At 38.0% G+C, this 288358-nt stretch overlaps 4 protein-coding genes and 4 non-coding genes across 11 annotated transcripts in view; 2 read left to right on the top strand and 6 right to left on the bottom strand.

Moving 5' to 3' along the window:
• iqsec2a (IQ motif and Sec7 domain ArfGEF 2a) overlaps positions 1-92654 on the bottom strand; it is a 104662-nt gene extending 12008 nt beyond the window's left edge. For 2 of the 4 annotated variants that reach the window (XM_073819264.1, XM_073819267.1), the window contains exons 1-5: positions 90120-92654; positions 9821-10106; positions 7595-7795; positions 7281-7457; positions 3981-5026 (exon numbers count right to left, since the gene is read on the bottom strand). In XM_073819264.1, the coding sequence (XP_073675365.1) occupies positions 3981-5026; positions 7281-7457; positions 7595-7795; positions 9821-10106; positions 90120-90616 (2207 nt within the window). In that variant the 5' untranslated portion in view covers positions 90617-92654. Of the gene's footprint in view, positions 1-3980; positions 5027-7280; positions 7458-7594; positions 7796-9820; positions 10107-29036; positions 29478-55421; positions 56103-90119 lie in introns of those variants that run through there. The other 2 variants (XM_073819265.1, XM_073819266.1) reach the window with 2 other exon arrangements.
• An 11540-nt stretch (positions 92655-104194) lies between these two features.
• magixa (MAGI family member, X-linked a) lies at positions 104195-183980 on the bottom strand. Its single transcript, XM_073819042.1, has 16 exons — positions 183701-183980; positions 179350-179466; positions 162433-162552; positions 157343-157516; positions 156570-156747; positions 154361-154431; positions 153497-153664; positions 144380-144872; positions 142374-142884; positions 142216-142279; positions 139259-139657; positions 119132-119332; positions 116898-116971; positions 116136-116279; positions 115559-115697; positions 104195-111842 (listed from the first exon to the last, which is right to left on the bottom strand). Exons 1-16 carry the CDS (start codon positions 183978-183980, stop codon positions 111049-111051), a joined length of 3927 nt encoding a protein of 1308 aa, XP_073675143.1. The 3' UTR covers positions 104195-111048.
• A 20378-nt stretch (positions 183981-204358) lies between these two features.
• On the top strand, positions 204359-284544 carry cacna1fb (calcium channel, voltage-dependent, L type, alpha 1F subunit). The gene is made up of 49 exons (XM_073818804.1): positions 204359-204380; positions 210594-210912; positions 213265-213370; positions 230360-230499; positions 233008-233153; positions 234396-234548; positions 234637-234833; positions 234940-235043; positions 239190-239341; positions 239888-239962; positions 240236-240317; positions 240674-240700; positions 241971-242131; positions 242375-242600; positions 243304-243511; positions 258065-258185; positions 258928-259003; positions 259234-259271; positions 259302-259309; positions 259392-259449; positions 259724-259826; positions 262041-262170; positions 262662-262721; positions 262813-262919; positions 263378-263465; positions 266444-266551; positions 266679-266731; positions 266865-267011; positions 267115-267316; positions 267563-267721; positions 268046-268156; positions 268260-268343; positions 269537-269665; positions 269745-269810; positions 269962-270053; positions 270226-270385; positions 270590-270717; positions 270805-270901; positions 270985-271087; positions 271382-271483; positions 272151-272278; positions 275165-275284; positions 276030-276289; positions 276371-276394; positions 276499-276621; positions 276704-276861; positions 277278-277390; positions 279590-279937; positions 281890-284544. The coding sequence occupies exons 1-49, from the start codon at positions 204359-204361 to the stop codon at positions 282154-282156; spliced, it is 6189 nt and encodes a 2062-aa protein (XP_073674905.1). The 3' UTR covers positions 282157-284544.
• trnaq-cug (transfer RNA glutamine (anticodon CUG)) lies at positions 272741-272813 on the bottom strand. Its single transcript has one exon. It is a non-coding gene; the product is annotated as a tRNA-Gln (tRNA).
• On the bottom strand, positions 273066-273138 carry trnaq-cug (transfer RNA glutamine (anticodon CUG)). Its single transcript has one exon. It is a non-coding gene; the product is annotated as a tRNA-Gln (tRNA).
• On the bottom strand, positions 273331-273403 carry trnar-ccg (transfer RNA arginine (anticodon CCG)). Its single transcript has one exon. It is a non-coding gene; the product is annotated as a tRNA-Arg (tRNA).
• Positions 274128-274200, bottom strand: trnar-ccg (transfer RNA arginine (anticodon CCG)). Its single transcript has one exon. It is a non-coding gene; the product is annotated as a tRNA-Arg (tRNA).
• A 3579-nt stretch (positions 284545-288123) lies between the features above and the next one.
• The window catches only part of sypa (synaptophysin a), a 10053-nt gene continuing 9818 nt past the window's right edge, over positions 288124-288358 (top strand). Inside the window, exon 1 of the mRNA XM_073819232.1 lies at positions 288124-288214. Coding sequence (XP_073675333.1) covers positions 288197-288214 — 18 coding nt within the window. The 5' untranslated portion in view covers positions 288124-288196. The remainder of the gene's footprint in view (positions 288215-288358) is intronic.

Below are 288358 nucleotides of genomic sequence, written 5' to 3'. Positions count from 1 at the left end.
CAACAACTCCCTGGTTTATCCAATCTGACTTAAAGGAGTAGTTCACTTTCAGAACAAAAATTTTCAGATAATGTACTTACCCCTTGTCATCCAAGATGTTCATGTCTTTCTTTCTTCAGTTGTAAAAAAATTATGTTTTTTGAGGAAAACATTTCAGGATTTCTCCCCATGTGCAGCTTTAAATGGCTCTAAATGATCGCAGCCGAGGAAAGAAGGGTCTTATTTAGCAAAAAAATAAAAATAAAAATTACATACTTTTTAACCTCAAATGCTCGTCTTGTCTAGCTCTGTGTAGAGATTAAAAAGTATATAAATTGTAAATGTTTTTAGAAAATAATCGTTTCACTAGATAAGACCCTTCCTTGGCTGGGATCATTTAGAGCCCTTTAAAGCTACATTTAAACTGCATTTTGGAAGTCCAAACTTGGAGGCACCATAGAAGTCCATTATATGGAGAGAAATCCTGAAATGTTTTCCTCAAAAAATGTAATTTCTTTACGACTGAAGAAAGAAAGACATGAACATCTTGGATGACAAGGGGGTGAGTACATTATCTGTACATTTTTGTTCTGAAAGTGAACTACTCTTTTAAGTTCACATCTGTCTTTGGTTTGATTGCATTGTCTTTTATTGATCTCTGCCATTTGATCTTAAAATCCATTTAACTGCTTACAGTTCCATTTCCTCATCAGAATTAGATTTCAAAGCACCCTGCTCAAAGTTCCCAAGGTACTGAAAGATTTATAAAACATCAATCTTGCATCATAAAATGTTACAGTTACTTTTCATTATCAATTCTCCATGATTTATAATAGGAGTAATGTGTTAAAATATAACCGTACTACTATAAATCGTCTGTGATCTTTAGCACAGGCATGAAGTCAGAAAAGACGTTCAGAGAAATCACCCTGGGCTTGTCATCTCTTCAATAAAATGTAGGACGTAAAAGAGAAATACGACAGGTGTGATAAACCATATGGAGGAGATATCTGTAGATAGATTAGTCAATAAATAAATACATACACTTTTCACATCAAAACATCAAAATTTTAGATAAATGCTTATATGAATTTATGAGAGACATATTCAGGGTTGGTCATTCCTACAACACAAAGTAGCGATTAATAGAATTTTAGATTTGTTTTTGATTTTAGATTTTGTCTATTACCCTTCACATGTCCAAATCGGTCATATCGTGTAATGTGACAGTCAAAATATATTTTCTCCTGCCGGACGTGTGTTAAAAGCACATTTAGCTGCAAAGACCGAGATGCAAAACATACAAATACAGGCTACTTTGAGTGTGCTCTTACATGTTCTAATAAACATAAAAAATATTTCAAAACGTCCATCTTGCTGAGTCTTACAGTTAAATGCAGTCAACTATGTCTATAGGGGTCGACAGATATGTGTTTTTCAGAGCTGATGCAGATACCGATTATTACAGATCAAGTAGACCGATAACCGATATTTTGAACCGATATATATGTCTGGTGTAAAAATGAAAATTAATGTCAAAATTAAGAATAACAAGGTATCTAACCAAAACCTTTTTTAAATGCTTTTAAATTATTTTATCGGCAAATTACTGATAACTATAAAAATGCTGAAATCGGCTTGGCCGATAATCAGCCAAGCCCTAATGTCTTATGTGAACATAAACAGCTGGAAAAGTTATTCAGTGTTTGTCAGTATTAGATCTGTGCATTTGGTCTTAAAGCGACAGCAGCATAATAAGCCTGCTGTCTCTGTCATGTAATGTTAGTCAAAAAAACAAAATAAACTGCTCTGAAAGAACAGATTAAGGGGTTGGGGCCCCCTGAATAAGTTTTGCTTTGGGCCCCAGAAGTCCGGGACTGGTACTGGACATATTGGTTCCCAAATTTCGTTTTTTGATGAAAACATTTCAGAATTTCTTTCCATATAGTGGACTTCTATGGTGCCCCGGAGTTTGAACCTCCAAAATGCAGTTCAAATACAGCATTTTTATGCTCTAAACCAGGGGTCTTCAACTAAAACGGCTCGAGGTCCAGTAATAAACCCTGCTCACCAGCCGAGGTCCGGACAATTATATATAAAAAACTATTTCTGTTTTTTTGCGAGACCAGAGTTTCTGCAGTATATTTTAGCTTAAATTCTAGACATTTAAATACCTTTTTAAAGACCTGAACAAAAAATAAATAAATAAATAATTAATTAAAATGACTGTAAAAAGCATGATTTACAATTCAGATGCAGGTTTCACAAAACAAAAAAGATTTCTTAAATTATAAACTTCACATTCCAGCCTTCAAGAGTCAAAAGTATCAATTCGTATATTATTTTAAACAATTATTGTCAATCAAGTATTATATTAATTAACATATACATATTTTACTGCCTTAATTGATAAAATTTATATAACACATGATCTTGTCGATCCATCAGTTCACATTTACAACTCTACGTGTTTGCTGCCTAAAACTAGGACTGATTTTCACATTGGTCTTTTTGACAACAGAAGATTGGTACGAGCTGATTAAAAATGGCAGATCATTCTATTCCAGCAGGAGGCGCTATCAGAATGGTACACAAAGCAGCGCCGCAGTTGACTTTGAAACGTGCAGCGCTCATATTTATTCAATGGATAGCCTTATGAAGTTTCATCGTAATTCTTGCCTTTTAGTCCCCACATTTAAGACAACCTGAAATCATAATTAAGACTTTCTTAACCCCTAATAATACTGCAGTCATCAATGAAAATTAATTATTTTAAACACAGACTTTCAAAAACAACCCTTAGCCTACACAAAATACGTTCTTTTTATTTTTTCCCCACTGTGTTCGGCGCACAAGAGAAATATTAGGCAAGTAAATTAATATCAGCATATTAAGTATATTCGTCTATCATTGTCTCTGAGAGAATGTGCAAGTCGCTGTTTTTACTTTCACTTTAACTTTAACATATTGCGTAGCTGAATAACAGTGAAAGCTACACCTGTCTGTACGCAATGCGCCGATCTCTGTTCTCATGATGTAAGATTGCACCCAAACGCTGACCCTGGTGTGCTTGATATAAATTTATTTATTAGAAATTAGCGTTTGGAATTTTTTTTATTTAAATATGTCAAAAGCTTTCACGGTCCGTATGGACGCATCTTGCGGTCAGTTATTTCTAAAAAACAAAAATGTTGACAATTGACATACTTTTTAACCTCAAATGCTTGTCTTGTTTAGCTCTGCGTCAGCTCTGTGTATTCCGGCTTATGACAGTTAGGGCAGGTCGAAAAACTCACATCTCATTTTCTTCATACATCCTACATTGCTACATCGCTGTTTTACCTTTTTTTGTAAAGGGCGTTTGATCATCTTTGCCCGTTCACTTTGTAAACATTGGGTTGGTACTTCTGCAGCGATGTAGGATGATTCTGAAGTTGGAGGAGAAAATGAGATGGGAGTTTTCGACATTCCCTAACTGTCTTGAACCGGAATACACAGAGTTCACACAGAGCTAGACAAGATGAGCATTTGAGGTTAAAAAGTATATAAATTGTCAATTTTGTTTCACTAGATAAGAACCTTTATCATTGGCTGGAATCATTTAGAGCCCTATGAAGCTGCATTTAAACTGCATTTTGGAAGTTCAAACTCACAGACACTATGGAGTCCACTATATGGAGAGAAATCTTAAAATGTTTTCCTCAAAAAACATAATTCCTTTACGACTGAAGAAATAAAGACATGAACATCTTTGATGACAAGGGGGTGAATAAATTATCTGTTAAATTTTGCTCTGGAAGTGAACTTCTCCTTTAAGAATGTTTATTTGTGGAAAACTGAACATTCTTGATAATATTTTATTTTAAATATTTTTTTTTGATAAAAAATATTGCTTTAAATTAAAATTTAGTTTAAATTAGACTTCAGGAAACTGCTGTCACCATTTAAAATTTCAAATGAAACAGCACAATGTCAATCCTATTGTGGTGAAAATATCTTACTTGTTGAAAAGGTTCAGTCCAATGCGGTACTGCCGTCTTTGCACCACGTCGTTGTTGAAGGCGGGCGAGTCCCAGCTATGCCTGCTCTCCCTCTGATAGGTCTGTTTTCCTAGAGGAGGCAACGGTTCCCTTAGACTGTCCCTAGACGAAGAGCCTGAGCTGCAGTTGATGGTCTCATTGGAGTTGGTGGTGGAGTTCAGGGAGTCGTTGTCCCCATCCGAGTGCTCCAGGCCAGTAGCGGGCAGTGGCGCAGAGGACGAGGAAGAAAGTGGCGTGAGCGGAGGCTGAGTGGGTGAGGGAGACGTAGGGTCCGGGTAGGGGTGATGGATGTGTGGCAAAGGGTGGTGGTGCAGCGGATGGTGAAGGTGTGGGTGATGGTGGTGCATCATTGTGTGGTGTGGTACATGTGTTGGAAGAGGGGATGGAATGGGGCGACCCGGTGGTCGCGTCTGACCCTGTGCTGCACATGGATTGGGTGTGCGAGGGACGGGGTTGTGTTTGAGAGTCCCTTGAGGCGAACCACCCGCCGTTGGCTCCTGTTCGTAAAGCAGCTGCCTGCTGAGGGAGCCTCGATCTGAACGGTCACTCATGTCAACAGAGCTGTCACTGGGCGGCTCTATGGTAAGAACGGGTAGGTGTGAGCCCCGCAACCGAAAATCTCGGCATTCGGTGCATGGCGTGCTACGCCGGCTGTTATTGCTCCCGCCGCCCTCTGTATCCCTACTGTCTTCGCGTCCTCCGACCCCACTGCTGACGCCCCAGTATTCTGTGTCCGTGCTGGAGGGAACTCGCTCGATGGATAGTGGAGAACACGGCATGCCATCGTCCATATAAAGCGTGACGTCGCTGTACGAGGTAGCTGTGCTGTCCTCGTGCATGACCCCCAGACGTTCTTGCTCCCCCATGACCCCCCTACGCAAGGTAGGTTTGTTGCTCCACACAAAATCCTCGCTCTCCTCTCCACCTCCCCCACCATCGTCCTGAGAGTCCCCTCGGCTGGACTGACACGTCAGAGTGTCGTCCATAGAGTCAGCCAGAGATGTTACCTGAGAGATGAAGGAAGCACACAAGACGTTCACAATCCTGTTTAAAAGTTTGGGGTCTGGAAGATTTTTAAAGGGGACATCGGATGCAAAATTCACTTTTACATGGTGTTTGCATACAAATGTGTCTTAGCAATGTGTGGATACCTCTTTTTTAATCTCCAAAAAACCTAAATAGTCACAATTATCAAGCTGTTTTGATTTTCTGAGCAGGCCCTGCCCATGACCGCTGACAGACTGTCTCATTTTCTTTGCGCTCGAGCCAATGTAGCGACAATAATGTCTCGTAAGCAATGTAGGTGTTTTGTAGTTGAATGTACAAGTGAAAGTAAAAAGTTTTAATTTTCTCCCGACATCAGAGCCACTGAGGACACCGTGGATTAGTTTTGTTTTTATAGGTAACGTGTCACCAAATACACGAAAATTCAATTATCATTTAAAGAGTCATGCACCGAAACGGGTCGTTGTGAACGGAGCAGTTTTTGAGTATTGTTTTACATGACCATTAAAAATGTTTAACCAAAGTATGTTGCAGACATTACATGAAGACCCTGAAGGATCATACAAACTTGAGAAAAATGGGCATCCAATGTCCCCTTTAATGTTTTTATGAGTCTCCTAAACTCCAAGTCCAAGTCTGCATTTATATGATAAAAACACAGTAATATAGTGAAATATTTTTACAGTTTAAAATACTCTTTTCTATTTTGATTCCTTTAAAAATGTAATTTATTCCTGTGATGGCAGAGCTGAATTTTCAGCAGTACAGTCTTTTAGAAACTTAACTTGACAGAAATATTACCTAAATGTAATGATAGTGCTACTACTACTAAAAATAATATTATTAAGACAATATTTAAGGAATATTTACCAGAATTTATGTAAATGTTAAATGTAACCATTAAAATAGAGTCTAGAAAAATTAAAACCTTAAAAATAGAAACAAAGACAATTTAAATGGATAAATAAAAATAAAATAGTTGCTCACCATAGTCCTGTGTAGTGCCTCTGGCATGTGATTTTATATTATATATATATATATATATATATATATATATATATATATATATATATAAAAACTATAACCTCCATTTGGATAATCTATTATTGAATTACTTTTCCTGTTGTTCTATGTTTTTATTGTAGCATTGGTCAAAAGATATTTTAGTTGGGTACCGTATCAAAGTCAAAATTTTGGTATTGAGACAAATCTATTGCCTACACTTGCTTTTAGTATTTAAAATGACTGACAATAGTTTTCAGTGTTTGATTTTAATTAACAGACAAAAATTGACAGCATATCAGTATCAGAAGTTTAAATATCAGTGATGTTCTATCTGATCTTATTAGCAGCCATTTTACAATAATAAAATTCATTCAAATTAGTGCATAAAATATGAAAAAAGCCCAGATTTTTTTCCTGAGTCTGCTAATGACCACTGTGCCTGTTTAAAAAGGCTTTCAAGTCTCCAGGGACAATGTGTCTGCAGTAAGATGCTTTGGAAAAAAATGTCTGCTAACTGACAAGTCACCAAACGTTCCTTTAGTGTAATGCTGTGGCTTGTCATTTAGAAATGATATGAGGGAAATGATGCCTGAGTTACATTCGTCCAGATTTGTCAACTTTAAGACCACAACATTTGTGTCAAAATAAACATAAACAATTTTATACCAATTCTAAAGCAGTCTAAATCTATTCTATCCCAACTGTATATATCTGACTTGTATTGAAATGAACTTATATCTAAATCTTTAAAGGGACAGTTCACCCAAAAATAAACATTTCTGTCATTAATTACTCAACCTCAAATCATTCCAAACCCATAAGACCTTTATCTTTGGAACACAAATTAAGATGGTTTTAATAAAAAAAAAAAAAAAAACGAGAGCTTTCTGACCCTGCATAAACAGCAATGCAACTACCACGTTCAAGGCCCAGAAAGGTACTAAGGACATTGTTAAAATAATCCATGTGACATCAGTGGTTGAACCGTAATTTTATGAAGCTACCAGAATACTTTGTGCACAAATGAAAACAAATATCACAATTTTATTCAACAATTTCTTCTCTTCAGTTTCAGTCTTTTACGTCACGTTTACGAAAGTACCACGATGCAGATCAGTGAAGGTCTTATGGGTTTGGAACGACATGAGGGTGAATAATTATTGACAGTATTAAAATTTTTGGGTGAGCTAGCCCTTTAACATAACTTTTAATCTAAGGGTTAATTTTCTTAGTATTTCACACATCTGTCACCTGTTTGTTGAAGGCATCATCTGCATGCGAGTACTCCTCTCTGTCTGAAGGACAGTGTGCGGGTGAATCAGTGTCCTGCTGTGTGTTTGTTGTTCCTGTCTGGCTAGCTGAGCTCAGAGTCGAAGTGTGATGGCTGGTATATCGACCTTGCTGCTGCTGGGGAGTCTGGGGCTGAACCTAAAGAATTGCGAATATTAAAAATGGGAATTTATGGAAATTGTAATGAAAACAACACACAAAACAGAATTAACATCTCACAATCAAGCTGAGTTTTCTACTTTGTGCAGGTTTTAACCATTATACTGTTATATTGCCTGTGGCTGTCGCTCGTCAAACGAGTACTGCGAACGCATGTTCGACAGGATGATCCGGCGAGTCATTCGGCTTTCAGAGGCAGAACTGCGCAGCCGTTGAAAGTTCTTATTCATGCGATACTGCCGGAACGCCGTCTGTATCGTGCGAGCCGCTCGTCTGCTCAGGAAGTAACCTCCATACTTCCTCTCCAGCATCTCCACCTGATACAAAGTAAAATGGACAGAGAATGAGAGCATGAAAAGAGAACAGAAAGAGAGAAAGAGAGAGAAAGAAGTGGTGCACTGTTCTTCAAAAGTAATTTATAATCTGTCCACATGCTTTACTCATCAAACCTGAAACACAAAGAATCTAGGAAATGACTTAAATGCAGTCTTTCTCAATTATTATTAAAAGAAAAAAGATATTAGCAGTAATTCTATAGATGTTGGAGTGTTAGATTATTTTCATAAGTCTCTGTCACTCCTCAATGAGTGGATATTAATATGAAAGCATAACAGCACTCTGTCTCATAACTGCAATCCCATCGTTCATTATGTGAGATGATGGAGTTTTGGCTTCACATCAGCATGACCGGAGGCCATTATGTACATTCGAGGAGTGACTGTAGTTTAAAGTCTGTAAAATGGCCTCCATGCACTTTAAAACACAAACACTTTGTGATAAGTAGATGTTCCTATTAGGGATGCACCAATCTGAATCGGCCGATCATGCTTGCGTGTTTTGTCAGTAAAGCCGGTTCTGTAATCAGCGGTAAATGCCATCAGGTGCGTGATTTCACGTTGAGCCGTATATACTACACACAGCCGTTGTTCACTGACGAGCTGCGCACATTCACACTGATAATGAACATTGATTTGCGCAGCTCGTCGGTAAACAACGGCTGTGTGTAGTATATACGGCTCAACGTGAAATCACGCACCTGATGGCATTTACCGCTGATTACAGAACCGGCTTTACTGACAAAACGCGCAAGTGATCGGCCGATACGGATCGGTGCATCCCTAGTTCCTATGGGCTGTTTGTGCCGCTGAGAATTAGAATAAACATTAATTAAGCCCAAAACACATCAGAAAAGTAAACGGTGTTTGACAAACTGAAGATTTCCCTTCATTAATGATATTAAAACATAGTATTACTGCTTTTTGGAGATGACACCATGATTTTCTTTACAGCATTTTTGTAATGGTCATAATCAGCATCCGTCTGTCTCGAAAGAAAATAATTTTCACACTATCTACAGTTGTGGTCAAAATTTTACATACACTTTGCAGTATCCGCAAAATATGAATTATTTGACCATAAAAAGAGGGAACATTTAAAATACTATACTATACTTCAGTACTGATCTGAATAAGATATTTCACATAAAATGAATTTATATATAGTCCACAAAAGAAGATAATAGTTGAATTTATAAAAAATACCTCGTTTAAATGTTTACATAAACTTGATACTTAATGCAGTGTTCTTACCTGGATGATCTAGAACTTTTTTTGGTTCATGATTCACTTGTTTGTCTTGTCTTTAGAAAAATCCTTCAGGTTATACAAAATCCGTGGTTTTCCAGCATCTTTTGCATATTTGAAACCTTTTCAACAATGAATGTATGATTTGAGAGACTTGTGAGATCCATCTTTACACACTGATGGACAACTGAGAGATTCATATGCAACAATAACAAAAGGTTCAAATGCTCACTGATACTCCAGAAGGAAAAACAATGCATTAAGAGCCGGGGGTGAAAACTTTTGAACAGAATGAAGTGGTATACATTTTTCCTAAATATCTTTTTTTTTTTCATTTAGTTCTGCACTTCAGAAGCTACAGAAGATACTTACATGTTTCCCAGAAGACAAAATAAGTTAAATTTACCCTGATCTTCACATTTCAAAAGTTTTCCACCTCCAGGCTCTTAATGCATTGCGCTTCCTTCTGGAGCATCAGAGAGTTGTATTATTATTGTATTAGTTGCGTAAGAGTCTCTCAGTTGTCCTCAGTGTGAAATGATGGATCTGAAAATCATACAGTCATTGTTGGAAATGGTTCAAATATGCAAAAATGCTGGAAAATTAAAGAATTTGTGGGACCTGTTCAGGACACACATGGGACTCATGAACAACTCATGAAAAACAGCTGTAGATCATCCAGGTAACAACAAACAGTATTAAGAATCAAGCACAAAGACTTTAAGGATTATATGTTTGTTGAGGAACACAGATCCACACCTTCTTGTCCTGCAGGTCCGTGGAGAGCTCATAGCTGTCAGAGAGCGCTTTACAGCGCTTGCTCTCTTCTTCCTCTTGCTTGCGGAGTGCCAGGCTGGCGGGCTGGTTGCGGGTCCGTTGCGCCCAGGCCAGGGTCGCTGGGCTCGAAGGGGCAACAGGAGGCCCCTGAGGGCCGGGAATGTTTCGGATGTTCCCGTAGCGCTCCGAGTTGCCCAGGTATGGGCCCTGACTACAGGTGCTGTCGGAAAAGCTAGCCGTGTCCGGGCAATGAGGATCTCCCTCCACACTGAGAGGAAACAAGACAGACAGAAATAGAGAATGAGCTCCAGGTCAACAACTGCCACAAAAGGTCTTATCTGTTGACAAGTTGAGACTAAAACAAGTCTGTAATCTTGGCAATGAAACGGATCAGTGTAGACAAACATATTAGCACACTAACCAACATTAGCATTTCAAATGCCCATATGCAGCCCAGTCAGGACTCAGCCATCTGGCCGGAATACAGGAGAACGAGGGAGGAACAAGAGAAGATGGAGGGAGTGTGAAAGAGAAACAGAGAGAGGACATGATGCATGGAGAAAAAGGCAGAGAGAGAGAGATGGAAGGGAAAAACAGTGCCATGTGTGGCATACTGTCAACGAAACAAGCCAGGCATCAAAAATTATGAGAACTGAGTCATTCGACAGTGACTCAGAGAGAAAGAGAGTCAGAGAGAAACACAAAAAAGAATGAAAAGGTGTACAGAGGTAAGTCGGACTTCAGTATCCCTCTCTCCCTAAAGCAGGTGTACTGTACTGTGATGACTCACTTCCTCTTGTCAGCATTACTAGAAAAAAAACACATTTTTTCTCTTTGCTTTAAAAATAAGGGATGCAATGGTTCAACTTACAGTTCAGTTTGTATCACGGTTTTAAAGTCACTATACTGTCAAATTAAAAATAAAGAAAATGAGAGCAAATAAACTAACAAGCAACAGCACAAATAAATACAATAGAGTAAAGACACAAATAAAATAGTGCTTTTCAGGTTTGTAACACATTTATCACAAGGAGAGTGAGTCGACCTGTCTGACAAGGACAGAGAGGTGAAAAAGACAAGAGGACAGCGAATGATTTAGTTTTAAAATGAAATGCAAAAGCGCTTGTTCGGCAATATTTTGGATTTTGACATTTTGACATTGCCATTTATTTAAAGGAACACTCCACTTTTTTTGGAAATAGGCTCATTCTCCAGCTCCCCCCCCGAGTTAATATGTTGATTTTTACAGTTTTGAAATCCATTCAGCCGTTCTCCTGTTCTGGCGATATCACTTTTAGCATAGCTTAGCATAGATCATTGAATCCTATTAGACCAATAGCATCGCGTTCAAAAATGATCAACGAGTTTCCATATTTGTTGTATTTAAAACTTGACTCTTCTGTAGTTATATCGTGTACTAAGACCAGTGGAAATGCAAAGCTGTGAGTTTCTAGGCTGATAAGATTAGGAACTACACTTCCATTCCGGCGTAATAGCCAAGGAAGTTTGTTGTCGTAATATGGCCGGATTTCAAAATGGTAAAACTCAACTTATTAACTCGGGGGGTGTTGGAGAATGAGCCTATTTCCAAAAAAAGTGGAGTGTTCCTTTAAGGTGATATTGTTTCTTATTTAATTGGTTCCACAGTGTTTGCTGATTTTTACTTTTATTTAAACTTAACTTGTAATTTATTTATTTTATTTGACAACAATGTGTATGCCGTGTCTCCAAGCTTTCTTATTTGCTGTGCCAATAAACGTTTCTTATAAACACGCGTTTCTTATTTATCTGGTTCCACAATGTTTACTTCTTTTCAGTTTTGTATTTAAACTTTGTGTAAGTTAATTGTTATTTTTACATTAGGCATAGCCTATAGCATGGTGTATTTTTATTTTTTTGTTAATAAAAGTTATATGGTTTATTTATAGGCTAAGTGAGTTTGATGTTGTATTTTGTTGTTGCTTGAATTGCATTCAAGCAATTGACGCTGAATTTCCACTAATTTGAAAGTGAAAGTAAAATGTTGTATAAAATGAAATAATCCAGCATATACAGCATTGCATTGAACAAGAGTGAATGGTTTGTCCATGTTCTCCCCCCCACCCCCCCATCGCTGTTGTGGTATTGGGAAGCCAGAATGTGTATCCATCAACAGAAACATACATTAGCTGAATCCTGTTTGTTTTACGTGTTATAAAAAACAATATTACAGATGCATTTGCCAGATTTAAGAAACCGCGGTCCGCCAAACCGTGGGTGGAGAACAGTATGGTTTGATTTTTTTACCAAGGACCGTTACACCCCTAATATATATATTAGTGGTGGGCCGTTATCGGCGTTAACGTGCTGCGTTAACGTGAAACTCTTATCGTGCGATAAAAAAAAATATCGCCGTTAATCTATTCTCAAATCTGGGTTGGGAGCTGGGTCTAAACTACGCAAGCTATGATGACTTTCACCTTGATAGTTTAACGCGGATGTATACCGAAGACTATAGAATATGGTCGCGCGTTTAAGTCTCCTCCGCCAAAACACAGACGGGATCGCGTCGTCCTCCATTCATAAAAACCGAAATCTACTATAGCGCGAAATGCCACGTAAATTCGCCGTTTTTTGGATTCATAAATCAAATGTTGGTCTGTCAATTAATTCAAATCGCGATATGGACTAGTGTATGTGAAACCTGAAATGCAAAAAGACCGTTTTAATATGAATCCATATGTTCCGTTTGCCTAGCTGTATGTATAAATGGTGGAGACGCGCTTTTACTAAACGCATACTGAAACACACGTGACGCTCCCGGTAATTTTTGGCATTTTCATCTCACATGAACAGATAAACTCAATCTCCAAAACTGCTGTGAGTGTCATTTTTACCGTTTCATTTGAGAAAACTAGCATCATATCATACTGTATACGCAGAAACTTCACGGCAACCTGTCAAAATAAAAGTACGGTGTAACATGTAATGGGTTGGGTAGGTGTTGACGTTAAAAAAAACACAATCTAATAGGTAGAAAAAATAATTTCATTGTTAGTTAGTTAGTAAACACAAGTACATCTAATTGAACATAATTTATTTTCATCAACAAATTATCATAGAACAGCTTTATGAGCTTTATGATCCATTCACAAAGACTTACTTTTAGTCATTATTTGGGTAGCACACATATTCTGAATGCCTTCAGCAGAATTCAAATTAGCCATTTTAATCTAGATTAATCTAGATTAATTCCAAGATTTAATCTAGATTAAAAAAATTAATCTATGCCCACCCCTAATATATATATATATATATATATATATATATATATATATATATATATATATATATATATATATACACACATATATATGCAGATGCACTATGCAGATGCAGATCTATTGTCTATGGATTTAACAGGTTTCATGTCTAAAACATTTGGACATTGTTTATCAGATGCTTAAACATTTTTTTTTTATAAAAAAGCAATATTAATCAGTCTAAACTACTGTCCCATAATTACACATGTAACGTTTAACATGTATTATTCTGTGTCTTTTCAGTCCTTTACTCACATGTAGGCGTGTGCCCTGTGCGGGAGTTTAGTCTTTCGATGGAAGCGCATGGCTAAGGAGGAGAACAAAAACTCACACATGATGTCTGCAGCGGTGTGATAGGGAGCTTGCATTTGCGTAAGAGCTGCTCTGGGATCAGCAAAATCATGCCGGTGGGTTTCCTGATGACTGCATCGACGAACTGTCAATTACTGCAGTGCCGATGCAGTTTACAAGCAGTACAGTAGCAAAACACACACACACACACACACACACACACACACACACACACACACACATATACAGTCTCTCTCTCTCTCTGAGCGTAACAAATCTCTTCACACCAGGGGACTGGTAACTACCAACACAGCAACAGCTGAGTTTTGCCAGCAACAGCAAAGCTTCAAAACAATCGGCTCAACAGCAATCAACTGAAATAATATACCGCTATACACTGTAACATTCAGTGTATGATTATCATACAGAATACAGTTTCACTATAGACTGTTCCACCAAAAGGCAGCATAGTGCAACTGGCATGGCAATAAATGTCCTTCAATCTTTCTCTCCTGTCCATTAGGCCATATGTGTGTGGTAGTGTATGTCCAGGAATAGCGTCGAGTAGTCCAGCCATGCAATCCTGCGGTGATCAGCATGAGTGACTTTGGATATGTGCATGTATGTTTGCGTTTGCTCATGATGCATATGCAGCTGTGGTAGGATCCCGGTCACATGGTGCATGTGTGTGTGGGCAAACCGTGCTGTCCCCACCTCCTAGGGCAAGTCACACAAAAGCACACACACACGCAAACAAGTCACCTCAGTACTGGGTCAGCTCACTACCATACACACAGATTGGTTCTTGTAAATATACACTATTGCTCAAGATTACATTTTCTTAATAGTTTTAAAAAACAATTATGTTTACACTCACCAAGGCTATATCGGTTTGTTTTAAAATACAAAATATTGTAATTTAAAATTACTGTTTTCTATTTAAATTTATTCAAAATGTTATTGATTCCTGTAAAGGTACATTTAAAGCTGACATATGATGAAAATCTGACTTTTTCCGTGTTTAAGTGCTACAGTCGGGTCCCTGGTGCATCTACCAACCCAGAAAACATGAAAAAGGACAACTCAGTAACCAGTTTTGGTAAGCCTTTTTCTGCAAGTATGTGAAAAAACTAGCACGTCAGATTTCACGCCCCCCGCGACGTACGAAGGGGATCTTATTATAATATTACCGCCCATTAATCTGCACGTTTCCACCCACAGTGCCGCCATTGTTTTTGGCAAGCGACAATGGTGTTCCAGTTCTAACGCCATGGTGAAAGTTTGAGCAAAGCATGCTAACTGTTCTGTCTTTGGCTGCACAGATGATCACATAACACTATTTAAAGTCTGAGCCTCAGAGGAGACAAGAGAGCAGTGGATTTATTGATTTATTTACTGTATATTAAGCTGTTTCCACACAGATCTAATATAAACATGCAATTTCTTTCCCAGCTGTTTACCTTCACAGATATAGCCGAATGTTATTGTAACTAATGTGTGTTTTTAGCATAAACTTGTGAGTATTTGACAGTTTGAGCACAATAAGACATGAAATAAAACTTACTTAATTTAGTACTCACATGCCGTGTTCATCTGTGCTTCATAATAACATTATACCAGAAGTTTAAACTAATATGGTTTAAAACGCATAATTTTAGCATGATAGACATGATAATCAAAACCAAACAGATGTTTTTTTTTTAGCAGAGTATCGAGGTACGAGCTGTAAAAGCGCAGCCCTATAGACCAATTATAGGTTTGTAAACATTCGGGATGCGCATGCATCATGGTTGCAGAAAACCTGAGAGAGATAGCTTTCATGGCTAGAGAATTACACAGACATAGGGCTGGGTATCGAGTTCGATACTTTTTAAGCACCGACCGAATTGTCTCGATACTATCGAGTATCGAAAAAATCATTTTCGTTCGGTACCAAATTTCGATACCCAAGGATATAATCTTGTCAACGTCAGTGAGCTAGAAAACGTGCGGTATCTTTAACGTGCCCGGATCAAATGCTGGTGATTAGCTGCGGCGAGGCTGCCTTGAAAATCAATAGTTTACGGCGGTTACGCCCACTCGCCCAGAGCTTGTCAAATGCGAGGCTGTAATGTACACTTTACTTTAAAGCATAGCATAAATTTAACGCAAACGATGTATAAGCGATCAAAAGTATTGCTACATTATGCCAATATTGACGGCAACAGCGTGCGATGCAATATTTGTAAAAAGGTTATCGCATCCAAGACTGGCAACACGTCAAATATGAGAAAACACCAGACACATTCTGGCGCCTCAGTCTCAATATAGTCTCAGTATAGGTACAACGCGACATACATTCAGATCAAACGATGACTCAGCGGCAGAGCTGCACTCACACAGGGGCGTAATTTTCACAGGGGACACGCTTTTCAAAATCCCGTGTGTGTCCTCCCACTTTCAAAAGGTTTTGATAAAGTAATCTCTTGTATTGTAGAATGCACGCTCATCACCGCCGAGTTTCGCGGGATCGTTGAAACGAAACCAAAAGTAACACGCGCACACGCATTTAAAGCAATTTTAATACCCCACGTTTAGAGAACGACTCCCCAATGCGCGCAAATTAGGCTACATAAAATATTGAAGCTGTTATTAGTATGTAGGCTAATACATTGTGTAGTTGTCTATTAATAGCTCTGTATCATGCTTGAAGATTCGGTCTGTTTGCACTTTGAATTTTGAAAGAGTATAGCCTATTTTGATTATAGCTGTATTTATTGTCTACACGACTAAGAAAGAACTGTGTCGTTTATTTTTTGTTATTTATAATATATTTTGTCATTTATTTAGATTTAATCTAAATGCAGTGGTTTTGCCTCTAATTTAAATGGCTGTACCTATAATAGAGAAAATAAACATATTGTTCATGTACTCATATTATCATTCATTCTTGTCCCTTGCTTAAGGTGTAAACTAAATATATTAAAAAGGCTTTCAGAATCAGCCCATTTGCTTGTAAAACATCGGCAATCAAAATCGACCATGAATAATCAATATCGGTGCTACATGCTAATTTTTCTGAAGAAGAACTGTTGAGTGATTTCAGGTGATCTTAAAAGGTTAGTTCACCAAAAAAATGAAAATTCTGTCATTAATAACTCACCCTAATGTTATTCCAAACCCATAAGACCTTTGTTTATCTTCAAAACACAAATGAAGATCATTTGGATTTAATCAAAGAGCTTTCTGATCCTCCTATATTTACTGGATATGCATTTTCAATGCCCAGAAAGGAACCAAAAACATAGTCAAAATAAGTCAATGTAATATAAGTGCAAAGTAAACAAAAATAACTTTATTCAAAGATTTATCTATGGAAGGATCAGAAAGCTCTTGGATTAAATCCAAGATATCTTCATTTGTAGATAATTAATGACAGAATTTAAATTTTGGGGTGAACTAAACCTTTAAGCAGCAATGAGCCTCACAAATACTTAAATCTGATTGAGTTAAAATTTGAACTTTATAAAAAAAAACATTCACTGTTATATTGTCTTAACTACACTTTGTTCATTTTGTGCTTTTGTTCCTTTGTTTATTGGTCTTAGAGATAAGCCTGATGTGAAAGTGTCACAAACATTCTGAAAAAGTAATCTTGTTAAAATACATTTCTTAAAATAAAAGTATCGAAAAAAGTATCGTTCGGAACCGGTATCGAATTCAGGGTATCGGTATCGGTATCGGTATCGAACATTTTGGAACGATACCCAGCCCTACACAGACATGGTACAAAATTTAGATTTAGAAGATTTAAAAAGGATAATAGATTATATTGATTAGATGTCATTATCAAAATGTTCTCTGCATATTACAAGAGCTTTTCACCCAGCGATAAGCACAGTTATTAAACGAAACTGACGTTAGAAAGTGGGATAGTCTTACAGATCTGAAACAGGGATGACGTTTTTTATGGATGAAGCCTATCTGGTGGCAAAAAAAACGTACTATTTTTTAGTTAAATTGAGTTATAAAGTCCAAATTAGGAGATATAAACTTGCACTTGCGAGGAAAAAGCCTGAATCAAGAGATAAAAATAATTAAATGTTATGTATGTTAACAGTAATAGGTTTAATTAATATTTCATGCTGTAACTGTAGGGCTAATACTATATGTCCCCAATGAACAGCATATGTGAATATTATGTAGACCTATTGTTTAAATCAAATTTATGCTTTAAAATTAGAGTAATCACAGCAGTTTTCATCCATAGTATGCCCATTTAAACGTCTTCGTTTAGGTTCAAATGGCGTCTCTGATGACAGTATTCTATAAAAATGATTTGCATTTAGATTTTGACATTAAAAGGCACCAAAATATTTTTTTCTCTTATTCCACTGATTTTACCTGTTTACCTCTGCAATCACTACGCGCATGCAGCTGCAAGTTACGTAACTGTGACGTCTACTTTTAATTGGTCTATTCTGGAAAAGGGGGCAGGGAGCAGCAGTTAATTAGCATTTAAAGACACATGCACGAAAACAGTGTGTTTCTGCTTCCACTCAAAATAGGTATTTTCAAAATGATATAATAAATGATCTATGGAGTATTATGAGCTGCAACCTTACAGACACATTCTGTGGACACCTGATACTTATATTACATCTTGTAAAAAGGAACATAACAGATCTCCTTTGATAAATGACCTCATAGAATAAGACAAGGAACCCTTTCTGAAGGTTAAAGTGCACTGAGAGCAAAATATACGTGTGCATTTGTTTGCTTGTGTATTTTCATGAGCACGTCCGTGGGCAGATGCTGACAGAAAGGAATATTTTCGTGCGAGTCAGTCAGCAGCTGTTAATTGAGTGCCAGTCAGACAGACTGCTACATGCGTTTGGCAGTGTTAGCATAGAAAACGTACATCAAATGGAAAACAATCAAGCATTTCTGCAATATAGTTTAGTAGCATGAATGGACCCACCAGAAATGGTCGCCGGAACACATACAACATACTGTAATTAAGGACAAGCTAATCATGCATGCATTAAAACACAGATAATACGCAAGCTCATATTATAATGTTATCATGTGCTTCAGTTAATAATACATGGGCCAATCAAAACAGATTTGCAAATGTGTAATATTCACTATAAAATGAGTAATTCAACAAATATACAGGACTCAGCTTGCTGTATAAACCAATAAGAAAGTAATAAAAAGCAGCACCATTAACTTTATGATCTAACAGAGCCATTTGCTTTTCAATAGAATGATCTGGGGCTTATGCTAATGTTACTATATCACTATACCATTTATCTGCCATTATATAATGGTGCACTTTAAAATTATGTCACTCTGCTAGCCTCGGTAATGATTTTGGAGTAACTGAGTTTTATGTTTAAAAGTCTTTCCACAAAACCTCTAAAACATGCTGCAAACATCTATAGCTGTTAGAATAGGGTAAACATCAAAAATTAAGCTATTAGAAAAAGCAAAATGTCTTATAAACAGAGTGCGTGCCATTGATCTTAGAAGGGTATTGAATTGTTTCCTCAGTCAGTTCTGTGTAAATCTATACCAATTTATGTGTGTCACTGTGATCTCACCACAACCCACCAACAATTCACTACAAATTAGTGTTGTCAAAAATATTGATATTTCGATAAATATCGATACTGAAATATCTGAACGATACCAATACTAATTTCCCGAAGTATCGATACTAGCCGAGCTGTCACTTTCACTTCTCCAAAAAGACGCGTGACCGCAGTGCCTGTCTCGTCTCATTCAAGTGAAGCGAATAGCAAGGCGAGTGCGGTGCCCCGCGACTGGCTTTGTTTGATAAAGAACACAGCAGGAGTGCTATCTGGAAATATTTCGGATATGAAACAAATGAACATGGAAAGCCGAAGTACACAAGCAAGCCAATATGTAAGAGTTGCTACAGAGCAGTGCTAACAAAAGGCGCTAACACCACTAATTTCGCAAAGCACCTGAAAGACAGACAACCGAGTCTATATAAAGAAGAACTGTTCTCATTTTAACATTATCATCTGAATCATTAAATAAGATTGCCCATTATTGTTGCTGATATGAGTGTTGTCCCGTTTTTTACCGTAGTTCGTTCATATAATCAGATTGAGGAATCTTAGACGAGTAAATACCTTAACTGCGGTCAAATGTAAATTAACTGCGCTTATTTAACTTTATTTTTTTTTAAAAATCATTACTTAAATTCTGCAATTTGTCTAAATGTCTATCCAGAGCATTGTTTTTGTGTGTGATGCACGCATGTTTGCTTGCGTGTATCGTTGATTATGAATCCGGCATTAAAATCTGTTCGTCAAATAATGTTAATGTTTTAACCAGCATTTATGAACGATGAGCAATGCATTTGTTACAGTATATTTGAATCTTTGATAACGGTAGGTAATAAAAACACAACGGATCATGTTAGCTCTGGTCCAATAAAAAATATTAACAGATATAACTTTGGATTTTAATTAGTTAATGTAGTAGTAAATTATAGTTTAAATTAACTTTAACTACTAACTTTAAATTAACTAAGATTAATAAATGTTTTGGAAGTATTTTTCATTGTTTATTCATGTTAACTAATGTTAACAAATATCTTTTACCATTAACTTAAGTTCGAAGATTAGTTAGATCAGTTAATTTTAAAAGTGTGGTCTAAAAAGAAAAAAGAAAAAGTTTACGACCTACACTACCAGTTATATGTGAACAGCAAATAAACTATGAAACAAACTCAAATGAATCTAAGAAGCTGAACAGGGCTGTAGCAGTGTACATATGCATATACCTCATTGTCATGTTCTAGACTATATTTATCTTTAAATTAAAAAAGAAATTTACCTCCTTAATATTGTGACCCTGGACCACAAAACCAGTCTTAGTAGCAGATGTATATTTGTAGCAATAGCCAAAAATACATTGTATGGGTCAAAATGATCAATTTTTCTTTAATGCCAATTAAGTAAAAATGTTGTTCCATGAAGATATATTGTACATTTCCTACCGTAAATATATCCAAACTTAATTTTTGATGAGTAATATGTATTGCTAAGAACTTAATTTGGACAACTTTAATTTTCTCAGTATTTAGATTTGTTAGCACCCGCAGATTGCAGATTTTCAAATAGTTGTATCTCGACCAAATATTGTCCTATCCTAACAAATACATCATGAAGTAGCATATTTAGTGCTTATACCAAGGGAGACACATTTTCATAATTATTTTCAAATAAGTCTGGTCTTAGCATGCTGCTAAGCTAACCCTACAGTTCTTCAATTTTTATAATATAAGCTTATTTATAATTCTTTCGTCTCATCTACCATCTTGGATTGATTTTTTACAGAGCTCATCGCAATGTATTGCCTTCTCTATAAAGAATATGAGTGATGCTGTCTTAGAATTTGGTCGAAACAAAGTAGGAGGCGGCATAATTAAGCTGCCTACCTTCTGGAACAGGCATGTGAAGTCTTAAAATGTTGCCTCCGTAGGCAGCACACTAGGTTTTGGAACAGAGCTTATATGTTTGCTACAGAAGCTGGGGGCTGGTGTTACAGCTCTGAGCTATTTTATTATCAATTCTACCGATTTTCATCATCGTGTTTAATTAGTTCAGGCTCAGAATTACAGTAATTCTACCATATCAGCTTAGTATCAGTAGCCTTGAGTTGAAAGTGATGTTGTGAATCAGATCTTCATTAAAGATGTAGAGAAAAAGGTATTGTACTCATTTTCGTAGTCTTTTTAATTTGTTACAATGCACAGAATGGAAAAACACTGTGTTTACATGTTTATATGAGCAGGGTTAGTTCAGAGAAAATAGGGCCCTATGAAATCAATTTTATTTTATTTATTTTTCTTGGATTGTTTTTTTTCTAGACCCCGTTTAAAAAGTTAAATTAAAAATATATATATTAACCAAAAAGCATGTCTAATTAATTGAAAAATGAAACTTACACATTTCAACAGCCATTCATTAAAAGTTTTACAAAAAATTAAATTTCTAAAATACATTTTATTTTTAAATTAAGTTTTATTTTTTACCAAATTCAGGTTTTTTTATTCATTTCTTGATTCCATTTGAGTGGTTTCATAAAATTTTAATAATCAAAAACATGACTAATTAAATTATTTTATTAAAAAAAATTTTTTATTAATACTTTATTGATTTTTTTAAAAAATACTGTGTTGTGTATTTAAATTTTTCCGGAAAATAGGTTTTCTGGTAAATTGGTAAATATTCCTAGTATTTTTGTGGCTTAATATTCACAGACACTAGTCAATATTGCGATTTAATTTATGTGTTCTGGTCTACTTTTGATTTATTCATGCAAAACTTTCTTCTGTGAAAAACAGAAGAAAAATCTGCAGAATTTCCATGCTTTTCTAACAATTGTACAAATTAATGCTTGTACTATTAAATGATGCATTAAATTGATCAAGTGACAGTAAAGACATTTATAATGTTTATAATGTATGTCAAGATTTATATTTCAAAAACATCTTTGGAACTTTCTATTCATCAAAGAATCCAAAGTTACAAATTATTTGAAGCCATATGTTAAAACAGATTGAAACGTTGCTGTTAACAGAAAATATTAATATCCATCTGCTCAAACAATGACACACATTCTTTGCTTGCATACAGTCAGTCACATAATATTAAGAGAAGGAGATTTTTTTTTTTTTACAAATTCAGGTTAAAATATGAATGAGATTAAAAGAGAAAAGAAAACTTATTTCTTCTGTGGAACATGAAAAAAACTCCACAGCTTTTTTTTGTCTATACAAGGAATTTCCTTTGAATGACCTTGTTTTATGTTCCACAGAAGAACGTAAGTCATACATTATGTATGCAAGTAAATAATTTTTCAGTGAGCTATCACTGCAAGTGGTATTTCAAATTAGGATGATGACTGTATTATGTCAGAAATTTCATTTCTCAGTGTACTATTTCTTTAAATCTGATGTTGACACAGTTGTTCTGCACCTTTAAAATTGGATTCTGAATTTAGACTTAATTCACACTCTCAGGCACACGGTTTCCTCCTGAAATGGAAAGTTAACATTCAGTCTCTGAATCATCCATCTCCTTGAGAGTACTGCAAGTACAGCTCTGTTTTCATGCAGGTAAAGGTGTGAGACAGTGAGAGAACGTGTCACTGCAGGAGGCTGTTAAAGGGAAAGTTCACCCAAAAATGAAGAACCTGTCATCATTTTGTCATTTTGTGCATTTGTTTTCTTCCATGGAACATGAAGGGAGTCTAAAAATATGGTGACGCTGTTTTTTTTTCCACACATGGACAGTGAATTGTGGCCTAACTTAACTGTTGATCTGTGGAGGAAAGAAAGTGATTCATTTTTGGGTGAACTATTCATTTAAAATCAGACATGAAACTGAATGAATAAAGTTAAGATTTAGCCATTTTAAATTGAGTATACTAATAAATCAAATACATACATTTTAACTGTACATTTGTTTACTTGCTTAAGATGTCCAAATATGACATAGTGTTACTATTTCTGGAGTGGATCATAAAGCATTGGAAGCCTTCATTTTGCACACTCAGCAAACAACAAATCTTCACGCAGTGAGCATCAGAAGCCAAAGAGAGCGTGTACGCCATTTCTGCACTCAAAATGCAGTGTTTGGCAGTCACAGAGCACTTCCTGTTTAAAGCTACAGCCCAGAACTGCTGAAGTGGTCCTGGGAATCATCTTTGCGTTCATTACTAAAGGCTCAGCTTGAGAACGCACTGTTGGAGAACAAGACTGCTGCCTGTCACGACACAGAGCGCTGTATGGTCTCGCTTTTTTGCACAACCTCAAGCAGCCTGTCATTTACACCAAACCGGATCACAGCTTCAGCAGCACAGAAGAGAGAATCACTGACAACGTGAACATTTCAGGCTTAAAATAGCAGGACTGCTGAAAATACAAAGTAACACACTACTTTGAACATCCAGAAATCTGTCGGAACAAGACAGATGTTCAAGGAAGGAAAATAATGACATCATTTAGTTTAACCATTTCTAAATTTAGCCAGACAGCAGGCAAATTATCTGACTAACTTAACCCAAACCAGGTAGAAACTTCCAGGTAGGAAGCCTCCAAACATATCCAAATATAATCCTATACAAAATCCAAAAATAATAAATGATGTGTTAAAAACAGATTTAGACATAGTAAATGACTATCATAACTTGATTTACTCACCCTCAAGACATCCTAGATCAAGAGTTATATTAACTCTCAGAGTTATATTAAAAAATGTCCTGGCTCTAAGCTTTATAATGGCAGTGAATGGCTGTTGAGATTCAACAGTCCAATAGAAGTCCAAAGAAGTGCATCCATCCATCATAAAAAGTGCATCCATTCCAGTGGATGACGTTTGACGTAGGCGAACGCGGTGACGAATGCGGAAACAAAGAGGAGAGACCAAAACCAAATACCGGTCACAAATTAGAAGTACAAAATGAGGATTTGTAAAGAAAAATGTCAGAGGATTTTGGTATAAGCCAAGAGGAGACTGCTTTTCCTTTGCTGTAAACAAAACTTAGTTCTTGTGAGACCAGCATATTCCCACCAGAGCTTACGCCAGAGATTTTCTTACTATCGGTAGATGAGAGGGTCTGTATTACTTACTATTTGGAAGGAAATAAGTCAACTTGGATCAGGGTGTCCCTTGAAAACCAATCACATTACAGCCTTGACGTCATTGAATTTCAGTTCAGAATTGACGTTTACGGATACATAGGAAGTGCCGTAAACTGAATCCCACCTATCGCAAAATCTCAGTGACTTCTCTTATAAAACGGCATTTTTTTCAACGTAAACTCTAAAAATAGCTGTTATTCAATGTAGTGAATATTCTTCTCCATTGACATCCATTCAAAGAAAATGGTCTCCTTTCCCAAACCGGAAGCATTAGCTTTAGCCTTTACATCTTTTGGCTTGGTTGCAGGCTTGCCTTCTATTGGTATTGCTTAAGCTACATCTACGACCTACGTCATCGACGGGAACACAACAACAGTTATAGCCCATTCACACGGGGCATCATCATCGACGCCTGACAGAGCGGGTCTGAAGCTTTGCACTGACGGAACCGTCATAGTGACGACAGCCAATCACATCCAGCTTAGACCATGACACAAACATGATTGGCTAGCATCTACAACAGTATATTTACATAAGGCGATCTGATTGGCTGACACCTACATTGCCGCTCGAAAAGTTGAAAAGTTTTCAACTTCTGATGTGACGCAACTGACCCACAATTCAGTTCGGCAATAATTGACATCACTTCGTTCAAAGTAAATGAGAGGCATTGATGCCGACGCCCCGTGTGAATGTACCGATAACGGAAGCTAGAGATTACACGTTTCAAATATGTAGTGATTCGCTTATTAACCCCCTGGTTTTTATGATGGATGGACGCAGTTTATTTTGCTTTGAAATCTCAACATCCATTCATTGCCATTATAAAGCTTGGAAGCGCCAGGACATTTTTAAATATAACTCTGATTATATTTGTCTGAAAGAAGAAAGTCATATAAACCTAGGATGGCTTAAGGATGAGTAAATCATGGGACAATTTTCATTTTTGGGTGAACTATCCCTTTGAGATATTTTAGGTTTAAGTAAACCATCGTTTCTGGCCAAAATACCATTCCATAATCCATAACTTTTCCCTTTTCCATTAAAAAAGTTCATCCCCTTTTGTCTATTGACATCAAAAACCATTAACATGTTGGTTTCCAAGCAAACTACTTCAATAAAATGAATCTGAATCCCAACATTACCTCTACTAGTAAGACAGAGGACTGTTTGATTATGGCTTCAGTTTGGACACATTCCAACACTAGAATGGGAATGAACATATTTATGCAAGACTTCAACACACTCTTTTCACCAAGTTAAGCTATCAACATGAAAAGAAAGTTTTCTCTGCATATTTTAGCCATGTTAGAAAAGCAAAACATGCCAATTATTCAGTGAGGTTCCATGCTGAGTAGCATAACTTTAGTCAGCTGACTCAGTCTCTTTCTCTGACAGGACTCACAAGCTTCTCGCTGCTATGGTAACTAAATGCCACTTTTCATATGTGCAGAAATGTGTTTGGAATGAATGCGATGCACTACTTATAAACACTGAATGGATTAACAAAAATCTGTGGATTTAAACACAGCGACATGGATAAGAAAAGCTTTGTGCGTTGCTAAAACCTAAACATTGTTGGAAACAGAACTGAATTAAGGTAAGTAAAGATAAAGCAAATGAAAATTGTGGCTCTGGCTCAAATCCAATGCATTAAAACAGACAGGAAATGGCCAGGGCTGATAGTACAGCGAGATACATAGCTGGGGGTTAGAAAGTGAAAGAGAGGAAGACAAGGTCCAAGCAAAGATTAAATCTTTAACATTTTAGACCTCACATTCTGCAGAAGGGCTACAAGCACCATGTTCAAAGTTCAAAAGTTCATAAAGCTAAAAGTACGCTGAAAGAGAAACACAAAGTTCAGGATTTAAAAAATGTATCATTAAATATAGACTTAGATTAGAAAGCAGTTGGTCTCTGCAAAGCCTTGCACAGGAATAACAGCCTGCTCAGCTGGTTACATTCTCTTACAATCATGCATCAGGAATGATGAAGTGCTTAATAAATAATTCCTTATTGCAATGGATGACAGTCATCATGACAGACCATACAAGACCAACTTGCTAGCAGCAGCACACTTGCTGAAGAACATTGATTCTCTCTCACATACTCTGTCGCTTGCTTCCTCTTTGACAGTGTCGTAGCTCTCGCAGTCTGTAAAACAGCTGAAATTTCTCCAGCACTGTTTAAACCCCTCGCACAAGAGGACTAACGGATTCAGAAGACCCCCTGCCAGCTGAAAAACAGAGAGAAAGCCTAGAGAGAACACCACAGCCTGTTTTTGCACAACGTACTAGAGAGTTTTATCATGTTCTTTTGACAAGACTCAAATCTGGTTGCTGTATTCTTCACGGTACCAGTATAAGAACAAGAAGCTTGAAGCATTATGGAACACAACATGCTCCGTCAGCCAGGAGCATTTTGAGGAAGCAACGGAGCAGGTGCCTCCTCAAAATTCGGAAAAGAAAATAATTGACAGGACAAAAATAAATCAGAATGAATATGATGCAAATGCAACGGCTGACCAGTTAAGCAGTCCATGCAATAACACCTGTCTCTCATGCTCACAATTAGTCCTTGAAATTGGCCAGGAATGGGCATGCTGGTGTAAACGAATGACTAAATACAGAGTAAATAACTCACCCACTCAGACATCACCACTTTAGGTCATATCAGAGTGAAAATGAACTTGGAAATATGACCTCTGAGTCTACAGGTTATTAGCAAGCACTCTGTTCAGTTATATTACAGCATGACCATCATAACACCTGTAGTTTTTACAGTGAATTGGTTGAGTAATGGTCCTAAAAGAAGGTAACTCTTAATAAAAATAGCCAAATACAAAATATTCTTTGCTTACTGCAGGTCTACTATTTTTGGTGATTAGAAACAAAATAAAAAAAAGTTTTAGAACACAAACTTGAAAAAGTGCTACTACAAACAAATGTTATTTAATAGTGACTGAGTCAAGCTAAATACATTCATTTATACCAACAAAACTCATTTTTATGGGTCAAATCAGGTAGAAATAGTTTTTACAGTAAGATTACAGGTTTTTACAATGCTACTTATTTCTTGTTTATAGTATAAGGTAAATGCTATCTAGAAACTGAGTAAAAAATCAAATGAACATGGTTAGTTTACACCAGACTAAAATAAATACACTACCAGTCAAAAGTTTTCGAACAGTAAGATTTTTTATGTTTATGTCTTTTCTGCTCACCAAGCCTGCATTTATCTGATCAAATACAAAAACAGTCAAATTCTGAAATGTTTACTATACCTGTTTTCCAATGGAATATATTTTAAAATATAATTTATTACTGTGATCAAAACTTAATTTTCAGCATCATTACTCCAGTCTTCAGTGTCACGTGAATAATCCTTCAGAAATCATTCTAATATGCTGATTTGCTGTTCAAGAAACATTTTTATTATTATCATCATCAATATTTAAAACAGTTTGGTACATTGTTTCAGGATTCTTTGATGAATAGAAAGATCCAAAGATCAGTATTTATCTGAAATAAAAAGCTTCTGTAACATTATACACTATACCATTTTGGGGAAAGAAATTAATACTTTTATTTAGCAGGGACACTTTAAATTGATTAAAAGTGATGATGGAAGGAGGTGATGTGAGGCCAAGTATGGTGACCCATACTAGGAATTTGTGCTCTGCATTTAACCCATCCAAGTGCACACACACAGTAGTGAACACACACACACACCGTGAACACACACCTGGAGCAGTGGGCAGCCATTGCTGCGGCGCCCGGGGAGCAGTTGGGGGTTTGGTGCCTTCCTCAGTCATGGTATTGAGGGTGGAGAGAGTGCTGTACATTCACTCCCCCCCACCTACAATCCCTGACGGACCTGAGACTCGAACCCGCAACCTTTGTGTTACAAGTCCGACTCTCTAACCATTAGGCCACAACTGCCCCCAAATGATAAAGACATTCATAATGTTACTGTACAAAAGATTTCTATTTCAGATAAATGCTGTTCTTCTGAACTTTCTATTCATCTAAGAAACCGGATCAAAAATTCAACTTAGCTGTTTTCAACATAATAATACTAATAAATGTTTTCTGGGCAGCAAATCAGAATATTAGAATGATTTCTGAGGGATCGTGTTACTGGAGTAATGATGCTAAAAATTCAGCTTTGAAATCACAAAGTTATTTTAAATAGTAAAAATATTTCAGAATTTCACTGCTTTTGCTGTGCTTCAGATCAAATAAATGCATGCTCATTGAGCAGAAGAGACTTCTTAAAAAAAAACCTTACTGTTCAAAAACTTTTGACTGGTAGTGTAAATAAAAACGGGAGAGTGTGCCTCCTCATTGGAGAAGACCACTGCCTTTAGTGTGTTCAAACAGGTTATACCATCTACAACAAGCCTAAAAACTGTAATTCAACTGTAATATGTTTGAATATTCAACAGTCATGTCCATATGTACAGTTCAGCACTCATAACACAGAAGAAATGATTCACGCATTAGTCAGTACTACACTTGTTTTCAAATGAGGGCATTGCTGTGTTGAGGGAACTTGTGACCTACAAGTCATTGCCAAGAACATGCATTCAAAAACTGCGACCACTGCACAAGCTCAGAAACTCTGTACATTACAGGTATTCGCGTAATAACCCATAATTTCAAGGCACCGCTGACTGCTTTTACCAGTGTTTTCCTCGGACTCGCTGGCCTCAAGCGTTTTCTCTGCGGCTAAAGATGCGCTTCCATTTACAATGCACAGAGGACTGGCGCGCACGCATATTGCGCGTTGTACGTTGTTTTTCCGGGGATGCCTCATAACAGGGTCATTTAAATGAACGAATCTAACAAATTCATTAAAATCCAGTCAGCACAAGAAAACAAACCACATTTTCCAACCAGTCGTGTCACGAAAAAAGAGTCACAATATTGCGCCTTACCAATACACAAGCTTGTTATGAAGAATCGCTGGAGTCTTATCCGACGCACAGTTGATGCACCACATTGTTGCGAGAAACACGTCCGGATGCGCAAGCGCTATTTCATTTGATCGCTGATTTGGCTCGAGCGCTGACAGCGTCCCTCACGGCGTGCGCGCGGAGTAGGATTCGCTTTAAAAGGCATGATTTGCGATTTCATGTGCTGTCATTAGCGAGGAGATGATGAGAAGCTCATTCTCTCATCCTTGGCCACCCTTCTTCTCCTCCTCCCCTCTCGTTCCATCTCTCTCTCTCTCTCTGTCTCTCCCCCAATCCTTTGAATCTCTTCAGGCTCGTGCAGCCAGCGTGACACAGCAGTAAGGGCGCGAAAACGCGTCTGGCAGTAGAGCTTGGCAAACCGCTTCCTGTTCGCAGCGCATGATCCGCACCTCAGGCATCATTGCTTCGTATGGGAAGCCAAACAACCCAAAAGTGGGACGAAACAGCGCGGTATTAAAGTGCTCGCGCCGCGCTGACATGTCATCTGCGCGGCCCAATGGACCGAGCCGCGCAACCGACTCGACAGCGCAGGGAAGACGTGTTTGCTAGCGCCACCCAATGGGCAGCGCGGCGCGAGCACTGTAATACCGCGCTGTTTCGTCCCACTTTTGGGTTGTTTGGCTTCCCATAGCTTCGACTCATCTGACAGGCTCTGTTCGGTGCCATTAAGATCAATCAGCGTGTCATGTGACATAATCTGTGTGAGTCACATCTCGATTCGTCGCGCGGTCCAAGAGAACCATATGGTGTCAATCTGGTGGTCAATTCTATCACTGAGTTCGCGCATTCCTAAAAATATAAGTTCCATAAGGGCTTTTTTGCAGCCATATAGTGGAACCATTCTGGGTTCTCAAAAGAACCTTTCAGTGAACCGTTTTTAAAGGGTCAGTTCACTCAGTTTTAAAGGGTTAGTTCACCCTCAAGGTCCAGAAAGGTACCAAGAACATCAACAAAAAAGCCTGTGTGACATCAGTGGTTCAAAATCGCATTCGATTTTGAGCGCGATTTGGCGTAGCTTGTCAGTGATTTACGCCTCTGAACGCTCCAGCTGAACGCAGCTGAACGCACATGATGGAGATTTACTACTAATCAAAGTACCGGCTTCATTGACTAAACGCGCCTCACAACATCATGCGATTAATCGTGCAGCCCTAATTTCAAGACCCACCAAAATATTTGATATACCAAAAAACAATTGACATTACTGTAAACTTAATCTTAATTTAAACTTTAATATGGCAGAAATGAAGTATTTAAGAAATATATATATATTTTATAGATCAGCTGTAAAAGTTCACTACTACAGTAATATTTACGTTTTAATGTCTTCATTTACAGACGTTAATGGGTCTATGAAATATACCCATAACTGAAAACACGCTCTCTCTGGTGCGGCTATGAACTGTGCTGTAAGTGTTGTTAAACTTATTGCAGGGTTCATTGTATAAAATGCATTCATGATCCGTCCGCGTGTGTAGGGAAAGCGAAGCACAACCCAACACTCTCAAGCATAAACAACAAAGCAGAACTACCTCAAACTGTTTGGAGATTAATAATGACAGATGTGTCTCATTTTAAATAAACACTAAAAAACGACATGACAAATTTACTTCAGCCAGAAATTTACTTTTGCAATTGTAAAATAAATGTTTAGCGATATCTTCAAAACATTTTTTAACTTTGGCATATACTTTTTTCACTACATAGTGAGGATATAGCAAGGAAATAATAGGAAATTTTGTAAATTTTGTTATAACATGTGGAAAAGTTTAAATTATCAGTGAAAGTGAAAGTTTTGGAAACTTTTACAACAGTTTTAAAAAAACAGGGTTGTGCACAAAAATTCTCATAGTTTCATATAATTATGATTGAGCCACTAATATCACATGAACTTTTTAACTATGTCCTTAAAAAACAAATAAACATGAAAAAATGATTATTTTCAACCCTCATTCTGACCCTCTGTCTAGAACAACCTGTTTTAAGGGGTGTCCCCTTTAAAGCTTGTCAATCTGCCATTGTTATGATTGGCTAACATCATTGCATAGGAAACAGTATCAGCGCCACCTTGCTATTGCATCTGAGTGTTTTGACAACATGATCAAAATAAATCCGGACAAAGCATTATGAAACCATTTACTTACAGTTTGTAATGCAGCTGCAGTTGGATCTTGTACCGCTTCACCTCTCAACAAATGTTTCTTTGTGAATTCTCCATGACACTGTGCCTCGTTTACAAAACAAAATACTCCAAACACAATCCAGGATGCCATTAAAAATAACCTATCCACTTGTTCCTTACACTGGGATCCTTCTGATATCTGTACAAAGATGTGAACAAGCTGTTTAAACCAAACGTGTCAAAGTGAATGTCCTTTCACTCCATTTGTCCTGTCGACAAGACTCAAACGCAAGGACTGTGTCAGAAAGTGAACATGCGATTGTGTGTTTGTAAATTAAAGTGTCAGCTGTTAAGCGACTAAACGTCAGTGGGTGGGGCCTATGGTGAGAAGAAGACTATTTGTTGATGTCTTGCACTGGAGGCAGTGTTTATGCAAATGACTGCACCCAGGTGACATCACCTTGCATCTTGGATCCGAACGAGCCGTTTTCTGAGGGTTATTACATAAGTGCTTTAAGTTATGAAAATTGCAGGATGTATTAAGCATACAAAGATCTCTCCTATGTCAAAAGATCAAGGGAAATTTGGTTTCTTGCGTCATGACGCCTTTAAAAGAAACTGTTTTTCTAGTGTGGAAACATTTAAAAAATCTGAATAATAATTAAATTGTTAAAGATGCCAATAAAGAACCTTTTTTTACGAGTGTGGATAAACGAGATCATTTTCCGTTTCTCTCCTCATTTTGCACACCCAAGTTTAATTAATGTTTTTCTTTTTGTCAGTGCACTTATAATGAAGCACGCTGAGAGAGACTTTTTCAACCCACTCTGTTGTGACAACAGTCTCTTCTCTGTATCTTGAGCCTTCTCATCTTGACAGTGGCTCACTCTGCCTCCATCTTTCACATGGACATCAAAACACAGGAGAGATTTGTGATATTTCCTTCTCTCTCTCTGTCGCTGTGTCTTCATCTCTCTCCCTGGCCTCAGGACAGCTTTATATAATTCATCATATTCCATATTAGCCACCATTTTGATGCCTCCTCCCCATGTTTGTCATCTGTCTCATACTTCAGCACAAGCTGCTCAGTGTTCTGTTCACTTCATCTCTCCTGTGTCACTTTCTCTTTTTTTCAGAGTTCATACGGTCATGAAAAATCTGGAAGTATCAGGCCAGGAATATTAAATGTTTAATTTCCAGGCCGGGAAACGTTTATAGTCAATGTACAGTCAAACCAAAATTTATTCAGACAACATTTCTCACATTATCATAGTTTCGAAAAATAAATAAAATATGACAAGAACTCAGAGTTAAACTGTGTCAGGACAAATATTTATCGTAATAATGTCATATAACTTTCATAGAAAGGTATGTAACAAAACATGGTCAGGTCAAAGTGTCAAAATAAATTTTTGGTCCCATATTTTTTTCTGTTTTACTGGTAGTCCACTGTATACAGAATTTTGGGTATAATATGTCACTGTATCCTCACTTACATCAATTAACTATACTCTCCTGCACCCACTAGTAAAAAAATATCAAAAATGATATCTGGTGTCTGACATTTTTTTAGTTTAACTGTACATTTCTCTGCTTATGCTCTGCATGGAGACTCCTGTATTTCTTTTTGCATACTTTGTAAATACTTACTGTTAAAATGTCATCATTCTAAAGATTGGTATCTGACATACAATTGAAAATCCTCCTGGCAATCTTTATAAAATGATTTTCTAAATATTTCTCCTGCCAATCATGAACAACTGAAAAAGTAATTGGTTAAAAAATGTCAAAACGTGTGATTAGCTTCAAATTCTCTAACAAATGATAGAAAAGCATTTATAACCCAACTGGTTTATAGCCTGTTTTAATCAGAATCCAGCATCATGCAAACATCATCTTTGATTAATGTCCACAAAACTAGACATTAATTTTAATCTGTGCATGTCCAACCCAAGTGAATTCTAGGGGAATTCTCAATTTTTTCATTAACACTTAAAAAAAGAAACTAAAATTGTGACCTAGATTTGTAAAGGTCCCATGACCTACATTTGCCATTCATCACACTCTTGTGTGTTAGTTTTAAGGACATGAATGAGAATTAATGAGCTGGCTAAATTACTGTCCAAAAATTGCAAAAATGTATTATAATAAATGGCAAAAGCATCAATAACATGCAGAAATATATTGAAATACTTCAATAGCAGTTCATTTAGCAATTCATCAGAATAAAATACAGAATTATCCAGAATATGCACCTTAATTGCATAATTATGACTATGTAAACAAGTTCTGAGATGTTTTGGCCTATACTGTAGGTACAGTCTAAAAATGCTGAGTTACTTTTTTAACCCAAATGCTGGGTTCAGCCAGCTGGGTCATTTCCCTGCTGAAAAAAAAAGCTTAAAAACCAGCCTAGGCTGGTTGGCTGGTTTTAGCTGGTCAACCAGGCTGGTTTTAGCTGGTCATAGCTGGTCAGCAGGCTGGTTTTAGCTGGTCATAGCTGGTCAGCAGGCTGGTTTTAGCTGGTCATAGCTGGTCAGCAGGCTGGTTTTAGAGGGGTTCTGGTCTTAGCTGGTCAGGCTAGGAGATCACCTGCTAAAACCAGCTACTTCCATCTTAAACCAGCCAACTGTTAGCTGTTTTTTCAACAGGGTTTATTGGGTTGTTTTTAATATATTTTTTAGTATTAATATTTAATAGTTACTTTTTTTTACCCAAATGCTGGGTACAGCTTGTTGGGTAATTTTATTGAGATTTTATTGCTGGGTAGTTTTTCTGTAACTAAGCTGCTAAATAACTTTTAATGGGTTATTAAATATTGGGCTATTTTTTTCTACCCAAACACTGGGTTAAGTCTGTCTCTGACAAAACAAGAGACCCTACAGGAGAGAGCAGTTCTCAGTGCCACCGATTTGGTGCATTTCTTCAGCGAAATAAAGGTCTGTATACATTTTATTTCATTTATAAAGTCTTTACTGTGCTGTAAATTATATTATTTTACATAACGCAACATACAAGGGCGAGGTGTCAGTCCTTTTGCATGGTGGAAACGCCTTTTGTCTTGCATAACGTAAACTGATTTTATTCATAAGAATACTGAATTTAATTTGATGTTAAAATATGTTCTCTAATCTCAGTAGAACTTAGATTAGTCCTGAGATTACTGAGTACTCAGTAGTCTTGTTTATGCTGCCCTCCAAAGGCAAAGCGCAGTAACTACACATTTGGTCAAAATTGAGTTAAGGCTTAAAATGGACTTTGTAACAACTGTTTTGTCTTGTGGCAAAGTCTCCTGGTTCAATTTTGTCCCGTTTCAGAGAAACGTTCAGAGAAACGTTCAGAGAAACGAGAGTGTCAACATGTTTGACTAGCTGTTGTAAAAACTTTTAAGGCATTTTTCTCAGTTTCAGTGTTCGCGTAGTTACTGCACTTTGCCTTTGGAGGGCAGTATGGGCAGGTTATGAAGTCAGTCACAGCTACTAGTGAAATGCGAGGCGGCGGTTTGAGGTTCATAGTTCCACCGGCAAACAGCAGCCCATCAACCGGCTTAGATTTCTCCAACAAACTGGCATGAAAATTAGCACTATTTCAGTGAAAAGTGATTACAGAGAACGGTTGAATACACTTCAATTTAAATGCTACTTTTAAATGTTCCATTTTTTATTTCTAAAATGCTTGTTAACCATGGACCACAAAACCAGTCTTAAGTAGCATGGGTATATTTGTTGCAATAGCCAAAAATACACTGAATGGTTCAAAATTATCGATTTTTCTTTTATGCCAAAAATCATCAGGATATTAAGTAAAGATCATGTTTAATTTACTTTTCTTGCACCCACAGATTCCAGATTTTCAAATAGTTGTATCTCAGCCAAATATTGTCCAGCATTTTTTTTTAAATAAATTAATACTTTAATTCACCAAGGATGTTTAAAAAACTAATAAAAAGGGATAACATTTATATTTTGAATAAATCTGTTCATTTTAACTTGTTATTCACCAAAGAAAGCTGAGCAAAAAACACATGTTCCAAAAAAAAATATTTGGCAGCAAATCTGTTTCCAACACTGAAAATTCTAATAATAAATCAGCGTATTAGAATGATTTCTGAAGGATCATGTGACTGAAGACTGGAGTAACCCTTTTCAAAAAATTGACTAGTTTTGTGGTCCAGGGTCACAAATGTTTAAATGTAATATTGAATGCTGTATTTACCCAAATAAATTCAATTATTCTTATATTTTTGTCCATGGGCGTTGTCCATCTATTGATTATTGGTGTTGCCTCTATAATTCCATGCCCATTTTAGCCAGAAAAGCAACCTAGCATGTTGGGTAAAAACATTTAACCCAACCAGCTGGGTCAAAATAACTCAGCATGTGTTCTGTCCAATATTTACCCAGCGCTGGGTTGCCAAATAACCCAAGTTGAATTGTTTTTAACCCAGCATTTTTTATAGTGTATATTTTTAAATAAACTGCCAAAAATCGTTAGTGGATATATATGAGAAATGAAGTTGCATTTTATTTTGTGATTTGACTGGAAGCCTCAGATGATTGATAGAGCACCTGAAAGCATAACTGACAGATCACTTGATGGATTTTTAGGAAATTCCTCTAAATAGGGTCTAAATCACGTATTTGTGGCTCATTAAACATTGTTGCACATTTACATTTTCTCTCCCAACCTCCTGTGATGGCAAACAAACACAGTCATGCTTCATTTTTCAAAAACGAACAGAGGTAAGTACAAGCAAGTGGGGTTAGTTTCATGTTTCACACTGAGAAAACACATCACCACAAATGTTTTCCTCCTAGGCATACAGTATGAAATGTTACTAGACTCATATTGTTCCTGTAGCACGCATTGATGACTGTTGTCCACCGCATGATACAAATCTTGTTGAAATACTGCAGACATGCATCATCTCAATGTGCAATGAGCTACTACTCATGCAGCACTCAGTCTATTTTAATGTCACCAGGGCACCACGTGACGCGAAACTCCACATGATTGGTCAGACATGATGCTTCATGACTGTGCTCTGTCAGCCTCCCGTGGTGGGCGGAGTCAACGTCGGTCTCCTCGCATTTCCCCTTTCATGATTCCCAAAGAACAACGATACAACGTGCTGCTGACTGCAATATTAATAAAGTCTAACTAGGTCATTTGAGCGATCAGAAAGACTCTGCTTCAGAATGCAGTGGGTGCAAACAGCTGAGAGAGATGGAGACATCACTTCAGATTAACACTTGAGCATGATGAACACTAATGAAAACATAAAAGCATATTTTCAGTTTGATTTATAATACTGTAAAAATCTAAACATTAGAACTCAAAGTCAGGTGAAGACTCTAAGTCAAAGAATGTAATGTATATATATATATATATATATATATATATATACATTTTTAAGATTTTTAATGGTTTTTAAAGTTTCTTATGCTCATCAAGGCTGCATTTATTTGATCAAAAATACAGAAAAAACTAATATTGTAAAATATTATTTTAGTTTAAAATAACTGTTTACTATGTGAATATATTTTAAAATGTCATTTATTCATGTGATACAAAGCTACCTTTACAGTCTTCAGTGTCACATGATCCTTCAGAAATCATTCTAATATGCTGATATATTATCAATATTTAAAACAGTTGTGCTACTTAGTATTTTTTTGGAAACTGTGATATTTTGATCAATAAAAGGTTAAAAAGAACAGCATTTATTTAAAATAAGAAAAATGTTTTCTAACAATATACACTACTGTTCAAAAGTTTGGGGTCAGTAAATTTATTATTATTATTTTTTAAAGAAATTATTACTTTTATTCAACAAGGATGTGTTAAAAAGTGACAGCATAGATTTATCTTGTTAGAAAGTATTTATATTTTTAAAAAATGCCGTTCATTTTAACTTGTTATTCATCAAAGAAACCTAAAAAAAGGTTCCAAATAAAATCTGTTTCCAACATTGAAAATTCTAATAAATCACCATATTAGAATGATTTCTGAAGGAAATAAATTATATTTTACATTATATTAAAATAGAAAACCATTATTTTATATAGTAATAACATTTTGCAATATTACAGTTTTTTTTCAGTATTTTTGATCAAATAAATACAGCCTTGTTGAGCATAAGAGACTTCTTTAAAAAACATTACAAGTCTTACTGATCCCAAACTTTTAAGTGGCAGTGTATATATATACAAACAGAACTTTAAATTGTAATAATATTTCACAATATTACTATTTTTACTATATTTTTGATCAAATAAATGCAGACATGGAAAGAAAAATGTTTTTTAAAAAATGTAAAATTCTTTTGATTTTGGAGTGAACAGTGACCTGGAAATGTTTTCATCTCGCTCCATAAATAATAAACCATGCCACTTTCTTTCAACCCTTTTTGTTCCTGATTCACTATTTCCCACCATTTGTCATTTTCGCTTCACTTTCTGTTTGTCCATTACTGTAATCCCGTTTACTGATCTCTTGCTCACCATTTGTCTCTCTCTGTCTCGTTCTAATTTCTTTGTAATCATACTGCCCCCTCTCTCTTTTTTAAATCATTATCTCTCTGCACACTGCTTCCACCCTTTATCCCTCCTTCGCGATGTTGTCACTTTCTCTGGAAGAGGCGGATTCAGAGAAGGGGAGAGGGGGCGGGGATGAGAGGAGAGAGTTGCTTGGTGACGGTTGCCGAGAAACGGATGTGGGAGGGGTTGCAGCGAGCCAGAGTCAAGAGTGGCGTTGCCTTGACGACCGAGGTTTCACACTGTCTTACAGGATTTGGCGCAAGATGGGAGGGCTCCTGTACCTCTGAGGGGTTATGTGGCATCATAAAACCACACGCACAATATAAACACAACTTGTGCACGTGCACACATAAACACTAGAGATCTTGTTTTAGGAATAAAAGTAAAAAAGAATAGGAAAATTGGTAACACCTACACCAAAATGAGATTTTTTAAATTTCATTTCAGTTCTTATTTGAAAGAAAGGTAATGAAATGCAATTAAGTTTACTGCAGTTTAAGAATCCAAACAATTCGAAACTAGGCCTTATTATTTCAGCTAAGGCTAATCATGTAGTCAAAAAAGTTTAGGGTCGGCAATTTTTTTTTTATTTGTTATGTTTTTAAATTTATTTGATCAAAAATACAGTAAAAACAGTAATATTATTACAAATTAAATAACTGTTCTATTTGAATATATTTTAAAATGTCGTTTATTTCTGTGATGGCAAAGCTGAATTTTCAGCATCATTACTCCAGTCTTCAATGCCACATGATTCTAATATACTGATTTGCTGTTCAAGAAACATTTCTTACTATTATTATCATTGCTGAAAATAGTTGTGCTGCGTATTATTTTTCTGAAAAGCATGAAATAGATTTTTATGATTAAAGTTGAAAAGAACAGCATTTATTTAACATCATAAACATCTTTTAAATGTCATTTTTGATCAACTTAAAGGATTAATTTACTTCCAAAATAACTTTTCTGATAATTTACTTACCTCCATGTCATCCAAGATGTTCATGTCTTTCTTTCTTCAGTTGAAAAGAAATTAAAGTGCCCCTATTATGCCATGTTTAAGGTAGTTAATATTGTTGTAATAGTCTCTTAAAACAGGTTTACATGTATGCAAGTTCAAAAAACACTTTAGTTTTCTCAAAAATTAGATTTAATTTTACCCCGTTTCTAAATGATTCGTAAACGACTCGTGTGAAGCAGTTCGAAGAATCAGTCTCTCTAAACCCCTCCTTTCAGTGAGCCCTCACCGCTGTGATTGGTCAGATGGTGCAGTCCTTTTGGATTGGTCTACCGCTTCAGCGCAAAACGAAACGCCCATTGGCATAACTGAATGACAGCTGTGGAGACCTGTTAATGCATAGAAAAGATAGCCTCGATTTTACCCTATCAATTCGAGCCGGAGTCTGACGATGAAACGGTTGAAGTGGCACATCGACAAGAAACTGTTTTGCAAGCACGACTGGAGCAGGACGTTTCTCAGTGGGTGTCATATTATAACTGTGGAAAGTGCTTGCAATTTGCTTTTGTAAGCGAACCGGGCACACCTCTACGTTGTGAACTTCAACACTGTAACGTACAACCCATAACACTGCGTTAAGCCATCGTTTATCATTATCATTACTTAAACTAATAAGGCAGACAGACAGTCAAGCTGCATCAATCACAATTTTTAGACTACATTGCACTCACAGCTGAACAACAGAACTACAGAAACGCAAGTTAGCCGCTTACCAAGACATGTGCGGGGTTGTTACACACCATAACGTACACAAAGACGTATTTTGAACGATCGCTAGAAAATACAATCATCAATTATTAATCATACTTACAGGTAGAAGTTCAGAGGAGCAAGCCGGTCCAAATAAACTGGGCACTGATCCATTTTTTAAAACCAAGCGTTTGGTGAATCTCGCGTTGTAACGTTACTCCCCAAGATTGGAAAAACAGTCATCAGTAAAATGACGCGAACACAACACAAGATTGGCATTGGACTGCTGAGGTGTTGAAAAAAATTAATGTTAACCACTCATTCTTGGTAGTTTCATCTTTCGGAAGGGCATATAAAACAAATTCACTCTCACAGCGCAGGGCGTCTTCTTGACATGATGTAACGTTAATCCACGTGAAAATGGTAGGCCTACTGTTTGTGGGCGGGCAAGTTGTTCGCGAAATTGAACGTGGGCGGACATTACGCAAATGTGTAGCTCGTGACGTGTGGCCGTTACAGAAAAAAGATTCGAATTGCTGACGACTCGTTTAGGCGAATGTGAGCCGACTCTTTTTTTTGTTAGACAAAAACTTCATTTATAGTGCACTGTCGGCGTCACAACTTTGCAGATAGTTTATGTTCACATACAGCTACATGACACACTACATGAAATATCATATTTGAAAAGGCATAATAGGGGCACTTTAAGGATCAGTAGAATCAAAGGCGGAAGTACTGACCCAGTGTTTACAAAGCAAATGTGCAAAGAAAGTCAAATGCCCTTTACAAAAAAAGTTAAAACAACGATATTGGGCGATTTTGAAATTGGAGTCTTTTTGCCCTAACCTACCTTTTTGAACTGAAGTACAGAGACGAAGAACTAACCATTCAAATGTGACCTTTCCAATGTGATTGTGTAATGTGTGAAATTGTAGACGAGCAAGGCAAGCATTTATGATTAAAAAGTATATACATTTTCACTAGAAAATTTCACTAGATAAGACCCTTATTCCTCAGCTGGTATCGTGTAGAGCCCTTTGAAGCTGCATTGAAACTGCAATTTGGACCTTCAACCCACTGATCCCCATTGAAGTCCACTATATGGAGAAAAATCCTGGATTGTTTTTCTCAATAACCTAAATTTTTTTCGACTGAACAAAGAAAGATATGAACATCTTGGATGACACAGGGGTGAGTAAATTACCAGGAAAGGAAGTGAACTAATCTTTTAATACTTGCTGAATTCATTAATTTCTAAAAAATAAATAAATAAATAAATAAATATGATGCACAAGGCACACTTGTCAGATTGGTTAGATTATACAGGTTTTCAGGAAGACGTGTGTGTGACGTTCCACCTGGAAACAAAAATGCTGTGGCACCAAACCCTCTCACGAAAGAATAAAGCCGTTGTGTTTACAGCTGTGACGACGAGTGCTTATTAGGATCAACTCAACGCTGGTTTTTCAAAAATTATGTAAAATATGTAAAGTTCGTAGGCATAGAATCTTTAAAATATGTCTGAGAGTTTTACACACCAGTCTGTTATTGTGGCGACATTTTCATGCCCCTAAACATGACGCTGCACAAAACAAAACGTGATTGGTTGCTTTACCTGTCAGTCATATGGCCTTTTGAGCGGGCCAAAATGGCCAAGGTTTCCAGAACTTCTGCCGTCAGTCTGAAGGTCTGGCTATGCAAGATTAAGAATGACCCAACAATGATTCTAACATTATGAGGACACAGGAGACAGAAACACATTTACATACATGCACAAGAGGAAGCTGCCTCATCCAGAGGTTGAACATACATTGACTAGATGGAGAAGGGAGCTGTCCATTGTGCTGAACACAGCCATCATCATTCAGATTCGCTTGACCTTACTTAAAGTGGTGCACTACTAACTACTTTAAAACATCTGCGTGAATTAGTATTGAAATTTAACATTGAAATCATTTTTTTTTAAATGTATTAATAGTAATTAATAAAACTATGAAAACTTTTGAACTCTATAGTCTACAGGTTACAGTTTAAAGGGATAGTTCACCCAAAAATGAAAATTTGATGTTTATCTGCTTACCCCCAATGCATCCAAGATGTAGGTGACTTGTTTTCCTCAGAAAAACACAAACGAAGATTTTTAATGAAAACCGGTGCAGTCTGCCAGCCTTATCATAGACGTGGATGGGCACCAAACCTTTAAAAGTAAACAAAAACATGCACAGACAAATCCAAATTACACTCTGCGGCTCGTGATGATACATTGATGTCTTAAGACACGAAACGATCGGTTTTTGCGAGAAACTGAACAGTATTTATATCATTTTTTACCTTTGATACACAGCCACGTCCATCTGTCATGAGCACGAGTTTGGCATCAGTCACGTCACATGAGCACGCGCTCTGTCGTAGAATACGCAAACGCCGGAAGCGATCTGTCGCATGTATACAACACTCATTGTTTACACAGTGCACAGAGATTGTGGGTATAGCGGCTATACAAAATGGTAATAACTTGCGCGTATCCTGGTTGTTTAAACCGATTTAAAGCTAAAAGTTTACATTTGCTTGCGCAAACTCATCCGGGACTTTTCACTGATTTCCCCTTACGGCGTTTGCGTATTCTACACCAGAAGCGCGTGCACATGTGACGTGACTGATGCCAAACTCGTGCTCAGGACAGATGGACGTGGCTGTGTATCAAAGGTAAAAAATGATATAAATACTGTTCAGTTTCTCGCAAAAACCGATCGTTTCGTGTCTTAAGACATCAATGTATCATCACGAGCCGCAGAGTGTAATTTGGATTTGTCTGTGCATGTTTTTGTTTACTTTTAAAGGTTTGGTGCCCATCCACGTCTATGATAAGGCTGGCAGACTGCACCGGTTTTCATTAAAAATCTTAGTTTGTGTTTTTCTGAGGAAAACAAGTCACTTACATTTTGGATGCATTGGGGGTAAGCAGATAAACATCAAATTTATCTGAAATTAAAGGGATTGTTGAAAATTCTGTCATTAATTACTCTCATGTCATTCCAAACCTGTGAGACGTTAGAGTCGTTATTTTTGTTTTCTTTGCATACAAAAAGTGTTCCTGTAGCTTCATAAAATTAAGATTGAACCACTGATGTCACATGGACTATTTTAACAATGTCCTTACTACCTTTCTGGGCCTTAAGCGTGTCAGTAGCATTGCTGTCTATGCAAGGTCAGAAAGCTCTTGGATTTCGTCTAAAATATCTTAATTTGTGTTCCGAAGATAAACAAAGGTCTTACAGCTTTTGGAACGACATTTTTTGTGAACTGTTCCTTAAAAGATGCAAAATTGCATGTTGCTCAAAATATAAATTGATTGTTCAAGGCTTACTTTAGTAAATCACTATTATTTAAAAACCCTCAAAGGGCAAAATACAAACTTTTTGCAAAGGATTGCCATAGTGATGTAATTAATAGTCTGGTTTTAACAAGTTTCTAATGCTAGAAAGTGTAATACTCGCTCTCTTTGATCAACAAGCTGCTCTTTTAATCACATTATCCCATTATTAATTATGCAGCAATTACTCCCTACGCTGTATTAGGGTGTAAAATTAACCTCAAAGCAAGTGAGGATTCCAAATAAGGACACAGGGAAACTGAAGCTTAAAGCTTACGAATCATGTCTAATCAAAAATGTTTATGTACACACAGAATAAATAAGCAAAGCAAACAGCCACGTCTGCATGCCATTGTACCTCAGCGTGATTCAGCTGGTATCTGTCTGCAGGGTAAAGTGACTGTGATCACATGAACGCTAATACTGTGATGTGTCTGCAACGGTCTCTTCCCAAAATGCAGTCTACCAGAAAGTCATCTTTAGCTCTATTTGGGCAAGATTAGTCTTCAGTGCAGTATGTCTATAGGCCTGACTTCTTATTGTAGATGTCTCTAATATATATCAGTGATTTGTACAGAAGAAGGATTTTCTGTAGAAATCACATTAAAAGGTGTGTCTTCTGCATTTATGCATGCCATCAGTTGTAACTGTCCTTATCAGAAGATTTAAAACAGCAGCTGTGCTAATTAATTATGCAGGAAACATTGAACATGAACATTAGATTATCAGTATAATTTTTCAGCAGCCATTAGAGTTACATGATCTTTCAGAAATCATTCTTATATGCTGATTCGGTGCACAAATTTCTTTCAAACAGTAATAATATTTTTGAGGAAACCACTATATACAGTTGAAGTCAAAAGTTTACACACACGTTGTAGAATCTGCAAAATGTTAATTATTTTAGCAAAATAACAAGGAATCGTAGAAAATGCATATTATTTTTTATTTAGTACTGACCTGAAGAAAATATTTCACAAAAAAAGATGTTTACATGTAGTCCACAAGAGAAAAGTGTCCTGAACTGCCTGCTGTTTTTCAGAAAGAATTCTGCTTTTTTTTCAGCATTTTTGTGTATTTGAGCCCTTTCCAACAATGACTGTATGATTTTGAGATCCATCTTTTCACACTGAGGACAACTGAGAGACTCATATGCAACTATTACAGAAGGTTCAAACACTCACTGATGCTTCAGAAGAAAAAATGATGCACTAAAAGCCAGGGGTGTAAAGTTTTGAAAGGAATGAGGATGTGTACATTTTTCTTATTTTGCCTAAATATCATATTTTTCAGTTAGTACTGCCCTTCAGAAGCTACAGAAGATACTTAGATGTTTCCCAGAAGACAAAATAAGTTAAATTTACCCTGATCTTCAAACTCCAAAGGTTTTCACCCCCTAGCTTAATGCATGGTTTATCCTTCTAAAGCATCAGGGAGTGTTTGGACGTTTAATAGTTGCATATGAGTCCTTCGATTGTCCTCAGTGTGAAAAGATGGGATCTCAAAATCATATAGTCATTGTTGGAAAGAGTTCAAATACACAAAATCTGTGGGACCTGAAGGAGTTTTCTGAAGAACAGCGGGGCAGTTTAACTGTTTAGGACAAACAAGGAACTCATGAACAACTATCACCAAACAAAAACACAGCTGTGGATCATTCAGGTAACAACAAAGTATTAATAATCAATATGTAAACCTTTGAACAGGGTTATTTTTCATAAATTCAATAATTTTCTCTTGTGGACTATATGCAAATGCCTTTTATGTGAAATACCTTATTCAGGTCAGTACTAAACAAAAAATAACAAGCATTGTGTATGATTCCTCTTATTTTGGTAAAATAATTAACATTTTGCAGATTCTGCAAGGTGTATGTAAACTTATGACTTCAACTGTATATATTTTTTCAGTATTCTTAAAAAGAACAGCATTTATATGAATATTTACACTTTGGATTGACGATCAATGGAAAATATTCTCTTTGCAGCCAGACGGTGTAGTTACAGCATCTGCCAGCAGGAACTAACCAGGCAATGCTAACCAGACAAACCTTGACCTCTCGGTTAATCCACGCTGTCATCTATAATTCAATGATTTCCTTGTCATGTGCTGTCACTTTTTTCTACAAAGCAAACGAGCAGGACACCGTGAACTCAGAGCAAATCACCTGAGGGGGAAACATCCTGATATGAACATACAACCATCAGAGAGACTGTGTCCCCTTTTACAGCCGAACATTTCCATTCCTTCCAATTCTGTTGAATTATTGTTTTAACCAATCATGCAATTCCTCCTGCTTCCTCTTTTGTTTTAGGTTATATGTGACCTTGGCTTGAATCCAAAACACACAGTACACACATTACATACACATACAACACTCAAATACACTAATGCAAACACATATATAGTCAGCATTTAATAAAGTAATATAGTATAAACCAGCAGTGCAGCATCAACTATGCCGGCACTGCCCAACAGAGACGCCATAATCTCCAGCCGCGTGCAGAACGGAGTCACCCTCGCCCTTTGATGTGCGCTTGCACTAATCTGCGTTTAGCTCCCTTTCATGATCACCACAAGCTGACACTTGCTGTCTACCAAACAAGATTAATCCGACACAGTCATCCCCGCTGAAACATATTAGCAAATTAACAATTTCTGAAATCCCTCGCAGTTTGAAGTCGCACTCTGCAGCAGAATGACCGCGAACAGTCATCGCTTATCATTAGAGTAAATGAAGACGAGAAACGTGGACAGCCGTCACTCAGCTTGGGACTGCTGACTCACTTCTTAGTAAAACACTTTATAGATTATAAATGAATCAATAGTTTTCAGACTGGTTACAATACGTTAAACTGATTCAAGCTCATTTTCAAAAAATCTCATAATACTTGAAATATACACAAATGATTATTGTTGGTCAACTAGCAATGACCACAAAATATTTTTTTCCAAATTATAAAAGACTTACTATGATTACTTGTTTATTTTGTGATTTGGTGATCGAAATGGCTACTCTGAAATATGAAGAAATTAATCATTATTGATGAAGGTTAAAAGAATTTAATTCTGTGCAAAGAAAATACGGATTGCCTTATATATTTTTGCCATTATTCAAAACTATTTGACAGCAAAATAAGATAAAAGACAAAAATAAATAATAAATAAATAACTAAAATATTTCTTTGAACATGTACCATGTTCTTTGTTATAGAAGCCTGTTTCCGCTACTGAATAAAGTCTGAATTATCTCACAATTCAGACTTGTTTTTCTCAGAATTGCTGTGTATCTCACAATTATTAATTCAGAATTGTAAGATATAAACTCTCTCAAAATTGAACTCACCGTTGTGAATTTATCTCTCACAATTTTGAGTAAAAAATGTAGAACTGCGTAAAAAAAATCTGTATTGCAAGATACAAACTCACATTTGTGAGAAAGAAAGTCAGAATTGTTTTTATCTTGCAAATCTGACTTTATTTCTCACAATTGTGAGTTTATATCAGAATTCTGACTTTATAACTCGTAATTGTGAGTTTGTATTACAGAATTGTGAGATATAAACTCATAATTCCGAGATATAAACTCGCAATTGTGAGAAAAAAGTCTAAATTGTGAGATACAAACTCGCAATTGCGAGATACAAACTTGCATTTGCGAGGTTAAATCCATTCATGTCCTGCAGAAAACAAAAATCGAAATTGTTTTTATCTTGCGATTCTGACTTTATTTCTTGTAACTGCACATTTATATTGCACAATTTTTTAGTGAAATTGTATCATGCAATTCCGAGAAAAAAAGTCACAATTGCGAGTTTGTATCATGCAATTCTAAAAAAAAAAAGTCAGAATTGTCAGTTTGTATCACGCAATTCTGAGAATAAATGTCTGAATTGTCAGTTTGTATCATGCAATTCTGAGAAAAAAGTCAGAATTTTGAGTTTGTATCATGAAATTCTAAGAAAAAAGTCAGAATTGTAAGTTTATATCTCACAATTCTAAAAAAAAGTCAGAATTGTGAGTTTGTATCATGCAATTCTGAGAATAAATGTCTGAATTGTCAGTTTGTATCATGCAATTCTGAGAAAAAAGTCAGAATTTTGAGTTTGTATCATGAAATTCTAAGAAAAAAGTCAGAATTGTAAGTTTATATCTCACAATTCTAAAAAAAAGTCAGAATTGTGAGTTTATATCTCACAATTCTAAAAAAGGTGAGAATTGTGAGTTTATATCACGCAATTCTAAAAAAAGCCAGAATTGTGAGTTTGTATCATGCAATTCTAAAAAAAAAAGTCAGAATTGTGAGTTTGTATCACGCAATTCTGAGAAAAAGTCAGAATTGTGAGTTTGTATCATGCAATTCTGAGAAAAAAAGTCAGAATTCTGAGTTTATATCACGCAATTCTAAAAAAAGTCAGAATTGTGAGTTGGTATCATGCAATTCTAAAAAAAAGTCAGAATTGTGAGTTTGTATCACGCAATTCTAAAAAAAGCCAGAATTGTGAGTTTGTATCATGCAATTCTAAAAAAAAAAGTCAGAATTGTGAGTTTATATCTCGCAATTCTGAGAAGAAGTCAGAATTGCAAGTTTGTATCACGCAATTCTGAGAAAAATAAGTATGAACATGATAATGGACACACTCATGCTTTATGTTATAAAAAATGCCATTAAATGTCTGCTTGAAAAGCACAATACTAACTCAAGATTTTAAAAAAAGTGGGAAATATTCTCATAACAGTTGAAAATGACAAAACATACACAAAAGAACAAGTAAATAAATAAATGGGCTGAAATACTGATCAAAGCTAAAATAATTTTATTATATGGGAAGAAGCTATAGACTGCGGGATATGTCATACAAAATATTTGACAGCAGAATGAAATAAAATAAAACAAAATAAAATGTAATTTCAAATGAAAACAAGTGCAATTCAATGATGGAAGCACCATACAAAACATATATAGCCTATATGATAATTATTTAGCACCACAGTATACGAAACACCATGAAATTATCATTTGACACAAACACTGTAGCAGGACACGTTCTCAGAACTTTTCGTAAGGGTTTGCTGTTCCTGAGAGAGACAGAAGTCATTAAGAGGGACGCTTCAGCAGAACACAGCTTTAAATTACCCATCAGCCTTGTACTTGCCGACTGAGGATACCAGAACGCTCCTACCAGACATAGTTAATCTTCTGTCACTAGATGAGACCCATGGGTTCGCACACACCCCGTAAATCTGACCATTCTGGTGGAATTCATCTTTAACCTTAAAGAACCGGCCCTCTTCAGCTTATAAATCTACTCACTTTCTCTTTCTCACTCACACACTTGAACATTCGAGTGTGCAGCCAGCTGCTTTTCTTTATATTATTAATTTAAAACATGACCTCTCAGTCGTCGTCTTCTCCTGCTTCTCTCTCACACCCTTCCCCCTCCTCTCCTAAAATGGTTTTGACGGATTTCTTCTCCCTCTGGATCTTTGAACCTGTCACTTCATTTCTAGATGTGTCAATTCATCATTCTTTCCATCCATCATCCTCTCTCATGCTTCTCTTGTCTCCGACAACACAGCTAGTATGAATCCCATCTGCTATTAAACTATTACCGACCACTTTGTGTCTCTGAGCTTAATGAGGCAAACATACTGTACACACAATAATAATAACAATCAATTATATTTAAAATTACTTACATGATATGCCAATAAATTCATGTAATATATCACAATTAATCACATATGTGACACTGGTCCATAAAACCAGACTTAAGTAGCACGGGTGTATTTGTAGCACTAGCCAAAAATACATTGTATGGGTCAAAATTATCGACTTTTGTTTTATGCCAAAAATCATTAGGATATTAAGTAAAGATCATGTTCCATGTAGATATTATACCGTAAATATATCAAAACTTAATTTTTAATTACTAATATGCATAGCTAAGAACTTCATTTGGACAACTTTAAAAGTAACTGTCTCAATATTTAGATTTTTTTGCTCCCCCAGATTTCAGATTTTCAAATAGTTGTATCTATATCTAAAGTCTGTTCAACTTTTGACATACAATGCAACTTATTTATACCAGTTTCAAAAGCAAATGTGTATCATTAGTCAGCAACAAGAGGAGATTCTTATAGCAGCTGTATCTGGATACTCAGAATTATGCTTTCTAGGTTTTTTTGCCCATTCCAAAATGTTTATTAATTTTGATGTCCAGCTATTTTTGTCATCTTTTCATTATTTCCATTTTTGCGGGTGCACATCTCATTAAAAGTACATTCTGTAAAAGTATAAAAAATATAAAAATAATATCTAATAATGATACCTAAATAAAGAAATAGACTAAAAGAATGCACTAAAATATTAAATGAAATTAAATAAATTAAACATATCTAAGTAATATAAAATAATGCATTATCATGATATGTAAATAAATGTAAAAATAATGCACTAATATAATATTGAATAAATTAAAATATCTAAATAACATAAAAAATTATATCTAATACAGAAATAGATTAAAAATGCACTAAAATGATATTACTTGATATTAAATTAATTACAAATATCCAAAAATATAAAAATATAATAAATCTAATAATGACCTCTAAATAAAAAGAATGCAATAAAATGCAATATGATATTAAATGCATTTTAAAACTAAAATGCTAAAACATTAAATAAATTACAACATTAAAATGTATAGTCAAAATTTAGGAGCTCTGCTAGAAATGATATTTAACATTAATAAATTATTGATTTTTCTTTTATGCCAAAAATCATTAGGATATTAAGTAAAGGTAATGTTCCATGAAGATATTTTGTAAAGTTCCTATTGTAAATATATCAAAACTTAAATTTTGGGTAGTAATATGCATTGCTAAGAACTTCATTTGGACAACTTTAAAGGCAATTTGATCAATATTTAGATTTTTTTGTACCCTCAGATTCCAGATTTTCAAATAGTTGTATCTCGGCTAAATATTGTCCAATCCTAACAAACCATACATCAATGGAAAGCTTATTTATTCAGCAGTGGTCTATTGGCTAAAACTATACAGTATCAACATTTTATTCTTACTACTTCTGAGTGCTGTTTTTAAACACATTTTGTGCGAATGCCCCTTAGAAGTAAAATATACTGCTTCATTTTATTTTTATATTGCCATGTTCCGACAACAGGAAAATTACTTGCAAAATTTAAATTCAGATCCAGAGGCATCATTAATTGTGTTAATTTTCAATCACTTTTTTTTTTACTGTATAATAAATCACACAAAATTAAAAATGTAAAACCCACATCCCTAGTTACAGCAGTGCTGAAGCTGCACATCCTCTCACACACACGCAGATGTTCACTTCCTCCAGCCTTTTGTTCTCCCAAAAAGACAAAGACATCAGTTTTAGGCGAAATAAGAAAAATGAAATCAATTTCTTCTCTGAAACAAAGACTTAACCACCAACAGGCCACATAACCAGCTGCCTAAAGGCAGGCCAAACTAGTAAATTATTGAGTTCTGTCTCACTCAGGCATAAGACACTTCACTTCACACCATCCCCAGTGACTCCTAGGTTTATTTTTAAAGCAACATTTACATAAAAGAAGCCAGAAATGCTTTCCGATACTACAATTCTGATGAAAATGAATGAATGAGTAATATGTTGTACTTGTTGGCCTTCGCATCTAACTGTAATCACCGTTGGGCTACGTACTGTATCCTAGAGGGTCAGCTGTCTGCTTGTCCTACACAGCAAGAAACACCACTATTTACTAAATGACAATAGTTAACATGCTGCATCAAATGCACTGAAGAGTATAAACCAGATTAGCTGAATGTGAATTTAAAAATGTCATAGGTAAAAAGGCCCGCAGTCAACATATTTCCCGTTCAGGGTGAGTGGACAGCACATCTGTTATCGCAAGACTCTACCGCGCGGCCGCTTAGTTAGTGTCAGCGCTAATGTCACAGACAAACGTGCGATGATGCCGAGAGTTAAAGAGTGAAAGGATGGAGGAGTGAACAAACGAACGAGAGCTTACCGCCATGCAGCCACAGAGAGGTCCCATTCAGGCTGAAGGAAGCGGAGGAAAAAATAACCCCTTTTCTAGACTACCCTGTGTCTCTCACACCCACCACCCCTCCTTCTTTCTCTCACTCCCTCTCGCTCTCTGTTTCTCTCTCTCTCTCGCTCTGTGAGGAGCAGAAAGGCTGCATTCTTGACAGGTCTCTTCCACGTGTGTACTTCACTCATGAGTGCACATGCACACACACGCATGTGTGAATGGGCTTTTTGCAGTGCGGGGTAACAGAGAAAAGCAGGGATTGGGTATAGTGCTTTATTCAAATATTTATTTGTCATATTAAAGGTGCGATTTGACGTATTAAAAGACTTCAGGAGTCAGTTTCTAGGAATCGGTTTGGCGCTTGCTGGCATTTTCTGTTTTGGTAGCTTGTATGTTTGCTGTCTGTTTGACAAACGCAGCAGATTGCAACACCTTTAGCTCAGATTTGAACAGCATGTGTGTGAGATTTACTGTGATGACGATTCGGTGGTGGTGAGATGAACCCGACAGAAACTAAGCTGAGAATGAAGGATTCTCGGGAGCTGAGGAGCGAAGTGATATTATGAAGAGCTCTTACACTAAATAATTACTGACTTCTACTTTCTGTCAACATATCACACACACACACACACACACACACACACACACACACACACACACACACACACATAAACAAACAAGCATTCGAAGAATAGCTCATCCAAAAATGAACATTCTGTCATGTACTTGTTATTCTAAACCCATGTGACAGGTGCTTTTTCCCAATGAAAGGAAATAGGATTGGGATTGGATGCTGGGTATCAACACACACACACACACACACACACACACACACACACACACACATGTTGGGTTTACATGTTTTATGGGGACATTCCATAGGCGTAATGGTTTTTATACTGTACAAACCGTACTTTCTATCGCCCTACACCTACCCTACACCTAAACCTAGCCCTCACAGGAGATTGTGCACACTTTTACTTCATCAAAAAAACTCATTGTGCATGATTTATAAGCCTGTTTCCTCATGGGGACCTGAGAAATGTCCCCACAAGGTCAAAATCTACTGGTATTCCTATCCTTGTGGGGACATTTGGTCCCCACAACGTGATGAATACCAGGTACACACATACACACACACACCGAACAAAACATAAAAGTCAAAAATGGCTTGTTTGGTCTTCAGAAGCTTGAAGACTACAGCTTTGTGTGAGAAACAGACTGATTTAAGTCATTATTGTGGTCACATGGTGTGCAAGATGCCGTCGCTGACGTCAAAACTGGTACAAGGTGTCTTCACGCTGCATATTTAAATATACAAAACCGAGAAAATGAGATTTAAGCATTACATTGGAGTTTTTCTAACACTAAAATTATTTTTGTACATTATTATACTATATTTTACTATTCTATTCTATACTTCATACTATATTGTAGATTATATACATTTATATTTAGATATTCACTTCTAGAACCAAAATTTACAGATTATTTACTCACCCCCTTGTCATACAAGGAAAACATTTTTTGAGGAAAACATTTCAGGATTTCTCTCCATATAGTGGACTTCTATGGTGCCTGCAAGTTTGAACTTACAAAATTATTTTAAATGCAAAGGGCTCTAAATGATCCCAGCTGAGGAAGAAGGGACTTATCTAACGAAACGATCGGTTATTTTCTAAACAAAATTGACAATTGATATACTTATAACCTCAAATGCTCATCTTGTCTAGCTCTGCGTGTATTCCGATTCAAGACAGTTAAGGTATGTCGAAAAACTCCCATCTCATTTTCTCCTCCAACTTCAAAATCGTCCTACATCGCTGCAGAAGTACCGAAAGGAAGTCTCACAAAACACATCCAAATATACGCATGATTGCTTAACCATATAATGCTCTTCTGAAAATAAGTATATAACTTCCAGGCTCCTGCTTTTAAACACTGATGTGGGACCACTTGGGTTGTTTTGCTTGTACAGGTTAGCGCTGCTTTTAGATGAAACATAATGTCTATCAGAGCTCATCTGTTTCCCAGTGGCTATAAAGGGCACTTGAGGGATAAACCTGAGGAGATGCAGCCGTTTACTGAGAGAATGGGAGTTATTCATGATCATTCCCACATACAATTATTAAACAAACAGGCAGATGGCACCAACAAATGAGACAAGAATACAGCAAGCTCGAGTCCTGATGCAGTGGCTCCAGGGGCAGGCAGGGAATGAAACTGCCTTAAGAGCAGCAGGGTGGCGTAGGTTCATTTGTTCAATGTACTCATTCAGAGCTTTAGACCTGGACACTTCACTCTCTAGTTTGCATACAGGTCGTAACCACCACAGCAGGGTTTGTGCACCATTCAGAATTGAATCGAGAACCTTTTAAAGGTGACATATCATTAAAATCTGACTTTTTCAACGTTTAAGTGCTATTATTAAGTGCAGAAAACGTGAAAACAACCCAGTAACTTTATTTTGGTAAACCTTTTTTTCCAAGCATGTGACGTAGGAAGGCGATCTTAACCACTTAATTTGCACGTTTCCACCCACGGCACCCTCATTTAGTTTTCACAAGTGACAACGGTGTGTACCAGTTCTAATGCCATGCCAAAAGATCGAGCAAAGCATGCTAACTGTTCTGCTAACTGAGCACAGAACACTATTTAGAGTCCCAGCCTCAGAGGAGACAAGAGAGCAGTGGATTTATTGATGTATTTACTGTATATTATGCAGCTGCCACACAGATCTAATACAAACATGCCATTTCTTTCTAAGCTGTTTACCCTCACAGACATAACCAACTGTTTTTGTAACTCATGTGTGTTTTTAACATAAACGTGTGTGTATTTGACCATTTAAGCGCAATAAGACATGAAAGAGCTGCTTTCTGTGCATGTGCTTTGGATGTGTGCGCTCAGAAAACCCTATATCAGACTAATATGGTTTAAAACGCATGATTTCAGCACGATAGACATAAAATAAAAACCAAACAGATGTTTTTTAGCAGATTATCCAGAGATTGTCTTACTATAGGGAGATATTGTATTACTATAGGGAGATATTGTATCTGTATTACTTACTATTGGACAAAGCTTAATGGCTAACTTGGATCACATGTCCTTTAATAACCAATGTTATTACAGCCTTGATGTCACTGAATTTCAGTGAGAGTTGTGCGACATTCAGTCGCCATTTACGGATGCCATATGAAATGAATGAGAAGTGCTGTAAAAGCTGAATCCCACCTGTCGCAAAAAGTCAGTGACTTCTCTTATAAAACAGCATTTTTTTTGTGGTAAACTCTAAAAATATTTAAATCCAAAACTATTGTTAAGTGTAACACGTAAGATTGGCAGAAGATTTTTAGCGTAGTAAAGCCTCTGCTCCATTGACATCCATAAAAAAAAAAACACGGGCTCTGGTCTCCTTTCCTACGTACTGCCAGACCAGAAGCGTTAGCTTTATGCCGAGTTCAGACTGCATGATTTTAGCCCCGATTTTGACTCGCCGACAGGTTTTGAGAAATCGCAGACAAATGCCCGAAATCACAGGCAAATCGGTGCTCGTTCACGCGAGTGACAATCACACAGTGTGAACTATCAAAGACGCGATCTGAGAGAATCGCCGATTCAAAATCATGCCGTGTGAAAGGTGATCTGACTGAAAATAGCATCGGCGATTACCTACAGCCAATGAGACGGCAACATCCAGGCCAGCGGGAAGTTGGGGGAGGAGTTACGAAGGTATAGACCACAGTATCAACAAGAATAGCTTCGGCTTCTTTTCTTTTCGCTGCAAATGAGTGCACATGCAATTTGTATGACAAGCTTCTTGCGGTCTACCATTTTTTTTTATAATAATACCAGTCTCACATGAGAACTTGCACGCCTGACCTCGCGTTGTTTCCATGTCACTTCTCGCGTGTGTTTGGTTGTGAGACGTAGTTTGTGGACCGGGACAAAGTTGTCGGCGATTCTTCCTATTGTAAAGTCATGCAGTGTGAAACCCCCTGTCGCCGATCCATCGTGCAGCGTGAACACAGCAGCGACAGAATGCTACCCCAGATAGTCATGCAGTGTGAAAACATCTGTGACGCGATTGCTTTGAAAATCGTGCCGTCTGAACTCGGCATTAGCCGTTACACTTTTTCAGTTAGTGGTTGCAGGCTTGCCTTCTAGCGGCTTTGGATTATCTGATGTATGAGCTGTAAAGGCACAGTCCTATTCTGGAAAAGGGGGCGGGGAGCAGCAGCTCATTAGCATTTAAAGAGCCATGCATGAAAACAGCATGTTTCTGCTTCCACTCAAAATAGGCTTTTTCAATAGGATATAATAAATGATCTGTGGGGTATTTTAAGCTGAAACTTCACAGACACGTTCTGGGGACACCTAAGACTTATATTTCATATTGTAAAAAGGGGCATAATAGGTCTTTTCAGAGGATGTTTAAAACGATAGAATGCTAGATTCACTGAATAGAAGGTTTTTGAGCGTCGTAAGCTTCACTAGTGAAGTTAGGCAAGGTTGTTCAGAGCACGTACCTGCAGAGCGAGGGACCTACTAACCGCATACAGAACAGAGGCCAAAAGTCTGGACAGATGCACTGCAAAACAAACATCACTTGCTGTCTTTTTCCTCTTCTTCAGAGAATTCGTGCACCACCTTTCCTCCAATACTTGACTACCAATACGGCTCCTTTATATTCCACACAACAAAGTCTAGACTCCCCAGTCCTTCTGCCGTGAACTCGAGCCCCAACCGTTGAGACTGCAGCACATCCATTTAAATCACTTCTGGTTGTCCTGTCTGTCACAGGCCGGCTCTGTGTGCTGAAGTGATACGAGAGATCAGATCCCAGCGGCAAGTGTGACAGCAGTAAACACGCAGCTATCATTTGTGGGCATGCTAGTAGAGATTCCAGCCTATTCCAACACTGGCTTGGATGCAAGTTACCTCACAGGATTTAGATCTGATGACTGTGCAAAAGCAAATCCAGAGGGAGAGAACTTTGTTGACGGCTCCTAGCTGAGGTACTTCACTTGCCACTATAGTAAATGATAGATAAATACACTCAGGACAAATACATTCAAAACTTGAGTTCAAACCATGTGCACAAGAGGCCTGTTAAACACATTTGCCCATGGGTGCAGTTAATTTTTCATTTTGCATACTAATAGTTTCAAATACGAACACTAGATCTAATAAATCACTGATGCTTTCTGAAAGAGATTCTTAGCTTAGATGAAACTCTTTTAACCTCTGTTGATGAAATGTTCTGGTCACATCCATAGTGCTGTTCATTGATTTTCCCCATTCCTTTCATTTTCTATTGCCCCGAGGTTGTATTTTCCGGTTCTCATCCTTCCCCCTTCAGCGCTGAGACTTCCTTCATCTCTCCCACTAAGACTTTAATCAAATTATCCCAACCCGACCTTGCGTCCAACTGAGGTGACACATACAAACTGAAGCACATCGACACAGTACAATCAATCAGTCAAACTCACGGTTAGCTAAAAAAACACCTGCCCCATTCTTTATTTGTCTGGGATCCAAACTGTATCTAAGCTCTTTACTTAATGATGTTGCACTTTTGTTATATGTGTACATATCATTTTAAAATGTCACGCAGTGCCAGTTCAACCCCGGGAATCAGCTCGGTGTTTGAAAACATGTGGGAGGTGCCACAACAGAGGTATATACAAGTGTTGCTATCTGAAGGCGTCTCTTATTGGAGCATGGCCTGCAGGCAGTCTGTTGCAGCCATTACATATGCACTTTAAATGCCAGAAGATGCTGTATTTGTTAAGTTTTTTGTCTTTTATATTAAAGAAACAGTTCACCCCAAAATTTAAAAAAGGCCATCCAAAATGTAGATGAGTTTGTTTCTTCTTCAGAACAGATTCAGAGAAATTTAGTGCTACACCACTTGCTCAACAATTAGGGTTGCCACCCGTCCCTTAAAATACGGAATCATCCCATATTTGAGAATGAAATTGCGCGTCCCGTTTTGAATCAATACGGGACGGGTTTTGTCCCGTATTTTTTATAATTTTTTTAAAGCAGCGTCTCATGCAAATACTCACTGCGGTAAAGCCAGCCGCGGTTCAGAAAAACACGGTCAAGCCAGCCGCGATTGATTTTAAGTATGCGCGCATATTACAGTGATTACGGTAGTTTCAGAAACAACACAGAGAGAACGCGCTTGCAGAGCGCTTTTCATTTAGACGCCCAGGACTGAGAGATAATACTACAAAATCCTCTTGAATTTTTACTTACTTATTTATTTGCATTTCTGCTTTAATATCCGTTTTATTTATTGGTGTACTTGACGGTTCTTTTCTGAGAATTGGGACATTATTACACTTTAGAGTCTAAGAAGTAGAAAAAAACAATGATCAGTTCTTATTCAGGACGTCCCATATTATATGCACAACTCATATGAAACCTTTTTACTGCAGTATTTTTGAGATATGGGACATGATTACATTTTAACGGGGTATATAGACCCCATTTCTAAAAAGTAGAAAAAAAAAACAATGATCAGTTCTTATTCAGGACGTCCCATATTATATGCACAACTCATATGAAACCTTTTTACTGCAGTATTTTTGAGATATGGGACATGATTACATTTTAACGGGGTATATAGACCCCATTTCTAAAAAGTAGAAAAAAAAAACAATGATCAGTTCTTATTCAGGAAATTTTCAGGTAGTTTGCATTTTTTAAAAACTCAATGATCTGAAAACAAAAACACTACAGTGGAATTCTCTGGACTCTCTAGGTCAAAATGTTGAAATTCACCCTTTAGGAAGCTATAACAGGGTCGTTTAGAAAATGGGCCTGTCCAAATATACCAGAAAGCCTATAAAGCCTAAACGAAAATTCAAAACTTCACAAAACCTGGTGTGCACATGCAACAGTTGATTTTAAACAAGCATGCAAAGTTTTAGGAAGATCAGACCACAGCTGGCTCTGCAACAGTCATACAAATAAATCATTGATTTAGGTGGTTGCAGGCTTGCTGAATAATATGTAATGTCTTTTATATGTGCTTAAATGCCTTAAAACGCTTGAACTCCGGGTCTTCGCTGCTTGCAGCTATATTTCTTATTATTTTAAGCTTCAGACTAAGAAATGACATAAGGATATTCTAAAACAACTGCAGAATATAAAACAAAAAAATATATATAAACAATATTTATACTGGAAAAGTAAAAAACTACATGACCACGTTTAATCTGGATCATAATAGCATTTATTCAGTCACTTTCATCATCACCATCATCATCGTCGTCATCAGAAGCACCATCACCACCACCACATCACCACCATCATCAGTAACATTCTTTTTAATATTCAGTAATATTCTTTAATATGTCAGTTTTATATCATATCCATTATCATTCATGAAATATACAGATATCAATGAATGTTCCACCTCCTTTGGAAAGGAGTAGGAATGATGTTTTAGTATTTACAGCATGTAAAAGAGAGAGAGACAGAGAGAGGCAGAAAGAGAGAGAGAATAAAAATAGTAAAGAAGGGCTCTTTCATGTGTGACTCATCGCATTCATTCCTGCTGAGTGCTAAATACAGGAACACGCTGACTGAACGCATCAGGCGAAAGATTCCACCACTCATCTCCGTATTAGCAGCAAAGTTGTGTCGTTTCCAGTCGCTGTATGTGAATCACAGCATGGTTTAAGGGGAGGTACTACAGGCATACATAATGCATTCAGTGGAATTTTAGATTTTGCTTTGTGAAAGTTTTTTTCCAAGGCATTTGTCTAATAGCAACATATTTATTTAGATGCATGGAAAATAACCTTTTGACTAACAATTACTATACCAATAAATGAACTGATGATTTAAAACAAATGAAATATTCTACAGTTTATCCCTTCTACTTTAATTTGCAAATGGCACCAGGGAGTTATGGTTTGGTACATTAGAACTCCTTGATTTTGCATATTTAATAAGATGATGCTTTATTTGCATATTTTACAACTTCATATGACAAAAGTCACCTGTAGTACGTCCCTGGATCAAAATGTTCCACCACGACACAAGAAGCTCCTTTAAAAGTCGCACACTTCCCGCTCTCTGTGTGAGTGACAGCACACTGCTGTTAACAATGACTGGAGGAGAAACTCTAAGTCGCTGGATAAACCAGTGAATTATGAGCCTTCCCTTTCCAACTCCATTCTTTCCTTACTTAACGGCTCCCAAAGAAATCCGAAAAGCTGTTACAACATAAAGTAAAAACAATTAAGCCTCCACAATTAAAAAAAAAAAAAAAAACAGTATCAGTCACAACCATGAAAGAGTTTAAAAAGAGCAATGACTTTTTAGAACATGCATTAGAGTCTGAGAAACTCGCTGTTTTTTTATTATCAGTGTATGCATTTGAGTCTCTGAGCAATTGGCAACAATGTCATTGTCATCATCCTGTCACAAATACGGGGGCATTTCATAGTCACACATCTGGCTAATGTGTTTTCTTGGCTTTCTCAGTCCTGTTGCAGTCCTTCCCATGAAAGATATTTGGTTCATGCAATGATTCCCATTACCTTTTTACATTCATATTCATCTGACCTCAACATTCTTGTTCAGTTGATATTCTAACTGATCAGGCAAGGAATACTTATCTTGTTAAAATCATAAACGCTAAAGTAAGAGTCAGTTTACGTACATGTATGTACGTTGTGCGTATGACTGTTCGGGATATTGTCAACTCAATTACATATTACAAACAAAACACTACAGTTTCATCCAAAACGATCTTGGAGATTTTCACCAATTAGGTGAACTGTGACAGCATGTCAAACTCTGTGGACATCTAGCTACTGGAACCACCACACCAGAGCGATGTGATCTACAATAGTGCCAAACGTTTTGTTTACGTTACCTGAGGTACAGTAAGAAGTTCACTATAATAATATCTCACTACTATACCTGGATAATTCAATGCCATTTTAGAGGATTCATTCATTGAAGTAGGCCAGAGATTGAAAAACTTTGAGTAGCCTATGAAGCACCGCTTAAACCCTGTTGTTGTTGTTGACCTACACCGCTAGGCTAACATGCTAACCAGGCCTTTTTCTCCTTCGACGTGGTCCAAAGTGTCCTGCACTGCGTTACGTGTCAAACATTGACATTTACATGTATGTACAGAGTCACAAACTTTAGTCTGAGTTGGTAAAAGTGGGATGACGCAGACCGGTGTGGCTTTGGACTGTTAAGGTGATAAGCAAATGCCAGTAAACAACAGTACAAAAAGACACAAAATGTCAAGAAAGCGAATCAAAAAGAACTGAGAAATGGTGGTCGGTGAAGCTTCACATTCAAATATGGCTTTAGAGAGGCTTGCTGTCATGCTGGGCCTGATACATACGTAAAAGTATTGTGAATCCTTAATTTTGTTGGGTAACTTTGACAATTGGGCCGACAGACAAGCATCTTTGATCTCTCTGTGGGGATGATACCGAGGAGGGAAAAAACACACATCCTTTCTTTTGACACTAAATGTGGGAACAAACACAACACATCACAGACTGTACTAAAGTTACACAGGCGTTTGGCAGACGAGATACAGAGGCCAGAGAACACATGGCGGAAAGACAAAAGCGGAAAACAAAGAGAAGATGATACGGCGACAATGAGAGGACCGGGGGAAAGACGGAGGTGGAGAAAAGGGGACCATCGGTTTTGTTTTTTTTCCATCGCTTGATTCTTCACCTCTTCGGGTTGATCTTCCGCTTCAGATCTTCTCCATCATGTCCCCTTGGTATTACTGTACAGCAATGGTTTTCATTCTCTTTCGCTTGTTTCAGTCACATACAGGATATTTGTCCATTTCTGAGAGGTGGTAGGATGCAGATGACATGCTAGTGCAAAGGATATTTTTGTATTTCGTTTCATCGGTTTTAGTTCAATTAAGACCAGCTGCATTTAGGCTGCAGATTCAGACGCACTTTGTTCAAGTTTAGCATCCGGGTGATTGACAAGATTGACAAGTTCACCCCCATACAGTCTTGTTGGAGTGGGCAGGGCAGGACTGGGGGATGCTGTCAGGGGCGGGGCCAACAAGTCTGCTGGTTACCTAGAGGAGGGGCTACTGCACTCAGAGGCGGGGCAACAGAACTGATGGGCGATGTCATCGTCCTCATCCTCTCTAGGAAGCGGTCAGGGAGCGGAGAGAGTAAAAAAAGAGTTTCAGATGAAGAGGAGAAGTGAGTTAGAACAACAAAGAGGAGGAAAATGGACGAATGGAGATATGGATGGGTTGCTATATATATAAATGCAGTAACATTTACTCTACAGGGCTGTTATCTGTTGTGATTTGATGTGACTCATTTGCTTGTAAATTAGAATGCTGGAATGAATTGAGAGCTGAAAATTGGTGGGTTGTGATGTCACTAAATGAATTAGAATACAGAGCTCATGAATATTAATTAGCTCATACTGACATTGCTAGGTAATTTTCCTAGGCTGTCAAGTCACGTTCCTGAATTAATATTCATGAGTCTAGTCTTCGCCTTGGTACTATTTATATATTGGCATGTGCAGATGTGCGTGAGTTCCACATTGACTTGGAATTGAAATGCAATATCAAAGAAACTTAATGTTCAAAATATTAGATAGCATAATAGCAAAATAAAAGCTAATAGAGTGCTGCAGGAATGAGTCATAAACCATGTAAGCAAGTTAACATTTTTAGACTACTGGTTTCATCATCCTAAAGTCAATGACATTTTTTAAAGGGGTCATGAACTGCCTTTGTTTTTTTATTTTGTGCTGTTCTCCGAGGTCCACTCATAATTCTATCAGGATTTTTAGATCAAAATACATCATAATTTAGAAATAGGCTATTTCTGTTCTGTTTTGACCTTCCTCATCAGAACGCTCTGTTTGAATAGACGTGGCGGATTGTAGACTAAAAGCTAAAAGTTTTGCAGTTTTTCATAGATAGATGCTGCTATGATTTAGGTTAAAAACGTACATACTCAGTACACACAGACACAGACACACACATATATATGTGTGTGTGTGTGTGTGTGTGTACTCATAAAAAGTAAAAAATCCAGTATTTCAAAATATTCTAATATTTATTATAATATTATAAATTTTGCATTTCATTTGGAAATCAAGATCTGGAGTCTGGAGGAAGATTGAAGAGGGACAGAATCCAAGCTGCTTGAATTTTTAGTGTGAAGTTTCCTAAGTCAGTGATGATTTGGGGTGCCGTGATGTCTGATGGTGTTGGTCCACTGTGTTTTATCAAGTCCAAAGTCAATGCAGCCGTCTACTGGGAGATTTTGGAGCACTTTATATTTCCATCTGCTGACAAGCTTTATGGAGATGCTAATTTCCTTTTCCAGCAGGCTTTAAGATCTGCCCACAGTGATATGGAAAGATGAGAAACAATCAATCCAATGATACAGATGAGCTGAAGGCTCAATTGTTCCTCAGCAGTGCCACAGGCTGATCGCTTCCATGCCACACCTCACTGATGCTGATATTTGTGCTAATGGAGCCCCGGCCAAGTATTGAGTGCATAAATCAACATACTTCAAAGAACTTGAACTTTTCTGTTTTGCAGATCCTTTTTTTGAATGATCTTAGGAAATATTCTAATATTCTGAGATACTGGATTTCTGGATTTTCTAATCATCCAAATTAAATCAAAAAAACTTTTGAAATGTTTTACTTTGCATGTAATGACTCTAGAATATACGATAATTTCCATTTTTGAAATAAGTTACAGAAAACTTATTTTGTTTTTTTCAGATGCACCCCTGGTTGTAAAAAAACAGCATATGCTGGTTAGGTAGGTTTTGATGCTGGAATGGTGTTTAAGTTGGTCCTTTGCTGGTTTATGCTGGTCCTTGATCAGCAACATGACTAGCTAAGGACTAGCATAAACCAGCAAAGGACCAGCATAAACCGGCTAAGGACCAGCATTAACCAGCAAATGACCAGCATAAACCAGCTCAAACCAGCATCCCATCATCAAAACCTACCTAACCAGCATATGCTGTTTTTTTCAATAGGGCCTGTATAGTACATTAATGTTGGATCCAATATAGTCGGCACATCATCGTCTTTTAGTTTCAATCTTTCTGAAAATCCTGTGTCGAACTGTGTCTTGTTTGTAAACGAATCAGTGATAAAATGAAGTGAACAAAGGACCAAGTTCTTACTTTGCAGTCTGTAATTTCATTAGAAATCAAGTTCATCCACTTTTTTTCTCGAAAAGACTGTGTTTTTTCCACAGCTTGGCACTGCACAGCCTCTTGTTGTCTCCAGAGCCATCTTTATTGTATGGCGTTGATTTTCCGCGTGCAGAACACAAAACTTACGGAAGCGGCTCAGGTGGGGACTGCATATAAAACTTTCAGATGACACGCAGCTCATTTCTACGTCAGTATAAGTTACCGAAACCACAAATTAAAGTATGCAGCACACATTAGAAGTACGTTTGTGCGGCAGAGCGGCTCTCTCTAGCACTGTATGACGTGACCGACAACCAAAATGGTTGTTATTCCAAGAATGCAGTTGTGAGTCCTGAAAATTTACGGTTGTGATTTCAGTTATAGAAGCAGTCACACCCATAAATAACCATACTGTGTGTGAACGTAACCGTATTAAGGACTCAAACACAGGACTGACAACCATATTCTGCTGTTGTGTGAACGTGGCCATAGAGTGGCTCATTCCATAATCTGTCCTTTTGGCAGTTTGGCTTTAATATAAGCGGTTTTTAGACTAACAAGAAAGTTTTGAGTTGTGATACTTACAGGACGTTTTTATAGTACAATGACCTCCTATTTGTCAAGAGATCAAATGAATTTTGGTTTCTCAGTTCATGACTCCTGAATGCCTGAATTGAGGGGTGTAGTTAACACAAGACCAAGATATTTTCATGTTTTATGCTATGATATAAAACATCAGTAACACCCCACTCTTGATTAATTTTTTTTATTTTACCTTTTACATGCCTTGAAGCAAGTGATTGCTAATAAGGGGCTAAATAGCACTACAGAGGTTGTTGAGGACATTAAACATCATTATGCCAAACAGGTACAGTAAAATAATCTACTCACTAGTCTGTCTTTACAGCCTTGTTGTGTTTATAATCATGCTTATTTAAACTATTCTACATCAAAACTTCCAAACTGCAGATTTTAAATATTAACTTGTTGGAATCTTTATTTAGGCTTCAAAACTTGCAAGGATTTGTGAGGATTGTCAATGAACAAAACATGCAAGTATCAAACCTTCATTGGTCACAGAGGTTATTTTCTACAAACAAAAGCCAACGGGGAAAATCCTAATATTTTTTTTTTTTTTTTTTTGTCAAGGAAACCAGAGTGACTTTATTTTTCCATTTTTTTTCCACTTTATTTTGATAGGACAGTGTAGAACTTCTGGTTTTGCCTACAGTATACATCAGCCCTGCAGCACTCAATGTAAAAAATAATTAATATAGGTAATTTGGAAATCAAGTATGCAGTTGAGATCCTAAAATCAGTCAAAACTGAAATGTTTAACAAGTTGTGATTAGAAATTAATGTAATAAGTGCATTATTCTTTATATAAACAGGTCTCTTAAAATCACTCAAATATTATAATATCCACTAACTAATTTTGACTGAACTGGCTACAAATCAATTCCAGCACATCTGATTTAGGAATTGTCTTTAGTTTGCAGTGTTTCAAATCTCAACCTTGTGTTTCTCAATCTTAACCAGCAGAGGGCAGAATTGCAGTACAAGCTAAATTCATCCACCACAGTTCTGCCAATAAAACCCTGTCAACTGAAGCATCACCAGTTAAGCGAACATTTAATCTCTAATGTACATATATAAATACTTTTTATGCTCTACAGTGAAAATTAAAATAATATTGCCATTCCAGTTTAAACTGTTTTTAGGTATCACAACAGGCTACTCTACAACATCTTATCTCTTCATAATCTAAATGATAGATTTATGATGGAATTATCCATCATTAACTAAGTGAAATAAAGCAATGTGCACAAATACATGCAACATGAAATCATGGAAGAAATGACTGATTTGATGAAGAGAGGAAAGAGATGAGAGTGTGAATCACGCAGTGACAGAGTGTGAGGGGTATTAGGTGTTTGTGTGTAGGCAGGAGGGGTTTTGCATGCATTTCTGTCTCCGCCTCTGTGTGATTCACGAAGGGGGTGGAACTACATTTGAACAGGCGTGAGAGGATGAGTGTATGTTGGTGTTAGGAGGATTATGCATGAGGATGTGTCATTTGTGACTGGTGTGTGGATATAATTTGGACCAAGGACACTGAGATGCCTTATTCAAAGATGTAGAGGGACGCTAATGCAAATTTAAAGGGGAAGCGTGTAATTTCTAGGCTGTTAGTGGCACAAAATTTGGAGAAACAAGAGGACAGAAGAATATCATTCCTTTTGCAATTCCATGTAGTGGCACAGAAATTACACACTTCACCTATAAGAAATTGAAATCACATTATCACAAAGCTGATTTAAATACTTTAGTTGTAATTCATTATTTGGTTAATGAAAGAGTAAACTGACTGAAATTGATGTGGCCCGTCCCGCAGGGGTTCAGACCTGGCTAGGTTACTTGCAAGGTCACTTCATCTCCAAAAAGCCATAATCGACTTGCTTTTGGAGGTGTATAGAGGTATTAAGTTTCGACAAAGGAATTATGGGAGAGAACGGCTTTTCCGTTACTTTCTAAAGTGGTTGGAGATGAGATGTAAGCGGTTGGACGTGGGTAATGGGAGACACTGAGGTGGTGAAGGATCGGGTGAGCGGGTTATCGAAAGGGGAAGTGTGGGCTCGGGCCCTTACCTTGCCTGCTCCGGGTGCCGGGCAGGGGGGAGGGCGCAGGGCGGCTTGGGCAGAAGGAGCCGCGCGGGGCAGCAGTACTGGTGGTGGGTGGAGTGGCTGTTTGCGGTCAGACTGGTGTGGACAGAGGTAGAAGCTGGAGTAGCAGTAGAGGAGGTGGAAGAATTGGTACGAGTAGAAGAAGTACTACAGGTGGAATAGGGTGGTGACCTGACAGAGAGAAAGAAAGAGAGGAAGAGGAAAGAGAGAGAGAGAGAGGAAGATAGAGATAGGCACAGGAAGAAAGAGAGAGAAAGAGAGAAAAAATAAAGTCAAGAAAGAAACAAAAGATAACAGACAACAAAGACAGCCACATGCATACATTACAAACACTTTAGCAGCAGCAGTACAGGCATGGTTAGGCAGCGTTATGCAGAGTTATGAAGCGTTATGCAGACTCTTATTGAGCTGTGGAGAGTTAGGTGCAGTCAGGCAGAGTAATTAATGAAGATTTAGATGGTTTATGCAGAGTTATGTCAGATTACCTGTATGGAGGAGTATTACAGCGTACAGACCAGGGCTGTGTCTCATTCCGCTCCCTTGTTCCCTATGCTGCGAATCAGTATATCAAGATCACAAATTCGGTGCTAGCAAGGGCCCACTAAACACTGGGACTGCAATGACATGATCACCTTTTGAGGTCACGCATTACTTTGATTTATTGACAACATTGCAAAATGGCATTGTGCATCTTTACTGCAGCTGTTGTGCCAGTATGAAATATTCCTTTTTTTTTTTCTTTTTTTTAAGCAACACATACTTAAATGACATTACAAATATGTGACCCTGGACCACAAAACCAGTCTTAAGTAGCACAGGTATATTTGTTGCAATAGGCAAAAATATATTGTATGGATGAAAATTATCGATTTTTCTTTTATGCCAAAAATCATTAGGATAATAGGTAAAAGATCATGTTCTATGAAGATATTTTGTAAATTTCAAATCATAAATATATCAAATGTAATTTTTATGAACGTTATAATTTGCTAAGAACTTCATTTGGACAACTTTAAAGGTGATTTTCTCAATATTTAGATTTTTTGCACCCTCAGATTTCTGATTTTCAAATAGTTGCATCTCAGCCAAATATTGTTCAATTCTAACAAGCCATACATCAATGGAACAATTTATTTAGCTTTCAGATGATGCATAAATCTTGGCCCAGGGTCACATATAATATAATATAATATAAAACATAAATTAATAAATAAAAATTATTTTTGCTCATTAGAGATTAAATGTAATTACAAACCAAATCTCTTTTGAAAGACAAAAAAATAATACATTTACACCCAACCATCTGTGACGAATCAGTAATCAAAGTGAATATAGTGAGCAGCCAATGCTCCCTTTTTTGTGGTTTCATTGCACTGAAACTATTTTGTTAACACCACTTCCTAGGCAGTAGACTTCATAGTGAACTACTGAGCGGACTGAGACACATCCGAGGTGATGGGCAGACTTGTTTTCCACTACACTGCAATTTAACCGAGAGACAAAACCAATCCACTAAAGACTTTATCTAGTGCTATCATTTTGTACACTTTATCATTCAAAGAGACAAAAATCAAAAAAGGGATAATTTTGTCCAATAATATGGATGAGATTGTGATTAAAAAGGATTAATGTTAAAGGATTCATTAGACTTGCAGCTTTATGAAATCTCTTTCTGAACTGAAATCCAAAACTGGAATCTCCAAAACTGAGTTAAAGATGCTGAAAACAAAATTTTGGTCAGATCAAGAGTTAAGCAGATCTGCTTAAGTGGTGAATAGTGCCTTATGTTCAGTATGAAAATCAATAACCGTCAGCTTTTGTTCCACAATGCAGTTGTCATGCCAAAAATAACAAATGGAATGAATTTGTGTGTTGACTCATCTGTAGCACACTAAAGGTCTGTCACTGAACCTCATGCTTTAATAATGAGTGTCACAATACAATTATGATCCTGCAGGTTTGTTTAGTGAAACCGTGTGTGACTGACCCCTACTGGCCAATCAGAGGGGTTCATTCACATTAGAAACAGAAAATGACATTCACAATGCAATTAACTTCTATAATGTGAAGCATTTCCAAGCCAAACAGAGAATAATGGGAAAATAATGTACGGCAGGACTGTGATCATTCCATACTGACATAATATTGTGGGTTAACATAATTTTTACCCTGCCCAGGCAAACTTGGTTAGATTAGCAGAACTAAAAATACATTTTAGGCAGAGAAAGTTATGTTTTTTTTTCTTGCAATGATGAATTGTGCCCAAAAAGACTAGAGACATTTACTAAGAACTGTAAATGCGCTCAATTTTGATTTAATGTTGCCAAATTGATACTTTCTTGCAGAAAATGTGACAACTGCAAGAATGATGATCGATTGAAAGTTCATTTTGTCTTCAGTCTTGATGGACAGTGGTCAGTCTGTCATGCTAACATTAAACATCAAGAAAAAAAAAACATTAACAGACACTTCAACATCACTCAAAGCTCAAGCAGACACAGTACACAGTGACACTGACACAGAAACAAGAAAACAAAGAGGGAATAAATGGACTGGTATGAATAAAGGAAATGAGGGAAGTATGAAGGAAGGAAGGAAGGAAGGAAGGATAGAGATGAATAGATATTGTGGCCTGAAAGAGAAGGATGTATAAGCGTGTAGGCAGGTGGCATGAATCCTCAGGATGTACTAGGGTGAAAAGGCCAGGGATGAATCTGTGGGTGTGAACAGGGACCTCTGAGAGACCTTTACACTATAGTATGTGCAACAACACTTTGTAGAGGTGAAAAAAAGCAAAAGCTGAAGTGTCTACTTTTCCAGACGGAAAAGCAAAATATTGATTGTTTTCAAACAGGTCTCCCGAGCACTCCTATTGGTCACCCAAACAAACAGCCACGCCCTAAACTCACTCGATTGGCTGAGCCTGTTGCTGTGTGGGGCTGTTCGGGTTCAAAACAAAATGTTTTCATAACACTACATAGAGAGATAACTTTAACTTAAAAGGGAAAATCCACTGACATATTTCACATTAAGAGGGATAAAATTACACACTTCAGCTTTTGGGTGATTTTGAGGGGCAGAATGAACAAAACGTAACATAGGAATCCATTTCCTGAATTAATATCCTCATAATTACTTTACAATTTTTGTTTCATTTAAACTGAATATTTAATCCGTTTCCTCAGATCGCATTTGATTTTGTGTTTCAGTAAGAAGCTTGCTTTTTTATCAGTTCTGAGTTTGTAGTTTCCTTCATCGGGAGGCATCTGTTAGCAGCACAGTTGCAATGTTCTGCTAAAAAAATCCAGCTGGGACAGTTGTTGGAAATGCGCACAAACACACACACAGCAATGTTGAATCCTCTAGGGAAGGACTGTATTGGTACATGACCTCTAACAAGCCCTCTCCTCAACTGCTCTTTCTCTCTCTTTCACACACACTTTAAAAACTCAGTTTTGCTGCCCAGCAACAAAAAAGGAGTCTGTCCCCATGTGTCCGTCCCCATCACGCCCGTGTGGTCACCTTAAAACCAGCTGACATGCACCATCCAAAAGAGAGAGAGAGAGACTGCCTCATCTCATCTCCCTCAGTGAACAAGCACCTCAAGAGCTAAACCCTGTATTAGCATCTTGTGCTGCTCTGTGAGTCTCTCTGGACCCATCTGGAAGGGCTGATGTAAGTCGAGGGAAACATGGTGCGGCCCCTAACAGACAGCGGCAGATATCGCACACTGCTCTCTGCTGATTTCAACAGGCAGTGCCGCTGTCAGTCACATGGATTGAGAAGACAGTGAACAATAATATAAAACAAAAATATAACAAAGACAAAATGCAAATGTTCAGTTGATCAGAAAAAAAACAGGGTTTTGATGCCAAAAGGGTTGGGCTGGACCAGAATATTCGATTATTCGAATATTCGTTTGGTGGGTTGGCATTCGATTTTAAATTTTGAGATTCGAATATTCGTTTTTTTTTTTAATACAAATTGCATCCCCGTGAAACTGTTCTCATTCGCGCTTAAATATGAATGAAGAAGATCAGACTGCTGCGCCACTAACACAGAGACAGGAAAAAAAAAAGAGAAAGAGAAATTGAGTAACATTTGAGAGACACTATAAAGTACAGTCGGGCCCACTTGAATGGTGGAAGCATAACTAGGGCTGTGACTGTCGCAATGACAACCGTGCCTCCGCGTTTAAATGCACGCAGTAGGCTAAAGCTGACTGCAAAGCCCCAGCAAAAATAATTACCATGAATGTGTCGGGGGGAAAAAGAAAGGAGATATTTGAATTATTTATTAATAAACTAGTATTTGACACAAAGAGGAAGTTGACGATCCTGACTCGTTCGCCATTTGCTCATTGGACGCGCCTTTAATACCTAAATGCATATTTATGGATTAGGCCTATAGCTAATGAAAGAGTTTTGTTTTCGATTTGAATTATTTAAATTATTTTTTTTACAGTTTCGGATGATATATTAGTCTTACCTTTATGAGCAAAAATGAAGTTTCACATAGCGCTGGCGCTTCCATGTTCTGCAAAGCGTGCTTCAGCTTTACTCTCCGCACAAACGATCGGATATGCGCCTAATAGCACACATTTATCTAGGTTAAACGATTCAACTAATATTGTGATATGCTTTAAGTTTTTTGTATCTATGGATTTTAACTGAAATCGTGACGACTTGGTCGTTACTTTAAAAAACTTAAATTTAACAAATAAAAAGTGTTCCAAATATATTTCTAAATTAACTTTAGAACCTAAATAAACGAAAATAAATGTAATCACTTTGCTATTAAAACAGCAGCTGTGTAATGGGGAAGAGAAAGAGAAAAAAGACCGGTTTCAGTCGGACTCGGGTCAGTAATTCTGATGAGCTGTCGGAGAAGGTCCGGGCGAGGTTTTAGGAATTTTTGCAACGGATGCAAAAAATTCTTATTTAGGCTAGTTTCATATTTAAATGTATTTATTTGATTTATTTTAGAGTTTTGTAGGCTGCTGGCTTACTGACGGAAATGCTCAAATAAACACGCACGTTTGTTAATAATGTTTGAGCCTCATTTATTATGGGTTTCAAAATAATATACATAGGCTATGTATTTTATATATACGCTTATATACACAAACGTTATAAATAATGTATCATTTTTTTTATTTATAAATAATTTAGATATAAATTTATTTATATATAAACACCGCGCCATTTTTTTTCTTTCTTCTTTTATATAAATAGCCTACAATTTTACGGTGTCAGTGATTACTGTGCTGCTAATTTCTGATTTGGGAGTGATTTGTTTGTTAAAAAAAATGTTAGGCTACCTTATTAAAAGTGTTGCTCTTAACAGACCTGTGTGTTTTGTATTACTAGCGCAGTGTCCGTTCTCGAAGCAAGCTCTGCCTGCGTGAGGTGCGCCGCTTCCAACTCGCAATGTTCTATTACAATTTATTAATTCTGAATGTGTTGTGTCCATATTGCACCAAAATGCAACACTGCACTCCCTTGGGTCCACAGCAAAAATCGTTTGGATGAACTGTTCACGACATAATAAAAATGCAAACAGAAAGACATACAGAGATTCCTGCCTTTATTAGAGAGAAGAATATGTTCAGACCCTCCCACCGAAGCTTCGAATATTCAATGTTGATTACTACCGAAGCTTCGAAGCTCAAAAAAATGGTATTCGGACCAGTCCTACAAAAAGCACATGTATGTGTCATGCTACTATTTTGAATGCACATTGAAGAACACGGAAGAGAAGAAATACTAGAAGTTAGTTGTTATTTTTGTTCACTTTGTGAACCAAAAGTATTCTCCTAGCTTCATAAATTTGAGGTTGAATGGCTGCTGTCACATGGACTGTGTTAACAATGTCCTCACTACCTTTCTTTAGCGTATTCATCTGCGGTCTACACTTTTAAAAATAAAGGTGCTTTAAAAGGTTCTTCACAGCGATGCCACAGAAGAACCATTTTTGGTTCCACGAAGAACCATTCAGTCAAAGGTTCTTTAAAAGAACCATCTCTTTCTTATTTTTTTTAGTTTGAAGAACTTCTTTCGCTACAAAGAACCTTCTGTGAAACAGAAAGGTTCTTTATCAAACCATTTAGACAAAAAGGGTTCTTCTATGGCACAGTGAAGCACCCTTATTTTTAAGAGTATATGCAGGGTCAGAAAGCTCTCAGATTTCATCAAAAATATCTTAATTTGCGCTCCAAAGATGAACGAAGAAACACTGTGTCCTAACTACATGCAACACGACAAGAAATTTGTGAGTCGATGCCAGACGCAACGTAACATTGTGACATGATATAATCACTCAAATATCACAGCCAATCATAAGTGTAGAAATTTAAAAATAGAAATTTTGCATACTGCCGTCGCAGCTAGTTAGGACAAAAACTCAGATTAACATAGAATAGATACCTTTTATTGCGTGGGACACTGTTTACAGGTTTGGAACAACATGAGGGCGAGTAATCTATGACAGAATTTTCATTTTTGTTTGAACGATCCCTTTAAGTACTAATTAACTGTTGCTTTCTATCAAGTAAACATTATTGACTTGAAGTAGGCTAACTTAAAAAAAAAAAAGAAAAAAAAGTGTAATCTTTTTCTTGTCAGTATCATTTTGATTCAAATTGAGGTCTATTACACCACATTTACCATTGAATCCAATATTCTAAAACACATCGTCAGTTTTTTTCTGTCCTACTCATTTACATTCAATTAACACAAACGCTGTTTACATTAATAAGACAGCCTTTTAACCAAAAAGTGAATCATTCACATGCACTGCCACGGAAACGGTTTAAAAAATGTTTTGACATTGCTTTTTTGACATAGACTTCTGACATCCCTTGATGTAAATGATGGAGCTGTTTTGTGTCAAGGTTTTTGTGCATTTGATAGGATGTGGGAGTGTGAGTTTGTATGTGTGAGCAGAGTAGAAGGCTCATTTCCTTTGTAATTCCCTGCATGTTTTATTAGCCTGTCAGCTGCACTGTCCTCTCTTTTTGCACATCACTCCTTCTCTCACTCCTTCTTTCTTTCAATTAGTACCTCTGTTCTTCTTTCTGCATTTCTCTCCTTCTCCATTTTGCCTTTCTCTCTCTCTGTCGCCCACACAGTTCTTTACACATAAACACATTTGTGATAACTCACCTCGTTCCCCCAGCAACACTTCTACTAGCCCACAAGGGAGAGAGAAAAAGAGAACAAGAGAGCACTTCTGTGACTTTGTGACCCGCTTGAACAAACTAGCTGTGGCCAAATACTCCATCCCGCAGTGATTGTGCAAGTACATACTACAGGTCAAGAGTAGATACACATTTTGAGACGATCCTAACAAATTCATGAAAGAGTGTTCATTTACTCAACCTCATGTTGTTCCTTATACCTTCTGTGGAACATTAAAGGGACAGTTCACCTAAAAATAAAAACTCTGTTATCAAATACTCACCCTCATGTTGTTCCAAACCCAGAAGACCTTTGTTCATCTTCAGAACATAGAATTAAGATATTTTTGACGAAATCCGAGAGCTTTCTGACCCTGACAGCAACACAACTGACACATTCAAGGCCCAGAAAGGTAGTAAGGACATTGTCCATGTGACATCAGTGATTTTTCACTTCCAGAACAAAAATGTACAGTTCATTTACTTACCCTTTTATCATCCAAGATGTTCATGTCTTTCTTCAGTAGTAAAGAAATTCTGTTTTTTGAGGAAAACATTTCAGGATTTCTCCCCATATATTGGACTTCTATGGTGCCCGTGAGTTTAAACTTCCAAAATCCAGTTTAAATGCAGCTTCAAAGGGCTCTAAATGATCCCAGTCAAGGAAGGAGGGTCTTATCTTGCGAAATGATCGGTTATTTTCTAACAAAAAAATTACAATTTATAAACTTTTCAACCTCAAATGCTCATCTAGTCTAGCGCTGTGTGTACTCTGTGTATTCTGGTTCAAAACAGTTAGGGTATGTCGAAAAACTCCCATCTAATTTTGTCCTCCAACTTCAAATTGCCCTACATCGCTGTTTTACCTTTTTTGTAAAGGGTGTTTGATCTTCTTTGCAAGTTCACTTTGTAAACACTTGGTCGGTACTTCTGCAGCGATGTGGGATGATTTTGAAGGAGAAAATGAGATATTTTATAGATATTCTTCCTTGGCTGGAATCTTTGAAGCAGCATTTAAACTGCATTTTAGAACCATAAAAACCATAGAAGTGCACTATATGGAGGGAAATCCTGAAATGTTTTTCTCAAAAAACTATTTCTTTTTGACTGAAGAAAGAAAGACATGAACATCTTGGATTACAAGGGGTGAGTGAATTCTCTGTCCATTTTTGTTCTGGAAGTGAAACGTTATGATGCTGCGAGAACGCCTTTATACAATATCTTCTCTTACATGTCAAAAATATCTTATTTTGTGTTCCGAAGATGAACGAAGGTCTGGCGGGTTTGGAACGACATGATGGCGAGTAATTAATGAACTATGCCTTTAAGACTAATGGTAATGGTGGCTGAAATATTACCGTTTTACTGTATTTTTGCTTGGTGCCAATAAGAGACTTCTTTCATAAACATTAAAAAAATATATATCTTGGAAGACACCAAACTTTTTTGAATGGCAGAGTACAGTAGGACATGTTGTACAGGCTGTTCCTTCAGTCCTTCAAAGCCTCGTTTTCGTTCGCGCGAAATTAAACATGACTAAGGTCTATTGACTGTGAACTCACTGTGCTGAAGCTGAGGGCTATCACATTAGCTGAGGTCAGGGAAGACGGCCCCACCATGCCTGCACAGCCTTGTCAATGCAATTTCACTGAAGCACCCACTTCCTTTTATCGCCGAGACACTCGGTTTGAGCTGGTGGAAAATGTCATAACTGTTCAGGTGGGCTGTCAGTTTCACTCTGCATAGTTTAGTCATGAACAAAAAGCATCCGTCTTCATTTCCTGATGTTGCATTTCTGTCGATTTCTTCAAGTCATTCAGTATTCAGTTGGGAAATATGACTGTCAGTTAAAGTGTAATCGACCTGATAGTGTGCTAAGAGGCTGAAGGCATGAACGTGCATATTAAATTCATGGCTGCATGAATATCGGTTCCGCTGGAGGCTGGAGATGTGTGTTAACACCACCAAGCGGTGTTTGGTTTCAAATAATTATCCCGCTTAAGTTGCCGTGTTTATCTGACCTGATTTGCACGTCAAGTTTAATAGAGACTATTGGCGTGAAAAGGTAAACTCGTAAAAGAGCCCGTCCCTCGAACATGTTGACAAATCCAGTAATCCAAAGAAGTCTGCACTGATCATAACAGATGTCAAGTTGAAGTCAATTCACACTCACACCATGACATTTGGCAGCTTAGGGCCATTCTTCTGGTTTGTTTGGATTCAAGGAGACTGGAACAAAATGACTTTGTACAACGGTCTCCCCCATCAGAGGTCCTGAAACAACATTCCCTGAGATGGCTCTGTTTGATAATAAATTTTGCACGCACAATAAAATTCACATGCTGAATGCACAAAACACTGGCTGACGTCTGGTCTCAAACAAAGCATCAGCAGCCGACCTTTGTGAAATTATGTTTTGTCACTCCACAATGTAAGCAGATCTATTATACAATTGTTCACAGAAACATTATCCCTGAGAGCTCTTATTTACTAATGAAAAAGCTGTAATATAAATCTACCCCTCAGAGATGTTCTAAACTAAACTTCAGAGATATAGATATATAGATCTATATATCTATGCACGCACAGCATACACGCATAAAAAAAAAATTGGTTCTTCAGCTGTTCTTTGGGGTGTATCCACCTTATTTTTCTCATAAAAGCAGGCACAGCCATTTGTAAATTTAATGTGTCTGCCTTCCAGTGTCATTTGCTTCTAGCTATTTTTAGCTGTGCAAAAAAAGCTTGTTTTGCTGCTTGATATTGCAAACGGGTGTTTCTTACCATGTTGTTTTAATGTATTATCTTAATTATGAACACAGTGGTTTGCAGTGCAAACTGTTTTCCCATTTACTGCACTTTGATATTCTTTTCACCATTTCTCACAGCGGCTAATGAACCGGAAGTCTCATGCATTCATAGAAATCGGCTTACTTCGGTGTTGAAAAATAAGGTGGATAAAGAACCTGTTAAGCCCAGTATTATTGTTCAGTGGTACTTCAAGACGGTTAAGGTGCCCCCAAGGCTCCCCTATAAGGAAATATTCCAGGGCCTCCACACAAGGCTTTCTGGCCTCAGAAAAGCATAAAAGTGATTCAAAACATATTTTGCCATTGTAGTAAATTCCCATTCATAAACAAATTAGAGTCGAGTAACATATCTAAAATCTAAGAAGGAAAATGCGGTTCCTATTGTGGTTGTACATAGCACCATTTGACAAAGGTGCTGTATAGCAGAGTTGTTCCCCTATTATCACAAGCCAATGAACCACTTTTAGTGTTATTTAGCACCATTTTTGTTTAGTGTGTACTGCAGGTCTACACATAGTTTGTGCTTAAAGAAAGCTCCAGCGATTTCCATGGAATATGAGCACAGCATCTCTCACCCTTTGCATGTTCATTTATTCAATATTATGGCACATTTGATAATGCTACGAATAGCGTGTAGCACTCCAAGCTACATTAGACACATGCCAATACAGATATCTTCCCACAGGGAAAGCAAACAGTGAATGAAAATAAAATAAAACTATTAAAAAAGTCTTTTTTTCAATGAATTCTGTATAAAAGGTAATAGAAGAAAACTTTTTTCATATTTTGTTAACATCCATGACAGTGTGTTCAACCTCATTTTAGTGGAAATTCATCTGGTACTTAAAATCACTGAAACAAAAGCTAAAATTAAAGCAATAAGACCCAAGAAGCCGTGGTTTACAATGAATTAATAACAGCTAAGGGGTGTTGTTAGGCACGACGCAAAGCGTCAGTTTTATAATATTTCTTTTAGCTTTTGTTTTAGTTTTAGTAATTTTAATACTTATTCTTTTTTTTCTTCCGTCAAGTATTTATAATATTTCTTATAAAACAGATAGTTCCGATTCTTGATTCTGATTGGTTAAGCCATGTTCTAAGCCGTTATAAATTATTACTCTACAAACATACACCTTTGCTTAAGCCTGTGTGTTGCTCTGAAACCACTTTGTTGCAACCACAACCGTTTCTGAGGAACTACATTGTTTGGCGGAAGAATAATGTTTTTATTAATATCATTACTTTATTTGCTCATTTTATAAAAGTAATACGCCCTGTGAAGCCATAGTTTACAGTGAATTTACAACAGCTAAGGCTCTGTAAACTCTGTTTTGCGTCGTGCCTAACAATGCCCCTTAGCTGTTATAAATTCTCTGTAAACCACAGCTTCTTGGGGCTTACTGCTTTTTTAAAATAACAAAGAATAAACATGACATAAGCACATAACTAAATTTTTGGGTCATATTGCCAGTTTTAGTTATCATAGAATTATTCATATCTATTTTGATAATTATCACAATAAATTTCATATTTTTAATTATTTCAAATTTTCTTCAAAAGTGACAGATGTAGACACCTAGGCCCATATTCACAAAACATCTTAAGGCTAAAAGTAGCTCATAACTCACCAATTCAGGAGAACATCTTAAAAATAGTGGGCGTGTCAGTCCTAAATTTAGGACTCTTAAATTTTTGCTCTAAGAGTATTTCATAAAGCATTCTAGCACTAAAACTAGCTCCTAAATCTGTGAAACGTTAGCAGTAGTGAAAATGACTTTTAAGTCACTAAGACCAAGCCACAAACCATTCTAAAATGGCTGTTGCTGGCAATCTGCCTTTGAACGCAAACATTTTAGAAACATTTGACGATTATGAGCTTTCAAAAAAGGTATCAATTTTGGTTTTGGAGGTTATTGCAATTCTTAATTTCCTTTGTTTTCATTAACCAGTTGGGCAAAAAGTAACAGCTGTTCTTGCATCCAGTTTGGTTTTACATTTGTATTACTATCAACCATGATTATTCTCCTGTGTTAATTAAAAGGCTGTTTATATGCATATTCACTAATAGTTTGCGAATTGGATACATGTAGGAGGCTAACTTTTAGACTGAACATATACTTGTTCAATTAGTGACACGTTGCAGTGGATCAGAGGTAAATAATGATACAAATACGGTTCAGTTTCTTGCACAGACCGATCGTTTTGTGTCTTAACACCTCAATGTATCTTCACAAGCCGCAGGGTTTAATTTGGATTTGTCTGTGTATGTTTTTTTACTCTCAAAGATTTGGTGCCCATTGACTCATTATATCACTGACAGACTGCAACAGTTTGAGTTAAAAATCTTTGTTTGTGTTCTACTGAAGAAACATCCTACATCTTGGATGCCCTGGGGGTAAGCAGATAAACATTAAATTTTCATTTACTACTAAAATTAGTAAATTTACTAAATAAAAGCAATAAAAACTAATAGCTGTACAAATAAATGCAAAACAAACAAACAAAAATATCCTGAAAATATACAAATAAATTCAAAATATTAAAACAATTCTGGAATACACAAGCTCACATGCTCTGCATTAAAGAAAGTGTAAAAGTATTACATCACAAGTCCAGTTACAAACGCAGCGCAGCTCTAGGGCTCGTGGTTGAAAGCAACGGCGGAAGCCCTCGGGGGCTGAGTGATGCATTGCTGCTGACTGCGGACTGCAGGGGCTGCTGGGGTGGGAGAGAAGCTCACGGCAGCCCCGCAGCAAACCGCTGCTGTGAGTTATTTCCATGCTTATCCCAGCAGGGACCAGCACGCGCTCACGTTCACGCCTCCGCCGGCTCAGGAAATCAGGTTGAGCAGGAATACCAAAGCGTTTTCATTAATTATTGCAACCTTGCATTAGTGTTGCGATGACATCAAAAACAAGCATGAATTATAGCGCAGCGCATAAATGATGTCACATTTATGAGAACGTATTACTGTGATTTAACAATGCGGGAACAATTAAATTCACATCCATATCGGCGGAGCGACTCGTGAACCGAGGACAAAAGCATCCGGCGAGTAATTATAGTGAAACGTGACATAGCGGCGGCCTTGTCCTCAAGCACCGTTTGTCTGTGTCCTTCTGCTGTGTGTAGGGTACACAAATACAAGCACACCCACACACTAAAAACGGGTTATGTATTACACAAGCAACTTTTTCGGCAATCCAGTTCATCTACAGGTGTTGCCATGACAACCAATCATTTATCCTTCAGATCCCCGGCTCGTGCCCATGGTGAGGAATCGTCATAACAACGCCACCGAGAGACACTCCAAAACCACAGAACGCTCTCATATCAACACCGCAGCATCAAAATGATAAAAAATGTTTTTTGGCAGCAAAAAACACAAGTAGACATTCCCAACGTATCAAAATCCGGCACATTCTTGCCATTTGACCTTTTCCCCTGCACCCACTAACACTCCCACACGCAAAACGCACGCACACAGCTGGGCTATTGCTCACGTAACTTCTGACTAACCACTGACGCCCATGTTCGCTATATGGGCGAATGCAAACGACATGAATATCAATACCCATTAACATACTCACACTGGGCATATTGGTCACTACGGCAACGGCTAACAGGGAGTCTTGCTGCCAAGTGACGCTAATTCTCGATTTCCAAATGCTTTTCAGCCCTCATGTTCTCACACTTGCTGTTCTTCTGCTGAAACTGCTCCAGATGCGAGCTCTTTCATACAGAAAGGCGATAAGTCATTAGAAGCAATGGCATGTCCCACATGCATTCAGGCTGCCCTAGATAGAACAGGCCTCTGTCACTTGACGAAGCGTGCGCTACTACAGGAGTCAGAGAGTGCACTGTGGAGGAGGAAGAAGAGGAGGAGGAGAAATGGAGATTGAATGAAAGCGTGAACACAGACCTGTCTTTGTTGGACGAGTCTCCTTCTGGCCTGTGGATCCAGTGGAAGAAAGAGTGAGAGACAGACAGACAGAGACAAAGACAAACATGGAGACACAAAGAAAGTGGAAGTGTCAGTAATGTTATATCGTTGAACACATACAGTAAGGAATACATAGACATCAATGGAGCAAATACAAATTGATCTTGTGCAGAGAAAAGATTTGGGAGCAGGACCAGAAAACCAGTCATGAGGGTCAATTTTTCTTTTCTTGAATCTGAAAGCTAAATCTGTAAGCTGATACATGGTTTGTTGGGATAGGACGATATTTGGCTGAGATACAACCATTTAAAAATCTGGAATCTTAGGGTGCAAAAAAAAATAAAAAATATTGTGAAAAATCGCCGTTAAAATTGTCTAAATGAAGTTCTTAAAAAACGCATATTACAAATTAATTTAGTTTTGATATGTTTACAGAAGGCAATTTTCTAAATATATTCATGGAACATGATCTCTACTTAATATCCTAATGATTTTTGGCATAAAAAGAAAAATCGATAATTTTGACCCATACAATGCATTTTTTGTTATTGCCACAAATATGCTACTTAAGATTGGTTTTGTCATCCAGGGTCACATTTGAACATTTACAGTTCATGCCAATCATGGATAGAAGAAGTGTGTGTGTGTGGGGGGGGGCTGAACATGAAAAGTTACTAAATTAAAAATATATAAATATTCATGGCATGTCAATACAGTATCATGAGGTAAAAAATATAAATAGGCAAAATATGCCTAAAAACAAGACTATTGATATACTAATTAGCATTTCTTTTGATTCCAGAAGTTTCAAAAACATACTCTTATAATATTCCATGTTTGTGCACTTTAATGAGATAGTTTACCCAAAAATTAAAATTCTGTTATTAATTATTCACTGTCATGTAGTTCCAAACCCGTAGGACCTTTGTTCATCTCCACAACACAAATTAAGATATTTTTGATGAATTTTAAAGGGTTTCTGACCCTGCATAGACAGCAATGCAACTGACACGTTCAGGGCCGAGAAAGGTAGTAAGGACTAGGGTTGGGTATCGAGAACCGGTTCCAAAATTTCAAGAACCGTGTATTTGATAAAACACATGCATTTCGATGCGGCTTAACGATTCCTTTATTTTTATGTGATTTTGAACACTTGCTAATGTTATTCAGCTGCAACAGAACATTTTGTTAAACAACAGAATAAGTATGCTTGATATTTAAATGTTTCACTTAAATTCATCATTTTTTTTTTTTTATCTTACTGGAGCTAGGAATCCATAAGAATCTGAATCGATAACAGAATCGTAAACCCAATGATACCAAACCCTAGTAAGGACAGTGTTCAAATAGTCTCGTTGTGGTACTTTCGTGAACATGCATCAAAGACTGACACATAAGAGAAGAAATTGTTGAATAAAGTAATTTTTGTTTTCTTTGCACACAAAAAGTATTCTCGTAGCTTCATAAAAATAAGGTTAGTCCACGTAATAGTCAGTGGTTTATTTGAACAATGTCCTTACTACCTTTCTGGGCCTTGAACATGCCAGTTGCATTGCGGTCTATTAGGGCTGGGTGATTAATTCAAAAATAATAGAAACTGAAATCAGAACCTCTAACTGACATGATTTTCCTCATGTCAGACATGTATAGCTGTTGCACTTGCGTCTTTTGCAGTGTCTTGCACGCAAGTGGCGTGTTTAAAATGTTGTGTCAAGTTAACAGAATTTAAACTTTTAAACGCATCGCCGCTCATCAATGTCAGTTCCAAAACAGTGGACCAATCAGAAGACCACAGAGGCAACGTTTTTATTTGACGACAACATGGAGAAGTAGGTATTCTACACTGTGCTTTTTTTTTTTTAAAACCACCTCTTACATTTTAGATTCAAAGACGAGTTCTGTGTGAATGACCAGTAAGAACACATACATGTGGAGCACGACTTTGAATCAATGAAATTTCACAGTAGGCAGAACTACCCATCACAACATCACAGAAACCAAGTTTTAACCTTGGAAATAAATATGGAAATAAGAACAGTATGGTTAAGGAGGAGTCAGGGTTAATAATGCCTATGTGTAGACTGACAAACCATTGCTTTTTGGCACTAGTGCATGGCAAAACACCCTCTCCATTTAAACTAACTTAAAATAGGTTAAAATTAATTAAGACTTTGATTACAACTGATAAAACGGACTATCCTACAAAGCAGTAGGTGTCGGGTTTGACTGACATGCGCACTCCTCCATAGACATTCAATTATTCAATCATAATTGTATAAACTCTATCAGTCAGTCCTCCAACACCCAGTGTATTACTCACAGACTCACGTCTACGACAGTAATTGCCACCTTCAATGGACAAATGTAATTAACACCGGCCATGGTAATTATTCTGAGAAACAATTCCACCTCAACAGCTCCCCCACAGCAGTAGTTACACTTGTTCATTAGCCGAAAGCATTACACCAGAGAGCAAGATTGTGATCACCCAAGTCGGGTCATTTGGATTTGCAGGCATCTGGTTGATGGGACAGGAACAGACACACAGATCTAAACCAAAAAAAGAGCTCACATGAAAAGGCGAAGCTGTAAACGACCCTTACGGGTGAAAAGAGAAAAGGCGACCCTAAAGAAAATGGCAAATGACATGTTGGTGTGCCATCTGCTCAACACCAAGGGAGGGCTGGTGATGGGGTGAACGAGGGATTGGAAAATTTGGCAATAGTGTAAAGAGAAAAAGAGAGAGAGGGAATAAAAAAGGATGGATACTGCTTAAAAAGGATAAAAAGTCAGTTAAACACCACAGTCTATCAGCAAAACAAGCCATCTGCCCTGATAGTGTCATGTGACTGTCCATTGTTTCAGCTAAAGTTGATGCTAAGCGAAAGCTAGCAGCCCTAAAGTTACTCAGGTGTAAAGTAAACACATGGCCACATCTACCAGATGCTGTTTACGTGACCGCTAGTGAGTTCACGCATTTATCATGTGAAGCATCGGACGGCACAGGAGATGACACCAAGGCAGAAGAGTTGAAATTACATTTACCTTCATGTTATACAGTCAAACCAAAAATTATTCAGACACCACATATCATTTTTTATATTTTTACTAGTGGGTTTACTAGTGGGGATAGCAAATAAAGTAAACTGTGACATTATACCCAAAAATTCTTTATACAGTTATTAGAGATGCTCCGATCAGCATTTTTGGGGTCGATCACCGATTACCGATCACCAAGATCATGATCTGCCGATCACCGATCACTGCCGATCACAGAATGTCAGGGGAATGGGAATCTTTTATCTATAATCTAGCAGAGTTTGCACCATTTGTAGAAATGAAACTCTAAATTAACTATATTGAAAAAAAAAAAAAAAAAAAAAAAACTGTAAATAGGCTACAGTCAAGATCTTGAAGAACCACCAAGTCAGGGTTGTAGACGATAGTATCGTGTATCGACAATAGTTAGAGATATCGCCAGTTGCAGATGCCTTTGACGATAGCAAGACGATTATTATTATTATCAGTCAAAAAGGCGCCAAACTTTAGCGATGCAGTGCAGAGAGTCGGTTCTAGGATGCTTCAGAAACTTGCCGTGGTATAAACACACGCATAGAGTGGACATGTCGCTTTAACGCGCCACATGGGTAAGAGATTTATACATCATACAGTGTAGATAGATGAACTGATTATAACGGGAGTGTTTTTTAAAGTGCACCTCGCACTAGACTAGGCTACACTAGTTAGTGATGAAGTTCTTTGATAATGTAATGTTCTTTGCTTGTTATTTGTAGCTGCTTTTTAAGATGATGTAAGGATTATATTATCCAGCATTGCACAGTCATTAGGATAAAGGTAGTAAAATGTGGTTTAGGCTTTATTAAATACGATGTATCAGAATCCGTCTGTATATAGGAAACAAAAACATTCACCTCAGTAACATCTATATGCGTTCATTAGAATTACGATGCAATAAAATGGCGCTAAACATATGAAGGTGAATTACACGGGCACCGTTTCTCCTCATTCTATATAAACTGAACTACAACATGAGATGATGACAACAATCAGACGTACAGCGGTAACAGTATTGCAATATGACGGGTATAGAAAGATACATTCATTTACATTCAAACACGCACATTTAACACTCACTGAAGATAGCAGAGAATGAAACCGAAAGTAAACTTGATCGTCTCCGGCAAAACAGTCAGCATTCTGTACACGAACAACTCGCTTAATAACAAGACTACCCTTACAAAACCAATAAGGAATTTAGTACTCATGTTGCCACTGGTAAGCTCCGCTCTACTGTTGTTTACCTGTGCGCCATGCATGCTCGTGTGAAAAAGTCGCACAAGTAATTTACGTCAAGTGATCGGCGTTGATGAAGAGAAACTCGAGCTATTCAAGTGATCGTCTTTTTTGATTGGCTCTTTTGGGGTTGTCCGATCAAGCTATTTTAAGCCAATATCGGCCGATCATGATCGGTGGCCGATCAATCGGAGCAGCACTAACAGTTATATAGTATTCTTTATACTACCAGTAAAACATAATATTTGGGACCAAAAATTATTCAGACACTTTGACCTGACCATGATTTGCTTTAATTGCAAATGCCTTTTTACACTACAGACTGAACAAAATTAAGAATTGCTTGGTAATTGGTCAACAAAGTGTTGATAGTCGTATAAACATTGTCATACTAATAGTTTGATTAGTAATTTTTGGTTGATTGTAATCCATTACATACCTTTCTATCAAAGTTATCTGACATTATCAAGATGAATTTGACACAGGTTAACTCAAGTTGTTGTCATATTTTATTACCACTTTCAAAACTATAGCGAATACGTTTTGGTTTGACTGTATATACACATGTTTTAAATAAAAGCAGCTATAGCTGTTAGTTTCTAAGTGTGTTTTTCTAATCATTTTTACAACGTATGCTAGTCTCAATCGTCTTGTTTTGGTCATAAACAAAGCGGTTTATTTAAAGAAATTTTAAGGCAGAGAAAAATTCACCAAAGCAGTGAACTCAACAACCAAAGATTTACTTAACACAAGCAAAGATTATAATAATGTTTGAGTCAGAACAAAACTAAGTCTCATGACACTGAATCTCATGAATGAACTAAATAAAGTAGGACATTTTAATTGAGAACAAAATGAGCAAACGGGGTGTTAGATGAGGATCTACTGACAGACAAAGCTGCCTGTTGATCATTCTGTTTGACATGAGTCTTTGTCTTGTTAAATAAGGACAAACCCAACATAAGAATGTGTGAAATTACTCATAACAACAGAAAATGTAGACTTAATACTTTTGTTTTCCATAGCTTGATAAAAGTCAAACCTAGAAGTTGACAATGGAGTGAATAAAAAAATAGCCAACTAGAAAATGCTAGTTGTGTTAAAACCACATTTCTCATATCTTTTAGTAGATCTGTAGACATTAGGGACAGTATTATAAATATTGTGGTATTATGATGGTCACAAGACTATATGAAATGATAGGCCTTCAGGGCAAAAAGTGTAGTTTTTAAAATATATTTAAACCTTTAAATTTATAATTTAAACAAAACTATGCTTTGGCACAGTATCTGTCAAATGAACTTAAACCAAAAGGACAATATGTCTTGATCCTTTCATCAAGTCTATTTTCGTTTTGCGTTTCAAAGCAAAGCGCATACTTCGTTCAGGCAATCAGCTCGTGATCTGGTGTTTTCCGTGCCTCAGAACGGCTCAGTTCACAGTGAATGTAGTGAACTCATTTATTGCATGCGCCGTGAGTTTAGCGCACATTTGGAAATGCAACGGCCACCAGTTAAGCTTTATTTTCGAGGCAGATGATTACAGCATTTCAATAGGTTTGTAGTGAGATGCATTTTTGTAAGCCTGTTTTCACTGAAGCTGGAGTTTTCCCATCAACATAAAAACTCTACTGATGTTTCCATCAAAATGAAAGCTTAAAAGTGCAGTATGAATTGCCAACAGCGGTTCAAATGGGTAACGTTACAGTAGTCCAAATTCAAAATATCCCTTTGAACTGTAGAAATTAGGAAAGTATTGTAATTTCCCTACTGTAGCGTAAAGCAAAATAATATACCTGAAATATTAATTGTAGTTTATTTTACAGTGCATACAGTAATATTGCCATTACTGTCATAGGCATAAGAATATAAAATTGTTGCTATTATTATTTGTTTGGCTTCCTAAAACACCGGTGTGAATGTAATTTAGAAAATAAAAAGAGGGTTGAGTCCCCTTTAAAGTTCAGGTGCAAGTCAATTGACTGACTTTTTTCTGACGTAAGTTTTCTTAGTTAAGAACATGGGTTGGAGCTCTTAATTTTGAACTCTGCAAACAAAAAAATCCCATTAATTACCATAAAAGTGTAATTAAAGCCACACAAAAACAACAATCATTCTCCATTAAAAAAAAAAAAATTTTTTACATTTCATCAAAATTATTTTTATATAAGCACAATTCAAGAGAATGTCGACTAATATACAGAGCTTTTTTGTTTTTTTGAATATATTCATCAAATACACTAAAACTTGTAAAAACTCTTCTCTTTAAAAACTACGTACTAAAACTACAAAAAGACTATAATGTACACAGAGGTTGCATAAGTGCATTTATCCTGCAACCACAATCGCAGTTTAGTCTCAGCAAACAGCGGCTGATCAAATCATTGAACAAATGTTTTTGTTGAACAGAAGCAAAGATTCAAATCAATGTTATAAATCAAAATTGCCACTCCTAACAAATACTACAGTTAAACCATAATTACTATGCAAGAAGTGCAGTACGCTATCTGCCCTCAAGGAAAAGAAGAAATAAGTCTCAGATGAGAAAGAAAGAACTCAATTTATCTCCGCAAACAGAGGGCATACAGGTTTCTCTCCATTGGAAAGGAGGGCAAGAGAAACTAAATCCAAGAGGTGTGCATATTGGAGAAACAAAACATAGAAAGTGAGCAACACAAAAAGGGTGCAGTGTATTCTGCAGCCTCTTCCGCTCTCTCTCTCTGACTCTCTGCTTCGCTCTCCCACACAAGTTGATCCACAATCTGACTCTGCGCTGAATTTTAATCACAACCTCTCCTACACAGTGGCCCGATCATACATACAAAAACGAATCTCCACACCACACCAGCCACCTGCCTTAAAAACTACAGGAGATGCTGTACTGCAGTGCTCCACACTGATCCAATCCACCTAATGTTAATCTCCACACGCTCAAGCACGCATCTGTATGCATCGTGCGCTACGATGAGGCCGGCTCAAGTGCACACTACAGGCGTTAGCGATCAGAGGTGCAATGGAGAGGTCGATTCCTCAGCAATGCAGGGAGGGAGACAAACAACTTAACTGTCAGCAGCACAAGGAGTGGCCCACTACACTTCTGTACCATCTCTCTCTCTCTCTCTGGATTTGTATGGAGCGTGTTGACGCAGCACATGCTAGGAATGATATTGACAGTCTTGAGGCTACTGACAGCTTTGCTCACTGTGGAAATCTTTTCAGAGATTCCTTTTCCTCAAACACAATTTGAAATCATACAAGATATCAACAGCATCCATTTAAAGGGACAGTTTAGCCAAAAATAAACATCATCCCAAATTAACACGGTTGTGCACCACTGACAACTTAATTTTACTTTTTAAAATAATGATTCAAATCCAAAATGAGTTCCACAACGCAATTCATTCCAAAACGAGGTAGTAAAAAGAATATAGAACTGCAATTTAAATGTAGTTCAAATGTAAGGAGGTAGAATTCTAATAAATTGAATTTAAGGAAATGGATGAGACTAACTTTTAAGTAGAGAAGACTTTTAATAGATGCAGTAGATAGATAGTAGTGCTGGGCGGTTTGACCAAACATCTGCATCACATTTTTTTGGGATACTGGCGGTTTATCACATTTTTTTTTTCCTGACTGAGCCTTTATATGAATCAGAATGCATTAAACAGTTGCGGAATGCCGAATCACGATTCAAACATACATCCTACATGTATCATTTTGATATAAATTAAATTGTATATTTTCAAAATCTGAAGCAAAAAAAGAACGGTCTGACCTTCACTTTCTGAAATTACGCTCCATAAAACAAAACAAAAACAGTAGATGGGGTGAATGAGAATGCAAATTCACTTTCTGCCAGCAGGTGGCGCTTATGAAACAGCAGGATACAGCGCTTCTCGGTTACTTTTGTAAACAAAGTAGCTACGCTTTTAACCCTTAAATGTATACCTCGGATCTTTAGCAACCCGGGACGTCATTTACTACCCTCTCCCTCCATTTATTAAAGTTAGACATCAACATCCTTTAGTATTCTTCAATCTATTAATTATAAACAATGTAAGAAGAAAAAAATAAGAAAATGTAAAAGAATGTTTTCGGTTTAATTTTTTATAAAAAGTGTATAGGGTCGCCAGAGACCTGAGGTATGCAAATAAGCAAGTATATTTTTTAAGTGCATTACTCAATATATGCAATTCACTTTTTTCCTCGAGGTGGCACTGTTTAATAGTCAATAATGATGTTACGCGTAATTACCGCAGGCATAAAACAAAAGAATATCATCAGCAAAAATTAAACTGTTTGAATGGCAATACTGCAGAGCAATTACTGTATGCCATAAAATATAAATGTCACTCTCATTTGATGGTGGATGTGGTGAATAAGCTGCCAGCGATCAAACTATTGATTTTGAAGTCACTGAAAACAGTAGTTTTGCAAATATGGTTGATATCGCGAATATGATCAGATGCTGAATGTACTGTGAAAGTGCGCTCTGAGGATGATGGCATTGATAAAATCATCTGCTCATATTAACCCTTTCAATTTCAAAAGGTAATGAAATACGCTTTATTTTATTCTTCTGTAATTGTTCTTAAAATATCAAGAGAGTTTTTTGCTATTCCAGCAGTTAGAGATCCATCCGTGCTGGATATATAGGTCCAGGTCACTAAAGACCTGAATATGTATTAGTGATTGGCGTAACTTTCATGCAAGGGTTAAACTTTACATTAATATGTGTTATATAAAGGTAAGTTGAGAGGAAAATACTATCTAAACTTTTCTGACAGTCAGTTTCCCTCAGAAATTCATATAAACTCCCAACTTCCATTGTGAGCAGTAATTTTGCTCTGACTGCTACAGTATTTTCTCCTCTTTGCTTTGTTTTTTTTAGGTTCTTGGTCTTCAGTTATAGTCCATTTACAGTTGGTTTATTTGTCCGGTTAAAGAATTAGTTGTGTTATTAATAGTTTTCTAACCATTAGTAAGAAGTGTATGTGGTTAACATGGATCTCCTCTCAATTCAAGACACTGTCTATGTTGCTTAACCACTTGTACCGATATGCCGTGTGCACAATTAAAACTGGTTTACCGTTTAAACCGATATATCGCCCAGCGCTAATAAATGGATAGATTGACAGAGTGTGTACTTACAATCGCTTATTTCATTCCACATAATCTTAGCTAAAAGCTTATATTCCATTAAAATAAAGCTAAACTTCCTGAAACTTCCTTATTCTCCAGAAAACAATCACAGGCAGAGTCCAATCTCATTCAAAATCAAAAAAGTGATTACATTTGTGACAGATTTAGCACGCTAATTCAATCCCAGGATCCCATGACATTAGCCTGTCACTCTGCCAAAGGCCTAGCAGTAGGAGTCTGTCCAGATAAGAGTCTGTCGGCTTATGTAATGCTCAGGCTCGATGGCACAGCCAGCTGCCTGTCCGATGGCCTGGAAAGAGTCCTATTGTGACAGACTGTTGCACTCAATTTCAGTTTTGTAAAACAGACGGAGTGCGAACAGGAAAGATACCCTCTGAAAGGTGCTTTCTGTTCTTTGGTTCCGTATTTATAAAATCATTAGTTCTGCACCAATATTACTAGTGTAACGGACGTGCTGTTAAAATACTAGTGCATGATGTAAAACAACTCAAAAAGTATGTGTAGTTCGAATCTTCATCCAGTGTCAGTGAATATTACAGTACTTGCTTTAGAGGATAGTTCACTCAGAAATTCTGTCAGCATCTATACACCCTCATGTTGTTCCAATCCTGTATGGCTTTCTTCAGTGGGACATGAAAGAATTTGAGGAAAGTTTTACCTGCCCATACAATTAAAGTCAATGGGGTTCAATGTGAACACGAATTTTGGAACGACATGATGGAACATAAGTGACAGAATTTGTGATCTATTCCTTTCAAATATATTGATTGCTAGCACACGCACCAACATACAGTTTTAAAAACTGTTTTTGCATGCAAACACACTTTCTCAATTGACAGTTTTCCAAACAGCCAGCATGGAGGCTGTGGAAACTCTTTTCTACAGTAGATCCTCAGCTATGCAGTAAAAGAGCCCTCAGGCCTGTACTTACTGTCTCTGCAGAGAGCTCCCCAAACTGGTAGCGGCGCCGTCTCTTTCTCGTTCCCTGTCTCGGTCCCTCTCTCGCTCTGTGGCATTGGCTCCAGCTGACAGGCTTTGGCCAAGCCTCATGTGCGTGTTGGCATTGATGCGCCGGTCCCGTGGTGGCACGGGTGGAGGTGGGGGCGGGGGAGCCGGAGCTGGGATGGGTATCGGGATGGGCCCGCTGTTGTGACTCTGATTGGCGTAGATGTTAGTGGAGGTTGAAGCGTTGGAAGTAGGTGGCTGGACGGGGTGGATGGCAGGTGGAGGAGGGGGTGGGCAGGGCTGTCGGTCCAACCTCAGGTCTTTGTTCTCCTGGCTGAGGCGGTCCAGTTGCACTTCAAGCTCCTCAATGCGCCGCCGTTGAGTTTCCAGAAGCTTCTGTTGGCTCTCGATAATGTTGTTGAGCTCCAGCAGGTACTCCACTGCCCGGTTAGGGCTCTCCGGGCTGCCCTGCCCAGCATCCATGCTGATGGACACCTGCGTGACAGTCACCGTCTGCCGGGACAAGCTTCTGAGATTACCCCGTAAGAAGAAGCTCTCCCCCCCACGTGGAGCGGGTGGGGGGGAGAGATGGAAATGTGTTGGAGTTAGAGTTGGACAACCAGGGTAAAATAGTCAGTGGTCTTAATCTGAGATTCCCTCAGAGTTAAATTCAGCATTTGAAGTCAGAGTACTGGGAAACAATGAGAAAATTCCATATTGGGAATTGATATTTAAAATCAAGGGATGATGATAATGTTAATGAGTAGTTTTTTTTTTTTGTCTGTTTGTTTACGATTGGTGTGAGCATGTGTTTGTGTGCATCGCTATTCTTCTGTCAAGCATGCCATTTTTCCACTGCCACCAAGGAATCATGGAACGGAGATCAAAGCCAGTTTGCAGAAATTAACTTCATCAGTCATTCAGCCAGATATTACTCTCATTAGGAAATAAAAATGAACAAAAAACTAATCTGTGACAGAGTCACAAAACATTCCCAGTACCTCAAGTCCAAGGTAAGGATGTAACACAAAAAGCCAAGTCAGCAAATATCCATTGTACAGGAAGGAAAGCCGATTTCCTTTACGTCCATTTCTCTGGTGTGCATCCTCTTCCGTTTCTCTTTCAAATGTGGAGCTGAAGCACTGCAGCTGTTTTCTGACTGTCTATTCATGACTCATATTCCAGACTGAAGTGTTCGGGAGACATTTTCGTCAGGAGTCATTCTATTCCAGAGGCGATCAAGATGGAAAGGTAGAGAGAGAGAGGGACCAAAGTTCTTCTGATAAATCCACCGCAATACTAAATTGGCTTCAGGGAGGTGTGCGCATGTCTTTCAGAACAACCCAGCTCCCCCTTCTCTCTTCTTTGCACCCTCATTACAAAACCAAGATCTCTTCATTCAAGCCATTGATATTGCTCATCATCATGCATCTTAAGACACGGAATCAAATTTCCCACGCATGATGCATTTCAACTCATTGTAAAGTCTGTTCAACGCAATATTGGTTATTTCACAACACACCATTTATTTGCACCTTCATTTCATTATTTCTGAACCCTAGTGTAAAATAATGACATCTATCATTAATGTTTCATGCACCCATTTGTCGTTTACTCACGAGCGGTTTCACATTTATTGCCCAGACAGTCCTTGAAGACAATCGCGCATCTCCAACGCGTACAGCTGCGCGATAATGAGGCGATGTGTAGAATGCGTCCCAAAGCGATGACATCAAAGTCGATTAGATCTCCAAATTCGACGTTCCAACGTCAAAAAAAATTAGGATTTTTATGAGTTTAAACCGAGCAAATGATTATTGATCTTCTGCTGCGGTTGATCGCAACGCGTTCCTCCCGATCACCTAAAACAAAACAGAGAGGAAATACAATCCTTGCAGCAGGATGTCCACTGCCTGTCGAGTTTTATGTCGCTTTGTGTAATCAGCGCAAAGGCGCTCAGGTCCCGAAACAGCTGAGACGCGCAATACAGCGTCCGCGTGCTCGTCCACACAGTGTCAAGCCAATGCGCGCCAGATCATTAAATAACACCCATGCTGATGGAGCACAGCTGTCACTATCATTTTTAAGACAATTTATGGAGACTGCGTTGCATGACAACTCATTAAACTACCCAAAACGGTTGTGTCTCCCAGTATGTGACAGATGTCAAGACGTAGCCTATTGATGCCAGTGACTAAGGATGTTCGTTCATGAATGAACCGCTCACATGTTGAACAGACATGCATTCCCTTCTGATGCTCCCTGGACAGCCCTGCACCTGCCGCCCCTCGCCGCCATTCGGTTTCACCGCAGTGTCCACATGTGTCTCGATCGCTAGTTTCGCAGCATGTCGATGATGCTCAGCGCCTCTCGCCGTAGTAAAGGGTGATGCAGGGGTTAAGTTCATTTGAGTGAGTCAGAGAGAATATATTTTTCTTTTCAATCGAGGCTCTGACGTTAGTCCGAGCGTGTAGCGCTAGAGGAACATGCCGGGGAAACTGTGTCCCTGTGGTCGGCCATTTTGGAACGCGGTAACATTCGTTTCGACGGGAGAGTGGCTCCTTGCGCTGAGCCAAAATGAGTGCAGTTTCTCTCCCTCTCTTTCTTTCTCTCTCGCTCTCTCTTTCTCTCGCTCTCTCCTATACACACACACACACACACACACACACACACACACACACACACACACACACACACACACACACACACACACACACACACACACACACACACCTCAAGACTCAAACCGAAGGCTGTGTGGTGCATTTAATCTGCAGAAAACGCAAGCCAGCATAGATTTACACTCTGAGGCAATGGTGCTCATTCAGTGCAGTCCAAATTTAAATTTCAGCCAGCAACAGGTAGCCTACATTAATATAAAATCAGACTTTGCACGGTTAATGCGAGCTTAAAATGACGATAGTGCCCAATATGAATATTTCATTTGGTGGTATAATTTTCTACTGCAGCAAAACCACGGACAAGTAGCTTTCGGCTTTTACAGCAATTTTAGGATGTTCCATGTGCTGAATCACTCTCATGCTCTCACTGCTTTCAGCACCCACATTAAACCATCCATTTTTTTCTTACTTCCACCCACACGTCCTGCCCTCTCTTTCTCTCTGTGTGTGCCTTAGTCACAGCTGAACTGTGTGTGAGTGAAAGGGATGTGCTAAGCACATGCAAGAAAAGGAGACCACTAGTATGTTGTGCTTTACTTTATCATTAGGGCTTAATGTATCTGTTTAATAACAGTAACGAATGCTACGTTAAGGGTAGAATTATGCTTCCGTCAACAGTTGAATCCACTGGTACAATGAACTTGTGCTAGCTAGGGTGTGTCTCAATCATTATCCTATTTCAGTAGTCAAGGGAGGCAGTTATTTCAAAGACTGTTCCACTGTCAAAGTCATTCCAGTGATAAATTCCCACAAAAACTAGTAAGCATGATGGTCAAAAATGCTCGGTAGGCAGCTGACTGGTTTTTGAAACACAAGCGACTCTGAGCTGATTTCTGGGTCCAGGATTAATCTTTACCCATGGCATTCTGCGTCACTGGTTCATCAGCTCACTCCAGATGCCCTCTTCTTAAAGTTCATGGAAAACGTGTTCACGCGTGAGAGTCTGCGCTCTGCACGGGCGAATTGGGCACGCTTTGCTCATATAGAGCATACTGATATCCACTGTTTATGTAAGAGGTGCATGCGGAGGAGAAAAGAGTTGCGGAGAGAGAGAGAAAAAACGATGGATGGAGAGAAATCCATTTAATTTCTTACTCTCCCACACAGAAGCCTAATTATTCAACTGCATAATTCTCTGTGCATTTTTGATTAATCTTCATTGTAAAAACTATCTGTCTATCCATCTATCTATATCATACTAAATATTATCTGTGTATTTGTCTGTCCATCTATCCACCTGTCATATATCTATCTATACAGTATGTAGTGTATATACTATATAGTATCTATACTGCACCTATCTATACTCTATCTATCTATCTATACAGTATAAACAGTGTAAAATATTATCTATGTATCTATCTATCTATCTATCTATATCTATCTAACATACTATATAGTATCTATGTATTCGTCTAGCTAAGTTCTTTAGTCTCTATCATCTATTTCTATCATCTATTATCAGTCTCTATCTATCCATCTATATATCTATATACAGTATATACAGTGTATTTACTATATAATATCTATCTATAGTATATACACTGTATATACTATATAGTATCTATCTATCTATCTATCTATCTATCTATCAGTCTCTCTATATATAATGTATTATATAGTATCTACTTCATGTATTTGTCTATCTTTCTATAACGTAATATAGTATCTATGTATTTGTCTAGCTATATCTGTCCATCTATCTATCTATTTATCTATAACATATAGTATCTATGTATTCGTCTAGCTAAGTTCTTTAGTCTCTATCATCTATTTTCAGTCTCTATCTGTCCATCTATATATCTATATACAGTATATACAGTGTATTTACTATATAATATCTTTCTATCTATATACAGTATACTATTTAATATCTATCTAGTATATACACTGTTTATACTTTATAGTATCTATCTATCTATCTGTCTGTCTGTCTGTCTGTCTGTCTGTCTATCTATCATCTATAACATACTATATAGTATCTATGTATTCGTCTAGCTAAGTTCTTTAGTCTCTATCATCTATTTTCAGTCTCTATCTATCTATCCATCTATACAGTATATACAGTGTATTTACTATATAATATCTTTCTATATACAATATACTATATAATATCTATCTATAGTATATTGTATATACTATCTATCTATCTATCTATCTATCTATCTATCTATCTATCTATCTATCTATGCAATCTCGTTTCTCTGTACTTTCACCCTCTCTTTCGCTATTCCTTTTCTTTTCATCCCCTTACATCTCTCGTTCCTGTTTTTTTTTTTATCTCTGTTGCGCTCTTTTATGTCTGTGACACCAGTCATAAAAAGAAAGCTGGAGAACATTGTGAAGATCTGAGCTTCAAAACTACTGTCTTGTTTTCAACCCTCCCCATCTCTTCCTCTCTCTCCCCACAGGGCAACCACAGCGTTTGTTCTCTCACATTGAGCTTTCTATTCCTTCTTAAATGCTTTAGGAACATTTCCTATTCTTTAACTATTCATTCACAAGGAGCAGCGTGTTATATAAGGAGCTTCATCAACATGTCACATCGGTTTTACAGTTGATCTGATATTTGCTCTGCAGAGCTGTGGTGGCTTTATGTGGTCTGGTCCTATCGTTGTCTCGTTCTGACAGTGACATTAGCGCTTAGATAGCAATGGCCGTGCTCCATTAAACAAAGGGCAGGAGGGAGGATTCGACATGGACCAATTGGTTTGTAAAACTAATAAAGTCACATTGCAACACCCCATAGTGTCTGCCAAAACTATAAATGTACATTTTATCTTTTGTGCTTACAGAACTGACGGCTACCATTAACATCTGGATGGAAAGAGATGAGAGAACAAGTGTGTGTTTTCTTCAAGGCTGATGGAATCATAATGCAGAGCCTCAAACATTCACTAGAGACAAAAATGAGCTGTGAACTTTTACAAATCCTTCAAAATGAGATTAGGGACTAGTAGAACACCTAAAGTTTCATTGAACAAAATATTAGCAAAATGGGAAGAAAATGTTGTGAGATGTTAAAGAACAAAGACACTAAAAAAGCCTGGCTGCATATTAATATGCATAATTCTCTACTATATAGTAGGTGAAAATAGTATGAGAAATGTCTGAATTCATAGTATTTATAAAACAGTAAGCATAAAAGAACACAGATGATCTACTGTGACTTCCAGTGAGATTCTGAAGTGCAAATTGAATGGACGCTTCATACTATCCCATGAGGCCATGGGAGAGGAGCTGTGAAAAGCAGTGAAGCGACACAACTGATGCTGTAGGTCATACGACAATGACAATATGACGGATGTAGTACATCCAAGTTACACTAATACTACACACATTCATACTTTTACTTTATGACCGCAAAGCCCACATACAAAAATAGTACCTACTAAGAAAGTATGTGATTTTGGATGCAGCCCATTAACCAGTTAGGGATATGCTAATAAAGGCTGAACTGGCCATTTTAGCTTCTGGAATCTACTGTGCTGTGTATTTTAAAAGATATTTTTATTATTGACACTGAAAATGTATTTTTAATCAGGCACTGATTAAGGCATGCTAAGCAGCTAACTCCTTTAAGCTACAAATAGCAAATGGAAATAGGACATGAATTTACGATGGACTACAAAAACATCCTCATTTCTTAGGTCCACCACCTGCCACTGACACACATACAATATCCAGGCCAACTGCATAATACGCAACGTATCAGAGACGCTGTAATATACAGCCCTTGTGTACACGCCTCGCACTTATCGCCGATTATACTTCATATGTGAGTGACACAAACCCTCCTCGTCTCATCTGAAGCAGCCTGTAGCTTGCTGATTAAAAAGGTCAACATGACATTTCCCTGGTGCTCAACATCCAGCCCCCTTCTGCTTCCCTGAGCAGCACACATGCACGCCCCAGCAACGTGTCGGTTTCTCAGGCGTACGTTACATGCGCTCCCAGACTAAAAATAAAGATGTCGTGATCTCTCAGATACATATTATTGACTCTTAGTCAGCTGAGAGATGTTTAAATCGGGGGATTAAAAAATAAGCTTTTCAAAAATGGCCAAATTCAAAATGTTATCTGAGTTTTGAGCCCCATATGCTGGGGCAAAATAGAAGGAGGAAGGATGAGGCACAGCAGCCCCTGTTCGCCCTCCCGTTTCATAGTTAACATGGTGTAGGCCATAGTGTATAATTAGTGGGAGCAATTAGAATAGAGAGATAGAGCGAGAGCGAAGCCTTCTACTGTTATTCCCACAGGCCTGCTCGCACTCTAAAGTGAAAAGAGTGATAATCATAGTTTCAAATGTATTTTGATGAATGCTAGTATGTGCTTTTGGAGCAAGACTTTTCTTTTCAAGAAAAAATAACACATTTGCTCCAATTCATGCAAGTAATGTTCATTAACATGAAGTACTGAACCTTTGATCATCCACATTTTTTCCCCCCACAACCTAGTGTGGTACCTACTGTAGATGTTTAGCAGTTTACACAACATAAGCAGGGTGTTTAATAAGATATTTTATCTTTCATGGACCATTTTAGTATGTACTGCAGTGAGGTAAGAAATAAAGTGCCCTTTTTCACGTTTTGTTATGCTGCAGCCTTACATTAAACTGCTTAAAAAAACATTTCACATCAATCTACACTCCATACACCATGGAAAACAAAAAAGCAGATTTGTGACAACTTTGCAATTTATTAAAAAATAAATCACTGAAATAAGTACATTGCATAAGTACTCATACCCTTAACTCAGTCCTTAGTTGAAACACCTTTACAGACTCTGTCTTTTTGGTACGATACAACAAGCTTTGCACATCTGCATTTGGCAATTATCTGCCATTCTTCTCCTCACTTCTTTACCTTTTAAGCTCTGTCAGCCTGGATAGCTAGCAGACATTTTCAGGTTTCTGAAAAAATGTTTGATTGGGTTCAGCCCAGGCTCTGGCTGGGCCACTCAAGGACATTAACAGAGTTGTCTATAAGCCACTCTTGCTGTGTGCTTCAGGGTCATTGTCCTGTTGGAAGGTGAACTTTCTGCCCAGTCTGAGGTTCTGAATGCTCTGGACTAGGTTTTCATTAAGGCTATCTCTGTATTTTGCTGTGTTAAGTTTTTCTTCTACTCTGACAAGTCCCTCAGTCCCTGTTGCTGAAATACAGCTCCACAGCATGAGGCTGCTACTTCCATACTTTACTTTTGGGATGCTACTGTGCAGGTGATGAGCAGTGCTTGCTTTCCTCTAAACATGATACTTGGAATTGAGGTTCATCAGACCAAAAATCTTGTTTCTTACAGTCTGAAACCTCTTTAGGTGCTTTTTTGCAAATACCAAGTGGGTTTTCATGTGCTTTTACTGAGGAGATGATTGAGTTTGGCCACACCGCCAAAAAAGACTCCTTCTGTAAGTTTCTCCCATCTGCATACAGTATATGATCATGGAGCTCAACTAGAGTGACCATTAGCTTCATGGTCACCAGTCTAACCAAGGAATTTACCACAGGATAACTCCACTCGAAGTGTAGTAATATCTACAAGTGATATGAATGCTCCTGAGCTAAATTTCAAGTGTTCCAAAAAGTGTATGAATACTTATGCAATGGAATCATTTAAGTGTTTTATTTCTAATAAACTTGCAACGTTGTTACAAACCTGTTTTCTGCTTTGTCATTATGGTGTATAGAGTGTAGATTCATGTGGAAATTTAAAGCAGTTTAACATAACAAAAAGTGAAAAAAATGACTATGAATACTTTCACAAGGCACTGTAAATATCCAAGATGGTGGACACAGAATATAAATACAGTATATTTTATGTAACATTATTGTTAAAAGAGTTCATTTTAATTAATATATTTGTATGATGTATGCTTAGCAACATATGCTAATACCACACTGTGGGCTAATCATGTGTGGACTCATCATGTGAGGAGCACTATTTGTGAAAAAGTTTGTTGTTAAAAGTTAATATCTGTGTAGTGTGCTCCAATTCAGTTTATTTTGTTTGTGAGGGGTTGTTTGCAAATAACACAGAGCTTTTCCTGTTGTTTTTCCATATAAACGTGCTAGATGGATGTGTTGAGAGTTAAAAAGTCAGAATTGCGTGATATAAACTTGCAATTGCGAGTTTTAAAATCACAATTCTGACTTTTTTTCTCTCAAATGCAAGTTTATATCTCACAATTCTGGCTTTTTTTTATGCAATTCTGACTTTTTTTCTCTGAATCTTGAGATATAAACTCAAAAATGTAAGTTATATAGTCCAATTTTAGGGAAAAAGGAGACTGATATGTTCTCAAAAAGTTTATATCTCACAATTCTGACATAACTCACAATTGACCCTTTGCAAACAGCTTGATTGACGAAGATATGACCAATCATAATGCAGAATCCGCCATTTTGTCCGACAAACAAATCAGGTAGGAGAGTAAATTAAATGGTGGACTAACTTGAAAAATTGTGTGCATTGAAGTCTTTCCACATTTAAAATGAAATATATTCTGATAGTTATTATTGTTTATTGTGTGCTTTAAATAAAAAAGGCGATCGGTTCACATGTATTTATTGTAAGAATTTTTAAAAAGTAAAAAAAAAATTAGAGAAGTAACTGTTGTCAGTTTCCTCTTTCTTCCATGGTGTATTTTTCACTTCATGAGAACATGATGTGTAGTGTAAATTGATGTGTAGTGTAGTGGAATTGTTTGTCGGACATAACAGTAACTAAGAAGGGCAGGTTTTTGTGAAGGGTTAGTTGTGAGTTTATCTAAATTCTAAGATAAAAGTCAAAATTGCGAGTCTTTATCATGCAATTCTGAGAAAAAAAAGTTTAAAATTGCGAGATGTAAACTTTTTTTTTATTTTATTCAGTGGCAGAAATGGGCTTTCATAGTATACATCATTTTCTTCTGAGGTTAAAATAAGGCTACATTTACATTAATCCGGATACATTTGAAAACGGAGTTTTCATTTTAAAACGCTCTCCGTCCACACTAGCGTTTCCAAGCGTTTTCCAAAAGTTTCTCATCCACACTGAAACGTAGGAAAACATCAAATTCGCCTTACTGCGCATGCGTAAAGCCTCCAAAATTATACAGACGTAATAAGTTTTCACGCAATTCTTCTAGCGGGATAATTTACGGAAATATCTCATCATCCACTGACACTTCTATATCGCGCTCATTCATATTTTGTCTGAAAAGCAGTTGTCGTCATGTTTTGCAGGACAGCAACTGTGAGTAAATTTTCCGTCATCATTTTAGGACTGTAATTTGAAGAGTGTACAAGGTAAATCTCTTTAGCAGCAGTGTGTGAATAGCACAGGCACAATTACTGGCGTAAACATAGATATCTATTGGTACAATATGCGTCACATGACTATAAATATGCGTCATCGTTTTCAAAAGTCTCCGTTTTCACTGTCCACACTACAACGTGAAAACGGCGTTTTCTAATTTATCCACTTTGGCCGGAGTTTTTAGAAATAATCGTTTTCTGTGATAAAAACTGGGTTTTCGTGTAAATGAGAGGCCAAACCGCAGGGAAATATCTGCGTTTTCCCAATCAGCTTTTAAAAAACGGCATTTTTTGTTTTCACTGCCCATCATGCATTTAAATGCATTCTGCATGACTCACCCGTTAGCGGCCTTTTACACAGAAACATTTTTAAATGTTTAAGTTAAAATCAGGTAAACTCTTTTAAAAATGTATCTTGAGACCTTGCGTTTTTGATTTTCACCGCCCTGCATCGTGCATTTCGCAGATTTAAACCCGAACATTCTGAGTGAACAACCCTTTGGAATGTACTATATTTGACTACGTACAGTAGACACACGGTGAGGTAGTTTGCTAGTTTTGGAACAGTTTGTGTGTTTGTGTGTCGTAGGACCAAACGTGTGATATTGAGAGATCAGTTTGATATTTTTCTTCTGCAGTAGATGGTGAATATGTAGGATGCTGGATATTGTATGTGTAGGAGTTTATTCCCAAGCTGTTCGGTGATATGTGCGAGTACTTGCCTGTTGAAATGCAGAGCCTTGAAATTCCGAGGGCACACGTTTCCTAGATGATTAGCGTGCTTCACGCTAGCAATCTCCAACAAAAATTTTGACATTTTTTTCCCAGGGATAGGTACTTTCCATAGCAATTTAAAAGAAATTAATTAGTCAAACAGACATGTTGAAACACCGCTGAGAATCTAAAGATAATTATTGGGCACATGGCATTAAAATCAAATAATCATCAGTAACCATATTTATACTACAGGGCCATTGAATGCTTGAATCTGATTGGCTGACGAACGTTCTAGAGGTGTGCATTATTTTCAGGGAAATGCACGGCAAACGTAGTTCCAGGCAGCTTTTGACCGCAGTACATGTCTATATCACTTCGCCACACATTTCAGTTATTTCAAGGGTCCTTACAGCCCAAAACGGCAAAATAACCAAAAGCTACAGTGACACTGGCAAAACTAATACATACGGTAAACAACAGGATAAAAACGACAGATTATGTCCATGTTTTTTCCACAATATTACGTTTTATTATGTACGGAAAGCACATGCTCTATTTCTCTCGCTCTCTGTCACTCACAGACGCACACACATACAGTTAGCACTCACGCTAATGTTGTTAGCGCATCTCTGACGATAAACAACTTAAAAACGACATGACAGTTCTCACAAGCGAGGTAACAACGGCGTGGTCTTGAAGAAAATGAACTTAAAGTTTAACTGTCAGTAGAGACGATGCTGCCAGTCACCTTTGAGCAGGGCTGCCAACTTTTGAGTTCAGCTTGGAGTGAGAACTCCCACAGCAGTGTCTTTAGGGGGGTCCGGGGGCATGCTCCCCCGTAAGAAAATTTTGTACATTTTACAGTTAAATTCATCTATCTGGTGTACTTTGAGAGTTCACAATTCAGAGCTCCAATACAGTTTCAGTGTGAAAACTAAACAAAGAAAAAAGCTGGTGAATTGACTTGATCTTGAGGTTTAAAGGGGACTAAATCCTTTTATTAGTTGTGATATAGTGTCTCAGTCTAAATTAGAATAAAAATAATTTGAAAAAAATAATAATGATAATAATAATTTTATAGTATTATTCCAACGACAGTTATATTGGAAAACAATTCTGTAAAGTAAATAAAAATTAGTATTTCGCCAGTATGTTATTTTCTCTTATTCTACAGAAGGGAAATTACAATACTTTTGTTGTAATTTCTACACTAACAAGCAGGGCCTAAAACTTTTTGCCATATCTGCCATTTTATTCATGATACAAACAAATTTTTTTGGTGATTTGAGAGAATTTACCAGCCATACATTTATTTATTTTTCTGGCAATGAAACTGTTTTTGCAGTAAAAAAGAAAATAATAAATAAAAATAATAAATTGAAAATTAGAACTAAACACTGCATTTTAATCATGCTACACACATTAAAAATTTCATCTGACTTCAGCATTGTGAAATTATTTGTTATTTTTTAATATATTTATAAAAATGTCATACTGTTTTTATCTTAAAATGATGTAAAATAACTGCTGCAAAACTATTTACTTTTCTTGTTGTGGTAAAAAGTTATGTGCAGTAAAAGAATTCTAGATTTAGTCATTATAAATAATTGCAACTGCATTTAAAACAATATATATTTTGACACTTAAATTCAAATATTTTTCTGTAGTCTGCTGTTCTGAGAAATTATATTTTTCTCATATTCGAAAATGAATCCTTCATTCATGAGGGATTTATCACTCCCGAAATGCTGCTTCTTGTACCGGGTATACAGCTGTTAGCAGGACAAAAAACAAAACTTTTATTCAAATTCTAAACGGATTATACGTAGCCTTGGAGTGCGCAATAGCCCTTCATTGATAATCACTAAAACGTGTCGCTTCATTTAATCGCAAAAGTCCTTTTATTATCAATGAACCGCTTATTTACAGTGAGAGTCCACAAGTGCAATCTGGCGTTTAGAGGTGAGTGAATTCAGAACGCAATGTAGCCAATCACAGGCGTTCTAGATCAACATAAATGTCTGTGATTGGCTACATTGCTCAGCGCTACAAAAACACGTTGTCTTTTGGCGATTTCCAGAGCACAAACACAAATACGCACTGGAGCTTTTGCCAAATCTGTTTAGCCAATATCTTATTATTACAGTTTTAACTGAAGGTGCTTTTGACTGCGTGAGAAAATGGATGTGTGGCGTGAGAGCGTGTGAAAAGTGTCAATTGCGTGAGTCTCACGCTGAATGCGTGAGAGTTGGCAGCCCTGCCTTTGAGAGACACACAGACTTGAGAGAGGTAATTTACGATCTTAATCTCTCTCCCCCCTCTCTTGCTGTCCATCTGCTTGTCTGTCGGTCTGTCTAAACTTCATTATTAACTGCATTAGTTTGCTATCAACGGCTCAAGCGTCGTTACTAGGTCTAAAATGACGTTTTGGAACTAGCAACGAAGCTATTGGATGAGCTGCGTAAGAAATTAATCCTACTCACAATAGCGTTTTAAGGATAAAAACCGGACGAATGTCTTGAAATATATCATCTGATCGATGTCTTGGGGTGTGGTAACTGTAAGCGGAATAATTGACTTCGGGCCGTATAATTCTGCGAAAATAATGCACACCCAATTTAATTTTTCAGTTAAAAAACTAAACAAAAAAAGAATGTAATCTGTATTTTTAGTTTTTTTCACAAGGAGTCATCAATTGGCCATATTGGCGCGGCATTGAAAGTAAACTGCCACTAAACCGAACGAAATTCGTATATTTTGCTGATTATTGCTGCTGAAAATGTTCAATTATTGTCACGTTTTGGGCTGTACTAATCAGTCGGACCGGGGAAGACATTTGGAGTATAGACTGCCAAACAAATCAAGGAGAAGAGTGCAAAAAACTGAGGAACAAAAGGCGTTTGTGGTTGGCCAAACTGAACCAGGATTTCCAGGGCAAGAATCTTGACAACAATTATGTTAGTTCTTGTCATTTCTGCTCAGGTAGGTGAAATATAAGGCTAATATTTTAATTCATACTGCTTGTATGTATCTTTACCACCTATTAACTTTAGTTTGTCACAATTATTGCACCCTTTCCTGCTTATTAAGTGCTTACTATATGATTTAGCAGCTTCCACACGGTTTTCCCATGGTTTAGACAGCATAAATGATCAAAACAACAAATTCAGTAGTACATTATCCGTGCAATCCATGCTGTTTACTTCCGAGGATCGCCAATATGGCTGCACATCCAGGTGACAACTGACCAAATCGTGATAGATTAGCTTAGCAACATGCTAACACAACAACCCCAAATCATCTGTGGCCTATGTAGCTCACTAGGCTTTGAAACCAAGCTACACAGAGTGAAAATAAGTAAACACGACACGTTTTTTTCCAGTTTTATTCAGTTTATTTCTGTAACTGCATGTCATAATTCATAATTCAAAACTCCCTGTTGATGCATTCAAAAACAATACAGTATCTTCATACATATCAAGAGCAACAATTAAAAACCTGTACATCTGTGTTCAAGGTGTCCCCTCATGGACTGCTATTTACACACTCAGCATCTTCCCTGCAGAGGACGCCACTAAAATAACGGCTACTCGAGGTCTCGCGTCAGACCCGGCAGGTAAAAATCTGCAACACACTGCTGCCTGCTTCCTCATTCTTTTTTCTTGAGAGTCCCGTCTACACTAAGTCAAAATGAAGGAGAGGACGCTTATGCTATAAAGGAAGTACAACCTTTACACAGGAGCTGACAGAATAATTTTTTTTTAGCCCTATCTGAACACTTGTTTTAACTGCTTTCCGCTGGCTTGCGAGTGGTGACCTCCGTATGCACTGAATGGGGGAAAGCAAAACAGCAACTGCAGCCAGCCAGTTGGAGGATCAGCACCAATGGAGAAAAAGAGATTGCAAGAATTCAGACTGGGCGGCTGCCTCAGAGAGGTTCTCTACTGGTGCAGCGGTAACTTCCTTTATACGACAGAATGTCCTCTGCTTTCATTATCTTGGGCCGAGCTGTCTGGCACACAGGGGTGTAAAAAGCATTGAGAGATTATACTGAAGTATGGGTAAGGTGTCAAAGGTTTACAGCATATAGTCAAAAATTAAATGTGAACATACAAAAGTTTGCACATGTAATTGTACTTAGTATTTAAAAGTAAACTTCTAAGCTTTGGAAATAGACAAGATATGAAAGCGAGTTGAAATCACAAGACAGTGGAGATTTTCTCACTGAGTAAGTGTTGGGGAGTAAGTAGTTATATGTAACAGCGTTATGTAATTTAATTACACAAATGTAACTGTAATCTGTTACAGTTACTGAGAAAATATGTAATTAAATTACAGTTACTTATGAAAATATTAACGGTTACAGTCTGAATATTCTATTCTAATATTTGTGACCCTGGACCACAAAACCAGTTATAAGGGTAATTTTTTGAAATTGAGATTTATACATCATCTGAAAATAAAGCTATCCATTGATGTGTTGTTTGTTAGGATAGGACACTATTGGGTCAAGATCAGATGAAAATCTGGAATCTGAGGGTGCAAAAATTTTGAAATATTGAGAAAATTGCCTTTAAAGTTGTCCAATGTTCTTAGCAATGCATATTACTTATAAAAAATTAAGTTTTGATATATTTACGGTAGAAAATTAACAAAATATCTTTATGTAACATGATGTTTTCTTAATGGAACCTAATGTTTACTTGATATCCTATTGATTTTTGGCATAAAAGAAATATCTATTCAATGTATTTTTGGCTATTGCTACAAATATACCATGCAAATATACTGTGCTACTCAAGACTGGTTTTGTGGTCCAGGGTTACATTTACTATTTCTTGTTATGATTTTAAATCAGTATTTAACATCAGAACCATCTCAAACGAGTAAAAAGAGGTGCTACAGTCTGATTTTTTGGTGGCTGTGCTTTAAAATAAAAAATATTATAATCTTAATTCAAGAGATCTGACAGAAATCACAGTGTGACAGTGTTGAGTACTACTGTAAGGTTAACCCTGTCTGGTTAAAATGGTTGAAAGTAGGGATGCACCGATCTGTATCGGCCGATCACTTGCGCGTTTTGTCAGTAAAGCCGGTTCTGTAATCAGCGGTAAATGCCATCAGGTGCGTGATTTCACGTTGAGCCGTATATACTACACACAGCTGTTGTTCACTGACGAGCTGCGCACATTCACACTGATAATGAACATTGATTTGCGCAGCTCGTCAGTGAACAACGGCTGTGTGTAGTATATACGGCTCAACGTGAAATCACGCACCTGATGGCATTTACCGCTGATTACAGAACCGGCTTTACTGACAAAACGCGCAAGCATGATCGGCCGATTCGTATCAGTGCATCCCTAGTTGAAAGTAATTAACAGTTAAAAACATTTGTTAGAAATTTAGAAAAGTAATCAAATGTAATCAGTTAGATTACTTTAATAAAGTAACTGAAGTTACACTACATATTACATTTTAAATAGGGTAGCTTGTAATCTGTAACCTATTACATTTCCAATGTAACCTTCCCAACAACTAATAATTTGTGCAGAACAACTTGTGTAATCATAATTTTCTTAATGTTCTGGCAATAAGACTATGACACAATTTAGAAACACAAAACCAGTCTTAAGTAGCACGGGTATATTTGTAGCAATAGCCAAAAATACATTGTATGGGTCAAAATTACAATTTTTTCTTTTATGCCAAAAATCATTAGGATATTAAGTAATGTTCCATGACAATACTTTGTAAAGTTCCTATTGTAAATATATCAAAACTTAATTTTTGATTAGTAATATGCAATTGCCAAGAACTTGCACCCCCAGATTCCAGATTTTCAAATAGTTGTATCTCTGCAAAAATATTGCTTTCAGATGTATGAATGTACCCTTATGACTGATTTTGTGGTCCAGGGTCACATTTCAACATTCAGGTTTTTGTTATGATAGCCAGTGATTTTTTTTTTTTTACAGATGTAAATTAAACTGTACAGAGTAATAAAAATATGACTTACTAAATTCAGTTTCAAATAATACTCCTAGTAATGAGCTACAATCACTCAAGTACTTTACACCCCTGCTGCCTTCTATCCTATATTTCTAGAATATAGATATAAAACATCTCCTTTTCTTTCGTCTTTACAAATAAGTGTTTGTTCTGTACAATGGCTGACTCCTTACAAGGCCAACATAGCAAATTCAAGTTGAAAATTCAAAGCTGAAACACTCTGTTTGTGTTTTGACATTTCAAAAGCGTCAAACTCAGAGGGCCAAACGCCCATCTGGATTTCTCTCGGTCGAGGGAAAGAGTATGACATCATTGATTAGCATTTAAATGGCACATTTGAACTGATAGGAACCTTGCAGACATTATTATAAAAAACATTGCATCACTGTATTCATATATCGGTTGGCTCAGAGTATGGCTCGCCCTTGAGACTACATCTCTGACTACTGAACATCTAAGGGTCTAAACTGTCTCCGGTACAAGGAAACCTATACGGGGCGGGACAAATGTTCGGTGGGCATGCTAATTGTCATTTTTGTGGACTACATAGATGTGGTCTTTGTGTCTCTAAATCTCACTTTTATATGTTGTTGAAGACGTCATGGAGAGGGATATAAAAGAGGACCAATGTGCAAAAACCACAGTGGGCACTAGGGGGCAATCAAGCTGTCAGATCAGATGCCACAATTTGAATAATTTGAAACAGATGTTTTATAAAAGATTTCGATTAGCCTCCTGGGCTGTGGAATACAGTATCATGCCATAGGGACTTTTTAATTTCATCGTAAGGGCCAGTGCTTATTAAAACTAGTATACTCACTACAGACATGCAAGATTGAATTCTAAGAATCATTTTATATATCAAGCTTCTCGTCAAGCCAGTGGGCACCTCGGTTTAAAATGCTGCACGTGTCTCAGGATAACTCGACAGTGCTGTATATTTCTGATATGTGAGACTTTGGGGGAATCGAGAATAAAAAAACAAAAATACAAAGATATGTCCAGGGTCTATAATTATGTACAATAAGCTTGTTTTCTCTCTGCTACAGTAAGGGAAATGCTACAGTTTTAATGTTTTGGAAAACAAACTAAATCCTCCCCCTCAGAAAAATAAACCCAAACTAAACATTTACAAGGCTCATCCCAGTTTCTGTACAGTACGTGCTGATGCCAATGGGATAACCAGGTACAAAGTCAACATCAATACCCAGGCTGGTTGAGGATTCTGAGAGCAGTGAACTTCAGATGACACCTCAGATGTACAGCTGAACGCTGTTAATACTCATGTAAGAGCCCTGATTTAAAGTATCACGTTTCCGAATTGCTAAATGCTTACAGGCCGCGTATGGCAACAGAACTCGAATGTGATCTTCTATGTAAGCATTTATTGATATGTTACAGCACAGTAAAGATCTCCAGTGATAAATTAAAACACATTGGTTGCATTTTTTATAAATATAAATAAATTCAAATTTACTTGATAAAATGCTATATTTAAAAAAAAAATAATAATCAAATAGGGATGCATTTCATTCGAATTAATTTATCATAGCCGATTTTACTGTGCATATTTCTATCACTTAGCTTTTCGATGAGCTTGCCTAGAGCTTTGCTTGGTATGACACAAAACAGAAAGAGATAGCACTTATTGCTCAGACAGTTCTGAGGTAAAGATCAATGCATAAGCTGGTGGTACAGCATGTCTGATTATCACCGGATCTCCTTTAAATTTTCGGTTTCGATTCACCAACCTGCCTGTGTATTTTAACAGTACACAAAATTACGAATCTCATATCTTAGGTAGAAAAATCCTACCGCAATTTTTGATCAGTAAGTCTTACAAAATGCATAGAAGACCTGTATCAAAATGCCCTTTTTTCTTCTTCTTGGTTTTTTTGTTTTGTCTCATTTTTTTTTTCTTTTTGTCTCCTGAAATGAAGATTCCGCATGATGCTCGATGCTGATTGGTGGAGGGCTCGGGGATGAGGACCGAACAGGCCTTCGTTTTCTCATTTTCGTGTGTTCTCAGAAATGTCGAGGGCAATGAAATGGGTCTGAAATATTGAATCGGAAAGCATACAAACGCAAAAAAGTATCACAATGGGAAAAAATCAAAACTTTGGGTCCTGATTTTGAGCTTGAGGGAAGTCTATGTCTCGTATAAAGGAATATCGCATGAGGCACTTGTAATGGCTCTCTTTCACTTTGACTCACTTAGCTGAAGTTTCGCAGAGCGTGTGCAGAATATTTTCCCCAACTCGTGAACCAAGTCTTGCAAAGATATAGATGTTAAAGAGGCAGAACAGTATTGTGTTGCACACTTTCTACTATGCTACGTCTTATGTTCTTTTACTTGTATTTGTTTCTCTTTTTTTTTTTGGTAAACACTGGCTAAAGAAGCAGAAGGCACCTGGAGAGGTTTGATACGGCTCACTGGCCTTATAATAAAACTTTAGTTCTGTTTTCTTCCTTCCCCCCTCTTTCAACAGCAAGACCACCGCGCACAGAGCAGGGGAGGGGTTACAGTCCAGTCACAAACAGCAAGCAGCTAATAAAATCTCTTTAATTGCTTAGTCCTGCTCCTAAAGAACTGTTTTCAATCTAGTTTACCTTCAGAAATGTAGCTCTTCAGGGGCACGACTGAGCAACCGTGTCTTAAATAAATCTTCTTTTTTATAATAGAATTTTTGTTGCATTCTTACGAAAATAAATGGAATAATATGCAAAATAAAAATGTCAAACGATATGAAAAAAGACATGCTATGAAGGACATCATGAATCATAGACGCGTACTAACTGACCTTGCAGTTACTTTCATGCTAGCCACACCATAATGGCAGCATTTGCTCATTTTCTCTCCTTGGCCACTGGATGGCGATAAAATCAAGTGTTGATCAGCCTGGATGAAAGATCTACACAGCATCTGAATGATACCAATACCATAACTCTAGTAATATATAGATATGGATTTGAGACGGAAGAGGGACAGATGGGATGATGGTGGGGTACCGAAAACCACAGATATAAAGACAGAGCTGAAGAGGCTGGATGAGACAGACTCGTGCATGTGTGTGTGTATATGTGTGTGTGAAAGAGACAGAGAAGAGAAGAGAAAGTTAAAGGGATAGTTTACCCTCCAAAAATGTAAAAATGTGTCATCATTTGTGTTAGCAACACTCAAGTTGTTCCAAACCTGTATGACTATTTTCTCCCATGAAATACAAAAGTTTTACGTTTCAAAAAGGTTGCAAAAGCATCAGAAAAGTTCATTTGAATCATAAAATAACCAAATTACTTTTAAATGTTAAAAGTCAATATGATATGTGATTGTGTAAAGAACAGACCAAGATCTCAGTTATTAGGGATAGTCCCAAAAATGAAAATGCTGTCATCATTTACTCACCTTCATGTCATTTTAAACAGCATACATTTCTTTTCTTCGTTTTGGGTCCCACAGAAGAAAGAAAGTCACCTTTTAAGGTGCAATCACAATAACATTAATAAAAAGTTGCATGCAAAAAAGCTATATTGTCAATAGTGTAGCTTTGTATGAACCACAGCTCACACAAAATTTACTTTTAAACCAAGACGGTTTCTGTTGGTTAATGCATCAAATGTGCACGACCAACTTAAGTCGTTGCAAAATACACAGAGAAATCTTTCAGTCTCCCCTGAAATTCCAGAACCTATTAAAATGACTGGACAATGGTAAATAGGACAGCACCTTTTCTGCTCTTGCTCTATCATGACATTTCATGAGAGAAGTAGCAAAGATTCATAAAGATTCCTTTTTTTTAATCACTTGATTAGATTCAAAAAAATTTAATTGGACTGAACTAGTTTCTGTTTGTCACACAGCTATAATATGTCTTCAGAAGACTTTGTATAAACCATTTGTGGTGCTTTTGCATCTTTTTGGAAACGTAAAAGCTTCAGTACCTATTAATTCACGTGAAAGTGTGCACTTTAGTTGACACCGATAGCCCTGCTGCGCTATGGACGACCCGAGTTCGAATCCCGGCTCGAGGACCTTTCTCAATCCCTCTCTCCTCTCTCTCTCTCCAACTTTACTAATAATAAAAGGCAAAAACGGCAAAACTAAATCTTTAAGAAAAAAAAAAAGTGCACTTTAAAATAAATTCTTATAGTCATACTGAATTGGAACATCATGAGGTTGCATTTTGAGGTGAACTATCCCTTTAAGGAGATAGCATTAGGACCACAGTCCTCCCTTATTCTGGCTCAGCCTTTTCCCCTCTAAAACCTGAGAGAGTTTGTGAGGGCTGGGGACTAGCCAGGGTCCCGGGGCTGTTGTCGGAGATCCAGGAGCCTGTAGAGGGCTGATGGCATCCAGGGGCCACTGAGTCCCCGAGAATGCGATGCTGGCTGCAGACACACTGACTTCGGAGAAGCTGTGAGTCGATTCTGCAGCCGACCCATCATCGTCATTGTCCAAAGGCATGAGGAAGGAGAAAGGTGTGCGCTGTGTGCCCTCCGTTGTGCTGGTTCTGTTGTGATCCCTCTTTTCTCTTCTTAAACTCGCTTTCTCTTTCTCTTGATGTGTTGGGAGACCGTTCTCTCTCTCTGAACTTACATCCTTCGCTTTTCGTCTTTTCTCTCCAATGGTATTACTTTTTTGCCTTCCTCGTCGTCGTTCCTCTTCTCCCTTTCTTTCTCCCCGTTTGTCGACTTCTTTCTCTTCTCTCCGTGGCCCCTCTTGGCTCCTCAGTGTGCCGGGTAAACTCCGTGAACGCGTTTGTTGCTCTCTCCTTCTTCCTGCCGACCGAGAGCTACCAGCTGTACTAACGTCCTCCGCCCAGCCCTGCTTGCTTTCCTCCGCTCCTCTTCCTCTGCTCCTTCCCCCTGATTCCTTCTTTTCCTTCCCCCTCCTCTCTCTCCTCTCTTGTCCACTGTCATCCACCCTCCTCGGAGAAGAGCGATCTACTGTAGCCACACGTGGCTCCTCAGAGAAGAGGGAGGAGGGGGAAACGGCTCCAGCTTCACGGTCTGAGAAGAAGAAATAGAATTGAATGATTAAATATTATCTACAAAAAAGTACAAACGAAGGTATCAGATAAGGGTTGGGTGATGGAGAAGTGAGTGGATGAATGAGAGCAGAACCATGTGATGTACCAATGACTGTTCAATCTGTGATGGAGGCGGTGGGCGAGAAATGCGTTTGCTGCTTTTCTGAATGCTTGAGTAAACTATATTATCAGTGAAACAATGGCATTAGCATTTTGTTGCATTAAAAAACCCTAATTATTATGGCAGGGAATTGCCGGTACCTGTTCTTTAGGGTTACCTAAAGTACCTCTCAAATCAATATTTGGATGACTTTGGGAATCTCTGCAATGGTTGAAGTTCATAATTTAAAGGGATAGTTCACCCAAAAATGAAAATTAACCCATGATTTACTCACCCTCAAGCCATCATAGGTGTATATGACTTTCTTCTTTCAGATGAATACAGTTGTAGATATATTAAAAATGCCCTGCCCAAGCTTTATAATTCAACCAATACAAAATGAGGATTGGTAAATAAAAATGTTAAAGGTTGTCAATATAATCCAAAAGGAGACTGGTTTTCCTTTGCTGTGTACAAAACTTGGTTCTTGCAAGACTAGCATATTCTCACAAGAGCTTGCGCTACGCCTACGTCCTACATCATCCGCTGGAACGCCACTTTCGTGAACGTGTACGACAGTTAGCGGAAGCTAGAGATTACAGCAGGGCTCGACATTAACGCTTGTCCAGGACAAGTGGATTTTGTGAATGGGCAAGTGAAGGAGAATTTTACTTGTCCGACCGGACAATTAACCTAATTAAAACATCAATAACAAACAATAACTAGCGCAGCACCGAAACTTTGGTGAGAATGATTCTGATTGTATTACTTACAGTGTAAACGGTGATTGAAAACGGACAGTGTCAAGTATCAAGCTCGTGCAGCCTATCTGAATCACGGACATTTTTAAACTAATAGGCGCAACAGCATGCACAAAGAAACAAACATACTGCGGTAGAAAAAAAAGATAAATATTGTTAACATAAACATATTATATAGGTAAGCACCATTACGATTGCAAACGTGACATTGATTTTATACAACAGTAGTTCAATAAACTAGTAGTTAATATTAACTGACTTACATTTTAGACACATCACTGACCGTTTTTGTTAACGAAATAGTTATAAGTAAAGCTACAGCAGAACAGTCGCGAATCTGAGAAACACACAGCGGTGTTTCAATACTGAATGATTTAGCATTTAATTTAATGAATGGGGTGAGTCAGTGAACGAACTGGTTGAATCCGTCTATGGTTGAAGCCGTGACTCATTCATTAAGACAGTGACTTACTGCCACCTATTGGTGGTTCGGTTTCATTTTTAAAAGTACTGCATTTATCAACATGTATCAACATTTTAGATTTATATGTTAAAAAAAGTACAACATTAATCTTTTAATAATTAAATAAATAATTAACAACATTATTTATGTATTTGCAATTTTACTGTGTAAATTAATTTTTTTTGGAACCTCTTATCTTCATTAAACAGTCTAACCATACAGAGTCTAATTATTCTAATTGAATGATAAAATTTCAGAATTTAATGTAAATGATGACGCATTTATTAAGGTTAGGAAAATAAAGTTAAAAAGTGTCCTAAAAATCAATTTAAGGCAAATATCACAAATATTCTGATTAAAGTAAGACCTTATAGAGCAGTGATGAGACTATTGCTTCAGAATAGTTTAATTTACAGCAAAAAAAGGCTCTTTTTTGCCTCGGACAAGTACATTTTTTACTCAGACAAGTAAATGTCTGATTTACTTGTCCGAAGGACAATCACATGTCAAAGCTTAATGTCAAGCCCTTTTACAGTTTATTAAGTTTTAAATAGGACATTTTTTCCTACATAAACACATCAATTCACTTCAGAAGGCCTTTATTACCTCCTGGAGCTGTGTTGAGAACTTTTCATAATGGATAGATGCACTTTATTGACTTCAAAACCTCAACACTAGGGCTGGGAATCGATTCCAAATTTTGAAATCAATCCCATCAAGGGGTCCGCTGAATGTCGCTTCACGAAAATAAACTGAATGAAAACAAGTCGGTACGGACCTTGTCAGAGTTTGAGGATGCAGCCTTCCGTTTGAGAAGCACCCATTAATTTGCCTCTTGATCGCTAATAGTGATTAGAAGTCTGATTCGTTTCCACGAAAAGGTTAGTTCGGATAGATTGTTTTAATGAACCAGTTCAAAAAATGATTCAGAACTGGTTTATGTTATGCAGAAAGCACAATATCAGTGGCCGAGAGCGCAACTGATTGACAGATAAACCACAAGCTTTTATAGCAGTGTTATTGGTAATGTTCTGGTTATTTTGTTTCAGTATACAGTTTTATTTCGTGCAAAGCATACTGTTAAAGTAAACATCATGTAGCTAAACTGTGCACATGTATTTTAGACACTTCATGTCTTGTTTTATTCATGCAATAAATGTATGTCCACTGCTGAGCTGTGGACTATGACTAATTTCATTGGCAATGCAGACAAAATTACAATTTAAAATCAGTCAAAGCTACAAAAACGTAACATACTTTATACAAATTAAGCTTCATATTATGAGAAGGCTAATTTCTATGATTTATATCCTGCAGTCATTGCGAAATTAGGTTCCTCCAATCTAAAAAACAAGAATCAAAAGAGAATCGAAAAAACAGTGTGGAATCACTGAAAATTTTGGAATTGAACAGCCCTACTCAACACCCATTCACTGGCATTATAAAGCTTGGAAAAGCCAGGATGTTTTTTTTAATATAACTCTGATTTTTTTGTCTCAAAGAATAAAGTTATATACACCTATAATGGATTGAGGGTGAGTAAATCATGGGGTAATTTTCATTTTTGGGTAAACCATCGCTTTTAACAGGAAAAATGGGCTGTAGTACAACAAAAGCGTTATGCCCATTCACACTGAAAAGAAAAACAGCACATTTAGTTAAGAAAATAATTCACTATAAATCTGCTGTTAGGTGAATTTTTTTAAAAACTTCACTCACTCACACACATACATAAAAAAAAAACATGACAACCCTAGTTACAGGAAACAGATGAAGCTGAATGTAGAAGGGAGTATGAGAACTGTGAAATCACAAAGTGAACATTAAGAAAGACAAAATGACAACCAACAGGAACAGTTACCAACCGCGTGTTTTCTGTCCGGCCGATGACATAGAAGCAAGGCTCGCCCTGCTTCGAATTAGTCATACAAAGAGATAAGCTGGAAAGCTCCACTGGAGGAGAGTTCAAGAAAGAGAAAGAGAGCCAAAGTATGAAGTAGTGAAAGACAGTAAGAGAAAGAAGTAAATAAAGAGAAAAATTCCAATGCAGACAAAAAGTATAGGTAAAAAGCTTTAGTTAGGCAATAGAGGATTGAACGTATATCCAGAATTCTTTTGGAAAAGCTTGAATGTCTGTCATCCACCAAGTTTTAATGGACAGAGTATCACTTCAACATATGAGTGCCTATCTTATCTTCAATATCTTCTTACCCGCCCATGGCCCTGACTAGTAGAATCAGATCTACACACGTAAACCTCGCAACTATCAGAGGGATTCAGAACTTTTGGTAAATATTTTGGCGTTTTTTCAATCTTTACTCTTATTAAAACCTACATTTCTTAAACTTATACATTACTCTGTCTCCCCTCACCGTAATCTGGTACGTATCCATTGCCTTTCTTCAGTACGAGATGTATCCGGGCTCCTCCCTTTCGGATCTGCTCCACGGCCTGGCTGTGTGTCATCCCAGCTGTGCTGTCTCCGTTAATCTCCACGAGCTGATCACTCACCTGCAATATGAGTCGGCAAAACCCTCTGTGACTCAGCGTAATGTCAACAACAGACCCTAATCCCAGCATGCCTCAGCATTATCTTCACAACATGACCCAGTACCGCTCACTTTCATACTTTCAAACATCCCTGATAGAATCAAGTGAAATGATGTATCAACTGGTGTCCCAATAAAATGTATTTAGTGCATGTGTGGTAGTTTGTGTGTGTGTGTGTGTGTGTGTGTGTAAACCAGGGGTAGGCAAGTTTGTTCCTAGAGAGCTGCTGTCCTGCAGAGTTCAGCTCCAACCCTGAAAAAAACTCACCTGCCTATAGCTTTCGAAATCCTGAAAACACTGATTAACTTGTTCGGGTGTGTTTGATTAGGGTTGGAGTTAAACTCTGCAGGACCAGCGGCACTCTAGGACTGAACTTGCCTACCCCTGGTGTAAACTAACCTGTATTTTCTGACTGCGTGATGCCGGTCCACCCTCCATCAGACCGAGCACATACAGACCCATGTTATACTCGCTTCCACCTCGCAAACTAAAACCAAAACCTGTTGGCCCCCTCTCAAGATCAACATTATAATACTGGGAATCCTGGAGAGAGAGAAATATTTTCATAAACCTTATGTCAGGGATCCTCAAATCTGGCCCACGAGATTCACTTTCCTGCAGAGTTTAGCTCTAACCCTAATCAAACACACCAGCATGCTAATCAGTTTTTTTAAGATCATTGGAAAATCACAGGTAGGTGAGTTTGATCAGGGTTGGAGCTAAACTCTTCAGTGCATTGGCCCTCCAGGGCAAGATTTGGGGAACCATGCTGTATGTGGTGTAGGGCAGGGGTTCTCAACTCTGGCCCGCAGGATCCATTTTCCGGCAGATTTCAGCTCCATCCCTAATCAAACAGACCTGAAAATGTTAATCAAGGTCTTTAGGATCACTAGAAAGTTACAGGCAGGTGAGTTTGATCAAGGTTGGAGCTGAACTCTGTAAGGGAAAACCCCTGGTGTAGGGTATGAAATACTGGAAAGTTGCAGATAACATGCTACACTCCAACTATTTTAAAGTGCATGCTTTCCCTACACATTCGTATGAAGCCTAAAGTTTTGAGGTTGATGTTTAAAAAAAAGTCTATGGAATAAAATGCCTCCACAACCCATGTAAATGTGTATGTGGCACTTCTATATGCGTGTAGGTGAGATGTAGTCTCACCTTTTGCTTGGCTCGATGCCCTTTTCTTAACCGGCTCTCAGCATCAAAGTCAGGGTACTCAGGCAGATTATTGTCTGACAAAAAAATACACACCTTATTAACACTTATTTACAGTCTTTACATGAGCACCCTCTTGTGGAAACTGTTGAAAATAGACCACAAGGTTTAGCAGAAACACATTATTTCAGAATATAATAAATAAAATATGACAAAAAAATGTGACAAATAAAAATTATGTAATTGACTGAATTATTTAATATTTACTAATAATTACTACATAATTACTACTTAATTGGGGCGTATTAAAAATCAGTCTCAGCCAATGAATGAATGAATAAATTGTTCATAAATAGTATTAATATTAATAATAAACTTTTTTTACAGCAACATTCTCAAGGAACTTTACAAAACAAATACCAAAATGCAAAATACGGGCCATTTTACAGAATAAAATCCAAAGAGCTGAAAACATCTTGAAAAAATGTGTCTTTTTCCAAATAATTTGTATATATAATCAGAGGACACTGGATATTATACATCTGTATATATACATATATACATATATATACATATATATATATATATATATATATATATATATATATATGTATATATACAGATGTATAATATCCAGTGTCCTCTCTTCAAGTCACCACAGGCCAGCACAGCTGTCACTTTTGCCTTCCGACCACGTCCTCTGAGATTTTTCAAAGTGCGGAATGTCTTGTATTTTTTTAATAATACTTTGCACTGTAGCCACTGGAACTTTAAAACATTTAGATATAGTCTAAATATAACAGCAGAGCTTCTGTTTTTCACCTGTTGAGCTGATTAAAAGCTGTTCCCAATGAATCAGGGTTATTAGGATGCTTTAGAACAGCTTGGACTATTTGGAATGGTATAGAACTTTGGATTTTCCCATAGACTGTGACATTTTGCAAAGGGAATGAATCATTTTGGACATGCCATTTGGGGCTTGACATATATATCTCAGAGGTAAATCAATAACAATGACATTTTTAATAATATTTCAAGTGTAATTTTTCGAGATTTGTTGTTTTTGGAATCTTTGAATTTTTATTCTTTGTAAAAGGCAAAAAGTAGATCATACTGATTTCAAAGTTAAGGATTCATTAGTTTGAATATACATTGAACCTAAAACTATCATAACATCTTAGTTGATAATTCAGTATACTTAATTTTTGACAAAACATTGGTAGTGTTTCGGTAGTGACCCCACATTTTCGGTAGTGACAGTAATGCTTTGGTAGCGACCACTAACTAAAACATACTAAAATGCTAAAAAAAAATTGCATAACTGTACTAAAATGTAGTTTTTTTTCTTCCAAACAAAGGATGATGTGTTCGATTTTGTTACTAACAATGACATATTTTGGTCGTGACGTGGTTTCGGTACTGACATTTTTATAGAATAACACCCCAAAAAAATAAGATGTCACTACTGAAACGCCACCAAATGTTTCGGTAATGACAATTTTAGATACTTTTGAACCTAGCTCAAAGATGCTAATCAGTACATGGTTACTTATCACAGTTCAGAACAGAGGTACACATATAAAAACTAAACGTTATGGAATAACTCCCAAAAAAGTGTGCTTAATTGGGGCGTATTAAAAATCAGTCTCAGCCAATAGACTAAAACATACACTGTTTTGGTAGTGACAGGACAAATACGGGACACTTTTTTTTTTTTACATAAATGTTCATCATTTACAAAGAAAATACAAAATATTTTTTTGGAGCTTCACTTTTTAAAATAATCAAAAAGATACTTTTCAAAACAACAATGGAAAAAAATACAACAATTAATTCAATATCATTTTCATAAGTTGAAGGCGTTAGGGTTCGGGACAGCCACCTCCCAATTGAAAGTACCCTTTTAAATGTGTTTTTTTGGTTGTGGAACAGTAGTTTGCACCAATTCTGTAGAATGTCCCATATACTCAAATTCTGAAAGATCATGTGACACTGACGACTGGAGTAATGGCTGCTGAAAATCCAGCTTTGCCATCAAAGGAATACATTTTTTTAATTTAAAATGTTAAAATTAAAACAGTTATTCTTAGTTGTGTTACTGCACAATATTATTGTTTTTACTGTATTTTTAATAAAATAATTGCAGCCTTGATGAGCATTAATGGATTTCATGAAAGACATGCAATATAATTTAAAAAAAGTGAATTAAGAGCATTAAATGAGTGCAGTGTGCTTACTAGTGTGAGAGCGTGGTATGATGGTGAGTCTGAGTGTGTTGCCAGCTCTGCGCAGTATCTGTGCGAGGTCTCTGTGAGGCAGCGTGACCACTGATCTGCCCTCCACGGCCTCCAGCTGATCCCCCGGCTGGATCTGACCACTGCGTGCTGCTGGGCTCCCCCGTCGCACCGTCACGAACCTGTGAGACACTAGAGACGAGGCTAAAGAGAAAAAAGAGACAGAAAGAAATATATATTAATAATGTCTTCCATGCAAATGAAACACAATTCTTCGTAGTTTATAATGGGTCACTAAATATATTTAGTTTTTCCATTTGGTAAAGCATGATGTGACAATACAAAGAGGCACATTTCTAAATGAACTGTGTGAATCACTGAATCAAAAGACGATTATACAGCTGACAGAACACTGCACAAATTTCTCACTTAAACTTTCATGTTTACATAACCATGGGACATTCTGGAACACAGAAGTTCCTTCATGCCAATCCCAGAGACAGCCACATGATGATTCGTTTCATTATTGAATAGATTATGTGCAAAGTCACACAATCTCAAAGCTTTAGCAGTTATATTACATCACACCTCAGTCCATGTTAAAGCTCTAAAAGAGACAGTACACCCAACAATCTCAGGCAATCGGTTTTAAAAGATGAGTAAATTCTTACTTTTTTAAGTGCTGGGCAATGATTAATCGCATCCAAAATAAAAGTTTTTGAAACCAAGTTTCCAAAACAAAAATCCTCTCAGAAAGAACAAACCTACTATAACTCACTAGAATGAACTGTTCCACCTGCTAGTTACAAGGAGGAGCCGTCTTGACATTGGAATCCTATGCATCAATCATGTTTATTCTCCACCTGTGTTTGGTTAATTATTGCCTTCTCTTCAGTTTGTTCCAAGTTTCACTCTTGTTGTCCTTTGATGGGTCTGTACTCACCCTGTATAGCCTATTGTTTGTCAAAGACGCTTTGAGTATGATGTGTTTTGTTCCGCTCCAACCTCGTCTGTCCACATTATTCGGCCTTTCACTCTTGGCCAAACAAGAGATTGCTTGCCAAGATTGTAATCTCAAAGACCTGCGTACAATTACCCTGAGCACTCGCCATCATGTTACACACAGACAGTCAATTAAAGAAAGAAGAGAGAGACATAAAACATCAGACAGCAGACTGAAATACTGCTCTGTTGCCTTTAGCATTCTGCTCCATATACATCTTTGTTGGGAGATGCTTCTGCAAGTGATGTGCAAATGAAAAGCACACAAACACACCAAATCTAGACTGACATGTAAGTTTTCAGTAAGAGAAAGACAGAAAGAGACTAAAAGGACATGATTAAGAATAGAAGAACGGGAGCATGTTTTTTCCACAGACAAGGGAAAAACATGAGCCAAAAAAAACCTTTTGAATTATGAATGTGACCATTTATGTAAGATTTAAACAAAATATTTTGCTAGTGTTTTGTGAATAAGGCCCAAACCTAATAAATAAACAAGTGAAAGTCACAGACATGTACAAATATTAAATTGAAAGAACTGTGATGAACCTATGACATACAGTGAGGGGAAAAATATTTGATCCCCTGCTGATCTTGTACATTTGCCCACTGATACAGAAATGATCAGTCTATAATTTTAATGGTAGGTTTATTTGAACAGTGAGAGACAGAATAACAACAACAACAACAACAACAACAACAAAAATCATAAAAATGCATTTCAAAAAAAGTTGTAAATTGATTTACATTTTAATGAGTGAAACAAGTATTTGATCCCCTATCAACCAGCAAGATTTCTGGCTCCCAGGTGTCTTTTATACAGGTAACAAGCTGAGATTAGGAGCACTCCCTTTAATAGAGTGCTCAGAAGCAATCAATCAATCAGATTCCAAACTCTCCACCATGGCCAAGACCATCCTGTCCAAGGATGTCAGGGACAAGTTTGTAGACCTACACAAGGCTGGAATGGGCTACAAGACCATCATCAAGCAGCTTGGTAAGAAGGTGACAACAGTTGGTCGAAATGAAAGCAAATGAAAGAAACAGAATATAACTGTCAATCTCCATCGGTCTGGGGGCTCCATGCAAGATCTCACCTCGTGGAGTTTCAGTGATCATGAGAACGGTGAGGAATCAGCCCAGAACTACACAGGAGGATCTTATTAATTATCTCAAGGCAGCTGGGACCATAGACAATAAGAAAACAATTGGTAACACTCTACGCTGTGAAGGACTGAAATCCTGCAGCTGCCACAAGGTCCCCCTGCTCAAGAAAGCACATGTACAGGCCTGTCTTAAGTTTTCCAATGAACATCTGAATGATTCAGAGGAGGAGACCTGGGTAAAAGTGTTGTGGTCAGATGAGACCCAAATTGAACTTTGTGGCATCAACTTAACTCGCCGTGTTTGGAGGAGGAGGAATGCTGCCTATGACCCCAAGAACACCATCCCCATCGTCAAACGTGGAGGTGGAAACATTATGCTTTTGGGGTGTTTTTCTGCTAAGGGGACAGGACAACATCACCGCATCAAAGGGATGATGGAAGGGCCGTCTACGTCAAATCTTGGGTGAGAACCTCCTTCACTCAGCCAGGCATTGAAAATTGGTCATGGATGGGTATTCCAGCACAACAATGACCCAAAACAAACGGCCAAGGCAACAAAGGAGTGGCTCAAGAAGAAGGTCCTGGAGTGGCCTAGCTAGTCTCCAGATCTTCATCCCATAGAAAATCTGTGGAGGGAGCTGAAGGTTTGAGTTGCCAAGCTTCAGCCTCAAAACCTTAATGACTTGGAGAAGATCTGCAAAGAGGAGTGGGACAAAATCCTTCCTAAAGACCCCCGTCTTTGTTCTCTCCACTTTAGCTCTGATGCCTTTGAGGTTTTAGTAGACCACCGCTAAAAGAGTTTAGAAATGGCCGAGACAAGAAACGCTAGATGCCATCCTGGCAGGATGTAAAGATGCCAACACTTTTTATATTGACAGAGCCAGTGAAGGAGTTTCTTTGCGTGGATTTCACTTAATATTTAGGGGCGTTTGGACGCCTCATGCGGAAAATTGATGGTATTTAGTTTAAGCCTATGCTTATATCAATTGCCACCTGTAAGCTCCTATCAGTAGCTGTGGTCACCATATCATATTTTCTGAGTTGTGTTGTGGTAAAAATAGCAACAGCTAGTGAAAGCAGCTCACCAAATGCAACCATTTCATGTCACTGAAATAATGGCGCCCACATACTCCATAATATGCATAAAATTATGTTTTTGAATGTTATATTAACCCATATAGGTCTAAAAACCTGGGGTTCCCATTAATGAAATGTTAAAAATGATTTATACTACAAACAAATACTTTTCTTTTGAACTTTCTAATCAGGCAAAAAGCATTTCCTAATCGAATGGCTTCTCAGCTCCTGTGGCATACCGTTTAGCAGGGAAGTTTGCATCTTTAGACAGAGAGACATTCTCAAACACACTCTTAGCACTGCCACTGGGCAGAATTGGCCAGCGAATCGACCTGTTTGTATTGATCGTGCACTTGTGTGAGGAAACAGCCAACAGCGCAGAACATGTAAAAACGACAACAGGCCTGAAACAGTTTCTGTTAGCCCTTTAAATGGTCCCGTATGCAATCTAGGTCAAAGGTGGTAGCTTAGAGCACCTTTTCAAGTGTACAGGCTTGAAACACCATGTACAAACTTTTTGTACTTCGACATATTTGAATTGGGACTCTATCTATGCATTTCATCCTCCCACTTTGTTGAGGGAATTGCACAACCACATAAGTGTACAAGCTCTGACTTTATATTAACAGAAAAATGAAATTACACAAACAAAGGAAACAGTGTTGCACTGACACAGTGGGGAGCAGATCTGAATAAACATATCAACATCATGTGACATAATTTACACGCCACTGCGTCTTTTGAGCATGAGCCAAGAAACACTTCCTCACAGCATTAAAGTCTCTTTTAGATCTGTACAAAGAGTCCTGTAGCTTCCTCAACTGTGAATCTGAGAACACCTGGTATGGAGCTCTTTGATAAAGATAATAGGACTGCAAAACTTACAAACTAGTTTAATCAGCACTTGAGTTCAACTACTAACAGAGTATCTGATCTGTATGCACTTTCCTAAGATCCCCAGAGAGAAATCACTACACACAACAAGATCAAACATACAGGAGACAGAAAGAGATGAAATATATATGTAGAACAAGCTACACAGAAACATTTTCAAGTACAGTATGTGTGATATGGTGTTCAATAGTTGACATGAAATGGAAATTTATCCCATGCCGATAATGGAAATCAGTTTTCTAAATGCATGTTATTGCCCTCACTGTTGAGCTTTTAATTTTTAAATCAAAATGTAATAACTCTGTATTCTGGTGAAACAACAGACTTGGAGAAATTGAGATGTTTTCCATACATTAACAATAAATAGGGACTGGAGCTTTTAAGTTTCATAGTATAAAGTACTAAGTATGGAAGTATAGTCTATGTGATTCAAGTGCTTTGTTTGACAAACAGACTAAATTAAGTTACTGCACTGATTTTCGATGAGTGACTGAAAAATGTTGGTCTTTTTTCACACAAAGCTATTGTATTACTCCAAAAGAATTTGAATTTAGTGCATGAATCATATGAATCACTTTAATTAATACTTTTTATGCTTTTTGTTTATTTTAGAATTGTTTTACACTACCAGTCAAAAGTTTTTGAACAGGAAGCTTTTTAAGGTTTTGTAAAGAAGTCTCTTCTGCTCACCAAGCCTGCATTTATTTGATCCTACGTACAGCAAAAACAGAAAAAAATAGAAATATTTTTACTTTTTAAAATAACTGCTTTCTATATAAATATATTTTAAAATATATTTTATTCCTGTGATTTCAAAGCTGAATTTTTAGCGGCATTACTCCAGTCAGCTGAGTATACTTTTTTTCAGGTTTCTTTGATGAACAGAAGGTTCAGAAGAATAGCATTTATCTAAAATGGAAATATTTTGTAACATTATAAATGTGTTTATCATCACTTTTGATCAATTTAAAGCATCCTTGCTATATATAAGTAATAATTTCCCCCCCGACTCCAAGCTTTTGAATGGTATAGTGTATAATGTTACAAAAGCTTTTTATTTCAGATAAATGCTGATCTTTGGATTTTTCTATTCATCAAAGAATCATGAAAAAATGGACTCAACTGTTTTAAATATTGATATTAATTATAATAACTTAATAATAATAATAATATAAAATAATAATCTCTTCAAATACAAAGCAGTTATTTTAAATAGTAAAATATTACACAATTATTTTGGACAAAATAAATGTAGGCTTGGTGAATAAAAGAGAATTCTTTAAAAACATTTAAAATCGTACTGCTCAAAAACTTAGGACTGGTAGTGTATATTGAAAAGATTAAGAGTACATTCTCCAAAAACTCCCCTTTTGTTCACTCAGTGAACAAAGTCAGTTCACTTGGAAACGTCCTTGGGCAGCTACAGCATTTTCTATGTAGACAACAGCATACTGAAAGTTACAGTTTCTATAAGTGGTCCATCGCCTCTCTGGCCATGATCACAGTTACAAATCCACAAAGTGGAAAATTAGAATATTGTTTGCGGATTAAATTGTCACCTTTAGTTTAATGAGATAACCCTATGTGTGTGTGTGTGTGTGTGTGTGTGTGTGTGTGTACCTGGTATTCATCACGTTGTGGGGACCAAATGTCCCCACAAGGATAGGAATACCAGTAGATTTTGACCTTGTGGGGACATTTCTCAGGTCCCCATGAGGAAACAGGCTTATAAATCATGCACAGTGAGTTTTTTTGATGAAGTAAAAGTATGCACAATCTCCTGTGAGGGCTAGGTTTAGGTGTAGGGTAGGTGTAGGGTGATAGAAAGTACGGTTTGTACAGTATAAAAACCATTACGCCTATGGAATACCCCCATAAAACATGTAAACCCAACGTGTGTGTGTGTGTGTGTGTGTGTGTGTGTGTGTGTGTGTGTGTGTGTGTGTGTGTGTAGAATCAGTAGAGCCCAGGTGAGAGTGTGTTCAGTGTCATGTGAAGCATGTTGTGCTGGACGGGAATGTTCTCCCACGTACCACATCGTTAAGTGCTGCCAATTATTAGCAAACCTACATTATTCATGAGTCTGTCTATTATTCATAACACATTCATGCATTATTCATAGTGTGTAAAACATCTTTGTTAATGAGCATATTGTTCTGTGGGTTATTTATAGGAGTGGACATAGAGCAAAAACATTAAAATGGTTATTGTGTTTATAAGGAGGATGCATTTAATAAACACGGCACAGGGGGTTTATGTAATTTAAGAAAAGTCTCCCGCATGAAAACAGAGATAAAGAGATAAATTACAGGGATGAATAAAGGGGTACAGCTGTTTCTAACCCAGCTGTCTGAGAGAAAGAGAAATTGCTCATTGGGATTTGTGGTTACTGAACATCAGAGTATTTTGGCTTCATAATGGTACATAACTTTTATCAAACAGTTCCCATAATCATAGAAATCCATCCACATAGAAATATTGATTTTGAACACATAAAAAGACCTTAAGTAATTCTAATACTTCAACAATTCAACACTGACACAAACAGGTGAACAACACAAGCATGGTTGAAACTTTAACTACTCTTTAAACATGAGGAATAACTGGGTCGCCGAGCTTCAGAACTTTTACAAAACACCTTCTGTTCTTCTCCACTTTTATTCATGAGCCTCTGTTATTTTCACGTCTGGGCAGATTTCCTCTGAACGGCGAGCCAATGAGGCGTATGAGAGCCTAGTTTTACACACACCACAGAGTTCAGCGGGAAGAACAGAGGTTTTGCGTGTTGTGGAAGCTGAGTTCAGGCGGGGGTTGAGAGTGGATGGCTGCAGCGCTCTAACAAAACTCCTCATGCAGAGTAGAGAACAGAAAGACTCATGCCGAGATTATGACCTTTTGTCACATGTCAGAAAAACACACGCACGCATGTTTACCTGACTTCTGGTGAACTCCTATGGGCTTCTATTGTCATTAAAGCTGGAGAGTGTTTATGTTAATATACCTTACCCTATCTGAGTTTCTTATGGAGATGCATATACAAAAAAATACCTCCAAAACATTGTTTGTTTGAACATTCCAACCAGCTCGACAACAGTTTAACCAATAGCATAGGTTTGGAGCAGAGCTATCTGATCAGCCAGCCAATAACAGAGAGGGAAAGTATTTGAGGAAATCAAAAACATCCACACAAACTGTATTTTTACGATTACATTTGAAATAACACACTTCAGCTTTAATTAAACGTACTACAGTATAACTATAGGCCCTTATGAGGTTGATTTCCTAAATAAGCATGGTTGCCAGATCTGTGTAACAAAACTTAGCCTAATGGCCAATCAAAAGTAACCCAATGACCATATCCCAAATATAAAACTCAAAATATGCAATTCCCATGCCTAAAGTACATATTTTACAGTCAATGTTGAAAACCAACATATAGTAGTGATCCTTACCAGTGGCCATCTTTCACAAAACTTAACATTTACTGCAGTTTCATAATTACCAGAATATAAAATATTTCAGTATAAGCATTACAGTCAAATATACTTTGAGCAATATGTCAAACCATTAATCCGCGGATGGAAAAATGCAATCTGCAGCAAAAGTTTTGACTTGGCATCTCTGTAAATAAGTGTTTTCAAAATAATGTTCCAACCATCCTGACAACACTTCAACCAATAGTGAGTTGGGGGCGTGACTATCTAATCAGCCAGCCAATGGAAATATGTTTAAAAACAGTCTATGCTTTTTGCTAGCCCGTTTGAAATTACATACTTCAGCTTTAGTTATAATTAGAATATAATAACCCCAACATTAAAATTTAACTTGTGGCAGTTCAGAAATTGAAAACCTAATTAGAAATTAATACAGACGTTTAATCTGTTTCTAAATCTTTGTCCAGTATATTGGACCACTTTTTAACAAACCAAGGTCCTTAAGGATTAGTTAACTTCAAGAATAAACATGTCCTGATAATTTACTCACCTACATGTCATCTAAGATGTTCATGTCTTTCTTTCTTCAGTCAAAAAGAAATTAAGGTTTTTAAGGAAAACATTCCATGTATTTGTCTATATAGTGGACTTTAATGGGGATCAGTGGGTTGAAGGTCCAAAATGCACATGCATGTCTTCATGCATTACATAATCACAATAGAAAAGTCACATGTGGTTGGTATCTTTAAAAAGATATGGTAGGGTGAAAAATGCCATCTCATTTTCTCCGCCAAAATCATCCGACATCATTGTTTCACTTGTTTTTTGTAAAGGAAATGAAATGTTTAGAAAATGACAGATTGTTTTGCTATAAAAGACCATGATTCCTTGGCTGGGATTGTGTAAAGCCCTTTGAAGCTTCATTGAAACTGCAATTTGGACCTTCAACCCATAGATCACCACTGAAGTCCACTATATGGAGAAAGATCCCAGAAGGTTTTCCTTAAAAACCTTCATTTTTCAACATCATGGATGACATGGGGTGAGTAAATTATCAGGAAATTATTATTCTAGAAGTGAAATAATCCTTTAACCTTAAAACTATGATTACTCCCTTGTTTTCGTAATGCATACGTAATGAACTGACAGTACCCTCGAGTGATTAGGGAGTAAATGATTAAATGAGTACATGACCAGTGAATGAATGAAAGTAACAGAGCACAGTTTGTGTCACATGTGCCACCAATAAATTTGCAATGCAGGTCTTAACTTATATTTATGTAAAAATACAGTATTCTTAGAAGAATTGTCTGTTGAAGTTTTCATAAAAAGACAGTTCACTCATCAATTCTATCACAATTTACTGACCCGCATGTGATAGAACAATAAGTGACCAAGTATCTTTATAAACACTGTGAGCAAAAACAAAAATACATTCACACATATGTACACATTAAGAAAATGAAACACACAGATGCAAATCAGAGCATTAAAGCTAATGGTGACTGAGCATCAGACCCACAACACTCCATTTACATCAGGCTGACCCTGCAGAAACAAACCATCCCAACACCGCTGTAAACACCAGCAAATGATACAGTATGTGATTCTGCAGTGATACTTCATTTAACACACAGCCTTAGAGTGTCCAGAACTGAACAAACTGATTTTACACATCCCATCTAAAGAGATCCACAACACATGTCCAACAAAACCAAAATGCATCAAACATTCAAACATCCACATACAATCCCTTTGGGGAAAAGATGCAAAATCAACCATCTGTTTAATATTTAATCTTCTCCAGTTTATTAGTCCCGGCATGTAAATATGCACTAAAATGAACAACGCAAAACCTCACATGACATTGAGAAAATGTGCTCAACCAATGATCCAGAACTTGCAATGTCTGTTAACACGGCTGAGCTTCACAAAACAGCATCAGCTGACCCTAGAACAAATTGCTTCTCTGAAAAATGAAAACAGGCATAAGACAACGCCTTAAGGATATTGCACATAGAGAGGATACAGATAAGATACAGACATATAATCTCATATTGAGCACAACTGGAACGAGCACAGTGTTTCTCACTCTCGGTCTTACACACACACACACACACACACTGCACATTCTCTACAAATGACCTCATGTAGATGATCTCACACACATGATAAGATTTTCAGGGTGAGCAGCTCATAACAGCAATATTGTAACTGACAGAAAATATATATAGAGTATATTCATGTGTTATGGTATGGTACTCCAACAGATTTGAAAGAATATCATAGTAGACGGTCCAAAAAATATGGTACCATGACCAAAGAATACTAAAAATTAGTAGTGCCATAGGCTTTTTTGGATTTGTACCATGCCAGTACCATGTAAATACTATGGTAAATGAATTGTAGTACCTTGGTAAATTTCAAAATACTGCAGTATTACCATGTTATATCATCATTGTACCATGGTACTACACAGTACTTCAGTATCCAAAGAATATCAAGGCACCATATCTAACACTTAAAAAACAGCACCATGAGACTACCACAGTATTTTGAATATCACCATGGTAGTACCAAGGGACTTGTTTGACTTGTACCATGGATGTACAATGGTATTCTCAAAAAAACCCCGGAGTTCCATTTAAATACTATAGTACTTAATTTGTAGTACTTTAAAATTTTACAATATTGAGTATTGTCATGTGATACTATCAATGTACCATAGTGATCCCACAGTACTTTTTGGCAATGGGAAAAAGTGTGGTAATACAATGATACCATGCCCAAATAATATGTTCAACATTTACAAAAATGTAGCATGTATTTTCAACATGCACCATTGTACCATGGCATTACCAGGGTATTGTTGAAAACACTATCTAGTACCCTGTAAATACTATAGGACATCATTGTACCATGGTACTACTAGGGAAGTTTCTGGGATGAAGAGACAACTGTGGCCAAAAATAGTGTAATACTATGGCTCCATGTGCAAAAAAGTAGTATTTTTTGACAATTTCTTTGTAAATGTGAATGATATTTTTCTGTTTATTGATATTGAAGTCTATAAGCAGAGATTTGGACCCTTCTACAGTGTGGATGAGTCTTTGTTCACTGGTCCAACACATCACAGAAGAATTAAGCCTTTCATTGGCACAGCCACTGGAAATATTTCAGGCATGTGAGAGCCCAGGTGAACCCCAGCTCCGGAACGCTCTGAAGTATGAAAAGTACCGAGATGTAATCAGAAGGGGAGCACTTCAGGAGAACTATCCTGGAGAGCTCAAAGCCTACGGATACAATGCAACACGCAAAACACGCATCCTGTTCTCTCCCACATGAACAAACTGTTCCCATGCACCTGAATCTCAGTTCAAACAAACAAATCACAAAGCTTTAGGAAGCATATGTTCCTGGAAAATCCACTAAATCACCACTAAACCTAATACAGCTGCAAATACTTCATTTGTTTGTAAAGTAACAGTACCAAAGTCAACAATTAAGCAGAATACAGATATTATAAGAGAGGTAAGATAGTATTTACGTTTCGCGTCCTTCACTGTTTTCAGGGCAGACTGAAGCCTTTCCAGCATGTTGTCCAGTTTCTAAATCCAGCTTCAAATCCAAAGAATTCCTGACACTGAGACTTTAATCTACATATGTTACAAAGTAAAAAAAAAAAAAAAATGGAGAAAAGAACTGTTCAGGTGTTTTTTTCCTTAGAGCAGAGATACTGAGGACGCTTGCACTGGCAAAACTGAACTGAGGAAAAGAGAGAGGGGGAGAGGGTGAAAGAGTGTAGAGAGAAAAAGAGAGGGAGGGAGGGAGGGAGGGATGGTGAGTGAAAGCAAATAAGAGCGATTTAATACTACACTGAATCCTCTCACAAAACAAGCATCATGAAAAGGGAAGTGTGTGATATTTAAAACCATATATTGGGATTTACACACACACACACACACACACACACACACACACACACACACTAAGATTTTTATACTGTATATAGAAATCAATACTAGGATGCATTAAATTGGTTGAAAATGACAGTAAAGACAATGTTACATGCTACAAAATATGTTACAAAATATTTCTTTAAAAGATCTGCTATTTAATTTTATGAGTGTACATATTTGATTCAATTGCAAATCTTTAATAAATGATATCATCCATCATAAACATTTATCTGATACTACTTTGGTCTATTTTAAAATTTAAAACAACTTACAGTAAGTACATTGAGAATCTGGATGTTACAACTAAAAATAAGAAGGGCATAATTAATAAAGTAATATTATACGGATTGTCTATTTGAGGCTATTTACACTAACAAGTCAACATTACAAAAGACGCCTACTAAACAACAGTGGTGTAGGTGGTAAAGCACTTAGCAGTGACTTTTTGACACAACTGACCCAAGTTCGGATCCGCCTTTTGCTGAACTTGTTCTTCTCCATTTTCACATCACATATCAGATTTGCATTTATTTTCAATAAAATGAAAGAAATAATTAAAAAGTGTAAAATAAAGTGCCTCAGGGGTGTTTATTGGTTAGGGTTAAGGTAAGAGTTAGGTGTAAGAAGGGCTTTATTGTCCCAATAAGGTGGCATCCATTTAATAGTTTTAATTAAAATGATAATTTACACTAAATACGTTATTATTGCATACTGTTTTATAATGGACTACAATACTGAGGTGCAAACATCCACGTTCAGCCATTCTCATTAAGTAGTATAAATAGCATCTAATATTATTGCAAAAAATACTGTTATTTTTAAATAGCGTAAATAGAATAGATCGCTATTTGCACTTGATGTAAACAGTATCTATCACTAATAAAATATGTATTTCCACTTAGTATAAATAGAATCCATTGTTATTTGTGACCCTGGACCACAAACCAGTCATAATGATCAAATAGGCTTTCCATTGATGTATGGTTTGTTAGGATTTGACAATATTTTGTCCAGATACAACTATTTGAAAATCTAGAATCAAAGGGTGCCAAAAAAACTGAGAAAATTACCTAGCACTGCATATTACTAATCAAAAATTAAGTTTTGATATATTTACGGTAGGAAATTTGCAAAATATCTTCATCGAACATGATCTTTACTTAATATCCTAATGATTTTTTGCATAAAAGAGAAATTGATCATTGTTGACCCATACAATGAATTGTTGGCTATTGCTACAAATTTTGTGGTCCAGGGTCACATTTGCACTTAGCAGCTGCCAATATTATAATATTATAGTAAGTCTAATCAATTACTAAATATTATTACATAATCAATCAGAATTTGGTTCTATGAAGCACTGTAGCTACTTAAACTTTTAGTAAATGTTAAACATCTAAAACAGACAAATGTCAGTGGTTCTTTCTTGGAAATCTCTGTGTTGCAGAAGCCTCAAAAAACAGTGAACAAGTACTGAACTACAATGCACTGAACAAAGGACAATGCACAAGAGAAAAAAAGAAAGAAAACAGGAAAAACTGCGAACTCAGGAAGCTGTTCTATTTGTCGTTTCACAACTACAAGAACTGCTGGAAACAAAGCATGACCTCATTTGGACTTTAACTTATCTTACATTTATAGTACTAACTTTCCTCTTCAACATTTAGAGCAGTGAGGTGCAAATCATACACATACATTTAAAGTGGTCACAAACTGAGAAATCAAAATTCCCTTGATATTTTGATATTTTGAAGAGGTCATTGTACTAAAATCATTCTGTAAGTTTCAAAACTCAAAACTTTCTTGTTAGTCTAAACACACAGCTTATATTGAAGCCAATCTGCCAAAACGACAGGTTGTGGAATATTCCACTTTATGATGTAATAGTGTGGCTAAACACCACCTCCACAGAAGATTATCAACACCTGCTTCTACATCACTGCATGTTTAGCCCTGCCCACCGATTCACGCATGTAGTGTTAATAACAAGAGCGGATGCAGAAAAAAAACGATAAAGATGGCTCCAAAGACAACAAGACGCTGTGCAGTGACAGGTTGTGCAAAAACACATCCAGATCCAGATCGTGTCAGTAACTTGGTCCTTTGTTCACTTCATTTTGCCATGGATTAGTTTACAAACAAAGCACAATTCAACGCAGGATTTTCAGAAAGATTGAAACTAAAAGATAATGCTGTGGCGACTAGATTGGATCCAACAATAATGTCACACCACACAAGTGCTTTGTCTGTTCTTACAAATAGTTAGATTTGTATTGAGTTATTTATGCATTTAAGTTTTTGACCTAAATAGGCTGACCAGATAGGCTGACCAGACGTCCTCCCGGGAGTTACAATTTATTGTCGATTAACTTAAAGATAGGCGGAATCACGCTGACAGAAGCGCTCTCTCTCGTGCACGGTCCACTTCTTCAGTTTCATACAGCGCGCGATCAGTTCTCAGTGCTTAAATACACACACAGTAGCCCAAATGTCTATCGTGTTAAGTATCTCGAATAAATACAGTCGGTTATGGCTTGAAGGTTGTATCAGCGATTTCTAGCCTAAAACATAAAGTGTCAATTTCAGCTGACCTTTCTTCACGATCCGCTCGCTGCCTGCCCCATAAATTGTCTGTGAAAAAAACGCGTCTCTCTGGTCAGCCTAGGGTCCGAGATATGCCAAAAAAACAATCGGCGCTATCAACTATTCCACAGATAAACAAACAGTGTTCCAACCAATCAGCGTCAGGGGTTTGGTGTTGTGGACTTTCGCTCCGCCTCTCTCACATCCCAGCACCAGTAGGAAAGTCCACAACACCAAACCCCTGACGCTGATTGGTTGGAACACTGTTTGTTTATCTGTGGAATAGTTGATAGCGCCGATTGTTTTTTTGGCATATCTCGGATCCCAATTTATGGGGCAGGCAGCGAGCGGATCATGAAGAAAGGTCAGCTGAATTTGACACTTTATGTTTCAGGATAGAAATCGCTGATACAACCTTTAAGTAAACATAAACACTGAATGTGTGTCAGTATTACATGCATGACTTCTATTTTAAAGGGACAGCATTCCTAATTAAATACCTATCTGTGTCATTAATGTTAACAAACAAAAGATGTTAAATAAATGTATACATGTTAAGTAAACCTACTGTATCTGAAAATGAGTTTAATTTGTATCTTTACCCAAAAATGAAAATTGTCATAATTTATTTCAGTGTTTGCAAATTCAATCCTTGATTAAAATTTCTCATAAACTTAATTAATTTGGGCTAAAAAGAGAAGAATTAATGACTACTTTGTTTGAAGACTATAAAATAGCATAATAACATAAATGTTGGTATCTGCAGTTTGACTAAAAGTAATGACTAAAAGTCAACAAAAATGCAAAAACATTTCGTAGACTAAAACTATGAAAGACTCAAATGACTAAAATGTGTCTAAGCCTATTAAGCATTTTCGTCTCAAGATAAAGACTAAGACTGTCAAAATGAACACTGCCTCCGAGTCTACAATCCACCAAAAAGAGTGTTCTGATGAGGGGGGTAAAAAAGAAAAAAAAAGAAAAAAGCATATTACTTCTAAATTCTGTTTTTTGATGTAGTGGACATTATAAGTGGGCCTCTGAGAACAGTACAAAATAATGAAAAGAGGTGGTTTATGACCCCTTTAAACTAATAAAAAAACTAATAAACATCCTAAAAATGAGAGCAAAAACCTCTAATCAGCGAAGCCTCAAACCAAGTAAAAGAAATCATAATTAGTGTGCTAATTAGGGAGTTTTTATGCACATGCTTATTGCATAAAGGCATGACTCAGCTGACCAACACGCTTAGAGGGGTAAAATGCCCTTTTTCTTGAAAATATTTTCCCACGATTCACCTGGCCTCCAAACATGGATCAAAGCAGGATTATATGTAACCCTGGACCATAAAACCAGTTTTAAGTAGCATTGGTATATTTGTAGAAATAGCCAAAAATACATTGTATGGGTAAAAATGATTGATTTTTATTTTATGCCAAAAATCATTAGGATATTAAGTAAAGATCACGATCTAGTTTTCTACCGTATATATATCAAAACTTAATTTTGATTAGTAATATGCATTGCTAAGAACTTCATTTAATTGCAATTTTCTCAATATTTAGATTTTTAAGCTTTCATATGATGTAAATTGAATATAAATTTCAATTTAAAAAATTGTCTCTTATGACTGGTTTTGTGGTCCAGGGTCACATATAGTCCTTTCCTCTATAATTTTTTTTCATATGGAAAGAAGGATATATTTCCAGAGCCCTGATTTTGACATAAATAATGTTCCCTTTCGAAGGTAACTCTCGTTGCGTCGTCATTTTTGACGACTGTTTATGGGGAAACTCCTGTTTACTCCGATACTGAAGCCTGATTTGTTAACGTTTGTGAAGTTGAACAAACCAATGGCGCTTTAGCCCGCCAAGAAGGGCGGAGCCGACTGCTCTATAGGTCGGCGAAAAACACCATTTCATCAGAATCTTCTCCTTCAGCGACGAGACCATCTCTTCGCTGACTCTGTGGTCAAAAAGCTAAAAAGAAGCCTGCAGCTCGCCGCCGTAGAACAGCCTCCAGCAGCGGAAGAAGCGAGAAGCCTTCCCCTGCAGCTATCCGGCTGGTAAGAGCAATTCTTGAGCTATTCTCTGCGCGCCGCGAGTGTGGACAGTGCAAGGGTGCACGAAGCGCGTCACCTATCGGGGAAACACCCATGCAGATTGTGCGCTTACTGAGACGGAATGTGCTAACCGCATGAGTCTCGCTCTTGCCCGCTCGCGAGCCGCTATTTTAATAAGACAGCTCGCTCTCCCGTTTCTCCTCTCTCAGTGAGCTGGGAAAAAGAAACGGTGCAGCCACGGAGCTGGTTAGATTTTGAATGATCCCGCACCGGCAAAACCTGCGCGCTCATTCTCTATCGGCTCCATGATCCGCCAATGTGTGTTAACACAGGAGATTAGCGTCCCTCTCACGTCAAGTGACTCGTCCCTCTAGGCGGATCGGAGAAGAATGATCCTCTTCTTCGATTGAAGATTACGTTGTGCTCACGGGGGCTGGCTGCTCGCTCTAAAGAGCATTGAGTCTAGCGAAGCAAACTTTTGGGAGGAAAAGGATGGATCAGTTCCCACTGAGGCTGGAAATTCATTGAGAAGAGCTCACGCTCACTATCCATCACTTCGTTCAACACCGAGTGATGGAAATTTTATTCAGTCTTGGCATGTCCTTCATATTCAGCGCACACCCAAACAACTACCACTTAGATAGCAGTGTGAGGAGAGGAGAATTGCTCTTACGTGCCCACTATTGCCAGTTTCCCGCCACATGACGTGAACTGCCATGAGTAGTAAAGTAACGGCTTGCCGGTTACTTGCTCTAGTTCACTCGCAGGCCACCTCGCTTCAGAAGTATTATTTACACTTTGGTGCAGAACAACGCATGTTCTTCGGTCCGAAGTACATACACACTGCTTGTAAGGTGCCGTGGAAACGGTCCCCTTAGCGAACAGCGAGTCAGGCTTTTTGAGGCCGTTACTTCTTCGTTCCCAAGAAAGACGGTGGACTCAGACCAATACCCTGTAACAGACATCTGAACCAGGCCCTCATGCGACGGCTTTTCAGAATGTTAACGTAAACAGATCCTCGCGCAAAAAATGCCCGGGGACTGCTATCTGTCTATGGATATGAAAGACGCGTACTTTCACATCCAAATAGCGCCCCGTCACAGACCGTTCTTGAGGTTTACCAGTATACAGTTCTTCCTTGTGGACTGTCCCTGGCCCCTCGCACATTTACAAAATGTGTAGACGCGGCTCTTTCCCCTCTGGGACAGATGGGAATCCACGTTCTGAACTACCTCAATGACTGGCTACTGCTAGCCAACTCAGAACGTCAACTGATCGCTCACAGGTCGTTACTGCTCAACCACCTGAAGCGTTTAGGGTTGAAAATCAACATGTCCAAAAGTTGTTTGACTCCCAGACAATGAATTTCCTTTCTGGGTACAGTCATAGACTCGATTCAAATGCAAGCTTGGATTACATCGGAACGCTCCCTAACTATTCAGCGAGCGGCGATGTCTTTCAAGTTGGGAATGTCACGTCCCTTGAAAACATTTCAGAACTGCCATGAGTAGTAAAGTAACGGCTTGCCGCCGGGCTTTGGGCTTGGAAAGCCATTCCTAGTGTCAAGCTGGATCAAGCTGTATATGTCAGGCGTTCAGTTGGGAATGACCTCCAGGAGGAAGGTGGTCACAAAAGACGCTTCCAGCTGGGGTGCTCTGTACGAGGGCAGTTCAGCGTTCAGCTCCTGGTCAATCCACGAGCAACGCTTACACATTAACTGTCTCGAAATGATGGCAGTGTGTCTGGCCTTAGAAACCTTCCTCCCAGCCCTAAAATGACATCATGTCTTAGTGCGGTCAGACAGCATGTTGGTAGTAGCCTACATCAACCACCAGGGCGGCTTCAGGTCTCGTCCCCTTTACAGGTTGACGCAACGTCTCCTGTTATGGGCACAGAAAAACTCCTCTCACTACGAGCGGTTCACGTGCCGGGCAGATTGAACCAAGGAGTGGATATGTTGTCGAGGACCAACATGGCTCCGGGAGAATGGAGGCTGCACCCTCTATCGGTTCACAGAAAATGGTCAGTTTTCGGCAGGGCAGAGGTCGACCTCTTCGCCTCCGAAGACAACTATCACTGCCCAATTCATTTCTCAAAAACACGGGATGCTCTGGCCCACGACTGGCCCAACACCCGTCTGTATGCTTTTCCCCCGGTCGCCCTGCTACCCCAGGTTATCAGGCGAGTCAGGGAGACAAGATGCTCTCTCCTCCTCGTGACCCCCCTCTGGAGGAATCAGGTTTGGTTCCCGGAGATGGTCCAGATGCTATCAGTAGCACCCTGGCAGATACCACTGAGGAGAGACCTTCTCTCGCAAGCGCAGGGCAAGATTTGGCATCCCCAGCCAGAACTGTGGAGCCTTCATGTCTGGTCACTCGACGGGAGCCTAACCAACTCCCCGCGAGAGTCAAAAATACAATTTTAGAAGCTAGTCCGTCTACTAGATGCCTCTATGCTCTTAAGTGGTCAGTCTTCAGTGACTGGTGTTCAGTACGTAGTCAGGATCCGATATCATGTGATGTGTCCCATGTACTGACTTTTTTTACGAGAGCTTTTGGGCAAGGGCCATTCACCATCCACGCTCAAAGTTTATATGGCAGCCATTGCGGCGAATCATTCTCCTGATGCTGGCCGTACGATTGGCAGAAACGACTTGGTCGTTAAGTTCCTAAGAGGCGCTCGGCGGTTGAACCCTCCTCGCCTTAAAACTGTGCCTACATGGGACTTGTCTAATGTCCTAAGGGCTCTCAAAGGGGCCCCTTTCAGCCACTCGCATCGATCGGCTTGAGGGCCCTGACATTGAAAACCGCTCTGCTTTTGGCCCTGGCATCAATTAAAAGAGTGAGTGACTTACAAGCCCTGTCTGTCAGCGCTGCATGTCTCGAGTTTGGGCCTAATGACTGCAAGGTCATTCTTCAGCCACACAGTGGCTATGTAACCGAAGGTGCTCTCAACGTCGTTTAGAGCCCAGGTCATTTCCCTTCTGGCCCTCCCTACAGCGGATGGCCAGCAGGGTCCCAACCTGCTGTGTCCTGCCAGGACACTCAGTCTACTTTGAGCGTTCTGCGTCTTTCAGACAATCCGAATAGCTCTTTGTATGCTTTGGAGGTCGCTCTAAAGGGCTGCCAGTTACAAAGCAAAGATTGTCACGGTGGATTGTTGACGCTATAGCCTTGGCTTATGCCTCGGCTGACCTACAGTGCCCTATCGGGGTGAATGTCCACTCCACTAGAGGGATGGCCTCATCCTGGGTGTGGTCTAGCGGAATTTCTATTGGGGAGATCTGTGCGGCCGCTGGCTGGTCGCCGCCATCTACCTTTATTAAATTTTACAATCTGGACGTGCCCACCTTGCAGATGCGGGTGTTATCTGCTTAGTTCTCTCTCACCTCTTTAATTAGTGGGTGGAGTTATGTTAAAAGCAGACCTCAGGTTGACCTTGGGTCTCTTATTAGTTCAGGTCTTTTTGGGACCTCAAGAAGTGTCCTTAGACTGAGCCACTGAGCAGGCTAGTTCTGTTCTTGCTTTTAGCATGGCGTGACTGGATACGTTCCCCATAAGCAGTCGTCAAAAATGACGACGCAACAAGAGTTACCTTCGAAAGGGAACGCTCCGGTTACTCACGTAACCTCGGTTCCCTGAGATAAGGGAACGAGCGTTGCGTAAGCTGCCGTGCTATAGTTGCACGTGAGTCGATGGCTGTTGCTTCAGTCATTTGATTCTGATGAAATGGTGTTTTTCGCCGACCTATAGAGCAGTCGGCTCCGCCCTTCTTGGCGGGCTAAAGCGCCATTGGTTTGTGCAACTTCACAAATGTTAACAAATCAGGCTTCAGTATCAGAGTAAACAGGAGTTTCCCCATAAGCAGTCATCAAAAATGACGACACAACGCTCGTTCCCTTATCTCAGGGAACCGAGGTTACGTGAGTAACCGGAGCGTTAGTTTTTCACGAGGTCACATCCACAGGCCGTAAATCATAAATGCAGATCATGCTCTACCCAGTCTGTACTTACTTCCATTCATTACGTCCTGGGATGCGATGACAAAGCCGAATCCTTCTCCTGGTCTCCGTCTCAACTCCACCTCCATCGCTCTGGAAGAGATCGCTCCCCTAGTGTCTACATGGCTTTTGGATACTGCGCCGAGATTAGAGGGAGCAGTACGGCTCCACTGAGCAGGTCCATCCTCGACTCCTATCCAGTCCCGGGGCTCCAGGGTCAAGGTCACGGGCACTGAGTCCAGGAAGCTGGTGCTTTGGACCAGGTTGGGGAGATCACCACAGGGCGAGGAGGGAGAGAGGGTGCTCTGGCTGGGCACAGCACCATCGGAGGAGGGCGAGGTCAGATCAGGGGTGCCCAGGGAGGGAGGAGGTCTCTTATAGGCATTTGGGGAGCCTGGGAAGCAAAGAGAACCTGAGAGAGAACAGGATAATGATGGGTGATAGATGCAGGATGTGTGGTGTTCTGTATGATGGTATAAATGTGTCACACAGTGTTTTCTTGATTTGATGTTTTTTATTTTATGTTTAATTTTGCTATATTGTTATATTAATATACATATTGTCTAGTATGGAAGCATATACAGTCAGGTCCATATATATTTGGACACTGAAACGATTTTTATTATTTTAGCTGTTGACCAAAACATATTCAAGTTACAGTTATACAATGAATATGGGCTTAAAGTGCACACTCTGGGCTTTAATTTTTAGGGCAGTCTCATCAAATTGGTAGAAAGGTTAAGGAATTACAGCTCTTTAATATGTACCTCCCCCCTTTTTCAAGGGACCATAAGTAATTGGACAGTTGACTCAAAAGCTGTTTCATGGACAGTCGTGGGCTATTCCTTCATTTTTTCTACATCAATTAACCAGGTAAAAGGTTTGGAGCTGATTCTAAGTGTGCCATTTGTATTTGGAAGCTGTTGCTCTGAACCCATCATGCGGTCAAAGGAGCTCTGCATGCAAGTAAAACAGACAATTGTTAGGCTTCAAAAACAAAAGAAATGCATCAGAGAGATAGCAGGAACATTAGGAGTGGCCAAATCAACAGTTTGTTGAATTCTGAGAAGAAAAAGAACACACTGGTGAGCTCAGCAACATAAAAAAGCCTGGATGTTCACAAAAGACGACAGTATGGTGGATGATTGGATGATCCTCTCCATGGTAATAAAACATTTTACAACATCCAGCCAAGTGAAGAATACTCTCCAGGAGGTAGGCTATCACTGTCAAAGTCTACAATTAAGAGAAGACTTCACGAGAGCAAAAAAGAGAGGGTTTACCACAAGGTGCAAACAAGGCAAGATTAGACTTTGTCAAAAAACATTTAAAAAAGCCAGACCACTTCTGGAAAAGCATTTTTTGGACTGCTGAAATTAAAATCAACGTGTACTAGAATGATAGGAAGAAAAAAGTATGGAGAAGGCTTGGAAAAGCTCATGATCCAAAGCCTACAACATCATCATCTGTGAACATGGTGGAGCAGTGTAATGGCATGAGCATGCATGGCTTCCAGTGGCACTGGGTTACCGGTGTTTAGTGATGATGTGACAGAAGACAGAAGCAGCCGGAAGAATTCTGAAGTGTATAGGGATATACTGTCTGCCCAGATTCAGTTAAATGGAGCAAAGTTGTTTGGGCGGCTCTTCATAGTACAAATGGACGATGACCTAAAACATACAGCAAAAGCAACCCAGGAGTTTTTAAAGTTAAAAAAGTGGAATATTCTGCAATGGCCAAGTCAATCTTCTGATTTCAAATAGATTGAGCATGCATTTCACTTGCTGAAGACAAAACTAAAGGCAGAAAGACCCACAAACCAACAACAACTGAAGTCAGCTGCAGTAAAGGTCTGGCAAAGCACCACAAAGGAGGAAACCCAGTCTATGGTGATGTCCATGAGTTCCAGACTTAAGACAGTCATTGCCTGCAAAGGATTCTCAACAAAATATTAAAAATGAACGTTTTATTTATGATTATATTTATTTGTCCAATTACTTTTGAGCCCCTGAAAATGGGGGGTCTGTGTATAAAAATGGTTGTAATTCCTTAGCATTTTATGTTATATTTTTGTTCAACCCCTTGAATTAAAGCTTAAAGTCTGCACTTCAATTTCATCTTGATTGTAACATTTTAAAACTATTCTAGTGGCATACAGAGCCGAAATTATGAAAAGTGTGTCAGTGTCCAAATATATATGGACCTGACTGTAGGTAGCAATATTTATTTTGAAATGTGATATGCAAAATGTCAATGCAATATGTAAAATGGAAATGTATTTCTGTATTTAAATGTATTTAAATTTACATTTTTCCATACATATGTGCAACATTTAGTGCAAAATTAAAATTAAATTATATAATATTCCTACACCAGTTTTAGTACTTCCCAGGCTTTTTTCTTTGTTACCATCTTATAATCTCCTTTTATATTATATTATATTATATTATACTATATTATATTATATTATATATCTGATAATATTATTATATTTAATTTTTATATTATTTTTTATTTAATAGTATCAGCCAATATTTTATATTTAATTGCATTTAAAACATACTGCACATTTTTTCTATTTAATTTAATTATTTTTTTTTTTTTATTATTATTATTATTTTTATTTATTTTATCTATGGCTTGTATGCAATTGCACAATTACTCTTAATTGACAAATACCAATACCAATTTATTGATAAAACATAATAACATGTTAAATAATTTTTATGAAATATTTTAAATCTTGAAATTAATATTTATTTTTCACAATAAACATTATAAAGTTGTGATGCCTAAATTCACGTGTAGCACTGAAGACAGATTTTAGTTTTTAGTAATTTATTTGTAATTGATTTTAGATTATATAAAACAAACGTGTAAAGTGACCTTAAAATCAAAATGGACAATTCTTATGTTTTTTAATGAAATAATGTAGTGTTTGTTATAAATGATTTATTCATAGACACTAACCTCCTCTGTAAACCAGTAAGACCACCTCACCCTGTTTGGTATGTTCTTGCAGCACTCGCTGCACCTGTTCATATGAAAAAGTTCATATACAAGGATTCAAATATGGAAGTTTGATGAGGGAAAGCTTTATAAAGTGACCCTTAGAGTTAATGCATTACCTGTGCAAAGCTGAGGCTCTGCACATCAGCGCCGTTGATTTTAATAATAGCGTCCCCTGGCTGTAAAGAGTGGCATTGTCGTCTGTCCCAGACTCTCTTCACCACCGCCAGCTGCCCTCCCTGCCCCCCAGCCGTCACACTGAAGCCCATACCCCCTCCCTCACTCCTGCCCAAGGCCACAGGTACCAGCTCACCCCCTCCCCCGCAGCCTACCCCACCTGGGGCTCCGGGGGACCCTAGGCCACCCGGAAGAGGTCGCGGGGGATTGTTGGCTGGACACCCGTTGAAACCACAGGGTGGGTGTTCGGTTGGGGGTGCGATGGCAAGAGATGTTTGGGGCATTGGAGGCCGCTGGGTGCTGGGCGCTCCTGGCGGGGCGGCAGGACCCACCTCGGGCTGGGGCAGCGGGAGCGCAGCGGAGGAGAGATCGCTCTCGGAAGACTTGGAACTGTGATGGGCGTGAGAAGGCGCTGGAAGAGAGTTGTTGTTGTAGCTTCGGACAAGAGAAGCTCTAGATGGAGGAAACAGAAATAGTGTCAACAGAACAGCATCATGAACATGGTCATGATATTATTATTATTTTTTTTTTACAATATTAAATATATTATATAATATTAAAATAATGATAATACTTATTATTTATACTTATTATTACTAATGTTAACTATATTCATAAATAAAAATTATGAATAAACATGGTTATAATAACAATAATAATAATCACCACCACATTCATTAATGATTATTATTAACAACACTGATAATAATAATTATTATTATTAATTATTAACAAATAAATATGAACATAATAACAACAATGATGATGATAATATTAATAATATCACAAGCAATAATGATAATTATTATTTACGACCATGAACAAACAATATATATATTATTATTATTATTATTATTATTATTATTATATTCACAATATAATTCAATAATAACAGTAATAATAATTAATGTTTATAATAATAATTATAACAATAATTATAACAATAATATCACAAACAAGTTCAATAATGCTAATTATTATTAATAATCACCATGAACAAACATGGTTACATATTATTATTATTATTATTATTATTATTATTATTATTATTATTATTACTATTTAATATTATTATCACCATATTCATTAATGATTATTATTATTAACAACAACAATGCAAATAATAATAATTATTATTAAATAACATGGTTATAATACCTATAATAATAATAATAATAATAATATCACAAAGCAAGTTCATTAATTATATTATTATTATAAATCATGAACAAACATGGTTACATATTATTATTATTATCAATTATTACAACAACAATGCTAATAATAATAGTAATTATTATAATAATTATGAATAATAATATTTATTAATAAATAAACATGGTTATAATAATAATAATAATAATATCACAAGCAAGTTCATTAATTATAATTATTATTAATAATCATGAACAAACGCAGTTACATATTATTAGTTAATATTATTACCACCACGTTTATTAATGATGATGATGACTATTATATTCCTATTAACAATGCTATTATTATAAATAATAATCATTTTCAATGAATAAACATGGTTATATTAACAACAATGATAATATTAATAATAATAATGTCACAAACAAATTCATAAATGCTAATTATTAATAATCAAGAACAATATATTATTATTTATTAATATTTTTACCAACATGTTCATTAATGATGATAAGTATTATTATTTACAACAACATAATAATTAATAATAACAACAATTAATAATAATAATTTGTAATAATAATTAATAAACATGGTTATAACAACAACAACAACAACAACAACAATAATAATAATAATAATAATAATATTACAAACAAGTTATTATTATTACTATTATTATTATTATTTTTATTATTAATATCACAACCATGATCACAATCATGAATGAACATGGTTATTTATTAATAATAATGATAACTCAACCAGTCTGAAATGCCATTCTGGTTACCTGCGTGTGACAACAGAGCTGACCTCCGTATCACTATGACTGGAGCTCATTCGCTCTGATGGGGGAGGGCCATTTGAAGTAGGCACCGCCCCCATCCCTATAATCCCTCCCACTCCATTCCCATTGGCCATTGCGTATGAAGGCTGTGGTGCTGTGTTGCCATTAGCATCCAAGGCCTCTTTCTGCATGCGAGGGTAGAAGTTGTTGTGGTGGGACATAGAGCGGTTGATGTTCACCAAACCAGTCTGGTGTCCATCGGGATGTTGCACCTGGGTTTGAGCAGAACCAGGGGCCGCAGGGTTGGCGCTCTTTGGGTCAGAAGGGGATGCGAGGCTGGTTTTGGGACAGCCATCAGGGTTGTAGAGCATGGGGTAACCTCGACGAAGAACAACGTCCACGCTGTGACCCATGGGGACAGATTTCAGCATTTCTACAACCTCTTTATGGGACAGACCCAGCACGCATGAGTCATTGATGTACACTAGGATGTCCGCTGAGAGAGAGAGAGACAAGAGGAATAAACATTTCTGTCATTTGTATTTATACATGTAGTAAATCATAAGCAATCAGATTCTCATTTTTTTAAGTAGAAGTATTTAAGTGGTCATATAATGAAGAATCAAAGTTTCCTTAATCTTGTAAATTTAAAGCGAACATCGGATGTAAATTTCACTAGATATAGATACATGCCAACATACAAGATAGAGCAGGTTACTTTTGGTATGAAACAAGGTCTGAGCTTTAAAATTAAAAAATTCAAACAATAAATACCGTTTTGTGGCTCTTTAATGTGTTGTGACAGATCACTGTATTGCCTTATTAGATCAATCAACACGTGAAACAATTGTCTTTTTCTAATTACTTAAAGCACAAAATAAACATGAATGAACATCAGAACGTATTTTATTTCAATCACAGAAAGAGGTCAATACACAGAATTTTTCTGATTGGTCAGATCGCCTGGCAGTCAAGCTGTTTGCAAAGGGTCAATTATCAAGTTGTTTTTTTTTTTGCATTTTTGCCATTATCAGGATAGGACAGATCAAAACTAGGGGTGTAACCAGGGGCGGCTGGCCCATGGTGGGCGATAGTGCATCGCCCTCCTTGAGCCACACGAAAAAAGAGAGGAGAAAAAGACTCTTATTTTGCTAGTCCTAGTCTGCATATTACTGTACAATCAACAGCCTGAATGTCACTTTCAAACCTAAAACCCCGCCCCCTTGGGGCGATCTCAGTCAGATTGAAAATCGCCCCAGCCGGTCTCATAGAGTTATATTGTGAGATTTTTTTTTTCAAATTTTGAACCCTACAATACATTTCAATGGGCACCGGGAGGGCTCGCCCCAACGTGATTTCGTAATACGCACTGATGCGTGCTCGAAGATGTACAGCACGCACGCGTGTAGCGAGACGTCTGAATGCATTGGCCATGCTTTCAATGGAGAGGGAACTTGTGAGGAACATGCCTGATTTTAATGAGAGGGTAATTGATCACTTTGCCTGCTTAAAAGGGAGGCGAGCAAAATTTCAATACAAGTGATGTGTGTTATTAAATAGTGAATTGTTTATGTTATCACGGCCGTAGCCAGCTATGAGGTCACCGAGGTCCGGACCTCGGTCATTTTTTATATTCAAAAATAAAATGTCAAGCTCTTCGAATGATTATTTAGCCGTTTAAACCACCTCATATCACATGAGTGTTTGCAATTCATGTTGCTACGAGAAGCTAGCGCAGTGATAGGGGCTTGAGAACGCGTTGAGTGAGAGCGCGGGTGCAGCAGCCTCCGTTTGTTGCCAGATCCACCTATTATATGTGTTTTTTGAATCGTTTGTCTAATTTAGTGTGACACTTTGGGACGTTTATAAAGTGGAAAGTTGAACGTTAGTTTTATGTCAGTGTCATTATTCTAACGTTGTTTTTATAACTTGTTATAAAATTAAAATTCCCTCAGCTAAAAAAAAAACGAACTTTCCATGTAAAACATTATACTGAATAAAAAATCTTTCACAATCATCTACATGTCTGTCTATTTTGAAGTTTAGGCTATATGTAGTGCATTTGTGGGTGTTATTATAGCACAATTCTTAACACCTCACTAATTTTCAAACCCTGGTTACGGCCTTGTATGTTATATGTTGTATTCTCCAAATGCTGAATTTTAAATAGTTGTATTGATTGCATATTGGCAGCCAAATTTATACTGAATATGTTTTGGAAAGATTTGATTAATTACAGTTTTAATATGAGAAATAAAAAGTCTTTAATTGTAAAGCAGTATGGCTTTTTTTTTTTTTTTTTTTACTCTTAGAGGGCAAACTAGTTGATGACAATGTGTCTCTTGATGGCCATGGTGGAAGTGTTTCAGTGTATTTGAGACCATTGCGATAAATTTAATATAGCTATTCAAAATACTGTACAGTTTGTACAATTCATGCCTGATGTTGCCATCTAGGAACAGGGAAACCAAATCAAACAATGCAATGTAATGCTGTAAAGTTGGCTATCTGAATTTTATCATTTTACCCATTAAAGCGGTTATCTTTGCCAAAATCGGAACAGTTGCCCCCCCAGAGATATTTGTCAGGAGCCGCCACTGGGTGTAACGATATGCCTAGGTCACGATACGGTACGTATCCCGATATTGGGTTCACGATACGATACGTATCACGATATTTTGAACAAAAATTAAAACATGAAACTGAAAATCAAACAACAGATTTATTTTAAAAAAAAAATTCAATAGCTTTCTTAGTTTTACATACAAGGTCACATTTTAAGGTTTAATAAAAACCTTCTGTATTAAAATTAATAACTGATAAGGTCTGTCTGTCACTGAATTTTTTTTTTATTTAACATGATAGTGATAAAATTGTCAAGATGTCAAATTCTTTAAACCTGCTAGCGATGCAAGATTCTATGCGTGTGCAAAACAGAGTCCTACCCGATGGGTGAACCGCTATAACTGACGTAACGGTGAAATAATATTTATCTGTCAGGTGCAGTGCGGGTGACATGCATGGGTATTTGCTCTTTGGACTCAATCCGGTACACGCTGACGCTGCTCTCAAACGGACCCGTGCTTGTGTTTGCGCTCTGTCTGAAGACCGTTTAAAAGCCATTTCACATGGGACGCGTCAAGCGGTGGAATCTCTGCGCGGCTGCCGCATTCTCTCATAGTGAAAGTGTTTTGCGGTTGAGCTGGTGTTCGCGACGCGGTCTCGGGGTAAACGTATTGCAAACAACAAGGTCTCATTTTACTTTACAAAAACTAAATAAATGAAACGTAATGAAAATACTATATGTGTTATTTGCTATTTGTCATTTTATGGGACAATGACTAGCGTGGTTTTCATGTGAGACACAGTTTACTATGACATTTTACACATAATTGTATTTTTACTGTGCAAGCTATACTACACGCATTTTCTGGATTTTTTTTCTTTATTAATAGCCTTTCTCCATATTTTATGGATCATACAGCTCCGAAATGTTGCCAAACTGCTGACTTAAATGAGGAGGGAGGGTCCGCAATCTCTGGGTTGGTTGCCATGTTTCCTCACGTTCTTCTTCAGCTAGCTCAACTTTTGTAGGCAGGCGTCACATGATTGGAAAGGTAGTCACGGGGTGTGTCGCGATTCTCCCTTATTACACCGCGACACAGGATCGTGGACCTGAGTGTCGCGATTTCGGTTTCATATCGCGTATCGTTACAGCCCTAATCAAAACTGACAGGAAGCAAATTGGGAGAGAGATAGGGTGCGGGTTTGGGAAAGGTCCTTCGAGTCAGGATTTGAACTCAGGACACCCTGTAGCTCAACAGTGCTGTATATCGGAGCACTGGCCACAAGGCTATTGGCGCAGACGTCAAGTTACTTTGATTTTCTGAGCAGTATGACATCATACTAGCATGGTTTTCATGTCAGACACAGTTTACTATGACATTTTACACATAATTGTATTTTTACTGCGCAGGCTATATTTTTACTGAGCAGTAGCTCATTATTATTTAAAGAGCCATGCACCAAAACAGGTCACTGTAAACAAAAGGTAAAAAGGCTGTTGTTTTACACAACCATTGAGGAATTTTAACCAAAGTATGTTGCAGACATTTCATGAAGACCCTAAAGAATCATACCAACTTGTGGAAAATGGGCATCCGATGATCCCTTTAGGAAATTCGGTGTACAATGAAAACCTGCGGTAACTTTTAAAACTTCCCGCCATTAGAAAAAGACAATTTATTGAAACTAATGTTTGAAAGGCTGTTTTAACAAGGACCCTGATCATTACCGTCTAACATCAATCAATAAAAAAGAATGTATCAACTAATTAAAAACAAAAACTGTTTTGGAACAAAAATGACAATGACAAGGGATTCTTTGAAAGTGTGACATCCTTTAAAGGAGTAGTTCAATTCCAGAACAAAAATTTACAGATAATGTACTCACCCCATTGTCATCCAAGATGTTCATGTCTTTCAATTCAATTCAAGTTTATTTGTATAGCGCTTTTTACAATACAAATCGTAAAAGCAAAGCAGCTGTACAAAAATGTAGGCTACTACAATATATTTAGTAGCTTATTAGTGGTGACTACTGTATGTCAAGTCGATGTACATATGGTATAAATGTTAAAATCAGTAATGGTGTAATCAAACAGATGATGAACACTAATAGTAATGATTATGTGTTGTATGTCTTTCTTCCTTCAGTCGTAAAGAAATTATGTCTTTGAGAAAAATATTTCAGCAGTTCTCTGCATATAGTCGACTTCTATGGTGCCAGCAGGTTTGAACTTTCAAAATACAGTTTCAATGCAGCTTTAAAGGTCTTTAAACAATCCCAGCTGAGGAAGAAGGGTTTTATCTAGTAATCGATTGAGCATTTTCTAAAAAAAAAAATAATTTATATACTTTTTAACCTCAAATGCTCATCTTGTCTAGCTCTGTGAGCATTCTGGTTCAATACAGTCAGGGTATGTCGAAAAACTCCCATCTCATTTTCTCCTCCAACTTTAAAAACGTCCTACATCGCTGCAGAAGTATCGATCCAGTGTTTACAAAGTGAATGTGCAAAGAAGATCAAACGCCCTTTACAAAAAAGGTGAAACAGCGATATAGGACAATTTTGAAGTTCGAGGAGAAAATGAGATGGGGTTTTTTCAACATACCTTAACTGTCTTGAACAGAACTGCTCAGACAACGTATAAGCATGGCAGAGAGGAGCATTTTAGGTTTTAAAAGTATAACAATTTATTTTATTTAATTTTTTTAGAAAATGACCGATTGTTTTCAGTTCTAGATAAGACCCTTCTTCCCCGGCTGGGATCGTTTAGAGCCCTTTAAAGCTGTATTGAAACTGCATTTTGTAAGTTCAAACTCTATATGGGGAACATTTCTGAAATGTTTTCCTTATAAACATAATTTCTTTTCGACTGAAGAAAGAAAGACATGAACATCTTGGATGACAATGGGGTGAATACATTATCTGTAAATTTTTGCTGTGAAAGTGAACTACTCCTTTAAGGAAAAGTGAGTATGTGTGTGTGGGGTTTGTTAGTACACGTGAGTGGACAGTGTTGTGTGTACGAGACAAGCAGATTAAAACCTACAGCCCCATCTGGATTAAGAGCAGATGAGCAGATTCAAACCATGAGACCCTCCAAATCACCAAATACACACACTCACACACACTTGCACACACACACACACACACACACACACACTTGTTGGGTTTACATGTTTTATGGGGACATTCCATAGGCGTAATGGTTTTTATACCGTACTTTCTATCGCCCTACACCTAAACCTAGCCCTCACAGGAGATTGTGCATACTTTTACTTCATCAAAAAAACCTCATTGTGCATGATTTATAAGCCTGTTTCCTCATGGGGACCTGAGAAATGTCCCCACAAGGTCAAAATCTACTGGTATTCCTATCCTTGTGAGGACATTTGGTCCCCACAACGTGATGAATACCAGGTACACACACACACACACACACACACACACACACACACACACACACACACACACACACACACACACACACACACACACACACACACACACACACACACACACACACACACACACACACACACACACACACACACACACACACACACACACACACACACACACACACACACACACACACACACACACACACACACACACACACACACACACACACACACACACACACACACTAATCTAATCCAGAGAGAGAGAGAGAGAGAGAGAGAGAGAGAGAGAGAGAGAGAGAGTGTCAAGGGATTTCCTGCCTAAAATAAAAGTGAGGATTGTAGGGATAGATTAAAGGATAGGGAGATCAGAAAAGCAAACAGCTCATGCTCCCGTGGTAAAATCTATCTTTTATCCATCCGATCCTTTTCTCTCTGCTGGTTTTTCTGCCATCTATAAATGATCTGACTTAAATCCAGATCTATGGGGCTTTTTGTCTTCCAAGCATAAAAAGAGGATGTTAAAGTCAGCAGTGCATCACATATGATTCACAACGTCCTTAAGAGCCCCCTGCACAAATCTGTGTGTGTTATTAAATTATTATATCTGTCATAAATCTATAAATATTTAAAAGAACTGACCGTTGAAGTGCCATCTCCTGTACTGCAGATTTATACAGAAAGCAGAAGCCACTTAGCAGTTTCCAAAAGAGAATACTCCTGTTGCCAGGGTAATATGAATGCGGCATGCAGGAAAATCTTCTGCTTTTTTTTTCTATTTTACCAAATTTCTATTTAAATTTTTCATTGTTCTTATTGTGGAATCAAAATCAAAGTAGCCTAATGAAAATATTCAACATCATTTACATTTATAGCTCATTTACAGCTGATGCCTTCCTGAATATGCCTGAATATGGAAATTTAATATTTAAAAAATAATTATATTTTTAATAAAATGTAATATTAAAAAACCCAAATTAAAAAAAGTAATTTAATATAAATATTTTTGTTCCCTTTTTAAATAACAGAAACAGCTTTACTAAAAAATAATAATGATAACCATAATATTCTTGAATATGCCTGTGCAAAGTTTATATTGAGAACATTTTATATAAAAAACATACATTTTTAATCAAATGTAATATTAATAAATGTAATATTAAAAAATATAATTTAAAAATGTATTTTAATATTTAAAAATTCTGTTTATATCATTTTTGTTCACCTTTTATATAACAAAAACAGCTTTATTGAAAAAGAACAATAATCATAACCATAATATTCATGAATAAGCCTGTCTATTAAGGGAATTATATTTATATACATTTATATATATAAAGTCTTTTTTTAAATATTAAATTTTAAATTATATATTTTTTAATATTAAATTTTATATATTATATTTTATTGAAATAAATTAATTTTGTATAATATTGCATTTCCTCAATATGACACTTTGCACAAGCAAATTTGAGGAATTTTATGGTTAGGATTATTATTATTAAATATAAAAATATTTAATTTTAATAAAATGTCATATTAAAAAATGTAATATTAAAAAAATCAATTTAAAAAGTAATTTATTATTTTAAAAAAGACTGTTCATGGCATTTTGTCCCTCTTTTAAATAACAAAATTTGCTTTACTGAAAAATAATAATAATCCTAACCATAAATATGCTTCTATGCGTGTGCAAAGTGTCATATTGAGGAAATGTAATATACAAAATTAATTTATTTTAATAAAATGTAAGATTAAAAAAAATGTATATTAAAAAAATTACAATTAAAAAATTTAATTTAATATTTTAAAAAAGAAAGTTTGTCATTTTTGTTCCACATAACAGCTATACTGAAAAATATAAATAACCATAACCATAATATCCCTGAATATGTCATATTAAGGAAATTGAATATCTATTTTTTTATTTTTAACAAAATGTAATATACTACTTTAAAAAGTAGTTCAATATTTAAAAAAAAACTGTCATATAAGCAATTTAACATAAAAAGACTGCTTTAAGTCATTTTTCTTTTAAATAACAAAAACAGCTTAACTGAATATTAAAAATATTAATAATATTAACAGTAGTATTTTACATGACTAGTAAGAAATATTCAAGCCTCAATCCACTCACCATTGGAACATTGGAAAGTTTAGAATTTAAAAGTTTAAATTTTAGTTCTTAATCGCTACTATAATTTGTTTTTAGTTTGTGTGGTTAGTGTTTGCAATACAGTGCCAGCTGCATCTGTGCTATTGTTTTTTAAAGGACACAAGGCTCAGGGTTTCTGCAGATATGAACAAGTGAAATTTAAGACTTTTTAAGACCTTTTTAATACCACCTTATATGAAATTTAAGACCTAAACCTGTAATGGATATACACATTATATCATATATGTAATATTTAATGTGTTTAATGTAAAAAGTAAACAATTTCATGGCTGTCATAAATGAAATTCAGTTTCAGTTTCAGTTCCAGTTTTAATCAGGCTGTTTGTTCGGTCCGGCAAGTAAAAAAAAAAAATATTTTTTTAAAGTATCTCGAAAGCAGGGGGTCAACTAGCTCGACCTATATTTATTATTATTATTATTATTAAGAACATTATATACATAAAAAAGGTAGTTTGACCTGTATTCTACTACTGCAATTCTGTCTGAAGATGCAGTAACTTCTGCAGGGAGAGAAAAAAATCTTCAGTTGTTAGCAACTGGCCTTAGCCAAGCCCTATATTCAGTTTATTCAAGCCAAGTATCGCTAAACTTGCACTTACCCATAGCTAAAAAGTTAAATCCATTTTACTTCTGTGGTACAATCCGAGAGAAACTCGCGCCAATATCAGAAAGCTGATTGGCTATTGCATGTTGGTCTCATTTGTAGTTTAAATACAGCAAATTATATTTGGAATAGTGAAATAGAGAACTACAACACCACGGAAACAACCAAGTAACAACAACAAAAAGAGAATTTAAATGAGCATTAGCGGTAGCGTTACATGGACATTGGAAAAATAAGACCTGTGTAAAATTATTTAAGACCTAGAACAGCGAATTTAAGATTTTTTTTTAGGCCTAAAATTTAGATTTTTAAATTTTAGACTTTTTAAGACTTTTTAAGACCCCGCGGAAACCCTGAAGGCTAAAACTCACCTGTTTTGAGTGCAGACGGGCCTCCAGGGGTGACGCTGTACACCTGCAGGAACTCTCGAGGTCTGCTGCCACCCACAATGTTAAAGCCAAACCCACGAGGCCCTTTCGACAGGCGGGTGTGTATGGAATAGCCCTTCAGTTCAGATGGTTGGTCTGTGAATGCAGGTACTAAATGACACATACACACACAACAAATAAACATAAAAGTAAGTATCTACACATGGGATGCTAAGTCCACACGGTTTTAACAATGCCTTTAAGCCAAACCGCCTACACAACAGTGTTTCCGGATGGAGGTGACTGCTAAACAACAGTGCCATCTGCTGGGATGTTACTACCTTTTCAAACCTATATATGGTTTCACAATAAAAAGCAGTATATGTATGGCCCATACACTACACCCCATTTATTTTTCAAATTTCCAAAACTTTTTTCTCATAGTTAAATTAGATTATATCTAGACTAGATATTTACGCGCATAAATGTATTTGCAGACGTGGGCTTTCTACACACGTGTGCATACTAACAGACATAATGACTTCTGAAGATTACTCTGCTCAGAATGAATAGCAGACATGACCTTCTCAAATCTAAGAGAGCGTGCTTTGAGTGATAGATATCATTACAGGAAAAAAGAGAAAATAGAGGAGAAAGCGAGCGGGGAGAGACGAGGGGATCGTGGATAAGGTTTGAAAGGCAAAGGAAACAAGGGATAAGATGAAGGCGTGAGAGAAAGGCTAAATGGCTCCAGGAAGGTTTGTCATTAATCTTTGTGTGAAGACTGCAGAGAGGACGAGAGGATGTTTGGGGGCAAAAAGTGGAGAGGAGCCAAGCTCACACACACATGCAGACATATACACTCACACTCCGTCTTGCTGAAAATCTCTTTGCCCTGAGTCCTTGGGTCCAGCCAGCTTGTGGTCTTTGAGTTATGGCTGAAAAAATGAGAGAAATGACAGAGAATTTTTTCCCCCCACAAGATTTCATCAGCAACTTTAAGATGAAATACAGCAGTTCTGAGAGCAATAAACATTAAGTGGATTTAATTTTCATAGATAAAGGCAAAGACTATGCATTTTTCACTGACGCGCATCTTAAAGTTTAAATGTCACTCTTATTTGACACAAAATTGCATCAAAAATACAAAACAACCCTGTTATTCTGACTTAACTTTTCAAGAGATTATGCATTTCTCATTGATGTGCATCTCGAAGTTCAAATGTCACCAATTTTTTTGCATCAAAAATACAAAATAGCCTGATTAAGTGAAAGGATTAGTTCACTTTCTGAATGAAAATTTCCTGATCATTTACTCATCCCCATGTCATCCACATGTTCATGTTTTTCTTTCTTCAATCAAAATGAAATTAAGGTTTTTGAGGAAAACATTCCAGGTTGTTTCTTCATATAGTGGACTTCAATGGGGATCAACGGGTTGAAGGTCCAAACTGCAGTTTCAGTGCAGCTTCAAAGGGTTCTACATGATTCCAGCTGAGGAATAAGGGTCTAGCAATCTAGCGAATGGATCTATAATTTTCTAAAAAAAATAAAATAAATTTACATACTTTAACCACAAATGCTCATCTTGCACAATTTGGAGAAAAAAAAACAGAGTCGCAGGATGTAAACTCACAATTGCAAGAAAAGTTTGAATTGTAAAATAAAAATTCGCACTTGTGAGTTTAACTTACAATTGTGAGTTTATATAACACAATTCTGACTTTATTTCTCAGAATTGCGAGTTTATATCTTACAATTCTGACTTAATAACTCACAATTGCGAGTTTATATTATAATGTAATATATATTTACATTTCTGAGAAAAAACTGTCAGAATTCTAAGTTTGGATACGCAATTCTGAGTAAAAGTCAGAATTGCGAGATACACGTGGAATTCGGACTTGTTTCCTCACATTGTGACTTTTTATTCTTAGAATTGACATGTAAACGCAATTCTGAGAAAAAAAAGTCATAATTACGAATTTATATCTCACAATTCTGACTTTATAACTGACTTTCTAAATCGGAGAAAAAAATGGTCAAAATTGTAAGTTTGTATCATGCAATTCTGTGTAAAAGTCAGAATTGCGAGAAAAGTCTGAATTGTCTGATAAAAATGTGCAATTCTGACTTTTTTTTCCAGAATTTTGAGATATGAGCTTGTAATTGCGAGTTATAAAGTCCAGTTTTGAGGAGGAAATAAAGACTGATATGCTCTCAGAATTGTGATTTTCTTGCGACATCTTGCAATTCTGACTTTAGAACTCGCAATTGTAAGTTTATATCATGTAATCCTGACTTTCTTTTCTCAGAATTGCGAGTTTATATCTCACAATTCTGACTTTAGAACTCGCAATTGCGAGTTTATATCACATAATTTTGACTTTATTTCTTAGAATTGCAAGTTTGAATCACACAATTTCGACTTTAGAACTCGCAATTTCAAGTTTATATCACATAATTCTGACTTCATTTCTCAGAATTGCGAGTTTAAATCTCACAATTCAGAGAAAAAAAGTCAGAATCGAAGTACCGACCCAGCGTTTACAAAGAAAACATGCATACATGTTTACCTTTTTTAAGAAAACGACAGATCGTTTGGCTAGATAAGACCCTTATTCTTTGATTCCTCAGCTGGGATCGTCTAGAGCCCTGCGTTGAAACTATAATTTGGACCTTTAACCTGTTGGTTACCATTAAAGTCCACTATATGGAGAAAAATCCTGGAATTTTCCTCAAAAAACGTACATTTCTTTTCGATTGAAGAAAGAAAGATGAACATCTTAAATGACATGGGGGTGAGTAAACTTTCAGGAAATTTTCATTCTGAAAGTGAACTACTCCTTTAATAGATTAAGGCAAAGATTCTGCATTTCTCATTGACGCACATCTTAAATTTCAAGTGTCGCCTTCGCATTTCAAAAAATCCAATGTGACATACAAAGGCATCGTGTCAACTTAAGAGTATAATCTTTGATTACTGGAGGAAGCAAATGACCTTCTGTCTCGATTCTTGCCCACGCTATTTTTCACCATATCGTCTTATTTCTTCCTTCTCCCCCTGCTGACTCACTTGATGTAATAGGGTTCGCCCGTGTCACTGAACGCCAGCTCCCAGTTTTCAGGCAATGCCCCTCCACGTGCTCCGTTCTCCATGGCAACCCCTCCATCCCGCCCACCGCCTGAATCCCAAGTCTGATTAGGTGAGACAATGGTGGTAGGAGGGGCACTGCTCGCTCCTGCAGACCCCGCTGGGAAACAAAGTACAGTGAGCATGACATGAGATGCAGCCGTCTTGTATAATCTTAGGCGACCTCAGGCCAGCGAGAGGTCACGGTGCTCATGTTACTCTCCGCTTGCCAGCTCTAATATGAGAAAAGCATCAATCCTTTTAAATGTCAAAAATATTGTGGTTAAAAAGATGTGTTCAAAAATTGTGGGAGGTTCAGCATGTCACACAAAATTAAAAATACTGTATATCACACAGTATTTAAGTAACAACAAAGTAGCTTCTCAGGGCTTTTGTTTTATTTTAGTTTTAACAACGGCTTTTAGAAGATAAATGTATTGTCTCTGTAACAGTGAAAAGAGATAATGAGTTCTTGAAAAAAATGAACCCAAAGGGAGCACATATAGAGGGAAAATTAAAAGGACCCAAACCTGTGCCTTGGGGTACGCCATAAGTAATAGATCCTGATAAAATAATAATTTTCCAATCTCAACAAGAAAAAGGCCCCTAAACATATTACTGTAGCATGAGTTTGGAAGCTGCTTGCTTTAAAAAAAATAGTTGTTTAAAAGTACTAAACTAATTTCATAATAAAGGTTGACCCAAAAGCTGAATACCTGACAGACCAGAGTCTTCCTCACTGTTGTCACCTTCCTCCACTGCCTTTTCCAGGTTGCTGAGTGATTTGCTACGGGTACGGAAGTTCCTCAGGAGATTTCGGTGTTCCTGGTACGTAATGGGGGGGCTGTCAGGACCGATGTGGACTGGCCGAGGTGTGCCATAATAGTTCCCTGTGATGATAGAGATGTTTTAGAAATGGCCTCTTTGAAGCTACAATCGAAAAGCTGTTACGATCAGCAAAATTCAAAAACAATGGCCTTTAGACACAATGCATTACATGCACTAACTGAAACAGTCCTTGACAAGATCATCCATTTTTAAACTAAAAGCTATTGTCCCTTGAGTCGATTTTTTTAGTCAGCCAAAGAGCCGCTTCTAGAATTGTGGATCAGAACACGATAATCAAAACAACTTGAGACGGGGGGCTTTGGAACGTCAAGATCTCCATTTTTAAAACTACATTTTATCCAAAAAAGGCATGAATCCAGCAAAATACAAGCCCTGTCATGAGCACACCATTAACTTTGCCAAAAAAAATGGTTGTACAAAAGCATTCCAATTTGCAATTACCTGACATACAGACAAACAACTAAAACCACTAGTAAATTTATTTAATTTAATACAACATCCTTCACATTCACATATGTATATTATCAGCTTAACAATTTCAGTGAAATGTTCAAATTAACATGAATTAACATGAGCTATCATGCCCCCTTTTCCTGTAGTGACAACACAAGCTGGCACGAACTGCACAAGTCTGGCAAGAGCTCGATAAAATCTGATGATCCATGTTATCCTGCATGATTTGAGTAAATGTTCCAAAAGATCATCTTGTGCTTCAGTGGAAGCAAGACAGTTTGACCTTTTGCACCAAGGACTTCCCAGAATCAGTGTCATAAATTTGCTTACTTGATTAGTGACATGTCTGAATTTTAGAATGTTTAAAATCTTTAGTCTTCCTCATTTAAAACAGATCTTGAATTTAAAAGCCATTTACAATGTTGCATGTGACCCCACTTTATCTCTCAAACTAGAACTTCTTGTGTCACCAACTTTAATGCTACAGTTCTAGTTGTACATTTTATCATAAGAGGAATTTTTCCTGCTCCTGGCTGCTGCTGCCCTACATCACACTCACTTTAAAACCCTTAATCACAGCTGAAACTAATAAACTGGCAGGATATTCCAGAGCTCTTTTAGCAGCCAGATCAATGCCGAAAACATAAGATTAATCCACCTCATCTACCTTTAAATCTCCAAATAAAACCATACAATATAAAAAATATTCTGGTAAAACCATATAAGACCACTAGAGGTGCACAATCCGTCTCAGCTAAGAGAGTTTACTCAGATTTTTTTGTACAATGGCTACAAATGTGACACTTTCAGTGATATTTAACCACAACATAACTCCCTCGCTGCAGCTTATTTATGGCTGGAGAGAAAAAAAAAATAAAAAGACAGAGAAAAAAAGAGAGAGAGGAATGGGGGTGGAGGGGTGATGGGAGACAGAGAAACTGAAATAGGGATTACAGAGAAAAGCCTCTTTTCTCCTGTACAGAGTGATAGAAAAGTAGGAGTGTGGTGTGGTTTCTGACTGGAGAGATGACTCATGAGCTGCGGGGCTTCACTGCTCAGGTGTTAAAAATACTTTTGTAATTAATTATAGACATATTGAAACAAATAACAACAAATCTCACATTTCTAGAGTGATTTCTAGGGTCCATTAAGTTTTTTAAAAAGAAATTAATACTTATATTCTGCAAAGATGCATTAAATTGATTAAAAGTGACAGTTCAAGCATTTGTAATGTTAGAAGAAATAATTAAATTTGAATAAATGCTGTTTTTTTTTTTTAAACAAACAATCCTGACAAAAAGGCACCATGTTTTTAACAAAAATATTGAGTGGCACAACTGATTTCTATGGAAGCCAGTTTCTGCCACTGCATGCATACAAAATAAAAAAGGTAATTGCAACTTTTTATCTGACATTCAGAATTGTGATATAAAGTCAGAATTGCGAGATACAAATTCACAATTCTGATTATCTCAGAATTGCGAGTTTATGTCAATTCTGAGGAAAAAAAAGTCCAAATTGAGAGAAAAAAGTCAAAATTGCAAGATATAAACATGCAAATGTGAGGAAAAAAAGTCAGAATTGCGGATTTTAATCTGACAACTCTGACTTTTTTTTCTCACAATTGCAAGTTTACATCTCACAGCTGTGACTTTTACTCAATTCCAAATTCCAAACTTACAATTCTGACTGTTTTTCCTCAGAACTGAGATTAGTTTTTCAGATTTGCAAGTTTATCTCATAATTCTGAGGAAAAAAAGTCAGAATTTTAAGAGAAAAAATCCGTGAGAGAAAAAGTCAGAATTGCACATTTTTATTTTACAGTTCAGACTTTTCTTGCAATTGCAAGTTTACAGATCGCAATTCAGACTTTCACACAGAACTGCGTGATACAAACATACAATTCTGATATAAACTCACAATTGTGAGTTATAGTCAGAATTGCGAGATACAAATTCGCAATTAAATTTTTTTTCCCCCAGAATTGCGAGTTTGTCAATTCTGAGAAAAAAAAAAGTCAAAATGGAAAAAAAATTCAGAATTGCGATATATAAACAAAAATGTGAGGGAAAAAGTCAGAATTGCGGATTTTTATCTGACAATTCTGACTTTTTTTCTCGCAATTGTGACTTTTACTCAATTCCAAACTTACAATTCTGACTGTTTTTCCTCAGATTTGTAATATAAACTCACAATTCTGAGAAATAAAGTCAGAATTGTGTGATATAAACTTGCAATTGCAAATTAAAGTCAGAATTGCAAGATATAAATTCACAATTCTGTTTAGTTTTTCTCAGATTTGCAAGTTTATATCTCATAATTCTGAAGGAAAAAGTCAAAATTGCAGGGAAAAAAGTCAGAGTTGCTAGATATAAACTCACAATTGTGAGAAAAAAAAATTGCAAATTTTTATTTTACAGTTCAGACTTTTCTTGCAATTGCGAGTTTACATCTCACAATTCTCACTTTTACACAGAACTGTGATACAAGCTTACAATTCTGATATAAACTCAAGTTATAATGTCAGAATTGTAAGATATAAATTCACAATTCTGACTTTTTTATTCTTTTTTACATGAAAAAAGTATTGTTGATATGGTTAGTGACTGGACCATGACATTTACATCCGTCATCAGCCCTTGCATGGTTTAGGTTTGCATAAAAACCTCAAAACCAAATTTATGTGGAATTATGGACATAATAGGTGAACAATCTTTCTTACTTTTCAAAGACAAAGGAAAGTGGCGCAGCGGCATCAAAAACACGAGTCAGCAGAAACATATTCATAAATCCAAGAGCTGCAGCTCTGAAGGATGTCATAGTGCGAATCTGCAGCTGTGTGTGAGACCCTTAACAAAGACATCAGCAGGCTCAGACATCAGTCTGCGTTACACGCTTGTTCTCTCTCCATTAGGGCTCTTTTTCAGCTCTTTCTGCTGATAATGTTGGAGGACAGAACCAAGCCAACACGGCACTTTTCTCCGCAGTCTGGAGGGTGCTTCTCTTGATTCTGATTGGCTTGAGCATTTGGAACTCTGGCGTGACGCCCTGACCCTCACCATGTGTTCACGAGCACACACAAACTCAAATGCATGCGCACACAAACTCAGATGAACAGTAAATAAAGGCCTGTCTGTTCCATATGTTTACATATAAAATTGCAATTGGTTTGAATATGAAATGTGTGAATTTTGGGTTATATCAACAAGATAAAATGTGTAAAACCTTCATACTAGTAGCTGAAAAACATGATCTAATCAGCATAAATATTTAATAAACAAATATGAAGAGCTTAGGGAAAGGTGGTCTGAGTGTAGGTTTGCACATAAGCATTTTTTATTTAAATGTTTTTTTGTTTGACAATAATATTGTTTGATAAGCAATGAAATCACTGATTAGTTCTCAGATTTTTTGACTCTAAAGCCCTCCACTGTCAGGTCGTTGTTGTTTAAAGCCACATATTAATATGGATTTTTGTAAACATACTTTACCCACACTTTCTGCCCAATAAATTATTTTAGAGCTTGAAATAATTAGAAAAAAATTTACTTTCATTTTACAAATGCCCCTGGTACTTTGTTCATTTACAATATTATTTAAATCTTACTTTTTAAATTGAACTCTCTCATATAATCAGGTTTTACAAGACTGTGGGAATCCTAATATTTAAATATCTTGAACTTATAATTATTATTATTATGTTGAAAACTGATTTTTTTTTCAGGTTGGAAAGTTTAAGCTATTCAAAACAGCCTTAATCTAAAATCTAAATCTTTTGTACCATTATATATCTCTTTATCATCACTTTTGATTAATTTAAAGCATTCTTGCTATATAAAAGAATTAATTTCTATAATCCCCCCCCCCCACACACACACACAAAAAAAAACTAAATATATACTGACTCCAAGCTTTTAAATTGTACAGTGTATAATGTTACAAAAGATTTTTATTTAAAAAAAATGCTGATCTTTGGATCATCAAAGAATCCTAAAAAAACTGTTTTAAATACTGATAATAATCATTTTAAAAATGCAAATTTTTCGGCATATTAGAATGATATCTAAAGGATCATGTGACACTGAAGACTGGAGTAATGATGCTGAAAATGTAACTTTGATCACAGTAATAAATTACATTTTAAAATATATTCAAATAGAAAACAGTTATTTTAAATAGTAAAAATATTTTAAAATTGGACAGTTTTTGCTGTACTTTGAGTCAAATAAATGCAGGCTTGGTGAGCAGAAGACACTTCTTTAAAAAACATAAAAAATACCCACCACAAAAGTGTATTTTACCCCCTGGAACGCAATTTTTACCGGGGGACCCCCTCGAAACGCGATTAGGCTACTTTTGGGCTAGTTTTGAGTAGCAATTGGGCGGGTTTTGTTGTGAAAACCTGGCAACCCTGATGTTGAGCCTCCCTTGGAAGTTTTCCAAGGCCCCCTAGTAGTCCAGACACCTGTTTGTGAAACAATGGTTTGCCGAGGCTGACACTGACCTTTGAACTTCCCACTTTCCAGCAGAGCTCCAGATTCTTCCAGTGAGAAGAATTCCTCAATGGACACAAAGTTATAATCCACCCCTGAGATCTCTCCATCCCGTGGCTGCCTGGTCGTACCTGGGTCAAAGCAGGGAACACAAACATAAGAATGTAATTAGAAAAAAAAAATACAATGTTTTTGCTTTTTGCTTAACTTAGCAAAAAAAAAGACGTATGAATTTGTTATAAGCAGACAACAAGCTATTTAAATGTAGAATGTAAAAATAGAAAGGTCTGTAGTGCTACAAACAAACATAGGGCATTTTAAAAGATCATTATTTTTTCATAAACCTGCATCTTCCCTTTGCTAAAAATCTAATGCATTTTTGAAAAAAAAAAAAAAACCTGGGCATCCTGATGACATCACCAGTAGGCAAGTCTCTCTTTGATATATTTGATGTTTGAACCTCTGAAAACAGAGACACAGCTGTCGCACTTATAAACAAACCTGTACTAAGTTGATATGGAAAAAGGCAGAATTTAATGTCTCAGTGAGTATGTTAAAATCACTTACATAACAGCGTTTACATATTAACTATAAATTAAACAAACTGTCGGTGCGTCTGTTTGCATATGACTTTGGCGGGTTGAGGCAACACCTGATTATGATTTCAAACACTTCAGACTCTATAATCCCACAGTGATGAGATTATACAACTTCCTCTCCATTTTCCATCTCAAATGAAAGTGAGAAAAGTGGATTTTCCTGAGGTAGATTAGCAGCGCATCCCAATTTAGGCTAAACTGATCACTGCAACTCATCTGTGTTGCGGAAAATATACAGTAGGAAACCTGCCTGCTTTGATCAATCGACCTTGCCAACATAACAAATGGCTCTGAAGCAAAAGTCTTCAGGAAGAGAAAAGGTATGTGGTTTATGAGGTAGTGCGCCTATCACATAGATACAACACACAGTTATTCAACATCAAGCAGGATTGTAATGACTTAAAAGCCTTCAGCCACTATATACAATAAATCATCCTTTAATAACAAAACACTGCATTGTCCCAAGGTATTATAAAGCCCATATATGACATCACAGCGACCTGTATTACATTAATCCTAATGACAGCCCATGCAAAAAGCATATGAGTGGTTTCTCCTCTTGAAATAATGATATTTTAATGCAACACAATTGAACCCTATGCATTTACTCTAAAATGAATCTCTAATGAATGTGTGGGATGAGACATTAAAGGGATAGTTCACCTAAAAATGAAAATTCAGTCAGTAATTACTCGCCTTTGTGTTGTTTCAAACCCATAAGACCTTCACAGCAAAATCCCCAGTGTTAATTTAACACTCTTGAGTGTGGACACATATAGACACTGAAGCAGTGTTGAAGTTAACAAGATAATTAGGTGATTAACAAAGTGATGATTGATCATTATTGAAGACACCTGATGCTAATAAGCAGAATCACCAAAGGAGAAAACCAAAAGTTTTAAGCAACCATTATAGCGGCCAGTGTTTGCATTAGTTAGGCTCTTGACCCTTAGATCTTCAATATTACGGTTTGTTTGGCCGCAATTTGAGTTTAAACAGCCAGACATAAGCTCATGTCATCAGGTGATGATTATGTTTTAACATATTCATTGTTTGACGTGAACCACCTAGTGTATAATCTGTTATTATTTATTTTTATTTTTATTTTTGCTTATTGTAACAGCCTTTACAAGCTATAGAAGATCCAGCACTTCCTATACTTTATGGAAAGATTTTTTTACAACTTGTTTAAAAAAAAAAAGTGTTTCACGTAGGCACACATAGACATCAAGAACCAGCCCATGAATCTCAACAATGGTGACAAACGGCATATTCAGATAATCAGATCAACTCTAAACTCTCATAATTTATTCATGCCGCAATGCATGATGGGAGTCATGGATGAGTTCTGATTGGTTACAACACGCTTTTTGATGGTCACCGTTGTTGTGGTTCTCACGCTGATTCTTCATGTCTGTGTGTCTAAATTAAAAAAAACTCTTTTTTTCATCCTCTGTCTGATTATGCCAAAACTGATTGCTCTTTTGTTCACAGTTTCTTGTAGTCTGAAAGGAAATCCTATGTCAAATACTCAAGTCGCTATATGATGATTATGTCAAGCACAGTCAATGCCACCTGATGACTTTTGCTCTTGGCTTGTCTGGCTGTTATAACTCAGTAATTGCAGTCAAACAAGCCCTAATATTGAAGATTTAAGGGTCAAGAGCCTAACTAATGCAAACACTGACCACTATAATGGTTGCTTAAAATGTTGGTTCCCTTCCGGGAACTCTACACTGCGTCCTGAAACGCTGTGGGGAACGCCATTGGCGGGCCGCACTCTGAGTCATGTCCAACGTCCAATGAGAAACGGGAGTGACGTCACAGGCGCGGTGACGTCATCGACCAGGAAGTATAAAAGCACGTGCGTTTGAAGCTGGCGTCAGCTTTTGTCATTCAGCGAGAGCGCTCTGTGTTATTGTCTGTCTGATCCGCATTCTGCTGTTTTTCAGTGCCAATTGCACTACTTTTATTTGAGCAGAAATGCCAGGGGGAAAACGTTCTTTTAAGAACGAACGTTCTTTTAAGAACGAACGATCTATGGCGGTTCAGCAGCCACATAGACGGTGTGTCCCTCCCTGCCAACGCTTCATTGTTGGTGGGGATACACACGATCTATGTGTAGTCTGCTTGGGAGCGGAGCACGCTAGGTCAGCCCTTGAGGGGGCTGGCTGCCCGCAGTGCGAGCGGATGCCGCTGCGGTTGCTCCGTTCCCGGAAAGCCCTCTTTGAGGAGGGGGCTTTCACTAGCGTTCCCCGCGGGTCTGGCCCCGCTTCCGTCGAGGCGGAGCGGCAGCTGCACTCGTGGGGTTCGCAGCTAGATCTGCTGGAGGGAGTTGAGACGGGTGATCCCCTATCTCTCTCCTCACCCAGCGGATCGTATGACCTCCTCTTGGATGAGGAAGCCCGCACTGCGGTTCCTTCCCTCCGAGAGGAGGAGTCAACGCTTCTCCTGTCTTCCTCCGAGGAGGTTGACATCGAGAGCGTTGACCTCCCACAACCGCCCCCCCGTTCACCCCAGTATGAGGAGCTGGTGGAGGTGCTGACGAGCGCGGTGGCCAAGCTCAACATCAGCTGGTCACCCGCTCCAGATCCAGAGCCCCAGGCGAGCAGGCTTGATGAGCGCTTCCTGCGGGCTAAATCAGCACCTCCCAAACGGAGCCTTCCCTTTTTCCCCGACCTCCATAAAGAGATCGCGAGGTCGTGGGATAGGCCGTATTCCTCTAGTCTCTACTCCCCCGCCTCAGATTACTACGGTAATGTGGGGGGGATGGAGGGATACGGCTACAGGGCGATGCCTCAGGTCGAGCAGACACTAGCAAGCTATCTGTCTCCCGGCCTGGCATCGTCCCTGAAGGCTCCGTCCTTGCCCACCAAGCCATTAAAAGTAACATCAGGCTTGATGGGCAAGGCTTATGCGGCAGCAGGTCAGGCTGGTGCATGTTTACACACCATGTCTGTGCTCCAGGCGTACCAAGCCGACCTGCTGAAGGAGCTTAGTGATGGCGAGGAGGTGAGCGTGTCAGAGATGCGCAGGACCGCTGATCTGGCGCTTCGGGCCACCAAGGAGACCGCTCGCGCCGTTGGGCGGTCTATGGCAGCCTTGGTGGCCGCGGAGAGGCATCTCTGGCTGACCCTGTCCGACATGAAAGAGAAGGACAGGGTCACGCTCCTGGACGCCCCCCTGCACCCCTCCGGCCTCTTCGGTGACTCTGTTGACACAGTTGTCAACAGGCACCAGGAGGCCCGTAGGCAGGCAGCGGCGTTCCAGCGCTACCTCCCTCGCCGCACTTTCTCCTCTGGGGCTGCTGGACGGGAGCAGCCCCAGCCGCACTCCAGCTCCTCACACAGGGAGACCCAAAAAAGGAGCGTTGCTACCCGTGCCCCTCCGGCGCGGCCTAGAGGGCGGGTTCAGCAACGCTCCAAGCCGGGGTCCTCAAAGACTAGGCCCGACCTGAGGGTCGTCCTACAGTCTAAGAGGGCCGCGGCTAAACGGCCCTGATGGTCGTGGCCCAGGGCCAATGAGGGCAGCCCCTCTCGAAGAGTCAGGTGCCTCACCGCCTCTGAGGAGTACGGTGACCACCTCTCTTCGGGGCCCTCAGGAGATTCGTCAGCCAACCCTGCCGGTGTTACAGGGCGCGGCAGTCTCCCGCGAACATCATTCTCTGGTCCTTCCGCCCGGAAACGTAGCGGAACCAGAGAGTTCGCCACCCCCACGGGGGTCTCGAGAGCGCTCACTTCAGGTGCATCCTGCCAGTTCGCTGCTACAGGTCACCAAGTTAGCTCCTCTAATAAATCCAGAGACCAGTCTCGAGAGGCTGGTTCCCTTAGTAGAATTTCTGGCAGCGTGGAAACTACTGCCAAATATTTCTATGTGGGTCCTGCGTACTGTAGAGAAAGGTTATTCCATTCAATTCGGCGCCAGGCCGCCACCTTTCAGCGGGGTATTTCCTACTCTGGTAGGCCCCGAGCAGGCTCTGGTATTGGAACAGGAAGTGAATACTCTCCTGAGGAAGGAGGCCATCGAGGTGGTCCCTCCTCAATGCAGAGAAGCAGGGTTCTACAGCCGGTACTTCATTGTTCCCAAGAAGGATGGGGGCCTGCGGCCCATTTTAGATCTCAGACAGCTAAACCTCTCAGTAAGAAAACTGAAGTTCAAAATGTTGACTGTCAGACAGGTCGTGTCCCAAATCAGGTCCGAGGACTGGTTTGTCACGATAGATCTGAAAGACGCATACTTTCACGTCTCCATCCTTCCTCAACACCGGAAGTTTCTCAGGTTCGCTTTCAGGGGCAAAGCTTACCAATACAGAGTTCTTCCGTTCGGCCTAGCGCTCTCTCCCCGAACTTTTACGAAGCGTGTGGATGCTGCTCTGGCTCCATTGCGACTCCAGGGCATCCGCATACTCAACTACATAGACGACTGGCTCATTCTAACCAGTTCAGAACAGTTAGCGGCTCAACATCGAGATGTTGTTCTTGCTCACATGAAAAAGCTGGGGTTGAGACTCAACGCCAAGAAAAGTGTGCTATCTCCATTACAGAGAACCACTTATCTAGGTGTAATCTGGGATTCGACCACGATGCAGGCACGATTGTCACCTGCTCGGATAGAGTCGATCCTTACTGCAGTAAATGCGGTCAAGCTAGGCCTGCTACTCACTGTCAAACAGTTCCAAGTACTGTTAGGTCTTATGGCAGCTGCATCCAACGTGATACCTCTTGGACTGCTGTACATGAGACCACTGCAGTGGTGGCTCAAAACCAAAGGGTTTTCCCCGAGGGGGAACCCATTCCGCAAGATCAAGGTCACGCGGCGCTGCCTACGTGCCTTAGTCATGTGGAAGAAGCCCTGGTTCCTACTACAAGGTCCAGTGCTGGGAGCTCCTTGCCGCCGCGTCACGCTAGCGACAGATGCATCCCTCACCGGGTGGGGAGCGGTCATGAGTGGCCGCTCCGCCCAAGGCCTATGGAACGACCAGCATCACTCCTGGCACATAAATTGCCTAGAAATGTTGGCAGTGTTCCTGGCTCTGAAGCATTTCCTTCCAGACCTGAGAAACCGTCACGTGCTGGTCCGCACGGACAACACGGCGGTGGTCTACTATATAAACCACCAGGGAGGTCTGCGTTCACGCCCCTTATACAAGCTGGCGTACCAGATCATCCTGTGGTCACAAGGGAAGCTTCTCTCATTGAGAGCAGTTCACATTCCTGGACGTCTCAATGTGGGAGCAGACATCCTGTCGAGGCAGGGGCTGAGGCCCGGGGAATGGATGCTTCACCCTCAGGTGGTGAAGCAGATATGGAGAGTCTTTGGTCAAGCCCAGGTGGACCTCTTTGCGACTCAGGAGACATCGCAATGTCCCCTTTGGTACTCTCTAGTTCCTCCAGCTCCTCTCGGACTGGATGCCATGGTACAGACGTGGCCGAGGCTTCGTCTGTACGCTTTTCCCCCGATCGCTCTGCTCCCGGGAGTTCTGGAAAGAGTGCGCCGGTACGGAGTACGGCTGCTGCTAGTAGCCCCGTACTGGCCGGCCCGAGTATGGTTCTCGGATATAATCGCCCTCCTCGACGGCTCTCCATGGGAGATTCCTGTCAGGAGCGACCTTCTTTCTCAGGCTGGGGGCGCAATACGCCACCCCCACCCAGAGAAATGGAAGTTATGGGTGTGGCCCCTGAGGGGGCACAACTCATAGAAGCTGGTCTCTCAACCGAGGTTGCTGAGACCATCCTTCAATCCAGAGCTCCCTCTACGAGGAAACTTTATGGCCTAAAGTGGAACCTGTTTGCGTCATGGTGTCACGAACGCCACTCAAACCCAGTCCACTGCCCGATCGGTACAGTGCTGGAGTTCCTGCAAACTCGTTTGTCCGCTGGGTTAGCTCACTCCACCCTGAAGGTGTACGTGGCGGCTATATCGGCTTACCACGCCCCTCAGGGCGGCCTTTCAGTGGGCAGAAACCCCCTGGTCTCACGTTTCCTCCGCGGTGCACTCAGGCTGAGGCCTCGTGCAAGACCGAGAGTCCCTACATGGGACCTGGCTGTGGTATTAGAAGCGCTGTGTAAGCCTCCCTTCGAGCCTCTGGAGGAGGCCTCCGATCGGATGCTTACCCTAAAAACAGCACTGCTGTTGGCGCTAACATCTCTTAAGAGAGTCGGTGACCTGCAGGCCCTTTCAGTGGCCCCTTCCTATATTGACTTTGCCCCAGGGTTGGCCAAAGCATTCCTCTACCCAAGAGCTGGGTACACACCCAAGGTCCCCTCAGTAACACCACAGCCAATAACGCTGCTAGCGTTTTATCCTCCTCCATTCGTGGAGCACGACCAGAGGAAGTATAACTTAATGTGTCCAGTAAGAGCACTAGACACTTATGTCCACAGAGCTGCCCTGTGGCGTAAATCAGAGCAATTGTTTGTCTGTTACGGCCCCCCTAAGAGGGGGTGCCCGGCTTCCAAGCCTACTATCAGTAAATGGATCGTTGATGCCATCTCTACTGCATACGAGTCCTCTGGTCTCCCATCCCCGATGGGAGTCAAGGCTCACTCAACTCGAGGCGTCGCAGCCTCCAAAGCTCTGATGGCAGGTGTCCCAATCAAGGACATCTGCAGTGCGGCGGGTTGGTCCTCACCTCTTACGTTCGTCAGATTCTACGAACTAGACCTCAGAGCCACTCCGGGCTCAGTCATCTTTCAGCCCTAGCACTAAGGCTAGGCTCAAGAGGTCAAAAAGGCGCTTTCCTTCGAGTAAGGAAAAGAGTTTTTACCCCTTTTTGTTCTGGCAAATTTCCCCAGACAAAGGCGTATGACTCTCCTCTACATTCCTTCCAGCCTCGTGTGCCCGAGGGCCGAGGCCTGTATTCCTCGTGTCTGGTGGTTGATCACAGACAGAGATGAGTTCCAGTGTCCTGGCAGGATCACCAGGCACTTCCTATGTCCCTCTTGTACTGGCTGTACGCAGACAATGGACTACCATTTCTCCTCGTGTGCCTGAGGGCCGAGGAGCTTTTTCTCCCTCTGCACTGGTCGTGTGACAGGCAGCGGTTGAGAACCCTAGCCTCGTGTGCCTGAAGGCCGAGGTCTCTTATCCCTCTTGTCTGGTGGTGGATCACAGACAGAGATGAGTTCCAGTGCCCTGGCAAGGTCACCAGGCACTTCTTGCGTCCCTCTTGTACTGGCTGTAATGCAGACAAAGGACCACTATCTTTCCTCGCGTGCCCAAGGGCCGAGGAACCCTTTTTTCTCCCCCTGCGCTGGTCTGTTGACAGGCAGCGGTTGAGAACCCTAGCCTCGTGTGCTTGAGGGCCGAGGCCTATTCTATCCCTCTTGTCTGGTGGCTGATCACAGACAGAGATGAATTCCAGTGCCCTGGCAAGGTCACCAGGCACTTCTTGCGTCCCTCTTGTACTGGCTATAACGCAGACAATGGATCGCCACTTCTCCTCGAGTGCCCGAGGGCCGAGGAGCATTTCTCCCCCTGCACTGGTCGTGTGACAGGCAGCGGTCGAGAACCCTATCCTCGTGTGCCTGAGGGCCGAGGTCTCTTATCCCTCTTGTCTGGTGGTGGATCACAGACAGAGATGAATTCCAGTGCCCTGGCAAGGTCACCAGGCACTTCTCGTGTCCCTCTTGTACTGGCTGTAATGCAGACAAAGGACCACCATCTCTCCTCGTACGCCCGAGGGCCGAGGAGCTTTTTCTCCCCCTGCACTGGTCTAATGACAGGCAGCGGTTGAGAACCCTAGCCTCGCGTGCCTAAGGCCGAGGCCTACTCTATCCCTCTTGTCTGGTGGCTGATCACAGACAGAGATGAATTCCAGTGCCCTGGCAAGATCACCAGGAACTTCTCGTGTCCCTCTTGTACTGGCCGTAACGCAGACAAAGGACCACATCTCTCCTCGTGTGCCCAAGGGCCGAGGAGCCTTTCTCCCCCTGCGCTGGTCTCATGACAGGCAGCGGTTGAGAACCCTAGCCTCGTGTGCCTGAGGGCCGAGGCTCATTATCCCTCTTGTCTGGTGATGGATCACAGACAGAGGTGGATTACCACTCGCGTCCTGGCAAGATCACCAGGCGGAGTTACTACAGTGTCTCATCAGGTAAGTATTTCTAGACACTGTCCCTTCTCGGTCTTGCGAGACCAGACGAAGGATGACATGACCTCGTGGGCTCGAGGGCCGAGGTCTCTTTCCCTCTGATCTGGTGGGCTACACAGTCAGAGATGTATTACCACCCATGTCCTGGCAGGATCCCCAGGCTGAGGTTTGTAATGTATTAACGCTGTCTTTTTCCCCCTTGTTCTAGCAGACACTAGGCAGGGTGCGGAAATTATGGGGACGTTGATACCTCGTTCCCCACAGCGTTTCAGGACGCAGTGTAGAGTTCCCGGAAGGGAACGTCTCAGGTTACGTATGTAACCCTGGTTCCCTGAGGGAACGAGACACTGCGTCTCGGACCATAATTCCCGCATCCCTGCTGCGCTCGCTTCATGCCTATGAGCTGACGCCAGCTTCAAACGCACGTGCTTTTATACTTCCTGGTCGATGACGTCACCGCGCCTGTGACGTCACTCCCGTTTCTCATTGGACGTTGGACATGACTCAGAGTGCGGCCCGCCAATGGCGTTCCCCACAGCGTTTCAGGACGCAGTGTCTCGTTCCCTCAGGGAACCAGGGTTACATACGTAACCTGAGACGTTTTCTCCATTGGTGATTTTGCTTATTAACATCATGTGTCTTCAATAATGATCGATCATCACTTTGTTAATAACCTAATTATCTCGTTAACTTCAACACTGCTTCAGTGTCTATATGTGTCCACACTCAGAGTGTTAAATTAACACTGGGGATTTTGCTGTGTTCATTCATCTTCGGAACACAAATTAAGATATTTTTAATTAAATCCGAGAGCTTTCTGACCCTGCATAGATGTAACTACATTGTTCAATGCACAGAAAGGTAGTAAGGACATTGATAAAATAGTCCATGTGACATCAGTGGTTTAACTGTAATATTATGAAGCTACGAGAATACTTTTTGTATGAAAAAAAAAAAACAAATAATGACTTTATTCAACAATTTCTTCCGTGTCAGTCTTCGTTGTGTGTTCAGGAGAGTACCACGTTCAGTGCGGAATAGATTAAATTGTTGAATAAAGTCGTTATTTTTGTTTTCTTTGCACACAAAAAGTATTCTTGTAGCTTTATAAAATTACAGTTGAACCACTGATGTCACATAGACTATTTTATCAATGTCCTTACTACCTTTCTGGGCCTGGAATATTGTAGTTTCATCTATGCAGGGTCAGAAAGCTCTCGGATTTCATTAAAAATATCTTCATTTTTGTTCCGAAGATTAACGAAGGTCTTATGGGTTTGGAACAACATGAAGGTGAGTAATTACTGACAGAATTTTCATTTTTGGGTGAACTATCCCTTTAATGTCTCATCCCACATATTCATTAGAGATTCATTTTAGAGTAAATGCATAAATAAAACAAAAATAATGACTTTATTCAACAATTTAATCTATTCCACATCGAACGTGGTGACTAAAAAGCATAAAGTCTGGTCCATTTTGCAATGTAAAATTAATTAAAACATAGGGAGCATAGGTCTACGAAGAGTTTGAAGGAAAATACTAGAAAAATAGCACAAAAATGTGCTAAAATGTGTCAAGTCAGTGATCAGAGTTTTGCTTGTGGAAGTTAAAGGGATAGTTCGCCCCAAAAAATAAACATTTTGTCATTAATTACTCACATTAATGTCGTTACAGACCCATAAGACCTTCGTTCATCTTTGGAACACAAATTTAAGATATTTTTGATGAAATCCGTGAGCTTTCTGACCCTGCATAGACAACACAACTGAAACGTTCAAGGGCCAGAAAGGTAGTAAGGACATCATCAAAATAGTCACAAAAATAATTTTTGTAGCTTCATAACATTACGATTGAACCAGTGATGTCACATGGACCATTTTAATGATGTCCTTACTACCTTTCTGGGCCTTGAACGTTTCAGTTGCATTGCTGTCTATGCAGGGTCAGAAATCTCACAGATTTCATCAAAAATATCTTAAATTTGTGTTCCAAAGATGAACGAAGGTCTTATGGGTCTGTAACGACATTAATGTGAGCAATTAATGACAAAATGTTTCTTTTTTGTGTGAACTATCCCTTTAACTTATTCAAATTTTTGCACAAGCAAAACTCTGATCACTGACTTGATGTCTATGCAGGGTCAGAAAGCTCACGGATTCAGTGGTTCAACCGTAATGTTATGAAGCAACAGAAAATATTTTTTGTGACTATTTTGTGTCTATAGAGGGTCAGAGAGCTCTCAGATTTCATCGAAAATATCTTAATTTGTGTTCCAAAGATTAACAAAAGGTCTTACGGGTTTTGAACAACATGAGAGTGAGTAATTAATGACAGAATTTTCATTTTTGGGTGAACTATCCCTGAGTTAAATTGGATATTTAAAAAGAAAAAATATATATCTATCAGGAATTGATTGGATTGTGAAAGCAGGCATAAATTTTCAGAAGAGAGCCAGATGGTTGGGGTTAAAATATAGCGATCTGTGGTGTCAGCTGGAAAGGACAGTTGAGGAAAGATTATGAGGATACATTTTTTATTCTTTGGGAATAGCATGTACTGATGAAATACGCAAAATAAAACCAGGAAGGTGTTTTAGAAAAGCAAATAATGCAGACTATATGTTCACTCTAAAAGCCCCAATGCAACCCCATCCTAACCATTTAGCATGACATTAAGCACCTGGTTAAACATAGCCGTGTTCTTATATACTGACACACCTGTGCTATTTTATCTTAAAAGAACAGAAAAGAGGAGCATCCTACAGTTTTCAGGCTTTTAATTGCCTGCAATCTATTCAGGGAAGTGACAGTAAAATTAGCTGCTTTATGGTGTCAAAATAATGATGTGATGAATAAACGTGTTATTTGGGAAAGCCTTTTTATTTGGAGTAGACAGGCTATGTAACTGAACCCGAAGCTATGTGAATGGATGCATAAATTTGAGTGTGCTTATGTGTATATTCGCAAGCATGCGTGAATGGGTTTGTGTTTGGGTGCTGTCGCGTTTATGCGTATATGCATGCACAGGAGCGCTGAAAGGCACAGCAGGGTACCTCAGGCTGGAGACAAAGACAAATGTGCAGCTTTGGGATTCAAGAGCAGGAAATAGGTGAAATGCGGGCCGGATTAAATGCATCAGCTGTGATGGTAAACGGGTGCCTGATGTTTTAAAGGGGCCAGCAGGAGCTATGCATTAATAAGTGCATGCAATCATTTCTGAAAATAGTTGCAGTTTTGTTGCCAAGGCAAAATATGGAACAGTGCCATTCACAATGAGCGCACTGCTGTGACATTTGATGACAGTTGCCATGGCAATGGTTAAAGTGCATTGCATTGCCTCAAAGTGAATGAACCTTTGACTCCGCATGAGGCTTGACGTGATTGTAAACTGGATTTGTTTACAGTCTCTGAGAGCATCAAAGCATGAGATTGCATGCATGCTTTTGCTGGCTGATGTATTTCAGTATCTTTCTCGTTTGTGTTTTTAGTGCAGTTGTTTTACTGCAGGGGTCTTCAACCTTTTTCAGGCCAAGGAGCCCTTGGTGGGTAGAGAAGCAACAGGGAGTCATTTTACATATTGTATAATCTTGTGTTGCCAGACCTATGACTAAAAAGCATAAGGTCTGGTCCATTTTGCAATGTAAAATTAATTAGGTCTATGAAGAGTTTGAAGGAAAATGCTAGAAAAATAGCACAAAAATGTGCTAAAATCAAGTCAGTGATCAGAGTTTTGCTTGTGCAAAAATTAGAATAAGTTAAAGGGATAGTTTACCCCAAAAATAAACATTTTGTCATTAATTACTCACATTAATGTCGTTACAGACCCATAAGACCTTCGTTCATCTTTGGAACACAAATTTAAGATATTTTTGATGAAATCCGTTAGCTTTCTGACCCTGCATAGACAGCAAAGCAACTGAAACGTTCAAGGGCCAGAAAGGTAGTAAAGACATCATTAAAATAGTCATAAAAAGTATTTTCGTATCTTCATAACATTGCGGTTAAACCACTGATGTCACATGGACCATTTTAATAATGTCCTTACTACCTTTCTGGGCCTTGAACGTTTCAGTTGCATTGCTGTCTACGCAGGGTCAGATTTCATCAAAAATATCTTACATTTGTGTTCCAAAGATGAACGAAGGTCTTATGGGTCTGTAACAACATTAATGTGAGTAATTAATGACAAAATGTTTATTTTTTGGGTGAACTATCCCTTTAACTTATTCAAATTTTTGCACAAGCAGAACTCTGATCACTGACTTGATGTCCATGCAGGGTCAGAAAGCTCACGGATTCAGTGGTTCAACCGTAATGTTATGAAGCTACGAAAATATTTTTGTGACTATTTTAATGATGTCCTTACTTTCTTTCTGAGCCTTCAAAGCGGTAGTTCTGTTGCTGTCTATGGAGGGTCAGAGAGCGCTCAGATTTCATCAAAAATATCTTTATTTGTGTTCCAAAGATGAACAAAGGTCTTACGGGTTTGAAACAACATAAGGCTGAGAAATGAATGACTGTATTTCCATTTTTGGGTGAACTATCCCTTTAAAAACAAAGCTTGCCTATTCATTTTACTTTTTAATTTTCAAATGAAAATTTCACAAGCCTAATCTAAACCATTTACGTAGACAGCTGAAATCAGATTGAAATCATTGGTCTGTGACAAATATGTCCAGATTTGACTAGTGTTCTATAAAAAGCATAATATATGACACAGCATCTACTGCACCACTGAAGTCTCACACATGGTAAACCTACAGTATGTAAGTTTGCATCATTACTATGACAACCCGCGACTCAACAGAACAGAAACAGTCAGTCTAAAAAAAGATTTAATAAAAGAAAAAAAAATCTGATTTTCCCTGAAGCCTGAATAAAGCCTCAGTGTACCTTTAATAACAAACATGGACAAATCCAGTGATGATATTATCCTCAAAAACACTTGTTATGCCATTCAGACCATTTTCAGACACACAGATTAAAAACAAAATGTTTGCCTTCACTCCCAAAAGTTGTTTAAACTCAATCAGATTACAGTTTACCAGATAACGTAAGTACATTTGTCTTGAAAACGCAGCAAATTAGTGACAGTCAGCAGATTAATTTGATACGTTTTATAACTGGCAGTTTAATGCACATTTTAATCTGTTCTCCAACATTAATTTGACATCCTGTGTTAAAGGGATAGTTCACCCAAAAATGAAAATCACCCCATGATTTACTCACCCTCAAGCCATCCTAGCTGTAAATTACTTTCTTCTTTCAGATGAATACAATCTGAGTTATATATTAAATAAAGTCCTCTTTCAAGCTTCATAATAGCAGTGAATAGCTGTTGAGATTTTGAAGCAAAATAAAATGCATAAATCCATCATAAAAAGTACTCCACATAGCTCCAGGGGGCTAATAAAAGACTTTTGAAGCAAATTGACGCATTTGTTTACGAATAATTTCTATATGTAAAAATGTATAAACTGTAAACTCTAGCTTTTGTTATGCACGTGTTCCAGCGGATTATGTAGCACAAAGGCGTAGCGTAAACTCTGGTACAAATATGCTAGTCTTGCAAAAACTAAGTTTTGTTTACAGCAAAGGAAAACCAGTCTCTTCTTGGCTTACATCGAAATCCTCTGACATTTTGCTTTACAAACTTGTTTGTACTTCTAATTCGTGACCAATTCAGTGTTTTGCTTTACTTTCTCCTCTCTACTTCCACATTCATCACTCCGTGTTCACGTACATCAAACGTCATCTGCCGGAACGCCACTTTCTTTTGAAAAAAGTTTCAAATATGGATATTTGTCTTACACAAATTCATAGCTTCTTTAAAAAGGCCTTTATTAAAGGAGAAGTTCACTTTCAGAACAAAAATTTACAGATAATGTACTCACCCCCTTGTCATCCAAGTTGTTCATGTCTTTCTTCCTTCAGTCGTAAAGAAATTATGTTTTTTGAGGAAAACATTTCAGGATTTCTCTCCATATAATGGACTTCAATGGTGCCCTCGAGTTTGAACTTCCAAAATGCAGTTTAAATGCAGCTTCAAAGGGCTCTAAATGATCCCAGCCGAGGAAGAAGGGTCTTATCTAGCGAATCTAGCGTTATTTTCTAAAAACATTTACAATTTATATACTTTTTAATCTCTACACAGAGTACACACAGAGCTAGACAAGACGAGCATTTGAGGTTAAAAAGTATATAAATTGTAATTTTTTGTAGAAAATAACCGATTGTTTTGCTAGATAAGACCCTTTTTTCCTCGACTGTAATCGTTTAGAGCCCTTTGAACTAGAGGTCTGCGCGGGACTGCTTTTCTAGTCCCGCTCCCGCGAGGTTTTATTCCGCACCCACCCGCTCCCGCTATATATTCACGCTTTGTTCACTCGCTGCCCGCTTAAAATAATTTTCTTCCTGACCCGACCATTCCCGCTAAATTTAGTTCTCGTTTCCAGAATCTCACATTTAACTATTAGGAAACAATACAGAGTATATAAAACTTTTTTTCGCAGTACATCCATTATATTTTCATGTCCCACTTTTAAGATGTATTATAGCTTGCATTCAGCCCGTCATAGATCAAATGTTAGATCAAAATTATATTTTAGACATTCAATGGTGATTAAAAAAAATTGCAGCGCTGGTGGAAACACCAGACCATGTTAGCATGACTACAATGAATATGATGAAGAGCGGCTCGGACTGTCCTGTCAGCAGCATTGAGCGCATCTTCAGCGCAGCCGGAAGGGTTCTGCGTTCAAGTGCACGCAATAGGCTAAAGCTTGCTACAAAGCACCGGCAAAAGTAATTACCATGACTGTGAAATAGCAAGGAGATATTTAAATTATTTATTTATAAACTAGTGTTTTCTGAGTTAGTGATGATGAAGTTAACGATCCTCCTCATCCATCTCCTCATTAGATAGAGATACATCTTTACAGATTAGCTAATAATAATAAAATAGTTTTTGTTTTCGATTTGTTTTATTTCATTAAGTACTAATTTAAAGCTTTCTACATATGTTTATCATGTCTGACAAAAAATAACGGTTAAATAGTTTCCACTGAAAATGTAACTGATCACGCTGGCGCCTCCATATAAAACGCGTTTCCACTCTCCGCACAAACGATTGGATATGCCCCTAATAGCGCACATATACACACACACACACATATATATATATATATATATATATATATATATATATATATATACACACACTTTTTTTTTTTTTTTTTTTTTTTTGCCAATTCGTGATTTGAGAAGGCAAAGTCAAACATAGAGTAGGTCAACTTTGGTCGTTACTTTAAGAAACAAAAAGCTTACGTTTAACGAACAAAAAATGCTCCAAACGTTTTTTTTTCTAAATTAACTTAATAAAAAAGAAACAAAATTATAACCACTTTGCCATTACATGCAAAACTGAACTATTTTAATTGCCAAAACAGTAGTATAAGTTGTTTTGGCAAAGGGGGAAAAAAAAGAAGAATCGAAAAATACGTCAGCATAACCTTATGAAGATTCTGGCACTCCAAACATGGCTTTGCGCTCTGGAGTAACGCTGATAAACTGATGTGAACAGTTGTCCACAGAAAAAACACCATCAGTACCCGCACTTCCCGCACCTATGAGACCTTGCCAATAAAACGATATATATAAACAATATATTGTTACCGCCCGCTCCCGTTCGAATTACACCAGAGTTACCGACCGCAACCGCTTTTATTTGGAAATTTATTCCCGCGCCGCAAGAAATGTGGTCGGGTCCCACGGTTCCCGCGGGAGAGCCGCGGGAATGCAGACCTCTACTTTGAACCTGCATTTTGGAAGTTCAAACTCAGGGGCACCATAGAAGTCCATTATATGGAGAGAAATCCTGAAATGTTTTCCTAAAAAAACAATTACCTTACAACTGAAGAAAGAAAGACATGAACATCTTGGATGACAAGGGGGTGAGTACATCATCTGTAATTTTTTGTTCTGAAAATAAACTACTTCTTTAAAAGCCTGGATCTATGTGGAGTACTTTTTATGATCGATAAATGCACTTTTTTGTGCATCAGAATCTCAGCAGCCATTCATTATCATTATAAAGCTTGGAAGAGTCAGGACTTTTTATAATTTAACTCTGATTGTATTCGTCTGAAAGAAGAAAGTCATATACACCTAGGATGGGGTGAACTATTCCTTTAAAGACCCCTGTGTTACTAAATAATGTAGTCGTGCATCACTCACAGGGCACGGCGCGCAGGTAGAGGTTCTCCCGTATGACCTGTTGGAGTTGGCTGTCCATGGATCCGGGTGTAAAACACTTGCTCAGGTAAAGTCTCAGATCCTTACAGAGAGTCGAGCCTACAGATTACAAACAGAACACATGAGCAAGAATGAGATGGAGAGATCTGAAAGCACTTTTTAATAACAGCACTGTTGCCAAACTCACAAATAGAACACTGCTGTCACCATGGAAATATGAGAAAAAAGGTGAACTGGCAAAGTGAAACTGTCAAAGATGCTGTTCTAAAAATAAACAAATTGAAATACACCTTAACACTGATAAGGGTAAAACGGTCTCTCAACCTGAAATTCAGTCCTCTAATACCACACACCCCGGGCTACCACAGTAACACCTCAGACCTCACAAGAACACTAAGACTGCACTGCAACTGCAGAAGTCTCTAAGGTCAGTGTGCTGTTGTCGCAAACAAGCACTGCGGAGCACCTAACGAGGACCTATCCTCCCCGCTCGGCTTCTCTGTATTGATTTTTGCACTTAATATAATCCGGTGGTCCTTTCCGCACACAATCTCAACACATGGACTCCTCAAGGACTCATGGGAAAGGTAGGATGAGTCATTTCCCGCTGATCTATTCATTTTTTAAAGTGCGTTATGACCTTAGATGACAGCCAGCTTCCTTTCACACAGAATATTGATGGTCTTTATACATTGTGGACGGGGATTGCCCGGCCCGATATTCGCCGATGCCGGGCTCCGCCCACTCTCCCCCCCCTCGCGCTGACAGCGATCAATCGGGCCGACCAGGGCAGAGAGTTCCGGAGAGGTTAAGTAATAAAATACAGGATATCACATCCACTTAATGTCTGACACTGAACTGTGGGAAGGTTGAGACCTGGCGTAGATATTGCATATCAGGATCTTTTTACATGATGTTATTAAGAAAAATACTGTATAATTCAAAAGCGTTAGAGTAATCTGAGTTTCTGTCTAAACTAATCACAACAGCACTAAACAATACTACATTTTGTCAGTAATTTTCATATCATTAGAAACTCACTGGACCAAAAACCAATGAGTTAAACATTATACAAGTGAAGAGATAGATTAGGGAAGTTCAGAAACATTGGAAAACCCCTGTAGGTCCATGAGGAAATATAAAAAGGATGCCAACTTAAGTAACAAAACTGATGTTATGAAAATTCATTACGTAGTATGTGTTTTATGCTTCTTATTCACAAACTTTTCTGATTTGGTGAGTTTTGTTACATCACACAGCATTTTCGCTTAAAGGATTAGTTCACTTCCAGAACTAAAATGTACAGATAATTTACCCACCCCCCTGTTCTCCAAGATGTTCATGTCTTTCTTTCTTCATTCGTAAAGAAATTATGTGAGGAAAACATTTCAGGAATTTTCTCCATATAGTGAAATTCTATGGTGCCTGCGAGTTTTAACTTCCAAAATGCAGTTTAAATGCAACTTCAAAGGGATCTAAATGATCTTAGCCGAGGAAGAAGGGTCTTATCTACCGTAACAATTGGTTATTTTCTAAAAATAAAAATTACAATTTATACACTTTTTAAACTCAAATGCTCTTCTTGTCTAGCTCTGTGATGCACATGCGTACTCTGTGCACTCCAGTTTAAGATAGTTAGGATATGTTGGAAAACTCCCAACTCATTTTCTCCTCCAACTTAAAAATCATCTTACATTACTGCAGAAGTACTGACCCAGTGTTTACAAAGTAAAAGTGCAAAGAAGGTCAAACGCCTTTTACAAAAAAGGTAAAACAGCAATGTAGGACGATTTTGGAGGACGAAGTTGGAGGAGAAAATGACATGGGAGTTTTTCAGCATACCCTAACTGTCTTGAACCAGAGTGCAAAGAGTACGGATGTGCATCGCAGAGCTAGACAAGACAAGCATTTGTGGATAAAAAGTCTATAAATTGCATTTATTTTTAGAAAATAACTGATTGTTTCGCCAGCTAAGACCCTTCTTCCTTGGCTGGGATCGTTTAGGGCCCTTTGAAGCTGCATTTAAACTGCATTGTGGAGGTTCAAACTCGCAGGCACCATATATGGAGAAAATTCCTGAAATATTTTCCATCAAAAACATAATTTCTTTACGACTGAAGAAAAAAGACATGAACATCTTGGATGACAAGGGGATGAGTAAATTATCTGTACATTTTTGTTCTGGAAGTGAACTAATCCTTTAAGTGGAAATGCTGTGTGATGTAACAAAACAAAACAAAATAAAATAAAATAAAATAAAATAAAATAAAATAAAATAAAATAAATAATCGCTTAGTGGGAATGTGTAAACATGGTGTAAATGTACACTACCTTTCACAAAAGTCTCTTTGCTCTCCAAGGCTGCAATGATTTGATGAAAAACAGTAATATTGTAAAAACAGCAAAATTGTGAATAATTATTACAATTTAAAATGACTTTTAATTTTTCATGGGGTGGCAAAGCTGAATTAGCAGCCATTACTACACTCTTCAGTGTCACATGATCCCTTAGAAATAATGTCTAATATGCTGCCTTGGTGCTTTCATTATCAATATTAAAAACAAGATTTTTGATGAATAGAAGGTTAAAAAAACAACAACATTTATTAGAAATGTTTTACTGTAAAAGAAATTCTTACTGACCCAAAACTTTTAGTTTGGAACAGAGTACCATCATTTAAGCAGGAGTTAAAAAGATGTATTTTATAAAACAAAAAAAGTATTATTTTTCTCTCAGTTTCTACTTCTGTTATTTCCATAAATAACTGTTCTTCTTCCAAACATGCCACAGTTACTAAACCAAGCTGCGAAGTTGCTATGCTCTACCATTCAGTCCTTAAAAACATCTAAAACCTAGTTTTGCATAATTTAAAAAATAAAAAAACCTTTTCTCACATAAGAAACCATTATTTGACATTCCTGTTAGCTCACGACATTGTGTTGACAGACCAGAGAGAATGAAATGCCTTCATTACGCATTCATTTATGGTGTCAGGAGCAACTAAAAATTCTTAACACTTTCTTGTGTAGAAGCTAGACATGAATATAGTAAATCAAATCCCCATGGAGCGTCTTGGGCTGACGTATTGAGGCAGGTTAGATTAGGATAATACAATCCTCGGGCAGAATGACACTAACGGGTGACATGTCAACACTGTGACCTACTCAGGGCTATATATTGTCAGTAGGCATAAAGCTCTTACTAAACCTTAACTAAATTAAGTATTTAATTTAATAAGTGGAACAAAATGCAGATAAAATCTAACAAAATGTAACCTGATAGGGTGTCTAGCAGCTTTGTCAGAAAAGACTTGGTCTGGTAATGAAAAGGTCACAGGTTTAACCCCAGGCAGAGGTGTCCCATGAACCGGAAAATTACTGATATCCCCTATCTTCGCTGTGATTTTCTCAACCTTCAAATTATGTTTTCTTTCTTCTGTAGAAAACAAGAAAAGTGAATTTCTACAGAATATCCTGACCACTCTTTCCAGTGTAATAAAAAGAAATAAAGACAGAGGCCAAATGGCGAAAATTATTGTTCAAAATGACAAAAAAGCACCATAAAAATATAAAAGTAGTCCATACCACTTTTGTACTTTATTCCAAGTGTTTTGGAGCAATTAAAAAAAGCTTTATGATAGAATTAAAGTCAATATTAACTGAAAATCTTGACATCCGCCACAGCTCTCCTTTCTCCTGAGAGAAATACAAATGAATTGCTCGTCTGAGTCAGATCTTTTCATTGAATCAGTTCAGAATTTGTTTAAGAACTGGATATGCACAATCGTAAGGAATATGTCACCCAAATTTTAAAAAGAAGTAGTTTTTGGAATCTTTTCTCTCATTTTGCATTTTAACAACCTCAGACTTTTTCAGTTTTATTACACTACCAGTCAAAAGTTTTTGAACAGTAAGATTTTTAATGTTTTTTAAAGATTTCTGTTCTGCTTACCAAGCCTACATTTAATTTAAAAAATAATAATAATAATTTATTCCTGTGATCAAAGCAAAATATGCTGATTTGCTGTTAAAAAAAATCTGTATTTTAAACAGTTGAGTACATTTTTTTCAGGGTTCTTTAATGAATATAATGATCCAAAGATCAGCATTTATCTGACATAAAAAGCTTTTGTAGCATTATACACTATAACATTCAAATGCTTGGAGCCCGTATCTTTTTTTTTTTTGGGAGGGGGAAGAATTCCTCTCTGTACATTTACTGTCTTATATTTATTGCAAAGTCGATGTTGGATCAGTGCATAAGGCTGTTATTCTCCAATTATAGCGGCTAATCACACACCAGTCGATTTGCTCTTATTGATAAATAAAGTACCTGGTGATACGGTTTTGATCCGAATAGGATGTGGACATGAGTTCAGAACCCCTCTCACATCTCCCAAGGTCAATCCCAGAACAGGTGTACCGCCGATCTCTAAGATGATGTCACCAACAGTGGCTCCACCTCCAGGTGCTGCTGTGACAAAAGGGAACTCTCCATAATCTGCACCACCTCCAATGGCCACACCAAGCTCTCCCGAGGCTCCGCCCAGCGGGACGAAGCTCTCCTGCACTTTCGAGCGCCAGTGCAGTTTCTTAACAGTGGCCTTAGACATGTTGACAGCGCTGAAAGAAAAAGAAAGAGGAAAAACACGGTTCAAACATGTTCTGCAAAAATTAAAAGGAGATTTCCCTGCTGAAAAAAAAAACTTTAAACCCGGTTTAAACTGGTTTTCCAAATTGGTCAGTATGGTCAGTTGGCTGGTTTTAGGCACTTTTTAGCTAGTCAGAGTGTGAGACCAGCTGACCACCTAGCTAAACCAACTAAAAACCAGCTTGGACATGTCAGAAGACCACCTAAGACTAGCTTAAAGGAGTAGTTCACTTCCAGAACATTAGATAATTACAGATAATTTACTCACCCCCTTGTCATTCAAGATTTTCGCGTCTTTCTTTCTTTAGTCGATAAGAAATTGTGTTTTATGAGAAAAACATTTCAGGAATTACCTCCATATAGTGGACTTCTAAATATTGCAAAAACAAGATATGGAAAAACAGCAGCCTTAAAGGAATACAACCATTGCCACAAAGAAGTGCGAAAGAACCTCAGAAGGGACAAGAGATCACAGGTGGAAAGACTAGCTAAGGAGGCAGAACTCGCAGCATCTCAAAGAAACATGAAAGAACTGTACAACATCACCAGAAAACTGTCTGGGACACATCAAGAAAGTAATAAACCGATTATGGACAAGAATGGCACACTCCTTTCAACCCCAGAAGAACAGCTCAATAGATGGGTAGAACATTTCAAAGAGGTTCTGAACTAGGGATGCACCGAATCCAGATTTTTGGGGTTCGGCCGAATACCGAATACACTGTTTAAGATTCGGCCGAATCCGAAACCGAATACCGAATCCTACTCGCATCCTTAATTACACGTTTTTAGCTGTGACTGTCCAGCTGCCGTACCTGAAGTTGCTGCATTTTGGCTGCTGTCTGTAGATTCCTTCATGCAAAACTCGTATTCTTTTGGATGTTTTAGGGGCCGTTCACATGTAGCGTCTTTTGCGCGCTCAAATTCGTTATTTTAAATGTAGATGCGCGGCTTGCGCGCGCATAATGGAAGCGCCGCGCACGCGGTGCGACGCGCTCGTTTTTCCAGGCGCGTCCGCGCCGCATCGAGATAAAAACATCTCAACTTTTCAGAATGCAGCAAGCGCTCCGCAGCTTGGAGCTAGAGCGCAGCTGATGGTTGCTTAGAAACGGCAGACGCTTCCGGAGCGCAAGCGCCCGAGCGCTTTGTTGACAAGGAAGAAAGAGGCGCGCCTAGTGTTTTCCACGCGTTTTTAGGCGCGACATGTGAACGGCCCCTTAGACGCAAATGTTTTAACATCGGCGATATGTTGTGTACTGCTTAGGGTCCTTGCCACCACGAGACAAATTGGCATTGCAAATTGAACATAAAGCTCGACTTGAATCGCCTTCTTTTGGTGGAAAGTACTGCCAAACAAAACTTTTTTTGCTTACGAGTTCCATTTTCAGATTCTTACAGCCTACTACATTCGAACGGGTCCTATGTAGCCTAAACACCTTCACGTAATCAACGGCCGTGTGACGTCGTAGTGCAAGTCTAGGGTTCGGTTTCGGTGGAAAATAAATCTAAGGTTCGGCCGAAACCAAACCCCGTCAAAAAGCCCAGGATTCGGCCGAATCCGAATCCTGGATTCGGTGCATCCCTATTCTGAACAGACCACCACCAGCCGAGAAACCATATATTTCTATGGCGCAGACACAGTTGAAAATCAAATGTGACAGACCAACAAAAGCTGAAATAAAAGCTGCAATCAAACAACTAAAACCAGGTAAGGCTGCTGTCCCTGATAACATTCCCCCTGAAGCCCTCAAAACTGCTATGAACACATCCACCGACATGCTATACAGACTCTTTGGGAGAATTTGGGATGATGAAAAACTACCTACAGAATGGGCAGAGGGACACATAATGAAACTCCCGAAGAAAGGTGACCTAAGGAAGTGCAACAACTACAGAGGGATAACCCTACTCTCTGTGCCCAGTAAGATCTTTAACCGAGTCATTCTTAACCGTCTCCAAGAGGCTGTAGACAGCAGGTTGCGGGACCAGCAAGCAGGTTTCAGGAAAGATCGCTCATGCGCAGACCATATAGCAACACTTCGCATCATCATTGAACAGTCTATTGAATGGAACACATCCCTATACATGAACTTCATTGACTTTGAGAAAACATTTGACAGCCTAGACCGGACAACTCTATGGCAGCTAATGGAACACTATGGAATCCCCACCAAGATCATAAACCTAGTTAAGAACTCTTATGACGGCACCTCCTGTAGAGTCATGCATGCAGGCCAGCTCTCCCAGCCCTTTGAAGTCAAGACAGGCGTCAAACAAGGATGTCTTCTCTCACCATTCCTCTTCCTCCTCGCTATTGATTGGGTCATGAGGGAAACAACAAAAGGAAAGAGAAACGGAATCCAGTGGACACTGTGGGAGCAACTGGATGATCTGGATTTTGCGGATGATATTGTTCTACTCTCTCACACACATTCACAAATGCAAGAGAAGACATACAGACTTGAACAAACTTCAACAAAACTTGGCCTTACCCCCAATACAACAAAAACAAAGGTGATCAAGATTCACTCCAAGACTAGCAACCCCATTACCTTAAACAACGCTGCCCTATTGGAGGTAGAATTCTTTACCTACCTAGGCAGTGTGGTGGACATAGCTGGAGGGACGGATGCAGATATTAGAAGCAGAATTAACAAAGCAAGAGTGGTATTCAACATGCTCAGAAATATCTGGAGCTCAAAGAACATCTCTACAACCACTAAGATACGCATCTTCAACTCCAATGTGAAACAGGTGATGCTTTATGGGTCTGAAACATGGAGAACAACAAAACACACAACACACAGGCTGCAAACATTCACCAATACCTGTCTCAGAAGAATACTAAACATCTGGTGGAAAGACAAAGTGAGCAATGTGGACTTGTGGAGAAGAACAAATCAGGATCCCATAGATGTACAAATACAGAAAAGAAAATGGAGTTGGGTTGGTCACACTCTTAGAAAACCTGCCACAGACATCACATGTCAAGCCCTGAGATGGAACCCTCAGGGGAAAAGGAAACGAGGTCACCCCAGGAACAGCTGGAGAAGAAGTATAGAGGCAGAAATGTCTGAAAGTGGGCTGAACTGGGGAGAGATCGAACAGAAAGCCACCAACAGAGTGAAATGGAGGTTGTTCGTCAGCGGCCTATGCACCCAAGAGGAGCAAAGGGCTTAAAGAAGAAGAAGAAGAGTGGACTTCTATGGTGCCCCCAAGTTTGAACTTCCAAAATGCAGCTTCAAATGGCTTTAAACGATCCCAGCTGAGGAAGTAGGGTCTTATCTAGCGAAACGATTGGTCATTTTGTAAACAACTTGGCAATGTATACCTTTTAAACCTCAAACACTCGTCTTGTCTATTCTCTGCAATGAGCATGTGAACTCTGTGTAATCCAGGTCAATACAGTTAGGGTAGGTCGAAAAACTCCCATCTCATTTTCTTCTCCAACTTCAAAATCATCCTACATCACACAGAATTACCAACCCAGTGTTTACAAAGTGAACATGCAAATAAGATCAAACGCCCTTTACAAAAAAAGGTTAAACAGCAATGTAGGACAATTTTGAAGTAGATTTTCGACCTACCCTAACTGTATTGAAACGGATTACACAGAGTTCGCATGCGCATCGCAGAGAATAGACAAGACGAGCATTTAAGGTTAAAAGTATATAGAGGGTCAATTTGTTTAGAAAGTGACCAATCATTTCGCTAAATAAGACCCTACTTCCTCGGCTGGAATCGCTTAGAGCCCTTTGAAGCTGCATTTAAACTGCATTTTGGAAGTTCAAACTTAGGGAACCATTGAAGTCCACTATATGGAGATAATTCCTGAAATGTTTTCCTCCAGAAACAATTTTTTACGACTAAAGAAAGAAAGACACAAACATCTTGGATGACAAGGGGGTAAGTAAATTATCTGCAGAGTTGCCTAAATCAAGGTCTTTGCACAAAAAATATTCAGGGTAACCAATCTATTTTGGTTTTTGAAATAGGTTAATTGAATATGAATGATTTCGGATCATTTTGCAGCCTCAAACACTTTTACTGTGTGTCTCATATCATGAATGTCATAATATTGGTTTATTGGTTCTAGTGACAGCCTTAGATAACAAAATGCAAAACGATTAGTCACGATTAATCAATTCAAAATAAAAGTTTATCTTTGCATATGTGTGTGTGTGTGTGTGTGTGTGTACTGTGTATATGTATTACGTATATATAATACACACACATATACCTGTATATATTATGGAAAAATATATAGATTCACACTGCTGCTCAAAAGTTTTGGATTAGTAAGATTTTCAATAGTTTTTAAAGATGTTTCTTATGCTCATCAAGGCTGCATTTACTTGATCAAAAATACAGAAAAAAATTCTGTAAAATAATTCTGTTAATTCCTAAAATAATGCTGTTGTAATTCCTGTGATACAAAGCTAAATTTTCAGCATCATTACTCCAGTCTTCAGTGTCACATGATCCTTCAGAAATCATTCTAATATTCTGATTTATTTTCAATGTTGAAAACAGTTCTGTTGCTTAATATTTTTTGGAACCTGTGATTTTTTTTTTTAGGATTCTTTGATCAATAAAAGGTTAGAAAGAACAGCATTTATTTAAAATAGAAAGGTTTTCTAACAATATACACTACTGTTCAAAAGTTTGGGGTCAGTAAATGTTTATTCTTTCTTTTTTTGAAAGAAACTAATACTCTTTTATTCACCAAGGATGTGTTAAATTAATAAAAAGTGATAGTGATAAAAAGTGATTCTTTTTATCCTAAATCCTGAAAAAAGAATCCAAAAAATATGTTTCCAACATTGATAATTCTAATAATAAATCAGCATATCAGAAATATTTTGTAATAACATTTTGCAATATTACGTTTTTTTCTGTATTTTTGATCAAATAAATGCAGCCTTGATAAGCATGATAAGATAAACTTGTGAGCGGCAGTGTATGTGTAAAATATTTATATATAATATAAATTATATACAAGTGTTTACATACAAATACATACAATAAATACAGATACTGTTTAAATATATACATATATGTGTGTATTTATATATACATATTGTAAAAAATATACACACAGTAAGCAAACATAAACTTTTATTTTGAATTGATTAATCGCAACTAATCGTTTTGCAACTAAAATATTTTAAATATGCATTTAAGCTATACTACTGTTCAAAAGTTCAGATTTTGGTAGCACTTTGTTTTACAGTCCTGTTCCTCATGTACATACTATGTACTTATTATAGTAATTACTAGGTAATAACTAGGTACTAACCCTAAACCTACCCCTAAAGCTATCATACCCCATGTAGTTACCTTGTATTACCAGAACTTTCTTAGGTAGGTACATTGTAAGTACACTGTAAGTACAAATATATATATATATATATATATATATATATTATTATTATTACTTTTACTTATCAAGGTTACATTACATTCATCAAAGGTGACAGTAAATCTATCCATTTCAAATATAAATGTTGTTCTTTTGAACTTTCTAATCATTAAAGAATGATAAAAAAAGTTTCCATGAATTTCTGAAGGATCATGTGACACAGAAGACTGGAGTAATGTCTGCTGAAAATTCAGCTTTCTATCAAAATATATTGAAAACTTAAATTGTAATAATATTTTACAATATTTTTTACCACATTTTGATAAAATAAATGCAGAATTTATAAGCATAAGATAGTTTAAAAAAAATTAAACCAACCCTAAACATTTAAACAGTAGTGTACTGTATATGAAGTGAACAAAACACAAGTGAATATGGCTTTTTACATGTAGATTTGAAGACATATTCAAAGAATAAAACACAGCACAATTTCAAACACATACAGAATGAGAATATATGTCCCATAACTCTTCTAACAGGCATGAAATTAGAGATGAGGGCCTTCACAAACACATTTATGTGAGTCCCAGTGGTATTCCACAAGCTAAACACATGATACGAGTCTCCAAATTGAAACAAAACAAGCAAACAGATGGTCAAAACGCAGTGGGGGGTGATTCCATCCACAAACACAATTTACACGGGCTCATTAAAAATGCATAGATCTATTTCAGGTGTCAACGATTCTGTTACCGAAAAATTTGCATGTTTTTACCAGCAAAACCGTCAGGGGCTTTGCACTAAATATGGTAAAGTATATAAAAAAAAACACAAAATGAATCAGTATCTCAGAGGATTTGCCAAATTACGCATCAGGTTTGGCTGCAGAAGGCCCTCTCTCTCTTTCTCCGCATGTGTGTCCCTGTTGCTTAGCCATATAGCGACTCATATAGTCTCCATAGACATGAATCAGAAGCTAAAGAGATACAAAAACACAAGCAAAAACGAAACGCAAATTACATAACACACTACAGCTTTTCTGATTACAACCCTGCAGTGCAAAGATCACACGCTAGTTAATGCATCATCTGATATACATCAGCGGGGTGGGGGGTGGCTGAGTCTTTAAATGGACAATACTAACAGAGTTACATAGTTACAGCAACACCATTGCAGTAAACTCAGGGAGGGGAGGAGAGGAGACCGTGCATTCTGGCGCTGCGGGTCTTTTCCATTACCTCACAGTGAGAGAGAAAGTTATAACTCCAGGTTGTACTGACTCTGCCTAGAGCTGTGGAGAAATAGCAGAGAGAGTCACCTTAAAAACTAAAAGCAAACAGTGGTGTGAGCACTTCAAACGGCCGGTATCAAAGTCCATCCAACCTGCCGCAGTGTGTTCGCACCTCACTACAGCACACACACACACACACACACACACACACACACACAGTACAGTGTGAATGTGATATGAGAGCATATGGAAAACCTCTCATGCAGGTAAAATAAGACTCAGCACTTAGGATACAAGATTAATGTATAACTTAGCTTTAAATATGCATTTGGATCTTGTCTACCACTTTGTTCGCTGTTTCTGGCATCCCTCTGGGATGATGTTTCATGTGTCACAGACATACACTCTCATCTGAAGGGAAGTTTCTTCGTGTATATCACTGTTGTGTGACATCTGAGTATTTTATCAAGATCTAAAGCCCTTTCCCTCTCTGATTAAATCCCGCTTGCATCCTCTGCATTACATATGCATGCTGAGTCTTCATGGGCTGCTGAGATGTTGAGAATAATTGATTAAGTACTTTGGAAAGGTGCCCAAAACTGCCACCCCATCCTACTTATGAATAAAGAACTCATAACCCCAAACAAAAGACCTGTTTGTGTTTTTTGTACCAGTCAAGAGCATTTAAGACAGACCTGCAAAGAATTTATGCTTCCAGTGTAACAGACGCATTTCAAAGTCATTCACACGGCCAGTGTATTTTTAAGTCGAGTATATTTGCATTAACTGTATCAGGAAATCTTTGATGCGACATGACTGTTTTACATTTATACATTTAGCAGATGCTTTCATCCAAAGCTATTTAAATGCCAGTCACGATTCAATGAGGTTGCATTTATTTGATCAAAATTGTTTCAAAAACAAAAATACTAAGCAGGTTAAACATTTTTCAACATTTATAACCATAAGAAACGTTTTTTGAGTAAGAAATCAACATATGTGACCCTGGACCGCAAAACCAGTCTTAAGTAGCATGGGTATATCTGTAGCAATAGCCAAAAATACATTGTATGGGTCAAAATTAATGTTTTTTTATGCCAAAAATCATTAGGATATTAGATAAAGATCATGTTCCATTAAGACATTTTGTGAGTTACCTACCGTAAATATATCCAAACGTAATTTTTGATTAGTAATATGCATTGCTAAAAACTTAATTTGGACAACTTTAAAGGCAATTTTCTCATATTTTGATTTTTTTTTGCAGCCTCAGATTCCTGATTTTCAAGTAGTTGTATCTCGACCAAATGTCCTAACAATATCCTAACAAACCACACATCAATGGAAAGCTTATTTGTTCAGCTTTCAAATGGTTCAGAAATCTTAATTCCAGAACATTCTAAAATATATTTAAACAAAAAAGTTATTTTTAACTGTATTAATATTCCATTCTATTACTGTTTTTACTGATTTTTTTTTAAATAAATACCACCGTGGTGTGACTTGAAAACATTAAAAATTGTAATTATTCCAAACTTTTGACTGGTACTGTAAGTGTACAATAATATATGTAACATAATTAGGCCTATCACTAACAATTACTTTAGTAATCGAGTAATCAGTCGATTATTGTGTCGATTAATCGATTAATCGAATAATTATAATTATATAAAATAGACCTAAATGAACAATAGCCTTTAAAATTACTTAAAATACATATATAATAGCAATGAGGCAATAAAAATCTGTTCAAATAAAGTATTAAAAGCAAATAATCATATGGTTTTATTAAACAAAACTGTTAAAATACATAATGTATTACAAAATAACAACCGCCTGACGATTTTTAAGTTTTTACACTTTACTGCGTAGTCTAATTTTGACTTAACAATATTTAATTTAAATGTCCATTTAGGCTATGTTTACACTAGTGTGTTTTTGTTTTAAAACGCTTAACTTTTGCTACGGTTATGCCTGTTGTTTACAGTACTCAGGGCGTTTTCGACCCTCGAAAACAGAGGCTTTCATAAAACGCTGCAGAACCCATTTTAGTTTGAAAACTCCAGGGTTGTGTTTTAACTGTTCAATTGCAAAGTAAAAAAAGAAATTACAGTATTTTAACACCCCAAGGAATAACAGTAAATTTTATTACGGGTACTTCTCTTAAATTAAAACATCCCTGATGATGACTGTAGCCTGATTGGTCATGTGACATGCGTTTTTGGTTGTGTAGTGTAGATGGAGATTGTTTCTAAAACGCAGTGAAAACGCCAGTGTAGACGAGGATCGTTTTCATTTTAAACGCCATTAAACACGGTCTTAATCTTTATTATTTGGCCATTTCTTTACAACAGAATTTTTTTGAACGGACATCAATATGTGGACATCAAAACGTGAAAACTCAGAGTGATAGTTTGAGCTTTTATTTTGAAATCGCGAACAGTTAGCATATTGAAAAAGATATTGATGTCTTCACATTTGATGGCGTAGGTTTATAAATGATTTACCTTACAAAACTGATAAAATGGTGCACATTGTGTTTCCAGATGAACGTTATAAACTCAAACTCACAGCAATATGCAAAGATGAAGTTTGAGATGCTCCACACATATAACATTAAATGATAACTTTGTGTGGAGCAGCATTTACTGTTGAATGGAAGCACATAGGTAACCACACATGTAAATAATTAAAGCGCATATATATTTTTTTTCATTGAATCATAGCATTTGTGAATTCACAACAGCATTATTCTTTATTAGGATTTTTAAAAGGGTTTAATACATCATGCAGCCTTAAAAAATGGGTGCATTTCATGGATTCTCACCAGTGCCATTGTGCCATTTGCCAATTACTTGACTCGGGCAAAATGCAATCAAGGATTTTTTTTTTAAATCAAGGATTCGAAGTGAATCGAGAAATCGTGGCAGCCCTTAACACAATACAAAGTTTTAAGTATAATTAGGATTAATACACAAGCTACAGTAAAGCAAAAGTGTAATGTGGCAAACATCTCACTTACAGTTTTCAAAATGTGACTTCAAACCTAATGTTAGAGCTCTAATCCTGTCTGAACACATTGGATATTCTCATTAACTCTGAGGGAGTCTGTGCCACCAAAGATGAAGTGCAGAGAGACGATAAATCCCGCTGGATCTTCAGGTGAGTCGATGAACATGCCCAAATCGAGAACAGGTTTAATTGAAAACTAAAGGTCCAGGTGTCACTGGGCCAAAAAGAGAGATGTAGATCAAAGTTTTGTGGATGGCCCTGGGATCCACTGCGGTTTAAGATTTTGTTGACATCTAATGCAGCAACTCTTAATGTCAATTATTGTTCACGCTGTAGAACAAGACTGAAGATCAGAGAAGAATGAAATTCAATTTCTACCCTGTGTTTCCTCTCTGAAGCAAATGAGTATGGGATGTCTTGATCTCATTGTACTGTAGAACCGAACATTAACTTCAGCTCCAAAATTAGAGAAACACAAGACTACACATCATCACCCTCCGCTCTGGAAAAAAGCCTAACTTGGTTTGCTCATCTTATTTAGCCTTGCTGGTCTGTTGCCTGGTTTCAGACGGGTTTGCAGCACTTTATATCTGGTCTGGCCATGTTAAACCAGCTAAAACCAGCAAATATGTTTAGGCTGCATGGTATAAGCAGGAGACCAGCTTGACATAGTCAGAAAATGCCTACAGAAGTTCTTATAGGGGGAAAAGTACAGCCAAATAAAACTCTAACTTCTGCAAATCATATCCCAATACTATCAAATCACTCGGAGACATGTTTAAAATCTCTCTGCGGCATCACACTGCGGATCACTACTGTGTAAAGGGCCTCAGGTATATCAGTCCGCTGTTATGTGCTGAACCATTAAAGCGTCCAGGACGATGAAGAGCCATGGGGTTTGTTGTTTCTCCACATCAGCAGTCAAGGAATCCTCCTCAATAAAAACAAACAATCTGGAACTCCGAACAAACCTCTTCAGTTAAAAGAGGTCACACTAGACGTTACTCCAACATGACTCAAGTCACATTAGTTTAGGACTACAAATTCCAAGTTCAAATGGAACACTACTCAGCTACTCATCACGTCTATAACACTGAAAGTGTCTTTTCACTGCGAATCATGTCCACTATGTATTCCAGAGATGAAACTTTACGGCACCTGCACACATGCTCATACATATGAATACCCACAGTGCCCACCTGTGCAGGTTCATTTGCATAACGACACTATTGGCTGTTGATTTAAGTCTATAACCTTCATGCTAGCAGCTTTTACGAGAGTAACAAGTAAATGTAACGGGGAGAGCAGAGGACAGGAGAAGAGATGTATAGAAACTGTGTTGCCTAGGGGAAAGATAGAGTGAGATACAGAGGAGTGAAGGAGGGAGGCAGTTCTGCAGTAATGGCATGTTAAAGTGGCCAATGATTGCCATTTTTACATGCTTTATCATATTCAAAATGAATGAAAACGAGCTGAATGTGTGATAGCATGAACATACACTTAAAAATAAAGGTTCTTTATTGGCACCGATGGCTCCATGAAGAACCTTGAACATCCACAAAACCTTTCAAATGCAGAAAAGGTTCTTTATAGTCAAAAAAGTTCTTTATAAAATGTACTTCAAATTGGTTCTTTTAAGAACTGTTCACTGAAAGGTTCTTTGGGGAACCAAAAATTAATCTTTTATGGCATCACTGCAAAAACACCTATTTTTAAGAGTGGAATGTTCAGAAATGCTAACCTTGGGTTGTCATTATTGTTTACTTGTCATGCCAATAAAGTGCCATCAGTTTTTTTTTTTTTTTTGTAATGTTTATATTTCTGAATAATATTATAATTTATAATAGTTTTTAATTTATAATTTCTATTTTATTAGTTTTTTCCTAGTTTTTGTAATTTATTTTATATTTTAGCTTTATTTTAGCTTAAGTTTTTTAGTATATCAAATATTTAGTACATACTAAATAAAAAATCCAGGACATGTATGACCCTTTTTTTAAAATAATTATATTCTGTTCCTTTCTTCTTCACATTCTCTTGCGTAATTGTATGTCTATACAGATTTGTTTCTATCTTGTCTATAATTGTCTAGTTGTATTTTTATTTTCATGTGTACTGGAAGCTTCAGGACCATTGTGTGTGTCTGTGTGTAAACACACATGGCAATAAATCTCCCTCTAATTCTGTTTAACATTGGATTGTTTGCTGAATGACACATGCCCTGGCAAATTCCCTCACAGATACTCAGCGGACAAGCACATGTAGCTACCATTCCTCCTCATATCACGCCTGAGATCTCACAACCCTCATAAAACACAGTGATATGCGTATGAGTGTGGCCATAAACGCTGTGAAGGGTTATGATGGTGCCGAGAGGGGCTGCATGCTGCTAGCCAATGACTGCAATGGTCATTATTTACCAGCAGAGTGGACTATGAATCCCACATCTTATCTCACATCACTGCAAACCCACAGCACCGAGAGTCGCAACTGGTCTGACACATTTTCTCAGCCCCTGCTCGCTCTCGCAATACACACTCTACACTTTCTGTGTCTCTCACACACATCCAAAAAAAAACACCCCACAATAATTTGAACCTGACAGGGTTACGTTGCGAGGCCGCTGTTTTACTACGTGGACCAACAGTTCACTAACGCGTTCGCGCTAATGTACTGCTATTGTTGTCTGAGAGGCGCTTTTACGCGAACATCTCTTATTAAAGATAGAAACGAGTAGCACATGCCGAGTTGAAATGAATCGCAGTGGAAGATGTGGTGGAGATAGTTGACACAAACAAAGCAGCTGACAAGGAGAGAGAGCGCGGCGTTAAATGCTGCAAAGGCAAAGTGGCTCCCCTGGCATCAGTCGCCACGCAAGGACATAATGGAATTCGCGCGGAACACCTACAGAAATGAATGGACAAAAGCATATGGCAGTAGTATCGGATGGTCAGCCAAGCAGTAATGCGACGGTCTGTGACATAGCCTACCTTCATAATTCCAGCCTTCCCCCCCGCGACGTATTGCCGTATGGCTGTAATCCTTAACAATACTCTATCAATATTGATTGCCTATTGGAGTCGCAGGTGACTGCAGATATGCTGTGTTGGAAGAGCACTACGGTTTCAGGTCCATAGCTCTGCGCTGCTGCTGCTGCTGCTGAGGATGAACTGGCCGGAGAGTGAGGACAGTGTAGCATTACAGTCCCGCGCGGAAGCCTCGTGCCCTCAGGGCCGCTCAGCTAATGGAACATGGGTCAAAATTACGCTGCATTCAGTACAGCCCTGTCTTTGCAGGTTTGGCAATAAGGAAGCGATGATAAGGCAGCCAAGCGGAGGGGAGGAGAGGAGGAGGAGGCAGGGACAGGGAGGGAACGCTGTGTGAAACAGGGACGGATCGGACCGCCTATGGTTGGAGGTGATTGGACAGCGCCGAGCGAGACTGGGAATACATGAACGCGCCGTGACTCCTTACCCAAATACTTCAATCAAGAAGATGTATTTGAATTGATAATGAATTGGACTGCATGCTTCTCATTAAGCATGCGAACGTTCTGAGGCAAGTATGGAATATAACATATATATGTATTTGTTTTGGTGACGCTTTGAAAATCGCTGAATGCTCAGATAGCGTCAACAAGTGCAAATTATTTCACAGACGAATTAATTGTTAAATAATAAGTAGCCTACTATTTCACTCTTGGTCACACAGTTATTCATAAATTATCATTTTTTTATTATTTATTTTGCCAAAAATCATTAGGATATTAAGTTAAGATGACGTTCCATGAAGACATTTTGTAAATTCCCTACTGTAAAATATCTAAACTTAATTTTTGATTAGTAATATGCATTGCTAAGAACTTCATTTGGACAACTTTAAAGGCGATTTTCTCAATATTTCGATTTATTTATTTATTTATTTTTATTTATTTATTTTTTGCACCCTTAGATTCCAGATTTTCAAATAGTTTTATCTCGACCAAATGTCCTGTCCTAACAACCCATACATCAGGCAAATTATTTATTCATAAATCTTTTGTGGTCCAGGGTCATTACCTTGATAAACTATCCATATGTATAAACTTACAATAAGGTTCATTAGTTAACATTAGTCAACTACATTAGTAAACATGAGCTAAGAATTAACAATTCTTCTAGCATTTATTATTTTTAATTCATGTTAATTTCAGAATTTACAAATGCATTATTAGTCGATTAGTCGATGCCCTGTGCACTTGATGGTTCCCTGTGCACAGGGAATTTTGGGAATGCTGTTTGTCCCTTATAAAAGTACTACATATTACCTTGATATATATATATATAATATACATACATTTAAACTACACGATCATTAAAACTGGTAACACTTTACAGTAAGGTGTAATTTGTTAACATTAGTTAATGTATTAACTAACGTGAACAAACAATGAACTACATACATTACAGTAGCCTATTTATTAATCGGTTAACTTTAGTTAATAAAAATACAGTTGTTCATTGTTAGTTAATGTAACTTCACAGTGCATTAACTAATGTTAACCAGCACAACTTTTGAATTTAATAATGCAAATGTAAATGTTGAAATTAATATTGTATTACATGTAAAATATTGTTCATAGTTCATGTTAACTGAAGTGACTAAAAAATGAAACCTTATTGTAAAGTGTTACCTTTTAACTTAAACAAAATTACAATGTAGGCCTATTCAGCCTTATAGGTTTAACTTTTTTCTTTATTTTTTTAACACAAGAGTGTTTAGATTGATCAAATATTTTGGGTGCAAAAAAGCCTTCAAAGCATGTCTACGGAATTTTTCTCTGGCCTTAAATGTCTATAGTTTTAAAATGCGTTTATATGAATTTATAAAAGTGTTGTATTTGTAACACAGTGTGGCTGTTCATTTGAGCTTGTATGTGGGTGACACTCTTGGTGGTCTGCCGCCGTGCTGCAGCAGCGTCTCGTTGATCTAACGGGTCCGTTTCAGCTGACATCAGCGGAATACGTTCACTGTTTACGGTTTGCTATGACGTCGGCGCAAACACTTGCTAAAGAAAATCGTAACTCTCTGTTCCGAGTCCACGACGTTACATATGTGATGACGTGTTTGTTGTAAAACACTGCATAAACCCTATTGGAATCCTCAAAGATTCGTCCGCCATTGTTACACCACTGTTTTGGATGGAAAAAAAGAAAGCGGTGTCGTAAGCGTCATTAACTAATGCGCACACTTTATCCATGTGCTCTCTCCGGTTGCCAAGGAAACTGTGTGGGTATCTTGGATACAGTGCCAGTAGCGCATGCAACCCGCAAGCACCACCCACCCCAAGCAAGACATCATCTTGGCTAGATCATTTTCCAATAAAATACATTATAAGGTATTAACGAGAGTAAACGGACAATTGCATCGAGCTGCTTGCTGAAGAAACAACAGAGGATTTCTTCAATAATGCATACAGCCCTTTGGTATCATAAATAACGCGGGGCAATTAACAAGACATTCTCTTCATTACAGAGGGGATGATGGAATGCCTGTTGCAGTGCCACAGTTGTGTGGAAGTGTGTATGTGTTTGGCTGGGGGTTAAAGTCAATGAAGTACCTAAGAAAGTGCTGACTATGACTCAGTTTTAGTACAGAAGCGCCTGCTTACTGCAATCCCAGTGCACCCCTGAGTATAGACTGTACATGGGAACAAACAAAAACACACACACACTACCAGTCAAAAGTTTTTGAACAGTAATGGTTTTTAAAGAAGTCTCTTCTGCTCACCAAGCATGCATTTGTTTGATCCAAAGTACAGCAATAACAGTAGAATTTTGAAATATTTGCACTATTTAAAATGACTGTTTTTTATTTGAATATATTTTAAAATGTCATTTATTCCTGTGATCAAAGCTACATTTTCAGCATCAGTACTCCAGTCTTCAGTGTCACATGATCCTTCAGAAATCATTCTAATATGCTGATTTGCTGTTCAAGAGACATTTATTATTATTATCAATATTTAAAACAGCTGAGTATTTTTTCAGGATTCCTTGATGAATAGGAAGATCCAAAGATCAGCATTTATCTGGAATAAAAAGCTTTTGTTAAACATTATACGCTATACCATTCAAAAGCTTTGAATGAGTATATTTGTTTTTGGAAAAGAAATTATAGAATTTAATACTTTTATTTAGCAAGGGTGCTTTAAATTGATCAAAATTGATGATAAAGACATTTATAATGTTACAAAGGATTTCTGTTTCAGATAAATGCTGTTCTTCTGAACTTTCTATTCATCAAAGAAACCTGGAAAAAATCTACTCAGCTGTTTTCAATATAATAATAAATGTTTTTTGAGCAGCAGATCGGAATATTAGAATGATTTCTGAAGGATCGTGTGACTGGAGTAATGATGCTAAAATTCAGCTTTGAAATCACAGGAATAAATTACATTTTAAAATATATTCAAAAAGAAAATAGTTATTTTAAATAGTAAAAATATTTCAGATTTTTACTGTTTTTGCTGTACTTTGGATCAAATAAATGCAGGCTTGGGGAGCAGAAAAGGCTTCTTTAAAAAACATTAAAAATCTTACTGTTCAAATACTTTTGACTGGTAGTGTACACACTTAAAACACATCACTCAGATTTAATTAATTAATATAATTAAACTTCATGATGCCATTGAAGAACCTTTTTTGTCTAAATGGTTCCATAACCTTTAACATCTGAAGAACCTTTCTAGTTTACAAAAGGTTCTTTGTGGTGAAAGAAGGTTCTTCAGATTATAAAAATGTAAGAATGAAATGGTTTTTTTAAAGAACCTTTGACTGAATAGTTCTTTGTGGAACCAAAAATGGTTCTTCTATGGCATTGCTGTGAAGAGCCTTTTAGAGCACCTTTATTTTTAGTAGTTAATTGTTCATATATACTTTCACTAGCACTTTTATTAGGTTCAGTATCTGGATATACAATCCAGTTATGTTCCAGGTCAAACTGACCAAAATATATATATATTTTTCAGTTGTTTTATCTTCATAAAATGTGAATATTATACATAGTTTTGTAACAATTTATTATTATTATTGTTATTTTTTACAGTAGTTTGATTTGAAGATGTCTGAAGACCAGACAGATCAGCTGCATTTAATCATAATTTTATATGCACATTCCACAACATATCAAAGGCACGTTTATTTTAAGAAAAACACCACAGGTTAACTCAAAAGAAAAAAAAAAGTGAGATATAGGAGCTAAAGTTTTTCGGGAGTTAGTCAGTGGGAATTGTCTAGTGAATCTATTATGTTTAAATTAGCAGGTGAAATCACAGACATTAAAATGCAAACCAAACCCCCTTTCTTTTATACTGTGTTGCACACATTCATCTCAGCTAAGCTCTAATCTAACAGAGCACACCATGGCACTCACTAAAGAGAGAAAGAAACCGAGGGAGAAATAAAAAAAGAGAGTGAGCAAGAGAGAAGGAGGCTGAGTGAAGACAGTGAGATAAATCAAAGTAATTCATCTCTTCAGAACACGATAGCAGATAAATAGACGAGAGCATGTGAACCAGGATTTCAAAAGAGAGAGATGAGGAAGATAAAAACTTATCAGTTGAGTGTAAAAATCAGGAAAGATCTAATCGTTATTAAAACAAGGTGATGTTTTGTGAAAGCTGAATGCATATTAGTTAGATAATTATGTAAATCTTTTAGTATAAACAGTTCAAGACAGTTATTTATTTTTATAAAATAGCATTTGACATGGTATCAGATTATGAGGTAAGCTTTCAAATTCCACATGCACTGTTTCATTAACATATTTTATGATGTCATCCTGCTGAGAGCTGAGAGCTGAGAGCTGGGAGTGTAACCACTAGAGGGCAATAACTGTCCACTTTTATGTGTCTAATTTTAACAAGCATTTGTTTAATTAATTCACTACAGCAGTCTATAGTAGACTGGTTTATACCTCTGTACATTTCTATATAGTGAGTATATATTTAACAAGCAGGCTAAGATTTAAAAAAAAAAATTATGAAGAAAAAACCTTCTCACTCCTGGTAAAACAGAGAGAGTCCTCAGTTTGTTTTCCTTTTGCTCTTCAGATGTATTTTGTTTGTTTATGAAAGAGTGACCTTGACTAGCTGAACAGGCATAAGACTTGAGAAATAAGATAATTTGCACTTGGACGTCAATAGTAATGAAGCAAAAAGGACATCATGGTGTGTTCAAATGGGGGCATTGCCCTTGAGCAGTGCACTTAACCCGCTGTTACTCCGGGGAGACTGTCTCTGCAGTTAGTGTACTGTACATCCCTCCGGGTGACAAGTGTCTGCTGAATGGTGAATAACTGATAGCGCTGTCTGAGATTTTGACCATCATAAGATGGAAAATACTTAAAACTGTTTCCCAAAACTGCATTATGGTTGTTTGTATGTTACATGAATAAGATCCAACATTAAAAAGCAGTTAGATGACACAACTCTGTGAAGTTTCTGCAAAGTTACCCCAGCATTTGGAGTTAATTTTAACATGCAAATATGTTTTTTTAAGGTGTCTGCTTGCTTTGAATCAAACATGTTGAAAGCAGTTCATGCGTGTGGGGATTACAGCGACTTAGACTTAGAGTATGTCATGGGAATGTCAGGAGGAAATCATTTGCAGACAAAAGCTTCAAGCTCTTCCTCAGGGATAACTAGGCTTGATAAGTTGACTTCTGTTCCCACTTGTCTTTAAAAGACATACAGAAGGTTCTAGGTCTTTTTACAGGTCCAATTTAGGTTTAGTTAATGCATGCACTCCCAGAATTCACATTTAGTAATTAATTAACTTTTTTGTTTTATAATTTAGTTTTTTCCTCCTTATTTTAGTTAGCAGTAATGTACATTGCAGTGCTCTCTGATGATATGATGATAATTTTATGCTATTTAGTAAATGTTTTTTGCAAAATATTATGACCCTGGACCACAAAACCAGTCTTAAAGGGGGATTTCACTTTCAGAACAAAAATTTACAGATAATGTAGGCCTACTTTCCCCCTTTGTCATCCAAGATGTTCATGTCTTTCTTTCTTCAGTCGTAAGGAAATTACGTTTTTTGAGGAAAACATTTCAAGATTTCTCTCCATATAATGGACTTCATTGGTGCCCCCGAGTTTGAACTTCCAAAATGCAGCTTCAAATGGCTTTAAATGATCACAGCCGAGGAAAGAAGGTTTTTTTTCTAGAAAGAGGATCGGTTATTTTCTAAAAAAAAAGACAATTTATATACTTTTTTATCTCAAATGCTCATCTAGTCTAGCTCTGTGTACTCTGTGTAGGAAATAAACAATCGTTTCATGAGATAAGACCTTTCTTTCGCAAGCTGGGATCATTTAGAGCCCTTTGAAGCTGCATTTAAACTACAATTTGGAAGTTCAAACTCGGGGGCACCATAGAAGTCCATTATATAGAGAGAAATCCTGAAATGTTTTCCTCCATAACCATAATTTCTTTAAGACTGAAGAAAGAAAGACATGAACATCTTGGATGACAAGGGGGTGAGTACATTATCTGTAAATTTTTGTTCTGAAAGTGAACTACTCCTTTAAGTACATAGCCGAAAATACATTGTATGGGTCAAAATTATTGATTTTTCTTTCCTGCCTAAAATCAGGATATTAAGTAAAGATCATGTTCCGTTAAGATATTTTGTAAATTTCCTACCATAAATATAAAAAAACTAAATTTTGTTTAGTAATATGCATTGCTAAGAACTTCATTTGGACAACTTTAAAGGCGATTATTTTCTTTCTTTCTTTCTTTCTTTCTTTCTTTCTTTCTTTCTTATTTTTTGCACCATCAGATTCCAGATTTCAAAACAGTTGTATCTTGGTCAAATACTGTCCTATCCTAACAAACCATACATCAATGAAAAGCTTTATTATTTCAGATTATGTATAAATCTTAATTTAAAAAAAATGACCCTTATGACTGGTTTTGTGGTCCAGGGTCACATATATTAGAAAAATAGAAACAGCTCTTTTCTCCCCAAACATCTTTTCCTTTTATGATTAATGTTCTTGTTCTCTGTGAACCTTTAAATTGAATTAATGTTAGAATTAGTACTGAATTTTGATCTGCCATGCTCACACCGCGCACATGAGCGCGTAGACACGCGTAAAGGCAGCGCGAGTGCGCTCACGCGTACATGTGTGTGTGTGTGTGTGTGTGTGTGTGTGTGTGTGTGTGTGTGTGTGTGTGTGTGTGTGTGTGTGTGGACTGATCCGTAGCGTTAGAAAATGAGCAAATTTAGACTCGCCCACATTTTCTGTCGACGCTCCATAAAATCGTTTGCCCAATATCCTTCCCTTTAATAAGTTTCTAGGCTGCCTGTCCCTTTAAACGAGTCATTTTTCTTTAATCCTGAATTGATGGCTTAAATGCGGAGATAGATAGAGAACAGAGGGTGCGCTTTATTTATTTTTTGTTCCCAACGCCGTCAAAGTTCATTTTTAGATGACGGGAAATAATTGAACGCTTCTGTTTTTTTTAAACCAAGTGAATATAACTCAATTGATTCAGAATGAAAAGCCTTTAGGAGGTGACTGACAGCATCTTTGGATACAAGTCCAGGACCGCACGACTGGAAAACTTACCGCTTTCAGAGAAAAAGCTCTGGTTGGAAATATGTCTCAAAAATGTGAGTGAAGAAACTGTCCTGAGGATCATGCATTCTGCTCCAATGAGGTCAAAGTGACAATCTCCGACATGTATGAGGAGAACCGAAAAAGTAAGTTTTATTTTAGCATTTAAGTCATATATTTTGGTTTCGTTTTTAGATATACACATACGTTGTGTAGTCGCCGTTCAAGTTGTCAAATATCAACAAAAAAGTCGCTGTGTAAACTTGTGTCCGTGTCTATATGAAATGTACACAGTCATTTTATTTACAGTAATTTTAGGCTACTCAACGAAAAACACCTGACATGACGCAAAAACAATGTACTAAACGGTAACTAAAACACCAAAGGAACATAACTAAACAAAAATAATAAAAATTTTAATCACTTTTTCAAAATGTTAAATGCAACATGTTTTGATTATGTATACAGGAAATTTTGGGAATATATATCTCTTATTCATATAATAATTCAAAGAAGTATGTTAACTTTTGGATGGGTTACTTAAAAACTGAAATTTGAATAGTAATTTGCTATGAAATTGTATGATTGTACGTATTTCTTTGATAAATATAATATTTTTTTCCAAAAAAGCTTTTCACTTCTAAAAATGTAAGTGTATATATAGTTTCCCTATCCTGTTAACAGCTTTTTACTGTAGCATTTTTGCTTTCTTGTTAAAATTAACATTTTAACCCTTTGAAAGAGTAGTTGAAATAGGGTAACTGCACCTCATCTGTCAGAATAATTGACAGTTAAACTAATTACAGCAACACAAAATGTTTTACATGTTAATTATAATGAGAGATGAAGGTTTCGAGCCTTGAGCTCTGTTGAGATCAAATTATGAATTTATTTTTCCAATTTATTTTTCTTGTTCACAGCACCAGATGTTTCACTGCCACAGGGTCATTTTCAGAGCACAACCTGCACATGCGCTTTATGATGACTTTCTGATTGCAGGCAACCTGCAATTACAGATATCATTTGACTTCCATCATAGCCAAGTAACCCCGGCTACTGCAGGTTAATGCGCATAGTAGAGTGTAATGCAGGGCCTCTGGAGATGGCAAATATTCTGCTGGTAGTGCATTTGATTAAATGGGCTTCTAATCTTTGATCCCTAACTAGCTCAAGAACCAGATCCTTCTGCTTTAGAAACAGACCTGCACATGAGAGTTGTCGCATGTGTCTGTTTGCCCATGTACTCCCTTTAGGTCAGTCTTCTATATGCAAAAGCATTAACCTACATAATATAAGTGATATGTGGAGCAATTAAATTGGTGCTTTTACATTCAACTGAAAAATGTTGTCATACTGCAAGACATTGATAATGAAGTTTTTGTTTTGGTTAAAGGGGTAGTTCACACATTAATGATAATTACCCCATTATTTACCCACCCTCAAGACATTGTATATGATTTTCTTCTTTCAGACGAATACAACTGGAGTAATATAAAAAAAAGTTTAAAGCTTTATAATGGCAGTCAATGGGTGTTGATATTTTGGAGTCCAACAGTGCATCCATCCATCATAAAAAGTACTCCACACAGCTTCAGGAGATTAATAAAGGCCTTCTGAATCAAATAGATTTGTTGGTGTAAGAAAAATACCTGTATTTAAAACTTTATAAACCGTAATCTCTTGCTTCCGCTAACTGTTGTATTTGGTGTTCACAAAAGAGTGGTGTTCCAGTGGATGATGGGTGAACCCAGTAATGAACAGTTTCAAAATACCAACACTAGGGGTGTGTGATATATATCATCTGCGATAATATCGTAATTGTTGTTTTAACAATGTGCGATTTGACATTATCAAGTATTGCAAAAAACTAACAAAAAGCACACCTACACATAATGTGCACACATAACGTTACATTACTTAATAAAGTCTAGTAAGTACGCATTTGAAGTGCGTTCTTTCACTGCATGATTCAGTCTATTAAAATGCATCTAGAATGATCATATAATTCAAGATTTATATAGTTAATTAATATAACACGAAGAGTGCCATTTTTCCTTTAAAAATCAGCATGACTAGAAATGTGATATTGATTTTATACGACAGTTCAATAAACTAGATGTTAATATTAAAAGACTTATGTTTTAGACAGCATATTTCCTGTTTTTGCTCAATTTCGCCAACAAAAATCATTCCAAACACAGCAACAGTTCCGTTTTGCGTCTCTGAGCAACATGACAGTGTTTCATTTGATTTGGTTCAGTCGCAATGACTCACTTATTAACAGTGACTTGCTGCCACCTACTGGTGGTTTTAATTTCACATTTAAAGTATTTTTTTTACTTAAAAAAAAAATTCTAATATACCTGCATCAACATGTGTAACTACATCTAAATGCCACTTTACAGTGCCTTGCGAAATTATTCATACCCCTTCATTTTTTTCACATTTTGTTATGTTGCTGCCTTATGTTAAATAAGTATTTTAAATACTTTAAATTATTTTTTTCCCCACATCAATCTACACTCCCTACTATATAATGGCAAAGCAAAAAATAGGTTTTTAACATTTGTGCAAATTTATTAAAAATGAAAAACTGAAAAGATCCCATTGCATAAGTATTCATACCCTTTTTTGGGACACTCGAAATTTAGCTCAGGAGCATTCATATTGCTTCTAGATGTTACTACACTTCGAGTGGAGTTAAACTGTGGCAAATTCATTTGAATGAGGATGATCTCAGAAAAGGTCTAACAGCTGAAAATGCATATCAGAGCAATAACCAAGTCCTGAGGTCAAGATAACTGCCTGTAGAGCTCAGTGACAGACTTGCGTTAAGGCAATGATCTAGGGAAGAGTTCAGAAAAAAATCTGCTGCATTGAAGGTTCACAGAAGCATGTAGCCTCCATTATCCATAATGGAAGACGATTGGAACAACTAGGACTTTAGAAAATGTCTACCAGCCCCATCCAAGCTGACAGAGCTTGAGAGGTGAAAAGGTGAGGCAAAGAATAACAGATAATTGCCAAATACAGATGTGCAAAGCTTGTCACATCATACCCAAAAAGACTTGAGGCTGTAAAGGTGCTTCAACTATGTACTATGTTAAGGGTATGAATACTTATGCAATGTACTTATTTCAGTGTTTTATTTTTAATAAATTTGTAAAATTTGCAAATCTGGTTTTTGCTTTGTCATTATTATGGTGTATGGAGTGCAAATTGATTGGGGAAAATAATAATGAACTGATCAAACAAAATATGAAGAATATCAAAAACTTACGGTAGTCCTTAAGCACAATAACACACACAGCAAAATATCGTCTAATTATCGTTATCAATAAAATCCCAGAAAATATTGAGATATTATTTTTTGTCAATATCGCACCCCCCTAACGAACACTCATTTACTGCCATTATAAAGCTTGAAAGAGCCAGGGCATTTTTTAATATAACACCGACTGTATTCATATGAAAGAAGAAAGTCATATACACCTGGGATGTCTGTCAACTCTCTCATCAAAAAAGATTTATGCATGTTTAATCTTCGTCTATCAGTGAGAATCCATTAAATTGTCTGAGTATCTACAGCTACACAACTACAAGAGTTTGCAGTTCACTGTCAGTATTATAGTGGTACATTATGGATGCAAATTAAATGACAAGTTCATGCTTTGAGGTCAGTTTTGTTTATTTATTATGTTCAGAAATAGACACTGATAAAAACTTGTTTATGTAAGTTTCATAACTTAAATTTCCAACTCACCTGTGTGTGAAATTGTGGACATGCAGCACATATTGAAAACCGAACAAACCTGTCTTTAAGGTAGAAAAGAGCCTGCTGGCTTATGTCAGCCGTCACGTTGAGGGTTACACAGAGCTGCAGCCAAAACAAAAACTAATTTTTCATAATACCTTCTTTTAATGACTTGCTAAATTGGCCCCTCAATTTCCATTTGGAGCGTGTCTTTATCAGCGCAGCGCAGCAGTTATGATAGCTCACTTCACAAACCTCACACAGGAGTTTATTTCTCTCTCCTGCCTGCCCATTTCAAATGTTCAATGAAAGTGGTGATTGCTGTTATCTCTGGCTGATAGGATTCCCTTCGGTCTCACTACGGTCTTATGCATATAATGAAGTTATAATTTGCTATCTGCACAGTGTCCTCGCGATCTCTCTCTCTTGTCCCTCCCCCTACCCATGACTCTCTCTGTTAGCTGTCGGCTAGCTGTGCTAGAGGCTAGCATCATGAATCCACAGGTACTCACATATGAAACCGCTGGCCCAGAATCCCGCTCTGCACCCCCTCTCACAGTGGGAAGTAGGTCACAGCTGTTACTGTGTGGTTCTCCTCACCTAGTGCAGAGGCCTTCTGTTCATCAGAGACTGTGGCAGATTAGAAAGCTTTGTCTTCTTTATCTCCCTCACCCTCTTTAATATGACCCGAGTCATTCGAGTTTCATAGTTTTTAGGTACTTCGCTCTTTATATTTACTTTCCTCTGTCCAGATGATGAGGAAGAAACATGCTGTAGAATAGATTATAATCAGACTGTCAATGCAGTGGAACATATAGTAAAATAGAGTAACTTGCGGTACTCTTTCTTGTTACTCTTTACACTGTGTCCCAAACAGTTGTGACGCAGACTCATGGCTCAGCAGTGACGATGACATGCTGACCTGGCCCGGGGCAGTTTGAGGAGAGTCACCTGCCCTATTGGGCCACTTCTATATCTTAAGATTGGATGGAAAAAAAAGACATGAAAATTGCAATGTCAAATAAATAATACAATTGTAAAATAAATAATAAAATGTAAACATCATACATTCAAGAATATACATTTCAAATTATAAGTGTAAATACAAAATTATTAATTTAAACTCATAGCATTTAAAGACATACACTACCAGTAAAAAGTTTTTGAACAGTACGATTTTTAATGTTTTTTTTTTTCTAAAGAAGTCTCTTCTGCTCACCAAGCCTGTATTTATTTGATCCAAAGTACAGTGACAATTTTGAAAATATTTGTACTATTTAAGTTAAGTTTTCTATTTGTATATAATTAAAAATTTAATATATTTCTGTGATTTCAAAGCTGCATTTTTAGCATTATTACTCCAAACACATGACCCTTCAGAAATCATTCTAATATTTTCCGATTTACTGCTCAAAGAACTTTTGTTATTATTATTATGTTGAAAACAGCTAAGTAGATTTTTTTAATTTTTTTCATCAATTTAAAGCATCCATGGTAAATAAAAGTATTAATTTCTATAATTAAAAAAATAATAATAAATACTGGCTCCAAGCTTTTAAATGTTATAACGTATAATGTTGCAAAGAATCCTGAAAAAAAATGTACTCAGCTGTTTTAAATATTGATAACAATAGTAATAATAAATATTTTTGAACAGCAAAGCAGCATGTTAGAATGATTTCTGAAGGATTATGTGACACTGACGACTGCAGTAATGATGCTAAAAATTTAGCTTTGATCACAGGAATAAATTACATTTTAAAATACATTCAAATAGAAAACAGATATTTGAAATAGAAAAAAAAATATTTCACAATATTACAGCTTTTGCTGTATTTTGAATCAAATAAATGCAGTCTTGGTGAACAGAAGATAATTTTGACTGGTAGTGTACTTTTTTGTTGTTGCTTTAGGGCAAATAAGCAAGTAGAACTTACTGCCATTAACAAGTGAGCAGAAACATGCTTATTGTTAAGCTCTGGTATCAAGTAACCAGTAATTTCTGTTAAGACATGAATAAAAATTGTAACACAATCCCAGCCAATCAGGATTGTTGTAATGTGAAGCAGGATTTCGTACCAATAAGTTTTCATTCAAACTAAGTGACTAAGCTTGGCAAGGAAAAAAAAAGATTAACATACTTTATCACATCTTATGCAGGCAACAGGGCATAAGAGCAATATAATACAATTTAAAATAACTGTTTCTGTTTTAATATATTTAAAAATGTAATTTATTCATGTGATGGCTAAGCTGAATTTTCAGCAGCCATTACTCCAGTCTTCAGTGTCACATAATCATTTAGAAATCATTCTAATATGTTGATTTCTTATCATTATCAATGTTGAAAACTTAATATTTTTGTGAAAATTGTTCTTTGATAGGGTCTTTGAAGGGTTCTGTGATGAATTAAATGAAATGAAAGTTCAAAAGTTTAACATTTGATGGAAACATTTCAAATGTATTTACTGTTACTTTTGATCTATTTAATGCATCCTCGTCACTCACTGACAATGCATTAGTTAATTTTAGTTCTGAGACTGGTTATTTGCTGTGTCATCCAGACATATGACCCCTTATTAAGTGACTAAACCTCTGTCTTTAGGGAATGGGTACTCCAATGAGGAAGAGGAGGGTTGTGGCGAAGCGGAAGAGGAGGAGGAGGAGGGAGGTGGAGGAGGAGAGGGCTATGAGGGCGACGAGGAAGATAAAGACGAGTGGGAGGAAAACGAAAGGCCGAAGATGAACCGTACGGAAACCCTGAACTCCACCACCAGCTCCACTGCAACACAGAAGAAGAAGAGTCAGCATGTAAAGAAGCAAATCCAAGGCTCCAACCAAGTCCAACGTGCCCCCAGAGCTCTTTTCTGCCTTAAATTAAACAACCCCATCCGCAGGGCCGCCCTCCACCTTGTGGAGTGGAAGTATCCATACACTACTATTAGTAATAAATGTAAAGCTTTTAAACAGTTTCTCTTAACATGCTAAATACATTTGAAGTCAAAAGTTTACATACACCTTGCAGAATCTGCAAAATGTCAATTATTTTACCAAAATAGGAGGGAGCATACAAAATGCATGTAATTTTTTATTTAGTACTGACCTGAATAAGATATTTCACATAAAAGATGTTTGCATAATAGTCTACAAGGGAAAATAATAGTTCAATTTATAAAAAGTACTTCTTTAATTCTTAATACTGTGTTGTTACCTGAATGATCCACAGCTGTGTTATTTTTTGTTTGTTTGTTTAGTGATAGTTAGTGATAATGAGTTCCTTGTTTGTCCTGAACAGCTGAACTAACTGCTGTTCATCAGAAAAATCCTTCAAATTCTTTGGTTTTTTAGCATTTTTGTGTATTTGAACCCTTTCCAACACTGACTATGATTTTGAGATCCATCTTTTCACACTGAGGACAACTGAGAAACTCATACGCAACTATTACAGAAGGTTCAAACGCTCACTGATGCTTCAGAAGAAAAAAACTATGCATTAAGAGCCAGGGGGTGTAAACTTTTGAACAGAATGAAGATTTTTCTTATTTTGTCCTAAATATCATATTTTTAAATTTAGTACTTCCCTTCAGAAGCTACAGAATATACTTACATGTTTTCCAGAAGACAAAATAAGTTAAATTTGCCCTGAGTTTACCCTGGCTCTTAATGCATGGTGTTTCCTTTTGGAGCATCAGTGAGTGTTACACCTTTTATAATAGCTGCATATGCGTCTCTCAGTTGTCCTCAGTGTGAAAAGATGGATCTCAAAATCATACAGTCATTGTTGGAAAGGGTAGGCAGTTTAACTGTTCGGGACAAACAAGAAACTCATGAACAACTATCACTAAACATAAAAAACACAGCTGTGGATCATTCAGGTAACAACACCGTATTAAGAAGCAAGTGTATGTAAACTTTTGAACTTGGTCATTTTTAAAAAACTATTTTCTCTTGTTGACTATATGTAAACATCTTTTATGTAAAATATCTTATTCAGGTCAGTACTAAATAAAAAAATAACAAGCATTTTGTATGATCCCCCTTATTTTGGCAAAATAATTAACATTTTGCAGATTCTGCAAGGTGTTTGTAAACTTTTGACCTCAACTGTAATGCCTGCTGAATAGGGCTGGGCCGATAAACGATATCATATCGAATCGCGATAAAATTTATGTTAATAACGATGATTGGCTCTAGACATTTTTTGCTCGATATGGATTAATCTAAGAGCCAATCACACAGTAGAAATATGCGACAACAGCCAATCAGCGTACAGCGTGCGTGTGCACGTCAAAGTACAAAGTTCATTTCCTACCGCACTTTGTGAAGCAAACTTAACACCAGGACGACAAAAAAAGAGAGAGAGGAAGCAGCGACGAAAGTGAAACTAACTTCGAGTTATTATCCAAAGATGTTGAAATTGTCGACAAGAAAGGTAGCACGAATTCCGTTATATAAGTGGTTTGGCTACCTGAAAAGTGACTCTTAGCTCAGCTGAGAGTTTGGCGTGATTGTTAAAACTGAAACCGAAAGCAAAAAACGCAGGCGCATTCAAAAGCAGTTTTAATCCCCCCAATGCACGCAAATTAGGCTACATGACATATCTAGGCTGTTATTAGTATGTAGGCTATGATAGGTTGTGTATGTCTATAGCTCTGTATCATGCTTGAAATATCCGTCTCTATTTGCAGTTTGAATATTTAGAGAGTAGCCTACTTAGATTATGGCTGAATTGTCTGCACTTAATACGATTAAGAAAGAACTGTCGTAATTTTTTGTTATTTATACTGTAGATTGTTTCAAAATGCAGTGGTTGCCTCTAATTTAAATAGCTCAACCTATAATAGAGAAAATAAACAATTGTGTTAATAATAATAAATAAATAAATAATTGTGTTACAAATTATGTTTTTACAATAATTTTATGTTTACATTTTGTACATTTACTCTCATTTACCATACTCTGTCACAACTTTTATTTTTTTAATTTATTTTAGTAAGTTGTTTTAATTTTTAAGGCCAAATCTGTAATCTGTTTTTGTTAATAAACTATACTTTAAATGTAATTTAATGAACCCTTTCATTTTTGTGGCTTTAGTCATTGTTGGGATACTATTTTAAAGCTGGCAACATCAACAGCTTATATCGAAATGTATATCGTTATCGTTCAATATGGGGAAAAAATTATCGAGATTACATTTTTGCCATATCGCCCAGCCCTACTGCTGAATGATAATGACACTCTAATAAGATCTTGTTTACCTTAATATGTGACTTCAGACCATTTGATATCTTTATTCTCCTGGCCATCTTCGCTAACTGTGTTGCTTTGGGGGTCTCCAAGCCTTTTCCCGAAGACGACTCAAACGCCACCAACCATGACCTAGTAAGTATTGCTTTCTCTCTTGAGATTGGTAAATTGGGGTGATGTGAATTTCAGTTCAGCTTAGTGAACAGAAAAGAGTTTGAAGAACATTCATGGACAAACTGTGTCTTTAGTAGCACTTTTGATACCTGAAATGAATGTCAACCATCGATTTAAACTGGCTGTATTGTATTAAACCGTATGGAAACACTTAACTCCACCATGAGATACAGATTGTAAAATTTTATATTGCAAGGTAAAAGTGTGGAATAGCCACCAGAAAGAGCGAAAAGGTGTTTCCCTTTCCAGGTGTTGTTTCATAATCAGATATATTGGGATGATGCCCGGAACAGAGCGTTGACCGAATTCCCGCTGACCCATTTGGGAGGTGTGTTATGGATCTCAGGTGCAGTCAGAAGCATGTGTGTGTTTATGTATTATGTAATATACATTTCTTCTCTAATGGCAAGTCCTGTCTGGTCTTTTCTGGTCTCATTCTGGTGTGTTTTTGGTGGCTCACTAGGTGGTTGTTTGCTGTTTCAAATGTGCTGGATTTAAAGGATTAGTTTCCTGATCATTTACTCACCCCCATGTCATCCAAGATGTTCATGTTTTTCTTTCTTCATTCGAAAAGAAATTAAGGTTTTTTTTCTCACCATATAGTGGACTTTAATGGGAGTCAGTGTTTTAGTGCAGCTTCAAAGGTCTCTTCATCAGGGGCGGAGCCGGGTCCGGGGGCATGCTCCCCCGTGTAGATTTTTTCCCAATTACGTCAGCTAAATGCACTATTTTTCAGGCTGTTTGAGATAATAGAATGCCTAAAAATCTATACACTATCTGGGAAAATGATGATAGTTAGGGTACTCAGTAAAAAAACAAAACAAAAATAAAAAATTCACCCAGTAGAGCCTACAAAAGGAAATGAAACAAAGTTGAAGTTATTTTAAACAAGTAATAAAAACTCAGTGAGTGTTTTAGCGCAATTTTCTCACGTCATGGGATCACAACACTAAGAGATAGTAAATGTTTTCCTGGATTTTTTTTGTGCGTTCCCGAGATTAGACCTTCCTTAACATAATGCCGAAAACCCGAAGTCTCTAGGTGGTCTGGTTGAGGAGTAGATAGAAGTGCAAGATTGGTGCGCACAGACAGAACAGAAATCATGAGTTAACAATCGCAATTTTGTCCGGTGGAAAATTGCGCTAAAAACCTAAAAGATTCGGGGCTTTTGACAAAACATTCGGGGCTTAAGCCCAATTAGCCACCCCCCCGCTCCGCCCCTGCTCTTCATGATTCTAGCTGAGAAATAAGGTTCCTATCTAGCTAAATAATCGGTCATTTTCTAAAAAAAAAATAATAATAATAATTTACTGTATATACTTTTTGACCACAAATGCTCATCTTCACGCATTATGTAGTCACGGTGGAAAGGACTTGCAATGAAAGTCAAATGCACTTTACAAAAAAATGTCAGACGATTCAAAAGTTGGAGGAGAAAATGGAATGAAGTTTTTCACACCCTACCTTTTTGAACTGGAGTACATAGACAAAAAACTAACCATGCATGATGTTTCCAACGTGATTACGTAATGCATTAGGTCGAGCTACTGCAAGACGACCATTTTTGGTTAAAAAGTATATAAATTTGTATTGTTTTGTAAAAATGGCCAATCATTTCGCTATATAAGACCCTTATTCCTTGGCTGGGATCATGTAGAGCCCTTTGAAGCTGCCCTGAAACTGCAGTTTGGACCTTCAACCCGTTGGCTTCCACTGAAGTCCACTAAATGGAGAAAAATCATGGAATGTATTTCTCAAAAACTTTAATTTCTTTTTAAATGAAGAAAGAAAGACATGAATATCTTGGATGACATGGGGGTGAGTAAATTATCAGGATTTTTTTATTCTGGAAGTAAACTAATCATTTAAGCTCTGCTCTATTTCTGTTTAAAGAAGTTCCCTTCCAGGTAACTCGAGCTGCGTCGAGACGCTTTGGGAACGCCTCCAGCGTGACCGCGTCCTGAATCATGTGTGCAACTATCCAACGAGAGTGTGAGACGTCATGGGCGTCATGACGTCACCGACCGGGAAGCATAAGAACACGTGCGGTGGAGTACAACGCCAGCTTCTGTTTCAGCAAGCTCTCTGTGTCTGTGTGTGATCGCTCTCCGTTTTGTACAAGTTAGTACAGCTTTTGTTTTGAGAGTAGGGCTGCAACTAACGACTATTTTAATAGTCGACTAGTCACCGACTATTGAAACGATTAGTCGACTAATCGGATAATTATTCAATTTTTCTCAAATTTAGCATGAGATTGCTTTAATTATGTGGAAAATTATAGTAAGCACAAGAAAGAAGGGGGTACTTCAATAAAAAATTCATATTTTGCTGCTGATAGGCCAATTCATACTAAAAGTAAATAAAAATGCCCTGTCTAAAACCAATTAGGCACAGTGCTCGGTCAGTACAGACATAAATGCATAAATTAAGAAACACTATAATTTTTTTAATGGACAGGCACATTTGTTTTATAAGAAAAAATAAATTAAAATCAAGTAAACATGTTCTTCCTGTAAACCATCAGCAGCAATAAAACAGTAAACAAAAATGTATATCCAAAACAAAACGTATTGGCTTCCATGTTATTTAAATCTTACCGAGGCCAGCCAAACTCCGTTTCATTCAACTGTCCGACGTGCTTTCTCTTTAAATGTTCGTGCATCACAGAGGTGCTGCCGTGATGCGCAAGGACTGCTTTACAAACCATGCAGGTAATATTTTAATTCGCCGTAGCAGGCTAAAATGCTCCCAAACTTTACTCCTGTTTCATACATACTCAGTCTGCAGTGCGTCTACAGTCCGTGTGCGTTACGTATGCGGTGCAGAAGAAGCACAGACTCGTTTTGCTTTCACACAGAACGCGTTTGCAGTCCGTACATTGTGAACGTTCTAATCCGTTAACATGGGTGTGGAAAAAAAAACGCACTCTGCAGACGGAGTATGTGTGAAACGGGCGTGTTTTGGTACGCGCAGCTGCTGCGTTGGACGCCGCCATTTCTGTATGTTATCGCTCAGCATAGAAGCTGCGTATGTGCGACTCTCGGCAGAAAGATGCCTCACTCGGTTGTCTGGCGACAACATCGACAATGAAATTCATTGTCGACTATTTCTATTATCGATTTTTGTCGACAACGTCGACGAATCGTTGCAGCCCTATTTGAGAGTGATGTCTCTTTCTACTAAGAGTGTTAAAAGCAAGCAGCACTACAAGCGGTGTGTCCCTCCGTGCACTCGTTTCATTACGAGTGAGGATAAACACAGCTTGTGTGTTGCTTGTGTGGGTGCCGAACATGCGGCATCAGCCCTCGAGGGGACTGATTGCCCGCATTGTTTGAGCATGCCACTTCGTGTGCTTCGTTCAAGGAAGGCTCTCTTTGAGAAGGGGGTCTTCACCAGCGCTCCTCGTGGGTCTGGTCCCGCTTCCGCTGAGGCGGGTTCGCAATTAGATCTAGCAGAGGGAATGGAGACGGGCGAGTCCCTATCTCTTTCCTCACCTGCTAGATCTGTTGCTTTGTCTTTGGGATCGTAAGCCCACTCTGCGGTTTCTTCCCCCCAAAGAGAGGGCTGGGCACTTCTCCTTTCTTCCTCTAAGGAGGTTGATGTGGAGGGTGTCGATGACGAAGCACCGCACCCCCAGTCCCCCCAGTATGAGGAGCTGTTGGAGGTGCTTTCTCGTGCTGTGTCTGCTCTAAGCCTGAGCTGGCCGGCTGAGAAACGGGCTGAATCGCGGAGAAGTAAGCTTGATGAGCGTTTTCTGCGATCCCGTCACCTCCCCGCAGGAGCCCTCCATTTTTCCCTGACCTCCACACTGAGGTGTCGAGGTCATGGGGAAATCCTTTTTCGGCGTGTCTCTACAGCCCGTCTGCCGCTCATTATTCACACGTGGCGGGGCTGTCATAGCGCGCTTATGGGGAAAGGGAAAGGGGGCTGGTCACTCACTGTAAAGCAGTTTCAAAAACTGCTGGGTCTGATGGCAGCTGTGTCCAGCGTAATTCCTTTTGGCCTGCTGTACATGAGACCCTTACAGTGGTGGCTCAAAGCCAAGGGGTTCTCCCCAAGGAGAAACCATTTTCGCATGATCAAGGTCACGCGGTGAGGCTTTCGTGCCTTAGACATGTGGAGGAAACCTTGGTTCTTGACTTAGGGCCCAGTGCTGGGAGCTCCTTGTCGCCGCGTCACACTGGCGACAGATGCATCCCTCACTGGTTGGGGAGCGGTCATGAGTGGCCGCTCAGTCCGCGCTCTGTGGAGGGACCACCATCTCACTTGGCACATCAATTGCCTGGAGATGATGGCTGTGTTTCAGGCACTGAAGCACTTTCTCCCAGACCTAAGAGATCGCCATGTGTTGGTGCGCACCGACAACACAGCGGTGGTCTCTTACATCAGCCACCAAGGAGGTCTGCGCTCGCGCCCCTTATACAAATTGGCACACCAGATCCTTGTGTGGGCCCAAGGGAAACTCCTCTCACTGAGAGCACATCCCTGGGCATCTTAATTTGGGAGCAGACATCCTGTCGAGGCAGGGGCTGAGGCCCGGGAAATGGATGCTTCACCCCAAGATGGTGAAGCAGATCTGGAGAATTTTTGGCCAGGCTCAGGTGGACCTCTTCGCGACTCAGCAGAATGTGCGATGTCCCCTCTGGTTCTCTCTTCATCATCCAGCTCCTTTGGGACTGGATGCTATGGTACAGATGTGGCCAAGGCTACGTCTGTACGCATTTCCCCCGATTGCTCTGCTCCCGGGAGTTCTGGCGAGAGTGCGCCGGGATGGGGCCCAGCTTCTTCTAGTAGCCCCGTGTTGGCCGGGTCGAGTCTGGTTCTCGGATCTAATATCCCTTCTAGACGGCTCTCCCTGAGAGATTTCTGTCAGACCAGACCTTCTCTCACAGGCAGGGGGAGAGATTCTCCACCCTTGCCCGGAGCGATGGAAGCTATGGGTGTGGCCCCTGAGGGGGCACAGTTCGTAGCTTCGGGTCTCTCAACTGATGTTGTAGAGACTATCCTCCAATCCAGAGCTCCCTCTACGAGGAAACTCTATGCCTTGAAGTAGAGACTCTTCACTTCTTGGTGCGGGGACCGCCAGTTAAACCCAGTTGACTGCCCAGTTGGTTCAGTGCTGGAGTTTTTACAGGCCCGTCTTTCCACCGGGTTAACCCACTCCACCCTGAAGGTGTATGTGGCGGCCATAGCTGCTTACCACACCCCTCTTGGTGGTTCCTCAGTGGGTAGACACCCCCTTGTTACACGTTTCCTCCGCGGTGTGCTGAGGTTGAGACATCCAGTACGCTCTCGCGTCCCTCCTTGGGACCTGGCTGTGGTGCTTGAGGCCCTTTGTAAGCCTCCTTTTGAGCCTTTTTGGTCTCCGACCGTCTTCTTACCCTAAAGACTGCCTTTCTGCTGACTATTACCTCCCTCAAGAGGGTTGGGGATCTTCAGGCCCTCTCAGTGGCCCCTTCATTTTTGGACTTTGCGCCTGGTATGGCCAAAGCCTTTCTGTACCCCCGAGTGGGGTATCTTCCGAAGGTCCCCACGGTAGCACCACGGCCTGTCGTACTGCAGGCCTTTCATCCTCCTCCCTTCGGGGAGCCCGACCAGGCGAAGCTTAATTGTATGTGTCCAGTGCAAGCACTGGACGCGTACGTCCACAGAACTGTCCTGTGGAGGAAGGCTGACCAGTTTTTGGTCTGCTACGGCCCTCCAAGGAGAGGCCGTCCAGCGGCTAAGCCTTCCATAAATCGGTGGATTGTGGATGCCATCACGGTAGCCTATGAGTCTTCTGGTCTCCCTTCACCATTGGGAGTCAGAGCTCATTCTACCAGAAGTGTCTCTTCTTCTAAAGCCCTACTTTCGGGCCTTTCGGTTGCCGACATCTGTAATGCGGCGGGCTGGTCTACACCCCTAACCTTTACCAGGTACTATGGCCTGGATCTCAGAGCCTCTCCAGGCTCCTTTGTCCTTTCACCTTCACTGGCTGGGACATCCTAGAGACACTTCCCCCCTCTAGCCCTACTTTCGGGCCTTTCCTAGCCCTACTTTCGGGCCTTTCCTAGCCCTACTTTCGGGCCTTTACTAGCCCTACTTTCGGGCCTTTTTGTCGAGCCTCTCATGGTTCCTTCGTCCCCTTGCTCACAGGCAGGGACATTCCTCAGTATGGCAGCGTGGGCATTCTCGTTCCCAAAGCGTCTCGACGCAGCTCGAGTTACATGGAAGGGAACGTCTCAGGTTACGTATGTAACCCTAGTTTCCTGAAGGGAACGAGACTCTGCGTCTCCTAGCCATACTTCGGCATCCCCGCAGGGCTTGCTGTCTCCAGAAGCTGGCGTTGTACTCCACCGCATGTGTTCTTATGCTTCCCGGTCGGTGACGTCATGACGCCCGTGACGTCTTACACTCTCGTTGGATAGTTGCACACATGATTCAGGATGCGGTCACGCTGGAGGCGTTCCCAAAGCGTCTCGACGCAGCGTCTCGTTCCCTTCAGGGAACTAGGGCTACATACGTAACCTGAGACGTTTTTGTTCATTTCTCAGCAAGGTTTGTTCTGACTATGACTATACAGAAGACCAGCGGCTTGCATTTTGTATAATATTGCACAACCACTTGTTCAGAATTGGGACAATATTAGTTTTTTCCTGCTGTCAGAATGGTGGTTTAAATAAATAGTATTAAATTAGAAAAGATAGTTCAAGTAGAGTCATTTCAAAGAAAGATGCTTGGACTGTGAGACTTCAGAAATCAAATGAAGAATATATGACACTTTTTTGCTCTCCAGTGCTAGCCTGGCTAACGCCAGACCACGTTATGACGTCGTCATGATTCGTGGTCTGGGAACCACATGTTCATTTTCTCGTATTTGAGGCGTGGTTTACGAATGCCCAGAGCCGTTTATTGGGCGCTACGAATGTCTATCATATGCGCCTGTGCGTAGCTCATAGCCAATCGTTTCAATCATACCGGATGACGTATACAGAGCGATGGTTTAACGCTAAAAGTTGCTCTTTTTTCAAAATAAACTTGCGTTCTAAACTACTTAGAACACTATCTAAGGGGTCGTTCACATGTCGCGTCTTTTGCAAGCTAAAGTTTGTTATTTCAAATGTAGACGCGCGGTATGCGCGCGCATAATGGAAGTGACGCGGTTGCGACGCGCTCGCATTTTCCATGCGCAAGCTACAGAGCGGTTTGGAAAGGAGAAAGCGACGCGCCTAGCGTTTTCCACACGTTTTTAGGCGCGACATGTGAACGGCTGCATCGAATGATAACTTGCTGCCATGCTGGATCCATAGTTATAAACAAACTGCTTCGGTGAGTCGCATAGAAGGGGTCATCGTCTTGCTGCTCCCTCCCCGTTCTGTGATTGGTTCCCTATCTGAGGTGAAAATTTGGTCCATGGTTTCCATGCTGCCTTCTAGAGTTGGGGTACTCGGACTTGTACTCGGACTCGAGTCCGGTCTCGAGTACAATTTTTAGCGGACTCGGACTTGTCACAGACTCGGATGCATTTTGACTCGGACTTGACTCGGACTCGAGCTTTTCGGACTCGGGAATTATTGCCGAGTCCAGCCGAGTCCAGGGACAGTTGATGGAAATTTTACTGACTCGATGCATTATTACGAAAGTGACTTTCAGTATTATTGGCATGTGTTTTAAAGTCTTGCCGGTACTTGAAAGCCTACCTCTCAGTCAGCGCACAATGCTGAATTAAACTCTTTCTCTATTGCTACACACTTACACGTAAGGTAATGTCAAAATGCATCGTCTTGGAGAGCATTCATGTAAATGCTATCGGTTTTGTGTTGAGTTAGAAATACAGATGTGTCAAAATATATGATCTGTGCGTCCGGTCTTAAAGCGACAGCAGTGTAAACCTGCCACAGACTGCGTCATAATCAAACAACAAAATAAAAAGAGAAAATCACTCACTGCTCTTGATTGAAGCAGTTTAGCAATTTTAATAAGAATCATCTATATTTATTATATACGGTGAAGATTGTAGATAGTTTTATTTTTACATTTATTACTTCATTAAATGTTTGTAGTACACTATTTCTGTGGTATACTTTACTATATAGATCAATCTGAAAAACGTATAAAACTATTTCATTTGTATTTTGATTATTATATTTATTTATGCTTTTGCTTGTAATTAATTATTAGACTGTTTATTTTCCTTCAGTAAGCTTGAGAATGTTTTACTTACTTACTTGGGTGTGCATTAATAATTCAATGGCCCGTTGTCAATAGACCAATTTGGAGTAGACGTTACAGTTATGTCAGTAAAAAAATACTATTTAAACCTATAACATTTTACATTTACCTATTTTATCTCAGAATTCAGAATTTTTTTATGTCGTTTATATGTTGTATTTAAGACTTTAGAACTCAATTTAACGCAGCAATAGCAAGTTTGTCAGTTCTGAGGGAAAAAATAAACTCATGACTTTAGCTGAGAGGAAAAGGGAGAATGTATTTTCTTATCAGAATTGTGAGATATAATCTCGAAATTGAGAAAATAAAGTCAGAATTTTATTCTTTTATTCCATGACTTCCATGTCATTAACCCTCACAGCCTCATTTTCATCTAAGAAAAATATGTCACTAGCTGTCCATCTCTTCACCTACCCCTCCCTTTATCACAGATTAATTATTTTACTCGTAGGTACAGTCCTGTCCTTCCCTTATAATTCCCACATTGTCCTTCCCACATTCTAAAAGCTGTTTCACTCTGAAATATGTCATAATATCAAGTCAGTCATAACTTCTGTTACATGACTTTAAGTTTGCTGAGCAGGACACTAATGAGATGGTGTGAAATAAAAAAATAAAAATGGCAATATGCAACAGAGGTTTCCTTTTGTTACATTTAAATTGTCATTGCCTTATTGTAGTTGTACAAATTAAAACAAGGTTAAGATACTGACAAACAGTAGTTTTTAGTTGGACTCGGTCGGACTCGACTCGGACTCGACCCATTTGGACTCGGACTTGAGTCCGACTCGCCCCATTTTGGACTCGGACTTGACTCGGACTCGACTGGTTAAAGACTCGGACTCGACTCGGACTCGACTTACGTGGACTCGACCCAACACTACTGCCTTCCAGCGTGAATAAAATCGCGCTGCGCGGAAGGCAGCATGGGGACACCCAGGCTACTCCAGTGCATGTATTAGATCAAAAATACAATTAAAACACCAATATTGTGACATATTATTACAATTTACAATTTTTATTCTTTTATAAAATAACTAGATCTTATTGACCCTAAACTTTTGAACACTAGTTTGCATTTTGTTATCCCTCTGAAACACAAATGCACAGAGAAACACACACACACACTTACTCATAGGGGCACTGGCCTCAAGCACAAGAGAGTTTTGTCATGTGACTCACTTCAGCCACACTATTTTGAGTCCTACCGCTGTCCCAGTGTCGGAAATTTCTAGAAGCTTTGTACTTTGAATATAACAATTTGAAAATCAGGTGCCATTTTGAGGTGAAAATCCTTCTTTTTTGCTGTTTGATGATGTGGTATTACTCTGTAATCCCCCTCATCTCACAACCTCTCATTGTGTCCCATCAGAGAGCGTCACATTTGATCCACTCAGCAGCCATTCTTAAAGGCACAGTTCACCCAAAAATTTAAAATTCAGTCACTGTTTACTCACCCTCTTGTTGTTCCAAACCTGTATTACTTTATTTCTTCTGCGGACACAGAAGAAGACATTTTGAACATTTATCTCCACTGGCTTTCATTGTATGGGCAAAAAAAAACATTTTGGCATGTGGATGAGTAGATTTTGACATAATTAGCATTTTCGGTTCAAATCTCCCTACACAGAGTGTTACTGTGAAATCAGCACCTTATCTGCTTTAATTTGGTTGCACATTAGTGGCATCGAGGAAACAAAATGCTGTTTTTCTCCACGGCTGCAGTGAGGCATGCAACAATGCGAGGCTGCATGAGCTTGTGCACACTACAGCTTCACTTCGGCATGCAAAGGTCACTGAGATGAGAGCGAAATCGCAAACGAAAGAGAAGTGCCCCTAGCTATCGTTTCTCAGTAGGGGTCGGACCAAATGAAACACCTTTCGTTTAAGTTCAGAAATCCTTTCTCCACATCTCAGCACACAAGCACTTTTAGTGGACTTTGCCAAATCATCCATGTGAGCCTCAGAGTTTGTCCCGCTGTCATCTCGAGTGTACAGGCGCGTGTGACTGCGCCCCATTCGTACTGAAATGCTCGACGTGTTGTGAAGTTCTGTAGTGGAGGGGATCTTCCCTAAGGCTTGTGTGAGAGAAACAGGAAGAGAAAGAGAGGAAATGAGAGAGGAGACCAATCGAGTTGCATGCGATCAGGACCCTGAACACGACCCCCCTCGGGCATTGCCTCATGCCTGTCCCATCAGAGCCTCACTTTCTTTTTATAGAAGAAGAATTTGCATTCAAATGCAAGAGAAGTGACACTGCAGTGACAAAAGAGCCACAGCAGGGCATAAATGTGCAACCCAGATGAGAGATCACAGTGTTGCATAAACTAATGAACAAATGACAGTGGTTTTTTTTTTGTGAGGTTGTCATATTTACTTGCTGAACTGCATACATCATTTCAAGTGAAAAAAAGATTTCTAGGAAGCGAAAACATAGTGTTGATGTTTAAAGTAACTATATAGGCTTTGGTTTTAAGTAAATGGCGTTAGCCTTTGTGTCAGCTGAGAACACAAATGACCCTAATAGTGACTTAAATGTTTATAATAAAACATCACAAAATATTAAATAGAGCTAAAACATTTCTAAATTTTAAAAATGAAAAAGATCTAAAAACATACTCATTAGTTCAACTGCTTTGACTAAACAAAAATTACGAAATTATTCAAGCGCAAGTGCTTTTGGGTATTCCTGCAGTCACAGTGCTTTTCAGCATTGTGACTCATGCTAAAGTAGCAGATGTAGTGATATGAAGTTCATAGTACTTATCTTTTCTGTCCATTGCAGTTTTTATAATGTTTTTATTTAATTGTTACAGTTTACATGTTCACAGTTGGACATTGTCAGTGGACTACTTAAAAGAATTATTGAGTTTAAAGGGAACCCTGAGTATTAAAGGGGTCATCGGATGCAAAACTAACTTTTACATGTTGTTTGATCATTAATGTGTGTTGCAGTTTGTGTACACAACCACCCTACAATGATAAAAATCCACCTAGTGGTTTTTTTAATCTTTAAAAGTAATATCCCCTTTTTAAAATCAGGTCATTCTCAGCTTCTTGTCTTGTGACAAAACACAGTTGATTGACATGAGCATCTTACCTTAGACCCGCCCTCACCGAGCTGAAACAGTCCGAATACGATTGCCATTGTGTCGACTCAGGTGCAGAGGAAGACTCTAATTGAGCAATTGAGGTGTTCTGTTGTTGGATGTAATCATGAACATAGCAGTAGTCATTTATTCCCGACATCTGAGCCACTTAATAGGCAGAAGACAACGTTACTTTCGTTTTTTTTTTTTAAAGGAAAGTCCCGATCTACATATGCATCTATGTTCGTGTGAATCATTCCTAATGCAGTTTTACCCACAGCAGAAGTGAGTATAAGGGTTTTTTTATGCATCTTTGCAAATGGCCTTTCTTAATAATGCGCTTGTTGGCAAGTTTCGCCGATAAACGCAGCTAAATGCAGCTAAACGTGGCTAAATGCGGCTAAAGTAAACATTACAGCTCCTAATCCCTCAGCAGAGAGGGGCAGGGCAAGCAGAGCTCATTTGCATTTAAAGGGCCCATGCGTAAAATGAGCTGATATTTTGCAGAGCTGATTTTGACAAGGTAAAAGGGTGTTTTTTTACACTACTATTGAAAAATTTTAACCAAAGTATATTAGAGACTTTTCATTAAGACCCTAAAGAATCATATGAACTTGTGGAAAATGGGCATCCGATGACCCCTTTAAGACTTGTATGGCTTAATATGACATAAATGATGTCTCTTACTGAAATATGTTGTAGAAAACCCATAAAATATTTACTGGCATTTATTTTTTTTAAATCCACATTGTTTTATACATATTTTGGACTGTGGGGGGCGCCATTGTTTCGATGACGTTGCTATTTTTACTGTAACTAAACTTGGAATACACAACTTGGAAAATAAAATACTGATACGATGCCACATTATGCAGATTTTGGTTGTAATTTTTAGTCGAAGGAGAACCAGAAAAACCATGTAAGTCTTCACTGCTTTCCTAGTGATAAGAAGAGGAGAAAAGAATGGGAAGATGCCTGTGGATGAATAAAACTTCCTAAAGACCTGCGTCTTTGTTCTCTCCACTTTAGCCTTGATGCCTTTGAGGCTTTTAGTAGACCACAGCTACTGAAAGAGCTTAAAAATGGCAAAGACAAGAAATGCTAGATGCCATCCTGGCAGGATGTAAACATGCCACACTTGTCATGACGCCTGAAGCAGTTTCTTAGCGTGGATTTCACTTGATATCCGGAAGTGTTTAGACTCCTTGCGGGGGAAAATCGATGGTATATGGCATTTGGTTTAAACCTACACTTATATCCATTGCCACCTGTAAGCTCTTTCAGTAGCTGTGATATCACTATTTTATTTTCTGAGTTGTGTTCTCCAAGTTGTGTTGCAGTAAAAATAGCAACAGGTAGCGCCAATAGCTCACAGAGTGCAAAAATTTGACGTCTCCGAAATAATGGCGTCCCTCATGGTCCAAAGTATGTATAAAACAATGTGAATTTTTCAAAATATGTAAATCTTTCATTGTTTTTTTACTACATATTTCATTAAGAGGCATAATTTATGTTATATTAAGCCATAAAAGTCTTTAAAGGGGGAAAAGGGTGTTCAAAACGAATTTAGAGGGATAGATCACCCAAAAATGAAAATTCTTCTATCGTTACTTATCCTAATTTTGTTCCAAACCTGACCTTCTTCTGTAAAACACGAAAGAAGATATTTTGAAAAATATGTCCAAACAAAACTGAGGCCCTCAGATTTCATTTGTATAGACAAAAAAATCTCAAAATGTCTTCTTTTATGTTTCCCTGAAGAAAGTTAGTCATATAGTTTAATGATGATATAGTTTTCTTCTTCGCGGGAACTGTTAAATTAAACTTCAATTAAATTAAAGTTCAATTAAAGTTCAAATAATGCTTTTCTTACTTAGATTTTTTGTCTTGTTTCCAGCCAAAATATCTAAAAATTCTTAAATCAAGAAGGGTTAAAATTATTGTCGTGTTTTCAGAAAAAAAGTCAAAATTAAGTGTGTTTTTGCTTGAAACAAGCAAAATAATCTGCCAATGGGGTAAGAAAAATAATCTTGTTTTCATTTTCAAGTAAGATTTTTTTGCTTACCCCATTGGCAGATTATTTTGCTTGTTCTAAGCAAAAACTCACTTAATTTCGACTTGTTTTTTCTGAAAACAAAAAATTTCCTTCTTGATTTAAGAATTTTTAGATATTTTGCCTGGAAACAAGATAAAAAATCTAATTAAGTAAAGCATTTTTTGCAGTGCACAGCAGAAACAAGTTTTGAAATCGGAAAACAAAATAATGCGTGATGCAAGTTTAATCTTAAATTCAGTATTTGAAAGATGTCAAATTCACCTGCACTCTCATCCTCTTTGCATTTTTGTAGGATAACAGGACACCTAAGTGATGTAAAAGAGAGAGACAGGGAGGGTTATAAAGACAGCGAGAGCAGAGAGAGTGGTGGTCAGGGGAGATTGTACGAACTGCCTGTTCGTTTGGCTGCTCTAAATGCTCTTGGTCCTGATAAGCAGCTTACTCTTCCTCCCCTGTCTCTCATCACCCTTCCCCCATCACCCCATCCCTCTCTCTCTCTGTCTCTGTCTCTCTTTCTCTCGCTCCATCTTTGTTCTGATGCTTAAAGCCACATCCTGGATTCCAGGTGCAAAGGAGGGGGCATGTATTTAATGAGTGTGTGTTTGCTGTCAGTCTCTTCTCTCACAGAGCTGGTTGGTCTTTCTCTCTGCCATATTGTTTGTTATATTTTACTGTCCATCATCTTGGCTTCAGTTGTCTTCGGTTCATTACTCAGAGGCATTCAGCACTCTGAGCTTGTATATCTAATTACTAGGGCTGTCAATCGACTCTGAGTTTTAATTGAAATAATTACACAATTTGCAGATTAATTAATTGAAATAATTGCGAATAATTGCACACATCAATATGTGCTGAGAAAAGCCCCCAAAAGAAGATCATTCAAAGATGTTTCAATGTTATGACAGACAAGAAATGCACTGAATAGATAGAAAGTGACTTTTAGTCAAAATATTACCTGTTACCATTTATTTCACTGGCTTACATATATATACAACTTATTAAAATAATAAATTAGCACTGACATATGGCAATCCAAAAAAGTAACTTAAAACTTAAAAAATAAAATAAATATTATTATTATTTTTTATGCAAATTAATTGCATTTATTTGTCTGCCATTATTTTTTATTTTTTATTTTTGATTAGACTACATAAACATTAACTATGAATTAATCAATCATTCGTTTGTAAAATAATACAAAAGAAATGTTCTATAGTCTATCTGTGCATCTATGGAAGAGAATATGAGAGCGTCAGAAATAGTTCACGGACATTCTGTTCCTGTCGGTTTGCTTAAAGCTTCTGCATACTTCAGACAGAGACATATGGTCCAGCAAATGGACATTTATGCTGTGTGCCACTTTACATTACATCAAGTACAGCAGTGAGTATGGTTGTTATTGTCCATTTGGTATTGTCCTCTGTCCTTTACAGATGGTGTGGGTTTTTTGTGGTTAATGTGCTGTCTCTGTCTAAATGTTTGTTTATATGAAGGGAGTATGTGTGTGCACACAAGTGTGCCGCCACAGTGGACAGGATGCTGTTGTACGCCAGCAGCAGCAAATGAGAGGGAGGGAGAGAAAGGAGAGGATGACAGATTAGTAATCCTTTGAAACGCTCACAGATTCCCCATTTTGAAGGCAAGCTCTAGCTCTAGACCTGCCCTCTTTTGTCTCTCTCACTCGCTGTGTTGTGAACAGGTCACGGGGTCATGCCAGTCCACACACTTACCTAAATATACAGCCTAATTTTTACTGTCAGCAATTAATATGCTAAATATGCAATTTTCTATTGCATTCTGCTTTTGAATATTGATTTGATGGGATGATTTGTGTGCCTCAAGTTAATTTTTCATGAAATATTCATAATTTTAAAACTTAATTTGTCAAAAGGTAATTAAAAGTGCTTAAAACCTTTTATATATATGGATATAATTTGCTTTTTTTTAATCAAATGTAAGTTCATGTCCCAGGAAAAACCATGCATTAAGAGCTGGAAACTTTTTTAATTTGAAGATCAGGGCAAATTTAACTTATTTTGTCTTCTGGGAAACATGTAACTATCTTCTGTAGCCTCTGAAGGGCAGTACTAAATGAAAAAAATATGATATTTAGGCAAAATAAAAAAAAATATATGTACATCTCCATTCTGTTCAAAAGTTTTCACCCCCTGGCTCTTAATGCATCGTTTTTTCCTCCTTGAGCGTCAGTGAGCATTTCAACTTTCTGTAATAGTTGAATATGAGTCCCTTAGTTGTCCTCAGTGTGATGGATCTCAAAATCATACAGTCGTTGTTAGAAAGGGTTCAAATAAACGAAATGCTGGAAAACCGAAGAATTTGTGGAACCTGGATAATTTTTCTGAAGAACAGCAGGCAGTTTAACTGTTCAGGACAAATATGGGACTCATGAACAACTATCACTAAACCAAAAAACCACAGCTGTAGATCATTCAGGTAAGAACACATTATTAAGAATCGAATGTGTGTGTGTGTGTGTGTGTGTGTGTGTGTGTGTGTGTGTGTGTGTGTGTGTGTGTTTGTTTTTGTGACATATCAGGACACAAATTGGTGTAATAACATGGGTATGACATAGGTATTACAAGGAGAGGGTGACTTATGAGGACATTGCCCATGTCCTGTGTGTGTGTGTGTGTGTGTGTGTGTGTGTGTGTGTGTGTAAACTTTTGAACGGGGTCATTTTTATAAATGTAATTATGTTCTCTTGTGGACTATATGTAAACATCTTTTAGCTTTGAAAAAATGTGTTTTAATTTGTTGTTTACTTTAATTAAAGTAAACTAAATAAAAGGGTAATTAAAGGTTCTTAAAACCTTTTATATGTATGGATATAAATTACTTTTTTTTCTCAAATGTAAATTCATGTCCCAGGAAAACCAATGCATTAAGAGCTGGGGGGTGAACACTTTTTGAATTTGAAGATCAGGGAAAATTAAACTTATTTTGTCTTCTGGGAAAAATCTTCTTTAGCCCCTAAAAGGCAGTACTAAAAAAATGATATTTTTGCAAATAAGAAAAATGTACATTTCTCTATTCTGTTCAAAAGTTTTCACCCCCTGGCTCTTAATGCATGATTTTTCCTTCTGAGGCATCAGTGGGCATTTCAGCCTTCTGTAATAGTTGCATATGAGTCCCTCAGTGTGAAAAGATGGATCTCAAAATCATACAGTCATTGTTGGAAAGAGTTCAAATACACAAAAAATGTTGGAAAACCAAAGAATTTAGGACAATCAAGGGACTCATAAACAACTATCATTAAACAACAACAACAACAAAAAACAGCTGTGGATCATACGTTTAAGAACACAGTATTAAAAATCAAGGGGATGTAAACTGGGATGTGAACAGGGTCATTTTATCAATTTAACTATTATTTTCTCTTGTGGACTATATGTCCACATCTTTTATGTGAAATATCTTATGCAGGCCAGTACTAAATAAACAATAACATGCATTTTGTATGATCCCTCTTGGTAAAGTAATAACATTTACCAGATTCTGAAAGGGGGATGTAAACTTTTGACCTCAACTATATGTGTGTATTTGAGCCGTTCTTTTTTCTTTGTGTCTCTTCAGGAACAAGTTGAATATGTGTTTTTGATCATCTTCACCATCGAGACGTTTATGAAGATCCTTGCGTACGGCCTCGTCATGCACCCAAGCTCCTACATTCGCAACGGCTGGAATTTACTGGACTTTGTCATCGTCATTGTAGGGTACGGCACCATCTACATCACTCTAGCATCCATCCCCACTTGTTTATTTACTGTCCTTTTCATTTAAAAATGAGTCATAATAACCCTGGGTGACATCACAGCCTTTCCTTCCATGATTCACTTGCAAATTAATTTTCGTAGCTGATTTTTATTCAGGTTGTGTAATGCCCAACAGCAGCTCTCTTATTCACAATTCTCCTCTTGTCCTGCTGTTGTCTTTACCTCTTTTTTTCCTCATTTCTCTCTTTTCTCAACCTCTCTCTCAGATTATCTGGTCAGATCTGGCTGTCAATCCTCTCTCCCGTTCGCTCGCTCCCTCTCTCATTGTGTCTTAATCTGACCTACAGAGACTAGGCGCTACCCTTAATTTCACAAACCAGGCTTTACAGCTTTGTGGTAGATGTCTGTGTATGTGAGAAGTGTGTAAATGCACATTTCATCCACTAAAAAAGAACCAGTCTTTTATAGTACGTTGCTATTTAAACTAATTTTCTTCCTGTGCACACCATAGAGTGTATTTAAAGAGCGACAATCCCCAGAGCTCTGTCCGTCCAGCTAAAATAGGACTAAACAGCTGTTCTGAGGTCATTAATGGCCAGTTGGTCAGAGTGATGGTTAATTATCTAAAGGAAGATGACTGTGCCAGGCATTTAGCATCTTTTTGAGTATAATTTTGAGAGCTTTTTTTAGTATTGATTAGAGATTTCATTAAGCTCACAGACAGGGCCGCTAATGGGCAGGTGGATCTGTTCCAAACACACGGTATTACACATCATATTATTGCTGCTTATAATACTGATGCCATCCTAAGAGTATTTGTGCATGCATGTGTATGCATGAAAGCACAAAGATAGCTGGGATGGGTGCCACAAATATTGCTGCCCAGCCAGCTTTCACAACACTTCCCTACGATCATTTGGGAATCAAATTTTTGCTAGTCACACCGTATGTTTTCCATCCATGAAACAAAAGGACCTAGATTGTAAAAGAGTCAATTGGACTGGAGTGGTTATGCTGTTAGTTTTTTATTCACATTTGTCATCTCATATTTGTTAGTTTTACTGAAACGGCTAAATTTTAAGACCTTTGTTCATCTTCAGAACACAAATTAAGATATTTTTGATGAAATGCGAGAGCTTTTTGACCCTGCATAGACAGCAATGCAACTACCACGTTCAAGACCCAGAAAGGCAGTAAGGAGATTGATAAAATAGTGAAATAAATTACGCATGCAAACAAGGTGCAGTGCATCCAGGTTCTACATTGACTGACACAAAGAGAAGAAATTGTTAAATAAAGTAGCTAATTTTGTTTTCTTTGTGCAAAAAAAGTATTCTTGTAGCTTTATAAAGTTAGGCTTTAACCACTGATGTCACATAGACTATTTTAAAGGATTATTCCACTTCCAAAATAAAAATTACCTGATAATTTACTTGCCCCCATGTCATCCAAGATGTTCATTTCTTTCGTTTTTAAGTCGCAAAGAAATTAATTTTTTGAGGAAAACATTCCAGGATTTTTCTCCATATAGTGGACTTCAATGGGGATCAACGGATTGAAGGTTGAAAATGCCGTTTCAATGCCGCTTCAATGGGCTCTACACAATCCCAGCCAAGAAATAAGGGTCTTATTTACTAACATATTCTGTTATTCTAAAAAAAAATACAATTTATACACTTTTTAACCTCAAATGCTCATCTTGTCTAGCTATGAGATGCGCAAAAAACTCCCATCTCATTTTCTTTTCTGACTTCAAAATCGTCCTACATTGCTGCAGAAGTACCAACCCAGTGTTTACAAAGTGAACATACAAAGAAAGTCAAATGTGCGAGAAGGTAAAATAGCGATGTCGGGTGATGAAGTTAGAGAAGAAAATGAGATGGTAGTTTTTTTAACCTACCCTAACTGTCTTAAACCCGAATGCACAGAGTACACATGCGCCTTGCAGAGCTAGAAAAGACGAGCATTTGTGGTATAAATACATATTCAAGAAAAGGACTGATCATTCACTAGATAAGACCCTTATTCCTTGGCTGGGATCGTTTAGGGCCCTTTGAAACTGCACTGAAACTGCATTTTTAACCTTCAATCCGTAAAGCACCATTGAAGTCCACTATATGGAGAAAAATCCTGGAATGTTTTCCTCAAAAACGTAATTTCTTTGCGACTGAAGAAAGAAAGACATGAATATCTTGGATGGCATGGGGGTGAGTAAATTATCAGGAAAGTTTTATTCTGGAAGTGGAGTAATCCTCTAAAGATGTCCTAACTACCTTTCTGGGCCTTGAACGTTGTAGAGTCATAAAGCTTTAATCAAAAATATTGTAATTTGTGTTATGAAAGTAAACAAACGTCTTACAGGTTTGGAACAACATGAGGGTGAGTAATTAATGACAGAATGTTTATTTTTGGGTGAACTATCCCTTTATTACGTTTTACATTTTATTATTTAATACTTTTTTAATGAACCGTATTTGTGTATATGTTTTTGTTGTTTGTATTTTGCAGGTTGTTCAGTGTGGTGTTAGAAACTGTTACTCATAAATCCGGTGAAACAACTTCCCACACGCCGGGGAAACCGGGAGGTCTGGATGTCAAAGCTCTCCGAGCCTTCAGAGTCTTACGACCCCTCAGACTGGTTTCAGGAGTGCCCAGTGAGTTTGTGTTTGTAACAGAAAGAAAATTAAAGTTAATCTGAAGCCTGGTTTAATCTGGTGTGCATTGCTATGAACTATTCAATGGTATTGTACCCACACAAGAGTGTTGTTATTGCTCCTAAAAAGGTATTCTGAGAGATTTTGTTTGAGGTGATGTGCTTGTGTGATGCACTAGTGTTTTAAACCATTGTAATATTTGTGCAGTGACCAGAGAGGCTAGTGTAGCTTGATATCTCTATCATTATATTTTTGTCCTGTTCATTCAGCGTCATTAACAATGAGCTTGACTCATGGTTGCAACCAGCGGCTGTGCTGTTTTTCAGTCATTTCAAAATCGGGTCCAGTGACACACACTCCTGAATCATTGACCAGCAAACCAAAAAGCCATTTATTGCTGGTGTCTTATTGTCTTATTGCTTTTGTCAATACTAAAGTGATGATTTCAAAGAGCGCTGTCCATGGTGCTGAAAACACAATTCCATTAGCTACTGTACAACAGAGCTCTGAAGAAGCTGGTCAAGATGGCATGGATCATGTAACCCAATGGCTTATTCCATCACAGTGTATTTAGAAGCTGTGGTGGGGATCTTTCATGCCTACCGGCATATATGATGGTATCTTACCCTCATGTGCTCGCCTGCACGTTAATCCTGGCACTTTTCCCAGTGAGGCAAGGTGACATTGAATGAGGACACTTCTTCTTCTTCTTCAAATATCCATTACATTTGCCAGAAAACACACATCCTCACTGTGTACAACTGTAGTGCTATTTTGTTTTGGCTGACATTGTCTTGATTAGAAGTAAATTGATGCTGGTGTCAGTCAATCAAAATATCAACCACTCAGTCAGTCATTTATATAAAATGTTTGAAAAAATAATGGTGAAAAAGATTCTTCCTGGTGATAAAGTGTTTTTGTTGACTAATAAAGTGAAGTCAGTAAAATTATTTTCTTTAATTAATACTTTTATTCTGCAAGGATGCATTAAATTGATCAAAAGTGACAATAGAAATTTTTTGAACATTAGCGTATATGCCTTGTTAGAGAAAAATGGACTAAACTAAATAAACATGACTTAAAATGTTGATGTTTTTTGCAAAAAAAAAAAGAAAAAAAAAAAAAAAAGATGATAGACATAAACTGTCAGAATGGGAATGTTTCTTCTCATGCACAAAATACAGATTTCAGATTCTAGGTTGTGCTCCATTATGATGATTTCTCTGCTCTGTGTGTGTCCAGGCCTGCAGATTGTGTTGAACTCCATCATGAAGGCAATGGTTCCCCTGTTGCACATCTCTCTGCTTGTCCTCTTTGTCATCATCATCTACGCCATCATCGGCCTGGAGCTCTTCATCGGACGAATGCATCGCACTTGCTATTTTATAGGCACAGGTAACCACACACACTCACATAAAATATTTATGTGCATTTTCTGTCACTCTCTGTCTTTCTTCATCTGTCTCTCTCTTATCTTTCTTAGATAATTATGCGGACGACGATCCACTGCCATGTGCGTTTGCGGGTCACGGTCGCCAGTGCCTTAACAATGGCTCTGAGTGCAGGGGAAAGTGGGAGGGACCAAACGGTGGCATCACTAACTTTGATAACTTCTTCTTCGCCATGTTAACAGTGTTCCAGTGCATCACAATGGAGGGGTGGACAGACGTCTTGTACTGGGTAACTACGTAAGCTGTGTGCTGTAATGGTCCATAATTATCTTTCAAGGAAGTGATTGTGTGTGACACTGATACAGCTGCCTTTGCTTGTCTGTTCATCTCTGTAGATGAATGATGCAATTGGTTTTGAGCTGCCGTGGGTTTACTTTGTCAGCCTGGTCATCTTTGGATCCTTCTTTGTTCTCAACCTTGTGTTGGGTGTGTTGAGCGGGTGAGTTTATAGGGTAGATGAGTTTGTGGAAAAGAGTGTATGGGTGTCATTTTTTATATCACTTTTTGCCAGACTTGTAAGTCTTAACATAACATAAATGATGTCTCTTACTGAAATATGTAGTAAAAAACCCATGAAAGATTTACGTTATTTTAAAAAATCCACATCGTTTTATACATATTTTGGACTAAGGGGTGTGCCATTATTTAAAGGAACCGTATGTAGGATTGTGGCCAAAACTGGTACTGCAATCACTTTCAAAATACGGTAGAACGGTGTATCCCCTCCCACTCCCCAACTGACTCGAGGTTGCCAGCTAAGCTCCAACGGCAAGTGACGAGTCCTACACAGTAATTTGTTTTTCTTCTGTTAATTATGTTTATGCTTCACAAGAGATGTTTTGCTAAGTAATTATGTATCGCAAAAATTTACAGATGGCGATTAGCCAAATATTTCGTAAAGATGTACTGTAATACCACATTTCAGTCGGAACATAGATTGTTTTCATACCCTGCTAGTGGTGCGATATAAAGCTTTTTATGAACGCATTTAGCACGGGCGCCCGTGGAAAATCCACTGTGTACGGAAGCAAAGTTAGCCAAACATAGATGAATCTTACCTGTTCAGGAGAAAATCAGCAACGATGGCGTCTGTCTTCAAATCCTTCTCCGTTTTCAGCCGTCTCCATCTTTCAAAGGCATCTCCTATACAAATCCTTGTTTTATTTCGGACTTTGTCACGACGTATTTCGGATTCATAACGAGGTCTTTAGGTTTCGTAATGTCATACATGTTTTATCTGACACGTTCGTATAGCTGCAGCTGTAACAGAGCTGGCAACCCGGATCACGAAACTCTACTGATTTCGTGATTGGTAGATAGCTGGAGGGTGGAGCCTCAGACCAAAACACAAAATGACAACAATAACATCAGTTGAGGGCTGCAACTTTCACTTTTAAATGACAATATCCTGGCCGGACCACTGTTGTCAGTGATATAAGTATTTGAAATGAACATGATTTCTTATTGTCTAGTGACATGTCAGGGCCATTTTATGATTAACTGACATAAATTTCTTACATACGGTTCCTTTAAGTAATGTCATATGGTTGCACTTAGTGAGCTACTGGCGCTATCTGTTGCTGTTTTTACCACAACACAATGACCACAGCTACTGAAAGAGCTTACAGGTGGTGATGGATATAAGTGTTGGCTTAAACCAAATTCTGTATCATAGATTTTTCCCCACAAGGAGTCTAAACATCCCCGGATATCGAGTAAAATCCACGCTGAGAAACTCCTTCAGTGACTGCAGCATCATGAAATGCATAAATGTCTGCATTTGTATTTTCCATGTTTATTTGATATATATTACGTATTATTTTCCGAGTAGTATATTCCAAGTTATGGTATAAATAGCAACAGGTAGCGCCAGAAGCTCACAGAGTGCAACCATTTGATGTAATCGAAATAATGGCGCTGCCTATAGTCCAAAATATGTATAAAACAATATGGATTATTATTTTTTTTAAACATAAAACTTTCAGGGTTTTCTATTGCATATCCCTTTAAAAATCCAAAGTGTTGTATTCAGAATATATATTTGTTCAGGGCATTTAATGATTTCAAAAATTTGGGATCGGTGATATGTTTTTGAAAGAAGGCACTTATGCTCACCAATTTATTTGATCAAAAAAACTGTTATTACAATTTAAAACAGTTGTTTTCAATATTTTTTAATATATTTAAAATTGTAATTTATTCCTGTTATGAAAAAGCTTATTTTTCAGCAGCCTTTACTTTAGTTATGACATCATCTTTCAGAAATCGATTTGGTGCTCAAGAAATATTTTTTATCATTATCAATTTTGAAAACATTTGTGCTGCTAAATATTTTTGTGGAAATGTTAATGAGTTTTTTTGTTTCAGGATTCTTTGATGAATAGAAAGAACAAAAGAACAGCATATATTTTAAATTGATATATCTTTTTAACATACCGTTTAAAAGTTTGGGATCAGTAAGATGTTTTATGGTTTTTAAGAAAGTTTCTTATGCTCATCAAGGATGTGTTTATTTGATGTAATATTGTGAAATATTATTACAATGTAAAATAATGTTTAATACACATTCAAATCTAATTTATTCCTGAGATAAAAAGCTGAATTTTTAGCATCATTACTCCAGTATTCAGGGTCACATGATCATCAGAAATCATTTTAATGTGCTGATTTATTATTAGTGCTGGAAACAATTGTGCTGCTTTTTTGTTTTTGTTTTTTTGGAACCTGTGACACTTCTTTTCAGGATTATTTGATAAATAAAAAGTATGGAAAAAACAGCATTTATATAAAATAGAAATATTTTATAACAATATACACTGCTGTTCAAAAGTTTGGGGTCAGTACATTTATTCTTTTCTTTTTTTTTTATTAATACTTTTATTTAGCAAGGGTGTGTTAAATTGAAGAAAAGTGATAGTAAAGACTTATATGTGACCCTGGACCACAAAACCAGTCATAAGGTTAAATTTTACAAAACTGAGATGTATATATAATATGAAAGCTAAGTAAATAAGCTTTCTATTGGTGTATGGTTTGTTAGGATATGACAATATTTGGCCGAGATACATCTATTTGAAAATCTGTAATCTGAGGGTGCAAAAAAATCAAAATCCTGAGAAAATCACCTTTAAAGTTGTCCAAATTAGGTTCTTAACAATGCATATTACTAATCAAAAATTACATTTTGATACATTTACAGTAGGAATTTTACAAAAAATCTTCATGGAACATGATCTTTACTTAATTTCCTAATGATTTTTGGCATAAAAGAAAAATCAATAATTTTGACCCATGCAATGTATTTTTGGCTATTGCTACAAACATACCCCAGCGACTTAAGACTGGTTTTGTGGTCCAGGGTCACATATTGTTAGAAAAGCTTTCTATTTTGAATAAATGCTGTTCTGAAAAAAACTATCACAGGTTGTTGTCAACATAAATAATTCTAATAATTAATCATCATATTAGAATGATTTCTAAAGGATCATGTGACACTGAAGACTGGAGTAATGACCAATGAAAATACAGCTTTGCATCACAGGAATAAATTATATTTTGAAGTATATTAAAATATAAACCATTATTTTAAATTCTAATAACATTTTGGAATATTACATTTTTTTCCTGTATTTTTGATCAAATAACTGCAGCCTTGATGAACATAAAAGCATACAATTCTATAAAAAACATTAGCCCCCTGGTTGCACAGACAAGGCTTAAGCCTAGTCCTAGACTAAAATGTAAGTCTGATTTGTTTCAACTGAAAGAAACTTGCACAAACTCATCTAAAAATAGATCAGTGCCTTTGTTTTTTCTTAAGATGAGAACACACCAGTAATGTTTTTTTTTTTTTTTTTCTAAACAGATTTATAAAAATTACTCAAATGTCCTAATTGAATTATGGCCTAATCCTGGCTTAGTCTAAGCCCTGTCTGTGAAACCGGGCCTAGAAGTCTTACTGATCCCAAACTTTTGAACGGCAGTGTAAATATCTTACATTTGATCAGTTTAATGCATCTATGCTGAATAAAAGTAATAATTTCTTAATGACTCCAAAGACGGATTCGAACTCTGCTCAATTACATCAAAAAATAATTGCTACGTTCTTTACTATCTATGCCACAGGGGCTGCTGTTTACTGGCCGTCTTTTGCAATGTTGTCTAATCCTACCACACTTTGCTGGGCGAAGTTAGTGTAAATAGGTTCTGCCAACAAAACGGGCTATTTGCACGTAGTTTAATAGACAGTCCGTTCATATTTATGAGCTAAGACTTTGTCATTTCATGAAATCATAAACTGTGCATTGTAACTTGTTTGCGTGTTTGTATGAGTGATTGTTGAACAGAGGACAGCAGTAGATGAGCAGATATTTTGACTCACCTGAATAGTAGAATCCCCAGATGCTGAGAGTAGCAGATCTGCAGAGTTTGATTTCTGGCAGACCACAGAATTCCCCAAAGATTCTGCCTTGTGCTGCTTGCCTCTCCGTTAAACAGAGTGTGAAAGTCAACAATGTGTGTTTGCCTCTGTATTGTGCGTGTGTGCGTTTGTTTTGCTTGTCTAACAGGCCATACTTGTGTGTAGAGAATTCTCCAAGGAGAGAGAGAAGGCAAAAGCTCGCGGAGATTTCCAGAAGCTTCGGGAGAAGCAGCAGATGGAAGAGGATCTGTGCGGATATATGGACTGGATCACTCAGGCCGAGGACATCGATGAGTTTGATGAGGACGGGAACAGACGTGAGAGCTCTTCCTCTGTTTAACCATTTAGCCCCGTTTGTCCTCGATATCACTTGTTCATTGTTGATCACCTGTTTCTCCTTGACCAATTTACCATAAAGAGAGTTAAAGGTTAGCTTAGTCAAAAATGGGTGTAATTTATTACTCACCCTAATGTTGTTTTAAACCCGTAAGACCATCTTTCATCTTCAGAACACAAATTAAGATATTTTTGATGAAATCCAAGAGCTTTCTGGCCCTGCATAGACAACAGAAACGAAGTAAGGACATTGTTAAAATAGTCCATGTCACATCAGTGGTTCAACCGTTATTTTATAAAGCTATGAGAATACTTTTTGTGCACAAAGAAAACAAAAATAATGACTTTATTCAAGATCCAATAGACTGTTAATAAAATAAACTCATTTCACTATTGATGTTTGTGAAATGAGAACATCAACAGACAGAACCATGGCCATTTTATTTCCCTGTAACCTGCTTTTCCATCAGTTCTGTTTCTCATTTTGCTCTTTTTCTCTCTCTCTCGATCTTTCAATCTCCCCTCAGGTGTGACCTTGCGTGACCTAGCTGATAAGAAGAGGGGGAAATTCGGCTGGTTCAGCCACTCAAACGAAACCCACGGTACGGCCAATCAGAAGGAGACGCATGACCCCTTCACTCCCCCGCTGTTCTATATATAGCCCCCCTCAACTTTGTCTGGTCTAATTGTGTAATTTACATCTGGGGCTAGAAATCACATCTCTCGGTTGGACCCATATTAAGTGCTTTGACCCTATTTCAGAGAGATTGCTTTTCTCCAAAACTGTGTCAATGTGTGGCCGACATTATTCTTTCTCTTTGTCTCTCATATACCTTTCCTTTTCTGTCTCTGTGTATCTTTCACTCTCGCTATAGCAAGTCTTCCAGCCAGTGAAACAGCATCCGAGAACACTGAAAACATAGATGAGGAACACACAGATTGTTGTGCCGCTTGCTGGTAATAGCATACGCACACATACCCATTAAAAATAGAAACAGCATAACACACTACATTTGTCATTGTGTTGTCCTGTCGTCTTACTAATGGAAGTTGTTATCAGCCATAATGGAGTGTCATCCCTTAATTTCTTAGTTGCAGCTCATTATGTTCTCTTTTCTTTGTATTCATTGTGCTCTTGCAAGTCAGTTCATTACTCTGGGCTGTTTGGCTGTCTTTGTTTCAGTATCTGAACTGGATCTTTGTTAAGCGCAATGCATCAGACTGCACATTTTGCCAGTTGCTCTGTGTTGTGCTTGTCTTTGAACTCATTGTCGTTTTGTTTTTTTGTTTTGTTCACTGTCCTTTGACTTCAGTGCTCGCATTATGAAGATCCCATGCTGGTGAGTCTTTGTGAGGACAAACTAGTAGTTTAGAGTCCGCCTACTGGATATATATACTTTACTTTGGAAAATCTAGCTAAATTTAGATTATGCTTAGAGGTTAATGCTTAAAACTGTAAAAGAATAAACTTAAAAGGATAGTTCATCCAAAAATGAAAATTACCACATGATTTACTCACCATATAGGAGAAGTTCCCTTCCAGAACAAAAATTTACAGATAATGTACTCACCCCCTTGTCATCCAAGATGTTCATGTCTTTCTTTCTTCAGTCGTAAAGAAATTATGTTTTTTGAGGAAAACATTTTAGGATTTTTCTCCATATAGTAGACTTCTATTGTGCCCCGAGTTTGAACTTCCAAAATGCAGTTTAAATGCGGCTTCAAATGATCCCAAATGCGGTTGTAAACATTCCCAGTCAAGGAAGAAGGGTCTTATCTAGCGAACCGATCGGTTATGTTTTTTAAAAATGTCTTGTCTTGCTCTGCCTGCACTCTGTTTTTTCCGGTTCAAGACAGTTAGGATATGTTGAAAAACTCCCATCTCATTTTCTCCCTAAACTTCAAAATCGTCCTACGTCGCTGATTTACTGATCGCTTTTTTGTTAGGGGTGTTTGATCTTCTTTGCATGTTCACTTTGCAAACACTAGGTTGGTACTTCTGCAGCTATGTAGGATCATTTTGAAATGATTTTTGAAGTTGAGGGAGAAAATGAGAGTTTTTCGACATACCCTAACTTTTTTGGACCGGAAAAACAGAGCTTAGGCAGAGCAAGACAAGACGAGTGTTTGAGGTTAAAAAGCATACAGATTGTAATTTAAAAAAAATAAAAACGTTTCACTAGAGAAGACCCTTCTTCGTGGCTGGAATAGTTTACAATAGCATTTGGGATTCTTTGAAGCCACATTTGAACTGCAAGTTCAAACTTGGGGCACCACAGAGGTCCACTATAAGGAAAAAAATCCTGAAATCATTTCTTTACGACTGAAAAAAAAGACACAAACATATTGGATGACAAGGGGGTAAGTACATTATTGGTACATTTTTGGTCTGGAAGTGAACTTCTCCTTTAAGGTGAGTAAATCATGGGGTAATTTTCATTTTTGAATTAACTATCCTTTTAAGTTTATTTTTTATCGCACCACTAGCAAATACCTTGTTATTGTAACTATTTATATTATTATATATAATATGTGTAATAATATACATACATGAGTATAATGTAATTCTTTATTTGACTGTAAAAAATGTTTGTGTTTGTGTTCGCTTAGTCGTGCCTTGCGCCGCTGGAACCGCTGCGTTCGTAGAAACTGTCGTACAGCAGTGAAATCTGTGACATTTTATTGGGTGGTGCTGATCCTGGTCTTCCTCAACACGGCTCTCAGTGCCTCCGAACATTATGACCAACCAGACTGGCTGACCGACGTTCAGGGTATGTAGGTGTTTTTTCCAAACATCACCTTCCTGACATGGCATGTGTGCTGTCCTGCAGCATCGGCCACATGTTTATTTATAGAACTCTATTAGCTGATGTTTTCTTACTGCCGTGTCTCTCCTGAGGTTTAAAGAAGGAGTCGGTCATGGTGTTACCAATGACCTACATGTTGACAAAAAAGGTTGGGCTGTAATTATGTCTATTTATCCCCCTCTCTGTCTTTTTCTGTCTCTCTCACAGACATTGCCAATAAGGTTCTCCTCTCATTGTTCACAGTGGAGATGTTGTTGAAAATGTACAGTCTGGGGTTACAGGCATATTTTGTGGCATTTTTCAACCGTTTTGACTGTTTTGTTGTGTGCGGTGGGATTCTGGAGACGGTTCTAGTGGAGATGGAGATCATGCCACCTCTCGGCATCTCAGTGTTGCGCTGCGTCCGCCTGCTTCGGATCTTCAAAGTCACACGGTACTCAAACCTATTAAACAATTTTGCCACTTCCATTAATTGGGTACAAAATAATCCATTTAATAAATGTGACCCTGGACCACAAAACCTTACTCTTACTCTTCTCAAGTAGCAATAGCCAAAAATAGATTAAATGGGTCAAAATTAACGCTTTTTTTAGGTATTTTATAAATTTCCTACTGTAAATATATCATAACTTAATTTCTGATTAGTAATATGCATTGCTAAGAACTTCATTTAGACAAATTTAAAGGTGATTTTCTCAGTATTTCCTTCCAGATTTTTAAATAGTAGTATCAAATATTGTGATTTTCAAATATTGTCCTATTCTAACAAACCCTAGATCAATGAAAAGCCTATTTATTCAGCTTTCAGATGATGTATTAATAAAAAAATGGACTCTTAATGACTGGTTTTGTGGTCCAGGGTCACAAATAGGAAACTCTGTACAAGGCCTTTTTTCCTTTTTAAGAAACTCAATATTAGCTGTTTTATTTTCTTTCTTTTTTATCATTCTAATGTTTGCAACCCTGTCATTTATTTACAATTTAGAGAATGTCTTAAAACAAAGTGTGATTTTGTTATTTTCTAATTGAAAGCATTAATTCTTTCTTTTCTCTGGTGCCTTTGTCTTTCCTGTTGTTTCTATCTTTCCTCATCTCTTTTTCGCCCTGCTAATTCTTGCTCCACTTGTCCTCCTCAGCCATTGGACAGCTCTGTCCAATCTGGTGGCCTCTCTACTGAATTCAATGAAGTCCATTGCCTCCCTGCTGCTGTTGCTCTTCCTCTTCCTCATCATCTTTGCTCTGCTTGGTATGCAGTTATTTGGAGGGAAGTTCAACTTTGATGAGACGCAAACCAAGAGAAGCACCTTTGATTCCTTCCCTCAGGCCCTGCTCACCTGCTTTCAGGTAATAAACTCCTCTGCAACAGTAAAAAAATTGACAAAAAAGACAAAAGAAAAATGCCCTGCTCAAAAGTTAAAGAGATAAAAAAACAATCCTGTCATTGTTTACTCGCCTTTAAGTTATTTCAACCCTGTATAAGTTTATTTCTTCTGTTGAGCACAAAAGAAGATATTTTCAGGGGGAAAAAATAAAAGTTGATTGTCCCCATTGATTTCCATAGTATTCCATAGTTAAAAAAAAAAAAAAAGAAATTCATACAGGTTTAGAATAATCTGAGAGTGAGTAAATAATTTCAGAATTTTCATTTTTGGTTAAATTATCCCTTTGAGAAAGTTAAAGTCCCCCTATAGTCATAAATTGTATCCCTTAAAACTAATCAACATTACATATTTAAATATTTTTCTTGTAAAAATAATTTTCTCATGCCTTAAAACAGCTTGAATGTAACTCTACCCCCCTTGCCCCATTTACTATACGCAGATCTTTGAATATGCAATTTAACCCCGCCTCCACTCACTCACACCAGCCAGAACCTCTTAATTTGTCCACTAACGGTAGTAAGCGCGATATAATGGCGATACACGGATAAAGACTGATAAAACTATGTTTTTACTAGTGCACAACTACAGTGGACACTGTAACATTGGTTAAAGTTACTTACTTGATGATGTTATGTCCTCAAAATGCCTCGAAGGCTCGAATTAGCCTAGATAGTGATTCCAGTTAGCGCTAGCAGTGTGGGACTGCGGTCACACCATCTGCGCTTTGTCTATATAGATATTTACGGTAACAAACACTTCCGACCTAATACTGCGTGTTATTCAACTACTTTTAAGAACTGCATATCAAAGTCAGGACCAATGCTATTAACAATCTCTCTATCTCCATCTCAGAAATAAAAATACTATTGATCTGACATGCGCAAAAAAATCATAAAAATATGAAATCAAATTCTTTTCTGCAAACTCCAACAGATTATTGTTCTACATCCTACCACTGTGCTGATTTACATGCTGTTTAACTGTTTCATTATTTTGTAACACTACCAAAGTCTGGACCAATACTATTATTGATTTCTCAATATAGACATTTTTTAAAAATCATAAAAATATGAAATCAAATTGAATACTCCAACAGATTATTGTTCTGCATGTCCCCAAGTATCACAGAGATGATTTTCAAGTAGTTTTACTGTATCATTTTTTAATAATTTAATACCAAAGTCAAGACAAATGCTATTTACATTGCTTTATAGACATAAAAAAATAATAAAAATATGAAATCAAATTGTTTTTTGAAAACTCCAACAGATTATTGTTCATCTCCTCAAGTACCACTGTGGTAATTTTCAAGTTGTTTTACTGTATCGTTTTTTAATAATTTCATACCAAAGTCAAGACAAATGCTATTTACATTGCTTTATATGTAGTACTCTCTTAAATTGCAAATGAAAGAGACAGAGACAAGAGTTAGTGGTTGCCCAAGCGGTCCTCTTTGTTGTCTAAAGATGCGCCGCAGTTGTCACGGTAACGGTAACTCTCTCAACTGTCACCAGTATTTATAAAATGCAGCTGGACTCTACAGTGCAAACTTATACTAAACATACAATAAAGTAACTTGAATTGAACACATATGTACATGTAAAAAGAAACAGACATAGCATGGATACAAAATAAATATATACAAACAATAGAATATTTTTATGGCCCAAACTATGCAGGGTTCACACTCTCTCCAACCAAATAAGATGTCGTCCCGACATCAGGATTCTCAAAGTCATAAACTTCGATATATTTCACTTCACACTCATGTAAAAGTACCAGGTCACATGTGATGTTTTCAATACATTTTCCCTTTTTTTTTTACATTCATACATTTAATAATCACATATCATGTTCCTGTTTCACAGACAGTCCTTGTAGGCTGATAATCAACTTTCTGAATTCAAGTTCAATGAGCTAGTGCCCTAAACAGTCCCAGAATCAAGGCACTAAGGAATGTTCATTAAGAATGAAGTCCATACAGGAAACAATCAAGTTCAAGTGCAGAAAATTCTCAGATTCAGGCCATTCTCAGGTTCTCCAAGGAACGTTTCAAAATGTTCAGTCCATTTAATTTATCTGGGCCTTTTAACAGTCCATATTTTCAATGTGCAGAGTCCATTTTATCTGTCTAGGCCTTTAAACAGTCCATATTTTCTTTTCGGCCCAACAACAGTTCATTAAGTGTCACAGTCCCTTAGCTGGCAACAGTTATTTGCAATCAGTCAAGGCAGTTAGTGTCAATATGATGGCAGTTTGTCAGTAGAGTTCTGCGGTGCCATCTGAGACCTGGTCAAGTGAAAGTTCATTGAGATTCTTTAAATGGCTGGATAATAGATAAGTGAGGGCTGAGAATAATGGATCGGCATTGGCACCCAAGAATTCATATTTGGTGTCCATGTGTGTATGGGGTGTGGGTTAAAGTCATTTCTTGCATTCTGTACACTGTGGCATGTAGGATTTCCAAATTTTTCATATGTGAACCTCTTTGGTGGTCCTCGTTGTCGGACTCTAGATGGTTCCGTTACAGGATTCCTCCATGCAGGTAAGTGATGTTCTTCAACAGGTAAGTGTTGTCTAGGTGAGTGCCGTTCTTTTAAACTTTGTTCTTCAACAGGTAAGTTTTGTTCAGGTAAGCAGTGTTCCTCAGCAGGTAAGTGTTGTTCCTCAACAGGTAAGTGTCTTTCTTCAACAGGTAAGTCAACATGTTCTATTTCATCTTGTTTCCGTTCAGCTTGGTGTGGCAACACTGACAACTCAACCGTTCGTTCTAACTTTGCTGATGATTTCTCACCAGGAGGTAACAGGCGTTGTGTGGTTTTATTTTGCACCTGACTGTTTGGCTGTGTTCTAAACTGATAGGGTTCAACTTGCACATAGTACTCATCATCACTTTCACTGTCATTCTCTGGCTCATATTCCTCGCTTCTCCCTGCAGGTAAAGCTGTGCTTTTCTGTTGATGTTTTTGCTTTGGTGTGGCATTTTGAGTTGATGTGGTAACCTGAGGAAAGTGATCACAGGGGAGAAGGTGATTACGATGCAACACTCTTGATCGGCCTTTGCCCTGCTCTGGTTTCACTTCATAGATTGGAGTATCTTCAGCAGCCTGGCGGATGACAATGTGGACTTCATCCTCCCAGAAATTTCTTAGTTTTCCTGGGCCCCCTTTTTGAGCTAGGTTTCTCACCAGAACTCTGCTGCCAGGGTATAGATTAGTGCATCTAACTTTTTGGTCATAATTTCTTTTGTTTCTCTCAATACACTTCTTTGCATGCTCACTGGCGATCTCATAAGCCTCTTGCATACCCTTTGTCCACCTCTCCACATATTCACTGTGGTCGATGGATCCCTTGTCTGGATTGAGATCAAACAATGCATCAACTGGAAGCCTTGGAGAGCGGCCGTACATGAGGTAGAAAGGTGAGAATCCAGTCACTTCGCTTTTAGTGCAATTGTAGGCAAACACTAGCTTATTCAATGCCTCTTTCCAATTCAATTTCTGTTTTTCTGTGAGAGTTTTGAGCATTTGCAGAATGGTCCGATTGAATCTCTCTACTTGTCCATTTCCCTGTGGGTGGTATGGGGTCGTCCTAGAGGCAGTAATATCACTGTATTTTTGGAGCTGGTCGAAGAGTTGATTTTCGAATTCCCTGCCTTGGTCATGGTGAATTCGTGAGGGGAACCCAAACCTTAGGGCAAAATCATTGAACAACCGGTCTGCTACAGTTTTTCCAGATTTTGAAGTTGTAGCATATGCCTGCACAAATCGAGTGAAATGGTCAACAATCACAAGGATATACTCATAACCTCCTTTGCACTTGTCCAAATGAAGGAAGTCGATGGATACTAACTCAAATGGATGTGTTGTCTTAATGCTTTTGAGAGGTGCCCGTGTCTCTCTGCATGGTTTTTTCTGTTTTATGCATGAACAGGTTCTCAGGACATAGTGCTCAATATCCTTTTGCATGAAGGGCCAGAAAAATCGATCTCTAATGAGGCTGGTTGTGCGGTCAAGGCCTTGATGACCCATTTCATCATGCAATTCCCTCAAGACAATACTCTTAAACTGGGCAGGCAACACTAGCTGCATTCGTTGTGATGTTTTGCGGTGCAGTATGCCATATTCATCCAACACCAGTTTGTCCCACTCACGCATTAGACCTCTAACTGTAGGATTGGCTGACCGACACTGTTTTGAAGACGGTCTTGTTTCTGACTGCAAGTAGTCTATGATTTCTTTGACATTCTTGTCATCTCTTTGTGCTTGCTGAATCTCCTCTTTTGATAATGATTTGCAGGGTTTGTCGCCAATCTCCATGCATGCTGGTGCACACTGACTGATTAAAGTAAGGGGTGGATCTGGGTCGTGCTGGACCTCCACAGCTTGTATTGTGGCTCCCACACACTCTGATGAAAGCTCCTCTGTAAATTCTCTCATTGCTGTCTCTATATCAACTGGCATTCTGGACAGTGAATCAGCATCCACATTCTCTTTACCTGGGCGATAACGAATGGTGAAATGGAAGTCTGCAAGTTCAGCGACCCATCTGCATCCAGTGGCATTTAACTTTGCAGAGGACAACACATAAGTGAGGGGATTGTTATCACTGTACACGGTGAAGGTAGGTGCATAATATAGGTAGTCTCTAAACTTTTCTGTTATAGCCCATTTGAGGGCTAGGAACTCCAGCTTTCCACTGTGCAGGTGGTAGTTTCTCTCTGCATTGGTCAATGTTCTTGAACCATATGCTATCACTCTCAGCTTCCCGTTCTGGTTCTGATACAGGACAGCACCCAGGCCTTGGTTGGACGCATCTGTGTGAAGTACAAATGGTTTGGAAAAGTCTGGGAACCCCAATATTGGAGGTTGAACGAGACAGTCAATCAGCTTTGACAGTGTTTCTTGGTGATACTCTGTCCATTCAATCAGCTTACTGGATGGCACCATGTGACTTTTTCTGTTGGTTACTACTCTGCAGTTTCCTTTCTTTGTGCTCTCAGTTTTCTCATTGCCCTTCAGAAGGTCGTAAAGGGGCTTAGCAATACTTGAGAAGTCTTTGATGTACTGGCGATAATAACTTAGTAGACCGAGAATTTTCCGTAGATCTCCCACAGTGTTTGGTCTCTTCTCTTTAAGTGCTGTTACAGCGACAGTGTCTTCAGGGTCCATTTTACTGCCTTCTGCAGAAACAATGCGGCCTAAGTAGCGAACCTCATTCTTGAACATCTCACACTTTCGTGGCTTCAGCTTTACTCCATGGGCTTGTAGACGTTGCAACACTTTTTTTATTGCTTCAAGATGTCCATCAAATGTTTTCGTGAAAACCAGGATGTCATCTAAGTAGGGCACACAAATTTCATCTCTTAGTCCTTCTAAGCACTCCTCCATGAAATGCTGAAATGATGCAGGCGCGTTCATGAGGCCGAAGGGGATACGAACCCACTCATATAAGCCCCATGGTGTACTGAATGCGGTCAAGTGTCTGCTGTCTGGGGACATAAAACCCTGATGGTAAGCTTTGCCCTGATCTAATACTGAAAACCAGGCATTACCACCTAAACTGTCCAGAATGTCTTGTACTCTCGGGATAGGCTGGCGATCAGGTAGTGTCTTCCTATTGAGGTCTCTATAGTCAATGCACAACCTAAGGCTGCCATCTTTCTTACGAACACACACGATTGGTGAAGAGTAAGGTGAATGGGTTTTCTCAATCCAGCCCTGGGCAATCAAGTCATGCAGGTAGTCCTTCATTTCCTGATACAGTGGCTTGGGGACTGAAGTGTACATACGGACAACAGGAGTATCGTCAGTCAGAGAAATACTTAGCTGGAGACCTTTGATGCACCCAATATCGTCATCTGACCTCGAAAATGAATGGCACTCTTCTCGTAGTAACTGTTTTATTTTGCTTCGCTGGTGCATAGGTAAGTGGCTTACATCAACAGGTGGGTCCCACAATTCTTCACTGTTACTTTCTTTAGAATCTGTGGTATTCTGAATCTCACTGATCATGGCTGTTGTTGCACAATGTGATGCTGCAGCTGGTAGTACAGATTTTATTGATTGTATTGTCCCAAGCTCAGTTTTTCCTACAAGCCTTATCTCATGGTCTGTGACATTCTGTACACTGATCTTGACCACTGGACGACTTCCTTTCTTGAGAGTTAGTAGGGTTTCCAGAGGTTCCAGACCATCTGGACAGTGTGGATTTAAGTGTGGTTCAAACAAGAAAACAGTGTCGTGCTTCATGTATGGCACTTTAACTTGACATTGTACCTGCATTATTGAACGTTTTGGTATATTCACTGTGTCTTTCATTGTCTTCACCAAATATTCACTAGGATTCTCAGTAGTCACAAGATTAATGAAGGTCTGTATTTTATTTTTCTTCATGCCAGGGAAGGCATACTTGACAATCTTGTGCAGACGTCCTTTACTCACTTCACTGTTTTCACTTGCTTCACTCTGTCTCATCACTTGTTCGATCACATTGTAGCCGATTATTGGTTTGGATAACCTTTGGTCTTTTAAGACAAGGACAGGAATAACTAACTCTTTTACGCCATCAACAGGGGAAGCCAATTTGAAAGTAATCTCTACCCATCCAACATAAGGCATACTGGTCCCATTAGCCGCAACAAGCTGTAGGCCACCTGTAGCTTCTGTTGCCTCAGAGATGTCCTTCAGTTTCACTTCAGGTATGTACTTGTTTCTCCATCGTTCATCTACAATACATACTTGGGATCCTGTGTCCCATAATGCCTCAGTTTTGTGTCCTTGTAAGTAGCAGGTTACCAGACATTGTTTGCCAATGAGAGAAGTGACGGGTGAGTATTTATTAACTTGACATGAAGCAGATAGAATGTTATCAAGTGGAGACAGTTCAAACTCTTTTTCTTCATTTTCAAAGTGTTGTTTTGGACGTTGGTGGGACGTTTTTGCAGTTCGGGTCACTCCCTGTCCCGTGGAGGCAACCCATTTCCGTTTAAAGGTGTTCTACTTTGAAATCTTGCACCTCTGGTTCTGCAGCCTGCTGAAAAGTGCTCACTGCTACCACAACAAAAACAATGGGTGCATAATTCCTCTGGTCCCCTTTGCTGGCAATGGAAGCACTGTCTTGTCCTTGGGGGACGTGGCTGCCGAAACTGCTGAGGGTACTGTCGTGGTGGTGTATATTGTTGAGGGGCTGTATTCAACTGTGGTGGACGAAGCTGTGAGGGAACAGCATATCGTGATGGCTGAGGTGCATGCTGTGTTGATGCTGTATGTTGCAGGGGCTGCTGTATTGGCATTAAACATGGTTGCAAACTGTAAGGCTGTGATACCATATACTGTTGTTGCAAAACTGCATTCTGTTGTGATTTAGGATGGTGGGGCTGCAGTGGATAGTGATGTTGTTCAAAGGTGTTATGACTTACTCCCCATGTTTGGTTTGGCAGCTCTTTATTCCACTCTGCTACTGGCTGATAACTTTGCGAGAAATCTTGCAGTGGCTGATGAGTTGCTATTGTTGCCGGAGACTTGTTACTGACTGCAAAACACTGAGAAGCAGGTGAGGGCTGTTGAATTGTCTCTTTAATTTGCATTATTTCATTGCTTAAGCTTTGCAGTTGCGACATCAGGTCAACTTTTGTCTGTTTTATTTGGTGTTTTGGTTCATTTAACTGCGTGACATGAACAGCAGCACTGCGTTCGGACTTCCGTTTGTTTTGTCTCTCTGTCTCATGGGAGCAAGCAACATTTAATCTCTCCAACAGCACTTCATCTGAAATTGTGGGGTCAGACAGGAATGGCTGGAGGTCACTCTGAATACGATCATTCTGTAGGCCAGTTAGCACAGTATGAAGGAACATGTTTTGGACTAAAGCTGGATCATATTTTAGGCCAGACTCATCTTCTTGTGAAGCGAACAGAATTTTCTGTCTCAGATCAAGAACACGAATGAGAAAACTTTGTGGTGTTTCTTTAGCACGCTGGGCCTCTGCTGTGAGCTGTTTGTATAGTTCTGTTGCATTTTTCTCTTGATAGTGAGAACGGAGGATTCTTCGTAATGTTGGAAGAGTGAGGTCTGCTTTGCCTTCAAGATAACTACGCAACTGAAGCCCTGGAGTGATTGCTCTGATGACTGAATCAATGATATCTTGTTCTAGATAGCCTTTATTTAACCCACTCTCTATTTGGCGTGCAAGACTTGAAAATGACAATCTGTCCTTCTGGCCTGGCTCACCAATGAGGCCTGAAATTTTGAAGTCTTTGTGCCACACGGCTGGTGCGATTTGTCTCTGTAATAGGGGAGGAGCACTAACCAGTGTATGATCAATTGCTACTTGTTGCGTTGTTGTACTCTGTGAGATGGTAGGACTTAAGTACATAGCAGACTCATTCATATTTTCAAGTTGTCGAAATGGTCTTTGATCTGTTCTTACTTCTCTTTCCGGTGGTCTTAACTCTGTTCTTAGCTCAGTTCCATTAATATTGGTCATCATCAGATTGCTTAATTTATCATTAATGCTGAGGAGCTCAGCCATGCCTCCATCCTCTAGCTCTTCTAGTTCTTTTCTTAGTAGATGATTACTGAGAAGATTTACTAAAGTCAGGCGAGTTGTGTTTCCAATGTTCTCTGCAGAAATGTTTAAGATCTGGCAGAGTTCTATGAGCTTTCCTCGAGTTAATGTACACAGTCTTTCACCTATTTGTTCCTGAAGGCTCTGAAGTGTATCCATCTTTATCTGCAGTGGCTTGACAGTATGATGAAAGTGGACGTTTACTCACTGACTTGACTTTGCAGCCTCTTGTAGTCACTGTACCTCAAGTGCGTGCACTGCTCAATCAGTTTCGTAAAACCACTTCACTCAGCTGCTTGTCTTGTAGGTAAGTATGAATGTTACAGGATGGGGCTCTGCTGGTCAAGAAGATGAACCACCCTATACACATCCCAGCGGTGCCTCCAAAATTTGTAGTACTCTCTTAAATTGCAAATGAAAGAGACAGAGACAAGAGTTAGTGGTTGCCCAAGCGGTCCTCTTTGTTGTCTAAAGATGCGCCGCAGTTGTCACGGTAACGGTAACTCTCTCAACTGTCACCAGTATTTATAAAATGCAGCTGGACTCTACAGTGCAAACTTATACTAAACATACAATAAAGTAACTTGAATTGAACACATATGTACATGTAAAAAGAAACAGACATAGCATGGATACAAAATAAATATATACAAACAATAGAATATTTTTATGGCCCAAACTATGCAGGGTTCACATATAGACATAAAAAAAATGATAAAAATATGAAATCAAATAGTTTTTTGAAAACTCCAACAGATTATTGTTTTTCATCTCCTCAAGTACCACTGTGGTGATTTTGAAGTTGTTTTACTGTAACATTTTTAATAACCGCATACCAACGTCAAGACAAATGCTATTTACATTGCTGTATAGACATTTTAAAATTTCATAAAAATATAAAATTTGTTTTCCACAAATTTCAACAGAATCTTGTTCTGCATCTCCACAAGTACCACTGTGGTGATTTTCATGCTGTTTTACTTTATTCTTTTATAAATTGCATACCAAGTAAGGAAAAATAATATTGAATATTTTCTTTATGTATACAGGTTTAATAAAATAATAAAAACATGAAATCTATTGTTTTTTTTTTCTGAAAAAAAAAAAATCTATTGCTTTTACTCCAACAGATTCTTGTTCTACATCCCCCCAAATACTACTGTTGATTTTCATGCAGTTTAATTTTCATTTTTTATATTATTTCTCTATATAGACACTTTAATAAAATCATAAAAATATTAAATCAAATTGTTTTCTGAAAACTCCAACAGATTATTGTTCTTCATCTCCTCAAGTACCACTGTGGTGATTTTCAAGTTGTTTTACTGTAACATTTTTTAATAATTACATTCCATAAAAATGACAAAAAATCAAGACAAATGTTATTTACATTGCTTTATAAATATAAAAAAAATATATAAAAATATGAAATCAAATTGTTTTTTGAAAACTCCAACAGATTATTGTTCTTCATCTGCTCAAGTACCACTGTGGTGATTTTCAAGCAGACAAAGAGCTGCTCGGTGCGTCTGAAGTGCCGAGTGCGATCCACATATATGCGTAAAGCGCGAACTGGAAACAGCAGCGCAGAAGCTGGGTCTGCCTCCTCCAGGGGCAGAGCTTGCAGGTTCACCACCTGATCGCGGAAAGGCATGGTGGGAACCTTGGGCACATACCCGGGCCGGGGTCTCAGGATGACGTGAGAATCGGCGGGCCCGAACTGTTGGCACGTTTGTCGACAAAGAAGGCTTGTAGGTCCCCTACCCTCTTGATGGAGGCCAGTGCAGTCAGGAGCGCTGTCTTAAGTGACAGGAATTTAAGCTCAACTGATGCAAGTGGCTCTAATGGGGCTTCCCGTAGGCCCTGAAGTGCGATGGAGAGATCCCAAGAGGGTACGAGGTGCGGTCTAGGAGGTTTAATCCTTCTCGCACCTCTCAGGAACCTCACAATGAGTTGGTGCTTACCAAGGGATGTTCCATCCACTGCATCGTGATATGCTGCGATGGCAGCAACGTACACTTTGAGATTCGAAGGGGACAGTCTGCGCTCCAACTTCTCTTGCAGAAAGGAAAGCACTACTGCAATCGTGCATCTCTGTGGGTCCTCTCCTTGAGAGGAGCACCAGTCAACGAACAGACCCCACCTCAGTGCATAAGCCTGCCTTGTAGAGGGAGCTCTGGACTGAGTGATGGTTTCTATCACGGCCTGTGGAAGGCCGGAGAGGTCTGACACGTCCCGTCCAGGAGTCAGACATGCAGGTTCCAAAGGTCGGGGCGCAGGTGCCAAATCGTGCCCATCCCCTGAGAAAGAAGGTCTTTCCTCAAGGGAATCTTCCAGGGAGGGGCTGCCGCAAGGGAAATGAGTTCTGGGAACCAGGTCCGGGTGGGCCAATGTGGCGCAACCAGCAGAACCTGCTCCTCGTCCTCCCTGACCTTGCACAGGGTCTGTGCAAGGTGGCTCACTGTGGGAAAGGCGCACTTGGGCCCCGGAGGCCAGCTGTGTGCCAGTGCGTCCCTGCCGAGGGAAGCCTCGCTGAGGGAGTAAAACAGCTGGCAGTGGGAGGATTCGGGGGAGGCAAACAGATCTATCTGAGCCTCGCCGAAATGGCTCCAAATCAGCTGGACTGTCTCGGGGTGGAGTCGCCATTCTCCAGGGAGGGTGGTTTGCCGTGAGAGCTGATCGGCTGCACGGTTGAGTTCCCTTGGTATGTGAATGGCACGTAGCGATTTCAGCCACGTCTGACTCCATAGGAGCAGATGGCGGGTGAGTTGTGACATGCGACGAGAACGAAGACCGCCTTGGCGATTGATGTAGGCCACGGTCGCAGTGCTGTCGGTACGAACAAGCACGTGCTTCTGACGCAACGTCGGTCAGAAGCGACGAAGGGCCAGAAGCACAGCCAACAACTCGAGGCAATTGATATGCCACTGCAGTCGAGGTCCTGTCCAGGAGCCCGATGCTGCTTGCCCGTTGCACACAGCACCCCAACCCGTGGTGGAGGCATCCGTGTAAACCACGATGTGCCTGGACACCTGTCCCAGGGGCACTCCAGCCCGTAGGAAGGCAGGGTCTGACAACAGGCTGAATAGGCGGTGACACTGCGGGGAAACGCCAGCAGCGCTTACCTTCTTCCCTGGTTCCCGTGCTGGCGATTTGGTCGGGCTCCAAGTCAAGGTCTGAGGAAGTGAAGTGCTGCTCAAGAAGGGAGCTCGGGGCCGGAACCCCGCAGGTGAGAAAATCAGCTCTTTTTGTGAAATTGTGGGGGGCGACGTCTGAGTACACAGCGACTCCCGGCCCTCCACCGGGAGTGGGAACGTAGATGTTGTCGTCCCCAAAAGAGCTTCCCCACCTCCCGGTTGCCCGCGTCAGGGCCGCTTCGCAGCTCGTCTGCTGGTGTTCTTAGCTGGTCCCTGTACTGCGGGCGGTGCCCCTCTCCCACGGGCAGCTCGACGTCAGGCTGCCAGTCTAGCATCATGAGCTTCGGCAGGGGACGGAGTTGGTATTGTAGAAGCCGCGGGGGGGACTCCCTCGGTGACGAGCAGGCGGAGGTTGGGCTGGGGGCATGGTGTTACTGCCGCGGCGAGGGAGGATGTGCTTTATAGCCTCTGTCTGCTTCTGGATCGCCGAGAACTGCTGGGCAAAGTCCTCGACGGTGTCGCCGAATAGGCCGCCCTGGGAGATGGGAGCATCGAGAAAGCGTGCTTTGTCGGCATCTGCCATCTGAGCCAGGGTCAGCCATAGATGTTGCTCCTGGACCACCATGGTGGACATCACCTGGCCAAGGGAAAGCGCCGTGACCTTCGTCGCCCAGAGGGCGAAGTTGGTGACGGCGATGAGTTCTTCCATCACCCCTTGGTCATGACCACTCTCGTGCAGATGTTTTAGCGCCTGGGCCTGGTAAACCTGTAACGTGGTCATGGCGTGCAGGGCGGTGGCAGCCTGTCCAGCAGCGTGGTAGGCCCGGCCCTCAAGAGCGGACGAGAGCTTGCACGCCCTGGAGGGGAGATGTGGCAGATCCCGCCAGGTGGCAGCGCCCCGCGGGCATAAATGCATTGCAACGGCACGCTCGACCTGTGGAACCGCCACATAGCCCCGGGCTGCCCCGCCATCGAGAGTGGCGAGGGGAGAGGAGCTGGGGCACGGCCGAGATGAATAAGGACCACGCCACGTTTTTACCAGCTCCTCGTGCACCTCTGGGAAGAGTGGCACCGGGGGAGAGCGCGGCGGAGCCGCAGACGCCCTCCCCAGGAACCAGTCATCGATCCTCAAAGGATCGACCGGAGGCTCTTTAGGAACATCAAGGCCGATCCCCCTGGCAGCCCGGAGGAGCATAGCCGACAGTTGTACTTGGGGACATGCAGAACAATAATCTGTTCAATTTGATTTCATATTTTTATGATTTTTAAAAATGTCTATATTGAGAAAGACTCCAGACTTTGGTATTCAAATTTGCGGAAAACAATTTGATTTCATATTTTTATGAAATTTTAAAATGTCTATACAAGAATGTAAATAGCATTTGTCCTAAATTTGGTATGAAATTATTAAAAAATGTTACAGTAAAACAACTTGAAAAGTACCACAGTGGTACTTGAGGAGATGAAGAACAATAATCTGTTGGAGTTTTCAAAAAACAATTTGATTTCATATTTTTATGATTTTTTTTAAATATCTATAAAGCAATGTAAATAGCATTTGTCCTAAATTTGGTATGAAATTATTAAAAAATGTTACAGTAAAACAACTTGAAAATTACCACAGTGGTACTTGAGGAGATGAAGAACAATAATCTGTTGGAGTTTTCAAAAAACAATTTGATTTCATATTTTTATGATTTTTTTTTAATATCTATAAAGCAATGTAAATAGCATTTGTCTTGACTTTGGTATGAAATTATTAAAAAATGTTACAGTAAAACAACTTGAAAATCACCACAGTGGTACTTGAGGAGATGAAGAACAAGATTATGGAGGATTTTTTTTTTTTTCTTATATTTTTGAAAAGTTAAAATGTCCATACAGCAAAATAATACAGTAAGGTAATAAATAGCATTAGTCTTGATTTTGGTATGAAATTATTAAAAATTATACAATAAAACAACTTGAAAATCATCTCTGTTGTACTTGGGGACATGCAGAACAATAATCTGTTGGAATTTTCAAAAAACTATTTGATTTCATATTTTTATTTTTTATTTTCTTGTCTATAAAGCAATGTAAATAGCATTTGTCTTGACTTAAAATTATACAATAAAACAACTTGAAAATCATCTCTGTGGTACTTGGGGACATGCAGAACAATAATCTGTTGGAGTTTTCAAAAAACTATTTGATTTCATATTTTTATTTTTTATTTTCTTGTCTATAAAGCAATGTAAATAGCATTTGTCTTGACTTTGGTATGAAATTATTAAAAAATGATACAGTAAAACAACTTGAAAATCATCTCTGTGATACTTGGGGACATGCAGAACAATAATCTCTTGGAGTATTCAATATGATTTCATATTTTTTATGATTTTTAAAAAATGTCTATATTGAGAAATCAATAATAGTATTGGTCCAGACTTTGGTATTCAGTTATAAAATAATGAAACAGTTAAACAGCATGTAAATCAGCACAGTGGTAGGATGTAGAACAATAATCTGTTGGAGTTTGCAGAAAAGAATTTGATTTCATATTTTTATGATTTTTTTTGCGAATGTCAGATCAATAGTATTTTTATTTCGGAGATGGAGATAGAGAGATTGTTAATAGCATTGGTCCTGACTTTGATATGCAGTTCTTAAAAGTAGTTGAATAACATGAAATGCGCCGTATTAGGTCGGAAGTGTTTGTTACCGTAAATATCTATATAGACGCGCAATGTAAATTTAAGCTGAGAAAGTCAGTGTTTTAAATTTTGGTGTATAGCTGAGATATTAAGGTTTTTGCACTTTTTCTGTACAGATACTAACAGGTGAAGACTGGAATGTAGTAATGTATGATGGTATTATGGCATACGGTGGCCCTGTTTTCCCTGGAATGATCGTCTGTCTTTACTTTGTGATCTTGTTCATTTGTGGTAACTGTATCCTTTTCTATCTGAAATCAGTTTCACTTGCTTATTTATTATGCTTTCATTTTGTTTATTTGATATCTTTCTTACTGAAATATGTTAGAAAACCCATGAAAGATTTACGTTATTTAAAAAATCCATTATTTTGATGATGTCAGATGGTTGCACTCAGTGAGCTACTGGTGCTACCTGTTGCTATTTTTACCACAACACAACTCAGAAAATAAAAATACTGATACAATGACCACAGCTACTGAAAGAGCTTACAAACATTGGCATGATTAAATTCCTAGCATTTCTTGTCTCTGCTGTTTGTAAACTCTTACTAAAATCCTCAAAGGCATCAGTGCATCAGAGAGAACAAAGGGTCTTTTTTTATTCGTCCACAGGCATCTATCCATTCTTTTCTCCTCTTCTTATCGCTAGGAAAAGCAGTGAAGACTTACATCACTTCTCTTGTTGCCCTTTGACTGAAAATTACAACCAAACACACAATTTGGCATCGTATCAATATTTTCTTTTCTGAGTTGTGTATTCAAAGTTTTGTTGTGGTAAAAATAGCAACAGCTAGCACCAGCAGCTCACCGAGTGGAACCATTTGACGCCAAGGAAATAATGGTGCCCCCCATATTTATAAAACGATGTGGATTTTTTAAATAACATAAATATTTCATGGGTTTTCGACATATTTCAGTATGTGGTTTGTTATCTTTCTCTTTGCTTGTTTATTGGGGCTTAACTTCTGCTCTCTAAGATATCCTCCTGAACGTCTTCTTGGCCATCGCTGTCGACAACTTGGCAGGAGGGGATGGAGACGAAAAGAAGAATGAGTGTGTTTTTAAATAATAATCTTTGTAAATATGACTGCATACACATTTACCATTCCTAAACATACACTGTGGGTCCAAAAGTTCACACTGAAAATCTGAGAAAAAGAAAGAAGAAAAGGTGTAAAAGAAAGAAAATCTATAATAGACAAACACCTTGTGTCATTTTCACCCAGTTGTGTATATGCAAAAACAAACAAAATTCTGACATGCGGTTCTGTTGGTCCTGACAGAGAAAAAAAGGAGGTAGAGGGTGAGGGTGAAGGTGATGGTGAAGGTGAAGGTGAAGGAGAGAAAGAAGAGGTGAAGGTATGAAAATCAAAATCCTCTGTCTTTGTTGTTGTTTAAGAATTATCACACTTAACTTATTTTTTCATTCTGTTTTCAACAGGTGGACATAGATGATGAGTACGAAGAAGAGGAGGAGCCTGAAGTGGGAGATGATGGAGGTAAAGTCCACAGATGTTAGACAGCATACTGCATTGGAACAGTTTGTTCATTCTGAAATGTTTTGTAGTGATTTAGAAGACATTCGTGACCATAATTACTCATCTTATGGCACACACTCATTGCACTAACAGTCCCTCTTGCTGAGAGTCCTGAGGTTTAGTGTTGGCTACTCAAGGACACAGTGGTGATAGAGCTAGATTGTGATCTCATTAACTCAGTTTCTCTCTGTCTATCTCTCCCACTCTTTTTCTTGCTGTTCTTCTCTGCTAGAAGAAGGGATAGCTCAGCTTAATGTTGCTGACTTTGCTCCTCCTAAAGAGAAAGTTCTACCAATCCCAGAGGGCAGTGCGTTCTTCTGCCTCAGCAAGACCAACCCGTGAGTGTGCACTTTAAACCTCTCACACACTACTGCACTACAATACTTGACCATTTAAAGAGATTATTTACCCCCCAAAATTTAATTTAGTCGGAATTTGTGTCATTCTAAACCTGCATGACTGCAGAGCGCAAAATAAATATTTTAAGAATTTGGTTGTCCATACAATGGAAGTCAGTGGTCATCAAAACTGTTACATTCGGTTACATTCTTCAAAATATCTTCTTTGGCATAGAAGAAAGTAGGTCATAGAGGTTTGGAATGACTTGAGGGTGAGTGAATGTGAGTTTTCTGCATTAAATAAATGTCTTATGATACATTTTCTTCAGCTGTACCAGTCATCCTCTCTTCAGTAAACAAGTAAAATCTTTTTTAAGATAAACCACACAAATCATATCTGACTCAAATATGTGTTATTTTTGTAGTTTAAACAGCAAGCACATGTGAGTTAAAAAAAAAAAAAACAATCACAAAATCGGAATTGTCATTCAGATTTTAAGTAGTTCTTCTCATCATTTGGGATCTAACACATACAGTCAAGCCCAACATTATTCATACCCCTGGCAAATTCTGACTTAAAGTTACTTTTATTCAATCAGCAAGTTGACTGGAAATGACACAGGCTTCTCCCAAAAGATAATAAGACGATGTACAAGAGGCATCATTGTGGAAAAAAATATTACTCATCCTTTATTTATGTTTGAACAAAAAATGGCATGTCCAAAATTATTCATACCCTTCTCAATAATCAATAGAAAAGCCTTTATTGGCTATTACAGCAATCAAACGCTTCCTATAATTGCTGACCAGGTTTTTGCATGTCTCCACTGGTATTTTTGCCCATTCATCTTTAGCAATGAGCTCCAACTCTTTCAGGGTCTCCTTGCCATCACCCTGATCTTTAGCTCCCTCCACAAATTCTCAATTGGATTTAAGTCAGGACTCTGGCTGGGCCACTGCAAAATGTTAAATGTTTTGTCTGCTAACCATTTCTTTACCACTTTTGCTGTGTGTTTTGGGTCGTTGTCGTGCTGAAATGTCCACTGGTGCCCAAGGCCAAGTTTCTCTGTAGACTGCCTGATGTTGTTGATGAGAATTTTGATGTATTGCTCCTTTTTCATGGTGCCGTTTACTGTGATTAGGTTCCCAGGTCCACTGGCTGAAAAACACCCCCAAAACATTAGGTTCCCACCACCATGTTTGACAGTGGGGATGGTGTTCTTAGGTTTGAAGGCTTCTCCTTTTTTACACCAAATAAAGGCTACATCATTGTGGCAGAGCCCAGATTCATCAATATGGTCTTGGTGGTGATCCTTGGATTCTTTTTTTACCTCTCACTATCTTCCTGGCCAGCACAGGTGTCACTTTTGGCTTCTGACCATGTCCTCTGAGATTTTTCACAGTGGAATGTCTTGTATTTTTTAAAAATACTTTGCACTGTAACCACTGGAACTTCAAAATATTTAGATATGGTCTTATAGCCCTTTCCTGACTTGTGAGCAGCCACAATGCGCAGCCACAGGTCCTCAGTGAGCTCCTTTGTCTTAGCCATGAATGTCCACAAACCAACAGCAGAGAGCTTCTGTTTTTCACCTGTTGAGTTGATTAAAATAGCTGTTTCCAATGAATCAGGGTAATTAAGATGTTTTAGAGTAGCTTGGTCTTTTTGTAATGGTATAGAACTTTGGATTTTCTCATAGACTGTGACAGTTTGCAAAGGGTATGAATCATTTTGGACATGCCACCTTTTGTTCAAATGTAAATAAAAGCTGAGAAATATTTTTTTCCACAATGATGCCTCTTGTACATCGTCTTATTATCTTTTGGGAGAAGCCTGTGCCATTTCCGGTCAAAAAAAACTTGCTGATTGAATAAAAGTAACTTTAAGTCAGAATTTGCCAGGGGTATGAATAATTTCGGGCTTGACTATATGTAGCATAATTCAAAATGCACAATAATATCTGGAAATGCATCCAAATACTCTCATTTTCGCTCACTCAAATAGTAATTTATGTGACATTCACTGTGTACTTGTTAACAGGTGGTTTTGGACACAGTGTATTCATGACTGTGTAAAATTCCTCTGTTTTATGTTTAATGCACCTCTTGATTTGATCAAACTGGAGAATAAATTAAAAATAAAAAGTCATTTAAAATTTCAAACCATGTAGACAACACACAGCTAACCACAATTCTCTTTGTGTCTCCGTCCAGAATAAGAGTGGGCTGCCATACTCTGATCCATCACCACATCTTCACTAATCTCATCCTGGTCTTCATCATTCTCAGCAGCATTTCTCTGGCTGCAGAGGATCCTATCAGAGCTCACTCCTTCAGGAACAATGTGAGTTTCCTGTTGACACACAAGCAGGATCATAAATAGTTATTTACTGCAGCTGTTCTGATTGGCATGTTGGACGAGCTCTTCAGTACCAGCTGGGGAAGGCCATCCTTCAATCAGCTAAACGTCAAAACACACGCACACAAGCACACATAAACATATAGCTTAACATGATTTACCTAAGTAGGACATGTTTTTGGATCAGCAGCTGTGCTAGTCCTGGAACAACATTGGGATCAACCAATCAGAATTGAGGTTTAGGGACAGAACTGAGGTCAGGGGCTTGAACAACATGGTTATCAGCCTACTATTTCCCTAAAGGTTTAGGAAGACATAGTGAGGGCTCAGATTGAATCTTAAACAACAATGGATGCTCCAGGAACGTGTCCTACTTGTCTAAATCACATATACACAAATCTGTCACCATACATCATTCGTACCAGTGAACAAAATAATTTTTCATATCAGGGGAACTGATTTTTTTCTCTCTGCAGGTGTTGGGTTATGCTGATTATGCTTTCACTTCTATATTCACTGTGGAGATCTTACTGAAGGTACAGATCAATCAATCAAATATTTTTGTAAACACCTACACTAAAATGTCATCCCATTTTAACAAATTTCCTATCATTTTTCTCTCTGTAGATGACAGTGCATGGCGCTTTCCTCCATCAAGGTTCCTTCTGTAGAAACTGGTTTAATTTATTGGATCTTTTGGTGGTCAGTGTGTCTCTAGTCTCCTTCTTCTTACAGTAAGTCCTCTACACTCATAGATATCAAAACATCCCTGTTCATAATTTGTGTGAATCTGTGACATATCAGATGTATAGATCAGTGTATGTAAGTGTATGCATCGCCCTCTAGTGGGTAAATGAAGATGGTGTCCATATTCTACTTTGATTGCAATGCAAATGTGAAAATAAATAAATAAATAAATAAATGCATAATTTTATAAATAAAAATCTCATGCCCAAATGTTTTCAACTATTCATTTAGATGTTATATACTATATACTTTGGTGCATAATTGTTTGAAAAAAGTGAAATGATGTGAAATTGGTAATATATGACTTGACTGCTTATGAAACCATATAAATCACACTGTTAAGAAACACTGAAGAAGCAGTGAAGATCAGTCTGTGCTTTTCTTGAGATATTTTTGAGTCCACAGGTACAAAGTCAAACCTCTCTTGCTTTTCTCTCTCTCTTAGTTCGAGTGCCATCTCTGTAGTGAAGATCCTAAGGGTGCTTAGAGTTCTGAGGCCTCTTCGAGCGATCAACAGAGCCAAAGGACTCAAGGTACAGATTTTGGTGTTTTTGTGTCTGTGCTATAGCTAGACATGTAGTTACTGGAAAAAAGTTTTAAAGGCATGTATGTATGGAATCTGCCAATTATGACAATATTTCTCTCAATTATAACTTACATCTTTCCTTTTCTTTGCCTGAAAAACCTCATTTTTCTTCATATTTGCATTCTCTAATCTTTAGGACATGCAAAAGTTTGGGCTCTGTATTTTTTATGTTCGTGAAAGAAGTTCTTTATGTTCACTTAGACTGCATTTATTTGATCAAAAATACAGTAAAAACATTAATGTTGTAATATTACAGTTTAAAATAAGCATCACCCCAGTCTTTAGTGTCACGTGATTCTTCATAATTCATCCATTTTTTGATAAATAGAAAGTTCAAAACTTGTTTGAAAAATAAGTATTTTGTAATATTAATGTCATTTTCGATAAAATTAGCATGATAGTTTACCCAAAAATTAAAATTCTGTTATTAATTACCTACCGTCATTAGGTAGGTCATGTTCCAAACCCATAAGACCTTTGTTCATCTTCGGAACACAAATAAAGATATTTTTGATGAAATCCAAGAGCTTTTTGACCCTGCATACAACAGTACAACTACCATGTTTAAACAGTGGTGGAGCCAGAGGGGTGTCCGGGGTGGCACTGGACACCCCTGACATCCAATTGGCCACCCCGGGTGCCACCCCAAAATCTTATTTGCTGCTGGCAGTAGCTGATGCTGATTGACATCTCATTTGTCTAAAGAAGTTTTAGAATTTTGCCGGCAAAGCTGCTTAAGCCATTTTCAAATCAAGACGAGCCAAAGACATGAACATGGTTTCAAGGTACAACGAATAATAAAACATTATATTTGAAATACGTTTTATAGTTTATTATAAGGTTTGTTTGCTGAGTAACGTTTATTATCCATTGTGTAAGTGAACGAGGCGCCGACAACATCAGTTAACTCGATGAGATTAGAGAGATCAATTCGCACTTTGGACCGTTAATGCTATACTTCATCTGTGCTAGTATTACATGCACTACCATATATGTACAGGGCTCAAAATTTCAACCGTTTTTGTCGCATATGCTCCTAAAATTTAATCTGTGCAACCTCAAAATATTTGGAAGCATTTTGATGATAACTCAGCGACAGAGTTGCACTCACGCAGGGGCATAATTTTCACTGGGGACACGTTTTTCAAAATCCCGTTTGTGTCCTCCCACTTTTGTTAAAGTAATCTCTTGTATTGTAGAATGCATTCTCAGCACTGCCGAGTTTCGCTTCATCGTTAAAACGAAACCAAAAGTAAAACGCGCATGCGCAAAAGTTTTGAGAATTACATAAATATTGGAAATTGGAAAAGTTGCTGCTTAAGTTTTTATAATAGCAATTTGCATATACTCCAGAATGTTATGAAGAGTGAACAGATCAATTGCATAGTCCTTCTTTGCCATGAAAATTAACTTAATCCCCAAAAAAACTTTCCACTGCATTGTTAAGAAGGCTTCAGAGCGTCCAAGAAAGTCCAGCAAGCGCCAGGATCGTCTCCTAAAGAGGATTCAGCTGCGGGATCGGAGTGCCACCAGTGCAGAGCTTGCTCAGGAATGGCAGCAGGCAGGTGTGAGCGCATCTGCACGCACAGTGAGGCCAAGACTTTTGGAAGATGGCCTGGTGTCAAGAAGGGCAGCAAAGAAGCCACTTCTCTCCAAAAATGAAGAACCATGAAGAATCAATATCAGTGCATTACTAAAAAAGAAATTGGGTGCTCCTACATTTTTTATGGCGCTCCTAACTTTTTGAAGTTGAGAGCACAAGTAAAAAAGTTAATTTAGTGGCCTGTATGTAAGTTATTATATTTAATTAACAATGTTATTTCGACTTTGTACAATTTTTCTTGTTACACCAGTGAGCAGTGCAACTTTCGAGAGAAGCTTCTCTGCGTTAAAACTTATTAAAACCCACCTTAGGACAACAATGTCTGATGACAGGTTAAGTCACCTAGGGATTCTCAGTGTTGAGTCAAGGAGGGCACGCTCCCTCAACATGGATGAATTTGTGAAACGTTTTGTCAGTTCTCATCAGAACCGCAGAATTATGTTGTTTTAAACATACCTAGGATAAGTTTGTAACTGATGACTAAAACTGTGTTTTTGTTTTTCTTTTCAAATCCAGGTCTGTTTGATGTCTGCTATGTCTAATTGCATTTTTTTTTTTTTTTTGGTTGTTTTTTCTTAATGTTAATGTTTTTGTAAATGAACTCAGCATAGTCATTGCAAATAAAACTTTAGAATTCCTTAATTTATTATTTCAACTTTATGAGTACAGTGCGTGTCCATGTGTGGACCCCCTGAAATAGCAGTGGCCACCCCCTGGCCACCCCATGTAAAAAATTGTAGCTCCGCCACTGTGTTCAACCATGCTTCAAGCTTAATTTTATTAGCTATGATAATACTTTTTGTGCATTGTGGTACTCTTGTGAACGCACGGCAAAGACTGACACAGAAGAGAGGAAATTGTTAGCTAAAGTTGTTATTTTTGTTTTCTTTGCACACAAAAAGTATTTTACGGTTGAACCACTAATGTCTTTACTACCTTTCTGGACCTTGAACCTGGTCGATGCATTGCTGTCTATCCAGGGTCAGAAAGCTTTTGCACTTCATCAAAAATATGTTAATTTGTGTTCCAAAGATGAACGAAGGTCTTACAGGTCTGGAACAATGTGAGGGTAAGGTTGTAGTAATAATTGACAGAATTTTCATTTTTGGGCGAACTATCCCTTTAATACGTCCTTGCTAAATAAAAGTATTAATTTAATTAAAACAACAATCTTACTGACCCCATACTTTTGAACGATAGTGTAATTCATATTCACAGAGTGTCTCTCTGTCATTGTTATTGTGGAAATTAATTTTCTCTCTGTGTGTGTGTGTGTGTGTGTGTGTGTGTGTGTGTGTGTGTGTGTGTGTGTGTGTGTGTAGCATGTGGTACAGTGTGTGTTTGTGGCTATAAGGACCATCGGGAACATCATGATCGTCACCACTCTACTTCAGTTCATGTTTGCCTGCATCGGTGTTCAGCTTTTCAAGGTAAAACACACACACAAACACAAAATAACTCTATACATTGTGTGCTCTCACAAGTTTAACATTAGCATGTATACTAATGTGTACTAATGTACTTTTTTTTATACATTACTACTGTTGTATTTTATAGGGCAAATTTTATCGTTGCACAGATGAAGCTAAAAACACACCAGATCAGTGCAAGTATGTCATATTTCATTATGGTTTAATTCTGTTCTTACATTAACCACATGTGTGTGCCTTTGGGCAGCATGTGTGCTTATGTGTCATGAGTGTTTGTGGTTTATGTGTACATCCGTGTGTTTGTGTGACACAGGGGCACATTTGTGGTGTATAAAGATGGAGATGTGAGTCATCCAATGGTGAGAGAGAGGATCTGGATCAACAGCGACTTCAACTTCGATAATGTGCTGATGGGAATGATGGCCCTGTTTACGGTCTCCACTTTTGAGGGCTGGCCAGCGTGAGTCTGCTCCTCTGACATCGTCCTCCATATGTCACTGAAGGTCAACATGACCATGTTTACACAGTATGCTCCACATCCTGTTTTTTTTTTCCTCGTTCAGGCTGCTCTACAAAGCCATCGATGCCAATGCAGAGAATCACGGCCCTATTTACAACTACCGTGTGGAGATATCTATATTCTTCATCATCTACATCATTATCATTGCCTTCTTCATGATGAATATCTTTGTGGGTTTTGTCATCATCACTTTTCGTGAGCAAGGAGAGGCTGAGTTCAAGAACTGTGAGCTGGACAAAAATCAGGTTGGACTAAAGGCCATTTTAAAGAATATTTTCCAGTATTGAACATTTTACAAGTTCACAACCAATTTTACCTCTTCTTTTGAAAAATATGCACAGATAAATTGTTCATAATAAGAACTGAAACTTATTAAGAATAAGTATATATGATTTCATCTTGAATAACAGCACATTCGAGTTGAGTTGTGCGCTACTGCACTCCATTGTGTATTTTCTCACATTACGTCTGCTTCTTTTTGTTACTTACAGAGACAATGTGTGGAATATGCCCTAAAGGCCCAGCCGCTGAAGCTGTACATCCCCAAAAACCCAGTGCAGTACAAGTTCTGGTCTATAATCAACTCCACAGGGTTTGAGTACATCATGTTTGTGCTGATTCTCCTCAACACCGTTACTCTGGCTGTGCAGGTAAACAGCTGAGTCTGACAAGTCTTACAAAAGCTGTATAATCAGCATGTAGAACCACAGACAAAGACATTTTAGTCTATTTTTGGTATTGTGAATCTGAGCTTATATAAGCATACTTAAAATCCAACATAAACCTTGAGGCCAGTGATAAAATGTAAGATTTGAGAGAGAAGTCAGTTGCGCTGATACATTTGAAGAAGGCCTCTATAAGTTGACATAAATCTAAACATATAGTTCCATTAAGTAGAAAAAGACCAAAATTTGAGGCTGATACTGAGTTAAACGCCGAAAGTAGAATCACACTCTTTCTGGATTCTTTTACAGCATTATGACCAGTCAAAACTTTTTAGTCACGTGATGGACATCCTCAATATGGTTTTCACCGGCCTTTTCACTGTGGAGATGATCATTAAACTGATGGCTCTCAGACTCAGGGTCAGTCCTTTTACTTGCAGATGTGATGTGTGTTTGCTTGAATTTTTCAAGTGTGTTGTTCTTAATATTCGGTTGAGTTGTAATAGTTTTTTCCATTCCGCAGCATTACTTTATCGACGCATGGAATTCCTTTGATGCTCTGATTGTGGTGGGAAGTGTGGTGGACATTGTGGTTACAGAGTTCAGTGTAAGTTTTTCCTTATGCAACCAACAGCACTGAAACAGATACGGTTCTATAATATAGGCTAAACTAGCACAGATTACTCTTTGTTGCATATTTTGCAGTTCAAGGTAAATTCAGTGGTAATTGTTATAAAGTTGTAGAATTTGAGTCTTAGATTCTAATTATGATGATATTTGTGTTTAATTCAGACATTAGCTTACTAATATTTATTGTATCAGAATCACATTGTATGTTATGGAAGCCTGTTTCTGCCACTGAATGAAAAATAAAAATTTCTCAGAACTGTGAGATATAAACTATGAGATATGATTTGTGTCTTCCAATTCTAACTTTTTCTTGCAATGCGAGTTTATATCTTGCAGATCTGATGTGTTTGCTTATTTCTTACTTTTTTCTCAGAATTGTGACATACAAACTCAATTGTCCAACTAAAGTCCAACTTTGAGGGGTTAAAAAGAAAGATATGTTTTCATAATTGCGAATTTATATTTCACAATTGACTCAATAACTCAATTGCATGCTATAAAGTCAGAATTGCGACATCAACTCAATAAAATAAATGTATAATTCTGAGATATAAACTTGCATTTTTGATAAAAAATTTATAAAGTCAGAATTGTAAGATTTCTCAGATTATTTCTTAGAATTGCAAGTTTATGTCTCAGAATTGCGAGTTTGTCTCAGATTTTTGACTTTATAACTCGCGATTTCGAGTTTATATCATGTAATTATATCAGATAATTCTGACTTCTGACAAAGTCAAAATTGCAAGATGTAAACTCACAATTGCGAGAAAAAAATTCGCAATTGCAAAATCAGATTTTATATCACAATTCAGACTTAATTTCTTAGAATTGTTAGTTTATTACTCAGAATTGCGAGTTTATTTTTTTAGAATTGTAAGTTTATTTCTCAAAAGTGTGAGTGTGTCTTACAATTCTGACTTTATAACTTGCGATTTTGAGTTTTATATGTATGTAAATACAAAATAAAAAATTCACTTAATTCTGACTTAATTTCTCAGAATTATGAGTTTATATCTCACATTTCTGACTTTATAACTGAAAAAAAGTCAGAATTGTAAGATAAAAAGTCACAAATAACTGTTTTAATTCAGTGATGAAAAAGGGCTTCCATAGTTTTCTGTAGGGCACATTATTAATTTTAAGTTGTTTTTCTCTGTTCTTTCTCCTTAGAGCTCAGAGGACAGCTCTCGTGTATCCATTACTTTCTTCCGCCTGTTTCGTGTAATGCGATTGGTGAAGTTGCTCAGCAAGGGTGAGGGCATTCGTACCCTGCTCTGGACTTTTGTGAAATCACTCCAGGTCAGAAGAAAATGAGTACTAAAACATCCTTCATATTTTGAGCAAATGTTCTAGTCTAACTGTTGCTGTTGTCCCTCAGGCCCTGCCATATGTTGCTCTTCTGATCGCTATGATCTTCTTCATCTATGCTGTGATTGGAATGCAGGTAATTGAAGACTGGGAAAATGTATATGTTATTTTTTAATTATTATTTTCTTTTATTTATTTTTTTACATTTTTGTCTATACTATATATATTGTTTTTTAAACAAACAGACTGTTTTTTATCAACAACTAATCAATTGCTCTATTTATCAGACATTTGGAAAGATCGCTATGCAGGACCACACACAAATCAACAGGAACAACAATTTTCAGACTTTTCAGCAGGCTGTGCTGCTACTTTTCAGGTGTTGCTCACAGAACAGTAGAGCTACCAACATCAAGTTCATGGATTTGGTTTCTAGGAAATGCATGAACTGATATAAAATGTATACCTTGCATGCAATGCATATTGTTTTGGAAAAAAAAAAACATTTGCCAAATGCATAAATGTAATGTATTTGCTCTCTTTATGTGCAGGTGTGCAACGGGTGAAGCATGGCAGGAGATCATGTTAGCCAGTCTTCCAGGAAAGCGTTGTGACCCAGAGTCAGACTCTGAGCCCGGGGAAGAATTCACCTGCGGCAGCAACTTTGCCATTGTCTACTTTATCAGTTTCTTTATGCTCTGCGCCTTCCTGGTAAATGTTATTGATTATTCAATTATCTCTATTCTTCATAACTTTTCCTTGATAGCATTTGTCATGCAGTCACATTGTGGCTGTATAGTTTCCCAGCTTTTATTAAAAACTAAAAATATATATTGTACATGTATATATGTTTTTTTGCTGAAATGTTTTCAGTGTGATTTGCATAGTGAAATGCAACTGTTGTGCTTTTTTCAGATTATCAATTTGTTTGTTGCTGTCATTATGGACAATTTTGACTATCTGACCCGTGACTGGTCAATTCTCGGACCACATCATCTGGATGAGTTTAAAAGAATCTGGTCAGAGTATGACCCTGAAGCCAAGTAAGATTATCAGTCTCTAACTAATGCTTTTTTATTTAAACAAAAAAGTGCTTCAAGTCTAATTAAACGTGTGTGTTTTTTTTCCAGGGGTCGTATAAAGCATTTGGATGTAGTGGCTTTGCTCAGAAGAATCCAGCCACCACTTGGATTTGGGAAGCTTTGTCCTCATCGTGTGGCCTGCAAGGTACAGACACACAGAAAACCTAAAACTGGTTTGTTTTTTCCCCCTATCCTTTCTCTCTTACCATCTCTTTAACTTTTTGTCAGAGGTTGGTTGCCATGAATATGCCCCTGAACAGTGATGGTACGGTGACCTTCAACGCCACCCTGTTTGCCCTGGTCAGAACTGCTTTGAAAATTAAAACTGAGGGTCAGTATGAGTGTACACACAAACACACATACCCTCTGCATACTCATCTGCTTTACCTCTCTGTTTGAACTACAGATGATTCATATCAAGGTGTACTTTGCATATGAGTACTGGAGCCCTTCTTTACATTGTCATCTGTTTTTTGTTTTTGTTTTTTTCAAATGAAACGTCACTGAATTCAACTACATACAACTATATAGGTTATAATACAGAATAATAATATACAGTAAAGATTTTTGAGAATGAATAAGACTCTGTGTGTAAGCTGATGTTGCTGTAATGTGTTGTTCTCAGGGAACCCTGATCAAGAGAATGAAGAGTTGAGAATCATCATTAAGAAGATCTGGAAGAGAATGAAACCCAAAATATTGGATGAGGTTATTCCACCCCCTGCTGGTGAGTTCTTTCTGGATTACATTTAGCTAGTTCTTCAAATCAGTAAAATTACCACAATGCACTAGGGTTTTGCATCATTTAAAATGTAATAATTGGCTCCTTTTTAATTCACAAGTGTGATTTTTAATTGAAGTTTATATAGTCAACAGAATTTGGAATTTTAATCGGAATGACAAGAAAGTGGAATTTACTTAATAGCAAAATTATCACACGTCAAAAAAATATACGAGAATGGATAATTTAGGTAATCAGTATAAGGTATCTGTCTTGTAAATCTTCCTTTTGAAAACAGTAAATTATTCTGCCATTTTGCAGGGAATGAAATGTTCTTTCATCATGGTCTATAAAACGAAAGTTAATTTATTAAATATAATGACCTATATATATGAAAATGTACATTTTTGTAGGTGACATTTCATACAGTGAATATTAATATCCAATATTTCTGGAAACGGCATACTGTATATGTTGTGCGTGTGAAAACATATGTATGAGTATTTATACTGACAAATTAAATGTAGTATTAAATAAAATATGTATTATCTTTATAATTTAATATTTTTGTAATCAGTTTTCTGCCTCAATTCATATTTAATTGGGATTTAAAAGACATCCTCAGCTGTCAATGCTGTTTTATTTGCAACATTCTATGTTGGCTCTTTTACAGAGGAGGAAGTGACTGTGGGTAAATTCTATGCCACATTCTTGATCCAGGACTATTTCAGGAAGTTCCGGAAAAGGAAAGAGCAAGTGGGTCTGAGCGATTCCGAAAATGATAACCCTTCAGCTCTACAGGTAGATCTCTATCCCAGCTTCTGCTTTTTTTTTCTGTAGAGTCATTTCTAATATACCTGGACACAATCATAGTATTTAATTTGCTAAATCACACATTATATGCGAAATGTCCTGCAGTGCACAAAATTAAATCACAAAGACAAATGACTTGACAATCATTTAATGGGATTGTACAAATCCCACATTGAGAGGTGATCCACTGCAGCAGACTAAACTAACAAAAGCTTTCACTATAGAACTGTGATCCTGGCTGTCTTCATGCCAGGTATCACCTTACACGGTCTCGTATTATTATTCTCTGTGGGTGTGCTGTCATTGGTAGGTTGAGGTTATATGTGTGGGTTTGTGTCCATGCTGCATGCATTTCATCATTATTACAGATTGCTGTTTTCACAATCTGCCAATCTTAGAGTAAACATTTTGCAATGCACATTCCATACCAGACAAGCAAACTATTTCTCATGACCCAGGTGGGACTTGAACCCACAATCCCCAGCTTCAGAGGCTGATGCATTATCCATTAGGCCACTGGATCTTATTTTAGCCTTAGCCATGTAGTCTCAGTCAATAAATCTAAATATAAACCATGAAAACAACAGTATTGTGATTTTCTCTTTTAGCCCTACTTGATTTTAAACTGTCAGTTGTTTTCTTCACAACCTCAGTCCATCTAAGATGATTAGCATAATTCATCAGAACTTTTTTCAACTTCTTTTAACAGACAGCTTAATTTTTATGATATCAATTTTTCTATAAATTTTCCTTAGCTACACAAATTTAAGGTTTGCGACCCAGGTGGGGCTCGAACCCACAATCCCAAGCTCCAGAGGCTGATGCCTTATCCATTAGGCCACTGGGCCTTCTTACACTGTTGACATTTATTCTCAGTAACAGTAAATATAAGCCATGATATCATAACAACCAACTTGGCTTTAAATGATCAATCGTTATGTTTACAGCCTCAGTCCTTCTCATATGATCTTTGCAATTTCATCAAGTGGTACTGCAGTTTTTGCTTAAATTTTCTGACACAACATAAGTTTTGTTGTTTGCGACCCAGGTGGGACTTGAACCCACAATCCCCAGCTCCGGAGGCTGATGCCTTATCCATTAGGCCACTGGGCCCTCTTACACTGTTGATATTTATTCTCAGTAACAGTAAATGTAAGCGATGATAACGTAATATCCTGCTTGGTTTTAAACAGCCAAACATTATGTTTACAGCCTCAGTCCTTCTCATATGATCTTTGCAATTTCATCAAGCGGTACTGCAGTTTTTGCTTACATTTTCTGACACCACATAAGTTTTTATGTTTGCGACCCATGTGGGACTACGAACCCACAATCCCCAGCTCTAGAGGCTGATGCCTTATCCATTAGGCCACTGGGCCTTCTTACACTGTTGATATTTATTCTCAGTAACAGTAAATGTAAGCGATGATAACGTAACATCCTGCTTGGTTTTAAACAACCAAACATTATATTTACAGCCTCAGTCCTTCTCATATGATCTTTGCAATTTCATCAAGCGGTACTGCAGTTTTTGCTTAAATTTTCTGACACCACATAAGTTTTTATGTTTGCGACCCATGTGGGACTACGAACCCACAATCCCCAGTTCTAGAGGCTGATGCCTTATCCATTAGGCCACCAGGCCTTCTTACAGCTTTGATATTTAGTCTCAGTAACAGTAAATATAAGCCATGCTAACTTAACATCCTGCTTTGTTTTAAATGATCAATCATTATGTTTACAGCCTCAGCCCTTCTCATGTGTTCTTTGTAATTTCATAAAGCGAGACTGCAGCTTTTGCTTAAATTTTCTGATGCCACATAAGGTTTATTGTTTGTGACCCAGGTGGGACTCGAACCCACAATCCCCAGCTCCGGAGGCTGATGCCTTATCCATTAGGCCACTGGGCCTTTTGGTGACCTTTATATTTAGTCTCAGTAATAGTAAGTACAAGCAATACAACAGTATTTTGATTTTCTCTTCTAGACCTGCTTGGTTTAACTGACCAATCATTATGTTTACAGCCTCAGTCCTTCTCATATGATCTCAACAAATTCATCAAACAAGACTCGCTTCAATATTCTAACAGTCATGTTTTCTTTGATAGGTTGACCCAAGTGGCTGATAAAAGCAATTTTTTGGTGGAAACACAAATTTTTAGGTTTGCAACCTAGGTGGGACTTGAACCCACAATCCCCAGCTCCAGAGGCTGATACCATAGGTGTTAGGCCTCTGGGCCTACTTTTAGCTTTGTCTATGTAGTCTCAGTCAGTAATACTAAGCATAAACCATGAATTCAACAGCTCTGTAATCGCAGTCCTACTTGGTTTAGAATTATAATTGTTATGTTTGCAGTCTCAAGCCTTTAAAAAGGATTGAAGTTTTAACTATATTTTCCATAGCCACCCAAGTTTTATGGCTTGCAACCAAGGGGGGACTCAAACCCACAATCTTCAGCTCCAAAAGCTGATGCCTTATCCATTAGGCCACTGGGCCTCTCCTACATTTAAACCAACCTTTACACCTAAAACCTTACCTGGTAAACTGCTGGACCAACATTTAGCGGTTTCTGAATTGTTTACATCAGGGGTGCCCAAACTCGGTCCTGGAGGGCCGTTGTCCTGCAGAGTTTAGAGGCAATTTGCCTCAACACACCTTCCGAGAAGTTTCTAGTATGCCTAGTAAGAGCTTGATTAGCTGGTTCAGGTGTGTCTAATTGGGGTTGGAGCTAAAACTCTGCAGGACATTGGCCCTCCAGGACCAAGTTTGGGCACCCCTGGTTTACATAAATGTATTTTCCTCTGTGTTTTTGGTGATTTGGTGAGCTGCATATATACTGTGGTACTTGTCTCTTTCCGTGTGCATCTGTGTCAGGCGGGGCTGCGAACTCTGCAGGACCTGGGGCCAGAAATGAGACTGGCCTTGAACGAAGATCTGGAGGAGGAAGAGGAGGGTCTGGAGGAGGAGCAAGAAGAGGATGATGCTCAGTATAAGGTGCTCATCACTTAAACCATCAGTATTGTTTCGGAGAACATTTTCTGAAAATTTAATTGCTGTTTTTCAGTCGTTTATTTGAAGCACACTGAATTCAACCTATAAATTGGCTGAATAGAAAATAGTCCATTGTATCCAAATAGAGACAGAAGGCTTAGATCATCATTCAGAGTAATGAGGCACTTGGTCTATTGAGACAGATGGTAATTTGAGTACCAGGCAGGAGCAGATATCAGGTAATGAATGGAAGTTTAGGATTTTGTGGTGTGGGTGTAGATGTTGTGGTTGGTTGGTTGGTTACATTATTAGTCATTCATCATACAGTAAATCTAGCTGTGTAATTTGTTTACACATCTATCATAGTGTACATGATTGCTAATAGTTGCTTTCCTTAGTTAAAGTGCACCACCTGTAGGATAAGTTGAGTAATTTGTGCTCAAAGGCACAATCATTTTGGCAGCACACTTTTAAAGTGCTGTGAGTCTTCATATTGTTAACAACATTAAAAGGCTCATGACCCAGGTGTGACTTGAACCCACAATCCCCAGCTCCGGAGGCTGATGCCTTATCCATCAGGCCACCAGGCCTCTGTCTTTTTTTATAGGTTTAACAACACACAAATTCTTACATAGTCTTCAGTGTCACATGATCCATCAGAAATCATTCTAATATGCTGATTTAGTGCCCAAGAAACATTTGTTATTATTATCAAAGATAAAAAATTATGTATTTTTTTCTCTCTTAGAACGAAAATGGCTATGCAGGTCACACTGAGCCCTCAAGCAAAAGTCGGCGCTCCTCTTTGGCCACTACTCCCAGCGGTGCTCCTGTTCCTGTCTCAGGAGATGGCATCTTGAATGGAGGACTGGGACGTAGAAGCTCCTTTGCAAAAACACCAAATGGGAACGGCACTCTGGAGAATGAGAACTTCAGGAGAAGAGAAAGTGTGCGTTCCTCTATTCATTACCAACACAAGAATGGAATGATTGACCAACTGCCCAGGAGGTAAATCTAGCTGTTTGTACTATATTTATTAATATTATACCTCATATTATTTATGTAATTTATTTATTGTTTGTTTTATAGATCATCATACTACAAATACCCAAGGTAAGCATTTAGCGCAGTCTGCAGCCCCACCCATTACCCTTCTCTGTTCCTGTCTGCTGTTCTCTCAGTCTCCTGCTGACTGCCTTTCCTCTTTTCTCCCTCAGGAGGGACTCCAGGGACAGATTCTCTTCTCCGCTATCTCGGAGAGAAGAAGGCGGCGAATACCCTGGAGAGCAACGCTTCTATGGAAAAGACGAGGACAGCGAGAGCGTCATCTCTAGAGAAAGGTACTCATAAAGTCTTTCCTGTGCCTTTTGGATGCTGATTCATTTTATGGATTTTAATCCACAAAACCGTTTTCGTCCTCAGGCATGGTTATCCAGAGGACAGCACAATGTTCCTGGGACATAGAGACATGTATGATGGACACTCTATGAGACACCCTGTCTACGGTAATCATTATGGAAACAGTTGTGGTGACGGCAGGAGGACAGCGCGGAGACGTCTGCTGCCAGCAACACCTACTGGTAAAATCATCAATTGTGATTTATTTATTTAAAGGGATAGTTCACCTAAAAAATAAAATTCTGTCATTAATTACTCACAATCATTTCGTTCCAAACATTTAAGACCTTTGTCCATCTTCAGAACACAAATTAAGATATTTTTGACACTGTATAGACAGCAACGCAACTACCACGTTCAAAGCCCAGAAAGGTAGTAAGGACATTGTTAAAATAGTCCATGTGACATCAGTGGTTCAACTGAAGCTATTTTTCATGAATATATTTCATGAAGCTATTAAAATACTTTTTGTGTGATAAGAAAACAAAAAAAATTGACTTTATTCAACAATTTCTTCTCTTTTGTGGCAGTCTTCGATGCACATTTAAGAGTGCCATTGTCTTTTTTAAGTACCATTGTCTTTTTGTCTATTTCTTAGGGAGAAAGGCTTCATTTAACATACAGTGTTTAAGAAGGCAAGGTAGCAGCGATGATCTGCCCATCCCAGGAACGTACCATCAGAACTCCCCACCCTGCAGAGCACGTTCACAGGTAATGTTACAATATATCATTTTTTGTCCATGACACACTATCAAATAATGTGTTGTTTTTGATTTTACATCTTCTCTAATTTTGCAGTTCATAAAATGCATAAGTCTAAGAAGAATAAAGAGAAATTATGAGAATAAAGTTATAAATGTTTCAAAAATAAACTCAAAATGTTTAGAGAAGGTCAACATTACGAGAATAAAGTGGAATGTTTCGAGAATGAAGTCAGTTTTTTTTATATATATAGTCGAAATTATGTGAATAAAATCAAAATGTTTCGAGAATAAATTCAAAATGTTTCAAGAATAAAGTAAAAATTACGAGAATAAAATATTTTGAGAGTATAGCCTGCGCATGCAAATGCCTGGATTGGGAGCACTGGGAGAAGAGACCAGACCATATATTTGAATATATGTGGGATTATTAGCAGAAATCATACCATGTGTTATACTAGCAGGGACAGTATGCTTGGAAATAATATTCCGCATCCGCGAATCGGAAAGATGACTGATTCACATGGCATTTAAACTGAGGTGAATACAGAAATCTGTCATGCCACATTGAAGAGCTGAAAAGACACATTATTGTAATAGAAAAATAGTTTGAATTTCACTATAAAACTGACAGATTTCGAAAGTTGACACTTTGGAATATCTCCTGGTGCTCCCAATCTCTTATCCTCGTAATTGCTACGAAATAATTATAAATAACTTAACGCGTAAATAACGCGTAATTTTGACTTCATTCTCAAATCATTTTGACTTTATTGTCGAATATTTTGACTTTTCTCGTAATGTTGACTTTATTATCGTAATATTTTTATTTTTTGTCTTGTAATTTCTACTTTATTCTCGAAATATTACAACTTTAATCTCATAATCTTAGATTTTTTTATTTTAACGCACTAAAACACCGTCGTAAAGTACACACATGGATTTTATTTTTTAGATTTATTTATGTATTATTCACTGAGTAAGGTGAATTGAAAACATTAAAATAAATTACATACAACAAATGCCTGTTTGTAAAATGAAGATCACATTAAATCTTTTTCTGCTTTTCACATGCATTTGATTTCATAGTTTTACTCTTTTCCTAGACCTAGACTTTCTGTTGAAATATGTTTTATATAATAATTATTTTAAAGGTCCACTGGTGTGCTTTGAAACACGTAGTGTTATTCCATGTGTTGATGTATCTTCAACTGAAACAGGAAAACTGGGCATGGCATATCAATAAGTCCCACCCCCTTTTTAAAAATAGTTAATAGCGTTTAGTTGATTTCAGCGCTTGGACCAGAGCCGCTGAGCTTAGTAAAGTTGCATTTGAAAGCGTATGACAGCCACAATCTCATCCATATCACTATAAAATATAGCATTCTGTGTAGAATTCAAATGGGTCTGATACGTTTTGTGGTCTGCGCAGACTCGCGCATATGATGCGCTCCGTACTGTTGTGTCTCTGGACTGGAGCAGAGTGCGTGTGCTGCATCGGTTCAAAGGAAAGCATATTTACACTGACTAAATCATTCCCTGATTTCAGCTGCAACTTTAGTGTCTATTTATAGTATACAGGGAGGGGATTCTAGAGAGCATTTGATTATACATAAAGTTTAATGAGAAGCTGAATATTGGTGTAAGTTAGAAACTGTAAGTCTTGAATGCTTATATCTTGTAAATGTGAATTTTAGATAACTTTAAGGCTGAACATATGCAAACTAAAAGCCAAATTTTTTTTTTTATTTCATGGCGACATTAATAAGTATGAAAACAAACAAATAGTGAAATCTTATCATAAATTGTGTGAAAATATTTTTTGTATATTATGTATTACAATCTCAAATATGTGCTTTACTAACACTGTTGCCTGCTCTCTAAACACATTTTGAGAAAAGTTAATTAGGGGCTAAATTGTTGTGAAAATATGTGACCACATGTGAGATATGTTCATGTAAAAAAAAATTATTTATAGGTATTTAGGATGCATAAAATGTTACTTGTGAAATTAGTCTTAGCAGGCAAATTAAACAAGCTTGAAAATGTTCTAAAAGGATTTTATTTTCCAAACATCCACAGGACTTGAAGAAACACCTTATCTTCACACACTTCACAGTTCCAGATTGTCAACTGCTTTTTATAACTGAAGTGACTCCCTTGAATATTAACAAGTCACAACATTATGAAAGTGAGTTCTTTCTTTTAGGGATACGGCAGCTACGATTCTCGTCGCAGCAGTGCAAGATCATCCACGGGTTCAACAGCCTCCTGGGCAAATACCGGCCCTCGACGGGGTCGTCTCCTCTACGCTCCTCTTATCCTGGTAGAAGAAGAGGGAGCAGGAGGGGCTGGAAGTGTGGGCATCTGGGACAAAAAGGCTGGTGCCGTCGGAGTGCCTGCATCGGTTCGGCATCCCAGTTCGGGATGGTACTCCGGACCCTCTACGGGTGGAGGGGGGCAACCATACAGAGCCTACACTACCCTCAGAGTCCCCACCCAACTCAGTCCTCACTACAGCGAGAAGAGAGGCAGCGCTGACAGTCTAGTTGAAGCGGTATGAACTGAGAAACACTAGAACATGAGAGCAACATTGCAATAATAACAAAATAACATTACAGACACATTACAGCTTGACTTCATCAATATTGGAGTAACATTATAACATGTTACAACTAAAACAACATTAAAGCAACATCAAGGGAATATTACAGAAACAGTAGCTTAATAACATCTAAGCAAACATAGGAGCTCTTCATAGTATGTATAATATAATTTAATTTGATAACATTTTTCCAGTCACATGATCCATCAGAAGTCATTCTAATATGCTGAAATGATGCTCAAGAAACATTTCTTATTATTATCAGTAGTGAAAACAGTTGGTAATCATTTTTTTAGGATTCTATGATTGAACTGTAATATGTATGTGACCCTGGACCACAAAACAGGTCTTAAGTAGCAAATTAAAGTACGTAATGTCTCAAGCCTGAAAATATTCATACCCCTGGCAAATTCTGACTTAAAGTTACTTTTATTCAACCAGCAAGTTTTTTGGACCGGAAATGACACAGGCTTCTCCCAAAAGATAATAAGAAGATGTACAAGAGGCATCACTGTGGAAAAAAAAATATTTCTCAGCTTTTATTTACATTTGAGCAAAAAGTGGCATGTCCAAAATTATTCATACCCTTTGCAAACTGTCACAGTCTATGGGAAAATCCAAAGTTCTATACCATTCCAAATAGTCCAAGCTGTTCTAAAGTATCCTAATTACCCTGATTCATTGGCAACAGCTGTTTTAATCAACTCAACAGGTGAAAACAGAAGCTCTCTGCTGTTGGTTTGTGGACGGTCATGGCTAAGGACCATCCAACGGACACTGCACACCGCTGGGTTCCACAGACGCAGACCAAAGAGGGCACCACTTTTCCAGATAAGGCACACAAAAGCCTGCTTGGCCTTTGCAAATGCTCGTCTGGACAAAGAAGAAGACTTCTGGTGTTCTGTTTTATGGTCAGATGAAACAAACATTGAATTGTTTGGCCACAATGATGTAGCCTTCATTTGGCGTAAAAAAAAAAAGGTGAAGCCTTCAACCCTAAGAACACCATCCCCACTGTCAAACATGGTGGTGGGAACCTAATGTTTTGGGGGTGTTTTTTTAGCCAGTGGACCAGGGAACCTAATCACAGTAAACGGCACCATGAAAAAGGAGCAATACATCAAAATTCTCAACAACAACAACATCAGGCAGTCTACAGAGAAACTTGGCCTTGGGCACCAGTGAATATTTCAGCACGACAACGACCCAAAACACAGCAAAAGTGGTGAAGAACTGGTTAGCAGACAAAAACATTAACGTTTTGCAGTGGCCCAGCCAGAGTCCTGACTTAAATCCAATTGAGAATTTGTGGAGGGAGCTAAAGATCAGGGTGATGGCAAGGAAACCCTTCAACCTGAAAGAGTTGGAGCTCATTGCTAAAGATGAATGGGCAAAAATACCAGTGGAGACATGCAAAAAGGTGGTCAGCAATTATAGGAAGCCTTTGATTTCTGTAATAGCCAAAAAAAGGCTTTTCTATTGATTATTGAGAAGAGTATGAATAATTTTGGACATGCCACTTTTTGTTCAAATGTAAATAAAAGATGAGTAACATTTTTTTCCACAATGATGCCTCTTGTACATCGTTTTATTATCTTTTGGGAGAAGCCTGTGTCATTTCCGGTCCAAAAAAACCTTGCTGGTTGAATAAATATAACTTTAAGTCAGAATTTGCCAGGGGTATGAATAATTTCGGGCTTGACTGTATATTTGTCACAATAGCTAGTAGTAAAGTAATAGTAAAGATCATGTTCCATGAAGATATTTAGCACATTTCCTATTGTAAATATATTAAAACTTAATTTTTGATAAGTTATATGCATGTATAAATTATGAATAAATGATGTATGACATGTTTCATCACTCTCAGTCACTCCAGATCTTTCGTTTTTTGTCGTCCTCAGGTCTTGATCTCTGAAGGTTTGGGGTTATATGCTAAGGACCCAAAATTTGTAGCCTTTGCCAAGCGTGAGATTGCAGATGCCTGTCACATGACTATAGATGAAATGGAAAGTGCTGCAAGTGATCTCCTTAATCGTGGGGGCTCTGGGGAAAGCCAAGGCTTCATTAACCACACAGATATGGGACCCACATACAGTGATGAGGAGCCTATCAGGAGCCATGAGGAAGAAGAACTAGCTGATGAGATGACTTGTGTTACATCTTTTTGAATAACATTAAAAGAGACAATGAGGACATCAGTGGGTGGAGCAACAGATTCCTGACTGACCAATCACATTGTTCATGCTGCTCTGAGTCACAAAAAGACTCTGGTGAGGTTTTGCTCTGAAATATTGTGACTAGTTCTTACACAGACCAGCTCCAGTTTACCCTGTCAACATGGCAGCATCTTTGAAAGGACTCGTTTTATAAACCGCTTATCTCGGTAAACATTTTATATATGTAAATGTGTTTTTACTCCATCATTCTGGTTTATGTCTGTTTATTTTTAAACATAATTTACAGAAGGATTCTCCTACCTAAAATATATACAGTATTTTAAATTATTCAAATAAATTATTTAGGAATATTATTAATAAATAATTGAAATATTAACACTTACAATTGGGGTTTACATACAATCTGCAAAATGTTAATTATTTTATCAAAATTTACCCAAATGCATGACGTTTTTATTTGGTACTGACCTGAATAAGTTATTTCACATAGAAGAGGTTTACATATAGTCCACAAGAGAAAATAACCCAGTTTACATAAGCTTGATTCTTAATACTGTGTTGTTACTTGAATGATCCACAGCTGTTTTTTTTTTATTTTGTTGTTTAGTGATAGTTGTTCATGAGTCCCTTGTTTGTCCTGAAAAATTGTTCTTCAGAAAAATCCTTCTGGTCCCACAAAATTCTTTATTTTTTCAGCATTTTTGTGTATTTGTACCCTTGCAAACAATGACTGTATGATTTTGAGATCCATCTTTTCACACTGAGGATAACTGAGGGACTCATATGCAACTATTACAGAAGGTTCAAACGCTCACTGATGCTTCAGAAGGAAAAAAACAATGCATCAACCAAAATTAAATTAAGAATTTGGCATTAATTATTTTTGAACAGAACAAAGATGTGCACATTTTTCTAATTTTGCCTAAATATCTTTTTTTTTTTTCATTTAGTACTAACCGTCAGAAGCTACCGACGATACTTACATGTTTCCCAAAAGGCAAAATAAGTTAAATTTTTCCTGATCTTTAAATTCAAAAAGTTTTCACCCCCCGGCTCTTAATGCATTGTGTTTTCGTCTGGGGCATCAGTGAGTGTTTGAACCTTCTGTAATAGTTGAATATGAGTCCCTCAATTGTCATCAGTGTGAAAAGATGCGTGAAAAAGTTGTGAACAACTATCACTAAAAAAAACACAGCTGTGGATCATTCAGGTAACAATGTGTGTAAACTTTTGAACAGGGTCATTTTTATAAATTTTATAAATTACTATTTTCTCTTGTGGACTATATGTAAATGTCTTCAATGTAAAATATCTTATCCAGGTCAGTACCAAATAAAAAATAACATGCATTTTGTAGGATCCCTCTTATTTTGGTAAAATAATTAACATTTTGCAGATTCTGCTAGGTGTATGTAAACTTTTAACCTTCCAGGTTTGTCTTGCATTTTGTGTATTCATATGTATTTTTTCCAGTCTTCCAATATTACTTAATCGTCTTTGAATATGGTGTTGACTCCACTTCCACCTTAAAGTTACATTTTAACGTATATTGAAACAAAAAGCACACTGACCCCCGGTTTCACAGACAAGGCTTAAGCCTAGTCCTAGATTGAAATGAGCTGTTTCAACTTAAAGAAACTTGCACTGTTCTTTAAATATATCAGTGTCTTTGTTTTGTCTCAAGATGCACACCAGTATTGTTTTTTTTTTTTTTTTTCTAAGCATGTTTATAAAAATTACTTAAATGTCCTAAATTAACTATGGCCTAATCCTGGTTTAGTCTAAACCCTGTCTGTGAAACCAGGCCTGAGAAACAAATTGCACAGAGCCTGGCTGGAATTTCAAGGACACTTTTTTAGGGCAGTAAAACAAAAACAATGTCTTTTTTGGAAAAGTTGTTTAATTTTGTATTTTGTTATTATTGTTATTTAATTGGTTGTTTTCATTTTTTATTCCAGTTTTATACATGTGGTTGCTTTTGAAATATTGTTGATATGCCTAACCACTTTAGTCAGATTCCTTTTACTGATCACAATACCCATAAAATAGCCACAGAAACAGTGATCTATTCAGAAGGAGGATGCTGCATCCTACTCAAAGGTCTCATTCAGTAAAACTAAAAAAATGTCTGAACATTTTCTAAAAATAAATGAGCACACATTGCAGATGTGAACATGTCTCTCATCACATCTCTATGTAATCCCCAGCGTTTGCTCCCTTCCCCAACAATTTTACTTTATTAGTGTAAATATACAGAATATTATTAATATAACCAATTCACAATTGAAATATTATAACAACTAAAGATTTTTATGTGAGATTGAATGAGTTTATTTATTAAATTCTGAATGATGTTTGTAAACAAATATAAAGATGAAATGTTTCCACTCTTTGCAATCTGTCATTTTTATAGTATCTGGAGAATCTTGGACATTTTTAAATCAGAAAGCCATTTTGTGGGAAAGCTTTTGTGCAAAGCCATTTTGTAAACAAGTTGCGTAAAGGCCCAGTAGCCTAATGGAGAAGGCATCAACCTCTAAAGCAGGAGATTGTGGGTTCAAGTCCTGCCAGGCTTGCTTTACACTAGGTATGTTTAATAGATTCTGTCAATCTGTTTAACAAATTCTGTCATTAATTACCCTCATGTTGTTCCAAACCTGAAAGACCTTTGCTAATACGGAACACAAATTAAGATACTTTTGATCAAATCCAAGAACTTTCTGACTCTGCATAGACAGCAATGTAACTGAAATGTTCCCAGAAACCAAAACGTTGTAAGGACATCGGTAAAACAGTCCATGTGTCATCAGTGGTTCAACTTTAATTTTACGAGAATACTTTTTGTGCGCAAAGAAAACAAAAATAACAGCTTTATTCAACAATTCTTCTCCCCCAAGTCATGTTCTCCACCATTATCAGGAGTACCACAATTAATGACAGATTTTTTTATTTTGGGTGAATTTTCCCTTTAAGTGTTCCCTATCAAAGGAAAATGTAGAACAGGTTGAAGACGGCCTGATGTCTCACTATATATGTGAAGATTGTTTATGATTAGCATTCATAACCTAGTTATGAGGCCAGTCCATGTGAGAAAAGGTCTTAAATATAAGCTATGCTGATGTATTTTATTGTGTTACTTTCACGCTGATTTGACACCAGACCACTTTGCAAGCCGCTGACTTCAATTATAGTGGTGCATTGTGGGGGAGGACATTTTCTTGAGCCCTACTAGCCTTTGAACGCAACTATCCCACCCCTTCTTCTTCTAGACATCTGGATCTATAAAAAATATTCTGTAGCATTACTTCTTTATCGAAATTAAGCATTTCTTAGCCTCATTTACAACAGCAAGGCTAGGGATATTGAAGCACATGAGTTTTACAATGAGACACTTTCATAACATACATAGAGAAGCTCTAATTAGAGTTTTTATTAGCAACGAGAAAACACAGCTGCAGCGCTTTGGGCTTCTAAGAAGGGAGGAAAAGATTTGGGGTATTTTATTATGATGCTGTCTTTTGTGCTTGTTTCAAAGACTCTAGTAGAGAAAATGTCACCATCACACCGAAAACAATCCGCTCAAGATATCCACCAACGTGGAAGTAAGCTTATGGCTAGACTTCCGTTTCATTAGCCGTGAAGAACGTGCAGTAAACAGTAAAACAGTTTGCTCTACGTTGTTCATAATTAAGATAACACATTAAACTAACATGGTAAAACGCACAAATATGCAATATCAAGCAGCAAAACGAGCTGTTTTGTACAGTTAAAAGCTGGACGCGGATGAGACTAGACCCATAATATTTACAAATGGCCGCGCTTGCTCTTACGGGAAAAATAAGGTGGATGGATATACGATCTATACATGTTATGTTATAATTGCATATCTATTCGTGTATCCATAATATATTACATGCTCGAGGATCAACAATTTCAAGACTTTAGCTATTTCAGAATTATTTGAATGTTTTAGCATTTTTTTTATTAAAGGGGCTATATGCAACTTTCTGAAATTTAAACTCGCGACTGACACCTGTGGCCAAAAAACGGAACTGCTCTTCCTTTCTGCTCGCTCTTGCAGCGCGCGCTCCTACGTGCAAACTTCACAAGTCATCCGCTGCAAAGAAGTCAACATTATGTTTACAGAGGTAAGAACAGTCAAATACATATATTGTTTGAGAAACTAAGTCTGTTTGCAATAATAGGCTAATTGCTGACTAGCGGTGGTGGCAGAGTGATCTGAAACGTTTAAAGGAACACTCCACTTTTTTTGGAAATAGGCACATTCTCCAACTCCCCCCGAGTTAATAAGTTGATTTTTACCGTTTTGAAATCCATTCAGCCGTTCTCCTGTTCTGGCGATATCACTTTTAGCATAGCTTAGCATAGATCATTGAATCCTATTAGACCAATAGCATCGCGTTCAAAAATGACCAACCAGTTTCCATATTTGTTGTATTTAAAACTTGACTCTTCTGTAGTTATATCGTGTACTAAGACCGGTGGAAAATGCAAAGCTGCCAGTTTCTAGGCTGATAAGATTAGGAACTACACACCCATTCCGGCGTAATAGTCAAGGAAGTTTGCTGATGTAATATGGCCGAAGCAGGCAGAGTATTATCAGAAATGAGTTCCCAGCTAGTTTAGCATTTGCACATGTGCTGCGTGGTATTACTGCTCCTGCTTCGGCCTTATTACGGCAGCAAACTTCCTTGACTATTACGCCGGAATGGGAGTGTAGTTCCTAATCTTATCAGCCTAGAAAATTGAAGCTTTGCATTTCCACCGGTCTTAGTATTCGATATAACTACAGAAGAGTCGAGTTTTAAATAGGACAAATATGGAAACTCGTTGGTCATTTTTGAACGTGATGCTATTGGTCTAATAGGATTCAATGATCTATGCTAAGCTATGCTAAAAGTGATATCGCCAGAACAGGAGAACGGCTGAATGGATTTCAAAACGGTAAAAATCAACTTATTAACTCGGGGGGAGTTGGAGAATGAGCCTATTTCCAAAAAAAAGCGGAGTGTTCCTTTAACATGAACGCGCTTGACGTCACATCCGCAGACAGCGCGCGAAAAATCCGACCCGACAGAAAATAGGAAAAATAGGATACAGGCTTATAGGTGCACCCACTGTGAGCTGACAAGGTGTCAGTATGCTCATCAGGAGATGTTTGAGTCATAAATGGTCAAATAAAAAGGCTATTGTTACGTTTATTTTGGGGAAAAAGTTGCATATAGCCCCTTTAAACAAGGCTGTTTATTTTTACCATCTCTAAAAATAGTGTATGAGTCATCTTTGTCAGTCCAACTCTGTATGGGTACTTCCCACAAGGAGAACATTCTATTCACACCTTCCTTAGTCTGTGAAAGGTCTTAATAAATATAGTATGGGTTCATTATGAAATTTTAACAAGATTAGTCCAGGATATGATGGCCTACAGCACGCCATCTTCTCTAGCCCACTGAAATCCTGAGGTAACGTTAAGTTAGCAACTGTCCAGAATATCCACAGAGTCCTACATCATTCTCCTGTAGACCTACAGTTATTCTTAACTGTGATGTTTTTGTTGTTGATAACTCCCATGAAGTTATTTCCCAAATGTCATTTTAGCGTTCTTCCGAACCACTGCAAAATGAAGCGAACGATCTAATTCAATCTCAGCACTTAGTGGCCGGTGTTGAGTAATCAATCACATTCATAATTTACGGCCTCTGCAGCGCAAGCAGAATGCCGTCGAAACAACAGCTCATTAGAAGGGGGAAATATCATATTTGAGAGCATCACTGAAGATAGAGCTAGAAGAAGCACGTAAAATCTGTCAAGTTAATGGTCTCATTGCTCTGTTGCGAGCGTCGGTCGATTTAGCGTCGCTCTTTGCGCACCAAAAACGCCTTCTGGAAGCGTGTGACGCAACTGAAGCTGTTCTGTTGATCTTCCCTCCCCCTCCGTGGGCTGTTCCGCTTCCATCGCTTGCCTCCCCCCGATTATAGCTGTTTCTCCTATCTACGAGCAGGCGACTAACATGGATGTTGTAAATCAGGTAGGGCATTTGGGTTCGAAATGATTTTAGTATATTTTTGCTGAGTTTATAATGTACATGTTTTTCGTTTGTCTTTCAGTCAGGGATTTATTGTGTACGATAAAGATGCGCTCAGAAATGATGGTGGAAAATTCTTATAGGGAG

The sequence above is a fragment of the Garra rufa genome, chromosome 15, assembly GCF_049309525.1.
Source record: "Garra rufa chromosome 15, GarRuf1.0, whole genome shotgun sequence".
Classification (NCBI taxonomy): Eukaryota; Metazoa; Chordata; class Actinopteri; order Cypriniformes; family Cyprinidae; genus Garra; species Garra rufa.
This window is presented reverse-complemented; position numbering and strand designations above follow the sequence as displayed.

Coding starts and splice junctions, on each gene's coding strand:
- magixa (XM_073819042.1), bottom strand. CDS start 183,980: ATGTCTAAGGCCACTGTTAAGAAACTGCACTGGCGCTCGAAAGTGCAG. Junction 119,333..139,258: donor CCAGGACGTAATGAATGGAA/GTAAGTACAGAC, acceptor TTTTCTCTTTAG/CCTCGTCTCTAGTGTCTCAC. Junction 116,280..116,897: donor GGCATCGAGCCAAGCAAAAG/GTGAGACTACAT, acceptor CTCTCTCTCCAG/GATTCCCAGTATTATAATGT.
- cacna1fb (XM_073818804.1), top strand. CDS start 204,359: ATGTATGAGGAGAACCGAAAAA. Junction 267,317..267,562: donor GTGAGCTGGACAAAAATCAG/GTTGGACTAAAG, acceptor TGTTACTTACAG/AGACAATGTGTGGAATATGC. Junction 277,391..279,589: donor CCTGCAGAGCACGTTCACAG/GTAATGTTACAA, acceptor TCTTTCTTTTAG/GGATACGGCAGCTACGATTC.